General features: G+C 37.0%; 62 protein-coding genes across 62 annotated transcripts; 29 read left to right on the forward strand and 33 right to left on the reverse strand.

The window, feature by feature from the left end:
- Positions 1-452: 452 nt before the first annotated feature.
- MRS44_009591 (uncharacterized protein) lies at positions 453-5,791 on the forward strand (the record flags this gene model as incomplete). The annotated part of the gene is made up of 2 exons (XM_065621356.1): positions 453-2,155; positions 2,212-5,791. The coding sequence occupies 2 exons, from the start codon at positions 453-455 to the stop codon at positions 5,789-5,791; spliced, it is 5,283 nt and encodes a 1,760-aa protein (XP_065477428.1).
- An 11,306-nt stretch (positions 5,792-17,097) lies between these two features.
- On the reverse strand, positions 17,098-19,668 carry MRS44_009592 (uncharacterized protein; the record flags this gene model as incomplete). Its single annotated transcript, XM_046274334.2, has 3 exons — positions 17,098-18,122; positions 18,340-18,909; positions 19,341-19,668. The coding sequence occupies 3 exons, from the start codon at positions 19,666-19,668 to the stop codon at positions 17,098-17,100; spliced, it is 1,923 nt and encodes a 640-aa protein (XP_046124267.2).
- A 1,050-nt stretch (positions 19,669-20,718) lies between these two features.
- On the forward strand, positions 20,719-21,787 carry MRS44_009593 (uncharacterized protein; the record flags this gene model as incomplete). Its single annotated transcript, XM_065621357.1, has 4 exons — positions 20,719-20,725; positions 20,837-21,170; positions 21,229-21,428; positions 21,492-21,787. The coding sequence occupies 4 exons, from the start codon at positions 20,719-20,721 to the stop codon at positions 21,785-21,787; spliced, it is 837 nt and encodes a 278-aa protein (XP_065477429.1).
- A 133-nt stretch (positions 21,788-21,920) lies between these two features.
- MRS44_009594 (uncharacterized protein) lies at positions 21,921-23,107 on the reverse strand (the record flags this gene model as incomplete). Its single annotated transcript, XM_046284411.2, has 3 exons — positions 21,921-21,940; positions 21,987-22,808; positions 22,861-23,107. The coding sequence occupies 3 exons, from the start codon at positions 23,105-23,107 to the stop codon at positions 21,921-21,923; spliced, it is 1,089 nt and encodes a 362-aa protein (XP_046124265.2).
- Positions 23,108-23,783: 676 nt separating this feature from the next.
- MRS44_009595 (uncharacterized protein) lies at positions 23,784-25,656 on the reverse strand (the record flags this gene model as incomplete). Its single annotated transcript, XM_046272425.2, has 2 exons — positions 23,784-23,923; positions 24,000-25,656. 2 exons carry the CDS (start codon positions 25,654-25,656, stop codon positions 23,784-23,786), a joined length of 1,797 nt encoding a protein of 598 aa, XP_046124264.2.
- A 1,255-nt stretch (positions 25,657-26,911) lies between these two features.
- MRS44_009596 (uncharacterized protein) lies at positions 26,912-28,046 on the forward strand (the record flags this gene model as incomplete). The annotated part of the gene is made up of 3 exons (XM_065621358.1): positions 26,912-27,250; positions 27,307-27,486; positions 27,546-28,046. 3 exons carry the CDS (start codon positions 26,912-26,914, stop codon positions 28,044-28,046), a joined length of 1,020 nt encoding a protein of 339 aa, XP_065477430.1.
- A 167-nt stretch (positions 28,047-28,213) lies between these two features.
- On the reverse strand, positions 28,214-28,753 carry MRS44_009597 (uncharacterized protein; the record flags this gene model as incomplete). The annotated part of the gene is made up of 1 exon (XM_046277928.2): positions 28,214-28,753. One exon carries the CDS (start codon positions 28,751-28,753, stop codon positions 28,214-28,216), a length of 540 nt encoding a protein of 179 aa, XP_046124262.2.
- A 1,322-nt stretch (positions 28,754-30,075) lies between these two features.
- On the forward strand, positions 30,076-30,828 carry MRS44_009598 (uncharacterized protein; the record flags this gene model as incomplete). Its single annotated transcript, XM_046283041.2, has 1 exon — positions 30,076-30,828. The coding sequence occupies one exon, from the start codon at positions 30,076-30,078 to the stop codon at positions 30,826-30,828; it is 753 nt and encodes a 250-aa protein (XP_046124261.1).
- A 601-nt stretch (positions 30,829-31,429) lies between these two features.
- On the reverse strand, positions 31,430-32,590 carry MRS44_009599 (uncharacterized protein; the record flags this gene model as incomplete). Its single annotated transcript, XM_046277927.2, has 1 exon — positions 31,430-32,590. The coding sequence occupies one exon, from the start codon at positions 32,588-32,590 to the stop codon at positions 31,430-31,432; it is 1,161 nt and encodes a 386-aa protein (XP_046124260.2).
- Positions 32,591-34,849: 2,259 nt separating this feature from the next.
- MRS44_009600 (uncharacterized protein) lies at positions 34,850-42,178 on the forward strand (the record flags this gene model as incomplete). The annotated part of the gene is made up of 8 exons (XM_065621359.1): positions 34,850-35,544; positions 35,604-35,838; positions 35,887-35,955; positions 36,013-36,804; positions 37,080-37,176; positions 37,226-40,322; positions 41,385-41,440; positions 41,496-42,178. The coding sequence occupies 8 exons, from the start codon at positions 34,850-34,852 to the stop codon at positions 42,176-42,178; spliced, it is 5,724 nt and encodes a 1,907-aa protein (XP_065477431.1).
- An 84-nt stretch (positions 42,179-42,262) lies between these two features.
- MRS44_009601 (uncharacterized protein) lies at positions 42,263-43,416 on the reverse strand (the record flags this gene model as incomplete). The annotated part of the gene is made up of 4 exons (XM_046284410.2): positions 42,263-42,522; positions 42,573-42,925; positions 43,021-43,250; positions 43,309-43,416. 4 exons carry the CDS (start codon positions 43,414-43,416, stop codon positions 42,263-42,265), a joined length of 951 nt encoding a protein of 316 aa, XP_046124257.2.
- Positions 43,417-43,940: 524 nt separating this feature from the next.
- On the forward strand, positions 43,941-45,053 carry MRS44_009602 (uncharacterized protein; the record flags this gene model as incomplete). Its single annotated transcript, XM_065621360.1, has 4 exons — positions 43,941-44,045; positions 44,106-44,335; positions 44,395-44,744; positions 44,800-45,053. 4 exons carry the CDS (start codon positions 43,941-43,943, stop codon positions 45,051-45,053), a joined length of 939 nt encoding a protein of 312 aa, XP_065477432.1.
- Positions 45,054-45,680: 627 nt separating this feature from the next.
- On the reverse strand, positions 45,681-47,336 carry MRS44_009603 (uncharacterized protein; the record flags this gene model as incomplete). The annotated part of the gene is made up of 1 exon (XM_065621361.1): positions 45,681-47,336. One exon carries the CDS (start codon positions 47,334-47,336, stop codon positions 45,681-45,683), a length of 1,656 nt encoding a protein of 551 aa, XP_065477433.1.
- Positions 47,337-60,108: 12,772 nt separating this feature from the next.
- MRS44_009604 (uncharacterized protein) lies at positions 60,109-61,135 on the reverse strand (the record flags this gene model as incomplete). Its single annotated transcript, XM_046272423.2, has 2 exons — positions 60,109-60,748; positions 60,801-61,135. The coding sequence occupies 2 exons, from the start codon at positions 61,133-61,135 to the stop codon at positions 60,109-60,111; spliced, it is 975 nt and encodes a 324-aa protein (XP_046124255.2).
- Positions 61,136-62,318: 1,183 nt separating this feature from the next.
- On the reverse strand, positions 62,319-63,964 carry MRS44_009605 (uncharacterized protein; the record flags this gene model as incomplete). Its single annotated transcript, XM_046271832.2, has 2 exons — positions 62,319-63,707; positions 63,764-63,964. 2 exons carry the CDS (start codon positions 63,962-63,964, stop codon positions 62,319-62,321), a joined length of 1,590 nt encoding a protein of 529 aa, XP_046124254.2.
- Positions 63,965-64,688: 724 nt separating this feature from the next.
- MRS44_009606 (uncharacterized protein) lies at positions 64,689-68,495 on the forward strand (the record flags this gene model as incomplete). The annotated part of the gene is made up of 4 exons (XM_065621362.1): positions 64,689-65,337; positions 65,390-65,786; positions 65,834-66,815; positions 66,864-68,495. 4 exons carry the CDS (start codon positions 64,689-64,691, stop codon positions 68,493-68,495), a joined length of 3,660 nt encoding a protein of 1,219 aa, XP_065477434.1.
- Positions 68,496-70,106: 1,611 nt separating this feature from the next.
- MRS44_009607 (uncharacterized protein) lies at positions 70,107-73,872 on the reverse strand (the record flags this gene model as incomplete). Its single annotated transcript, XM_065621363.1, has 10 exons — positions 70,107-70,148; positions 70,201-70,698; positions 70,751-71,349; positions 71,397-71,430; positions 71,696-71,798; positions 72,043-72,154; positions 72,207-72,436; positions 72,489-72,782; positions 72,843-73,267; positions 73,312-73,872. 10 exons carry the CDS (start codon positions 73,870-73,872, stop codon positions 70,107-70,109), a joined length of 2,898 nt encoding a protein of 965 aa, XP_065477435.1.
- An 870-nt stretch (positions 73,873-74,742) lies between these two features.
- Positions 74,743-76,487, forward strand: MRS44_009608 (uncharacterized protein; the record flags this gene model as incomplete). Its single annotated transcript, XM_046279151.2, has 6 exons — positions 74,743-74,951; positions 75,007-75,214; positions 75,269-75,388; positions 75,446-75,568; positions 75,616-76,103; positions 76,154-76,487. 6 exons carry the CDS (start codon positions 74,743-74,745, stop codon positions 76,485-76,487), a joined length of 1,482 nt encoding a protein of 493 aa, XP_046124251.2.
- A 127-nt stretch (positions 76,488-76,614) lies between these two features.
- On the reverse strand, positions 76,615-80,168 carry MRS44_009609 (uncharacterized protein; the record flags this gene model as incomplete). Its single annotated transcript, XM_065621364.1, has 4 exons — positions 76,615-76,710; positions 76,769-78,236; positions 78,443-78,746; positions 79,208-80,168. The coding sequence occupies 4 exons, from the start codon at positions 80,166-80,168 to the stop codon at positions 76,615-76,617; spliced, it is 2,829 nt and encodes a 942-aa protein (XP_065477436.1).
- A 1,113-nt stretch (positions 80,169-81,281) lies between these two features.
- MRS44_009610 (uncharacterized protein) lies at positions 81,282-82,602 on the reverse strand (the record flags this gene model as incomplete). Its single annotated transcript, XM_065621365.1, has 2 exons — positions 81,282-82,472; positions 82,525-82,602. The coding sequence occupies 2 exons, from the start codon at positions 82,600-82,602 to the stop codon at positions 81,282-81,284; spliced, it is 1,269 nt and encodes a 422-aa protein (XP_065477437.1).
- Positions 82,603-83,367: 765 nt separating this feature from the next.
- Positions 83,368-84,414, forward strand: MRS44_009611 (uncharacterized protein; the record flags this gene model as incomplete). Its single annotated transcript, XM_065621366.1, has 1 exon — positions 83,368-84,414. One exon carries the CDS (start codon positions 83,368-83,370, stop codon positions 84,412-84,414), a length of 1,047 nt encoding a protein of 348 aa, XP_065477438.1.
- Positions 84,415-85,442: 1,028 nt separating this feature from the next.
- On the forward strand, positions 85,443-86,774 carry MRS44_009612 (uncharacterized protein; the record flags this gene model as incomplete). The annotated part of the gene is made up of 1 exon (XM_065621367.1): positions 85,443-86,774. The coding sequence occupies one exon, from the start codon at positions 85,443-85,445 to the stop codon at positions 86,772-86,774; it is 1,332 nt and encodes a 443-aa protein (XP_065477439.1).
- Positions 86,775-87,072: 298 nt separating this feature from the next.
- On the reverse strand, positions 87,073-88,334 carry MRS44_009613 (uncharacterized protein; the record flags this gene model as incomplete). Its single annotated transcript, XM_065621368.1, has 2 exons — positions 87,073-87,533; positions 87,650-88,334. 2 exons carry the CDS (start codon positions 88,332-88,334, stop codon positions 87,073-87,075), a joined length of 1,146 nt encoding a protein of 381 aa, XP_065477440.1.
- A 976-nt stretch (positions 88,335-89,310) lies between these two features.
- On the forward strand, positions 89,311-90,771 carry MRS44_009614 (uncharacterized protein; the record flags this gene model as incomplete). Its single annotated transcript, XM_065621369.1, has 1 exon — positions 89,311-90,771. The coding sequence occupies one exon, from the start codon at positions 89,311-89,313 to the stop codon at positions 90,769-90,771; it is 1,461 nt and encodes a 486-aa protein (XP_065477441.1).
- A 479-nt stretch (positions 90,772-91,250) lies between these two features.
- On the reverse strand, positions 91,251-92,174 carry MRS44_009615 (uncharacterized protein; the record flags this gene model as incomplete). Its single annotated transcript, XM_046281748.2, has 1 exon — positions 91,251-92,174. The coding sequence occupies one exon, from the start codon at positions 92,172-92,174 to the stop codon at positions 91,251-91,253; it is 924 nt and encodes a 307-aa protein (XP_046124244.2).
- A 1,069-nt stretch (positions 92,175-93,243) lies between these two features.
- On the reverse strand, positions 93,244-95,369 carry MRS44_009616 (uncharacterized protein; the record flags this gene model as incomplete). The annotated part of the gene is made up of 4 exons (XM_065621370.1): positions 93,244-94,338; positions 94,410-94,757; positions 94,965-95,295; positions 95,362-95,369. 4 exons carry the CDS (start codon positions 95,367-95,369, stop codon positions 93,244-93,246), a joined length of 1,782 nt encoding a protein of 593 aa, XP_065477442.1.
- A 2,707-nt stretch (positions 95,370-98,076) lies between these two features.
- On the forward strand, positions 98,077-100,186 carry MRS44_009617 (uncharacterized protein; the record flags this gene model as incomplete). Its single annotated transcript, XM_046283037.2, has 3 exons — positions 98,077-99,117; positions 99,190-100,023; positions 100,079-100,186. 3 exons carry the CDS (start codon positions 98,077-98,079, stop codon positions 100,184-100,186), a joined length of 1,983 nt encoding a protein of 660 aa, XP_046124241.2.
- Positions 100,187-101,563: 1,377 nt separating this feature from the next.
- Positions 101,564-102,928, forward strand: MRS44_009618 (uncharacterized protein; the record flags this gene model as incomplete). Its single annotated transcript, XM_046283036.2, has 1 exon — positions 101,564-102,928. The coding sequence occupies one exon, from the start codon at positions 101,564-101,566 to the stop codon at positions 102,926-102,928; it is 1,365 nt and encodes a 454-aa protein (XP_046124240.2).
- A 149-nt stretch (positions 102,929-103,077) lies between these two features.
- Positions 103,078-103,822, reverse strand: MRS44_009619 (uncharacterized protein; the record flags this gene model as incomplete). Its single annotated transcript, XM_046277647.2, has 2 exons — positions 103,078-103,578; positions 103,631-103,822. 2 exons carry the CDS (start codon positions 103,820-103,822, stop codon positions 103,078-103,080), a joined length of 693 nt encoding a protein of 230 aa, XP_046125957.2.
- Positions 103,823-106,680: 2,858 nt separating this feature from the next.
- Positions 106,681-107,344, forward strand: MRS44_009620 (uncharacterized protein; the record flags this gene model as incomplete). The annotated part of the gene is made up of 2 exons (XM_046271825.2): positions 106,681-106,871; positions 106,924-107,344. The coding sequence occupies 2 exons, from the start codon at positions 106,681-106,683 to the stop codon at positions 107,342-107,344; spliced, it is 612 nt and encodes a 203-aa protein (XP_046124238.2).
- Positions 107,345-109,286: 1,942 nt separating this feature from the next.
- On the forward strand, positions 109,287-109,907 carry MRS44_009621 (uncharacterized protein; the record flags this gene model as incomplete). Its single annotated transcript, XM_065621371.1, has 1 exon — positions 109,287-109,907. The coding sequence occupies one exon, from the start codon at positions 109,287-109,289 to the stop codon at positions 109,905-109,907; it is 621 nt and encodes a 206-aa protein (XP_065477443.1).
- An 837-nt stretch (positions 109,908-110,744) lies between these two features.
- MRS44_009622 (uncharacterized protein) lies at positions 110,745-112,108 on the forward strand (the record flags this gene model as incomplete). The annotated part of the gene is made up of 2 exons (XM_046283035.2): positions 110,745-111,245; positions 111,293-112,108. The coding sequence occupies 2 exons, from the start codon at positions 110,745-110,747 to the stop codon at positions 112,106-112,108; spliced, it is 1,317 nt and encodes a 438-aa protein (XP_046124236.2).
- A 1,991-nt stretch (positions 112,109-114,099) lies between these two features.
- Positions 114,100-115,898, forward strand: MRS44_009623 (uncharacterized protein; the record flags this gene model as incomplete). Its single annotated transcript, XM_046281747.2, has 3 exons — positions 114,100-114,316; positions 114,366-114,943; positions 114,996-115,898. 3 exons carry the CDS (start codon positions 114,100-114,102, stop codon positions 115,896-115,898), a joined length of 1,698 nt encoding a protein of 565 aa, XP_046124234.2.
- Positions 115,899-117,060: 1,162 nt separating this feature from the next.
- On the forward strand, positions 117,061-119,081 carry MRS44_009624 (uncharacterized protein; the record flags this gene model as incomplete). Its single annotated transcript, XM_065621372.1, has 12 exons — positions 117,061-117,102; positions 117,159-117,232; positions 117,287-117,395; positions 117,466-117,579; positions 117,637-117,731; positions 117,811-117,949; positions 118,040-118,094; positions 118,140-118,186; positions 118,343-118,534; positions 118,689-118,876; positions 118,937-119,005; positions 119,060-119,081. 12 exons carry the CDS (start codon positions 117,061-117,063, stop codon positions 119,079-119,081), a joined length of 1,146 nt encoding a protein of 381 aa, XP_065477444.1.
- Positions 119,082-119,524: 443 nt separating this feature from the next.
- MRS44_009625 (uncharacterized protein) lies at positions 119,525-120,130 on the reverse strand (the record flags this gene model as incomplete). The annotated part of the gene is made up of 2 exons (XM_046271824.2): positions 119,525-119,680; positions 119,738-120,130. The coding sequence occupies 2 exons, from the start codon at positions 120,128-120,130 to the stop codon at positions 119,525-119,527; spliced, it is 549 nt and encodes a 182-aa protein (XP_046124232.2).
- Positions 120,131-121,945: 1,815 nt separating this feature from the next.
- Positions 121,946-123,019, reverse strand: MRS44_009626 (uncharacterized protein; the record flags this gene model as incomplete). The annotated part of the gene is made up of 1 exon (XM_046279150.2): positions 121,946-123,019. One exon carries the CDS (start codon positions 123,017-123,019, stop codon positions 121,946-121,948), a length of 1,074 nt encoding a protein of 357 aa, XP_046124231.2.
- Positions 123,020-124,050: 1,031 nt separating this feature from the next.
- MRS44_009627 (uncharacterized protein) lies at positions 124,051-125,800 on the forward strand (the record flags this gene model as incomplete). The annotated part of the gene is made up of 6 exons (XM_065621373.1): positions 124,051-124,335; positions 124,432-124,664; positions 124,718-124,933; positions 124,990-125,083; positions 125,151-125,454; positions 125,508-125,800. 6 exons carry the CDS (start codon positions 124,051-124,053, stop codon positions 125,798-125,800), a joined length of 1,425 nt encoding a protein of 474 aa, XP_065477445.1.
- Positions 125,801-134,557: 8,757 nt separating this feature from the next.
- On the reverse strand, positions 134,558-136,723 carry MRS44_009628 (uncharacterized protein; the record flags this gene model as incomplete). The annotated part of the gene is made up of 1 exon (XM_046284288.2): positions 134,558-136,723. The coding sequence occupies one exon, from the start codon at positions 136,721-136,723 to the stop codon at positions 134,558-134,560; it is 2,166 nt and encodes a 721-aa protein (XP_046128129.2).
- Positions 136,724-137,347: 624 nt separating this feature from the next.
- Positions 137,348-138,334, forward strand: MRS44_009629 (uncharacterized protein; the record flags this gene model as incomplete). Its single annotated transcript, XM_046284289.2, has 1 exon — positions 137,348-138,334. One exon carries the CDS (start codon positions 137,348-137,350, stop codon positions 138,332-138,334), a length of 987 nt encoding a protein of 328 aa, XP_046128130.2.
- Positions 138,335-138,806: 472 nt separating this feature from the next.
- MRS44_009630 (uncharacterized protein) lies at positions 138,807-145,563 on the reverse strand (the record flags this gene model as incomplete). Its single annotated transcript, XM_065621374.1, has 3 exons — positions 138,807-142,454; positions 142,673-143,204; positions 143,270-145,563. 3 exons carry the CDS (start codon positions 145,561-145,563, stop codon positions 138,807-138,809), a joined length of 6,474 nt encoding a protein of 2,157 aa, XP_065477446.1.
- A 9,331-nt stretch (positions 145,564-154,894) lies between these two features.
- Positions 154,895-156,180, reverse strand: MRS44_009631 (uncharacterized protein; the record flags this gene model as incomplete). The annotated part of the gene is made up of 3 exons (XM_065621375.1): positions 154,895-154,918; positions 154,999-155,978; positions 156,033-156,180. 3 exons carry the CDS (start codon positions 156,178-156,180, stop codon positions 154,895-154,897), a joined length of 1,152 nt encoding a protein of 383 aa, XP_065477447.1.
- A 7,087-nt stretch (positions 156,181-163,267) lies between these two features.
- On the reverse strand, positions 163,268-164,788 carry MRS44_009632 (uncharacterized protein; the record flags this gene model as incomplete). Its single annotated transcript, XM_065621376.1, has 1 exon — positions 163,268-164,788. One exon carries the CDS (start codon positions 164,786-164,788, stop codon positions 163,268-163,270), a length of 1,521 nt encoding a protein of 506 aa, XP_065477448.1.
- A 13,231-nt stretch (positions 164,789-178,019) lies between these two features.
- MRS44_009633 (uncharacterized protein) lies at positions 178,020-179,919 on the reverse strand (the record flags this gene model as incomplete). The annotated part of the gene is made up of 3 exons (XM_065621377.1): positions 178,020-178,078; positions 178,136-179,833; positions 179,889-179,919. The coding sequence occupies 3 exons, from the start codon at positions 179,917-179,919 to the stop codon at positions 178,020-178,022; spliced, it is 1,788 nt and encodes a 595-aa protein (XP_065477449.1).
- Positions 179,920-182,031: 2,112 nt separating this feature from the next.
- On the forward strand, positions 182,032-183,321 carry MRS44_009634 (uncharacterized protein; the record flags this gene model as incomplete). Its single annotated transcript, XM_065621378.1, has 3 exons — positions 182,032-182,594; positions 182,651-183,216; positions 183,278-183,321. 3 exons carry the CDS (start codon positions 182,032-182,034, stop codon positions 183,319-183,321), a joined length of 1,173 nt encoding a protein of 390 aa, XP_065477450.1.
- Positions 183,322-183,932: 611 nt separating this feature from the next.
- On the reverse strand, positions 183,933-185,560 carry MRS44_009635 (uncharacterized protein; the record flags this gene model as incomplete). The annotated part of the gene is made up of 5 exons (XM_065621379.1): positions 183,933-184,703; positions 184,784-184,996; positions 185,061-185,106; positions 185,207-185,377; positions 185,445-185,560. 5 exons carry the CDS (start codon positions 185,558-185,560, stop codon positions 183,933-183,935), a joined length of 1,317 nt encoding a protein of 438 aa, XP_065477451.1.
- Positions 185,561-185,923: 363 nt separating this feature from the next.
- Positions 185,924-187,633, forward strand: MRS44_009636 (uncharacterized protein; the record flags this gene model as incomplete). Its single annotated transcript, XM_065621380.1, has 4 exons — positions 185,924-186,101; positions 186,150-186,253; positions 186,319-186,390; positions 186,458-187,633. 4 exons carry the CDS (start codon positions 185,924-185,926, stop codon positions 187,631-187,633), a joined length of 1,530 nt encoding a protein of 509 aa, XP_065477452.1.
- Positions 187,634-188,136: 503 nt separating this feature from the next.
- Positions 188,137-188,875, forward strand: MRS44_009637 (uncharacterized protein; the record flags this gene model as incomplete). Its single annotated transcript, XM_065621381.1, has 2 exons — positions 188,137-188,247; positions 188,312-188,875. The coding sequence occupies 2 exons, from the start codon at positions 188,137-188,139 to the stop codon at positions 188,873-188,875; spliced, it is 675 nt and encodes a 224-aa protein (XP_065477453.1).
- Positions 188,876-188,945: 70 nt separating this feature from the next.
- MRS44_009638 (uncharacterized protein) lies at positions 188,946-190,485 on the forward strand (the record flags this gene model as incomplete). Its single annotated transcript, XM_065621382.1, has 3 exons — positions 188,946-189,237; positions 189,276-189,601; positions 189,670-190,485. The coding sequence occupies 3 exons, from the start codon at positions 188,946-188,948 to the stop codon at positions 190,483-190,485; spliced, it is 1,434 nt and encodes a 477-aa protein (XP_065477454.1).
- Positions 190,486-191,318: 833 nt separating this feature from the next.
- MRS44_009639 (uncharacterized protein) lies at positions 191,319-191,997 on the reverse strand (the record flags this gene model as incomplete). The annotated part of the gene is made up of 2 exons (XM_065621383.1): positions 191,319-191,468; positions 191,659-191,997. The coding sequence occupies 2 exons, from the start codon at positions 191,995-191,997 to the stop codon at positions 191,319-191,321; spliced, it is 489 nt and encodes a 162-aa protein (XP_065477455.1).
- An 8,120-nt stretch (positions 191,998-200,117) lies between these two features.
- On the forward strand, positions 200,118-201,773 carry MRS44_009640 (uncharacterized protein; the record flags this gene model as incomplete). The annotated part of the gene is made up of 1 exon (XM_065621384.1): positions 200,118-201,773. One exon carries the CDS (start codon positions 200,118-200,120, stop codon positions 201,771-201,773), a length of 1,656 nt encoding a protein of 551 aa, XP_065477456.1.
- Positions 201,774-202,711: 938 nt separating this feature from the next.
- Positions 202,712-204,409, reverse strand: MRS44_009641 (uncharacterized protein; the record flags this gene model as incomplete). The annotated part of the gene is made up of 4 exons (XM_065621385.1): positions 202,712-202,952; positions 203,466-203,942; positions 203,993-204,259; positions 204,321-204,409. The coding sequence occupies 4 exons, from the start codon at positions 204,407-204,409 to the stop codon at positions 202,712-202,714; spliced, it is 1,074 nt and encodes a 357-aa protein (XP_065477457.1).
- Positions 204,410-208,640: 4,231 nt separating this feature from the next.
- On the reverse strand, positions 208,641-210,661 carry MRS44_009642 (uncharacterized protein; the record flags this gene model as incomplete). Its single annotated transcript, XM_065621386.1, has 6 exons — positions 208,641-209,106; positions 209,179-209,555; positions 209,628-210,119; positions 210,197-210,359; positions 210,419-210,471; positions 210,521-210,661. 6 exons carry the CDS (start codon positions 210,659-210,661, stop codon positions 208,641-208,643), a joined length of 1,692 nt encoding a protein of 563 aa, XP_065477458.1.
- Positions 210,662-219,797: 9,136 nt separating this feature from the next.
- On the reverse strand, positions 219,798-221,453 carry MRS44_009643 (uncharacterized protein; the record flags this gene model as incomplete). Its single annotated transcript, XM_065621387.1, has 1 exon — positions 219,798-221,453. One exon carries the CDS (start codon positions 221,451-221,453, stop codon positions 219,798-219,800), a length of 1,656 nt encoding a protein of 551 aa, XP_065477459.1.
- An 8,621-nt stretch (positions 221,454-230,074) lies between these two features.
- Positions 230,075-231,730, forward strand: MRS44_009644 (uncharacterized protein; the record flags this gene model as incomplete). The annotated part of the gene is made up of 1 exon (XM_065621388.1): positions 230,075-231,730. One exon carries the CDS (start codon positions 230,075-230,077, stop codon positions 231,728-231,730), a length of 1,656 nt encoding a protein of 551 aa, XP_065477460.1.
- A 3,287-nt stretch (positions 231,731-235,017) lies between these two features.
- MRS44_009645 (uncharacterized protein) lies at positions 235,018-236,123 on the reverse strand (the record flags this gene model as incomplete). Its single annotated transcript, XM_065621389.1, has 5 exons — positions 235,018-235,503; positions 235,565-235,629; positions 235,686-235,728; positions 235,792-235,869; positions 235,938-236,123. The coding sequence occupies 5 exons, from the start codon at positions 236,121-236,123 to the stop codon at positions 235,018-235,020; spliced, it is 858 nt and encodes a 285-aa protein (XP_065477461.1).
- A 12,162-nt stretch (positions 236,124-248,285) lies between these two features.
- Positions 248,286-248,883, reverse strand: MRS44_009646 (uncharacterized protein; the record flags this gene model as incomplete). Its single annotated transcript, XM_065621390.1, has 2 exons — positions 248,286-248,629; positions 248,694-248,883. 2 exons carry the CDS (start codon positions 248,881-248,883, stop codon positions 248,286-248,288), a joined length of 534 nt encoding a protein of 177 aa, XP_065477462.1.
- Positions 248,884-249,189: 306 nt separating this feature from the next.
- MRS44_009647 (uncharacterized protein) lies at positions 249,190-249,780 on the forward strand (the record flags this gene model as incomplete). Its single annotated transcript, XM_065621391.1, has 1 exon — positions 249,190-249,780. One exon carries the CDS (start codon positions 249,190-249,192, stop codon positions 249,778-249,780), a length of 591 nt encoding a protein of 196 aa, XP_065477463.1.
- A 699-nt stretch (positions 249,781-250,479) lies between these two features.
- MRS44_009648 (uncharacterized protein) lies at positions 250,480-253,183 on the reverse strand (the record flags this gene model as incomplete). The annotated part of the gene is made up of 5 exons (XM_065621392.1): positions 250,480-251,467; positions 251,540-252,276; positions 252,337-252,855; positions 252,987-253,023; positions 253,080-253,183. 5 exons carry the CDS (start codon positions 253,181-253,183, stop codon positions 250,480-250,482), a joined length of 2,385 nt encoding a protein of 794 aa, XP_065477464.1.
- Positions 253,184-254,184: 1,001 nt separating this feature from the next.
- Positions 254,185-256,104, reverse strand: MRS44_009649 (uncharacterized protein; the record flags this gene model as incomplete). Its single annotated transcript, XM_065621393.1, has 2 exons — positions 254,185-255,391; positions 255,458-256,104. 2 exons carry the CDS (start codon positions 256,102-256,104, stop codon positions 254,185-254,187), a joined length of 1,854 nt encoding a protein of 617 aa, XP_065477465.1.
- A 637-nt stretch (positions 256,105-256,741) lies between these two features.
- On the forward strand, positions 256,742-257,358 carry MRS44_009650 (uncharacterized protein; the record flags this gene model as incomplete). The annotated part of the gene is made up of 2 exons (XM_065621394.1): positions 256,742-256,793; positions 256,955-257,358. 2 exons carry the CDS (start codon positions 256,742-256,744, stop codon positions 257,356-257,358), a joined length of 456 nt encoding a protein of 151 aa, XP_065477466.1.
- Positions 257,359-257,550: 192 nt separating this feature from the next.
- On the reverse strand, positions 257,551-258,234 carry MRS44_009651 (uncharacterized protein; the record flags this gene model as incomplete). Its single annotated transcript, XM_065621395.1, has 1 exon — positions 257,551-258,234. The coding sequence occupies one exon, from the start codon at positions 258,232-258,234 to the stop codon at positions 257,551-257,553; it is 684 nt and encodes a 227-aa protein (XP_065477467.1).
- Positions 258,235-270,566: 12,332 nt separating this feature from the next.
- On the forward strand, positions 270,567-272,847 carry MRS44_009652 (uncharacterized protein; the record flags this gene model as incomplete). The annotated part of the gene is made up of 2 exons (XM_065621396.1): positions 270,567-272,155; positions 272,241-272,847. The coding sequence occupies 2 exons, from the start codon at positions 270,567-270,569 to the stop codon at positions 272,845-272,847; spliced, it is 2,196 nt and encodes a 731-aa protein (XP_065477468.1).
- Positions 272,848-286,559: the final 13,712 nt, after the last annotated feature.

A 286,559-nucleotide genomic window follows, 5' to 3' on the forward strand; every position in this document is an offset into this window, starting at 1 on the left:
GTCGCTTTAGTGTTACAACCCCCGTCACACGAGAACTCGCCACTGCCCTTGCACGTGACCCCCAGGAAAGCAACCAATCACAAAAGGAGCGACCACCCGTTTCGCTCCAACACCCAGGAGCGACTTTCTGATGTCGCTCCCTCGAAGAAGGAGCGACTTTTCAATGTCGCTCCCGTACAAAGAGATGTAGTATATAGAGTCCCTCATTCGCACATTTCCTGTCAATCTAGTTCTCTAGCTTTCAATACAACTTGATTACTCAAGAATACTTCTTGACATTATCAGACGTGATTCGCCACCCTATACTCAGTACGCCACGCCCCGTTGCAACTGCCAACATAAACCCAAGCAGGTTACGGTTTACTACGTTGGGAACCTTGACCGTCACACGTTGAAAGCTCTTGTTCAGTTGCACGCCGCGTCACGCTGAGCAATAACGAAGTTTCGACAACATGCCTGTCAAAGGTACTACCGGAGAATCCTCCAAGGGAATGCAGCCTCAGGACTCCCCACCGAAGGATCATGAAGAAGACATTGTCCGAATGTCCGATTCAGATGAAGACGATGACAAAAGAATCCGAGTCTTACATGAGCGTGTCAAGAGCCTCATGACGGTGGTCGAAAGTCAGCACGGAGCCATTGAAAGAATGAAGGAGATCGAAGAAAGAAACCTCGCCCACTTCGAGCTTAGCAAGGCACAGCAGGCGGAAGAAACCGAAAGGCTCCGGAACAATAACAAGAGCCTGCAGGAACAGGTCGACAAGCTCGTCGGAACCTATGAAGAACGGAACCGACACAGGAACGAACAAATCAACACCATCGAAAGTCTTGCCAACCAGGCCAATGGAGGGAAAGATCTCGGAGAAATCATCAAGCCTCACAAACCAACCAAGTTTGACGGAGACCAGAAGAAGCTCAAAACATTCCTGACGGAGCTACGCACCTATTTTCACTACTATCCCACGCAATTCTTCAAGCACGAAAACCGTGTCAAATTCGCTGGAAGCTGCCTCACCGGAAGCGCGCTAGGATGGTTCGAACCATTCCTGAGTGATTACGTCCGAGGAAGCCCGAATGATGTGACCATGAAAATCTTTCGAGACTACGACACTTTCGAAGATAGGATGAAGAAAGTCTTCGGGGAAGTGGATGAAGTACAGGCGGCCACTGATCGACTGATGAGACTGAAGCAAACAAAGGCTGCATCTGAATATGTCGCCAACTTCCTTCAGATAGCCTCCAGGATACCTTGGGATGAGACATACTTCAAGGATAGGTTCTATCGGGGTCTCAAGGAAGATGTTAAGGACGAACTCTGCAAGATCGACAAGGCTATGATGACATTGGATAACTACATGGAAACGGCAGTCAAGATCGACAATCGAAACTTCGCAAGACGCCAGGAGAAGAAGGGGAACTACAACCACCTTCAAGACAAGGCTAAGAACCAGTCCAACCAGGGACAAAAGAGACAGCCTGACACCTCTCACGGCACCGAACCAGGACCCATGAACATGGGGAACGTTCAGAAAGGTAGAGAGAGGAAACCGAGAGACATCAGCAAGATCAAATGCTACAATTGCGACGAGTATGGGCATTATTCGTCTAACTGCGAACGGTCGAAGAAGCCAAGGAATCAAGGTAAGAAACAGGTTAACATAGTCCAGAACCAGGACAACGAAGAGGAACCTCGAGCAATCAGAACGACCAAGCCTAACCACAAGAGTCTCGGGTGGATACATTGCTATGACGACAAATGCATCGACCACTTGGACGAAAAAGTAGTCAATGCTATCTTCCCGAAACCTACCAAGGAACTCGGTTCTTCACGAACGCGTACGGTAGCCATGGCACGAAAGACTCCAGTGGAAAAATATCTTGAAACTAGTGACGAAGAAAACGACCCTGATCTCTACGAGCAACGACTACCGTGGAGGAGCCAGGAATGCGAACAAGGATACCCCGAAAACGACTCCAAGGGACAGTCCGAACAAGATTCAGAATATCTGTCGGACACGGAAGGAGTCACAAGTAAAGAATTCCGATTCTTGATGGAACGAACCCTTCAAGGAGAGAGCAGGAAGTCTCGACAGGAACGACGACGACTATCGAGAGACAATGCAACACTCGGGAACCCAAACGACGAACGCCACCTGTAGGAGGGCCGCAGGGGGGCGGAATCAGGGGAGAACTCCCTACAAAGGCACTCAGAAGTGCAGAAAAACCCGGACGACGACAGAAGTCATTCAACCTCTCAGTACGAATACGCGGAAGGGAGTATAACGCTTTGGTAGACAGCGGTGCAGAAGAGAACTACATGGACCCCGAAGTGGTCAACGAACTTGGACTCAGATGGAAGTACAAGAAGAAACCGTATAGGGCCGAGAACCTGGAAGGACAACCGTTTACCTCGAATGGAGGACGAGTAGACCGAGAGATTGATCACCTCAAAGTCCAAATCGATGAAAGAAATCAAGGAATCACGTTTGATGTGATTGCCATGAGCCACGATTTGGTCCTAGGTTACAAATGGCTGCACAAGTACAACCCATGGATCGATTGGAGAACTGGCCAGGTGCGACAGTGGGACGACGCACTCTCCAACGATGACGACGAGTCAAACGATGAATTGAGATCTCAACCTTCTACCGACGACGACGGAGAAGAATGGCATGAGGAAAGAACCTCCTCACCACCCAAAGGGACACGACATATCAGTGCGAGAAAGGAAGCAAACCGCACTAGAAGAACCATTGCTTTCGTCAAACGCAAACTCAAGCAAATGGATAAAGTCCTCGAGCTTCAGAAGAAAGCTTTCGAAGAAGGACACACACCAACCGACAAACAAGAAAGGCTCAAGCACATACCCTTGCAGTACCGAATCTATCGGAAGCTGTTCGAAGAAGAACTGGAAACCGGACTACCAGAACACAGCGAATGGGACCTCGAAATAGAGCTAAAGGTTGGAACAAAACCAAAGTTCTACCCCATCTACAACCTCAACGAAGTGGAACTACGAACGCTGAAGGAATACCTCCAAGACATGCTGAGAAAGGGATACATCCGAATCTCCAAGTCCTCGGCAGGATACCCAGTCATGTTTGTACCCAAGAAGAATGGAAAACTCAGACTCGTTATCGACTATCGGCAACTCAACGACATCACCCTCAAGGATCGAACGCCGTTGCCTCTAGTCACGGAACTACGAGACAGACTACACAACAAGAAATGGTTTACAGCTCTAGATCTCAAGGGAGCTTACAACCTTATCCGTATCAAGGAAGGAGATGAATGGAAAACAGCATTTCGAACGAAATTCGGACTGTTCGAATACGCAGTCATGCCCTTTGGCTTGACGAACGCACCAGCGGCATTTCAACGAATGATCAACCACGTGCTGAGGGAACATCTCGACGACTTTGTGGTATGCTATCTGGACGACATCCTAATCTTTTCGGAAACAGAAGAAGAACACACGGAACACGTCCATAAAGTGCTCAAGGCACTCCAAGACGCAAACCTACTCGTCGAACCCGAGAAAAGCACATTCCACACGCACGAAGTAGAATTCTTGGGACACATCATCAGCCCGAACGAAATCCGAATGGACCCCAAGAAGATAGCGGCCGTCAGAGATTGGCCACGGCCGAAGAACCTCAAGGAAGTGCAATCCTTCATAGGATTCGCAAACTACTACCGAAGGTTTATACGCAACTTTGGGAAAATCGCAATACCATTGACTGAACTCACAAAGAAGGAGACAAGATTCATCTGGACCCCAAAGGCAGAAGAAGCGTTCCAAGCACTCAAGGACGCAATCCTGAAAGAACCTGTTCTAGCCACATTCGACCCCACCAAAGAAGTCGAACTAGAAACTGATGCTTCAGACTATGCATTAGGGGCCCAAGTTGGACAACGAGATGAGAACGGCAAGCTACATCCAATAGCCTTCTATTCACGAAAACTACATGGAGCCGAGCTCAACTACCCTATCTACGACAAAGAATTTCTTGCAATTGTCAATGCTTTCAAAGAATTTCGACATTACCTCCTAGGAAGTCAGTACAAGGTCAAGGTCTACACAGACCACAAGAATATATCCCATTTTGCAACGACACAAAAACTCAGCGGAAGACAACTCAGATACGCTGAATACCTCTCTGAATTCGACTATGTCATCATCCACAGGAAAGGATCAGAGAACGGACGAGCTGATGCTATCAGCCGACGAAGTGATTTCAAGACAGAACAAGTTATTGTGCAAGATCAAATCTTGCATCAGACACCAGAAGGTCACTATGAACAACGACAAGTAACCTACATCCAGCAGGCAAAACTCATGGAAACTCGAAGAATCGCCTTCATCGACAAGATCACGGAAGGAGAACTATTCCATGGGATCTACGAACACAACCAGGACATCCCAGAAGAAGACAAAACGGGGAAAATGCAAGTACCAACGCACCTTCAAGAAGCTCTGGTCAAACACATCCATGAACACAGATTGCACGGACATCCCGGAGTAGCCAAGATGATGGAACGACTCCAACGAACCTATGAATTCCCGAAAATGAAAAACGTGGTAAGAACGGTACTACAACGATGTGACTTGTGTGCACGCACCAAAGCACGACGACACAAACCTTACGGCAAGCTCAAGCCATTGGAAGTCGCAGAGCGACCTTGGCAGTCGATCACTATGGATTTCATTACCAAATTACCGATATCAGAAGACCCCGCTACAGGAGTACACTACGACAGCATACTCGTAATCGTTGACCGATTAACGAAGTTTTCCTATTTTCTACCATTCAACGAACAGACGGATTCCGAACAACTTGCCTACATATTCATGCGAAATATCGTTAGCATACACGGAATGCCTGACGAAATCATCTCTGACAGAGGATCAACATTGGATTCTAAGTTCTGGAAAGGCCTCATGGCTCAACTAGGACTGCACCCACGAATGTCAACGGCCTACCGACCCCAGGTAGACGGACAGACGGAACGAGTCAACCAGATTGTGGAGACATACCTACGATGTTACATCAACTACGAGCAGAACAATTGGGCGAAACTGCTGCCTATGGCTCAGTTCGCTTACAACACCTCGCTGCAAGAAAGCACCAAGACCACACCAGCTTACGCATTATTTGGTTACACACCGGACCCGTATAAAGACTCATACAATGGAATCCAAAACGTCAAAGCAATCGTCGAAGCGGACAAATTGAGAGAACTACACGCGGAACTGAGGGCAGAACTCGAGTTCGTGCGAGAACGGATGAAGCGCTACTACGACCAGAAAAGATCGGAAGGACCGACTTTTTCGGAGGGAGACATGGTCTACCTATCCACAAAAAACATCGAAACAAAGCGCCCAAGCAAAAAACTCGACTTCAAATACCTCGGACCATTCAAAATTCTCAAGAAGCTCTCAGACAACACCTACAAATTGGACTTGCCACCGAAGGTCAAGCTCCATCCAGTCTTTAACATTTCATTACTTGAATCAGCAGAAGGAACAATCAAGGTCGATACAGGCTACGACGACGACATGGAAGTTGAAGACGAACGAGAATACGAGCCAGAAAAAATCCTCAATGCACGAAAAAACGAGGAAAAGGGAAATCGATTGGAATACCTGATCAAGTGGAAAGGGTACACCGACGCCGAAAACACCTGGGAGCCAGCCAAACACCTCATCAATGCCCAACGTTTGCTGAAGAACTTTCACCAACCACCGCGTCGAAACCAGCGGAAAAGCCCAAAGAATTCCAATCGATAGTATCCAACACATCCGGTGGAAGCTGAGCAGCATCCAGGGAACCCGCCTCAGCACCCTGACGCTCCTCCGTCTCAAGACGCTCCAATTCATCTAAATCTTCCGCCTCCTGCATCCCGCGACGGAACAATTCGGAGCTACGCTCCTTCACCTTATTCCGCATACGCCGAATCCGAGCCAACCGGCTCACCGCCTCAGATACTTGCGTCTGCAACACAGACAACTGAGCTTGAAGACCGATCAACGCATTCCCGGCCGCCTCCTCGTCTGCCTCTAGCTTTTTCTGCTGTTCCAGCAGCCGCGTCACTAAGAAACAATTGAGCATCAGAAGACGCAAAACGGCGCGAAGGCTGACAGGAACTCGCCACCAAGACCCCGTCACATGCTTTCCGTTGACGAATGCATTCTTTGCAACGATGGGAATCGTCTTCCGTCATCAGACAAGGGATTTTCGCGCGGAAGCAACGAGTGCAAGGCATATCAGCAGAAACCCCGTTCAAATCAATAAAAGCGCAAAGCGCCGAGTTTTCACTTTCCTTGCGATCGGAAACAGCGGTGCGCTGTCTGCTACGACGTTTCGAGGTACTATCTGTCATCCTGTTATAATCACGGAAAGGAGGGAAGATAAAAGGACGAGGCACCAACCAACAAGGGAAACAAAACCGAATAACAGGCCTTGAGGACAAGACCATGGGAGAGGGGACATCGTGTTACAACCCCCGTCACACGAGAACTCGCCACTGCCCTTGCACGTGACCCCCAGGAAAGCAACCAATCACAAAAGGAGCGACCACCCGTTTCGCTCCAACACCCAGGAGCGACTTTCTGATGTCGCTCCCTCGAAGAAGGAGCGACTTTTCAATGTCGCTCCCGTACAAAGAGATGTAGTATATAGAGTCCCTCATTCGCACATTTCCTGTCAATCTAGTTCTCTAGCTTTCAATACAACTTGATTACTCAAGAATACTTCTTGACATTATCAGACGTGATTCGCCACCCTATACTCAGTACGCCACGCCCCGTTGCAACTGCCAACATAAACCCAAGCAGGTTACGGTTTACTACGTTGGGAACCTTGACCGTCACATTTAGTCCACCGTTCAATGATTCGGCGTATCTTGGGCTTGTCCTTCTGGATGAGGCTATAGATATCTTTCAGTTGATCTAGGTGTTGTTCTGGTTGACGGAGGTATAGCGATGCGGTAGCATGAACTCCTACTTCGCTACTCGGCAGGTCCTCTTGCCGGCATACATGCGGGCGGAGGCGGTTGCATGCACGCAGAGCTTCCCAGAACCAGGGGCCCAGCTTGACCCTGGGGTTGACCATGCTCTCCCATGTCTGAAGTTTGAAAAGTCAGTCAGCCTGTCCCTCACCAACTTCCTTTCAAGAATTGCTTACAATAATTTGGCAGAGTCCGTTTATGAACTCTGGCCTAATCTCTCCTAGTGTCTTAGTAACCACCGCAGCCTGGAGAAGGTGTGCCAGCATTTCGCGATGAGTTGAGGTCTCTTGCCGTGTCAGGTTAATCCATTGCTACAAGCCAGAATTCTAATCAGCCATGCACCACAAAGTTGAATCCCTTTTACCTACCTGACAGAGAGCGATATTGATAACGGTAAACATCTTTTGAAGTATGGACTGATTGGCATCGTTTAAGGATGTCCTCAAGACTTTCATTGCAGCCCCATACCGAGTGAGAGCTTCCACTCGAGGCTGATTACACTGAGTCGCACGGTATGAAACGATCAGGGCAGAGATGGATGCGTCCAGCGCCGTATTGGTGCCCAAAAGGCGAAGGAGCTCGATACAATACGGGCCACCAAAGTGCCGCAAGTTGTATCTGACATCTTGAATTTCGAGAATAGAAACGAGATGTGAAGCGGTTCTCGTGGTGTGATTACTGGGACTTGCTCTTGGACTGACCGTGAGATGCTGCCCGTGACGGTCGAAACTCTGCTGTATAAAGGTCCAACGCTGAATCCCACTTCCCGTGCAAGTAAGCTTAAGGCGAGTGCATCTGCCGCAGGCTGGCTTCGCTTGATCGCACTCAGGTACGAGTTAGTTTTTGCGGACGAGGTAGTGTGTCTAATATCACTTACTCTTTTTTTGATCTTTCGGCAATTGTTGCAGCCTCGGCTACGCGGGACTCCAGGCATTGCGTGAGGTTTTGGTGGGCGAGTTGCAATCCGTGCCTGGCCTGAGATGGTGGCATTTCCCTATTTGTACCATAAGCGAACCACGCGGCCTGTTCCTTACACATGCTGACACGGAGTGACCGACTTTCAGCCCTAGAAGGCGGTAGTTCGATCCAAGGCTCTCATAGGTCAATGGCAGAGGATCAGCTCATCCACGGCTCACGTTTGAGCATATTAGTGGCTAAAGCTTAGTCTCAAGGATTGGAATCCTAGCTCACTAATGTATGAGCGCAGAATAATGCCTATTTTGGCAATTCATAGTCTCTGTTTAGTAGTAACTAAAGAGGATGCTTTATTACCGCTAATTGATTTGTATATTTCTCCTATGGCTTTAAAATATAGTAACCCTAAGAAAAAAAACTAATATACTATCTTAATAAGATTATGCGTCTGATATAATATATTATACTTTATATATAATTTAAAATCTCTTTAAGTCTTTATATTAGGGCGGGCGTACCTGGGTTAGTTATAATTTAGTTATAATCTAGGGAAGGCTTATACCTAGATCATAGCCTATAGTCTATAATGTATTATATTCTAGCCTCTATGTCCTTAATATATAAAATATACTTATTATACTTTATTATATACTAGCTACTTTAGCTATAAATATAACTTAGTTATACTTAATACCTTTAAGTATAATATATATATATAATAAGTATGTTAGATAAATAAGTATCTTAAAAATCCCTTAACTTTTATTAATATTATTTAATAAATTAATTACTTAATATATTATAAAATAATTATTAAGTAAGAATATTTTTTATTTTTTACGCTCTTTAAAATAACTTAAGGTTAAGTCTTTAATATATTATAAGTATATATATAATCTCTTAAAAAACTCTTAGGTATTAGTAAAAAGGTATATAATCTTAAAGCTTAATATATAGTTATATATATTAATATTTATTAAAAAAACTAAACCTTTTATTTTTTAAGTTTTAAGGACTTTAAAGATTATATTTAAGGCTAAATCTTAATTTAAATATCTTAAAAAAATAAATTAAAGGGTATTATATTAACTTTTTAAAGTTAATTATAAAGGTTATAAAGTTTTTTATAAAAATAATAAGAAAAAATATATAAAATTATATTATTAAGAGCTAAGATTAAAAACCTTTAAAAAGTAAATAAAATATTAAATAAATATTAAATAAATATTAAAAAAAATTTAAATAATAAGAAAAAAAAATAATAATAATTAAAAATAAATAAATAATTAATTAAATAAATATAAATATATAAATATTAATAGAAATATTAAAAGAAAATAATATATATAATAACGAAGTATTATAGTTATATAAATATTATAAAAATCCCTTAACTTATATCTTTTTTATTTAATTAATTATTTCTTAATTACCTAATATATTATATACTTTTAATAAGACTAAGATATTTCTTACCCTTTAGGCTATATAAAAAAACCCTAAGTTAAGTATCTAATAAGCTATAACTATTTATAAGGTTTATTATTATACCTTATATTATTAATAATATAATATTTAATCTTAATATAATATTATCTAGAAATTATATTAGCTATTTAATTTAGAGAAATAAATCCTTATTTATTTTATTTTTAACCTAGATTTATAAGGATTTCCTTTATAGCTATATAATATAAAAAAAATAACTAATTAATTACTTATTAACCGCGATATATTACTAATTAATATATATTAAGTTTATAACTTTATTAAGTAATACTTAAACCTTAAGATATATTTCTTTTATAAATATAATTACTTAAAAGCTAAATATAAAGATTTAATTATTATTTATAATTAATTTTAATTTATAATAAATATAATTATAAAGTATAATATCTAATTAAATAATATTTATAACTTTAATAAAATTAGCTTTTTTATAAATATAATTATAAATAAAATAATTATTATAAGTATAAAAAGGTATTTAAAGCTAAAATTAATATAGCTTAAAAACTAAGAATAAATAATTATTTAAGTAATTAATATATAAGGCTAAATAATTTAATTATTTATTATTAATATAAGTTAATATTACTTTATTAATTAATATTAAAAAAGTAATTCTTTAAGTAATTAAGTTATTATAATAACTTAAAATAGCTAAATTAAGAATAAAATTAATTTTAAGTAACTTAAATACTTTATTTAATATATAATTAATTAATTAATTAATTCTTATTATCTCTTAATCCTTAATAGCTATAAAAGTTATTATTGTATTAAATTTAAGAGATATTATAAAAAAAAAGAAAATTATTTAGCTTTATATATTACTTTATTTCTTTTATTTATTTTAGCCCCTTAATATTAAATATTTTAATATATTAAAATAAGTTTATAATTAAGAAATAAAATAATTAATTAAATACTTTATAATATATATTTTAAAGACTAAGTTTTTTTTAGCCTTTTATATAATATATAAGGCTATTATAATAAAAAGAATATTAAGAAGGCTTTTAAAAGAATTAATATTATTTCTTTTAACTTAGAAATTATAATCTTAAAGCTTAATATTTAGCTATAGATATTAATATTAATTAAAGAGGTAATTAAATTATTAATCTTTTAGGCTTTAAAGACCTTAAAGATTATATTTAAGGCTTAATCTTAGTTTAAATACCTTAAAAAATAAATTAAAATATATTAAAATAACTCTTTAGAATTAATTCTTAAAGTATTAAAGTCTTTTATAAAAAGAATAAAGGTAATTATATATAAAATAATTCTTATAAGGGCAAAGATCTAAGATTTTTAATAAGTAAATAATATATTAAGTTAATATTAAAAAGTAAAAAAGATTAAATTATAAAAAATAAAAGTAATAATAATTAAAAAAAATAATTAATTAATTAAATAAAAATAAATATATAAATAATAGCTAAATTATTAAGAAATAATAATTAAAAGAGGGAAATAAAATTAAGTATTTAATATTATAATATATATAATAAGCCTAATATATATAATAAGTATATAATATATCTAAATATATAATATATTTTTTATTACCTTAAAGGATTTAAATTATAATAAAAATATAATAAATTAATTAATTAATTAATATTACTTATTATATTTTTCCTTAAATATCTTAATTATTACTTAATATATTTTTATATTATACCTAGGCTTATTATATATATTATATTACTAAATACTTAACGTACATGATAAGCGAGTGCACCGGACAAGTGAGTGCACCACTTTGGAAGTTCTTAGGATTTACACTTTAATTTTTAATCTCTTTAAAAAATTCTCTAAAATTCAAGAAAAATCTTAGAAAGCTATAATTTTAAAGTTTAATTATATAATATGAGAAAAGTATTTAGTATTTTTTATAGTTTTTTTTAAAAATCCCTTAGTAAGCTAGTTTAGAAAAATCTTATTCGCACTGTATATATCGCTATTTCTTTATAAACGGATTTTTTTAAAAATATTAAAAAATCATTTTTAGATATTATATAGAGTTATATTTATAGAAATACTCTGTTTAACTTCATAGCTATTTTATAGCTATTTTTAGAGACTTAGGATTTTGTGATTTTAGGTTATACAGTATGCTGGTGCACTCACTTGTCCGGTGCACTCGCTTATTATGTACGTTAATCTAATTTACTTTTCTTAATTATTATTTCTTAATAATTCTATAATTACTTATATCTTAATATCTATTTAATTAATTATTTACCTTACTTAATTTATTATTATTACCTCTCTTTTTTATAATTTAACTTTTTTAACCCTTTAGTATTAATTTAATATCTTATTTATTTATTAAAAATCTTAATTTTTAATAATTAATAAGATAACCTTATATATAATTATTTTTATTTCTTTTTTAAGAAATTTTATAGCTATAATAATTAATTCTAAAAAGCTATTATAATACCTCTTAATTTATTTTTTAAGATATTTAAACTAAGATTTAGCTTTAAATATAATCTTTAAGGTCTTTAAGACCTAAGGGGTTATAAGGCTAATTACCTCCTTAATAAGTATTAAAGTTTATAGCTATATATTAAGCTTTAAGATTATATTTTTTAAGTTAAGAGAAATAAACTTAGCTTTTTTAAAAGCTAATTTAATATTTCTTTTTATTATAATAATTTAATATATAATATAAAAAGCTAAAAAAACTTAATCTTAGAAATATAAGTTATAAAGTATTTAATTAAATATTTTATTTCTTTATTATAAGCTTATTTAAATAAATTAAAGTATTTAATATTAAGAAGCTAAAATAAATAAAATAAATAAAATAATATATAAAATATAATAATTTTTTTTTAATAATATTTCTTAAAATTAATAAAATAATAATTTTTATAATTATTAAAAATTAAAAAATAATAAAAATTAATTAATTAATTACTTATATATTAATTAAAATATTTTAATTACTTAAAATTAATATTATTATTAATTTAATTATTTTAATTTATTATAATAACTTAATTACTTAAGAGGTTATTTTCTTAATATTAATTAATAAAGTAATATTAATTTATATTAATAATAAATAATTAAATTACTTAGCTTTTTATATTAATTACTTAAATAATTATAATTTATTCTTAGTTTTTAAGTTATATTAATTTTAGCTTTTTATATTTATTTATATTTATAATAATTATTTTATTTTAAATTATATTTATTATAAAGCTAATTTTATTAAAGTTTTAAATATTATTTAATTAAATATTATACTTTATAATTATATTTATTATAAAATTAAATTAATTATAAATAATAATTAAATCTTTATATTTAGCTTTTTAATAATTATATTTATAAAAAAATATATTTTAAGCTCTTAATATTATATAATAAAGTTATAAGCTTAATACTTAATAATAAGTAATATATTATAATTAATAAGTAATATATTATAATTAATAAGTAATTAATTAATTATATCTTTAATAAAATATTATTATAAGAGAAATCTTTATAAATCTAAGTTAAAAATATACTAAATTAAGATTTATTTTTCTAGATTAAATAATTAATATAACTTTAAGATCTAATTATATTATAATTAAATACCTTATCTATAATAATATAGCCTTAGCTTAAGGACTTTCTAGATCTTTATAATATATTAGATACTTAGCTTTAAGTTATTTTAAATAGCCTAAGAGGTAAGAAGGGTTCTAGCCTCTATATTTAGGTCTAATATAATTAATAATTATAGAATTAATTAATTAAGTAAAAGGTTAAGTATAAAAGGGAAAAATATATTATATACTTAGATATATTATATACTTATTATATATATTAAGTATAATATAAAGACTTATTAAGTAATAATTAAAATATTTAAGGAAAAATATAATAAGTAATTTAAATTAATTAAATAATTTATAATATTTTTATTATAATCTTTAATAAAAAGGTTAAGATTTTTATAATATATATATAATTATAATACTTATTTATTATATATATTAATTTAAAAAAAATAATATAATTAAATATTTAATATTATAATATTTATAATAAATTAAATTATTATTAAAATTATTATTAAAATTATTATTAAAATTATTATTAAAATTATTATTATTTATATATTTATATAAGATAAGATATATATATTATATATTTAATTATATAAGTTTAATTAATTAAACTTATAGACTTTTACTTACCGCTAAGTTTTAATTTAATACTAAGCCTTAGTACTAATACTTTTTAGGTTTAATAAAACTTTAATACTAACTCTAAGAACTAATCCCTTTAAAACCTATAATATTAATAACTTTTATTTCTTAATATAATTATGCCTATAGCTATATAACTAAATCCTAGTTAGTTATAAGACTTTTTTAATTTTCTTATTTAATATTATAAAAGGTATTAATATTAATAATAAGAGTTATAAGCTATGCTTTATATAAGTATATATTATTATTATCTCTTAAGCTATTAAGGAAATTAATTTCTTTCTAAGTAAAATACTTATATTTTTTTAGTTTCTTTTTAAGAGTTTTTAATAAAAAAAGCTTTTTTTTAATAAAATTAAATTAATTATTTATATTATAATTAAGTAAAAAAAGGCTAAGTAAAAAAAAAAGTTATAGCTAAAGACTATAAGTTTAATTTAAACCTTTTATTTAATAAGTTATATACTTATTATAATACTTTAAATAGCTTTATATAATATTATTTCTTATAGCTTATTATAAGTATTTTTTATATCTCTATAAAGCTTATAAACCTCTTTAATAAGGTTATCTTAGTTATATAAGAAGTTATATTAATAAGTATTAGTTATATTACTTTAATCTATTAATTAAAGGTCTTTATAGAAAGCTATTATAATCTTATTAATATATTCTTAATTAATTAATTATAAATTAGTTAATTAATTAGTTATAATTATTATTAGTTATAATTAAACCTCTTTTTATAAGGATAATAAAAGTAATTTTAATCTCTTTAAGTAATTAAGAATTATAAAAATAATTAAAAGGTTAATATTAAAGGGGAGCTATTATATAAAGGGGTTAAACTTTAATTATTTTAGCTAGTTAAGATATAAGCTATTTATTATAAATAAAGCTAGTTTTAATATATTATTAAAGCTATTAATAATTATATAAATAAACCTTATTAATTTAAGCTAATTAAAACCTTAGGCTTTAAGTATAAACCCTTTAATATTAAAATTACTAAGATATTAATTAAAATACTTTAATTCTTATTTTAAATAATATAAAGTAATAAAATAATAATATATTTAATTATAATTTTAAGACTTATTAAATAATAATTTATATATATAATAAGTAAATATTATAATTATATAAGTATTATAAAAATCTTAATTATAAAAATAAAAATTAAAATAAAAATATTATAAATTATTTAATTAATTAAAATTATTTATTATATTTTTTCTTAGATATATTAATTATTACTTAATAAGTCCTTATATTATATCTAAGTTTATTATAAATATTATAATATTAAATACTTAATTATATTAATTTTTCTTAATTAATATTTTTAAATAATTTTATTATTATTTATATATTAATATTTATTTAATTACGTATTTATTTATTTTTTTATTATTATATTCTTTTTTATAATTTAATTTTTTTTACCTTTTAATATTAATATAATATTTTATTTATTTCTTAAATATTTATTATTTTAATTATTAATAAAATAACTTTATATATAATAAGTTTTACTTTTTATAAGAAATTATAAAGCTTTAAGGATTAATTTTAAGGAATTATTTTAATATTTTTTAATATATTTTTTAAAGTATTTAAATTCAGATTTAATTATAAATATAGTCTTTAAGGTCCTTAAGACTTAAGAAATAAAAATATTAATTATTTTTTTAATACATATTAAAGTCTATAATTATATATTAAGCTTTAAGATTATAATTTTTAAATTAATAAAAATAAAATTAATTTTTTTAAAACTCTTTGTAATATTTTTTTTTATTATAATAGCTTTATATATTATATAAAAAATTAAAAAAATATAATTTTTAAAATATATATTATAAAATATATAATTATTTATTATATTTTTTAATTATAAGCTTATTTTAATATATTAAAGTATTTAATATTAAGAGATTAAAATAAATAAAAAAAAATAATATATAAAATTATATAATTTTATTCTTTTTATAATATTTCTAAAATTTAATTAATTAATAATTTTTATAATTATTAAGAATTAAATAATAATAAAAATTAATTAATTAATTAAATATATATTAATTAAAATACTTAAATTATTTAAAGTTAATTTTATTATTAATTTAATTATTTTAAGTTATTATAATAATTTAATTCCTTAAGAAGTTATTATTTTAATATTAATTAATAAAGTAATATTAGCTTATTAATAATATAAGATATAATTATTAAATTCGGCCTTATATAATAGCTCTAGGGGTAATTATATACTTTTAATATTAGGCTAAATAATTTTTAGATTATTAATATATTAGGCCTAATATAAAAGGCTATATTATAGCTTAAAAGGGAAAGAAGGGATTCTTATAAGAATAATAATATAAGTAATATATATAGATTTAAGGATAAGCCTAACTTATTAATAATAATAATAAACTTTATAAATAGTTATAGCTTATTAGATACTTAACTTAGGGTTATTTTATATAGCCTAAAGGGTAAGAAATATCTTAGCCTTAATAAAAACTAATAATATATTAAGTAATTAAGAAATAATTAATTATATATAAAAGATATAAGTTAAGGGATTTTTATAATACTTATATAATTATAATACTTACTTATTATATATATTATAATATTTAAGAAAAAATATAATAAGTAATTTTAATAAATTAAATAATTTATAATAGTTTTTTTTATAGTTTTTATCTTAAAAAAGTAAGAAAAGTAATTAATTTATTTATATAGCTAATTTATTTTTTATATATATTATAATAAATAATTAATATAAAAATCCCTTAATTTAAGTTATTTCTTATAAAATGAAAGAGGGTTAAGATTATAAATCCTTTATGTTTATAGCCTAGGGTATAAGAACTACTAGTCTTATTATTAAGAGCTTAGGGCTAACCTTATACCTAAAGGCTCTTAATTACTCCGAGGGCTAGATTACCTTCATAGGTAATTATTATTAGAACTTAGTTAATCCCTTGGCTATATAATAGAGCTATTAGGTTCCTCCTAGCAGTCTAGGTGTTATTAATGAGGCCGAAAAACATGCCGATCGACGGGCATTCGTTGCTGACTTGGCCAGCGACCGAATTGAAAAGGCCGACGTACTGGCCGACCCAGATATTGTCTCCAGTCTTATAACTGTTGTCAAACAGGAGGGCCCCAATGCTGTTGTTAGTTACGAAGCAGCATTCTGGCTCGATCTCTGGAGGAAGTACCCTGACCATTGTCCCCGGTACCGGAACGTACTGACCCATTTTACGGCGTTCTTCGCCATAGTTCCAAGGGGGGGTCGATATGGCTTCTTGCGGCAGCACGGTACAGTTGAGGACCGGTTAAAGAGCAAGTACATCAAAGGTACTACTGACTTCACGATAAGCGTCGTACGTATCATGGAGTGGGAGAGAGATCCGGGGCACTACAAGATCTTTCCAGATCGTGACCGGTGTGACCGCACGCCATGTCGGATCAAGTTCAACCCGACTCCCGCACCACCGTCGTTAGTTGGACCGGCCAGCCAAGCCAAATCCCAACTGTCAACTGAGACTGTTGTGGGCTGTTCGACGACACGAGAGTCCATAGGCACCCAAAGACCAGACACGATGATGGTCAAGAAGCCAGCAATGAGAGTTGCAGCATTGGATGCCGCCGTCCCAAGTTGACCATGCTGAAGCGCCTTGAAAAGAACCAGGAAGGGATTCACTGAGAGGAGGTGAAACAGAATACTGCGTTCCGCCGAGACGCTTCCCGATCGAAGACTCGAGTACGGGGCAAAGGGGACGATGGTGAAGTCAAGATTGTTGATCATTGTGGCTAGACCAAATACCATCAAGGTAGATATGAGCCGGATAATGTATGATGATGCGTCGGAGTCCTTGGCACCGACTACCAAGAGATGATCCTTGTCTCTCAGAAACCGGTGTAGAAGCTCAAGAACCCCGATCAGAACAAACGGTGCAGTAAAGGTGATCCCGACAACGGGGAGACGGACCGCGAGGGGAAGCCAGAAACGTCTCTTCGGCTTAGTCGTTCGCTGCGGGCGGGATAGAGGACTGAAGGACGCAGATAGGGTCCCTGTACGGAGCCGCAAGTGGCCATCTTGATCCGCGGCAGCAGAAAACTGAAGCCCTGCGAGTCTTTTCTTCAACTCACACTCGGAGAGATGCCCGGTACCAGCCAAGGCAGCCTGTGCGTCCGGACTGTTTGCGAGTATAGCAGCGTGGCTAGGGATAGAGGCCGATATGGGTGGGATTCCAGCAACAAGCTGAGTCGACCATAGTAATAGCAGGCAAATTATGGCCAACACATGGAAACCACCTGCCATAATCCACACTGCTAGGCGCCTCATATGCAGTCGATTCTCGGTCTTCATACCCTTAGCATCCGCCCTTCGCAGTTTGAGGACAAGGAGTGATTGTCGGGCAAACTCTCGAGTTACAGATGCTGGCATTCTTGAGGATTGGCCTTTCGTAAAGGATCTCCAGATTGGTTGGCCGCCCGAGTTGTGCATACATGAACTGAAAGAGCACAGCCTCGGCCCCCGGCACGGGACCTATCGTTGGATCGGATACTACTTTGAGAGTAGGGACTTTGTCTCCGACCACGAGGGAATCAGCGGGTCGTTCAAGGGTGTTTCATAACAATTCAGCAAATGCATTACCAGGAAGATCTCGAAGTGTCGTCATCTTCTTCCCTGTAGGAGAAAGAGTGACTGAGCCCGTTATCACATCAAGTTTTGCCTCGGAGGTCTCGATTCCGTATCCAATCTTGCAGATGATGCATCCGGAATTGATCAAGTCAATCGCCATGAGGATGTCGTCATCGTCGCCCCCCCAAGTTGGCTCGAATTGGGCGGCCGTAATGGCATAACGTGAGTCATACTTCTCGACGTCTTTCGCCCAACTCTCTGGGGACATGTCATGAATATCGAGTGTGTCATTTATGCCAGAGCAGTTGACCCGATGGACTGTGTAGGCGCGCGTTTCAAGCTGGCACGGCCCAAATTGCTTGCCAGGAGGTAGTGGCAAGTTGCCGTACTTTGACACCTCGCATACATTGAGGTACATTCCGCTGTTGTTGCATGATTCCGAAACGAATTTGTACTCTCGAATTGATGGCGACTTATCACTGCCTGCTCGTGCTGATTGAGGCGCCCAAACGACAGCGTCTTCGCAAGTAATGTTGAGGGAAAACACGTCCACAAGAGCGTGTAATGTTGTAACATTGGCCCCTGAAGAAAATAGGGAGAACCTTTGTGTCACTTGATCATGCAGTGGTAGCCACTGGGTCTCGTTGCTGGTGACGTTGTTCAAGCTGCCAAGGTACGTTCAGATTGGGGCGGCAGAACCCCTAGAGAACGCAGGAATGAAATCCGGGCGCGGATAGACTTTGTTTGCTGGGGAATATAACGCCCATAAGCCAGTAGTGTTTAAGCTGTCTTGGTAGGTGATACTAAATGTCACGCGGAGGCTTGTCTCCCTCATAACAAAGAGTGTTGTCGAGATAAGTATAACCAGTTTGAGCAGGAAAAACGCCGCGATCGCAAGGCCACGGCGTAATGGCGGTGCCTGAGGGCTTGAGTGATGCTTATCACCTGAAATGGGATGATATAGTCGAGGAGAATTGACTTGGAAGACGGAGAGGGTTCGGCAAGCAGCTCACGCCATGGCTGGATCGCTTTGAAGTGATAATCAACACGTCTCCAAAGACTAAGGATAACAATGAAGATTGCCGTTAAGCCATAAGTCCACGAGTATGAGCTGGTTGAGATAGTGAGCGGTAGGCCATTTCGAGAACTGACGACACGGTCCAGAACGATGAGGGCAATGGCACAAGCGATGAACGTGAGAAAGAAGACGAACAGGGCAGCTTTTGGCAGCCAGAATGGCTGTCGAAATGGCCCAGTCGCTGTGCCGGGTCGAGGTTGGCGTTCTTCTGTAACTTCATCCTGTACCATCAACGATGTCGCTTCAGGGGTTTTGGTTGGCATTTCGGCAAGAGGCTAGTGGATTCTTCATCCACCATAAACTGGCTTGATTGAGGTTGAGCTGTCCAGAAACTAGTTACAGAAAGCTTGGATTGCAGCGGGGAGACCGTCTTGTGACATCATTCTGGCAAGATTTCCCCTCGCTCTCAGCCGCAATCGTGGCGTCGACCTTGCATGAGAAGGATCTTCTTGTCCCTCACTTGTATGATTTCCATTGGATTGCTCTGATTGAAACACCACTTCAGGACCTTTCAGAGCCTGATCCAGCCTTGGAAGGATCAGAATCCAGAGCATTTAGTCCGCGCCAGCCTCTGGGGACTTCCCAACTATAAATCCAGTTGGTATTAGTAATCTTCTCATGCTGGGGCAGGACTCGAAGTAGTTTCTTACATGGCAGTGAGAAATTCATGGCTTACAGGCCATCTACGTTATTAGAGAGTAGCACATGAAGGTAATGCAGCCAGAACCTAATTTCTTAGTGAAATGGGTTATGCTAGGAGATTAGTGATTAAACTTCCTCTTTTTTCATGTGACACATATTCCATTTAGTTCTATAGATTCTCTCTAGCAATAAGCGTCGTCAATCAGTTAGGCCGTAATGCCAATCGTATATCAGTCTATCTGGGATTTTAGCTTACAACCCCGATCTTGGTTTCAGCAGCACTGATGAGACTGGCATTGTTATTGACCTTTGCCGGCTCAAATCTAGAGAATTGACCCAAGACAATATCGCACGTGTTGGAGCAGGGAATACTTGGGGCGAGGTGTACTCCTGGCTCGAGGATCATCAACTCTCAGCAGTTGGTGGCAGAGATCAACAAGTCGGCCTGCCTGCCTGGCTTCCTTCTTGGAGGTATTTCATCACTCCCAGGTCCTGCGATAACAGGGCGTCGTGGTTTAATCAGTAGCTGACTTGACAAAGGCGGCCTGGGGGCCTTTCCAAACCTTCATGGAATTGGGGCGGATAACGTCAAGAACTTCGAGGTGAGACCATCCCCCTTTACCTGATTTTTAATCACTAACATGCTCGGTTCTTTCTCCTAGCTTGCCCTGATGGATGGTACAGTTGTAAACGCCAATTCTCGTGAGAATTCCGCTCAAATTTTGGTGCACAAACACCCAACGCTGGGAGGAAATGACCCGCCATGAATCCTAATTATTTCGTCAATAGGCATCATCACAAGCGTCGATCTCGAGACGCAGCCATTGTTGAAAGTCCAATACACCATCAACATTTACAACCTGGAAGACTATACCGGCATCATCAACGCAACGGTTAAAGTCCAGAATTCTATGGAATCAGACCCCAAGATTGGACTTTTCACAAACTTCAATCCTGGATTCGTGGCTGTCGGACTTCTGTACGCCGATCAACCAACTGAGCAGGTCAATGCCTTTGAGCCCTTTTACAATCTTGGTAGTCTTTTGTCAACTGCCATTCCCCAAACCAACGGTACCTTGCTATCACTCGCTTGGGCTATGGGCCATAAACAGGAGCCCAAGAAGTGAGCTTTTACCCTAGCTCCCATTCCCATTACAGAGGGCTTACTGGCATCTTTACAGTCGATCTATTGGCACAGTCACTACGACAGTGTCAGAAAACCTCTATGTTGAAGTGTACAATGCATGGAATGAGACTGTCAAAGACCTCCCACAAGGCGCTGTTCTGCACTACACTATCCAGCCAATAGGGGCGGCATGCATTCAAGCTGGCAAGGCTAAAGGAGGCAACGTGATGGGACTGCAAGGGACCCCGCAGTGCTGTAAGTCAACACATCGACCTCGAGATTATAGTCCTTCTCCTAGCCGATAAGGATACTGACAAGGCATCTACTTGACAGGGTGGGTGTTTACCTGCGAATGGCCCAAGGGCGAATGCGAGGATGCTGCGGCACAAAAGGCTGTTGACTCAATCGTTCAAAATGTGGAGTCAATGGCACGGGAGAAGGGTCTATTGCTCGACTTCTTGCTTCCGAACTTTGCTGGTGCCTCCCAAAAGGTATTACGCAGCTACGGTGATGGATCAGTGAGGCTGATGAAAGAGCTGGCCGCAAAGTACGATCCCGAGAGTGTGTTCCAGAACTTTCAACATGGCGGTTTCTTGCTACGTAATAGTGTATAGTGCTTTCGATGTTGGGTGGGCGAGAGTGGCATCTTGTAACCCCGGAGGAGCATAGTTCTATTGAGTGATGATGGGTAGCTACTTGATGCGGCCTCCAATCCTGGCCTCCGCAGACATATGCCCAATAAATTGCTTAGCAATCCATGTACACCGCTGGAGATGGTTAGTATACGACCATCATCCAGATTAGAGAACTTACCATTGGCATACAGCGAGTAGCTGTCCGCGTTGTACATGGCTTCCTCCGATGTCAAAGCAGTGCTGTTCTCATAACCATATGCCCGATCAGCCGTAGCGGGGGCCTTATCCTCATACACAGCTCTGGCATGCGTCATCTCGTGGATCGTCGTAGTAGCATGGTCTTGCTTGTGGCATTTCCGGGGCAGCGGGGGCAAGGTATCGTAGAACAGGGGGCACATGACGATGTAACCGTTGACCCAAGTGGTGTAAGCGATAAGAGGACCATCAGTCTCGCAGACGTTGAGGTCATCTCGGCACAGGAGTCTCGTATCGCCGCTGTCGGTCGTGGAGCACTCCTTGGCAACAGCCAACAGACGGCCTGAAACATGCTCCCGAGCTTCAGTCTCGTTCGACTTGAAGTATTCGACAAATCTTGCCGAGTGAACATCGGCGGCATCGGCAGCGGCAGCTCGGGCCAGAGTCTCGCAGTTTCGCACTCCGTCGAGGTTTGCCTTGAGCTTATCGGCTGGGCAATCTTCCGTTTCCACGATCGACCGTCGGGACAGAATTTGCTTCACCTCGGCCGCGGAACTTTCCTTAACTGTAATTGATAGGGCCTTGGACTTGAAAGAGATCGAAGTCGGTTCCTTGGATGTGCCAGAAACGGAGGGGAAGGTTCCTTCAGCGACAATGGAGTAGGTTCCAGGCTGGAAGTCGTAGACCGAGGACAGATCCACCAGTCGAGTGATGGATGATCCGGCAGCCAACTTTTCATAATGCTTAGATTCCAGGCCCTCATAGTAGACACTCAGTTCAATTCCCTGAAAGGGAAGCTGCTCTCCTATGGCCATGGGTCAGATTTCCTCGTCTCATGTTCGAAGAACCATGCTTACCAGCATCGTCCATCACTACCATCTTCTGGACAGGTCTTTCATCTAGGATGGTGCCTACTCTTAGAAGACTCAAGTCATTAGACCCGTCATTCTTAATGGTAACCTCAACTTCGGTTGCCTTTCCCGAAGAAGGAGATAAGGTGACAGCCAAGCCGGCGGCGTCCACTGATCGTGCATTGACGGGCGAGTGCGACTCGGCACCAATCGCGAGAAAGACGGCCGAAGCCAAGACCTGGGAGAACAACATGATGAAAATGGCGAGTTTGTCCACTCTGGAAACTAGGGCGCTCAAGTCTCCTGTTGGCAAGACAGCTCGGGTCCTTATATAGAACAGGGCGGCTCGGAAATTAGTCGAAGAACATGCATTATCGGCCAACCGGCTATAGTACCTATCCAAGAAATACGGTCCCCCTTGTCGAGCCAATACGAGGTGGGGACGGGCGTGATCATTACTTTTTCCAGCGTAGCAACGGCTTAATACACCCTGGACTTCCATCCAGATACCGGATGCCAAGATCTATTTTGAGTTGTGACGGCCGGTTCAAATGCGACCTTCCCGGAACAAACGAAGAAATACGAGGCGGTCAACCCACGGTTCTAGCATCCCCCTGCTTGGTGCCGGGCAGTAGATCACACTGCACAGGAAATGCCGAAGGAACTATCGAAGCATAGGTCTGTTGCATTAGGAGAGTAGTAGCATGACAGTGACTTTCAGGCTTTTGGACAGTAACAGCTGGGCTATAAAACTGGGGGGTCATCGTTGTTTCAAGCTTCGTTGTATTTGAACAGTTGTGATGAATTCTTTCTCGGTATGATGTACTTTTCCCAATCACTGACAAAAAGAGGACGGAAATGAAGGTGCCGGCGACATGCAACGCCCGACTATCTATCTAACCCTATCGCATCCCGATTCACAATTAATCTCAGCTCGCATCAGCCTCATCTACATCTTCTTGGCTTCTGAACTGCCGGAGCCCTTGGTATGTCCAGTTGGAGATGTATGTCTCGAACGCCTGCTCCCCATACTTTCCATTTGTTGTTGCATAGACGCCCAAAATTGCCCCTAGCAAGTGTTAATAGATTAGTAGAAGCAGAGGCCTTCTGACAGTAAGAAGGCATGAAGGAGGGATCCAACTTACCAGAATAATATGGGACCACGTCAGTTCCACGACAATGACCAAGTACCCTGACCTCTTCTTGGCCTGTTGAGCCAGCCAGGCCGGCCCTGAACTCGAAATGGGTACTGTTTTTTGTTTCGATCTCCAGCCGAAGCTGCTTTCCAACCCACTCAGCCGGGATAGGTGTCGAGTTCTCTAGAATAACACTCCCACCGCGATAGGGGGTCTCTGAGTGTCCACGGAAGCGTAGATAAGGCTGCAACAAATCGCTCCCCTTTGGCTTGAGCATCGCAATACCCAGGTCGATATGTTGAGATTGGTCTTGGAACAATGAAACGCCAACTTCCATTTCCTCTTTCTTCAAGGATTGAGCCCAGTCAATCTCCACGCTGTACTTGAACATGGAGTGCGCCATTCGTCTAGCAATGAACGTCTGGCCTCTTCCTAGCGCAAAGTCGCCGTCGAAGGCGGTGAGGTTGAGTACAGAAGATTTCAGAGCAAGGCTATTCGCGTGACCAGAAGGGGAGATTTTGTAATTTCTGCTCTTCGGTAGTCGCAAGTGGACGAAATGAATCGGTAGGTTGCTTCCGGGAGGAAACGTGACCAGGTCGTCAGCGCCATTGAGCTGACCCTCCCCTTCATCCACATATGACTCGGGAGGTAACTTCCATCCAGACATGGTTCCAGTAACATTAGAAAAGACTGGAAACTCGCCATTCCCCCACGTGACGGGAGTAAGCACTGTTTCTCTCCCCATTGGCAGATTTCCAAAGTACGGGCCCGGCTTTTGGCCATAGGAGCCCCCAGCTCGAACAGCCAATGCGGATGCCCACCACTGACCGTCGGCATCCTGGAAGAGATCTGAGTGTCCAACAGCCTGGAAGTAGGAACTCGTGTCGTTGGCTGCTGTGAGAAGAGGGTTTCGAGGTGCCGGCTCATAAGGCCCCTTGATGCTGCGTGACCGTGCCATGGTGACCATGTGATTTTCTCGAGTTCCTCCCTCGGCCAGAAGTAGGTAATACCAGCCATCGCGCTTCCAAATATGAGGTGCTTCAGGAGAGGCTCCCCCAGTTCCATTCCATGGCATTATGATGTCGCCAATTTCCCCAGTCTCAAAGTTCAGTGGTGCATGCATCACTCCAGGATAGTACGCCGCTGTGTGTGCGCCTGCAACCCATGTAGACCCATCATCGTCCCAGAACGGTGAGGGGTCAAAGCCAGGAAAGCTGAAATGGACGGGATCAGACCACGCATCTGAGCTATAAGGATCCGTGGTGGTGATGATGAAGTTGTCCCATCGAGAGTCATTGACACGGGGAAGTTGTTGGTTGACCAAGGTTGACATTAAGTAGAAAGTACCTTCATGGAACCGCAGCGTAGGTGCATATATGCCGCTGGTGGCCTTGGGGAGAAATGCCATACCAGGCAACTGGTCTGGGCGACTGAAGGCATTTGACACATGCTTCCAGTTCACCAAATCGTGACTTGCATGGATTGGGAGGCCAGGAAAGGCGAGAAAACTTGATGTAACACAGAAGAATGTGTCATTGAACTCGGGTACGAAGACACAGCTAGGATCTGGGTTGAAACCACTGAGAATCGGGTTGTGAAATGTTGAGTTTGTGGCAGCACCAAGTGCCAAGAATCCCATAGCGGGTACAAGTAAGCAAGTCTTCATATTTGCTATAGAATGGATATGAAGTCCCGGACCTCTTGCGCAATGTTTGCACAGCAAACGCCGTTCTATATATGTTGGCAATTGCATGATGGGCCTGTAATTCATAGCCAAACTAACACAAGTTTTCCGATGCCGGGACTTGGACCATATCTGCCTAAAGCATATCCGATTTAGCCTGAATCCTTTGGCTGTCACGAGGAGCAGTTGAAGCTTAAGAATGCGGGGGATCGTCGTTGTTGATGGCTATTTTCACGGAAAATGGAGATGGTTATTTGCCGACCTGCGGATTTGAACGGGTGCTTGAGCACGTTGATCAGTCAAGGACTGCAAGGCCGCAACGTTAAATCACGGACATGAGTTGCGGGTTGCGCCAATTGTCTGGAAATATGCCCGTGTCAATGGTAATGTGAACATCATAGAGGAACGCGCTAGCAGAAGCGACTCCTCCTGGTACGCACAACCTCTGTACACTCCAGTCAAACTTACATGATGGACCCAACCTATAATCCCTAAGTTACAGGAGATAATTAAAATTGTGGAATTATTATTATTGGGTATGAGGCGTCGTTGCCCTGCTTCCAGGTTTAGCGAGTGGCGGTCCAGTCGTGGTGATGATTGATAGTGGACAAGCCAAGTTCTAAGCAGCAGGAGCATGTCGATTGGCCGAGAGCAGTAAAATAAGGACGAGAGATCCCTTCATCCTCGACTATAGGTGAATTATAGTCTTTGAATCAAGCCATTATTGGTGCTTCGAAACCCCGTACCGAGGTTAATGGGTCTGGTTAACAGCGATGCTGAGCCACGCGACTTCCGGTTCGGTTAATGATCCGACGGCCCATGAAATGGTGATCTCGCATGAATTAAGAGGCTGTCATATATGTTTGCAAACCAGTGCCAGGCGCGAGTTGTTTCAGGCTTGTCCGGGTGTTGTTGTTTCATCTTCAGATTGATGGCACAGTGATTTACCCACCAATGCCCTCATTGACAGGAAACGAATGGCTCCACCAGGTTCTAGGCCTACGGAAAATAGTTAAATAAACGAGATGTGTCTGCTGATTTGTTTGGTAAATCCTATGCGCCATCCTAGTCACGGACGATTAGGTTCCGAAATAACCGTTCGGGTCTCAGATGCAGTCCCTGCAATTTGGATTTCTAGAACTCGATGCTCGGGCTTTAAATACTTGGAGAACCGGAGAGTGGATTTAGAGTCGGAAACAAACACTCAGACATCAAGTGCATTTCACCATCCATCAACATGCGACCTTCTCTGGATCAGACCCTTCTCTTTCTCTTGGCGCAAGCCCTCGTCGCCAAGGCGCAGTCATGCCCTGACATTCAAATCTTTGGCGCCCGCGAGACCACCGTGTCTCCGGGCTTTGGATCCGCTGGTGCACTGATTGACATGATCAAGGCCGATCATTCAGGTGCTACCGCGGAGGCTATCGAATACCCGGCCTGTGGAGGCCAGTCCTCTTGTGGCGGTGTTCAGTACGGCGATTCTGCGCGACAAGGCACTGAGGCTGTGGCCACAGCCGTCAATGACTTCCACTCTCGCTGTCCCGATTCGCAGATCGTTTTGGTTGGATACTCACAGGTTTGTTACCACGTCTCTTCTTTAACACTTCAAAGTGCTCACCATGCCATTCTTAGGGCGGCCACATCATGCACAACGCCATCTGTGGAGGAGGAGATTCTGGAGCCGGTATCTCTGACACGGCTGTTCCTATCACAGCCAGTGCAGTAGCGCAGGTAAAGGCAGCTATTCTGCTTGGCGACCCTCGCTATGTCAGCGGGCTCGCATATGGAGTTGGAACCTGCACTTCTGGCGGCGTAAGTGAACTCAGGGAACATCTAATGAAGTTCATATCGCTCTAACACCATTGGGATAGTTTGATGCTCGACCATCGGGTTTTGTATGCCCAAATGCCGGCAAGGCTCAGTTGTACTGTGATGCTGAGGATCCATACTGCTGCAACGGAAACGATGCCAACCACCATCAGCAATACGTTACTCTCTACGGAACAGAGGCTCTGGCTTTTGTCAACAGCAAGCTTGCTGCTTCTGGCGAGGCTGGTGGGTCCAACGATGACACTCCCGCTGTGCCATCAACCGGTAACTCCAATGAGGGTACAGCTCCTGTTCAACCCTCTACTGGCCCCGACGATAGCGCTGGCGGTAGCCCGAGTGCGACCATTCTACCCAAGGAGACGACCACGGGAGGCAACAGTGAAGGAGGAAACGGACAGGAGCAGGGCAGTGGCCAGGAGCAGGGTACCAACTGTGCCGCTCTATGGGGACAATGCGGTGGTCAGGCATGGACCGGAGCCACCTGTTGCTCACAGGGAACTTGCAAGCAGTTCAACCAATATTACTCGCAGTGCTTGAATTAAGTTTTTAGATATCGATAGATGGCGTTGGGGGGTATAAAATGCTTTTCCTCTATTTCACTGGGTCAAAACTAAATCGCTCGTTGACAGAGTAAACATCAATACGCGCTAACAGCAATGAGTTGGACTACCATTGATGAAAGGCTGAAGGCACAAACCGCCAAGCCTATTTATGTAGCAGCATCCCTGATTTTCTTTGCAAAATACATCGCTCCCTGCAGTGGATTGTATGTGTATGCTTCAACCTTGACGAAGCCCTCCGACTTGTAAAGGTTGATGGCTGATGTCATCTTGGACAGCGTATCCAGAAGTGCCACGTCGTAGCCCTCGGCTTCCGCCCGTTTCAACACCTCCCTGACAAGTTTCCTTCCGACTTGGCGACCTCGAGCGCTCGGGTACAGAAAGAGCCGCTTGATTTCGCAGTACCGTTGGTCCGTAGGGTGATGTTGACGATATTCGGCTTGCACTGTGAGTGGACGCAAGGCGATACACCCGAGGACTTGACCTTGTGCGTCGTCCACGGCAAGTAGGAGGGCTCCAAATGGAGGTGCGTATTTCCCTGGGAGCCCTTCTAACTCTGTGCTGTAGTCTTGGAAAGAAATATCTTCGTCAAGCCATTGTGTGTAAGCCTGGAAACACTCGGTCACGGATGCCAAGTCCGTGGAGCTTGTTGCTTGACGAATTGAGACTGATGCGGATGGTGATTGCATGTTTTGAATTGCGAAAAAAAAGTTGTACATTCTAATAAGGGGCAACTATTATCTTCACCTTTCTGACAGTTCTGACAGTTGAAATATCTGTCATCAGAGCCTCCGTTATCGGTACGCTCATTGATAAGTTGATAACAGTGTAATGGCGGAATTGGAAGGCTAAAATCGGACCAAGGAGTTAATTCCGCCCTGTTTCCGCTCACCGTGGTACAGGGTATTCAGCATCATGGCGCCCAGGTTTGAACACAGGTGCAATCAGGCAAATGGGAGAAAGCAATCTATTTGATAATAATATTCTAGCACAGTAGCTCGCTTTGTATCGTAATCAGCCTAGAGTATTATTTTTAAGATTTCTATATCTTTTGCTGCGCATTTGTGTTGTTCGTGACAGCTGGAGCCCGAACGCGGACATAAATCGTACTTTATTGACGGTGCTAAGTGTCGAGAGAAATAATACATCCCTTGCGAGTGAATGATAAAATAGAATCTTTCATGTCTTCAATTACTTCTCTCCCATAGCCTTATGGGAGATGACTTCCACTCCAATTTGGGTGATTATTGCTTGGGAGCTAGAATACCAAGTACGCTCTTCTTAAAGTGTTGACGTTCAGCCTTTTGGTGGTAGCAATGAATCCTCCTGAACACAAACTTGTTCCCTGTCTGTTCTTTCTGTAGTCTATTGACTAAACTCGTCATATGTTGCTGGCCCTATCTATTCCATGCCAACAAGTGACCAGCATCGTACCATGCCTGACCGTGCTCACGACTCTTGTGTTTGTGCTGAGCTAAAATTTGCATGAGTTTGAAATGAACTTCCTGGATAGCTATTGCAGATAGTCTTGATCGCGGGTTAAAAGACACCCGTTATGTGCCATAAAAACATGGCCGAGTACGGCAACGGGTGTTTATTCCAAGCCGCCTGCTACGTTGAATGTCTCTCATCACCTCGGTCCACCAAAAGATCCGCTGTAAGCGCTACCACTGATAGGAAGCTCCATGGGTCAGTGCTGCTGTTTCTCGTATAGTGATCAGCAAAGGGTCCATTAAACCATGTCCTTAATCTAGCATGTTTCATTCACTGTCAGCAAGCCCGACCAAAACGTGCAAGGTCAACCGTCTTGAGACACCGAAACAAAAAGGAATCGCATGAACATCAGAATGGAACGCGACAACACAAAGCTATGACCCGTATAATCCACTCTGTCTCCGGTGATCCCGCCTCACATAGGAAGGACTCGAGGGTATAAATGTCGTTCCGTTTCCATCTTGACTTCATCCAAACAACTCTTCATCCATTAACCTTCAGACACCACGACTTCAACATGGCTCCCAGTTTTGTTCAAATTCTCTCGGCTGGCCTTCTGGCCTCTTCTTTCAACATCATCAACCTCTCGCAGGTTGCTGCACTCGACCCCAAATGCGCCCCTGGTGGAAACTTTGACCTCTCCCACTGGAAGCTGCAGCTGCCTATCGGAAGCCCTGGGAAACCCAAGACCATCTCCAGCGCCGATCTCCAGGGATGCAACGGCTTTGAGAACTTTGACTATTTCTTCACCAATAGCAAGGATGGAGCTCTTGCCATGAAGGTCCCGGCCAAGTCCCAGTGTGTTACCACTCCCAACAGTAAGCACTGCCGCACAGAGCTGCGGGAGGCCAACCCCAGCAAATGGAGCCCCTTCAATGCTCGCAACCGCCTCTACGCTGATCTCGTCGTCAACCAGAATGACGATGAGATCGTCGTGGGCCAGATTCACATCGACGACTCCATCTCCACCAAGCCAGTCATGGAACTCTACTATAACTCCAAGGGCGAGTTCACCGTCGGTGTTCAGAAGTGTCGCACTTGCAACCAGGCCAGAACCGGTGTACTCGCCAAGGTCCCCAAGGGTCAGAGGTTCCACTACGAAATTCGATATGAGAAGAACAAGCTTTCCGTTAGCATCAACGATAGCCCCTACAAGGAGCTGGACACTTTCGACCTCAATGGACCGGATAGCTACTTTAAGGCCGGCAACTACAACCAGGGCGAAGGACCTACCAACACCCACTTTTTCAGCATCATTCTTACTCACTAGATGCTGCACTCTGCGTGGCTCTTTCTAAACAGCCCAGGCTGTACTTGGATAGAGGTCGATAACAGTCGGAGGGAAATTGGCTTGCCCAGGATCGTTGGCAACCTTGCCCACTGGTTTTACCTAGGCAACAAAGAGACAAGTCCACAACTCATTCATCTTTATGTGCTACTCGATGCCGTTGTTCACATTGTGGGCAGCGCATGCTTCTAATGTCCACGTCCCCTCTTCGATGATAGTTCACTTCGTTTGATCTATGAGCCTCAAAACTGCCGTAATGTCAAACAGCTGGGCGTGTAGCTGGTGTGGTTTAAGACAGAAGAACCTTGGCATTCTCTTTCAACTGGCAATGATGCCTTACTCTTGCCAGCTCCTGGGATGTATCATCGTGTGCCGCGAAGCTGAACATTCATAGGTAACAATTTGTCAAGGCTGGAATACCCATCATCAAGAGGTACCAAACCATTTACTGGAAAGAAAAGGAGGTTGCATTGGACTGAAATACAGAAACCAACCACACATCATTGTATCGCAGCTTCCTCCCAGCTTTGGTCTACCTGATAAGTCACCCGAAGGAAAAATTCAAGCCTTCCTAAACGCCCAACTACGCGAACGTCATTGCGTTTCCCTGCTGAACGCCCCCCTCAGTTTTGATGCTTCCTCCGAAGTTTGACCCCTCTTGAACATATTCTCGCATCGGCTGACTAGAGCCAACTGACATCTTGTTACCTTGATCAACATCGCCTTTCGCTTCAACTTGGGTCATGTATGAAGAACCAGATTGCCTAGCCGTTGGAATTGCAGATGCTGCTGCGAGGCTTGGCTTATCGGTTTGTAAATATCGTTCCAGAATTGCCTTGGTCGTTGACGCTGACGTAGCTGCCGCGAAATCCTGCCATGCCTTGGTTTTCTCGCCATCAGCGTAATCACATACACCTTTGACGATAATGCAAGGCAATTCTTGCCAAACACCAGCTCCTTCCATCTCAAACCCAATAATGCCCTCAGCTTGGACAAGCTCATCGCGGCGTTGAGCAGATTTCATTACAGTGTCGCCAGACGCGATTGGCCCAAGGTAAATGGCGGGGACCGGAACTTCCTTATGGCTGACTCCCTGGGCTTCGCTCTTTACCACGGTGGTAGTGGTCCAGGGGGCTTGGTAACCGGATACCAAAGATGCTGTGTAAGGATTCCGATAGTCTGCCGCTCGGCCCTTTTGGGCAGCAGTCTGCTGAAGCTGGGTGAAGAAGAAGTTTGATCTCTCTCGTAATTGGCTCTTTCCATGATGAGTTTCGATATTGGCCAACAAGTTGAGAATATCCTTTGGGGCTTGACCTAGGCTGGCTTCCGGGGTATTCTGGCGGATGAATTGGCCCTCTCCCTGCGTCCCAAAGTCATGCTGGACGACTGTCTTGCTAATAAGTACATCACCGAGCCGCACCTGCTCTTCGCCGACGAAGGGAACGCCGCCGCATATTCCTACTAGGATAGCTAACTTGATGTTGGGGTAGCTCGATCGGAGATCTGCGGTAGCGCTTGTTGAATTCTTTTTCCCCATGCCGAGTAGGGTGATAACCGCGTTGTATTTGCCAATCCGCCCAGTGGTGTAGGTGTTGCGATCTCCTTGGGCTCTGCCATATGGGTCACCTTCGTTGTCCCAGAATTCATCAATAACCAGAGAGACGGCGTCAAATTCAAGCTTTAAGGCGCAGACAAGAGCAACCTCAAAGTCCTCGCGACCACGAGGTCGCAGTTGGTTTGCCATGACGTTGAATATGATGGGAAGCTGAGAAGAATGTAATATTGACAGCTCTGGGCCTGAGGAGACGAACGGATGATATACTAATGAATGAGGCCCAGGATACCCTTAACCCACGGGCCTAACTAGGCACCGCGGGGCTGTGCTTGAAAGAGCAGCCTCCTGGTCTAGGCCAGGGCCCATCAGTTGTACTACCTCGGTTCTAGCAGTTTTCTCATCAGCTGTACCTCTCTCCGCTCCTTGGTCAGGATGGTCAGGTGGGAGTTTGCTTGCAGGGCTGCCTACTCTTGGCGGCTTACTGAGGTTTTTGCTCATTGGCTAGAATAATGAGGGTGGCGGGCAAAAACTCAGCAGATCAAGACAGCTGGAGCACTCAGAGCGGGCAGGCTTGTGAATGGCCTGGAACTGCCGAGCCTGATTAGGGTGGGATTTGGCCGTGAGCACGAAATGGACAGCTTCTCGGGGGGCGGATGCAAAGTAGCACCTACAGCTTTTGGGTTGGATCACTAAGCCGAATCTGGTCTGATAAGCTTACATAGTAGCTCATAATCTGACAAGAATTTGGGTTTCCTCTTGAACGCACTCAGAAGCGGTATCAAACTGGACTCAATAACGACCTCCCGCCATTCGCTTGGGCGTGGGATGTGCTCGGAACCCTGTCTGTGGCTGCAGGTGAATCTCAGCTCTTTGCACTTTTGGAGTTGAGAGAAAGCCTGATGTGGCGTGTTCACAGGGTGTACCCCACCTTGAGAGAAGAGACAACATCTTAACCAATCAGCATGCTCTTCAAGCGAGTTGTGAGGCTCAAATCTTCGTTTTGCGTGATATAATAATTTCCAAACCACCTGTTTGAACAGGGGTAGCCGCTTGGTAGCAGCCACTCAGACTTGGCAATCAGCCACGGCGGCATGGAACTTGAAATTCTCCAATGGGCGAGGTTCCTTAATCTCTGGTGTTGGTGCTGTCGGTGATATGGATTAAGCCTTGGGCAGAGATGTATTGGGTGTGAAGGTTGCATCTTAGGCTCGTCTTAGTCAAACAAGGTATTGGTGAGCTGAAGTTAGACCCTGAGCCACCCAGGGTAGTAGCATGCCGCCAATGGCTTAAGCTGTTGAGATAATGAGATAATGAACTAAAGAACCGTGAAGAGCTGATGTGAGGATGAGTATAAGATTGAACGAGGCGCCCTTAACCCCCTCTTCCGCTAGAAACACAACCCTACCACCACAAAGGCCTCGCAACAAAACAATAAAATGGTGTGGCTGGAATAAAAGTCTTGGAACATTCTTATTTGCTAACATCACAGGCGACAAATCCATTCTCGGGACCCGGTCGAAGGGTGGGAAGCGGGACGTAGTGAGCATGCTGTTTCAGTAACCCTGTCAACTCTGACCTCGCCTATAGCACGGAAATTGAGAAACCGGTGACGCCTCAAGCACCTGAAAGTAACGAGGATGTGTCGAACGCGACCGGGACGAGAGGAGGCACTGCTTCGGTCTGGCAAGGTGGCTCAAAGTTTGGGGGCAGTATCACGTTGACCACGGGGGGAAGCTCAGATTCGGGAACTCTGTCAAAGGGACTCACAATGACGCCCAAATCCGCCAAGAGGGGTCAGAATTTACTCCTAAGGTAGTCGGGGGGAGGACTGCAGCGTGGAGCAGGGGAATACGGTTGAACTGGGAAAGCCGGGTCCTACTGACGAAGTGGTTGGTGAGAAAAACTGCAGTGTGGAGCAGGAGAACTAAGTCGAGAAACCTGGCCAAGCGGCTGAAATGGAAGTGGATGGTGGCAGTGATGATGATGCTTGATTCTGCAAAGTCTCCTCTGTACTCCGTTTTGACATCGATTTCAGACCCTGCGGAATTTTCACGTAGAACGTAATTGGATCAAGTGGTTGTTTAGTCTGCATTAGGCTGAAAGTAGACCCACAGATACATCCCATCAGCTGGTGAAGCAATATGCATCAATCTGCATATCACTTTGAATGGTGCCTGCCTCAAGGCTGGGCCGCGTGATTACGAACACTGAGCGCCACGGGGGATTGTTGGCGCTTAGAGCAGCCCCGCAGGTACTCACTCAGTCCAAGAATAGGTATACTTGTCGGAGGCTTGGTCTCTGCCTCGGTATTTTAGCTCAGGTTTCTTCCATGGTGTTCTGCCCTCCATAAACACCTCTTTGTACACAAATCTTTCACCATCAAGACACATACCAAGAGACGACTCATCAACCGGCAACTCATTTCCGTACCACCCCTCAGTGTGCGAGATGCCAGACGACGGTAGATATACCCAAGGGGGTTCTTCTTTTGCCAGTTCTGTAACTGGCACAAATGTCGACCAAGGAAATAAGCTCACCAACGCTTCCTACAACAACAACCGTTTTGCCGTTATCTTCAACGTCAACAACAGCGTTGGAAGGCCTCATTCCGAACCCCCTGATTTGCCGCCTCCAAAAGGAATCGGGGATGGGGAGGACAGGAGTCGAGGCGCGAAACGTAAGGCCGGTGACCAGGACAATGATGAAGTCGAGCCCAGAAAAAGAATCGTGTCACGGAAGGAGTGGCTCAAACATGAAAAATGGTATTACCGCGTGAAAAACCTCGACACCACGGAGCTTCTGTCGAAAATCAGCCATTCCTCGCGCAATTCCGAATCCAATAGATACCGGGAAAGGCCTGGCGCGTCTGGTCTTCTGAACTGCTGGTCTAGCCTCGGCTTCAAGGCCAAACAAACCGCAGTCTTTGTTTATAACCGTGAAGATTTCAGGCCCCCATCGTTCCGTGATTCGAATCCTCGACTGATATCCTGCGACACAAATCTGAACGGCATCACATTCCTCAGCAGCCCCGTCAGGAAGCCGATCAGTCTGGCTCATTTGAGTAACTCTCATCCATGGCACAGGTACCTCAATCGATTGCATCACCTCTTTCAGCCTGGCCTATCGAGGGATATTCGATATGAGTAAGTTGTTCCCACACCTATTACCAGGACTTTGCGGCTAAGTACGTCATCCTCTACAGTGTTGTTATCCTGGCTCCTCCAGGCCAACATCCGTATGAGTACTGGATGGGGAGGTTTGATGGCCAGCTGATGTGGCTGGTTGATTTCCTTGCAAATGAAGGATTCGACGCAACTCGGATTTCTGTTTTTGCTGCCACAAACTGGGAATGCCAGGGCAAGGATAGGCACGAGTCAAAAGACACAGGGAATGAACTCTCGGAAACCCTTTGCGAGTTGCTGACTGACGGGTGTTCGGTGTGTTTTGCTCCTCACGTTATCGGCACCTCATCTGACCTTGCATAGCAAATTAGCCATTCTGTCCTGTTGGTCGAATTTCTCCTCCCAGAAACCAATTTTCCATTGAGTGATCAAGTAAGTCAAGTCATCGATGAGGGTTGGGTTTTGAGAGATACTAAAGTCGGTTCATAGGCCGTCAGAAACCTCCCCATCACCCTTCAAGGAAAGCTGCATGTTCTCTATATCAAAAATCATGGGTGTTGCGTAACGCCAGTGAACTCTGACCGCCACATTGGGCCAATCTTTCTTCCGATAGAGACACTGGATAGCGAGACCGCCCTTCGATTCACGCGCAATGACAATAACACTTACAGAAAACTGGTTACAGCAATTTGGACCTGGTTGCATCCCCCATCTCCAGATAGCCAACGAGTCGCATTGTTGCCATCGGCGGATCCAAGACTAAAGCTCGGCCGGTCTGAATTTTCGGAGGCCTTCGAAATCATGTGTGAACTTGTCGACACCGTGAATTCCTTCGGTGACCACACCAACGACATGCAAAAGAACTCTGCGTTTTGGGGAATTTTGCACAACAGCCACTACCAAAAGTGGAAGAATCAGGACCATGGTCTTTTGCGCATTGTCAATTCTTCTGATCCTGAGATCATCCCCTCTGGTCCAGATACTGTGTCGATTCCTCCACCTGTCAAGCCGTCTCAATGGAATCTCCGGGCCTTTTGTCGCTCACTCTCGCACCACCACACCGACCACCAGGTCCTTCACCTTGATTTTGAGGCAATGGCTACGAACTGCGGCCCACGAAGGAGACAATGGACTGTGAACAACTTGATCGGGCCTCTGATTCTACGAATCTTCAAGGCCGCTGTCGAAAACACATCGGAGACGATCGATCCATTGGAGTTCTTGTGCAAACATCTCAACAAAAACGTCAATTTAGTTCCCTCTCCAGAGGACAAGGGTGAAGTAACCCCGTTCGATCGATTGATCCTACTCACCCAGGAACTTGGATCAGCCATGGTCCATGTTATCGGAAACTCTCTGGACGATTACTACAAAATGTTTCCTTCTGATCCGGAATCCCCCCTTCTGACTGGGAGAACTATGCCTGCAATATGACTGACAGCTGTACGCCTCGTCCCCTAATGTTGATATTGAACGGACTGGATGTCCTCGAACCATCTCCCGAGCTAGGGCGACTTGTCTATTGCATAAGTCAGCTACACGAATACATCAACCAGGGTCGTGATTGCAAGCTCCTCGTCACCCACAAGAATAGGTCGGACTTGGACGGACTGCTGAAGAGTTTTCACTGCCTCAAGGACAACGAATACCGGGGTAGGTGCCTTCGTTTTTGCTTTACAGGCTAGGCTGACCTTGTTTGAAGATTGCCTGCGATCTTTACAAACTGACAAGCCCCGTGTCTCCCGCCTCCCAAGGGATATTGATCAGAGGCACCCTGATACGTTGAAGTGGCTTTGTGACAATAAAAAATACCAGGATTGGCAGCGAGCAAATCAACGAAAATCACTGCTTCTGCTCTCTGGGAAGCCAGCCTGTGGCAAAAGTGTCTTCTCGCGGTTTGTCTTAGAGGACTTGAAGCCTGGCAGCGACGATGTCGTTGCGTCCTTTTTCTTTCTCAATGTCGATCCAAATTGTTCAGCCGCAAATGACCAGCGGGACATGTTGCAAGCACTCCTTTATGGGATCCTTGAAGGAGCCCCCGGCCTTTTCCCCTACTTCCAGTCTACTTACTTGAGACTGAAGAGTGAGAAGGAAGGTACTCATCCCATTGAATGGACACAATCGGCCCTGGAGAGGGTCCTTGCCGGTGTGACAAGTCATCCACTGCCTAATACCATCTGGATCCTGGTTGATGGGCTTGACGAGACAGCACCGGGGGAAAGTGTAGGATGTGTCGACTGCATCGGCAAGTTTTTACCCCAAGAAGGCTCTGCGATTTCCTTGAAACTTCTTGTCGCCACTCAACCAAGAGAGCCGGCTATGAGCCAGCTAAAGGAGTATTTCGACAAACCGGGTGAGTTCTGGGAGATAACGCTTCAAGAGGAGAACCAAGACGACATTCGGGCATACATTGAAACCTTCCTCCATGTGGACCGCCTTCGGCGTCTCAAAGGCGGCAAAATGAATCTCGAGGGCTACCGCAATACTCTTTTTGATTCATCTCGCAACGTCTTCTTGTGGGTGAAGCTGGTAGAGCGACATATCCAAAAGTACACCAGTGGCAACAAGAGAGCCACCATCTCAGACTTCGAGAAATTCCTCAAAGACATTCCGAAAGACATCAAGGGCCTATACAAGAAGCTATTTGATCGCATGATGCAAGAAATCGTCGACCAGGAGGACGAGGACGATCGCGAGAGCCAAATCCAGACAGTGAGAGCAATGCTCCAAGTGGCCATCCAGACTGTGAGCGGCCCATTGCTTTTGGATGAGTTTCAAGATGCCTATGTGGTACCTAGCCCTGAGGAGTGGGCTGACTTCTGCATTGGCGACTCTCGACCTGAGAATGCGAAAATGATTATATCAAAGTTTACCGCCAACTTTCTCGAGGTTCACTTCAACGGGGAAGACGAGAGGGTTCAGTTACTACACCAAACGGCGGTCGAGTTTCTCAAAGAGCAGAAGGTCAGGGGAGTGCCGCTAAATGAAGACGCTTATGATAAGCAACTCTCTACAATGGGTTCAGCTTGCATATACTACCTTGAGCAAGTGTCCAGCAACTCCAATCACGACCTTCGCGCGCCTCTCAGTCTTGGCCTCAAGGAGATGGAGTCCCTTGCCACTCAGATCAACGAATACCACCTTCTCCCTTACGCCCTTGAAAACTTTGAAGGGCATGTGAAGGTTGAATTGCATAAAGATCGACTTGCGGTCCTTGTCCGGCACATGAGGGCTAGCAGCATTGAACTCCTACTCCGCAAATGGATTGATTCATTAGCAGCCAAGTGCGGGCTCTCACTAAATGCTGGCGATGCACCAAACGAGTTGAAGCAGGTCAAGTTTGCAAGCAACTTGCTTCACGTCGCAGTAACCAAGAGGCTTGGCACAGCCGTCAAGGTTGCGCTTTTGGCAGGTGCTGAAGTCGATTCACAATCCACACTCTACGACAGCGGTGAAAGAGCTCTGTGCCTGTTAGCTATGCCTCCGGCTGAGCTGAAGACAGATGACAAGACAATGCGAGCTGAAGTGGCGATCTGCAGGCTCCTCCTCGCTCATGGGGCACAGCCAGATGCGCAAACACGTTTTGAAGGTACGGCTCTTCATTATGCTGGTAAGTACATGAGACTGGGGGTGGTGAGGGAGCTGCTTCGACAACATGCCGACATCAACCCCCGCGACGCAAAATCGATGACACCGCTTCACCGCGCTGTCATCGGCCATAAGCCAAAAAACGCCGATCCAACTGAGCTTGATGCCCGGGGGCATACGCCGAGGTCTGCGAGCAAGGAGTGTGTTGCGGCATTAATCCAGGCTGGCGCAGATCTAGGCGCCCAGGAAGAAAATGGAGAGACGCCTATTCACTGGGCTGCTGGACAAATGAACCGCGTGCAGATTCTTGAGCTTCTCATCAAGGGGAATACTATTGGGAGCACGGAACAGTCAGTCCAAGCATGGAGGCGAGCCGCCAATCTGAAATGCCGAAACAAACAGTCAACGCCACTGCACTGGGCTAGTGGACACGGATATCTTGAAAATATCAAGCTGCTTATTCAACACGGAGCCGACGTTTCCTGGGCTGACGTTACAGGAAGGACAGCGCTCCATTGGGCGGCGAAATGGGGATATCATGCTGTCCTTCAGGAACTGCTCGAGGCTCTGGATAATACTGGCGAGGATAAGAAATCTGTTGTTAACTCCAAGGAAACCAATGGCTACACGCCACTGATTTGGGCGTGCCGATGGGGCCATGTTGAGTGTGCCGAGCTGCTCATCGACCACGGCGCTGATGTGAATCTCAGCCAGGGTGGCTCCGAGTTTGGGGGTACGCCGATATCGTGGGCTGCGACCTACAATTACCCAAAGGTGATCGACCTTTTGGTGGGAAAAGGTGCCCACATGGATGAGACTCTACTCGGCTGGGCTGCCGCAAGCGGAATCACTGATACTTTCGAACATATCAGAGACGTCGCCAGGCACAACAACCGCGAGCTCGCGGTAGATGGCGTGGGTCCGTTTGATAAGACCCCATTCATGATCGCGGCATCTTACGGCCGCTTGAAAATGGTCAAGTACCTCTGCGAGAATTTCCACATCGATGTACACCGCCGTGACATAGATGGCAACACAGCGTTGCACTTTGCCGCTAGGTGGAAACATCTCCCGATGGTGGAGTGGTTGATAGAGGAGGCTGGTCTGGTCATCAATAATGCCAACAATCATGGGAAAACGGCGTTGGATTGCGGGCTCTACTATGGTGCTGAGGAAGTTAATTGCTACTTGATTGGGAAGGATGGAAGAAGGTATGTTGAGTTGCGGACAATGCGTTCTTTATTATAGTTGATGCCCGACCCTTGATGGGTTAACTGAGCTAGAAGATCGGTGAGTTGCGGGTTTAGATTGTTCTCCAGGGAGGGCTCCAATAGTCGTTGAATGCGGACTTCACTCATTTCCGGTTATGTATTGGCAACTAGTTAGGCATCAGCAACCATCGCTATAAATGTAGCTGATAGGTTTTCTTTCCTACTCGTGAGACGAACATCAATATTTAGCTGATCGCATTGTAGTCGCCTCCCTATGACCAACTGACGGTCTCATTTACGAAGCTGTAGATATCTGAAGAGACAGACCAGCGTACTGCAGGCCCAAAAAGCAAAATCTGCACGAGATCAGCGCTTAGTGTCAGCTCGACATGACAACCACATTCAATCAGACTACCATGGCAGCATGGGACTTTCCTGCCGCAGCACGTTGCAGATCGCAGGGCCATCTCTTGCGGGGAAGTGGGTTCTCGGTCAAGTTTGATCGGCTCCGATCACCAACTCTCCCACCCCCTCAATCGGGTCCGCATCATCAACCTGGGGAAGAGGATGCGGGGAGCATGTTAAAGAACCCGTTTGTACTTCGCGACAGAGGAAAAAGGCGGGGTTGTCATGCAATATGAACCGGATCAAGGTCACAAGATGAAGTCGGCATGAAACTAGGAACCCTCGTCTTTACTTCCACCAAGAACGAAGCTTCCCGCTTCCGTTGACCCGCCCTGATGCATCATCTTTATGAGGCCCCCAGAATGATGTTGTAACTGCCGAAATAAACGCTGATGCATGCTACTGGCATTGATCTACCGCAGACAGAAGGTATAAATACTGCTAGATCCTTTCCCGCCAGCCCCATTCTTTCATCCCCTCTGGTTCTTGATCCGCAACGAATCTTGCAAATACTCCAACCACGTTTTCCTGCTTTTGCAAACCTCCAAGACAATGACTTCGCAGCCACGGACGGTGATTGTTACTGGTTCGGCGCGGGGCATGTGTGTTTACCCCCTCTGATGCTTCTAAATGGGTCAACTGACACGTGGTCGCTAGAGGAAAGGCGATTGCTCTTCGTCTTGCCGAGGATGGCTATGACGTCTGCATCAATGGTAAGACACCCATACATCACCTATCCACCACCACAGTCTTAACCCCATCTTGCAGACATTCAGGCGAACAAGGCCGGAATCGACGAGGCAGTCTCTGAGATCCGAAAGCTCGGCCGTCGAGCATACGGACATGCGGCTGATATATCTGACCTTGCTCAAGTCGAAGAGATGGTTGCAGCCTCAGTTCGAGAGCTCGGCCCACTAACAACCATAGTGGCCAACGCTGGAATCGCCCAAGTCAAGCCCATTCTCGATGTAACGACAGATGATCTTCGTCGCATGTTTGATATCAACGTCTTTGGCACATTCAACTGCTATTCAGTTGCCGCCAAGCAAATGATCAAGCAGGGCTCCCCCGGTAAGCTTATCGGGGCTGCATCCATCGCCGCTATGAAGTCCTTTCCCATGCTGTCCCACTACTCGGCAAGCAAGTTTGCAGTGCGTGGCTTCACCCAGGCATTTGCCATGGAAATGGCACCCCACAAGATCACTGTAAATGCCTATGCACCGGGAATCGTGGGCACGGCCATGTGGGATCTTATTGATGAGGAGTTGGCAAAGGTGCATGGCGCCAAGAAGGGCGACATGATCAAGAAGCACAGTGACGACTTGATTTCATTGGGACGTACGAGTGTCCCGGAGGACGTTGCGAAGATGGTTAGTTTTTTGAGTGGACCAGACTCCGACTATGTGACAGGGCAAACCCTTGTCGTTGACGGTGGTATTATCTTTACTTGATTTATCTAGTACCAAAGTCTTGTTGATCACTCATGCAAGTCCCACGCTGTCTACATAAGCCAGACAGGTGTCACAACTATAAATTTACTGCTGCTTGCCCCATCCAGCCTCCAGTACCTCCTTGACGGTTCGGGCATGAACTTCGGGGAACACCTCGTTCAATGTCTTGTTCGTGGGCTTCAGCTCGAACAAGCCCTTCTCAAACCATACCCCGAATGTGGCAAAGAGGGCTTGGATCTGGTCCTTGGGCATCTGGGAATACAGCGATGGATGAGATGGCAACTCGGTGATTTGTCCAGATAGGAGCAAATCCAGGCTGTCGTGGGTGACTTCGAATTTCTCGCCTATGAGGGTGGGTTAGCAGGGCCGATTATAGGGTCTCGTGATGGCATACCTTTGACTTCTTCCGCAAGGCGAAGAAACTCGTTCCAGGTAACCGATTCACCGATAACATAGCTCTCTTTCTCCCAACTAGGTAGGTCGAGGCTGGCAGCGACGAACTCGGCGATGTCAAAGGTATGCGTGAAGGTGACGGGGGTGTTGCCATCGCCAGGGATGGCAGCCCTGTTATACTCGATATCGACGACGATGAGGTTCTGGCGCTGGTACGACTTGACGCGGGGGTAACCCCAGAAGTCGAGGAAGTAACCCACGTAAAACAGCGTGTACTCAAGAGAACTCTTCTCCAACGCCTCGACAGCATCGAGCTTGGACTGCCCGATCGTCATCTGCCTCTCGCCCACTTGCCTGTTTGAGAAACCATTGGTGAGCTTTGTCCATACTGAGAGGAGCGATAAAGGAATTTGGTGAGGGCGGGGAAGGCGGCCATAAGTTTATCTTACTCTCTCGAATATGGGATACCCCAAATGCTAGGAATGAAGCGCCTAGTCTGTTTGGAAGCCTCAGCGGCATGGACCAAGTTCACTTGCGGCTTGCCATCAAAAGTCACAAACAAAGTCGAGATGACAGTGTCGATCTTGTTGTCTTCTAGAACCTTGGTAATGGAGTCGACATCGTCGTAGTCGACAGCGATGATGGGGATACCATTCTCAGCCTCGAGGGAGGGATTGGGCTATGAAGATTAACAAAGGCTCACAGACATAGAACGCGGCTCGGATAAGGTGACTTACCGATCGACTGAAGATCTTGACGTCGTAGTTCTCCTTGCGGTTGATGGCTTCGGCGATGGCGCGGCCAATACCTCGGGTGCCTCCTGCGACTGCGATAGTGGTCACCATTATGGCGTGACGATGATTGATGTTCAAGTGGCGTGGACTGATGTCTATCTTCCTGTCTTATTCCCGAATCTTGGTCTATATTGATGCTGAAGTGCAGATGTTCCTGCTTTTATACAGCATGCTTCCTCATATGTATAATCTTTCCGAGTTCTTGCCTATCCGTCGTCGTCTTAAGAGCTCGTCCGCCGGCGGCCTAACATCGACCCGATTCTTGACCCCACACCGGTCCCCAACACCAGTCCCCGAGCGTAGATCACGGCCGAAACTCGGACAAAGATGTTTAATTGGTCCTTGATACATGGCGGTGAATTCGGATCGATCAATAATCTCATAATACAAGTTTAAGCTATGCATACTCCCTGTCGCCAGTCAGTCTCATCATACTTATATTTAAATACCCAGCATACACGTATTTCAGTCATTCGTCCTTTGTCGTGTCAGCTTCGCACTTTTTTGGTACACTTGAAGTACTGTTCCTCCTTTATCGCTTCTTCAACGCTGTCAACACAACTTCCTTCTCCAACATGGTCAACGTAGCAGTTGCTGGGGGCACCGGAGGTGTTGGTCGCACCATCATCGACGCCCTCAAGGACAACCCAAAACACAAGGCCATCATCCTATCGCGCACCGTAAGTCTCCTGATCCGAGCCAAAAGCTAGCCTTCGGACATGCTAACCCCCTGCGTGCAGGTCCCCGAGGGTGTTGACCTTGGCGCTCCCGTCATCGCTGTCGATTATGACGACGTCGACGCACTTCAAGCTGTCCTGGAGAAGCATGAAATTAACACCGTTATCTCGGCACTCGCTCTCCATATCATTGGCGTGGGCTCGGCCCAGATTAATCTCATCAAGGCCGCCGACAAGAGCGAACCCACCAAACGATTTGTAACAAGCACTTGGGCAGTTCGACCTGAGCTCAAGTACGTCACCCTGTATCACCTGAGACTCATGGTCCGGTATGACTGACAGCGTTGGACAGGTGGTTCGATCTTCTTCCCCACGGCTTCCAGCACGTGGCCTCGTACGCAGAACTGGAGAAGACACGGCTCGAATGGACAGCCTTCAATGTTGGGTGGTTCCTCGAGTACTATGCCATGCCGCATGTCGAAACATACATCCCAAAGACCACGTTTGTCGTCGACGTGGCCAATAGGCGTGCCTCAATCCCCGGGGATGGCAAGCAGAAAATGACATTCACTTACACTAAGGACGTGGCCAAGTTTGTGGTTGCGGCGCTCGACCTCCCCAAATGGGAACACAATACGTATGCAATTGGTGACAAACTCACATGGGAGGAATTTGTCAAGGTTGCTGAGGAAGCTCGAGGAGGTAAGATCAATCGCCTGACTGAGAACTACAGAGATCTAACCACACATGGGATTAGGGGAGAAATTCACTGTCACTTATGACAGCGTGGAGAAGCTTCGGGCGGGCAGCATCACTGAACTTCCAGGCCAGGTTGCCTCATACTCGTATTTTCCTAAAGAATGGGCGCAGAAACTCTTCTCGGCCTTTGGCATCTGGGTGACCGAGGGCATCTTTGACTTTCCGGATGAAAAGTTGCTGAACAAGCAGTTCCCTGACATCAAGGTCACCACAGCGAAGGAAATGCTTGAGAGTGCATGGAAGGGTAAATAAAGTAGCTGAAGGGAAAGCGGACGTTTGAGCTGAAGTGGGGGAGAAGACCTAGATTCCGGCGAAGCCAGCTCGCAACCTCGGCCATGGTGTTCGACGGTAGTTAGTAATACCGTAGCCAAGTTTTGATAACTGTCTTTGTTACTATGATTCATATTTATTCTCTGTGACTACCTAATGTCAGAAGCCCCATCGTGTTTAGCAGTATACATGGCCCTATCTAATGCCTGGGTCCCTGTCGAAAGTGTCTTCCACTTTTTCCAAGGGGGTTGTGATTATTGTGTTCCACACAGAGGCATCGATGCTGGCAGGGAAAGATTAAGTCGAGTACCTCGTAATGTTATCACTGCCTTCTGCCAAGGCTCTGCCAAGGCCAGGTACCCAATGGCTGAGGACTGCTAAGGAGAGCTGAAACGCTTGGGGGCTGTACCTCTCGAATACCGTATCGACTCGACAAATTTGCAAAACCTAGTGGGTCTTAGCACCCTTGCAAAATGCACGTTCTAATCCTCATATAGTTAGTAACGTACTTGATAAGCAAGCGCCGCAGTCAAGCAAGCGCCGCACTTTTTTTAACCCCCTCTAGAGTTATCGCGATAAAAATACCATAAACCATTTAATTAGTTAAAACTACTCACTATACTCTTCCCCAGACGTCTCAATCACTACCTGACACGTCCTTGCATTATGGCCGGGCTTGCCGCAGACACCACAACGCCGAATACCCGGTCGCGCCGACCTTCGTTGACTACCACTCCTCGACGATTCACCCACTACCTGCGCATCCACATCCATTTGATCAATTGCTTGCCTTCCTTCCTCTACTGTCATCACCCCTCTTTTCTGCAGTCTAGTCCTTTTTGCCCTCCGGCGCCGGCTTAATATCTCATTCGCCTCTCGAAGGTCTCTGACCTCAGCCGTCAATAAGGTAACCTGATGCATAACAGCCTTTGTCCCCTTTGTAAGAGACTGTAGAGCCTCTAAGATTGACTCTGGCGAGCTACTTTGATGCCTTCTGATCCGCCTTTCGAGGTATTCAGACTGAGATCCGGCCTCAATCACGGTCTTTGGGGTCCTTGAAGCCCAAGGGGTCGACGGTTTAGCTGCCTCCTTAACCGGCGTTGGCGTCCGTAGCTGAACATCAAGCTTCGAGACCACAGTTTCTGGGTCAAGAGGAACAAGGCCAGCTCCTTTAAAAGCCCCCTTGATATTTCTTTCCGTCATAGTGGCCTCGTGTGCGGCGTAGAAGGCCGGAAAGAACTCGGTCTTTGAAACGTGGGTTATAGAGCATCTGATCAGACGCTCTATTTCTTGACCATAAGCCTTCTTCAGCACGCTAAAGCACCCGACGTCAAGGGGCTGGAGCAAATGGGAGGAATGAGGCGGCATACAAAGCCGGATAATCTTCTTTTCCTCGCAATATCTCTCGAATTCGATGGAGTGGTGACTTTCGTGGCCATCGAGGATTAAGAGACGATAGCGACTATTTGATCGCTTGGCTGTACACCGGTCAAAGTGCTTTAGCCACTCTAGACCGGTCTCATTATCGGTCCAGCCATTTTGGGTCGTTGCAATAACCCAATCGCCCGGGAGGTTGCTTTCTCGGTACCAGTTGGCGAGGTGATATTGGCCCGCGCCAATGATAAACGGCTGGATCGCCTGGCCTTCCGCATTGATCGCTTGAATGACCGTAATCCATTCCCGGTTTCCAGGCTGCACTGATTTCGGCTTTGAACGCCTTTCTGAACCTGTGACGACCATTCCGCTTGCAATCATGCCCATAAGAAAGCCAGTCTCGTCAAAGTTATAGAGATCATCTGATCGGATGCCGTACTTCGCGATTGTATTCCCCACGAGCCTAAACCAGTTGCGGATAATTATTGGGTCTTCGCATTTAGCTCTCTGGTAGTCGTATTTACGAAAGAAACGCGTCTTGAGGTCTGGGTGCCGCTTAACGAAGTTATGAGCCCAACGCGTGCCAACTGGTGACGCGTCGCGGTCGGCAAGCAATTGATCAGCCATTTCTTTTACACCACGAAGCCTAGGGGGGAATCCTCGCGAATCCAGATCGAGAATGAAGTGAATAAGGATCTCTTCCTCTAGATCGGATAGCTTGCGCGATTTCTGGATGGTATCGCGTCGAGATTGGATGCCTTGCTGGCGGCGACGTAGTCGTCGCTCATCGACTGTATAGGTGCTTGCGGCGCGTCGGATGCTTAGTTTTGGGTTATTTTGAAGGGCCTGAAGGGCAAGAAGGGTTCTAGCTTCAATAGTAGTAGCTGACATATTGGGTTGTTGAGAATCAATTGATTAAATGAAAGGTTAGGTGTAAGGTAGAAAAGTGCGGCGCTTGCTTGACTGCGGCGCTTGCTTATCAAGTACGTTATATAAATTAGAATATAATATTAGCTTATCCTCTCCTTTTCCCTAATTTTAGCGAATTTCTTATATCATGGCCGCTAGTATGCCCTAATTAAGGCTATCGCTAGTATGCGGCTTTATTAATATCGTCTATATATATAGAAGTAAGGGTATTCTTACTAGAAGCTAACTAGGGCTAAATAGATATTATATATAACTTTAAATGCGCTAAACCCTTTGAGATTAAATAGACTTATTACCTTAAGTATAGGTAGCTCTCCTCGCTTAGTTAAAATATAGGGATTTCCTTAGTAGAAGAAGGCTATTATTATAATTAGGTTAAGGTATAAAGTAATTAGCCTATTAATAATATCTTAAGCTAAGAAAAGGTATATTTTTATAAGGTTAATATAGATAATAAAGGATAAGTTAATAGCTAAGGTATAATTATAATATATAATTTAGGCTTTTCTTTTATTATAATTAAGGCCTTAGTAGTAATCCTATTAGTATATTTATTTATTAATTATCTTATAATATTATTCTTATTTTTATTTATTAAAAGCCTAAGTCCCTTAGCTATTATCTTTAGTTATTTTTTCTTTAGTAATATAAGGCTAATATAAAGATTTTCTAGGGTATTATTTTTATCCTTAGCTAATATAAGCTCTTTAAAGTCTATAAGGGCATTTATAATTTCTTCTTCCTTAATAATAGTCTCCTTAATAGTTTCTTAACTTATAAAATTAATCTTATTAATATCTTTAATATATATAAAGTAGTCTTAGCTCTTATTAGGCCTTATATTAATATTATAGCTTATAAATAACTTAGTAATTATCTTAAGATATTAAGTAAGTTATTAAATAGCCTATAAGATAACTTATATTATTATTATCTTTTTATTTTTAATAAATTATTTTATCTTCCCTTAGGCCTCCTTATTTATTATATAAATAAGGGTTTTATTAATAAGTCAGGCTTATTCTTAAACCTATATATATTGCTTATATTATTATTTTTAAGGGAATCCTCTCTTTCCCTTTTAGGCTATAATATAGCCTTCCTAATTAGGCCTAATATACTAATAATCTAGAGATTACTTAGCCTAATATTAAAGATATATAACTACCCTCTAAGCTATTATATAAGGTTTAATTTAATATGCCCCTTTAGTATAAAGGTATTGCCTTAATACTACTAAGGTTATCTTAAAATAACTTCTTTTATTAAGATAGCCTTTAATTAAAGCCTAAATATCTTTATATATTCTCTTAGGTTTTTATATTACTTAAGTATAAATAAAATCGCCTTTATTTCTTTTATAGCTATAATAACTTATTTATTTTAATTCTTATTAAGAGCTTAAAATACTTAAGCCTAGGTAGCTTTAATATTAAAAGGGTTAATTTTTAATTAGATATAACCTCTTTTTACTTTTTTTTTTTATTTAAATATTAATATTATTTTTTATTATATCTTTTTTTATAATATATATTATTAAGCTAGCTTATTTCTCTTATAACTTTAATTATATCTTTATTAATTATATAATTAATAAGATATTATATTTTTATTATATTACTTAGGCTTACTAAGATTTTATTTTATTATATATAATTAATATTAAATTAAAGACTTATATTTTTTATAATTATAACTATAAGAGATATAATATAATAAATAACTAAGATTTTTATTTCTTTTTATTTTTATTAATCTCTTATAAATACCCTTAAAGCTTTTAAGTATAACTTAGGCTTATTAAATAACTATAAAAGACCTTTAGTAGTAATATAATAACTTAGATAATAATTAATCTCGCTATTAAGTTAAATAGGTAATTATTACCTTAATTAATTATAATTTTACTTAAAACTTAATCCTTAAGCGCTTAACTAAGTTAGCTCTAAGTGCCCTTATTAGAGCTATCTTAAAGAATAAAATAATACTTTAAGAGCTTATTTTCTCTTAGTAATTATTAATTTTTTTTCTTTTATAACGTACATGATAAGCGAGTGCACCGGACAAGTGAGTGCACCACTTTGAAAGTTCTTAGGATTTACACCTTAATTTTTAATCTCTTTAAAAAATTCTCTAAAATTAAGGAAAAACCTTAAAAAGCTATAATTTTAGATTTTGATTATATAAAATGAGAAAAGTATTTATTATTTTTTATAAGTTTTTTAAAAATCCCTTAGTAAGCTAGTTTAGAAAAACTCATATTCGCACTGTATATATAGCTATTTCTTTATAAACGAATTTTTTTAAAAATATTAAAAAATCATTTTTAGATATTATATAGAGTTATATTTATAGAAATGCTTTTTTTAACTTCATAGCTATTTTATAGCTATTTTTAGAGACTTAGGATTTTGTGATTTTAGGTTATACAGTATGCTGGTGCACTCACTTGTCCGGTGCACTTGCTTATCATGTACGTTAATTAATATATATCTTTTTTTTTCCCTTAAATCTCTATAATTAACTTATATATCTTATAAGTAAATACTAAGCTTTCTCTCTCTAAGATCTAATCTTATATAATAATTATTATACCCTTATATACTTTTAATAATTCCCTTACTTATATTCTTAAGGAGGCTATTTTATAACTTAATAATTATAAAAATACTTCTTATCCTAGGGAGGTTAGTATTAATAAATTAGCTCTAAGTATTAATATTAATTTTTTATAGCTTTTAGCTTTTTATTATAATAACTTAGCCCCTAATTATATTATTTTATATATTAAGAAACCTCTAATTTATAATACCTATAAGTAGATTACCTTAGGGCTAGCTCTTAGAGGCTATTTTTCTTAGTAGTAATATATTATTAATAGTAATAATAATTCCTTAAGTAATAATTTATTTAATAATAACTAAGCTACTTATATTTATCTTCTTACCCTTTTTTTTATACTTATTATTCTTTTCCTCTAGGCCTAAGGTCCTTTAATATTATAGGCCTTTAGTTTTATTAAGAGGAGTTTATTTTATTATTAGCTTTAATTATTATTAATATAAATAAGCCTTATACTTTTTTTATAGTAAACTTATAATATATTTTATGCCTTTTATTTATTTACCTAATACCTCTTTTCTTAATAACCTAGTTCTAATAGCCCTTTTTAAGCTCTAATTTACTTATTTTTATTAAAGGCATATAATTATATAATTTCTCTTATTAAGGCCTTTAGGGCTAATAATTTAGTAATTTAGTTTTTTATTTCTTTACTTAGGCTTTAATTTAAGGGCTTTAATAGAGATATTATATAATTATATATTTTTTTCTTTTTATTAATTAAATAACTCTTAATTCCCTTTTTATTATAGCCTTATTAAAATATTTTTTAGGCTAAATTAAGTATAAGATTATTTAAATTTATTTAATAAAAAAACTTTTATTAAGTTATTAGTAATAAGCTTATTTAAGGGAATATATTTTATTTTAATTTTTTTTTTTTTAATTTCTTACTTTAGCTAATAATTATATATATTTATATAATAAAGCTTTATATATAATTAAATAAGCTTTACCTTAATAAAATAAATTATCTATTAGTTATTATATTAAATTATAATTTTAATTAATATTATTAAATCTTATTAAGTTATTAGCCCTATAAAGTTAACTCCTAGGGTAAATAATAATTAGCTTATAAAGATACCCTTCTTAGCGGCTTATAAGAGAGCTAAGAGCTTTACCTTTATAGTAAATATAATAATTATATTTTACTTATTTATCTTTTAAGTAATTATTTCTCTAAATAGCCTTATAATAAATACTTAAGAGCTCTTTTAGTCTTTTATATTATTAGTAAAGCTTATATTAATAGCTATAAGGAATATATCTTCTTTAGATCCTTAATTTACTTTAAAGCTAAAGATATAATTCTTAGTTTAAAATAAATATTATAAGACTTAATTAATAGCCTAATAGTATTAAGGGCCTAGATTTTAATTAAATCTTATAAGTCTATTTATAATAAAGATAATATTTAGCTAAGTTATTATTATAATATATATAATTATATTTATTTTTCTTAAGTATAAGTTAATACTCCTTAGGGATATTAATTTATTATAAGAGAGGAGTTTTTCTTATATTATTAAGATAATTATCTTAAACTAAGGTAAGGCATTAAAGAAAAAATAATATATCTTATTAATATAAATAGCTTAAGAGAGCTATAGCTAATAACTCTCTTAGTCTTATATAACCTTTATCCCTAGGAATTAATAAAGGGGTTTTTTCCCCTTAAGGTAATATAATTCTTATAAATTCTTTATTTATATTATTACTTTTTTTTATTTATATTTTAAAAAATAAAAGATATAACGTACATGATAAGCGAGTGCACCGGACAAGTGAGTGCACCAGGATACTGTATAACCTAAAATCACAAAATCCTAAGTCTCTAAAAATAGCTATAAAATAGCTATGAAGTTAAACATAGTATTTCTATAAATATAACTCTATATAATATCTAAAAATGATTTTTTAAATATTTTTAAAAAAGTCCGTTTATAAAGAAATAGGGATATATACAGTGCGAATAAGATTTTTTCTAAACTAGCTTACTAAGGGATTTTTAAAAGATTTATAAAAAATAATAAATACTTTTCTCATATTATATAATTCAACTTTAAAATTGTAGCTTTCTAAGATTTTTCTTTAATTTTAGAGAACTTTTTAAAGATATTAAAAATTAAAGTGTAAATCCTAAGAACTGTCAAAGTGGTGCACTCACTTGTCCGGTGCACTCGCTTATCATGTACGTTAATTATTTATATAAAAAAATAAAATAATATTATTAATTATTTAATAATAATCCTTACTTAGTATTTTCTTTATATTATTACTTAAGAGATTTTTCTTAAAGTAATATTATTATAATAAGAAAAACCTTCTTAATCTATATAAGGCTTTTTAAAGCTTTAATATTTTACTTAGCTTTTAATACCCCCTTAATATCTTTATAAAAATATTTTTATTAAGTAAAATATATATAAAGATATTAATTATATTATATTATAATATCTTATAATTAAAGTAATTAATAATAGCTATTAAGGTTTTAAATAATATATCTATAAGTATAGCTATATATATATCTTTATTATCTCTTATTTATTAATCTCTATAGACTATAAGATATACCTTAACCTTAAGGAACTTATTATATTTATTTAGTTTATAAGTATATACTTAATAATACCTTAGGACCTTAAAGCCTCTCGCTATTAACCTTAAGACTTTTATTTATAAGTTTAATTACTTATAGCTTTAAAGGTATACCTCCTTAGCCTTATAGATTATATCTTAATATAAATAATTTTTTATATTTATATATAAGCTAAGAAATTATTTTAATAGCCTTTAATATATATTAATATTAAGCTATTTTTTATTAATAAATATAAGGCTTTTTATATTACTCTTAGGGGCTTTTTATATACTTATATCTAAAGGGTAAGTTATATTTTTTTTTAATAGTAATAAATTAGGGCTAATTAGGCCTCTAAGTACTTTTTAATAAGTATTCTTATAATACTTTAAGGACTAAAGAGTCTCTAAGAGAAATATAATATTAAAGGGAAGGTTTATATATATTTTACTAGGAATATTTCTACTTTTTTTATATATATCTTTTTTATTATACCTCTTTATATTTAAGCTAATAGCCTAAGTATAGATAAATATTATTAATAAGGAGTTAAATAATATAAGAAAGACTTTAAACTTAGCTAATATATATTTTTTTAATTTAAGAGATCTCTTTTTATATAGTTTTTTTATTAATTCTAAAGCGAGGTCTTAAGGTATTTTTCTCTTTTTATTATGCTTTAATTTATTAACCTTATTTAGTTTTTTATCTAGGGCTTATATAGCTTATTAACTTAATACTTTTTATTTTACTATAAGCTTTTAGATTTACCTTTAAATTACCTTAAGGTTTTCTTTAAAAAGATTATCCCTTAAAGACTTAATTTAATTATTAAAGAATTACTTCTTATTAAATATAATATCTTAGGTTATAATTACTTCCCTATAAAGTAGATTTTATATATAAAATAAATTACTTAAGGTATAACTAATAAAAAATCTTATTTATTCCTAGGGAGCTTACTTTTATAAGTAGTTTTATTATAACTAAATATTAGCTATAAGGGTATATACCTTATAGCTAAATACTTAAAGATATAAGAGATCTAATTTTAATATATTCTTAGAATATTATTAAAAATAAAGAATTTTATAAGGTAATTTCTTTTTTTTTTAAATTAAAGATATATAATTATATAAATATATTATTACTTTTATTATTTCTAGCTAAAGGTATTTTAAGAGCTTAGCTTTTATTTTTATTATTTTACCTTTTTAAATAATTATTATTTTAATCCTCTTAGCTTTATTATTTTATACTTAGGTATTTAATATAAAAGGCTTATAATATATTTTTCTTTCTTAAAGATAAATAGCTATTTAAAGGTAGATTTTTATAATCTTATTATTATATTTAAAGACCTTTATTATTAAGAAATATTAAACCTCTAAGAGCTTTAAGAACTCTTTTATTACTAAGAAAATAATACTTATATAATAATTAATAATATAATAATCTTATAAATAGCTTAAGGCTTTATCTATAAAGATTTAAATAAAAATATAATTATTATAGCCTTAAGTTATTAAATAAAAATCTATAATAATATATTCTTTTAGTTTTACTTTTTTTATTAATTCTCTAAGGGCTCTTTAAATTATTTATTAGACCTTAGCTATATTATATATATTATAATTAATTATAGTAATTCTCTCTAAGCCCTAAGGGTTATTTAGTCTTAATTTAATACCTCTTAAGATAATTATAAAATATTAAAAAATATTTAGTCCTAAGTGCCTTAGGCGCTAATATTATATAAAAAAGTCTCTCTTAAGTAGTCTTTATATTATATAAGTTATATATCTATGCCTTGCCTCGGGAAGAAAAGTTATTACCTTATTAACCGCGAGTATAGCCTAATTAAGCTAACTTTATTAAGCTACCTCTTAATACTCTAAGACTTATTATTTATTATTCTTAGACTTTATTCCACCCAAAATAGGGATTAAAGTATCTTAGTTAATATCTTAATAATTTTAATAATAAAGGCTCTATGCCTAAAGCCTAAGGTCTTAATAGGCTTAAATCAATAAGGTTTATCTATATAATTATTAATAGCTTTAATAACGCGCTAAAACTAGCTCTATTTATAATAAATAAGTTATATCTTAACTAGCTAAAGAGGTTAAAATCCCCTTTATATAATAGCTCTCCCCTCTAATATTAACCTTTTAATTATCCTTATAATTCTTAACTACTTAAAGAGGCTAAAATCTTAAAAGATTATACTTTTATTATCCTTATTAGAGGAGGTTTAACTATAACTAATAATAACTAACTAGTTAATTAATTTATAACTAGTTAATTAATTAATAATATATTAATAATAAGATTATAATAGCTTTTTATAGAGACCTTTAACTAAATAATTAAAGTAATATAGCTAATACCTATTAGTATAACTTCTAATATAACTAAGATAACCTTACTAAGGTAATCTATAAGCTTCGCAAGGGCACTAAAAGTATTTATAATAAGCTATAAAAAATAATATTAAATAAAGCCCTTTAGAGTATTAAGTTAAGTATAGAGCTTAGCTAATTAGTATAGGTTAAACTCGCGATCTTTAATTATAATATCTTTCTTTTTTTCTAATTTCTTTTTACTTAGTTATAATATTAATAAAAGGTTTAATTTTATTAAAAAAGAGCTTTTTTTATTAAAGGCTCTTAAAAAAAAGCTAAAAAAAGGGGAAGATCTTATTAGTAGAGATATTATATTCCTCGAAGACTTATAAGATAATAACTAATATAAAGCATAACTTATAACCCTTATTATTAGTATTAATACCTTTTGTAATGCTAAATAAGAAGATTAAAAAAGTCTTATAGCTAGCTAGGATTTAGCTATATAGCTATAAGCGTAATTATATTAGGAAATAAAGGTTATTAGTATTATAGGTTTACTTAGAGGGATTAGTTCTTAGAGTTAGTATTAGAGTTTAAACCTAAAAAGTATTAGCGCTAAACTTAGCGGTAAATAAAGGTCTATAGGTTTAATTAATTAAACCTATCTAGTTAAATATATAATATATATATCTTAGCTCGTATAAATATATAAATAATAGTAATTTTAATAGTAATTTTAATAATAAGACTTATTATTTATAAATTTCTTTTATTTCTCTAAAAAAGCTATTATTTATTTTTCTTAAGTAATTCTTACTTAGCCTTATATTTTATTAAAAGCCTTATTTTCTTAAGTTAATAAAATAAATAAGATTTATAATAAGGTTAATATATAAGGTAATATCTTAGAGCTTTAGCTTTTTTATTAAGTTATTAGCCCCTCTTAGAGTAATAATAATATCTCTATAATTATTTATTAATATTTAATTTATTCTTAATTAAAAGAAATCCCTTATTAAGGTAGCTTATAAGTTTTTAAGCTTTAAGGTATCTTTAAAGATATATAATATAGCCCTAAAGTTAAATAATATATTATTTCTTAAAGGGTAATACTTAGTAATTAATAAAGTTACCTCTTAATTATAAGAGCTAATAAGTTATAATTAGGTTAATTTTTTTAGCTTAATCTTTTATATTTAATTAGCTAAGTTATTAATATTAAGAAAGATTTCTTTTTTTATTATTTCTTCTTAGAGTATATTTAATTTATATCTCTTATATCTTTTCTTAGAGAATATATTATAATAATTAATTAAGAGATATAAGTAATTATATACTAAGCATATTAGCTATATACCCTTATCTTTAGTCTCTTAGGCTTTTTTTTACCTTCTTAAAGTTCCTTTAAGGTAGCCCTTTTATTATCTAAATTTAAAAGCCTCTTTTAAGTTATCTCTATTAGCTATTATAAAGGCGCTATATATTATTTTTCCTCTCTTTAGGGATTCTCTAAGGTTATTAAGAGCTTATCTTATATTTATAACTATAAGGGCTATTATAAGTTTATTTTCTCTTATATTATTCCTTTTTATTATATTATAAGTAAGGATTTATAATTTAAAAAATAATAAATAAAATACTTTAAAAAGGTCTAAGAACTATTAGTTTACCTTTTTAGCTTCTTAGAAGTTTATATCTCTTACCTTATTAATTATATTATATTACCTTATAATTTACTTATTAAGAGCTTAATAAGAGATTAAGTAGCTTTAATAAGGCTTTATTAGGTAATTCTTATATACCTTCTAGGCCTTTTACTTTTTATTTATTATAATTAAAAAGAATTCCTTATATAAAGATTTTACTTAATCTATAAGTATATTATTAGCTAAGTAATAATAATAGATAAGAGACTTATTAATTATCTTAAGGACTTAATTTTAAATCTTTATAATTCTTTTCTTAAGGTTTTTATACTTAGATAAGAAATACTTATAAAGGGTCTATAAGGAGTTATAAGTCTAGAGATTAGTTATTAAGAGATTTAAGATTTTATTAGCCTTTTAGCTATTATTTATATTAGCCCTAAGAAAGGGATTTTTTTCTTAAAGAGTAATACTTAAGCCTTATATTAAGAGGGTTCCCTTAGTAATTATTACCTTAGTTCTTAGGTCTTTTTTTTTTATACTTTATATATTTAGCTTTATAAAAAGATTTAATATAAGGCTAGGCTTATTCTTAGCTAATAAATTAATATAAACTTATAAATCTTAATTCTTTACTTTTATCTTAAGAATATTAAATTAAGTAATTTAATTATTATTAAAGGCTAACTTTATATTTATATTTATTATTATTATTTAAAAAATAATTAATAAATACTTTTTTACTTAATATTTTAATTAATAATTATTAATTTATATATAAGATTCTTAATTATTAATAAGTTCGGCTTATTCTTAAATTTATATATATTACTTATATTATTATTCTTAAGGGAATCTCTTCTTTCCCTTTTAAGCTATAATATAGCCTTCCTAATTAGGCCTAAAATATTAATAATCTAAAGATTACTTAGCTTAATATTAAAGGCATATAACTACCTTCTAAGCTATTATATAGGGTTTAATCTAATAGGTTTCTTCTTATAGTAAGTCCTTTAATAGTCTATTAATAGATATATTAAGCGGTTAAAGCTAACCTATATAGCCTAGCGAGATAAGCGCCCTTATTACTTTTTATTACTATAGCTAGTTTATAATTTTATTAGTTTTATAAAATATAATAATATCTATTATAAGAAGGAAGTCTTATATTTTTACTTATATATCTACTAATTTATCTTTAATTTAGTTATAAAATAAGTCCTTATTATTATATATTATTTTATTATATATAATAGTTATATTTAATATATAAAGATAGCCCTTATTAGTAAAAATCCTACTTATTAGACTAATAGTGCTATAAAAAACAATCTTAGGCTTTAATTAGAAAGACTTATTAGCGAAGATATATATAATAAGGGTAGTTTATTTCTTACTTTACTTACTATAGTTAGTCTTACTAGCTATGGTTTTTGCCTTATAAAATACTATTATTAGCTAAGGGTATTTATCTTCTTAGATAATCTAGGCCTATTTTTTAAATTATTTAGTTATTATAATAAGCTTTTTATCCTAGGCCTTAAGAAACTATTAAAATAATTTCTCCTCGAGGTCTAGCTAATAGGGGGAATAGCTTTATTTCTTAAGCTTAAGGATTATATCTTTATTATTTATCTATAAGTAAATTATACGCATAGGAATAAAAAAGTATATTAAAGCTTCTTAGGCTAGGGGATAATAATAGCTATTAATAGAAAAATAATAATTAGGATTATATATTTTATAATATTTTAAGAATATAAGGACCTTAATTTTCTTATATAGTAAATATATATTCTTATAGCATTATAATAACTTTAGAGGAATATATTTATAATAAAATAACAGCTTTTTCTTTAGGCTTAATTTCCAAGGCATAATATTAATTAACTGCTCTATAAGTATTATTTTAATTATAAACTAGCCTTATAATAGCTTTAAATTAAATAAAAAAAATAAGTAATTTATATTAAAAAAAGAGAAATTTCTTAACTTTATAAAACCCTTATCTAATATTATAGGGAATTATTATTAAAATTACTATTAAAATTACTATTATTTATATATTTATATAAGCTAAGATATATATATTATATATTTAACTAGATAGGTTTAATTAATTAAACCTATAGACCTCTATTTACCGCTAAGTCTAGCGCTAATACTTTTTAGGTTTAAACTCCAACGCTGACTCTAAGAACTAATCCCTCTAAGTAAACCTATAACGCTGATAACCTCTATTTCTTAATATTATACCTATAGCTATATAGCTAGATCCTAATTAGCTATAATAAGACTTCTTTAATCTTCTTATTTAGTATTATAAAAGGTATTAATACTAATAATAAGGGTTATAAGCTATGCTTTATATTCGTTATTATCTTATAAGTCCTCGAGGAATATAATATCTCTATTAATAAGATTTTCCCCTTTCTTTAGCTTTCTTTTAAGAGCCTCTAATAAAAAAAGCTCTTCTTTAATAAAATTAAACCTTTTATTAATATTATAATTAAATAAAAAGAGGCTAAGAAAAAAAAAGATATTATAATTAAAGATTATAAGTTTAACCTATATTAATTAGCTAAGCTTTATACTTAACTTAATACTCTAAAGGGCTCTATTTAATATTATTTTTTATAGCTTATTATAAGTACTTTTAGCGCCCTTGCGAAGCTTATAGATTGCCTCGGCAAGGTTATCTTAGTTATATTAGAAGTTATATTAATAGGTATTAGCTGCGTTGCTTTAATTATTTAGTTAAAGGTCTCTGCGGAAAGCTATCGCGATCTCGTTATTAATATATTATTGATTAGTTAGCCGGTCGCAGATTACTTAACTAGTTGGTTATTATTAGTTATAGTTAAACCTCCTCTAACGAGGATAACAGAAGTGATTTTAGCCTCTTCGAGTGGTCGAGAATTGCAAGGATAATCAGAAGGTTAATGTTAGAGGGGAGAGCTACTACGTAAAGGGGTTAGATTTTAACCTCTTTAGCTAGTTAAGATATAACCTATTTATTATAAATAGAGCTAGTTTCAGCGCGTTATTAAAGCTATTAATAATTATATAGATAAACCTTATTAATTTAAGCCTATTGAGACCTTAGGCTTTAGGCATAGAGCCTTTATTATTGAAATTATTAAGATATTAACTAAGATACTTTAATTCCTATTTTAGGTGGAATAAAGTCTAAGAATAATATTATAGGGAAGAGCCTCGAGAGTTCGCTTATATATACTAACTATATAAGGAATAAAACTTATATAAAGCAGGGGTGCCAGGACCCACTAGGTTTTATAAATTTATTAAGTCGATATGGTACCCAATAAGGATCGAGGAATATATGCCTTATTAATACGCGTATTAAATACGTCTCACGAGCCACCTATGTCGTGAGTTACACTACCTCTCTCTGGCTAGGCTCACTTTTAGCCAACTGCGGCTAAGAAAGAGGCTGAGAATGCTCAGTTTGCATCATCAAATAATTGATTAGGAGTCAAAGTATATATTTAACCTAATAATACATCTCTTTATTTCTTTCCAAACTTTTCCAAGTTCTCAGGGCCTGTTTCCTTTGCCACCCTTTTCACTTCCTCTTCTCCTAGCTCTTGGAAAATATCATAACCCCACCTTGTCTGCCAGTTGTATCGCTTGTTCCTCTCAAGATCATTCAGCTGCTTGAAGGCATCTTGAGGCAGCTCGGCAACTTGGAGGTTGGACTCGATGCGGCTAGGAGTGACACTCTTCGGCAACACAACAGACCCTCGCTGGACACCCCACGAGTACAAGACTTGCCCGATATCCAATCCCAGCTTCTTACCGAGCTCAGCGACAAGAGGGTCATCAACCGTTCGAGGCTCACCGGTTTGGTTGTTTCCAAGGGGGGAGTAAGCAGCGATTTGGATACCCTTGGACTTGCAGTAGTCAAAGAGCTCAGGTTGCTGAAGGTAAGGGTGGGCCTCGATTTGATTGACCGCAGGCACCGTTGTAGTCTTGGACAAAAGCTTGTCTAGGCGATCCTTTGTGAAGTTTGACACGCCAATGGCGCGGACCTTGCCAGTCTCGAGGAGCTTCTCCATGGCTGCATAAGTAACAGCAGGATCAATATCGGCCAACTGAAAGACACCATCTGAGTCGATGGGGAACCAGTTATCACCGGATTTAAACGCACTATAAACTATCAGCGCACGGGCGAGAGATGGATACATGCAGGGGGACTCACACAGGCCAGTGCATGAGGAATAGATCTAGGTAGTCGGTACCAAGATCCTTCAGCGTCTTGTCAAGGCCCTTTTCCACATCCTCAGGAGCATGCTTGGTGTTCCATAGTTTGCCAGTGATGAAGATGTCTGAACGGGGGACACCGCTTTTCCGAATACCATCACCGACCTCGACTTCGTTTCGATAAATCGAAGCGCAATCAATGTGACGATAGCCACTGCGGAGAGCAATCTCGACTGCCTTCTCAACCTGGCCTGGAGGAGCCTGCCATGTTCCGAAACCGACAGCTGGGATCTTTGCCCCAGTGTTGAGGGTGAAGTGAGTCTGAAGAGGCATTATGTTGAGAGATAATGATTGTGAGGATGGCTCGATGCTGAGATGAGTGAGAATCGGGATATTTGCCCTTTTAGAGACATCATGATGCCCTTTAAACCCAGTGTTATAGGGATTTCCTTGCGTAAAATCCGTAGATCCTCAATGACTCGGTCCTGACACAGTTGCGGCATGAATCGGGTTTGCGGATTATTAGTGACATTTGCGGATATTAATCCGCCCACGCTGTGGGTCGGGCCCACGAAACAGCATTTACACACCGTCACTCATCATATCCGTCATTGACAAACACGACTCGGAATCATGGATAGTGATTCCGACTAGCAATTCACTGCATAGGGTACGGATTTACTTTAGGGGATGGAGAGTCTCCGCGAAGTCGGAAATCCAAGTATTTGCGTTCTTTTTTCCTAGTCAAATCCAGTAAGAACTATACTCATTCTCACAATGACGACCATTAGTGCGGTAGCCGGGCAAGACATGACGTTTCACGTAGGATGTGGGTGGTAGATTCGATGATTTGCCATGTCTAAACACTAAACCTTTGAACACACAATCCTCGAGGCCTGGCCTCACACAAATGAACATCTTTAAAATAACTAGTTCGTAAAGCAGCGGCGAATGCGAGACATCTCGTTGTGTTACAAACACCGCCGTGTTGTTATATTGTGTTATTGCGGTGGTCACTTCTTGCATCATGTCGCTTCGTTGGGGATTTCTATGTCCACCTCTGAAGAAGCCCTGTTGAGGCTATCAAGGTGTTATTTAGGGCACCTGTAAACCTCACCGACCTGTTATTATGCTGTTGCAGCTTGAGTATAAGCTTCAGTTGTGTTACTACTGCTATGTCCGCTGCGCTGCTCAAAAGATCCCCTCTGAGCCCTCATCGAGCCTTGTTGCCTCAGCGAATGTGAAACACGATATCCCCCCAGGTGGGACAGCTAGGAATGCGGCCGTTGGAGACACAGAAAAGGACAAGTTTGATGGAGAAGAGTGAAAGCTCAAGTCACTGTCTTATTATGATGCTACGACAAACCGACCTAGCCTGAAGCCACTAGCCTAATTGTTTCTAGTCGCCGTTTGAGAGATGAATAAGATATTGCGACAGCTTTGGCATTACTTGTGAGACCAGTAACTATATACGTGCCAACGTTGAAGCTTTACTCAAGTACTTCGTCACAATTCTTTACAGGGTGTACTTGAAGAGAGGGCTCTTATCGCCCAGCTTCAGAAGCTCCTCCTCGGTGTATCGAGATCGAATATCCTCCTCAGACAACTTCGCCTTTGTCTTGTTTCCCCACTTGTAGCTCAGCTCGAGGAGCAGCGCAACAAGCATTCCAGAGGCGCCAAAAGCAAGCGACAGGCCGAAACCAGTCTGGTAGCGGGGAGCTTCCTTGTCCAGGTACATATAGGAGCCGATGATGCCTCCAATGTTACCGACGCAAATGTTGAAGGCGACACCAATGGCTCTTCGGCTCGAAGGTGCAAGGTTGTTGGCGGCCCAACTGCTGCCGGCAGGCTGAACAGGGTAGATACCGATGCAAGTGAGCACAAGGGCAAAGTATCCTGGTCCGGTATGGCTGCCAGTCATATCACCCTGAAAGCCCATGACAACGGAGTATCCAATAGCAATGAGGGCCAGAGGAATGGCAACGAAGGGCATTCTCCAATGGAAGTGATCGGAAATCTTGGCGAAGCAGACAGAAGAGATTCCGCCAGCAACATACGCAGGAACTGTCATAAGCTGGGCGTTGGTGTTGGTGAAGCCCATGGCCTTGACGATGGAAGGAAGAGTAAACTTGGTTCCGTAAGAGCAAGCTGAAATGCACAGCAGGATGTAGGCCTGAAGATAGAGCCGCCAGTTGCAGAGAATCATCTTCATGTCGTGCCAGTCGAACTTCTTGTCATCAGACTCCTGAGAAAATCGGCCGCCTTGCTTGATGAAGCTCTGGAGCTCGAGAAAGCGGATCTCATCGGGAGTCAACCAGTTGCCAGATAAGGCCGGAGAGTCGATGAGGAGGAAATAGCATAAGACTCCGAGGACAATAGTTGCGAGGCCTTCTAGGATAAAGATCCATCGCCAGCCTTCATAACCACCGACTCCATCCATCTGAGCAATGCCAGCAGCAAGAAGGCCAGAGAAAGCACCAGATAGAGCACTTGTGCAGTAAAAGTAGGCAATGCGAGTAGCCAGATCCTTGGGCATGTACCAAAATGTGCATAGGTACACGGCACCCGGATAAAAGCCTGCCTCGAAAACACCGAGAAGGATGCGGACAGCAAGAAGACTGCCAAAACCCTTGACGACGCCATGGAGAGTCATGATGACACCCCAGATCGTGACCAGACTGCCAAGATAGACGGATGGCCTCGTGAACCTCTTCAAGAGAATGTTGCTGGGGATCTCGAGGAGAATGTAAGGGATGAAGAAGAGACTCAGAACAATGTTGTACTGGTTGCCAACAAGGTTCAGGTCCTCAACCAGTCCTTCAATCTTGGCATTGCCGATGTTTGCTCGGTCGAGATGTGAGATGAGGTACAGAACGGCGAGAAGGGGAACCAATCGGCGGTCAACCTATGGTAGGACAAGTCAGAAGTTTGCCATTGAATCGTTTCGATGCTCTGACGTACCTTCTTGATGATATTCTTGCGTTGTTCAGGGGTAGTGTTGTTATAAAAGTCGGCATCCTCGTCGGTGAGGCCCAGGACGCGTATGTTGTCAATTGTCCTGGCCTGGGGAGCCTTCTCATGGTCAGGAACCGTGCGGTCCATGTCCATGTCATCAACCATGACAACGTCAGGTTTCTCAAGAGCAATGCTATGCGCAGTCATGTTGCGATAGAAGGCAAGGGTGATGTTTGTCAAAATCTGAGCTCTGAGCAGAGAAATCTTGAAGGGATGGTGAGGATGAGGAGACAAGAAGTGAATGATGAGGGTAGATGCCAGCTCATATTATAAGAAATCGGAGGTTGCATCAAGATCGGGTCGAGGCCGCTCTTTACCGTGTGCCGTGTCGTGCAACTAGACCTATGCCAAAGACTTTTCGTGTCGGGCACGCACGGGGAAACCGAGGGCCGGCTCCTTTACCCCGTACCCCGCATGGTCCCATCTCCATCATGACTCCATAGTCGAGATGAGTTAGATCCGGGGGATAGTCGCAGAAGCTTAGCGGACTATTATCCGCTTAATCCGTCCCCTGTGTTCATCAGAGTCACCCCATCACAGAGACATGCTGCCGCACATTTATTGGCTTGGCATCAGTGCACGGTTGGAGAAACATCCACTCGGGGGGTTCTCGACCAGGTTTTGGCTTGACAACCCCAGAAATTTCCGGGGAACTTTTGGGTTATCTTGACGGACACTTGTCCGTCTGGCTTGGGCAATGTCCTTGACCGGAAAAAGCCAACACAGGAATTGACGTTTTGCGAAGAGAGAAATTGCTACGTTAACGTATTGACATGATCATGAATCCGAACCTGTTGATTTAAAACTAGAAGGATCTTCCCATTTCCTTCAGTCAGCATCACCACAAACATTCATACCTCCAACCATCAAGATGCCCGCCACAATCTACGTTCCGAGCCCGCTCGAGAATCTACCAAACGACACAGACGTGGTCGGCCATGACAAGCCCGTTGTGCGAGCTCATATCAGAGAACATGATGACTCTCAGCTCCGCACTATAGACGGCCTCATTCGTCACCGCGCCTCTTTATACCCTCATGATCATGTCGTTTCATACCCTTCCTCAGGCATCAACTATGTCGACTATACCCTTCAGCAACTGGACGTTTTTGCTTGGAGAGTAGCCAAGTCCTATGAACCTGAGCTACCAATCCGAGCATCGTCAAGCCAGAAGCCTACAGTTGTTGCTATGCTGGGCCCCTCAAATCTCGAATACCTCATCACCATGCTAGCGCTGAACAAACTGGGTCACACAACGCTGCTGCTATCAACAAGGATTCCCCAAATCGCCGTTGAGTCATTGGTCAACGCGACAGGAGCTACGGCCATCATTGCCGATGGGCGCTTCATTGATCTTGCGGACAATGTCAGTAAGACTATCCCAACTCTACAGCCTCTTCGGATCGCTGGCAGAGAGGCGTTCGAATACCCCATCGAAGCTCATGGAGACACACAATTGGACGCACACTTGGATCCAGAGGTTGAAACCGAGAATATTGCATGGATTATTCACTCGAGTGGTATGTTTGCTGGCCTGGTTCCCATGCCGCCTCCAACTAATTGTGCTCTCAGGTTCAACCGGCCTTCCCAAGCCAATCTACCAGACGCAAAAGTCATGTTTGCCAAACTACGCCATTCACATGGACATGAAGTCCTTCATCACCTTGCCCTTATTCCACAACCACGGCATCTGCAACATGTTCCGTGCTATCCACTCGCGCAAAGCTATACACCTATACAACGCCGACCTGCCACTTACCCAAGACTATCTTGTCAACATTATGCGGGAACACACCTTTGAGATCTTTTATGGTGTGCCATATGCTCTCAAGCTTCTCTGTGAGACAGAAAAAGGCATCAAGCTTTTACAAAACCTCAAGGTTGTCATGTACGGAGGCTCAGCGTGCCCAGATGACCTTGGTAACCTGCTGGTTGACAATGGAGTGAATCTCGTCGGACATTACGGAGCGTGAGTATGATAAGCCCGACTGACGATCTCGGCTGACATATCCATAGAACCGAAGTCGGACAGCTCATGACCTCTTTCCGACCCGAGGGAGACAAGGCTTGGAACTATGTCAGAGAAAGCGACAAGATCTCTCCTTTCCTCAAGTGGGTGCCGCGAGGGACCAACCTGTATGAGTGCTGCGTCACAGATGGCTGGCCAGCCAAGGTGCAATCCAATCAGCCCGACAATTCGTACGCAACCAAAGATCTCTTCGAGCCGCACCCTACGATTCCTCGAGCTTGGAAGTACATCGCCAGAATGGATGACACCATTGTCTTGGTCAACGGCGAGAAGTTCAATCCAGTTGCCATGGAGGGTTCTATCCGATCCAACAAAAACGTGAAGGAAGCCGTCGTGTTTGGAGCTGGCCGACCTTACCTCGGAGTTCTTATCGTCCCCTCAGAGATCTGGGCTGGCAAGCCAGAGTCCGACATTCTTGAAGCTGTCTGGCCTGTTGCTGAACTCAGCAATCAGTCTGCAGACTCTTTCGCTCGCATCTCAAAGTCCATGGTCAAATTGCTCCCCTGGGACTGCGAGTATCCCCGGACCGATAAGGGCAGCGTTATTCGTCAGGCTTGCTACAAGAATTTCAAGAAGACGATTGATGAAGCGTACGACTCTGAGGATGTACAAGGAGGTGATTTGAAAGATCTGGATCTTCCCGACTTGCAGACTTTCCTTCGAGAACTTCTTGTTGGGACTCTTTCTCTCAAAGATGCGCCCGCGGATGATGTGGACTTCTTCACTCTGGGCTTGGACTCTCTTCAGGCAATCCAGATGAGAAGCGAGATCCTCAAGACAGTGCAGTTGGGAAACAACAAACTGGGACAGAATGTCGTCTTTGAGCACCCTTCCATCGAGCAATTGAGTCAGTTCTTGCTTGGACTTCGCCTTGGCCAGGACTCGATCAAGACTGGCTCAATTGAGCAAGAGATGGGACAGCTGCTTGAGAAGTATGGAAATTTTACAGAACCGGGGCCTTCTTCAGTGGTATGTTTGAAGCCTCCTGCCTCAAGAATAGCTTCTAACATTTTACAGGTCATCACAGGTGCTACTGGCTCACTCGGCGCTCACGTCGTCGCAAAGCTCGCCACAGATCCCTCGATTGACAAGATTTACTGCCTTGTTCGGGCTTCTGATGACGGGCAAGCGCTCTACAGAGTCAAGGAGTCTATGCTCCAACGCAAGGTTTACCACAACCTCCCTCTCGAGGCTCGTCGCAAGATTGTCGCCCTGCCCTCGGACCTTTCGGATCCTCATCTCGGCCTCCCGAGTGAGGCTTATGCATCCGTCACGACAAACCTTCGGTCTGTCATTCACTGCGCGTGGTCGGTCAACTTCAATATGCAACTCTCGAGTTTTGAGAAGGGCAATATTGCGGGTGTCAAGCATCTTATCGATTTGTGCCAAGCCGCGGGACCTACAGCCTCGATGAACTTTTGCTCTTCAGTCAGCACATGTTCCCGAGCCGCCGTTGTTCCGGTACCTGAATCAGCTCCGCCATTTGAGTGGGCGCAGGGAATGGGATACGCCCAGTCCAAGTCGGTCTCTGAAAACCTCTGCGCCAAAGCGGCTAAGGCGGGTGTCACCACTCGCGTTCTCAGAGTCGGCCAAATTGTCGCTGATACTCGCCACGGAATCTGGAACGCCCAGGAAGGCGTCCCCATGATGATGCAGACAGCGGTGACCATTGGTGCTCTTCCTAAGCTGAAAGAGACGCCATCATGGCTACCAGTTGATGTCGTGGCCGAAGCTGTTGTTGACATCTCCCTCTCGGACTCGGGCAGCGTGTTTACCAACATCGCCAACCCCAAGACGTTTGACTGGACGCAAGACCTTCTTCCTGCTCTACGAAACGCCGGTCTGACATTTGATGAGCTGGAGCCAAAGGAATGGGTGCAGCGTCTTAGGGCGTCAAACCCTGACCCTACGGCTAATCCCCCCATCAAGCTGGTTGACTTCTTCGCATCCAAGTACGACAAGGACGAGTTTACACCTTCAAAGGCTTTTGCTACCGAGAAAGCTTGCGAACTGTCACCGGCCTTAGCCAATGCTAGTGTATTGGATCAAGATTTCGTCAACAAGTTTGTTTCGTATTTCCTCGGCACATCTTGGAAGACGGAAGTCAAGAACCACACTGCCAAGACTGCTATCATCATCGCCGGTCCATGTGGCTCTGGCAAGTCGACTCTTAGCTTGGCCGTGTCATCTTCGCTGAAAGTCCCTTTCGTCGAAGGTGATTCACTCCATACCCGATCAGCGGTGGAGAAGATGAAGTCGGGCACGGCGCTTGTTGATGAAGATAGATTGTCATGGTTGAAGAGGCTGTGTGTCCGCGCTCAAGAGACCCTCTTTGATCTTGGCTACGACTCGGTTGTCATCAGTTGCTCTGCTTTGACAACTGCTTACAGAGGCACGATGCGCCAGCAGTTGCAAAAACAAGGCGTCAAGGTGTTGTTCATAGACCTGCAAGCCAGCGCAGATGTCCTGACTCAACGTTTGGAAACACGTGCGGGACACTACATGAGCGCAGCTATGGTCAACGGACAAGTTGATCTACATGAGGATGCGGCTGTGGAGGAAGTGGACGTGTTCCCCATAGATACGGAGGCTGGGAAAGCAAAGGTTGTAGAAGAGGCTTTTTGGTTTTTGGCAAAGATTGTTAATTAGGGTTGGTGTTTTATCACTATAGGCCTTAGACGACAGCAATGAAACAGTACGAGAAGTATAGAGTCATGCTATTCGTACAGCCCTCTTTTACTTCTCGCACAGCTCGTCACACGAAGGTCACGTGCCGGTCCGTTTGACTATAGCAAAATGAGCCCGCTATTAACTTCCTCTCCCTTTTCTATCACAATCAGGCCAGGCTCATCATAGCACCAATTACGGCGTAATAAGGGCCCTCATCGATGCCATAGTAACTGGGCTTATGTGCGCTGAAAATGGTCTCTCTTATGGCGCATCTTAGACCTCATTTGCGCTACGATTCGTGTTGGAGTTAATGCCGGAATTGGCGCCGCAGTTGGCGCATTGATGAGGCTATCGCAAGATGGTTTTTAGCTGTGCGGGCTGAAAATTGCGGAGGTTGGACTGCTTATGTAATTGCGCTCTCTGGGCTTATTTAATCGCACGTGGCTTTGCACGTGATAGAGCTGTGCAAGTAGTACACAACAACAGGCTGTACAAATAGCACAACTGTAAAAGAGCGCGAGTGACATACTCAACGAAGCGTCCGATCACACTCATATCAAAGTATATGCGACTCAGGACTATGAAACCAAGGTTATATATATCTATTAAAGCATGATTACTTACTCTATATTTTTATATATTTACTTTTTGTTTAAATTTCGTCTTTATAGCTCGAGCATGTTCTCATACCCTGTAGGTTGCTTTTTTTCTTCGTCCGTCTGGCAACGGTTAGTGGCCTCTTGGCTCGTCCATAACCATAATGCACAAAACACAGTCTAGCCTTTGGCAGTCTAGGGTCTTTCTCAAGGCTGTTTCGATGACACGAAGACGCGCATCGTGGCGCGTGTCAGACGCGTGCCAGCCGAGCAAAGTCCATCCTGACTGAACTTGTCTCGCATGGAACATGAATGCCTAAAAGGCTTTTACATCGAAGCATAAACCAGACAATGAATGTCTGACAGATGCTCGATGGCTGGCTCAGGCCTAGGATTTGTGCTCCCATGCGTTAACAACATTCGCTGAGGGACACACCATCATCTCCAACATTGGTCTTCGGAAAGGGGTCCCGGACCTGTTCGGCCTGGCTGAGGAACCAAGAGACCCCTGGCATGGCGGTTAGTTGTAGATCTAAATAGCAAGACTCATTGATTATTGCTTAAATCCCAAGGGTTTTATTTCATTACACATCTGGGGAATCCGTCAGGACTTGTTGCATCACTTTAACAGCTTCTATCGGAATGAGCTTAACTAAATGTATTATATATTACTAAATGCAGGCTATAGATACGTAATAAATATTTGTCTCTGAGCAAAAAAAAAAAACAATCACTAGGCTTCCCTAAACCTAGATTGATATGTTACTATTAATACCAAGGGCTTGATAGTTCCTAGAATCCTGGACCTTCCCTAGTTCCTGTTGTATTCTCTGTACTTCACCATAGCCTAGCCGTTCCCGCATTTGACCTAGGATGGCCTGGATTAACGCCATGTCTTCATCTGAATTCACAGCATATCCAAGAATCAGCAAGGGCCAAAGCCCGAGAAACATCCGTGTCCATTTTTCAACCTCCTGAGGCTGCCGCAAAATTTCTAAACAACTTTCCACCTGCCATCGGGGAGAATTGTTAGTATCTAAGAGACTTAAAAGGTCGATTGGTAGTTGGTAGGTAAAACATTCTGTGACTAGGTCGAGCAGTAGTGATGTAGCAAGGATCACGAGATCGAACGTGTGCGCAGCGGAGGCGGATGTGAGGTGAGGCGCAGCTCTGGGCACTACCAATGCTACCCAGTAATCCATCTCAGATCGTAGTCGAGCAAGATTCTCGGGGCTTTGCTGTGCGGGTGCGTTGTGGAAATTGATGATTCTCAGTTTCAAACGGTACAGCGTTGTAGGAATACCCAAGACGGGACTGCAAGCCGCATATGAGGCGTCTTGCGAATTTGGCGGTGCGAGCAATCTCTCCACATTTGTGACAAACTGTGGATCGATGTGGAAGTAAGGCGCAAAGGGCCTCCGCGTGGACAGGAGAAAGGCTTGGTAGAGAATACTCTCTGCAATAATGCGGTCGAAGCCTTGGGTCATAGACCCAGGCGAGGCCCCGTGATTGGACACAAGGTCAAGCAGCGTCACAGCACCGGCGACATGGTTTCTAGGATCGACCGAGTCGTCGAGTGACCATAACTATAAGAGATTTCAGCCCTAGTGAAACCACATAAGAGCGAGGAGCACATACGTCATGAACGTATAAGAAGACTACTGTCGTTAGCAGTGAAGAATCAGGTTGTTTATCCATTCGCTGAAATTTGGCCAGCGCCTGATTAAGCTCGTGGACTGCTTTAGAGTAGTAATGAAGAGCAACATTCTTATGCCGATTGTCATTTAGTAGGACGTGCTTGTTGCAGGCGCAACAAGCAAAAACAGCATCTCTGACGCTTGGGTAATGAAGCATCATGTCAAGGAGCTCCGATCGGCTTCGTCTGACGTGTTCCTGGCTGCTTGTGGGGAGCACAATAACAGAGAAGTAGTAGTTGAGGAGGTGATGGATGAGCTCACTCTCGATGCCTGGTTTAAAGAGAGAGCGTCCAGGAGAAGGCGATCTGCCGCGGTAGGGGACGATGGCTGTGCGGCTTGAGTCAGGGGATTTCGACTCTTCTGATGCAGAACTGGAACTTGAGGGCGATGGCCCGGCGAAGGATAGATCTGGACTCGCCCGAGAGCGGTGCCGCCGATCGCAAAGGTCTGTTGAAGTTGGCCAGGCACATTGGCGGCCAAAGGCAGAACAATTCCGACAAGATGGCTTCTCCTCGCCGCACTTGACCTTCCGTTTTCTGCCTACGGGGTTGTCAGTATTCAAGGGCAGCCTGTGCGAAAGAACTTACAAGTAAAGCATCCAGTCTTGGCACGTAGCATTGCCTTGGTCATTGCTAATTATGTCTAAATGCTGGAAGCATTGATGTGATGAAGCTGAGTTCCTCTAGGTTGCCAGTGGCTGTTCCGGGAGACAGGGACGGCTATCAAAAGCGGGGTTCCATCGGTCAAGATGCTTTGGGGTCTGCAAGGGGCTAAGACGTGTTTGGTGATAACGTTATCACGTTAGCTGCTGGCACGTGAACGGAGCGGCGGAAGTAGTGGATTGTTGGTGCACTCTTATCGACTACAATCCAGCCGAACATTGAACCTGAGTAACCATCGGGTGATCTGACTGGAGCAGCGTATTTGAAGCTTCGAGACCCAGGCCGCTCAAGGCCATAATGGCCCCTCTGCGGTAGATCTGGTATAAACTGTGGAGATTATTGGAGAGCTTTTAAGGCACTACACACGGGTTGTTGATAGCTACAAGAGATATTACCAAGTTTACTCAACTACCGGCTCAAGCATACACAGTACAGTCACTATTATCAAGTGTTGGATCTCAGTCTTGTTTCGTATGGTGCACGAGAAGTAACGGCTTGGGCTAATGAAAAATGGCTGCTCTGCCCAAAATCCGGCGAGTTGAAACGGCTTCGCTAAAGCCTACAACCTCACGACTGGACAATCTTGGATACCAATTCGGTTGCTGCCACTGTCTCTTCGTCTCGGAAGCGCTTGCCCACAAGTTGCAGTGCAATGGGAGCATCCGCAAACGTTTCCGGCACGTCTAGAAAAGCGTCAGGATGGAATTGAGAGCTGTGAAGGGAAACCTGACTGACACTTTCTGTATTCTCTGTCGTCTTCTTCAGAACGAGGCTTATAGTCCTCGACGACGTCAATAGCGGGATCAACTTTCAGGCCAGTAGGGAACGCCACGCAAGGCTGGTCGAGTATATTCCAAATGGCTGTATACAGCCAATATTGTCCAGAACCCAACGTTGCAGCGGCCCCGACATATGCAGGGCAGAGGATGACGTCGACGCCTCTTTCCTTCATGACGCGATGGTACCTGGAGATTTCAGTTAGCAACGCGAGTTCGCAGTTAAGTCAGATGCATGTACTCTTCTCGATATGCATCTCTCCGGACGTTCAGTGCCCAGTTCTCAGGTATGGAGAGGGGCTCTGGCTGGGAGCAGCTAAAAGCCCATTCTGTCAATGCCGCGATCGGCTCTCCACCTTGTGCCAAGATATCCCTCTGTGTGCGCGCGGCATCTGGGAAATAGAGGGACGTGATGATGTCGAATCCTTCTTGATGCTGATACGGCTCGAAATCGACCACCTCTACGCCAGCTTCCCTGAGCTTGGTAACGGCATGGTGCAAGGCGCGTGTAACAGGAGGATGTGGGCGCACCAAACTGGTGAGAATGTTAGTTGCATCCCAACATATATTATCGGCTTCTTCTTGTGACACTCACCTGTCATCCCAAATAACCCCAACAGCAATCTGGTCTGGACGGAACGGTCCAACCTTCTTCCAAGGCAGAGGCACCAAAGATGTCTCAACCTCCCAAGGCTCTTGATCAAGAACTGCCCTTTGAAAGAGGTTCAGATCCTCGACGGTATTAGCCAGCGGCCCGATGACGCAGCGAACGCTCTCTTGTCCAGCTCCGGCCAGACATATTCCATTATATGGGTTTCGCAATGACGTCGGTCGAAGGCCGTATGCGCCGCAGAATGCTGCCGGGACTCTAATTGAGCCGCCAATGTCGGTACCGATGCCGAGTGCGGCGCAGCGAAGGCCTAGAGAGGCTCCTTCACCACCACTGGAGCCGCCACAGGTGAGTACGCGATTGTGAGGGTTAACTGTAGTGCCATAGATGGGGTTGCTGCAGTCGATGTGCTGATGACTTAGCTTGAGCATCAACAAAGCAACAGTGGGCTTACCATGACACTTTGAGGCTCGTTTGTGCGTACGTGAAAGACTGCGCCGGCTTTCTTGAGCAGCTGAACCATGAGTGCATCTTCTTCTGCAATGTTGTCAATCCATGCAACATATGCGGAGTGAACAATGCGACCCTTGAACCCGATGTGTTCTTTGGCAGAGATAGGAAGGCCGTGCAACGGTCCCTTGAGTTTTCCGGTTCTCTTGAAGTAGGCATCGAGTTCAGTCGAAGCACTCAGAGCTTCCTCAACCATGAACTCGGTTGCGAAGTTGGTCAACTGGTGGGCAATGTGTGCCCTCTTAAGAAAGGCGGTGGTAGTCTCAAGAGCCGTAAGCGAGCCGGAAGCCATTTGCTGAACCAATCCAGTAGCGCTGGTTGCTGTGATCTCCAGCTCTCGTGCCGTGAGCAAGCTGCATGTCTCTATGAATGTAGAAACGTTCAGCTGAGTGGCGGGTGGTAGCTCCTTGGGTGACAGGAGCCAGGCTGGGTTCATCGAGTCTCTGAGAATTGTGCGACACTTCTCTGCCTGGGTCTCCCAGGAGACTGCAGTTAAAGAACCCATTGCTGGAGGATCTCAAAGAAAATTCTGATTTGAATTGAGAGATAGAAGGTAGGCGTCTGGCTAGATTCGCTTTGCGCGGAGAAGGAGTATAAGTTGTGGGAGATAACGAACTTGAGGTGCCATCTTTATACCGCTATCTCGGTATCCTACTATCTCGGGGGGATTGGACCTTATCTGGCGGACCGAGTCCGGACCGTCAAGGGCAGTTGTTGACTCTCAATAGCCGTGTCATGTGCCGTTTCGCTGCCGTATCCGAGAGCTGGAATCGATCTATAGCATGGCCATTCAGCCCTGGATGACCACCCTAGCCAAACACCTCTTGCAGATAGCGCCACCTGTTTTCCCTAGCCTGACCTGCCTCGCAATTCCAGGTCATTGGCTAGACCTCGCAATTGTTGCGGATTGGCCAGGATAGCCGTGTTAGGGTCATACCCCGGATTTCGCTATCTTCCCCCGAGTTTAGCCCCTGTCCGAGCTAAATCTCGCAATCGTTAACCATTGGCTGCTTTTCCGCAAAATGACCCTCCACCAAGCTGCCGGTAATCTCCAACCCGGACTTTGGTCCAAGATAACGGGCGTCGGAAGGGAGAGAGCATAATGAGGCGTCTGGAGGGTATAGCCTCCTGATAGTGCCATGCTCGTACAGCAGCGATACGCCGCCATCTAGTGGAAAAGTCTAACGATCATGAATCTCGGTCCGCCTGTCACCGCCGAATCATTATATATACTCGTTGAGTGCGGAAGGAAATCCCAAGACCTCATCTGTGCCTCCATCTGCAGAACAGCACAGCTACAACCAACTTCCATCGCTTCTTGGAGTATTCTTACATATTTCTCCCTCTGCTCTACATTCCATATCGGAGCATCGTCATGGCTTCACCCGTCTCTTCAGCAACTCCCTCGCCGGACTTCATCCCGGGCACTATCCACATTGTTGATCTTGATGGTACCATGCACTCCCGTCATGCTCAGGGCGCGACTCGCGACGTTGTCCTTGTTCCAGCACCTTCGGATGATCCAGATGATCCATTAAACTGGAGTCACCGAAGGAAGACTCTCCTTCTAAGCTGTATCTGCGTGTAAGTTGCACTGTAATTGCACTCTTTCTAAGCGGAATCATTGCTAATCTCGTAGGTACTGTCTTGCGGTTGGTATCGCGTCGGCCGCCATCTACTCGGTCCTTGTTCCCATCTCCGCTGCTACCAATCTCACTGTCGGCGACTTGAATACCGGAACCGGCTACATGTTCTTGGCATTTGGCTGGGGATGTCTGATCTGGCAGCCACTGGCTCAGAAGATTGGCAAGCGGCCAGTATATCTTTTGTCACTGCTAGGCACTCTGGTAAGTTGACTAATCCGCCTTTCTAGATGTGAGCGTCAGTTGAGGTGTTGATAGGGAATGATGCTATGGGCTCCTCATGCCAAAACTAATGGCCAGTGGATCGCCAACAAGGTCATCCAAGGAATTTTTGGCGCGCCCATTGAGTCTCTGTGCGAAATCTCTGTTGCCGACGTCGTAAGTGATGAGAAATCCAAGAGCCAGCTCACGTCTTCTGTCTAATACGTTACATAGTACTTTACTCACGAGCGTGGAACCTACATGGGACTCTATGCTTTGTTCCTTGCTGGGTCTAATTTCCTAGCCCCTGTCATCTCGGGATTCATCAATGACGGGCAAGGATGGCAATGGGTTTTGGTATGTTCAACTGTTTGTTCGATACTTGGATCTGACACCGAGGGCAGCACTGGTGTTCCATCTTCAACGGCATCGCATTCGTTATCATCTTTTTCTGCATGGAAGAAACCAACTACCACCGCTCTGCTACTACGCCGATGGTCGACTCAGACCAGGACCGCCCACAGCCGGATAAGTTGGCCGACAACTGCTCCGATGAAGAGAAGGCTACGAAGGTGCAGAGTACTGCTAACACTGACGTTGATCATGGCACCGTTATATCTTCTACCAAGAAGACGTACCTTGAGAAACTCAAGATCATCCGTCGAGAAGACCTCCGGAGCAAGGTTCCATTGACGAATATGGTCATTCGAACATTTGCGTACTTCTCATTCCCCGTTGTCGTGTTCTCTGGGTTTATGTATGGCGCAGTTGTGTGCTACTTCAATGTGCTGAATGCTACAGCGTCGCTTATCCTTTCCGGACACCCTTATAACTTCTCTTCGAGCATTGTCGGGCTTTCATACGTATCAGCCCTTATCGGAGTGTGCTTAGGGTGGGTGAACTCGCTCAATATACTGAATCTTTGCTAAAAAAGAGTCGCAGGACATATTACTCCGGACCATTGGGCGACAAGTTTGTCCTTTGGAAGGCCCGCCGAAACAATGGAATCATGGAACCTGAGTACCGTCTCTGGCTATATACTGCCCTGGTCATCACGGTACCCGGTGGCATGCTTCTCTGGGGCGTCGGTGCTGCCCATCAGATTCACTGGGTTGGGATGATGTTTGCCATGGGTGCGCTCGGAGCGGCCATTACAATCGGCTGTCAACTGCCCATCAGCTACTGTATTGATTGCTACAGAGATCTTGGATCGGACGCCATTGTCACTGTGATTCTGATCAGAAACACTATGAGTTTTGCCATCGGTTACGGGTAGGTTGTTGTGTCTCAACTTGACGAGCCGTTGCTGATGCAGCCTATTTAGAGTTACGCCTTGGGTTACGAACATGGGCTATCAAAATGCTTTCCTTGTTGCAGCCTTCGCTGCTTTGGCTCAGCTGTCCTTATTTATCGTCTTCATCAGATGGGGCCGCCATTTTCGCAGGGCCAGTGTCGCTCGTTATTGGAAGTATGTCCAGCAGGTCAAAGACGATGGCTTGCTGCATTAGGAGAATGTGAAACGAGCCCCATTTACTTAGCAGACTATACTAGACTCACTTCAACTTCTCTGATGTTGTCAAGCCACGCCTTGTTATCCAAAATAAACCATCCCAAACGCGCAAACTTGCCGTCCTGTGTTTCGCGGAGCATTAGACCTTCTTCGGTCGTGAGCTGTAAACACCATATTTCCTGAACCTTCTCAGCAGCGAAATCAAACGCTCCAAGGGCAACAAAGAGTGAGAGATCCGTCTTAGCAGTACCTTGCTTTGCATCCTTACGCCCAAGCAGCGATCCGTGCCAGGTCATTGTGGGCACGTACCAGTACCGCTTGCTGAGGCTCTTGAGGTATTCAGAGTCAGTTGTTTCCAGAACAATGGCTTCTGCCATGCGCCCCCAAAGTTGAATCTCACAGTATGGCATATGAAGGGTATTGGGGCTGCAATGAACGTCTGGTGACCATCGATCGGGGTTTCGCAACTTTGGCTTGACTTTGATGAAGCCTTGGCTCTGATACTTGACCAACTTGCGTTTGAACGCATCACGGCTCACGTACAAGACAGAGCCTTGGATAGCAGCCCAGGACCACGAAGGTGCCCGAACCACAGGTGCAACGGCGAATCTTGTTGGTAGGGGTCTTGTCCCTGGGCCAAATCGGGATCCCATCAGATGGCCGGGTCTCCATAATAAACCGCGGACAAGATCGCACTCCCATAGACCAGCCAGATATCGTGACCCTAAGACCTCCGAAATAGGCAAGGCGATCGAGGCGATGGCGGCAAAAATGTCATGGGGGTTTGACAGCTGTCGCTTAGTGTAAGTGAAAATGATCCAGTCCCACTGCTTGAGAAGCTTCTCCCTCCTTACTGAGAGATCCGCATCTACCCCGTGGAGAACAGCTTGGAGAGATGTAGTGCTACTATCATCCCCAACATGACCATCCTCATAGTAAGTGCGACTGCGGCACGAGAAAACGAGTTGCTCCGGTGCGAAGATGATGGTCCGACGACCAAGCAGCTTTTCTTGAAAGCACCAACCCCGCGTCTCAGTTGGACCAAGGTCCCGCGACCTTTTCACTCCTACAAATGCGCTTTCCGAGCCAGACTCATCAATAGGTATTTGGCAAGCAGGTGCCCGCTGTTGAAGATGGTTGAGAATAAAAGAGTTGCGGGCATCTGAAGACCTCGCTGCAATAACCGTCAGGAACGCGTTGCCGTATACTCTTGCCATGAGTTTAGACTCGTGTTCCCAGTCTTGGATATCGCCCTGAATTATGCATAACGCATCTATCCAAACAAACTGAATGCCGAGTGTACGAGCCAGAGCAAATGTGTCGCGATGTGCTGCCACGACGCGAGATTCATCGATACCGATGAGCATTCCTTCCATGGTTGAGCCGTTGAGAGTGAAAGTATCCGTTGCAGGACCCCAACAGTATGATAAAGCAAGATATTTCTCCTGCATTGTCGGTACCGTAATCACAAGTCGCGGAGCCTGGCCCTTTTGGGGATCGCCGACATTGATGAGCCTGGTAGGCATCTCTATTGTGCCATTTAAGTCGCACGATCTGTGTAACCTCTCGCATCGACTGAGCCATGTGTGGATCATATCAACGTAAAGATGAGGGTCATGATCTGATGTACAGAGCCGGCCTAAGATATGGCGGCTCCCCTTTTCGCTATGGTAGGTCAGCTTGAATCACAGAAGAATGGGGAACAGAACATATATACTGACGCATAAACGGCAAGTGTCACCCAGTTCAGGACATCGTTCCTCTCTTGACCTCCAGTGATGGCAGATATCTCTCCACATGCCACCTTTACCTGTGGCTGGGAGAGATTTGCGGAAAAGTCTTGAAAATGACCGTATATCCAGATCGTAGGATCAAAGTCTTCAACTCCCTCTGGGGCTTCATCGTTGAGTGCAGAGTCAATTTCCGACGTGCTCCATTCCCATTTGAAGCCTTCCCAGCAAAGGAAACAGAAGTCGCAACCATTTTCGGCACTCTTCTTGAGAGACGCGAGGTTGGGATGAAAGGCTAGGCGCCCTCGTAGCTTTTCGAGAGTGAGCAGGCGGCAAAAGTCACACCGAGCCATGATTCATATCGCTAGTGTCTGTTGAAACAAATAACTCAACTGTTGAAGTTTCGTAAGAGGGGTCATTCTTGTGTCCAATTAGAATCTACCCTGGCCGTCTGAGGTGACGTGGCCGAGGCCTGCAGCCTTGTGGCCATCTACCTAACACAACCCAAAAGCTACTCCCAACTGCAAAGCACTCAAGTGCAACATAGGCTCCACATCAGTTTTCACTTGCCTTTGAGGCTGACGCCGTTTCTCTCAAGTCAATCAGATTGACGGCAGAGTCGAAGATGCACGGCGATAAACATAAGAATAAAACTCTACTTAGCCCCTCCTTGAATGCTAAACAACTGTGACAACAACTCGGGCAGTACATCAGGCAAACCCTGCCACTTAATTCCCAAGACCCTCTCAGTCTCACTAGCATCAACACCAAAATGCGTATCAGCCTGCCTCACCCCGGGAGACCCTCGCGGAATTTTGGCCTTGTGCTCCCCCACTATCTTTCGTGCAACATCGGCGATCTCTTGATTGCAGTATACTCCTGCAGCTAAAAGATATCGCTCCCCACCAGCTTCGGGAACTTGAAGAGCTTTGAGATGCGCGAGCGCGACGTCCTTGACGCTGGCCCAGACTGGGCCTCGTGTATCAGGTATCGTGCCATGCACTCCGGCAGACACAACATCGTAGACGATTTGATTGGAGGTGTTGAGCTTCTCTGGACTGTTTGGGATTGCGCCGGGCAGAAACGGTCCAAATACCATGGCTGGGTTGAGGCTCACAAGGTCGAACTCTGCCGATGGGTTATCGTCCATCCACTTCCATGCAGCCCTTTCAGCGACAGTCTTGCTGGCTCGATATGCCACGGCTGCAGCAGGAGCATTTACGCCGTCCTCATAGGTCAGTGGTGACCAATCTTTCGCAGTGTAAATCTTGCCCGGTTGTGGCCCTTTTGAGGCGTCATAGATGCCGGCGAATGAGTTGGTATGAACAATGCGCTTGACACCTCCGAGTTGTTTGGCCGCACAGAGAACGGCCGTTGCACCCTTGATGGTAGGTATCATAAGATCATTTTCCAGATCAGTCGTGTCGTAATGAAAAGGGGCGGCGAGATGCAAGATTGCGCTCGGACGAACTGACTCCAGGGCAGAGACATAGGATTCGGCAGACGTAATATTCTCAACTACCACAACACAAAGGTTGGGATGCCTTTGGTGAATAGCGTGGACTTGCTCAATCTTGGACGGAGACCGAACAGTACCAACAACTCTGTATCCCACGGAGAGAAGTAGAGCAATACAATGCTGGGCTATGAAGCCATTGGCTCCTGTGACCGCGACCAAAGAGGGAGGCAGGATCGGGTTTGGAAGCGCTGACGGCATTTTCAGAGTAAGTGCGAGTTGCTGTAGAAATTTGACAAGAATACCGACAAATGATTGTAGGACGGACGGACGGCTCTGAGATGACAGGATAACGGAGCTCGATGGCCACAATGATTAAAAGGTACAAACCATCTGGCCATGGCAGCTCCAACCCTGTTCAAGCACAGCCCTCCTTAGCTCTGTCATTTTTGTGCCCCAGTACGGTAAAATTGGGCAGTCCGTCGGAAAGACCACGATGCGACGGGTGCAGCAGGGCCATAACCAATCAGCTCTCTATCTTAAAATGGAGAAGAGCGCGGTCCGGCGCGCAGTCACAGGGTGACGCGTTCCTCCGACATCCGACCTTCATCTTCCGAACATCCCCGATTGGCTAGGGTTAAGTCCATGGGGACCATTAGCGTGCTCCCCCATGGCCAAACAATACTTGGGTCTTTGGCTGCTAGTGTTGTTAAGCCCATTCCATGAGCCTGAACTTGATGGCGCCCAGACGCTCCGAGTAACCTTTTCAGTTCATGTTTCCCCCGATATGAAGTGAGGTTCAAATAATCAAGGGTCCAGGCTCAAAACATTCGAATAAATAAAATTGCCAGGCGCTGAGATTTTCGTTGTTTATTTCTGTAGGGTCTGTTATAAACTCCTCAGTTGTAGGATACCAAGCAGCCTCCTATACCGTAGAGAAACTGGTGGGTATGTTACCCTAGACACATGAGAACTCCACCAGTGACGACATGGTTGTGACTACAGAATGATGAGATGGGTCATATCTTTCGCAATCGATAAGGATGTCAGCTGGTCAATTATGAAAGCTCCTTTACCAAGCTTTTGTAATTGACGGCGAGACTGTGGGATTGACTGTGCCTTCTTGGCCTCATTGAGCGGGACGGAAGCCGGCATGGGCGCGGCATATCAGAGTCAACGTCATTTCGGCCTGTGCCAAATTGAGAACGGCGCGACCTGATAAGCATCTGTGCAGAAACAGATATCGACTTTCATTTTGACAGAAATTGCGACTCTGGGCCTTGACTCTATCAGATGATATTTACACACTGATTGGTTTAGAAAGTGATCAGAGAGTGAACAACTAACGATCGAAGGGGTTTCAACGGGGTAAAACTAAACACCAGTAACTGCCCTTTTCTTCAGCACAGCTGAATTTTCATTCAACCCCGCCCAGTCATGTGCATCCAAGCAAGCTTGTCTACTCAACAGGACGGCAACACTCGTTCTCTCTCTAAGCTCCGTCTCGTACTCCCCAATAGCTTCCTCAAGATCCTTTCCTTGGCGATACACCGCTTCTAATGCCTTGCATAAGCGATACGCATCGAGAATGCCATGGTTCGCAGCCTCGCCTCGATACATGGTCATTGCGTGAGCGGCGTCACCAGCAAGAGTAATCTTGCCATGGTGGTTATCCCAATGAGGGCATGGCCAATCTTGGAGGACGATCTCAATCACCTCAGACCCTTCGGGGATTCTGTGCACAACATCCCGTAGCACGGGATTGAATTCTGTTGCTCGCCGCTTCATGTTTGCTAAGCGTTCCGTGTCTGTAACGCCTACCTCGTCGTCTGGTGTCTTCATAGGCCATGATATCATGACTTGGACGCGATAGTGTTCATCATCTGTTCCTGCGGTACCGTTGACTTTTGGTGTTTCGAGCATGCTGAACCAGAAAAAGGTCCCTGTGACGGGATGGCATCCTTGGAAGAGTAAAGGATCGATGTCTTTCAACGGCTTCACTTGCTCTGGCGTGAGATCCAGAGCAGCACCTGTGAATCGTATGGGCAGTCGAACATTTCGGTAGGATTCCGGCACCAAGAATTTTCGTGTGCTCGAGTTGCTGCCTTCGACGCCTACTATCAGAGATCCTTCGGCTTGGGTTCCGTCGTCGAACATCGCCACCACCCCATCGTCTTTGTCACGGATCGAGGTGAGGCGCTTGCTCCACATGACTTGATCGCTCACGCTCCTGAGAAGAACATTCCGTAGCTTCTCCCTGTTGACTCGTCGTCGATCACCCGGTGGAATGAGGAACTTTGGCTCTAGGGTTTCAAGATTGATGAAGACGAATTTTCCGAGTCCTTGACGGTCTGCCTCTGGATCGACTTGGACGGATTCGACGTCCTTGAAAGTGTCGTCGGATAAAAGCTCCTTCAGAAATGGGAGGACCCAATGAAGTGTTATGGCCCAGCCCTGGCCACGAGAGCTGATATGGGCATCACGCTCGTAGATTCGGTATGGTATGCCAAGCTTGCAAAATGTCAGCAAATTTGGTCGATATGCGTTATGGTTAAGGAATGTCGTCTGGAGTGTGTTCAGGTGGAACACAACCCGGAGATTGAGGAAGAGCTCTCACCATTTTGAGGCCATGGGCAAGTGCAAGACCAACAACTCCGGCACCGATGATGAGAATTGGCTTGCGCTCGTGTGACATTGCGCTGATTCTGTTGGGCTTCAAGCTAGGGTTTGTTTCTTGGGAACTGCGACAGATCCGCCAGAGACAGTGCAAGTAAGAGGTGGTGGTTATAATGTCTTGACCGACTGGTTCGCTGAAGTGCTTGGGTGAGGGTTTTGGGAAGCTAATCAGGATACGATATCGGAAGAGTAATGATAGCTGAACGAAACGAACCCCGCATGGGCTGAGAGTACCTGGAGGACGCCACGACTGCGTCATATAGCTCTTGAACGAATCGAGGTATGTTGTATCACCATGATCAACACAGGGACTTGCTCAGCATCTACTGATCCGACCGACAAAAACGGTTCCTTGATTGGACCAGGCAACCCAGCACAATGGTTCATTCCGACGTGACCCGACTGCGAAGCGTGGAGGTGTCCTGCATTCGCTTCCGCCGGGTCCTCGGCGTTATGCAGCCGTCGGAAAATGACAATCGCTCCACGCGAAGGGTACCGCCGGACCGCCAGCTGTGGCGGGGAATCCGATCCGCCGCAGTCGGTCTCAAGACCCAAGGACAGTCGTGGGATGGGACTTGTTTGAGAGACTGTAATTGCGGAAACACCGCACGCAAAGTTTTGAACAACACAGCAGCCCATTGAATATACAGTCTATTTCTTCCTTCATTCTTCGTTTTACTGACATCCAAGTCCTCATAACCGCCATTTTCTGATCGCTTCTCGTGGGCTCGTATCTTCCCGACACAAACGCATCACGCACACCGGTGCCACCATCACAGCCATCATGACCCAAGACCAGAAACACGAGGCTCTTCAGCCCATCCACCCCTCCATGAAGGGCAAGCTCGACCCCGTTTTTGAGAAGCTCTACAACGACAACGTTGCCAACACGCCGCTTAAGCCCATTGACCTCTCCGTCTTGCGATCAAAATACTCAGTCCTCTATTCTTATGGCACTGGTCCTGCGCCAGATGTTGCCCGTCAATATGACACCCAAATCACCACTCACGAGGGTGTCGCTTTGGACGTGAGGGTTTATGAGCCCAATGCCACTGGGCCATGGCCTGTCCATATCGACTACCATGGTGGGGGTTGGGGTCTTGGTGATCTCGACACGGAGAGTCATATCTGCAAGCACATTTGCAACCTGGCCGGAGTTGCTGTGATAGACGTGGCATATCGCCTCGTGCCGGAAAATGCGTTTCCGTGTGGCGTCACAGACAGCTTCGCTGCCCTCAAATACATCTACGAGAAAGGTGCTGAGAGGTTCAATATCGACCCTACGGGCATTTCTGTTGGCGGCGTGTCAGCTGGGGGGTTCATTAGTCTAGCACTGGGTCACATGGCGCGCGATGCAGGGATTCCTCTCAAACTCATCGCAGTCGGAACCCCGGTGATTGACGACTTGTCCCAGTACTCATCTGCGTCCGACTCACCTTTTCCATCCATGCAGGAGAACGAACATGCGCCAACGCTCAACTGGGGCCGCCTGACCTGGTTTGACAAGCTAAAATGGAGCTCCCTCGGCTCGACCCCAGAACAAATCGCAGAGAGGCGGCAACAAGTTCCTGAAATGTTTGCCAACCTCTTCAAGGCTAAAGATTTCACCAATCTTCCGAAGACAGTCATCTACACGGCTGGGGCTGACCCATTGAGAGATGAAGGTGAAGCATATGGAATGAAGCTAATAGAGCATGGGAACGAGGTGACGATCAAGCGGTTTCCTGGGGTGCCGCACCCATTCATGCACATGGATAAGGATCTTTGGCAGGCAAAGGATTTTATACTGCAAACGGCTGCTGCTATCCGGGTTGCACTGCATGGGCTATAACTTGATGTTGGGAGGGAGCGAGGAATGCCGAGAACCTGGGTCTTTGTGGGCGGAGTAGGACAAGAGGCATACCATTTACAGCGCTTTGGGTTTCATGTTCATGAGTCTGAGAAAATTCCCACTCAAAGTTGAATACCACAAGTGCCCTTGAACGTCAAATCATCACGTACCAGAGCACGAGTGAATGGACATCAATCAAGTTTGCCACTTTGGAAGCCCGTCAGTAACCAGATCGCGCCCTATCTAGCCTAGCTGGTCATTGATAACGGACCGCGCCCTTTCCCCTCAATCATAGCCGATGATAAGAAGCAAGCCACCCCCCAACTAACAATGGTCTAGCTAAGCTTTGGTAAGCTAGCGAGGGTACTTGATCGGTCCATTCCCACCTCAGATAATCCCCAGCCTCCTCACACGTCGTCTGCTTCCAACTGCCCAAGCCACGTCAATCAACCTGAACGAGCTTCCCCACGGTTGATGGGTGATGAGCATGGCGTTTTGCGCTCGACCAAGTGGCACATGCCTGCGATGCGCTGAGATCAAACAGGGCTGCAAAGGTGGCATCCCTTGCGACCGATGCACCCGGTTGAGTCTTCCCTGCCGTCCCAAGAACCCGGTGGCCTCTCAACCACGCGTGCATATCTTGGACGATTTCGACAACATTTTGCTGGAGAAGCCAAAGGCAAAGATACGAAGAGTACAGACTGGCTGCTTGACATGCAAAGCACGCAAGAAAAAATGCGATGAAAGGTTTGTTGGCACGCCGTCTTCCTCCGGCCCATCACACTGATCAGGATTGTAGGAAGCCTCATTGTGGCGACTGTAGGAGGCTTTGCCTGCAGTGCTCGTGGCCTGCTGAAAGGCCGGGACGGAGGAGAGTTGGAGACCGGGATAATGAAATATGGTCAGATGCAGATCAAATCCTTGGCCTATCGACGGAAAGATCGCGAAGTTTAAGTCACTCGACTGACTCGGCCGAATCGAATCTCGAATCGAATCTTGACGTAAGCATCGCCGACTTGCTCTGTCAAATGTCATCTGCCTCTGCCTTTGATGCACCGGTCATCGACGAAGCTGCTCCAACCCAGGAGCCATACTGGAGCTTATCACCCGATGCAGCCTGGCTTGACATGTTTCCGAAAACACCCCCTGCCAACGCGAGCCCGCCAGTAAGCATGAAAGATACATCACTCAGCTTGTACACACCAAGCCTAGTTCCAGACATGACGTCTCCCCATGACAAGGCCTTACTCAATCACTATTCGACCATTGTCGCCTCCGTATTGTCGAGGCGTACGAACACAGCATCCAATCCCTACGTTGGTTATATTCTGCCAATGGCCATGTCAAACCAACTTATCCTTCATTGCGTACTAGCCTTGAGTGCCACACATTGGCAAAGGCTTCAGCCATGCATGCGAGACCGGGCATTGTTTCACCAAGGTCAAGCAACACAATCGCTGGCTCGTCTGCTTCCGCATGTTGATGCCAACTCAGTCGACATTGCTCTGGCATCATGTCTATTGCTCTGCATGACAGAGCTTTTTGATGGCACTTCACAAGGGTGGAAACTTCATCTCCAAGGAGCGAAGCGTCTCCTATCAACACTCAAGTTTCAGCATGGCGATATGTTGACCGGGCATTTCAAATTCTCTGTCAAGTTGGCTCGATTTCTGGATAGTGCAGCTACGACAAGCACATGCAAACCTCCTCTGATTGACAATGAAACGGTGACAACCTCACTTGAGCTGACTGAGGATGTCAACGGCGAGGACACAGCAGTGTACGGGATACCAAAGGAGTTGTTCCATTTAGTTGATCGCATCAACAATCTGGCTAGCAAGCGAGGAACGAGGGTCGATGATCGTTCAGAGGCTTTGTTCCGTCACGAAGCGGGAAAGATTCAAGAGCAACTAGATAACTGGGCCTATGACTACGGAGGAATTGCCGGCGCCGTTGCCTCCCTTTCCTCAAGCAACGATGACGTTCTTCACGCAACAATTGCATACGAATGGGCACTTCGGCTCCGACTACACCAGATCACAGAAGGTTACTCGCTTGGCGATAAGGTATCCGAATGTGTAGAACGCATTATCGAGTCAGCTCAAAAGGTCCGTTATGGTAGTTCTGTGGAGAGCTGTCTGTTGTTTCCACTTGTTATGGCTGGTGGTTCTTGTGACTGTCTTGGGCAGAGATTGGTCGTGCAGGATAGGCTGATGGTTATGGAGCGGACTTGTGGCTTTGGGTACATTCATCAGAGCAGGGAACTAGTGGAAAAGGTCTGGAAGAGAAGAGAAACAGAGCCCATAGTCAACTGGGCGAGGATCCGATACGAGGAGATGGGCGGCTTGGCTCTTTACTAATCTTGGGTTGGTTGCGCTGCGTATTACCTTACAATCAAGCCTGGCAAGTACGAATAGCTTTTCATTACATAATAAAGAGTTGGGGTTGCTTACGGAGTTTAGGTTCGTATAAATACTAGCATAAGCTGAAGGTGTTCATTGTATTGAGTTCAGTCCCATAACAGTGAGCCGGCGGAGATGCACATGAGGCTACGGCAAAGGGAGAGCATGGGTTCAAGACTGTACTGACGGCAACTCGGTCAATCTATAGAATCCTAGAGTAAGGTGTACCTGCTAAATTTACACCATGAATCTCATATTAGGAGCTGGCTTCAACCTTGGTTGCCGAGGCATTCAGATCGGCGACCAACCCAGCAATATGAGAATACATATCATAACCGCATACCTCATCAATCGTCAACATGCCAGGCTTGGTGTTCTTACTCGACCATCCAATTCTCTCATCGAGGTTTTCTCTGGCACGCTTGCTAGCCTCTTGAATTCTTGTTGCCCGTGGTTTTCTTTCCGCTTCGTAAAGCTTCAAACGCTCCTCAACAGTCAGATCAGAGTACTTTTCCGAGAAAAGGATGCCGAGCGCACCGGCATCCTCGATGGCCATGCATGCACCTTGGCTTTGGTCAGGCATCATGGGATGGGCAGCGTCTCCTAGCAGAGTGCATCGACCCTTGGTCCAGTAGGGATAAGGATCATGGTTGTACAGTCGCCACATCTTGATATCCTCAGCGTTGAGGAACAGGGTAATGAGCTTGGGATCCAACCCTGGGAACGTAGCCGCAAGGTTTCCCCCGTAGTCGAGATGTTCCATCCGTCTTCTTTAAGGTCGTTCTTTTCGGCAGGGTAAAAGCAGTAGCATGAAACAACATTGTTGTCGCTACATGCTGAGAGGACGATCTTGGTCTTTGTGTCACCACCCCAGAACTCAATGGCATTGTTGTTTATGAATTCTTCAAGTCCCAGCTCGCGAAGCTTATCAGCGTAAATGATGCAGCGATAACAGCAAGACGTGCTTGGTACAAATTGTGGAATGATGCCAAGTTGCTGACGCATCATGCTTCGAATACCGTCAGCGCAGATTATCGCGTCGTGTGTTGCCTGTGTACCATTCTCGAACGTGATTCGCCCCGTTTCGGGTTCCAGCTTGGACGCCTTGTGCCATGTCTTCAGAACAGCAGGGCACCCTTTCCCACTGTTGGACAGCGCCACTTCTTTAAGATGGTTGTGTAAATCGATGCGGTGAAAGTTGTTGTAGTCGGTGCCAAAGCGCTCGCGGTAGTCCCCGAGGGGATATGTGCCTTCGACTTGCCCAGTCGAGTAATCGTGACGGATGAGATTTCTCAGAATGACGGGCTTGGCCGCAGGGATGTTGATATCCCATTCTTCTAAGAAGCGAGAGCCATTCGAAGCGACAGACAAAGACGCCCCAACTTCACCGCCGAAGTCGTAACGTTCGTACAGGGTGACCTGGTGACCGGCTCGACGGAGAGAAATGGCGGCGGAGAGGCCGCCGAGGCCAGACCCAATGATGCCGATCGAGAGAGATGTTTCAGTGCGTGCAGGCATATTGGTCTGAAAGAGAATCTTTCGTTGATGAATGGAAAGGGGAATATTCCAGGTTGGTGCAGAGATTTTCGAAGAGCTTGTCGAGACACGGAAGTCAAACAATTATTGTAGTGAAATGAAAGTCTGTCGAGAAATCCGAGAGTAAAATCCTCAACTTGACGTCGAAAGGTGATTTACCACAAGGCACTTGGCGACTATGTCATCCATCGGCCCCTCTTAAGCTTTCTAGCCGGGTTGGCTTTCTGGTTTCTTAGCAATTATCCATCCACTCTTGATGCGATCAGCTGAAGATAGTGGCCTCCTTGACGCTTGAGGTTCCTTCATGGCGTGACTCTCGTTAATTCCGCGTGAATGTCGGTTGGCCACACCGCATCCGCCAACCGCGCGGATCGTTATCGTCATGACAAACTCAAAACCCCTATCGGCAACGCTTGAAGCGATGGACCACTCCACCTCGATCCGACGGCTGCAGTAGCGGAACGACGGTGGCCACTCGGCCTCTACCCCGCAAACAGGTGAGATGCTGGTCTGGGCGCTGGCTTGGAGACACAAGCACGAGACAAGAGCTTATCTCGGTCTAGCCCGTTTGGGGAGAGCCTGCCGTCTTCTCTGTCAAGGCCTTTTGCCTGGGAATTGGCCAGACCTGGTTGAGTTCGGCAATTCCAACACGCCGTGTTATCACTGGAAGATATCCTGACATCCCGGGATCTGAGGGTCGCATCGCCATTCCCAAGTACTTAAGTTGACGAACGACTCCTTCCTTGCGGTATCATCTGGTCACATCAGGCCTACAAGTCAGACATTTATCTTGCCACCAGTTGCCAGCCCCATTCATCGAGGCCCATTACTCCCTCCGAAAGTCCAGTGAGCACTCACAGGTAAATGGACATAGTCCCTCGACCATCCTCATCGGACAATACTGACACCTCAACAATAGTCCAACATTCGAGGTCATCAGCACCTGAGGAGCGTCAGAATGACTCTCAACGACATGGAAAAGACTCGAACGAACAAAGACCCCCCATCCATCGTCATGGGGTCGGTGCGGGACATGACGACCAATGAATCCTTGAAAAACATCACTCGCAAAGTTGACTACCATCTTGTACCTTTGATGCTAGTCTGTTACTTCCTCCAGTTCCTCGACAAAGTTCTCATCAACTATGCCAATATCATGGGCCTTTCTACGACGCTCAACTTCAAGGGAAATGACTTCTCGTGGATGGCCACGGCTTTCTTCATTGGTTTCGCAGTGGCCGAGTTTCCCCAAGGCTTCCTCATTCAGAAGTTCCCCGTCAGCAAAGTCCTTGGCGTCAATGTGGTTCTCTGGGGTGCAGTCATCTGTTGCTCTGCCGCGGCTCAGAACTTCCCTGGGATGACGGCTGCAAGGACGTTACTCGGCATGTTTGAGGCTGTGATCTCTCCTGCTCTTATCATGATAACATCGCAATGGTATACCAGAAGCCAAGCCACCCCCAGAACTGGCATCTGGTACTGTGGTCTGGGCATTGGGCAAACCGTCGGAGGTCTCATCTCCTTTGCCGCTCAACATGGTAGCCGAAACGGCAGCTTTGAGGGCTGGCGTATCATGTTTGTATCGGTTGGGGCCTTCAATATGCTGGTCGGCCTTCTTGTCGTCTTCTGGATGCCCTCGGGTATTAAAGAGGCCAAGTTCCTCACCGAACACGAGCGGCTCGTGCTTCAAGAGGCTCTGAGCGCTGACCAGGGAGGAAACGGCGCCAAGGTCTTTCACGCTTCTGGTATCTGGGATTCCCTCAAGGATCTACAGGTCTGGCTTCTCTTCCTCAACACTATCCTCATTGTCATCCCATCTGGGATTATCACAACATTTTCCGCCACACTCATCCGCAGTTTTGGATACAACCCGAAACAAGCCGCTTTGCTGAACATGCCCTCTGGCCTGGTCTCGGTAGCTGCCACTTTGCTCAGCACATTCGCCATCCTGTACCGCTTTCCACGTTGGCTTGGCCTTTGTCTCCTCATGATCCCCACTCTTATTGGGGCAGGACTGATGTCATTCTATCCAGACAGCCAAGCTGGCTCCCTCGCTGGTATCTATTTGATCAACTTTGACGTGGCACCACTGGCACTGATCTATGCCTTGGTGGGAGCCAATATTCAGGGATACACGAAGAAGGTCACTACTAATGCCATTATTGCAATCGGGTTTTCCATTGCTAATATTATTGGCCCTCAAACATTTCAGGCCAGGGACGCACCAGGCTATATTCCAGCCAAAGTCACCGTGTTCTGTGTTTGTGGTGGATCCGTCGTTGTCAGTATTTTAACTAGGATTCTCTACGGCGTACGAAACAGGAAGGTCGTGGTGGCGCGAGACAGTGGTGAGGTTGTCCAGGAACAGGCTCCGGAGCTTCTCACTGATAGGAATAACCCCGACTTTTTCTATGTATATTAGCGCAGTCAAATCTAGTTTGTTGATCTCCAAAGTTCATTCCACGTCGGTCTCGATTGCCGTTCACCAATGAGCATATTCAGTAGCAAAGCGTGACTAATTTCTACAGTATTCTCAGGTATGCCGTTCAAGGCTCCAATGATGGTGCGCCGAGACCTCATGAGGGATACCTCTTTCTCCATCATGATGCGGATCTGGCCCGGCCATCAGGTAAGCTATCTTCTCAGTGGTTGCCAATGAGCTTGTCTATCATGCCGAGTGACTCGCTCGGATCTCGCGCACTCGTTTAGACTCCCCCTGGGCCCGTTTATAATCGCTTATCCTATTAAGATATAGCGTTCTGCTATGCTTCATAGCCTTAGCCCCGTCATATTCGTGACAAGCGCTATGTGACCAGTATATCTTGCTCTTTTTCCTGGCTGCTTCCCTCAGGGCGGCCGTCGCGCATCCATTACCATAACCGCAGAGTGGTACACTATCTCTCACAGTATCTTTCGGTGAGCCAACTTCGATTGACGGTTCGGACCAGCTTGGTTCACGTCGGTTGGGTTGCGTGCAAGAACAGTATCCATGACAATACCCACCTGAATCACAGCGAGACCACAACTGGCAACGCCGCAAAGTTCGGTGACAAGTGGGGAGTAGTCTGCCTGGACGGCATACATGGTAGGTAAGCCTGCGAGGACTTGAGGACCAGCGTAGCAGATTGGCAGGATGGGGGGAACCAGAAGGCTCTTCCATCCATGAAGCAAGTGCCTGTACCGATAGGTGATGGAGATGCCGAGAAAGATGCTTGAAACGTTGCAAAAGGCCCACCAGCAAGGGAATGTGTTGAAGACCAGCGGCTGGTGACCGTAGTAGATGTAGACGCCGCCGTAGATGAGCATGCATTCTTCGAGGATGATGTCCAGGAATCCTGCAAAAGCCAGAAGTGCCCATAGCCAGCCGGTTCGAATGTTTCGGTTCAAAGCAGCAAAAATCCCGCAGCTCAGAACTGCGCCATAGGACCACCAGATAATACTGACGTATATATCAAAATCACTTCCGAGTAGGGTGAACATGAGCTTCTTAGGGTCGTGGGATGTACTCCAGTAGACGTTGCCAAGGAAGCAATTTACTGCCTCAACCAAGACAAATGACGCTGACCCAATTGTCAGGGCCGCAGGCACCGTCGAGCCCCATCGCTTGTTTTCCCAGAGACTAAGGCCCACACAGGTGAGTGATATGGGCAATAGAATGCATTGAATAACCCATATGTGGCTTGGGTCTTGGGGGAAGTCGTCGTTGGGCGGAGGCACTGTCCGGTAGGTAGGATCCAGCGTGACTTTAATGTAGGCATCTTGGGCCGCTGAGCATGTTGCTAAGCCGAGACAAAGGAGTAAAACAGAAAGACGTTTTAAGGCCATGTGGAAGATCGCGAGAGGTAAAGGTGAATTAGGGGGGATGGCAGAAACGAAAGGTTGCTTGCAGCACCAGCATTTTATAATGGGGCTGTACTAACTTAGCTTCGTTTGACTACCCATGCTTTGGGTAGTTCGGGACCGATAAATTCTCAGGTGACGTGGATTTATCATCAACCGTCCTCGGGCGGCTCGGAAAGGCCCCCTTGACCAAGCACGGGCATCTGGTTCAGGTAGGTCGGCGCCGACAAGTTCTCAGATGACGCTCGCAAACTTGACTAACGTTAGTGGTTACAAGGTCGTCCCGGCGTGCAGTTTATCCCTGTTAACGCCTCGAGATAAAATCCAAGCCAGAGGCCTCCGGTTGGTGAAGAATGCTATGAAAACGAGCAAAGATGTTTTCAATCGCCAAATCAATATCTAAACCGTCGATGATGTCATCCTGGGGATCTAAGCTCCAAAGGCAACTGCTGAATTGGCCTGGCTCCGGTTGCGAGTTCCAAGTCGTCTTGGACTGGAAATTAGGGAGCTCTCGTTTTAATTATTGATCCCCGAGCAAATTGTCCTTTATCGATGTCTTTTCTCTGGTTATGCACGCCTTAACATCACGATGAAGGCAAGGTCCTGGTTCAAGGAGATATCCAGGACACGCGTAGGACCACTCCCGCAATATCGTGCAGTCCAAGACCACTCACAAATCGCCGTACTTTCTGCGCCCAAGCTTCTGCTATTCCGGAGTACTAAGAGGAGTACCCACTGGACTGACTTGTAATACCGCAAGAAATGGGACGCCTCATATCATCTCTTCGCAGTTTCAGCATCCCTGGTAGACTTATTGAGCCCAGGTCAGTGCTAGACTGTCCACCTCCGTGGAAGATAATAGTGCCCTTCAGCCCCAAGCCTAAAATAGTTTATTAATTTACTTAAGAAGAATTTATATAATATAACCTAATAATAAAGATGCATAATTAGTTTAAAACCAGGAACAGGCCCCATTTCAGTCTTTATTCCCTAAGTAAGATAGGATAGGTCTAAGGTTGGCTTAGCCTAAGAAACAAGCCAACAGCCCTCTCTATTAAATAATTGGCATCTCTACACTGCTCGACTCAGCTCGATACACGTCGCTAGAATCCGGGTTAAGCATTAGGAATGCCGCGTAGAAAATAGTGCGCAGCTGCAGCAAGCTTGCGAGTTTGCGTAGCCTCTCCTGGCGCAACTCACTCTGTAGTGTGCGGAACAGATTGGGCTGCTTTTTGAGGCTGCCGACGAGGTCCCAAACGATCTTGGGTTCCATTGGATGAGTATCGGTATGTTGGTGACGGTCCGCATTATCGGTTGTGCCATGATTTCCTGACCCATGTTGCCCTGCTGCTGCTACACTCCCATGCACAGTCCCATGTTGGCGTTCTTGGTTCCCTCCTTTGTGGCCCTGCCTCCCACCGGCCGGATCGAAAATGGAAGCAAGCGGCACGGCTGGGGTTTCGGATTCTGCCTCTGTGTCGGTCCCTTGCCAGGAGTCAACTACAGCTGCGACGACAGCAGCAACCTCGTCGGTGGCGACGTTATACCCCTCGATAGGACCCTCGTACCAGCCACCCCTAACCAAGAAATGGATAGCTATGTCAAGGATCAGAATTTGGGCCCAGACCATGTTTACAGGGCGATATTTGACCATGGACAAAGCAATGATCCTCTCGATCTTGGCAGACCAGTCGCGGGGCTTGAAGTTGTGGAGGAGGGAGTCGCAGTCGGAAAAGAGGACAATGTTGACATCGCCGGTGTGCTGCCTGTCTTGCCGAATAATGATCTTGTCCTGCTCCTTCTCGTCCAGCGTGTCGAAAACTTGCTTCGTCTCCTGGAACATCCAGCTCCACAGGAAGTACCGTGGTGACATGCTGACATAGTTGAATGAGTACCAAAATGTATCCTTGGACCGAACAAATTGCAGCCTGTCCAGGGCAAAGAGCCGCGTGATTTCCGAGTCAACATTGAGGGGCCGCAGCGTCGACCCGACTTGTTGAGCGATAGCGTTGAGGAAAGCAGCAAAGGGGTAAAGGATGATGTCCGATGGAAATCCCACCTCACAACTTCCCAGGGAAGTGATGGTCAGAGCCGCCAGGATGGTAGGTAAATCGAGGCCAGTAGCTCTTTGCCATTGAACAAAGGCTGTCTAAAGCGTCCGCTAGATGACCAAGATTGGAACAGTTTCATCGCTATTATCAAGCGAGAGTTGGAACATACCCTTTCTTTGGCCCGGCTTTTCTGTGACCAGACCCCGAGTAGGTTCCCGAGGTGTTTTGCACTGAGACCCGTTGTCGGTTTTTGTAGTTCCTTGGGCTCAAAGTCTTCCGAATCTTCCGATCTCTCCTCCGACGAGTCGTCCGATGCTTGGTCGTTACCAGGATCGGCAGGCTGATCCACTTCAAAGTCAGCATCGGCCAAAAGGGTCTCGAGCAGCGACGCCTCTGCAGAAACCTCCCCCTTGATAATACATCCTTTCTGCTCCTCGAGACGCCTCACAATGAATTCCGTTTGCTCCTCATCGAATCTGTTCTGGTCCCATCGTTGAGATAAGGCTGTGCTAATTAGCTTCAGTGGATAGAACATTCCATTGGTAGTATATTTTAAGCCGAAAGATAGCCGTCCATTGCTGGCCGATCCGGTGCGTCCGATCACTTTTGAAACGAATGAGCCTTTGCTTATTTGGTGGTATATGGCAAGGATATCCCCTTCGAACCGAATTACTTTGCCAAGCTCGTCTAGTTTCAATGTCTTTATAGTCCCAAAGTCACTTACAGCGGTAAACCTTCGATTGCGGGTATCGATAGTCACCTTCTTGAACCCGAGTTGCAATGCTATGATGCCCAGATCGAAAAGCTTGGCCCTCTGTATCGGCGCCCCGATCGAGCTCGGGATCACATCGGCGTTGGCATGTCGATATACCAGGCTGCTCGTGTCTCGGATCCCAAAGGCCGTCAGGAGCTGGGCCCACGAGGCTCTAGGACGGACCATAGGCTTCCAAGTGTGGGTAATTTTCCACCAGATGAGAATAAAGTATAGTCTCCATGTGAGGTCTTTGCTAGTGACTGTAATATTCTGATCGCGAGTCATCTTTTGGAATCCATCCCTGGCCGCGCATCAGCCAACGTCGTCGCAAATGTATCTGACCAACGCTAGGCAAACAGAAACTTACGACACCATGTTGAAAGAATGGTTGTCCGTTTCCCCATGACTTGCCAACCCCAGTGCGGCTTGTCCTCGCACACCCGTCGCAGTGGCGACTTCAGTAAGTCAATAGCCAACAGCTCGGAAGTGCAAACAGCGGTAAAAACCTTGCTGAAGGATAGGCCAAACAAGGGATACTTGACACGAAGTTTGAAGAAACGCCAGTTGGGGCGGAACTTGACGTGTTTTGCTGACGGCCCGATTGCTTCGTATGTACATTTACTACGGGCTTCGGAAGACGCGAAATATTCAAGCACAATTGCAGGAAGGCTACGATAAAAGCCACCGAAGCGATGACGATAGCCCCCAAGGCCAGCCGGTTGGCCTTGTCTTCGGCACTCGAGCCGCTGGAGCCTTCTTCGCCAGAGGACATAGCAGGTGGGTTCTGGATGTAATAATGTAATTCTCTGAAGAAAGGACACGGTGGGCGCATGAGAAAACCATGGCACGCATTTAAAGATGGCGGGAGTAGAGCACCTTTAAGGCGCTGCAAGGGAAAAGCCTCACGGTCAACCAAACATGATGGATTCCCACCTTGATTCAAAAACGAAAAAAAAAATTACTTAACCATAGTACTCATTATCTCTCGAATTCGTGAGGAATGCGAGTAAAGAGGGTGTACCTCTGGGCTGGCTGAATGGTACCTATGTCATTGGTGACACAGACAGCCTCACTTTTTCCTGATCGGGCTAAGCGAACCAATATTAGAAAGCCTCCCTGCGGCTGATAAGTCACGAGGGTGTTGGCGAATATATTGGCGCAGGTATTGGCCAAGGGGCGGAGGCAGATCTCTGCGATTCGACATGCAATAGGCTTCTGGCCTTGGATTTCGCTCCCCGGAACGTATGACAATCGTGTGATCGAGTCAGCCGCCATCCTCGCAACGAGGACTGATGCGGAATATAACTTTACCCACAAAGAGGCTTCGGCTCAAATCAAGTAGTCATAATAGTAAAACAGATTATCATTACTAAGTAGGAAAAGCGCAGGGCCTCTGCTGCGAGAAAGGGCCCTAGTAGCAAGGTAAAAGGGGCTTTCCTATATAAGCCACCTCGTAATTCTACTACTCGAATCACTATTCACATCGTAATTCAACCTTCAGGGACCTCAGTATATAGTACACACTTCTTTGGCTATCAATACAACTTGGTCACACTCAATACCCTTAAGCACATTACCAGACGTGACTACCCTCATTGCTTATAAATGCTCGGACCAGGATAGTTCTGCCCTGGCTGTCCAACAGGAACCTTTCTCTTATCGGTCTCGGGAATACGGGGAGATGAGCATAGCAGATCCGCTGTTCGCTGGTAGCTATACCGGCCTCTCGAGATAAGGTAACACCAAATGATGATTCATTCACCTTTCAAGCACCAAGGCTGCATTCCAGGTGCCCTGGTCTCGCGCCCTAACCTGCGCTTTGACACAATGGGGAACCAAAGGTGGATGCTGTCGAAATATACGTTAGGAATTTCCTCCATTTCCGCGGCTGAACCCAGTTCATCGAGAAGCCTCTGCGGTATGGACACGAGTGGGAGAGTCAGAAAATTACCTCTGCCGAAACACGGGATTGTCGAGAAAGAAAGCGGAGCACGGCAGAAGAGCTCCCGGGTGGGGCATAGACGATTCGCGTGGCGATCCCCATGTCCAGATCTTCTTTCTCCACAGGCGACGAGACTGGCCGCGAGTTGCTTGAACTCGTCGTGGCAAGGTTACTGGCTGAGTTGCGTGTGGTCGTAACTGAAGAGCCGCTCCGAAGGGCCGGTTCAAGAGAAGCGACGCGCGTCCGTAGCCAGTTGAACTCGTCGTTTTTCTCAGCAACGGACGAGTAGTCGTGCTCCCTGCCGCTTCGGCAACAGGTGCCGAGTTGTGGAAGCCCCTTGTCACATCTCCGCTTCTGTTTACGGCAAACCTACTGTGGCTGCTCTAGACCGGTCATGGCTTGCGCGGGGTGAGACAATGTCCAAGGGGATAAAATCGATAAAAGGTCAATGGTCATGGGCTGGCGGAGGTGCGGGTGGGCACTTGAAAAGGCGCGGCCGAATGTCGGCCGTATCAGCCGCATGCTTACCATCTGGACGAACGCCAAGAACAAGCAATGAGGGGCTCCATGATCCTTTACCACACTTTGGGGAATCGATGTCACAGAGATTATGTGCTAGAGCCTTGGAATTACCTGGCACAACTATGTTGGATGCATAAGCCCTTTATGCATTTCTTCGATGCGAGCTTGCACAAGATAAGTCTGGTGGAGTATGGCTAGCTAGCTGAAAGGCTGTGGCTGGCTGATGGTCTGTGGCTTGGTATGGACACGAGTGAATGCGACTGGTAGGGCTGGTCTGGGCCGTTCCTAGATTCAGCCGTGTCTAAGACGGGATACACCAGGAGGGCCAAAGGGCCTTCTGAAAGCCTATCAAGTCAAGGATAATACTAATCTTCAGCATATGGCTCGGATGCATGTGCAAATGGCTTCCCAACTAGAGCCTTGCATGCTAAACGGTAAGAAGCATGACCTCAAAAATGTATAAAAAGTCTCTCATGGCCCTCACCCAACTACTTCTCTGACAGGCATCGACAGTCTTGACAAATCTTTCACATAAAACCGATGACTTCTAAAATTGTTGAAGGTGGCCTTGCCGCCTCCAGGTCGTTTTTTGCCATATTGAGCGCCTTCTTCCTCGCAATGGTTTCTTTCCTTGAGCCTATCTTTAAATCTCTTTTTATTGGTTTCTGGAAGATCGTCAACACCTTCATTCACTGGCACAAACTCCCCGCCTGGATCGGCATCTTCAACCTACTCGCTTTGCGTTACGAGCTTCGCAAAAAGAACTTGTACGACACTTATCCTGACGCCGGGTCTCAGGGTACCGTTGCATCATGCCCAATGAAGGACTCAAAGTTCATTTCTTCGCGAAATTCGAATGGCTATTTCAATGATCTTAGTGCACCCAAGATGGGATGCGTTGGAATGAGGTTCGGTCGCAATGTGCCGAGAGATCAAACCAAACCACCCAGCCAGAAGGAGCTTCTCACGCCAAATCCGAGAGTCATCTCTGAGAGAATCCTTGCGCGGCCCGATGGCGAGTTCAAGCCTGCTGTCATTGTGAACTTGCTCGCTGCTGCTTGGATCCAGTTCCAGGTGCACGATTGGGCGCAGCACATGTTCGACACAAGAAAAGAGACTCACATTGACATTCCCTTGAACCCAGATGATGGATGGTCTGACAAGAAGATGGCCGTTCCACGCACTAAAAAGGCCGATGATCTCTCTGAGCAGGATGCCGAAACACCAGCGTACGACAACGAGAACACACACTGGTGGGACGCCTCCCAAATCTATGGCTCTACTGAGGCCGAAACCAGAGAACTGCGGGCCAAGTGCGAGAAGACTCATCCCGGACAGCTTGCTGTTACTGTTGGAGATGGAGAGCAGTTCTTACCCCGTGGACCGGACAATATTCCCCTCACAGGGTTTCGGCAGAATTGGTGGCTTGGGCTTGAACTTTTGCACACCCTCTTCGCCCTCGAGCATAACGCCATCGCTAAGCAGCTTCACCTTTCAAATCCTACCTGGCCGAGCGATCGGATCTTCGACACTGCTAGACTAGTCAACTGTGCGCTTATGGCTAAGATCCATACCGTTGAGTGGACGCCCGGAATCCTGCAACACCCCACCCTACAGATCGCCATGGATGCTAACTGGTGGGGGCTTCTTGGTGAAAAGGTGAGTCTGACAAGTCTTTGTTGTTCAAGGAAGTCGTATTCAGTAAATGGAAAACTAACCGGGCTATACTAGCTCTGGCACGTCTTTGGAAGGCCTTTTGGAAACAAGTCCGAGGTTCTTTCCGGCATTCCAGGCTCAGATGTCAACCACGATAATGTTCCATACTCTCTCACCGAGGAGTTTGTGTCTGTCTACCGTCTCCACCCTCTCATCCCTGACAACATCGCCTTCTTCAACGTCAAGGACGGCCAGCACGAGGGCACTCTCCCGATCAAGGAAGTTGCTTTCGAGTCCGCCCGCAAACCTCTAGAGGCAAAGGCTGAAGAGGAGGAGGGAGATAACGGACGCCTGGGACTGGACTTTGCAGACGTTTTTTACTCCTTCGGCGTTAACTACCCGGGTGCGATACGTGCCCACAACATGCCCAACTTCCTCCGTGACTTGGCTATTCCGAAAGACAAGGACTTCCCTGAGGGCCGCCACTTGGACTTGGGTGCTATCGACATCCTTCGGGATCGTGAACGCGGCGTCCCTCGCTACAATGCCTTCCGTCGTCTGTTTCACATGCCCCCCGCCCGTACCTTTATCGAGCTCACTGGTGGCGATGAGAAGCTGGCTGCTGATCTGGATGAGGTCTACAACGGTGACATTGAGGCCGTGGACCTCCTTGTCGGCACTCTCAGCGAGCCTCTGCCTGAAGGTTTCGGCTTCAGTGACACTGCCTTTCGTGTGTTCATCCTCATGGCCAGTCGCCGTATCAAGTCTGACCGTTTCCTTGCCGGTGATGGTTGGTGCCCAGAGATTTACACCCATGAAGGCATCAACTGGGTGCAGAACAACACCATGAAAGATGTGCTCTGCAGGCATTTCCCTGAACTTGCTGGGCCACTGCATAATGTTAAGAATGTGAGCTGCGTTTCAAGTTTAATAAGATGCGTACTGTTGCTAACTTGTATGACAGGCTTTTGCTCCTTGGGCCAAAATTGGTCAGACCGACAAATACATGGGCGTGGAGACAAACAAACCGGAGGACCTAGCTGCGGCGAGGGCCTCAGACAGAGTTTATTAACCAGATGTAAAACCTAACGCGGGCTCTTTTGGAAATACTTGGTGACCATGCGGAAAGATATGATAGAAGGATAGCGACAACTGACCCCGACTCATTCGCATCTCTTGATGCATTTCGGCATGGTTTAGACACCTTGCGATCAGAACAGTCACAACAATACAGAATGAGCCTCCCTCTTACCCTAGTTTTCCATCTGTTGTCCTTGCTTCATAGGAAGAGCTACTTAGAAACTGCTACTCTCACTTTGTTATAGGCTGAGAGTTTTGTAGAACTTTGCCTGTCAATAAGCACCCAAACCAGCCTTGGATCCGGCCCTTACAACGTTCTGCATCCGATCGGCACTAATGTCCATCTTTTCCACTGTCTGGACCCATCAGATAATACTTGACTCATTTTGATTATTGTAGGTTGCATGAAAGTGTCGTGAAATCTAGAAAGAGCCTCCGCAAGCCTCGCCAGGCTGTGAGCAGTCGTAAGTGTCGTGTCGTTGTCGTTATAGAAAAGCGCGATTGAGGGACAAGACAAGTGCAAAGCTTGGTTGTGGAGCTAGTTGGAAAAACAAAGAGCCAGCAAAACTGCCAATTGAACGGAGCCTGAGGCTAGATCCTGGAGGAGCTTCAACCAATGTCATAGAGAGGGATAAGAAACTGGACGCCGCCGCAAGTACCAACGCAGGTCACCGTTGTGAGCCTGATCGCGAGCCGCCTCTGATATTTATCTTGTGGGACCCCTGTGGATCGGAGAGTACTGGCAATCAGTGATCACGGAGCCCGCGGGCGCCCGCGGGAGCCCGTGGAAGGGCGACCACGCGATGACGCACCAGTGTTAGGGCCATCCCTGGCCGTAATTCGGTTAATGTCACTAGTGAGATCTTCAGGCAACAGCGATCTCTTTAGTACTCTGGTGCCTTTGCGTCGGATTAGAGTTTAGACTCTCGTATTGCCAGGGTCAAAGTGCGACGCAGCCGCGCGGTTCATGCGCGTACCAGCAAACCGGGCCGGACTTGAGCCTCAAAACCCTCTTCCGGCGACGGAGATTAACCAAAACCTCCGTAGCCGTATCATAGCAATCAGGGGTAAAGAACCGTATATAAGCGGCCGTCTTGGCTGTTTTATCGCATAGGCCTTAAACATAAACAACCTCATTATATCTATTTCATCATGGCCGGATTGGATTCTACTGTTGAATTGCCCGTAGCAAAGACTCGCCTACGCCGACTTGGTTGCCTGTACTGTCTTATTCCCCTGCTCACTTGTATGAGAAGTGTTAACAAGCCTTAGTGAACTGTATCAATCCGCCCTGCACAATGTCCGACACTACTGCGGCACCACTGTCACTTGCCGCTATCTACTCCCTCCATCATTGGCAAGTTTCGACATGCAAAAGGAAGTAGTGCGAAGGTTTGAAAATGCTGTCGCACAGACTATACTCCAGTTTCCGATGCTGCAAGTTGGGCTTGTTGGCGAGAGCTCGAGAAGGCCCTCTTGGGTCTCGCTTCCGACGATTGATCTGGCCGATCACATCCAGTGGCATGTTCTCGCCGACTCAACGGGCTACGACGAGCAGTACAACGCAAATCTTCTATATCAGCTCGATGCCAAATTCGAATATCTGGAGACTAAACCCGGCTGGAGGCTTCTTCTCATGCGCACTGAAACAGACGGCTTCGTTGACGTCATGTTCATCTGGAATCACGCAAACTGCGATGGAATGAGCGGCAAGATTTTTCATCTCTCACTCTTGCAAAGTCTCAATCAACCCACCAACTGGGGTTCCTTTCTTCCGGACTCGAGCGCAATCCCGACTGCGTTGACCGCGCAAGATCTCCCTCTTCCCCAAGAGAAGTTGGCCAAACACCCCATCACTCTCGGGTTTGCTTTTTCACAAGTATGGCATACCTTCGGCCCATCGTTACTCTCCTCCAAGTCGGCAAAGGCCACGTGGGCTCCTCTTCAACTCGGGTCATATGCTTCTCAAACAACTTCTTTCAACATCCAAAATGCAGCCCTTTGTCACATTCTTGCTGCCTGTCGGCAGCATGATACCACTTTAACAGGTCTCCTTCACGGCGTCATACTGGCATGTTTGGCCTGCTACGTCCCTGAAAACAAGGCCCGCGCTTTCACCGCCGCCACTGCAATAGACCAGCGGAGATTCATGTACCGGAGAAAAGACAATGCAGCTGATGCCCAGCGGAGCGTGCAGAACTGCGTGTCGACTATCCACCATACGTTTGACTACGACCTGGTTGCGGATATTCGAGCCAAAGCCCGGGCCAACAATTGGGAAGCCCAGCCTGTCCGGGATCTTGAGAAGGATATATGGTCAGCATCAGGGATCGCCCGTGGGGACATCGAGGAAAGGCTGAACGCCGGCCTGAAAAATAACATTGTTGGCTTGATGAAGCTGGTGCATGACTGGCAGGAGTATCACGGAGATCAAGCGAAGAGGGATCGCGAGTTATCCTGGATTGTAACCAATCTCGGTGTTATTGATGGGGGAAGCGAGTCAGGGACAGATGTTCATGATGGGAATGAGAGGTGGTCTATAAACCAGGCGAACTTCGCCTTGAGCGCACACCTGGCGGGACCATTCGTGCAGGTAAGTGCACTGTCTGTCAAAGGCCAAGACCTGTCTATTAGCCTTTCCTGGCAGGATTCAAACGAGAGCAATGAAATTTGTGCTCGACTGGCTCAGGGTATGGAAGCATGGTTGAGGTTTCTTGGGCAAAGCGATATGTAGATCACCTTTCATTGCTTCTTTAATTTGAAACATGGGCATTGTAATAGATTGAGTGTTGAACCAATCTATCTTCGCTATTCCACAGAAAAACAAAATTTGAAACCTCGTAACAATTAACAGGCCCGCCTGTTAAAAAAAATTCGTCCGCCTCAAGCAGAACCACGGACAGCCCGAACCTTCTCGATGAGGAACTCAGGGGCAGGGCCACGAGCATCAGGACCATAAGCCAAGTGAGGTGCAGCAACGATCAAGCTACCTGTGCATACGAGGTCGCCTACGTTGCAGAAGACCTTAGTCCTGTCCGCAGGATAGTTTGGAATTCGGCCACGGTTCTGCAGGTTCTTGGTGTAGCCGAACAGAACAGTTCCGGCGATCTTGTCACGGATGGCCGAGTCGAGGTCCTCGATGGAGGCAGCTGCAAGTGCAGCACCCTGGCTGTAACCACCGGCGATCAGAGTCGCGTCGGGGCACTTGGTGTTGGCCTGCTGGAAGAGACCGAGCATCTCCCTGATTGCGGCGCTAGAGGTTCCGCGGGGGAGGGCATTATCCCCAAGAGTGGCTCGGTAGGCACCGCCAACGCCCTGGATCCAGACACCATCCTTGCCGAAGGCGGACTCAAGATTGGAGGCGATGCTAGGACCGAGAGTTCCCTAATGGATGCGTAAGAAAAGTGATGTTGTCATTAGAACAAGTTCTACGCACCAAGTTGCCCGTCTCTGTTGAACCTCGGGCATAAATGAAGATGACATCGGCGCAGGAAGCGCTGTTGCCGTCGATCAGATCGTTGCGAGTTGTTCTACCAAGCTGACGCGCCTCAAGCTCCTGAGCAGGGTTAGAAGTAGGCAGAGCCGAAGCCGTGGCGGCGAGAAGTGTGGTGAAAGCGAAGAACTTCATGGTGAAGAGAGTAAAGAGCGAAAAGTCAGTGTTGAAGAGTAAAAGTGATTGTTGGCGAAGTGAAGGTATGTGTGGTTGTCTGGTTCCGTTCCCAGTGGTCTGGCACAACGATATTTAAGCTTGAACAGATGAAACTATCATCGTCCAAGCTCTGAAATCGAGCCTCGGCTCGCGATCCATTTCCTCGGTTTCTACCGTCGAGAGAGGGGCAATTTTCATCAAAGGATGTCAAAACTCTTGATACTGGACCATGCGCTCGCAGCTATGAGTCGTGATAGTTTCAGGCAAACTGCTCGCATCAGGAAACCTCCTCCGTGCCCCTCCCCGCAAGCTCTTCCGCTTCTGGTTGCAACCCGCGCCGATCGCTAAACCGGTAGGATGGAACGTTCCCCGCAAACATGAAAGAGCCCAATCAGCGAATCCGACTGTAAGCTGTCACTTTGACAAGCGTGGTTTTGGTTTTAGAGATGAAACCCCGGAAAAGCCGCCTTGCCTATTCTGTCACACCTTGCGAAGAGTGTCAGAGCGCGCATAGACACCACCTACATGATGGTGGAGAGGAATCAGGAGCTTTTACGAATGCCTCTTTACGGCGATTGGAGGGTTTTGAGATCAACAGATCATGCCAAGCTTGGACTCGTTCATCCGCAAATCAGCGGCTCGGACATGTACCGACCTACCTGGCCCTGCCGCTCATGGGTGGGTCAGCCTACCTAACCTAGAGAGACACGGAGCATAGTTGGATCTGCTCAAATGGGAATTTCATTCGAGCAGTGCTTTTAGTGGGCAGAACTGTCTTTCTTTGATGCAAGGCATGCTGGGATGGGGACGATGGTGTCAGAATGAGGCCCAAGGTTTCATCCCGTTTCTATCTCATTTCAGGAATAGAAAAGCATTCAGACTAATCATATCACCTTTGGTTTCAGCTTTTTGGCCCTCTGCACTGCCCCTTCGCAATTGAACAAATCTCATGACACTTATGCCTTTGGTATTAGTTGAAATGCTTTTTCTCCCCCTTTGTGTCCTGTGACTGTTTGTCGAGGTGAAAAGAAAAACTCTTCAAGAAGTACACATGGCCTTGATTGGAAAGGTTTACACTCTCATCGGGGAAAAACCCGAACAAAGTGAGAAATATGATGTAGGAAGCCTCATGAAATTAATCAATGCACGGAGTAAAGGGAGAGGCATCGTATTGCCTGACATCCTGATAGGAGAGACGGACAGAAGGGGTATGAATTTCGCGCTTGTGACATGTTGCTTGATGTAGAGAGGCTTCGTCTGCCAGCTCGAACTGGCTTCTCGGTTGGCTATGAGCCATAAAACGCCTTGGAGAACACCCTCTCACTACTCTAAACGTTCAAGGCGTGACTGGGGTCTTCTTGGAAATACCAAGGCGAGGTAACTAGTTATCGCGCCACACGACTCTGCCGAGGCCTAACAGCACCGTGCCAATGGCATGGCCGCTCTCAAACCCAGTTTGCCTCGGATGGTGTCGGTGTGTGACTTCCGGCGTGGAAGTGGATGACCGGATCACACATTTAGGAGGCCGTGTGAATGTCTACATGTATTCATGACTTCTCGTCTGAAACGGCTTCCACGCTGGCTGTTCAAACTGGAGGATGACGGACAGAATAACTTGGTCTCAATGAGCCTGCTGACTGGCTCGATGTTTTTCAGCTCAGATGTTGCTACAGGATTCTCGTTGTGAACTTGGTGACGCTTCTGAAAGAAATCATCAGCCACAATAACAAAGGACGCATGCATTGACACATGCCGACATTAAACCCCAATCTAAAAACACCATAACCTAGAATAACCTTCTTTGGTCGCTGTTGTAGATCTCGTCTCTCATCTATGGGGGGACTGAGACATTAGTTACTGTACACACTCGTGTCAAAGCCCAACCTCTGAGGAACGGTTATTTCAAACCTGGGCTTTTTCCTCAGGGCGGCTCACCACTCCACGATTAGGGGTTCTCACAAACAAAGTGCGCGCTGAGGATGCCGGATTTAACCGTATGTCTAAGGTTATTCAAGCAAACCCGCTCTTTAGCAGTGCTCATTTCGAGAGTCGCTTGGCATTAGACATCATTCGCTATCTGGCTTCTTGCGGGCCTGCTTCACCTGTTTGGTTCGGGCTACTGCAAGCACCAATCGATAGTTTGTCCAGAAACTGCCACGGCTGAAGAAGAGGCACACCTGGAACTCCTTGGCATGTCTTGGAGTTAAATTAGAGACTGCGCGTAACCTCAGGGACTCCAAGGGGCTTATTATACCCACGAAAGCAGCTTTTCAAGCTTCTTCTTTCTCTTCCCCAGTGGCTGTCATCCGTTTTTTCTGCCCTAGCTAATGTGGACTTTCTGTCCCATCAAGCTGGCATGATGATCCTCACCACTGTCTTTATCTCTGCGCTGGCAGCGACAGCCATCGCCGGGCCCTGTCAGCTTAGTCGTCCTTCCTCCACCGAGATTACTTCTCGGAGCTTCTCAACCACGTTCGAGCTGAGCAGGACCGCGAAAACAGAGACGGACCCTATCATAGAAACTTCGAGCGAGATCGGATCGGTGACGTCGACCACGGCCGAGACAAGCAGCAACGCGTATTCATCTAGTACCTGGATTTCCGATACCACTCCCGGTGCTGACACCACTTCTAATTCCGCCTCTAAATTTCGACCGACAGCCTCAGCCACACGACTTCAGCATTCGGTAAAACGACCGATAGCACTACTTCTGCTGCCACCTCGGCCGACATCAGCACTTCAAAAACCACCACAACATCCACCAGTCCTCCGCCAGCGCTCAAAACTCGAACGCCGAGGGGAGGCCTTCCCCTGGGACGCCGATGGATTGGTGCACCATGCCCGGCGTCGTGTCCCTCACCTTCAACGAGGGTCCCGCCCAGTACACGGCCGCTATTCTGAACAAGCTGAACGCTGCCGGCATGAAGGCCACTTTCTTCGTGAATGGATTAAATCATGGGTCCATACATGACCACGCGTCCATTATCCAGCGCATAGTTAATGAAGGCCACCAGCTTGCCTCTCTTGGGTGAGTCCTTAAGGCGCAGATGGCAATTGATCACTCCTAATGGCGTTAATAGCTGGCGCTATCTCGATCTTACACAGCAGACCCCCATCGAGATACAGGATAACATGATCAAGCTGGAAGACGCTCTCATCTCCATCGCCAACGTGCAGCCCAGCTACATGCGGCCGCCTTACTTACGCTACAATACCGAGTCGATGAGAGTTCTTGGAGATCTTGGTTATGCAACCATATTTTCCTCCATCACTGTAGACGACGAGGACCTACAGCAAAATCCTCACCAGGCCATTAACAACTTCGTAAACGGCCTAAACGCGGGAGGGACGATTGCATTGCTGCATGACACGCACCCCAAAATGGTGGACGATATGCTTCCCGGAATTATTTCCGCGATACAGGCAAGGGGCATGAGAGGTGTGACTGTGGGAGAGTGCTTTGGTATACCCTCGTCTAGCTGGCATCCCATTAACCTTTGAAGAATGTATTACTCAATTGAGTACGTTGCATTATGGCAGTAATACGAAGATGGTGAACATAGCATTTTATTCGATGAAGTTAAGCATTAAAACAACTTCTTTGTTCATAATGAGTAAGGATTGGTCGTACAGATGCCCGAAAATGAGATCTCCTTGGGGGCGAGTTCCCAACCAACCTCTGTTGTCAAGCCGGTATTCAAGACTATTTGGAGAAAGGTAACAAACAAAAATAGCTTTGGGTAGGACGTCCCCTTGGACATTATGATTAGAGCCTGTTATCCCAAGTTTTGGAGGACCAGGCCTGGTGAACCTCTTCGCTGACGAAAATTGCGTTCCCTCCAATATCTTGGGAATAACTGGACTTCGAGCCACGAAGTTCACAACGCTGATTGTTGCAAGAGCCGATAATGCTCAGCTGGCCGGCTGGTTCGCTGATTTCACTTGATTTGATCATACAATACCTTACCCTTGTTATTAGTTGTTGGCCTGCAGCCTGCCTTGCAGGCCAAGTTTGAGGCCAGGTCTGAGGAAGCCCGGGCTTTGAGGTCATTGGGTGCGGATGCAGTATGACGAAACGTGATGCTGATTGGAAGACGCCATGTTAGGATGTTTGGGAAGCTATGAGGCTGAAATGTGCAGCTTTTGGTGCCTAATGGCTCGGCGCCTCACCATGGAGAAGAGGTAACTAGTAGACGCTTCGGCTTCAAGTTCTCACCGCAGCGTAGCCGTCACAAATTCGGCCGGCGGTGGAGAGATACACCAGGCTTGAACTTTTCTTCGAGGCAAATTCGACACCTTGAGCGGTCGGGTGCTGAGGCGTGTCGATGATGTGCGTTTATCGTCAAGGCAGTATCATACTTTGGGATGCTTCCTGCCGACGATTCGACAGTTTACCTCTCCATCACCGAAGTGGGCGCAGTTGCGGTATTTTCTCCATCCTTGTCCATCACGATGCAGATTTACACGCCAATCGGCCAGTCTAGTACAATAATTCTTAGTGACCTTCTGACATGAAGCTCAAATACCAACCGGCCACTTGGGAAGGACTCGTCAACAACCACGAAATGAGTTTATATGCGGGCTCTCAGGAGGCGTATATTTTTATCGAGTCCTACCTTGCAAGATGTGCTCGACATTCATCGTGCTATCCTCCTACACGCGACGTTCCAACCAGACTTATCGATGTCGGTTCGCACAACGATACTGAGGTACGACTTGTGGAACCCACGTCCACGGCGGAATACCGTTATGTTGCCCTTAGCTATTGTTGGGGAAAGTCCGAGGTAGTGAAGACTAGATCGACAAACTACCGAATCATACAAAAGGGAATAAAGGTGTCCCGCCTTCCGAGAACGATCCAGGATGCGATCGAGGTGACCGGGAAACTCAGGCAGCGGCATCTGTGGGTCGACGCTATCTGCATCATCCAAGACTCACTATCGGACTGGGAGTATGAGTCAGCCAGGATGGCTTCTGTGTACTGAGATGCCTACTTAACCATTGCCATCGGGACTGCAAGTTCGGCAACAGAAGGGTTTCTACACCATCGGCATCTCGCTGCAAGCCAGAAGCCTCCCTTCAGGGTTGAGTGCCAGTATGGAAAAGGCGAAAAATTCGTTTGGGTGCAAGGGTTATTCTTGACAAGGCGGCGCATACCCAGCAGAGAGACGGGGGAGAGGAGTTACCTCTATATCTCCGAGGATGGACCCTTCAGGAGAGCCAGCTCTCGAGGCGAGTGTTAACATACACCGAAGAAGAACTCTTGTGGATGTGCTTGGAGGAGTCACGTTGCGAGTGTGATACTCTTAGCAAGGCGGAAGAACGATCCTGGGGAGTGAGTAGTGGATTTAAGTCACTGCTGTCCATCGACAATTCGGATCAAGCTTTCCAGCATTGGCATCTTACAGTTGACAGGTACCTGAGTCGCGAGCTGACTAACTCGATGGACAATTTACCTGCCATCTCAGGAATTGCACGAGTTATTCAAGACATCACTCACTCTGGATATCTTGCAGGGATATGGTCAGACAATCTCAGCTTTGACTTAGCTTGGGCTGCCACATCAGCGGAAATGCTCTCGTGGAGTTCTGAAAGGGTTGTCCTTTCCCAATATCGCGGGCCAACCTTCTCTTGGGTCTCGATCGACGAGAAGGTACTGTGGGAAAGATTATGGGGTTGGGTGCCTGCAAGCCCCTTTACCCTTATCCAGGCTGAATCGACGGTCGAGGGCAAGAACCCCCTTGGTGTTGTCAAGAGCGCCCACATCACTCTACACGGCCTGACATTGGCCACGGCGCTTCGACTCACCCCGATGAGAAATAGGAATCAATTACTCACTTACTATGTACGGAGAGGAGTCCGAGATCTCCACATGCGCGCAGACACAGCTTTAGAGACATTCGAACTGGTAACCCGAGGTGTTGTGCGGTCACCCGTTGGCTCGAACCAACATCCAGCTGCGTCTGAGAGCCCTGCCTTTCTTCTGCTTCTAGGGCACGGCCAGGGCCTATGGGCAGAGAATGAAGGGGAGGACATTAAGAAGAGGAAAGCACTGTGGATATAGTTGGTTCTAGGGAAGTCGCCAATGGATGTAACAAAGTATGAAAGACTGGGCAGAGCGAAGGAGTGCTATAGAGATGTGAAGGCGTTAGAGTCTCTTGAGGGCTTGGAGGACTTGGAACAATTTATGGAAACAACTATTGCTATGATATAGATACTAGCCAGAGGCGTCTCGATGGTATTAGATGCCGCACCTGGGGCGGTTGGTCGAGGAACCCTTGAATAATAGATTACGAGATCAGTGGTGCCTTCAGGGAGTTAACATTGAGATGAGATCCTACGATGTGTTGATAATATGTTCTTTGTTATAGTTGAAGCCCGGCCCTTGATGGGAGAACTGAGCCAGAACGGTGCATGAGTAGGCCAATGGGAATGAAACTACGGTATGGACTATTTGAGGTCAAGTGACGAAGAAATTTGGGGACGTTGGGCTCTTAGAGACCGGAAGCTGAGGTTACCCAACGCCAACATGATGTGGTGGACGCGTCCGCCCAGTTGCCGCATTAGGGGTACGCGAGAGGAAGAGATAATCAACAAGATCTTTCAGCTTGACCCGACTTTCCGACAAGTCTCGGATGTGTTTCTTTTCTATCCTATCTCCATTGGTTTACTACCCGACATCAGAGATACGGCCAAAGATAGCGCTGAGTTTTTAATCATAATTGGCGTGGTTTCCGACGTCGAAAGATGGTTATCAAACGATCTCCATTGTCGGATATCAATTATCCCTACCCCGCAACCAACATTGATAACTCTGTTTAACATATAATAAGACGTACATCGCGAGCCTGGTCTGGTGGACTTTTCCTTGCAGACATCGATTTATATCTTGAACCTCATCATGATTGACTTTACTCTTACCCAATCTCAGGCAGATGCCCAGCAGAACGCTCGGGAATTTGCGTCAACTATCCTCAAGAAGGCTGCTGCTGAATACAGCCCTCATCACGACCAGAAGTCCCGCTTCCAGGCCACTCGCCCATTTTACAGGCAAGCAGTGCAGCATGGCCTGGTCAAAGGCCAAATCCCTGTCCCATTGGGGGGCACCATGGAGAGTCTAACTCACTCCGCCATCGTCCTCGAAGAGTTGTTCGCGGTTGAACCCGCTGCCTCCATTACAATCGTCGCAACGGCCCTAGGACTAATGCCACTCATTCTGGGCGGCACACCTGCTCTACAGGAAAAGTACTTGAAGCCTTTCCTGTCTGGGCAAGGTGAGCCTCTTGCCAGTTTGATGCATTCGGAGCCGAATGGAACTGCCAATTGGCTCGAGAAGGGAGGACGAGGCCTCCAGACAACAGCTAGGAAGGTTGGAAATGAATGGATTATCAATGGCGAGAAGGTTTGTGGCCTTTGACTCCAACCGGATGTATACTAATCAATATCCAGCTTTGGACCTCGAACAGCGCCGGTTGGGGTGAAGAGGGAGCAGATCTTGCGTGCGTCGTGTGCAGGCTTTCCGATGATGCCTCCAAGCCCCAAGATCCAAACATTGACCCCGCTTCACTTATTATGATCCTCCTTGTTACACCGGAGGTCATCGCGAACAACCAGAAAGAAGCATACCAGGTTCTAGGGGAGCCGGAGCTTGCGGGCCACATCACCACCTCTGGCCCACACACTCGCTTCACCGAGTTCCGTGTCCCTCACGAAAATCTGCTCTGCCCTCCCGGAGAGGGTGCACCTATCGTCGAGACAGCTTTTACCATGTCCGCGGCCCTCGTCGGTGCGATGGCTGTTGGTACAATGCGCGCAGCCTTTGATGAAGCCCTTGCCTTCGCCAAGTCCGACACGCGCGGTGGCTCCAAGCCCATCATTCAGCACCAGAGTGTGGCCGACAAGCTCATCGACTGCAAGATGCGGATCGAAACGAGCCGTCTTCTGGTGTGGAAAGCGGTTTGTAAGCTTGATGACCCTGCGGTTGATTGGAAGGTGAAGCTCGAGATCTCGATGCAGGCCAAGATTTATTCGACAGATTGCGCTGTCGACTGTGTTGTGGATGCGATGAAGGCGGTTGGCATGAAGTCGTATGCAAAGGACATGTCGTTCCCCAGATTGCTAAACGAGGCTATGTGCTACCCTTTGTTTGATGGGGGTAATATTGGGCTTCGTCGGCGGCAAATTCAGCGTCTCATGATTGAAGAGGAATACAAGCCATGGGAGGCAACCTACAGCTCTCGGGCAGTAGAGAAAGGGCGCTTGTAGAAGCAGCCAGTTATGCTTATGATATCTTTCTTAATGGAACAGGCTTCCAATAACTCTGTCCTCCAGAGCCTTGACACTTGGCTCTCGACACCAGCAATGTCTGGATTCTTGGGCTCTCTGGACGTTGTTTGCACACTGTGGTTTCCACCTTCTTTTCTGGACATTCGCGTTTGAGAGGGGTCACGTGCAAATTATCTATCAGTTTCGTTGGCGGCTATTCGTTTCATATCCAATGAAGTCCATCCTCGTCACTTTCGAGTTTAGTATCGGCATTATCTACAGAGCTGTGTGCAAAACTAAACCAGGATGACAGTCTCGTAACTTCCCACCCGCCTGTCAAGCTCATCAATAGCCAAGCCGTGCATGAATTTTTTCATACATACCTCACCAACAAAAACTTGTGCTCCATGCCCTCCCGGCATAACAGCATTGGGGTCGAGCATCCCAAGGGCATGTAGATTCGTCGTCCTCGTGAGCACTACCAGCAAAAATGGCGTATTTCCCACTCTCCGTGATACAGAATCGCAGCCCGGGGACTATCAGATCCAACGCCTTCATGACCCTAGTGTCCGGGGTAGGCTCGGTCTCCTCCAGCTCCCGGGCCAAGGCACCGATCCAGCCATCGACTTCCAGCCCATAGAGCTAGAGTTCTTGCAGATAGCTGACGGTCCCATACACTTCCCTCATCCACCCTCTTGCTATGAAATCCGCTGGTGTAAATACAGAGCCTGCAAGCATTAAGCTGCAAAACGCCTGGTGCGCCGGTTCCCAAAATCCGTACTCAGCGATAACTACCGAGCGCCACTGAAGGAAAGCTGTCAAGATTCCGTCGTAGGAGGTGTTAGGCGAGAGAGAGACTGAGCGATTGACGATTTTGGCGATGGGGATGGCAAGCATCTTGAGCTTTCGCCGTCTTGAAAAGATTGACACTGCAGCAGGCAAGCCTCTCGACGCATCAAAGCTGTTCCAAGACTGGGTACTCTTCTGCATATTTGCAATAGAAAATTCAGGTAGCCATGTCGGAATATCTGCTTTCATTCTAGAGGGCCAACAACACTAGGACAGGACGGCAAATGATGTTCAAGCTCTTGGTAGCCTGCAACATATGCTCCACGCGGTGGTGTACACTTTTGGTCTGGAAAAGTTGTAACTCACCGGAATGCGGTTTCGCTCTTCTGGTTTCAAGAAGCCCAAGACTTCGTAGATCTTATCTTAAGGATCCAGGCATTCGTGTCGTGAAGTTAACCGGATGGCATACCCTAGGCCAATGCCCAGCTTGATGTGACCATGTCGGAATAATCGCGGACCGTGGGAGCCCGATGCAACCGACATGATGATTCCCCTCTTCGTGGTATGAGTCCGGGGAGAGAATTCGGAATCCAAATGATGTTGGTGGTGCCGGAGAGCCGAAGATGTGAGAGTGGGCGCAGAGAGCGGTAACTTTGCGGGTCCGCAACATATCGACGGTTCGACCGTTGCACACCTCTTGGATAGTCCATAGGCAGAGTCTTCCAAAACTCGGAACGTCGGCTCGGATTTCGGGGCCGTGGGGCAGTATAGGCAACATGGCCGAGTAAATTATAAAGCTCGATGATGCAAGGCATGCACCTATGGCGATTATAACTAGGGTCAATTTCTCTGGCCAACCCAGATCCCAGTATCGATGACGCGACCGCCTGGGTCGGAGATTCGACCGCTCCAGAGAGAAGTCCATCTCCATTTATGGCAGTACACCCGAGGAATGAACCATGGCAATTGGAGCGCAAAATATTGACAAAGGAACAACATTCAATTATTCCAGCTATCATACTCTAGGTGTCGTCAATCCCGTCATTGTTGACCAATCTGCGGCATGGCTGTCACCATCTCGTTTCGGCCTGGTGTGATGGGGCATGATTCTACTCTAGGCCTGTCTCTATTAGTATATAAAAGCTTAGGATCTGCGTCGCAATATTGTAGAACAGTCGAAACCCTAGATGATACCTTTCGTGATGCGGCTCCAACTACTCTCCCTCTTGCCGTTTCTCAGCCCTTTTGTGGGTGCGAGCAGAGGCCCGTTCTTGGAAGAGACAGGCGACGGTTCTTGGGTCATTGGCAATGATCTATGGAATGTTACACAAGGACCTGTTTATGCCAAGAACCTCTTTTGGCAAGGGATCCCTGGGGCTGACTTGGTCGGGTCTGCCTCTGGCCACTATGTCGGATATGGTACGTCGTCTTGTCCTCCGGGAGTCCAAAGCTAATCTTGTTTCTATAGATGGGGAGAGCAACCTTGTCTTCACTGACGCCAAAGTGACAGCAAAAGGGACGCACTTTATTGACGTCAGCTTTGAAAGTACCGCTGGAGACCTCCACTGGGTCATCTTTGACGATCTCTCCGGAGCATATCAATACTTTGTCAACCGCGCCCTGCCCGATATCAGCATCTTCCGTACTCTGTGGAGGCTATCCCCAGACTACTTCACTCACGGGCGAACTCATCTCAAGGATGAGCCACTCCCCGACTTCTCGCTCTTTTCCACGGGCACCAATGTGCAAGATGAGACCTGGCAACTCGCCGATGGTTCATACATCACGAAGTATGACTGGTCTAATGCTGTCAGGGACCGCGACTTTTATGGGGTTTACGGCTCAAAAGTCGGTTCCTGGTGGATTCATCCTTCGACTGAGTACTACAATAGCGATCACCTCAGTCAAACTTTGACTGTTCACCGGGAGAGCAAGACTGGCGATGCGGTGCAGCTCAACGTCGTGCAAGACACTTCTCACTTCCGTGTTGGCCAAAAGACTTTCCAACCAGCTGGAAAGATCTGGGGTCCTTGGCTATGGTACCTGGTAAGTCTCCATTCCGCTGGCTCTGATGGATTAGTAAGATAACCCTAAGCAGAACAATGGCAGTCAAGTCGACGCTGCACACAAACGGCAGGAGGAGCTTCGGCACTTCCCATACAACTGGTTTGGAAACGAGGCCTATAATGCGAGAGGTGGCGTGCAAGGAACCCTTCGCCTTTCTGACGGCCGCCCAGCTTCCAATGCAGCCGTCTTCCTCGGCGACACTGACACTTCTATTCGGCCATCTGTTCAGGGAAGCAACTACTACTATACTACTTACACCAACGATAAAGGTCGATTCTCGTTCGATGACATCCGAACCGGGTCCTACGGTCTCTATGCCTGGTCAAACGGAGGAAAGCTCGCTGATGTCTACACCAACTTCACCAAGTCAGATATCACTATCACCAAGGACAAGACCCTGAACCTGGGCCAGTTGAACTGGAAAGTGAAAGATAGAGCCAAGCGGATCTGGCAAGTCGGGGCCTTTGACAAAACGGCGCGAGGATTCAAGAACGGAGGGGTCCCATACCAACATGGCGTGGCTGAGGATAGCCCTGCCAACTTGACATTTACCGTCGGCAAATCTCAAGACTCAGACTGGTACTACGCATCCTCCGCGATCGGAACGTGGACCATCGAGTTCGAGATCTCAAAGGAGGACATTGCAGCCAACAAGGCAGCACTGCTGAGCGTTTCGCTCGCTGGATACTCACAAAGCGCAGCACTTGACATAGACGTCAACGGAAAAGTCTACGGCTCATTGAGCAAGAACGTCTTGACGAGTGACCCTGCCCTCTACCGGTCCGGCAAGACTAGTGGCGAATGGCGCTTCGTTCAGTACGAGATTGAGCCAGACGCGTTGAAGGAGGGCGTAAATACGGCTGGGTTTACTGTCACGCGGTATACCAAGTGGAGAGGCTTTCTGTGGGATAGCATTATCTTGGAGTGGGCATGAGAAGATAAGGTCGGAGTGGACGTCAAGATGAGAGTTAAGGGGCGCGTAAATTACATCTCTCAAAAAGACATTCTTGGGCGTCTTTCAACTTCAGAACTAGATAAAGCCGACTATTGTGATGACTAGAGTCATCTAAGACCTTTTCTCAAGAACATGACGCTTTAAGAGCGTCTTATTCCCATTTCATACTTCGTCGTGCTACCAGCTTCCCATGATAGTCCATGCGCTGGAACGATGACAAGGCAGCTTATCAGGGAGCGTTACACCCCGGGCAATCCAGCGCTACACCTATGCCTGAAAACTCGGGCCGTAGCTAATCCCACTCGGTTTTGGCGGTAACGCTGGTCGAGGGCCAATCCACGAAGGGCATCGCGGTAACGCGCCCCATTATTTGGTCAGGGCTCATCGAGTAAATATCTAAAAGACGTGCCTCCCGGGTATTTCTCTATATATCTGCCGGCGGTCCGATAGACGGGTGGATAGGGCTCTCTATTAACTCTTCCATTTCTCCTGTATCTTGCGGTGACATGGCTCGGTCTCCTGGCCCAGTTACCCCATCAAGGGCTGGGCATCAACTATAACAACGAACACATTATCAACACATCATAGCATCATATCCCAATGCTAACACAGTGGCCTTTGCTCTCTAAGACGATGGGTGCTATCTCCCATTGTAGAAGATACCCACCGGACGGCAGGCGTCCACCAATCTACAGAGCCGAAAGGGATCACTTCCCCGCCCCAATCCTGAAATTAGATAATGTGATTGGCAGAAGATCCACTTTCGGACCACAGAGCTCCGACAGACAGTTGAGGGACCTTTACCACCCGATTCTATAAGCAAGCCTCATGATTGGCAGAACCTTTCAGCCGGAAGATAGACGTCCGCCTAGGTAGGCTTGATTATATGTGTGACTTCACTGACGCTGAATATCAACCGGAAAGCTGTCATCCGGGCCATTGGAAAGCACTTGCTTGGGATCAACCCCCGGCCAACTGTCAGCCGGGGTCAGAACAACCAGAAGCCCCGAGGCTTCACCCTGTGAAGTTAAGGCGTAATAGAGTTATAAGCTAGCTTTCACCCCTGGTTGACGTTACGCTTTACTTCCATAGACGACGCTGATTTAAATTCTATCCCCATTTCACTCCAAGCGTCGAGAAAATGATGTGCTCCAAGCCGCGCGCCGAGAAGCAGGAGGGGAGCGTAAGTTCAAAAGCCTTTCTGTATATTCTTCAAGGGGATACTAATGCACTGCTCAGATTGGTAACTCGTTTGCCTCTCTCGCAGGAGAGAAGGAGACGTTGCTCCCTGCAAGATACCTGGATCTCAAGCGGTGAGCATGGTCCCTTGGCACATGCGTCAACCAGGCTGACTGAACCTCCCCCAGTGAGCTCATTGGTGACGAAGCCAACCAGGCGGCTCTCATTGCAGCCTGGGCACGATTGACCTCTCGACTTGCCGAGCTGTTGGCGGAAATTGAGGAAAGGCAGCAACACGTACGTTCGATCTTAGCTCATACTTACCTTACTATCGCGTCTTCCATCGCTTACTGATCACCATGACTAGACAACACCGGAAGCTACCTACGATGAACTCGTCGAAAACCCCTCGCCTGAGCTTATCAACCGTATCAGGGAATGCGGGTCCGTAGTGATCCATGGGACCGTCTCAAAGGACCAGGTTAGAAACCCGAACTTGCCGCGTTGCGTGCTCAGTCCACTCGCTAACGCCGCGTAGGCATTGAAATGGCTTGACGATGTTCGAGACTACATCAAGCTGAATCCTCAAGTGAAAGGGTTCCCCAAGGACGACAAGCAGGTTTACGAGATCTAGTGCGTTGTTCCCATCACATCACCTTCTATGCCTGTCTACATCCTTGCGTTCAACCCAGTGTTACTAACAAGGGAGCAGCTGGTCTAGAGCCCAGCAGGAGGCACGTTCTCATCCCCGGATGCTAAAGACGCAAGCGGCGCTTCTATCTATCTTCACCGCCCCTTCCGAGTCGGACATCTCGCTTAGCACTCCGCTGGTGTATTCGGATCGGCTTCGAGTTAGGAATCCAGGAGACGCTAAATTCGCCTTGGGTCCTCACATAGATGGAGGCAGTATTGAGTGATGGGAGGACACCACTTACCGCCAGGTTTACGAGAAGATCCTAGCAGGGAAGTGGGAAGAGTTTGACGCCTGGGAGATGGGTAAGTTTGGACTTTTTGGGAAAATGACTCAACTGATTCCGATAGACAAGCGTGCCGATGCGGTCCAAGACCTGTATCCTGGGCCTGGTAGTGTGAGCACTCTTATTCAATATTTACCGAATTCCTTGTCGTTGCTGACTCTAAGAAAAGACAGGTCTATTCCGCTCGTGGCAAGGCTGGACCTCCCTGTCTAAGACAGGTCCCACTGAGGGAACTCTACTCGTTTACCCTTTCATTCGTGAACACAGTGCCGATCTGCTGATGCGTCCTTTGTTCAAGCCGAAGAAGCCCAAGTCCGACTTCCAGGGCGGAAAGGCTTTTTTAGCCCCGATAACTGGGAGCTGGATTTTGAAACTACCAACTTCCCAGGCTCTCCTCACCATCGCAGCCAGGAGTTAAACGACGTGACACACCCTCACCTGGAACTATTGCGAACCATGGTATGCATGCCAAAGGTATATCCTGGCGATTCAGTGTGGTGGCATAGTGGTGAGTTATGGTTTACTGACCCTCACTCTCTTGCGAACGGCTGACTGACCCGGTTACCTTTTTCAAGACGTCATTCATGCCGTAGAATCACAACATCGTGGGCAGAACGCTGCAGCAGTTTTCTACATTCCAGCTGTTGCTCTCACTCCCAAGAATGCGCATTACACCCGGGACCAGAGAGCGACATTTCTCTCTGGAAAACCAGCCCCAGACTCTCCCGGCGGCATCGGGGAGAGCGAGTTCAAAGGCCGGGGCACGAGAGATGACCTGCTGACCATGGAAGGAAAAGAAGGGTGAGTTTCAGCCCTAGTTGACTCCGACTGGATGACGCATACGGGTACTGACCAAGTCAGCATGGGCCTCGTACCTTTCAGGCTCAACGGTCATATGTCCGAGACTGAGAGGTCAGTTAGACAGGCAGCGTAAGTGTTCTCAAACGTGTGTTAGATGCAATCAATTGGCTAATCAACTTGCAGCAATGCTATCCTTGGGTTCTGATCTATGATAATGGGCAGCTGGGATCTTGCAACGAAAACGATCAAAGGACCATTCATGTAGATCAGAAGATCATCCCAACGTGACGTGGATCGCCTGTCAGAAGATCTCTTCCAGCAGCCGACGCCAACATGATCCCCCTGTATCGGGGCCCCGTAGGGGTCGTATAGGCGGCTTGAGCGCTATATCGTAGAGTGCTATGGCGCGTGTAAGCTTTGTGGCCCGTGGTTATGCCCCTATGGAGGTGGGAAAGTTATTATGGTTGTGCCGTCTAAGGGCGCGGTTTATGCGCCTATAGGGTAGCCGTGATATACCGCGTGAAGTAGTTATGACCTTTTGGTCAAGTGGTGGTTGACGGTAGCTATAACGTCCGTTTTTTAGGACAGCCTATCAAATACAAATAATATATGACAATCTGATATAAAGAGGCCTTTTATTGACTTCACCTAGAATGAAAACGCATTCTCCTGCGAAACCATCCCTTTGCGAACCGCTGCCGCCATGGTGCCCAGGGTATCACCGACGATAACCAGGTTGCTGATTTTCAGACCGTGTGGCCCACTAGAATCCTTCAGGAAGGTAAGACGATAGGCTCTCGGAATCTAAATCACAGTCAGTAGTTAGCTGGTGGACTCGCACATCCGAAGCGATAGACTGACCCGCAGCTCCCACTCAATTCCCTTGTTATCCGAATGTTTCTTCTCTCCCGGCTCCACAAAGTTGGTGTACATATTCCCGTATACCATGCCATCATATCCGTCTTCGGTACCCTGGATAAAAGCTGAGATGGGCTCCATTGAAAATTTGTCATAGAACCGGGTCGTATGAATCATCCTCTTCCAAGCCTCCTCTCCTCTAAGAACCTGACCAGTTTGGGTTTGGAGCTCGAATTCCTGGGTGAACCACTTGGTATGCGGCTCCGGATGTGCAACCTTGGTCTCGCAGAAGTCGGTGTTGAGGGTATTCAAGTATTGCATAACCGGATGTTTCAGGGCCTCATTGTCCCAACCCTTGAAAGAACCGATAAAGCATGGCTTGGTTTGGTAAGACATGGCGATGGGGAGGACTGAATTTGGCGCTAATCGAGATGGGAAGGCCTATTTGTTGCTGGAGATAAACTTATAAACACAGAAGAGGCGGAGATGATGGCAATCTTGGAGGACTGGGGATCATGATTTTAATGTATATCCCAGAGAGACCGATCACATGCATCTGTTCAGATCGTATTTCCATTACCCATCTAACAAATGTTCTCAGGACCACTATTGAATGATTATGCAGCGTATATACTTTCTCATTACGTGTTTCACAGCAATGCTTTGCCAGGTATCTGTTACCTAGTCTTCTCCTCATTATGAACCTTCGATCTACTATAAGAGGAAGAGCCTTCAGCTGTATTTTGGATGATAGGGTGACAGACATCTCGGTATTCTTGACATGTTCTTGCCGCTAAAAGAGGCAAAACCACCAGAACATGACTGCCACTGACAATCACGACAGTCCACGTCATTACCTGACCATTCTCCCAAGCCACTAACTCTCGCGGCAGGCATGAAGGCGTACTTTCAGCCCCGAAACCTAAGCCTTACAAGGATTCCCACTGCAGCCACCTGACGTACCGGTGATCCAAATGGTGGATGAAAAGATTTCATGTTTGCACGACAGAGGTGGTGGTGTGATGACGCAACCAGGCGTTAATTGGACGAAATAGGAGTCAAATAGAATGGGTGCTAATATCTGGTTTTAGTCCGGTTAGAACCAGCAGAATAGGAGGCACCCAAAACTTTTAAATTGCAGTTATTAAATTCTTATATGGACGTCTTTGATTGAGAGGCGCCGCACAAACGATGAGAACTAGTATGTGCGCTGGCTGTCAGAAGTGCGAGTGCATCGACTGATACATGGTAGACCACTCGGAGGCACGCGTGGATGACCCACGCAGTTCTTGGGAGCAATGTCAACTGTGGTTATGGTGTATGATATTTCTGTCAAGACCTGGCCCAGGAAGCGCTAGTATTCTTGTACTTTGGTCCTTACCTCGAACGCGTCCGTAAACGAACGCAAGTCGACCGGCCCAGGGGTAGGTGTCAGAGCGCAAGCATGTGGCTGAGGTTGACTGCGAACGAATGATGATCACCCCCAGTCATCTTCAATGACTTCACTTTTACATCTCACTATCGCATCCCGACTCCGTACGCTTCACTATTTTCTATTCACAACTGCGGCAAGGCTGGAAGAAAGGTGGAAACTAGACGGCTTGCGTATCACAGTGATAAAGCAATACTGCGAGAGTAGAAGATGTTGCTGAAAGATTCTAGTTACATGTGTCTGAGAGGAACACAGCACGAAGCTGTGAATTTCGTCACATCTCAATCAACTCGAGGCTCTAGGAGCCTCTACCAGCCAGGCAACCGTCAAGTTTATTTTGCAGCAAGCAAATCATGAGGTAATTTTACGCTAGCGCTACTCTCCTCCATGATAACCTCGACGCATGCGGCATTACGAACTCGCTGACGACTGCATGCACAGTCATGAGAATGGAAAAGATTTGGTCGTTAGTCGGGGTTTCTTCCAGAAGAGTGCTCCAAATGAGTCGTTGCAGCCTACCAAGGCTTTGCCTACTACGTGAGCGCCTACGGTGCAGGTTCTTGGTACTTAATGCTCAAAGCTTCTTGAAGCTGCTGCGGAAGGGTTGGTGGTTCAGGCCCGGAGTGTCCCGTAACCAAGAAAACTTCTCCGTCTTTCTGTGACGGAAGGTGGTGTCAGGCAAATGCATTCTATTCTATGATCCAGACCGTAAAAGAACGCAACCACGGATTACATTGCGGTGCTATAGGGTACCTCTCAAAAACTGGCTAACTATGCAGCTATGAGTGCAGTTGCTGTGGGAAAGTGGTAGGTTGTGCTGTACATCCAATCTTGGAAGCAATGAAATCGTCAACAGCATGCATCCCCATGCCAGCTCCGCTACCGGGCAAAGTGGGAGGAAATAAGATGTAACCGTGCGGTGCACCAGGTATAATTTTGAGGACCGACTCGCCACCTGCTGCCAGCCACTTCACACTCATAAACAAAGTATCATCGAGGAGGTAATCCTCAGTCCCACATGTGAATAGAGCTGGGGGAAGAATTCCCCTGAACCGCTCTAGGGACGCAAATAACGGGCTGACGAGAGGGTTCTTAAGCATCTCGTGTGACCACCCCGGTAGGAATGCGTCGCGAAAGTCGTTGATTAGGTCCCTGCTGACGACGAGAGGGGGCTGCCCTCGCCTAAAGTTATACACGCTAGGGGTCCAGTCCAGGCTGTAACACCCAAAATGGAGTAGAACTCCTTTCAAATGGAAGTCGGGGAATTCAGACTTGGTGTGTTGTAGTAAATGAAGAACTACAAGCAACGATAGGTGCGCACCGGCGGATTCGCCGCCAATGAATCCCAAGGGCGCGTTAAAAGTGGCATCTGCGTTAACCACTAACCACTTTGCTGCGTCGTAGCAGTCTTGAGGCCCTGCTGGGAAAGGATACTCTGGTGCGAGTCGGTAGCCGATGGAGATGCAAAGCAGACCATGGTCATTCGCCATGGCTTGCAACATGGGATCTTGATAGGCCTCATCCCCGAGCACCCAGCCGCCGCCGTGAAGGTGCATGAAAACGGCGGTTACCGACTTTTGATTCTGTGGTCTGAGGATGCGGCAGGGAATAGATCGGTCTGGGTCCCGCGAAGGGAGCTCAAACCCGGTTGCGGAGGGGAGATGCGTTGGGCCAGGAAGAACAGTTTGACCAGTGGTCCGTAGGCGCCGATACTCGGCTACCCCGACCTCCTTCCAGCTGGGAGTCGTCAGTGTGAGGTCCTCCAGCTTTGAATTAAATGCTCTTGTCTCCGGCGTGACCGAGGAAGGATCGAAGCATCTCGGTTGAAAGACGAGAGGGGAATATGACGGCATAGTGTAGAACGGACAGCCTCGAACAAGTCACAAGACTTAGATTAATATGGTTTGCCGAGAATGGCTTTACTTTCTAGTTGGGAAAAGCTCTTGGGAAGATCGATTGCCATAAGAGCTGCGCGTCGGTTATTGAAGTACGAGATGTGGGTTTGTAGTTGCGGAAAGGCGCCCGGTCCCCCAAATTCAAAGCTGTAGCACAACGTCAACGTTCAGTCAGCGGCTTGGCCCGCAATACAATACATTTGTCCAACTAATAATGCCCTACTTGAAAATGTACTATGTGGATTCTCCACTGGCTTCAATGCTTACTCTACAAGGCTACCATGCGACCAGTACTTACAGTATGGGCAAGGCCTCGGACCCCAATGCCGTCGTCAACGAGAAGCTAGTAATCAAGGGCGTCAAGGGCCTCCGAGTTGCGGACTGTAGTATTATGCCCAAGGTGAACAATGGCCACACCTAGATGCTAGCGTATGGAATCGGCGAGAAGGTCCCCGATCTTATCAGGGCCGCGTGGATTTAAAGGCGGAGCGATTTTTGGTTGGGTCACAATAACCAAGTTCACCCTCGGTAAATATAGGCATTTGCCTGGAAGTTTCTATTGTAATAAAGTGTAAAATACATGGAATTGGGAGAACAAATCCGCCTTTATGTGTATTCATTCATGCTGTTAGGTCAAGGCAGTGCCAAACCACACGTCTACTGCCTCAAAGACAACGGGAGAAGCCGAAGAGGTGGCGCCTTCGAAACTTTCACAGACATAAGGTTAACACACACGACATCAGTCAATCACATCTAACTGTCTAAAAAGTAGCCACGTCATCCTGGGCTCTTCTTTCCCGCTGGTTCTCGGAGGTTGTGTGCATCCCACTGCGCCAACGCTCCGCATCCTCGGAATTCGGCACAGGCAGACTGAGTGTATTTAGTTGGCGGGAGAGAGGGCGAGTATATAGTCTGTGCCCAACTGAAAGTGAACGTGCGACTTCGAACCCTCACGAACTCACTATCGGATTCGCTTCTCTCCTATCATTATGGCTCCCGCAGAAATTGATGACTCTAAGACTGCCAAAAGTCCTACGTTGGACTTTACAGGCAGTTTTGTTCAGATTATTGATGGAAAACCCTCCACGACAAAGGAAACCCGTCATGGCGTCAACCCGGCCAATATGCAGCCAAAAGAAGAGGTTCCCGTCGCAACGCAGGACGACCTCGATTGTGCCGTTGATGCGGCACGAAAAGCTTTCAGAACTTGGTCCAAAGTGTCATACAAAGACCGCCGCGCCGCTGTCCTTGCTTTTGCGGACGCCGTAGAGAAAGTCAAGACGGCCTTCAGAGACCTCCTCGTTTCCGAGCAGGGGAAGCCTGCAAGTCTCCCGTCTATTGATACACCTTGACTAACTCTCGTCGTTCAGATCCCTCAAGCTGATGTGGAAGCCGATGCTACCATCGGATTGATTCGAGAGCTTGCGCATATCGAGCTTCCAGAAGAGGTAATCGAAGACGACGACAAGCGGACTGTCATCACACGCTACGTCCCGATTGGCGTCGTTGGCGCTATTATTCCGTGGAACTTTCCATTTTTATTGGCGGCTAGCAAGCTCATTCCAGCTTTGTTGACGGGGAACGTGGTCATCCTGAAACCTTCGTGGGTATCCCTCAAACTTTGAATGTCGGCATGGCGTACTCATTGAGCGGCAGCCCATTTACTCCCTATTGCGGACTCAAACTCGTCGAGCTGGCTCAGGGGTTCTTCCCGCCCGGAGTCGCGCAGTCATTGAGCGGAGATGACAGGCTTGGCCCGTGGTTGACAAGTCACCCGGGCATCGACAAGATCAGCTTCACAGGCTCTTCGACAACTGGAAAACTAGTGCTTCAAAGTGCGGCAAAAACTCTGAAGCGAGTTACCCTCGAGCTGTCCGTTCTAATGCGCTCTTTTGTTTGCACTGTTCAGTCATACTAACTATGCCTAGAGGTGGCAACGACCCTGCTATTATCTTCCCCGATGTTGACGTGAATAAGGTTGCAGAGAAAGTCGCCTTCTATTCCTTCCTTAACTCGGGCCAGGTATGAAAAAGCCCTTCGCTGCTGAAAACCTTATGCAAGACTCCTGGCTCACATCTGTCGACGCTAGATCTGCATTGCGTTGAAACGCATCTATATCCATGAGTCTATTTACGAACAGTTCAGAGATGCCGTGGTCAAGCAAGTCAAAGCCTATACTCTGGGGGATGGATTTCAAGAAGGGATCAGCCATGGGCCCCTGCAGAATTCTATGCAGTACGAAAAGGTAAAGACATTTTTCAATGATATCGAAAAAGAGGGCTGGAAGGTTGCTGTAGGCGGCAAGATTGATCCCTCCCCGGGGTACTTCATCACTCCCACGGTAATTGACAGGCCGCCGGACAGTTCTCGCATCGTGGTTGAGGAGCCTTTTGGTAAGCGACTGCTCAATCGTTCGCTAGAGCGTAGCTAACGGCCAAATCACCAGGCCCAATTGTCCCCCTTTTGTCCTGGAAGGATGAGGACGACGTCATTGCTCGAGCCAACGATTCTCTCATGGGACTGGGAGCTTCTGTATGGTGCAACGACCTTAAGAAGGCGGAAAGGGTTGCGAGGGAGATCCAAGCCGGAAGCGTGTGGGTTAATACTCACTTCGATCTTTCCCCCATGGCACCTTTCGGCGGGCACAAGGAGAGTGGCTTGGGAGTTGAATGGGGGAAGAATGGTTTGAAGGAACTATGCAATGTGCAGACCCTCTTTCTTAACAAACATGTTGCTTGAGGGTTGGGAGGATAGGATGGGCTACAAATCCGCCGCAGGCTCCAGTCTTCATGGGAGGTATTTGATCTGTTTCGGATTGAGTTCGTTTCCAAGTCTAGTTTGGTAGTGCTTCTTTGTATAGTTCATTTGTATAGGGATTTGCTGCCGCATATTGAAGTACTTCGTGTATGTGATTAAGCGTCATAACAACTTGATAAGTGATGGCCCAATCCGGTCCAGAAGAACACCATAAATTAAACCTGTTGTATTTAAAGCAACCTCATATAGCATCGAACACACGACTTCAAAACTGACATTGAGAATGCTTCTTTCCTCCCCTTACCCTGAGCGCTTCCTGCTTTAGATGAAGCTTGTCTAAGCGTGCCTGAGTTTGCCTATTACTACAGACCAAAATCAACTTAGTAGAATTAGTTTTCTCGAAGGTTGAGAGTGTGCAACATTGGATGTAGCTGGAAGGGATTGAAATTAAAGCTTACTTATTTCTAATTAAATAAATAACTAAAGTTAGTCTTTTTTTATCTTTCCTTGGATAGGATTATATTAGTTAGCTATAACGGAATGTTACTTACAATCTGTTTTATATAAGTCTAATTCTATATAAATTTAATTATTAGGAGGGTTATAAACGCAAGTACTCTTAGTAGGCCAACGCAATCTCATAGATAATAAGCCTCTTAATAGAACTTTTTGCTATTTTAATCCTATACTATAAAGTTAGATATATTAAACTTATTAAGAATTATTCCCGCTGCGTTTAAAAAAGTGAATAATATAAGAGCTCTAACATACTTAATAAGTGAGCTGTATACTTAAGTAAGCTATATACTTATAGTATATAGCTAAAAATTATAAACCTTAAATCTCTAAAAACTATTATAAAGTTACTATAGACTTAAAAAGAGTATTTTTATAACTCTAACTAAAAAAGTTATAAGATTATTATTTTCTTAGATTTTTAAAAATCTCTTTAATTTTAAAAAAATTAAAAACTAAAAAATAATAATATAAATATTATTATTCTTAGACTTTATTTTACCTAAAATAGGGATTAAAGTATCTTAATTAATATCTTAATAATTTTAAGAATAAAGGCTTTATACCTAAAGCCTAAGGTCTTAATAGGCTTAAATTAATAAGGTTTATCTATATAATTATTAATAGCTTTAATAACGCGCTAAAACTAGCTCTATTCATAATAAATAGGTTATATCTTAACTAGCTAAAGAGGTTAAAATCCCCTTCACGTAGTAGCTCTCCCCTCTAATATTAATATTCTAATTATCCTTATAATTCTTAACCACTTAAAGAGGCTAAAATCTTAAAGGATTATACTTCTATTATTATTATTAGAGGAGGTTTAATTATAACTAATAATAACTAACTAATTAACTAATCTATGACTAGCTAACTAATTAATAATATATTAATAATGAGATTATAATAGCTACTTTCCGCAGAGACCTTTAACTAAATAATTAAAGTAGCATAGCTAATACCTATTAGTATAACTTCTAATATAACTAAAATAACTTTACCGAGGCAATCTATAAGCTTTGCAAAGGCGCTAAAAATACTTATAATAGGCTATAAAAAATAGTATTAAATAAAGCCCTTTAGAGTATTAAGTTAAGTATAGAGCTTAGCTAATCAATATAAGTTAAACTCGCGATCTTTAATTATAATATCTTTTTTCTTTTTCTTAGCCTCTTTCTACTTAGTTATAATATTAATAAAAGGTTTAATTTTATTAAAAAAGAGCTTTTTTTATTAAAGGCTCTTAAAAGAAAGCTAGAGAAAAGAGAAGATCTTATTAGCGGAGATACTATATTCTTCGAGGACTTATAAGATAATAACTAATATAAAGCATAGCTTATAACCCTTATTATTAGTATTAATACCTTTTATAATACTAAATAAAAAAATTAAAAAAGTCTTATAGCTAGCTAGGATCTAGCTATATAGCTATAGGCATAACTATATTAGGAAATAAAGGTTATTAGCGTTATAGGTTTACTTAGAGGGATTAGTTCTTAGAATTAGTATTAGAGTTTTATAAACCTAAAAAGTATTAATACTAGACTTAGTAGTAGATAAAGGTCTATAAGTTGAATTAATTAAACCTATCTAGTTAAATATATAATATATATATCTTAGCTTATATAAATATATAAATAATAGTAATTTTAATAGTAATTTTAATAATAATAATATAAATATAGAATTCCTAAATAGCTTATTAAGTAAGTTTTTTAATAGTTTTAAAAAATTATATAAATAGTTTAGACTTTTTAATAAATCTTAATTTAAGTTTTTAGCTTATAAGAATTTAAAGTAATTTTTTAAAAACTTTTTAAAGTAATTTTAAAATAAGATATAAATACTAAGAAATTATAAAATATATAGCTTACTTAAGTAAATAGCTTACTTATTAAGTATATTAGCCTATAAATTATTTATAACTTATAGTAAATAAAAGCTATTATTTACTAAGTTATATTTAAGCTTTATATTAATTAATAAGTTAAGAATATTATATAATATATATAATTTCTTACTATTAGCTTTTAATATATAAATATAATATATAACATACTTAATAAGCGAGTCTAATAGATAAGTAAGTAGGATAGAGGTATTTCTACCTTAAAAGAGGAAATTAAAAAAATATTTAAAATTTAAAATATAGCTTAAAATAGGCATAAACTTACTATTATAGCTATTATATAGTATATTAGCTTATATTAATTGTTAAAAAAAATCTAATTAAATTCCTTATAAGGTAATATAAAAAATAGCATATTTGTATTATATACTTAGCTATTTCTTTATAAAGGGATTTTTTTAAAAATATATAAAAATTAATTTTAGATTATTTATATATTTAGCTTTATAAAAATACTGTTTATAAGTTTCTCGCTATTTTATAGGGAAAGTTAAGTTATCTAGGGTAGGTTAATTCTAGGTGCATAGTATGCTATTATACTCGCTTATTTATCATACTCGCTTATTAAGTATGTTATAATAAGTAAATATCTTAAATAAATAAATATCTTAAAAATCTTAACTTTTATAATAAAAATTATAATAAAAATCTTATAAATTATTTAATTAATTAAAATTATTTATTATATTTTTCCTTAGATATTTTAATTATTACTTAATAAGTTTATATAATATATATAATAAGAATATATATTAAATAAATATATATAATACTTTTTTTATACCTATAAGATAAAAGTTATACTAAAAATATTATAAATTATTTAATTAATTAAAACTACTTATTATATTTTTCCCTAGATATCTTAATTACTACTAAATAGGTTCTTATATTATAGCTAAACTTATTATAAATATTATAATATTAAATACTTAATTACGCTAATCTTCCTTAATTATTATTTCTTAATAATTTTATTATTACTTATATATTAATATCTATTTAATTAATTACTTATTAGTTTTTTTTTATTATTATTTCTTTTCTTTTTTATAATTAAGTCTTTATTACCCTTTAGTATTAACTTAATATCTTATTTATTTATTTAAGGTTTTTAACTTAAGCCTTAAGTAAAATAACCTTATATATAATTATTTTTATTCCCTTAAAAGAAGACTATATAGCTTCTAGAATTAACTCTAAGGAGCTACTTTTATATATTATAACTTACCTCTTAAGGTAATTTAATTAAGATTAAGCCTTAAGTATAATCTTTAAGGTCTTTAAGACCTAAGGGGTTAAGGGTTTAATTACCTTCTAAGGCGATATTAAAGTCTATAGTTATATATTAAGCTTTAAGATTATATTTTTTATATTAAGAGGAATAAACTTAGCTCTTTTAAAGATTAATTTAATATTTTTTTATATTATAATAGCCTAAAATATAATATAAAAGGCTAAAAAGAACTTAGTCTTTAAAATATAAATTATAAAGTATTTAATTAGATACTTAATTTCTTAATTATAAGTATTTTTAAATATATTAAAATACCTAATATTAAGGGGCTAAAATAAATAAGATAAATAAAGTAATATATAAAATATAATAATATTATTATTTTAATAAAATCTCTTAAAATTAATAAAATAATAATTTTTATAATTATTAAGGATTAAGAAATAATAAAAATTAATTAATTAATTAATTATATATTTATTAAAGTATTTTAATTACTTTAAATTAATCTTATTATTTATTTAATTATTTTAAGTTATTATAATAGCTTAATCGCCTAAGAGGTTATTTTCTTAATATTAATTAATAAGGTAATATTAGCTTATATTAATAATAAATAATAAAATTACTTAGCTTTTTATATTAATTACATAAATAATTATAATTTATTCTTAGTTTTTAAGCTATATTAATTTTAGTTTTTTATATTTATTTATACTTATAATAATTATTTTATTTTAAATTATATTTATTATAAAGCTAATTTTATTAAAGTTATAAATATCTTTTAATTAAATCTTATACTTTATAATTATATTTATTATAATTATATATTAATTATAAATAATAATTAGATCTTTATACTTAGCTCTTTAGTAATTATACTTTTAAAAAAATATATCTTAAGGTCTAAGTATTACTTAATAAAATTAGAAGCTTAGTACTTATTAATAAGTAATATATTATAGTTAGTGAGTAATTAATTAGTTATTTCTTTAATATTATATAATTATAGGGGAAATCCTTATAAATTTAAATTAAGAATAAATTAAATAATAATCTATTCCTCTAGATTAAATAGTTTATATAATTTAAGAATTTAATTATATTAAGATTAAATACTATTATGCTAGTGATATAAGGCCTAATAATTAACTTAGTATAGCCTAGTAGCGCCTTAGAGACTTAAATTTAGGTTATTTTAGAGAGCTTAAAGCATAAAAAGGACTTAATATTTAAAATATAATTAAGGTATAATTTTTAATTAATAATTAATTAATTAAATAATATTAGTAATAATTAAGGGATTTGTAGTATATATACTTATTTAGTATATATGCTTATTATATATATTATTATACTTAGCTTATTATATATATTATAATATTAAATACCTAATTATATTAATTTTCTTTAATTATTACTTCTTAAATAATTTTATTATTACTTAAGTATTTATATTTATTTAATTAATTATTTATTTAATTAATTATTTATCTTTTTTTATTTATTATTATTTTTTTTTATTATAATTTAATCTTTTTTACCCTTAAATATTAACTTAATATCTTATTTACTTCTTTAATATAATAATTATATAGGTCCTAGGGGGATAAACTAGTTATACTAGTTTATGCTATAGAGGAGATATTAATATTATCTTTAATAAGATATAAGTTATATCTAATAATATATTTAAAGGTATTAAGTATAACTAAGTTATATTAATAGCTAAGGTAACTAATATATAAGAAAGTATAATAAGTATATTTTATATATATAAGGATCTCTTTAAGATTAAATCTCAAAATAATTAGTTTAAGGTAAGATTATTAAGATTAAATATTAGTCTTATTAATCTTAAGGTATAAAATTAAATAGTTTTCTTTTAGTCTTACCTTTATAATTATTTTATTAGGCTTTCTTACTTATATCTTATTATAATTATAATATAAGGTCTCTCTTTTATTAGTCTTATCCTTAAGGCTATTTCTCGCGATTATATTTATTAATAAGTAATTTTAATTTATAATTATTTCTTATATTAATATAATATTAGGTTAAGTTTATAAAAATATATCTTTATATAAACTTTTTAAGGTAAATAATCTCTTAGCTTATATTAAAGCTTTTAGTTTTAATGTTATATCTTATATTTATTATTTTTATTAAGGCCTTCTTTATAAGGTAATCTTTAATTATTTAAATTATTATTTTAATTATATAAATATAAAGGTTATATATAATAGAGCTAATATAGCCTTTTTTTATATATCTTATTTAGTTTTATTTTATATTTCTAGCTAATATTTAATAATAGTAAAAAATATTTAAGAGTATAAATACTTAGAAAATAAAGAGGCTAAGGTAATAGCTAATTTAGAGGTAATTATAATAAAATTAGCTTATATTTATTAATAGAAATAGCTCTTAAAGGCGCGAGGGAATAAGGCCTTTAAATATAGCTTTTATGCCTTAGATAAGTTAAGGGAGCTTTATAAGGAGTTTTTTATTATAATAAAGGTATATTCCCTTAGGGCTATTAATCTAATTAATTAGAATATTATTAACCATAATAAGCTTATATTTAATATTATTCGTAAAAGTTTTTTAAGAGGTATTATATATTAATAAGGTATTTTAGTGGTTTTTATATATTTTCTAAGTCTAAATAATCTTTTTATTTTATAAAATATATTATTTTATTATTAATTTTATTTATATTAAAAATAATTTTTATAAGTTATTTTATTAATTTATTAATTTTTATATTAACTTTATTATTTATTTATATTTAAATAATATCTTATATTAATTTAAGTAATAAAATATAAAAAATTAAATAAAGTTTAATTTTAAGTAATAAGGCTAATTTATAAATATATTTTAAGATTTCTTTATTTAATTTTATAAGGTTTAATATATTTATAATTAAGTTTTTTATTATATTATTTTATTTTAATATTTTTTATTATAAAATAAATTATATCTCCCTTTAAGAAGATTAGTCTTTTACTTCTTTTTTTATTTATATAATTTATTATTTTTAATAAATTTAAGTTTTATATATATTTCGTTATATAGATTTCTTAATTAATTATTAATTAAGATTATTTTTAAGTAAATAATAATATCTAAGGTAAATCTAAAATTAGTATAAGCTAATATAACTTATATATTTTTATTCATTATTATATTATAGGCTAATTAGGCTATTAATAGTTTTTTAACTTAGTTAATATATTTATAGTTAATATAATATTAAAGATATTATTTTAAGATTTAATTTATATATTTAATTTAATTATTTATCTCCTTATAATATATTATAGAGAGTTTATAATTAATTCTTAATTATCTTATAAGGCTTTATTAAAATTTTAAAATAAATAATAGTCCTTAATCTAAGATAATCTTAAGTAAGATATTATATATTTTAATAATATAAAAATACAAAAGGTAAATAAATTCTTTAGTTCTTATTAATTTTCTATAAGGTATAAAATAAGAAAATTTTATAAGTTTATTTATAATAATAAGAATATTATTATAAAAGTTTTTAATAATTAGTTCTTTTTATAAAGGTAATTTAATAATAAAGTTTATAATAATTAAATCTTATAGTTATTATAAAGCTAGAAGTAATTATAGTTTTCTCTAGGGTTTATAATATTATGCCTTAGTCTTTATATAAAGGTTATATTAATTAATAATTATTTATATAATTATATTTATATTAAGAAAAATCTAAGTTATTTTAATTTATTTAAGGTTTTATTAATCCCTTAATATCTATATAGTTAATAACTATAGACCTTATATATAAGATCTTATTATAGCTTATCTAAGATTTATTCTTTATATATTTTTTAATTATCTAAGAGTTATTAGTTATAATTCTAGATTTATTCTAAGAATAAATTACCTTATTTTATTATATAAGTTACTTTAGTAATAAGATATATTATTTTTATAATTAAGTTATATTTATAATACTTAAGGAATAGTTTTAATATATATATATAGCAAGCTAGATAGTAAGCAAACTAGACACTTTTCTTAATATCTAAGATAAAAATTACTATAAAAATACTATATAGTATTTAATTAATTAAAACTACTTATTATATTCTTCCCTAGATATCTTAATTACTACTTAATAAGTCCTTATATTATAGCTAAACTTATTATATATATTATAATATTAAACTCTTAGTTATATTAACCTCTTTTAAGTATTCCTCTGCGATAATTTAGCTATTACTTATATATTAATATCTATTTAATTAATTACTTATCTTCCTTTTTTTATTATTATTACCTCTCTTTTTTATACTTAAGTTTTTTTTACTTTTTAATATTAGCTTAATAATTTATTTATTTATTTAAATTCTTTAACCTTAGCCTTAAGTAAAATAATCTTATATATAATTATTTTTATTCCCTTAAAAAAAATATATAGCTTTTAGAATTAACTTTAAGGAGCTACTTTTATACCTTATAACTTACCTCTTAAGGTAATTTAATTAAGATTAAGCCTTAAGTATAATCTTTAGGGTCTTTAAGACCTAAGGGATTAATAATTTAATCTCTTTCTTAGGTAATATTAGAGTTTATAATTATATATTTTGTTGGAGAAACAGAACACACCAACCACAGCCAGATTTGAACGCTTCGTGACTCTTCTCAGGATTTTTTTAAAGAGGGATCTCACACACTTCTCAGTGAGGCAAATACAATATAAAATAATAAGGGCAAATGATCAATTGATAGCAATGAAAATCTGGCCAGAGAAAGAGCCCAAAAGCTGCTCATTTCTCATTGACCGTCACGAAGATGATGATGATGGTTGGAGGCATCTTGGCCTCCGACCCTTTTCTACGTACAGGAAATTGCCCAATGGCCCAAAACGGCTTAGCACCCTTTTCCCCAACTCACAGCTCCCCACGAGGCTTCGATGCCTGTCCTCACGGCTCCCAAGAAGCCTCGTAAAGAAAACCCTCCGGTCGCTCCCTATGTCGCTTCTCACCCAGCTCCCCATCGTTCTCACAACTCCTATCCATCTCGAATCAATTGATCAACCGTCCCTGCTCTTCTGTCGCTTCCTCATTCTCTCATCCCGGCTCTCCTTTGCTGCCGTAGCGGGCATCCATGGCTGGGTGGCGGTGGCCAAGATCTCATCCCATTGCGAGGGTCTCACCAGGCCATCCGGAATATGAGTTGCGTAGTTGCCGGTCAGTAACCGTTGCGTAGGTCGGCCACGTACCTCGCCGAGCCAGTCCTTTTCTCCCGGTTTGATCGACATGATCTGCGTAGCTGGCCCAGTTGGCCTCCTTTTCGATGCCAACTCTTCGTCGCTCTCGTAATCTGAGCAGACGAAGTTCTCAGCCCCACGGATGCTAGGTCCTTCTTCAACGATGTAAGGCCGCCCGTCTCTAGCCTTGCCCCAGCCGTACTCATCTATCATTTGATCAGGCGCTCCCGACGTCTTCTGCTCCCCAGTCGGGTCACCTACGCCCTCTGAAGAGGAAGGACTTTGGGACTGCTGATATTCGGACCCGCTGTTCGATGAAGGCCGTGGTCGCTTCGGAGTCCCCAGGGATAGCTTCTTGAGAGGCCCACTCGGGGTCCAAGGTTGACTTGTCTTGTCAGGGGGCGCCGGGGTAGAGGACTTGGCCCCTTTGTTCACTGGCTTCTTCTTCTTCTTGCTGGAATCGTCCGTGTCCGACAAAATGACTTCCTCCCCTTGGTGGATGGGTGCGTTGTTCTTGACTTCCACTCCTCGGTCGTTGTACCATTTGATCAATTGGGCAGGTAAGTCAGGGAAAGCAACTCCAGAGATCAGGACCGCAAAAGGCCCTGGGCCTGATGGGAGCTTTCCTTTGTCGGCAGGAGTGATTCGAGGGGCTGGAATCAGGCGGTGGGTTCGCCAATTGCTAATATGGCCGATACCCCTCACGTCTGCTGGCACGTATCCTCCCCAGTCGGTGTAGAGCTGGTCCTTGGGTACTTCTTGAGACATTTCGGCCGGCTGGTAACTGATCTCATCCGCATATAGGGACTGGCGCTTCGAGGCGAGTTTGCCGTTTCTGCTTCTGCGCCAGAAGAATCCGTCCTTGATCCCAATCTCGTCCATGATCATGGTCTGGTAGATGCCTCGAACCCCGTCCAGATTGTCGTTGTACATGATATCTCTGGGCCTCCCTCCCTTGGTCCAGGAGTCCAGCAACCAGTCTCGAACCAATAGATCAAATGGTTCCGAGGGTGCCTCCTCACTCCCGTCGATGTTCAAGGTCGTTGGAGGGCAAATCGTAGCAAGCTCGCTGTTAGTCACTCCTACCAGCCCTCTGAGAGTTTGGAAGAGGCAGAGCGTGCTGAGGAGGCCGCACTCCCAGGTTCCTTGCTGTGGGGTCAAAGGGATGGAGTGGAAATTGAAGTGGTATGGCTGACCGGCTAGAGAGAGATGCTCTCGCCAAGCCAGGGATGCGTTCTTCGCCCGGACCTTCTGATCATATGACAAGGTGTCGAAATGGTACAAGTCACCCTTGATTCTGTCCCATATGAAGGTGGTGAAGTGTTCATTGTACGCATGTCTGAAAAAGCCCACGAAGAATCTCTTCCCACAGCAGGCTTCACGCCACTTCCGAGCCCCTCCAAATCCCATGTCAGCGTAGGTTCGGATTCTCTCGTAGCTGTCAGGGAGGAATGGTGTAGGCTGCTCCCAGTCAGAGTTGCGCTTCGGCGTCTTCCCCCTGATCTCGATTTCAAAGCGGGTGACAGTTGCAACCTTCTCAAGCCCGTTCCCAAGCATCCGTAGCACAGCTGAGATTGAGTCGTTGAGGAGCATCGTGTCGTCTTTCTCCAGGTCCTGGTGCATGCGCCAGAGGCATCGTGCGTGCTCTGCCCATGTCACTTTGTAGGCAGGGTTGTTGAAGTAATACCTCTGGAGCCCATCCTTTCCGAGCTTTGATTTGATCAAAAGGTCGTCGTCCGAAGCGTCAGGGTATTCGAAGGTTGCCGGGTCCCAGTGGTCCCATTCGTCCCGCGGCTGGAAGAAGGGCGGCTGTTCGGAATCGTATAGCTCCTCGATCGTGTCTGGGAAGTCTTCGTGCTTCTCAAGGAAACTTCCTACTCCTCCAAAGTGATTGACTCGGGCCACCAGGTAGGCCATCTTCCCCTTCTTCATGAACCGCGTGTGGTCAACGGGGGCGAAGAAAACGGTCGGTTGCGTAGGTGGAGGCATCTTGAGGGTTCAGGACGTGCTCGAAGGTATGGGGTTGTCGTTGTTTGAAAGTCTCTTGTCGCTTGGTGTTTGATGTTTGCGGTGTATGGCTATGGTGCTGTGTTGTTTCACCTGATCAAATGGGAAGGGATCAATCGCTCTTTATGCTTGTCAGCTCGTGAGAGGAGAAGGTCGGTTTTGGAAGCGATCACTGGTCTGCGCTGACCAGGCTGTTGTCAGACAAAGGCTCCTGTCTTCTTGAGGAAGAAGGACGTGTGCTTTGTGAATAAGCAGAAAGGAGGCTTTGTGTTCTGATCAAATGGTCGGTGTGGGCGGTCGCGGACAATGAGGCTTTGTGTCTTTGTGTCTTGAGGGAAATGGGTGAAGAGTTGGTTTGTGTGCGGAGTGTGAAAGAGGGTAAGTCTGTTGTTCCTCTCTTGAGAAGCCGATCAGCTTCTTTGATGTGCGCGAGGAACGACTGTGAATCACAACCTCTCGCGTGGAGGTCACCTGAACGCGCCGCTCTTCCCTTCTTGCGCATTTTCGCCTTGCACACATATAACTTCTGCGTGCTCCCCATTTTCTCATCCTCCCTCTTTTCAACCTCACCTCTCTCTTCTGCGCTTTCTGATCAATCGATTCACCATGTCTGTGCAGACTCCCCTTGAGATTCTCGCCAACAAGCGACGAAACGTCCTCCCCAACATCCAAGCTATCGCCCGTTCTCAGATTTCTCATACCGACTTCCAGAAGGGCACCTCTTCTCAGTGGAACGACCGCGGCGGGTTCAAGGTGACTCCTGCAGATGCCCGGACCGTCAACCTTCCCAAGGCTCGTTCTCGTATCCTTTCTGCCCTCGAGTCTCTCTCTGACCAAATGATCAAACAGGTCCACGAGTGCCTCAAGGTCTGGATCTGCTCCCGCTTCGCCCTTGATCGAGATGGCTTCCCGCTATATGTCGAGCTCGCTTTTGACGACTCTGGCAGGGAGAACCCAAAGGCCATTGCGAAGCGCTTTTTCGAGTGCTGTGGCGCTCCCGATGCGGTCATGAGAGAGCTCATTTCGCTGATCCCGAGTCGTTCTCTTCAGACCATCTACATCCCCGCTGACTTTGCTCACCCTCGTGGGTGGTTCTTCAAGCAACTGATCACTCGCCCAGAGCACCGAAAAGCCCTTGGGATCGCCCTTCTGGGTTTCCGCAACCCCATTTTCTGTCGACACTGCTGCCAGTCTTACTTGACCAACATCAGCTGGAACAAGGAACACATCCTTTACCCCTTTTCATCCTGCGTCTCGATCAAGGGTTTCATGGGCGGGAAGTGCGCCAACTGCGTTTGGCACCAGAAGCCTTGCGAGTGGGAGTTTTTGCCAGGGTACCAGCCGAAGTCTGCCAATGAGGGTCCTCTGGACTGGCCTCTGCAGGGGAAGGATACTCCAAAGGATTTGCCGGGTGAGGTTGGAATTGATCAATTGAACCCGGTGGCTTGTCCTCGCATTTCCTGCTTGTACCCTTCTGCAGATGGCAATCAGGAGCGGGACCGTGAGCTCCTTCAAGAGATGCGCGAGCTTGCTCTCGATGAGAAGGCTGATTCAAATGGGTTCTGGGAGGGATTGAGTTTCAGGTCTCTCTAGTTGAGTGGTGGATTTGTGCGTGGTAAGGTGTTCTTGTTGTTTTTGCCTGACCAACGGTGAGGTCCAGTTTTGCGTCCATAGTTGCTTTCAACTGATTATTTGCTTCTCATTTGTCGTCAATCTTCTTGTCCCTTGCTGTGTCTTCTCTGCCTGATTTTTCCATGACCGTGGGTCTCTTGTGTTTTCGCTAACTGGTGGTTTCTTGGTGAGGTGTCAAAATTGTCATGGACGGTGTCGCGGCTATCCTTTGTCGTGTCTTGCCTGTCTTGGACGGCGTCCTAGGCGTCTTAGGCGAGGTCCTTGGTGTCTGATCAAATGATCCCCGTGTCTCTCGTAAAATGAGTGTCCGTATTTGTTGAAAATTGCGGTGGTTGTGTTGTGACCCAGAAAACTTTCCTCCATCTCCTCCTCCCCCACTAGAAACCTAAGGCTCCTCACAGGTTTCTAGTGCCACTCCTCCGTCCCATTGCGCTCAGAAGCTTTCATACTGAGCAGCTTGCTCAGCAGTTAAGCCAGGGAGCTGTACTTCTATGCGCATTGGAGTTCTTCTTTTCGGGTATGGCATCTCGCTTTTCTCGCCAAGATCCTCCTCCCCACTGTCTTCCTCTTCGTTTTCCTCATCACTTTCTTGACCAACCATTTGATCAATAGTTGCCTTCATACTCCTCGTGACTCGCGTACTCTCTTGCTCTTCCTTGTCCTTGGGAGCTCTATTTTCTGTTCTCAACTTCTCGAGTGCTTCCTCCTCATCTGATTCTCCTTCCCACCAGCCGTTTCCGTCTTTCACGAATTTCTTCAAGTGGTCCCCATGAACAGACTTCGTGATTTCATGGCCATCAAGCGTTTCGAGCTTATAATGGTTTGCCCCTTCGTGGTGCTTGAGGATGCGAAAGGGGCCATACCACTTGCGCGCCATCTTCATACTTGTGGACATATCATTTGATCGTGGCACGTCGAACCTCAATACCAAGTCTCCGACCTTCAGAGGGATCTTCCTCAATCTGTGGATGTTCTTCTCGTTCTGCCTTCTTGCCACCTTCGCTCTGAATGCTCCGATTTTCTCTCGTGCTGCCGCCACGTCCGCGTTTTTCCTTTCAAGGACCCTGACTCTTGCTAGGATAAGGTCTTCAGCCGTTGACACTTCATCCCAATTGATCAATCGCCAAGTCGGAATTTCGACCTCAAGGGGGTATGCTGGCTCCCATCCGTGGATAAGGTAGAAGGGAGAGTGCCCATGTGGCGCTTTCGCGGCTGTTCTGTCCGCGAACAGGGCTCTTTCTAGGTTGTCGTACCACTTTGGTTTCCCTTCTTTCTCTATCTTCCTTAGTGCCATGGAAATCGAGTAGTGTCCCCTTTCGTTGATGCCATTGGCTTTGGGGTTGTATGGGGACGTGACGATGCGTAGCACCCCCAATTCCTTGAGCAAGGGTGGGAATTCCTTCTTGAATTCAGGTCCACCATCCACAACTGCCACGGAAATCATGCCAAACCGGTAGATAAGGTTGACTGCGAAGCGCCTTAGCGCATTGGCCGTGATCTTCTTCAGAGGAATTGCTTCCACCCATCCTGTCATGTCACACCTTGCTTCTGCAAGATACTTGAACCCTTGGTCTACCGGCATGTATTGACAGTCGAAATGGACCTTGACCATTGGATCAAATGGTTGTGTGTGCTGGACGCGCTCCAATGGCCTCCAAGGAGCGTGGGCTTGACAGGTGGGACAGCACCGTACTGCTTCGGAGATCTGGTTCCACATGCCATTCCAGAAGTATCTCCGTTTTACAAGGTTGTAGGTGACTTCCCTGCCCTTATGACCGCTGTCGAAGTGGTATGATTTGATCAGCTTCTTTTGCATCTCATGATCATCCACCACGAGTAAGGGTGCGTCGTAATCTCTCTTTGGTCGCTTCCAGAGGCGCCGCCCTTGAACAAAGAAAGAAAGCGCTTTCTTTTTGAACCATTGTTGTTGTGAGCGATTCAGTCCTTCGGGCTTCTGAAAGGTGCATAGGTATTTGGCGATGTTCTTGTGCTCCTGAGAGTAGACCCCATCGAGGACGTCGGGTTCACCGTTGACGTGAACTGTGTTGAGGTGGAGATCCACGAAGTCTTCGATGTCCCCTTCAACTTGCGCATCCAATTGATCAGATGGTCCCGCATGCTTTCGTGACAATCCATCGGCCACACGGTTCTTCTTTCCGGGTACATGCCTGACAGTGAAGTCGAAGAGAAGAAGGTAGCTGATCCATCTCAAGACGAGGGATCCGGGCACGTCGTCTGCCTTGCCGTTGATTTGGTGGACCAATACTTGCGAATCAGTCTCAAGGACAAAGGGAATGCCGTAGATCATGCCCCTAAGGCGGCGAAAGGCATAGAGGACCGCCCTGCACTCTCTTTTTGTCGCGTCGTACTTGGATTCGGCTGGGTTCCATAGTCCGGACTCAAACCGAATTGGTTTCCGTTTCCCGTCAATCACTTGCATCAAAACACACCCCCAGCCCAAGAGGCTTGCGTCGACCATTAGGATTACCTCCCCAGCCTCTTCTGAGTAGTTGAGAGTGATAAGGATCGGTGGAGCCGTGACCTTCTTCTTCAATGTCTCCATGGCCTCCTTCTGATCTGGTCCCCAGACAAACTCGGCGTCTTTCTTCAGTAGGTCCGTCAAGGCTTTCGCAATCCATGCGAACCATTTGATCCATTGGCGATAGTATCCCACAATGCCGAGAAAAGACCTTACCTCCCCGACATCGAGACAGACTTCCCACTCCAGAATCTTCACAACTTTCTTCTCCTCCGGCTTCCTCCCGTAAGTCCCACAAAGATATCCAGTCACCACTGCCGTCTTTCTGCAAAATTGAGACTTCTGGCCTGCGACCGTGCATCCTGACAGCTCAATGTTCACCAACACCTTATCAAGGTTGATCAGGTGCTCCAGGACGAAGCGGCGTATCCCTGGGACTGCCTCCTCCCCATTGTAGTCCGTTGTAGGTCCTCTGACGCAGATGTCATCTAAGAATGACCGACATACGTCCGGGATTAAGTCTCTCAGGATCCGAAGAATGTTCCGGGTGAACTGGGCGACGGAATTCGTGGCTCCCTGTGGCAGTGTGCACATCCTTAGCAACCCAATTGGCGTCATAAAACTCGTCAAATCCCTGCTGACTTCTGCGAGCTCCATTTGGTCGTATCCTGAGAAGAAGTCCAAAAGTGACAGCATCTTGCACATTGCAAAGTCCGCGGAGAACTCATCGCAGCCAGGGGGGATAAGGCTGTCTCGGATTGTGTGCTTGTTCATCAATGTTGCTGAATTGATCAATCGAAACTGACCATCCTTTTTCTGAACGAGGAAGAACGGGTTCCTGTAGGGGCCATGACCCTCTTCGAGGATTCCTCTCTCCATCCGGGTTCTCAAGAGTTTGATGACTTCCTTCTCGCATCCTTTAGGAATGGGTATGCTTTTCGCCTGCCAGGCCTTGTGCTCAACCACCTTGATGACCTGTGGAGGTGCCACTAGCGGGTCGAGTTTTCCGCATTCTGAGAATTCCCATGCCAGTGCCGCCTCTCTATTGTACATAATCTCGAGGAATACGTCAAGTTCTTCTCGAGTGAGGGTGCCATCCACTTGATCAATCAGTCCTTGGAGTCGTTCCTTGTAGATTCGGGTCCCTCGCTTGATTTCTGAGAATTTCGGTGTGATCCAGTCGCGGTATTTCGAATCTTCTTGCAGCTTCTCCTTCACTTTCTCCCACTTCTTTGCTTTCCACTCAGGGTCGCCTTCTGGGGTGGACCCGTCTGATGGGACGTCATCCCGTGGGTGGATCTTGACTCCCTTCTTTTTGTAGAGGGTGTTGACCAGTATTTCTTCCAACTTGCCGCTGTCGGGCGGGTCCTTATCCTTCCGTATTTCATATTTCTTCCTTGCCCATTTTTTGATCAATTGATTCGCATCTTCCAGGGCCACGTGGTACTGCCTGATCGTCTCTGCTTTGACGATACCTATCACTTCCTCCCCCGACTCCCGACTCAACCACCGCAGTGACGTCGGGACGTCGTCCGGTTCCAAACCACTCTCCCAGTCAACCTCAGGTTTGGAAAGAAGGTTGACGTTTATTTTAGTGGCACGCTACTGTCCACGCCGTAGGTTGGGGCCTCCCATTTGATGGACCCAGCTGCCGGAGTGACGACACGGGTGTTGCCCAATTGGCACCGAAGAAGCATAGAACCGTCTTTTGTCGAATGATCAAATGATACTCTCGCCGAGCGGACGAATGGCATGCCGAGGATAAAGGGAATTGAGATTCCCTTGGAGGGCGCCACGTACATCCTCTGTTGGATCCATACATTGCCAAGGTACAGTCGAACAGTGGTCTGACCTAGCATAGTGATTCGGTCCTGGGAGAAAGACGTGGTTGAGGCACGGGCTGGGGCAATCTTGAGGCCACAGGCTTTTGCAAGTTCTTGTGAGATGATGTTTCCCTCGGAACCCGTATCCACCATGGCCTCAATGACCCTGCCTTCCGGGTTGTCGAGTCGCACAAGAATGCGGGGCAGCTCCTGGGACTGGGCGACTGCCTTCCCTTGGTTCTCAATCATCAGTTCGATGTTGTTAACCTTCTGATCAACCGATTCTCCCTCCTTTGCAGTAGATGCGGCCTTTTCTGCGGCTTCGGCCCCATCCTGGCGGACTTCTATAGTTCTTGTCTCCTCATCCGAAGTGCCCATGTCAGTCGTGACGATGTAATCGCCAGGCTGAAGGTCCTTCGTATTGTCATCGGTTCGGTCGGTTGCGGTTTCTTCGTCAATGAGGATCGCGTTCACGCCGGCTCTCTTGCTGATCGCTGCCCAGTAGGCCTCCCCCAGTCCTGCTCGCCGACTTGGACCGCATTGGTGCCATGGGGCTTCTGATCAGATGATCCCCGCTCTTCTCCAGTGGTGTACGGCGCGGGTTCGATGTAAGTGATCTGCTCCACACTATTAGCAATATCTTGGCAATCTTCCGCTACCTCTCTGCCCAGCTGGGGCAGCAATGTAAACAACTTATCGGTTGGAATTGAAATCTTCTTTGTTCGATACTCATCTCTTAGCTCCTGGATGATTGAAGCCTGTTTTTCCTCTAGTGTCTGAAACCTCTGGCTCTTCTCCTTGCCGGCGATGGGTGTCTTCTCCGTCGGGGTCGACTTCCTGATCGGCTGGGCAGCTTCTCGTTCCTCAGCGATGTCTTCCACATGAACCCTCTTCCTCGCGTTGGCGTTGACAGCGACAGTCGTAGTGGTAAGCGTTTGAGGCGCTTCCGTTTGATCAAATGGTACAGAGTCCTCGTTGACTAGGATCACATTGGTGGAGGTCCCAGGTGGCGGGTTCTGACTATCCAGAATGTCTCGGTCCCCTCGCGTGACTTCCTTGGGCAAACGATCAAATCCTTCCGGGGACTTGTACTTTGGTCGATAGAGGTCTAAGGCCTCAGGGTTCTTCCGGATGAAATCGTCAATGATGTTGTTCTCGGGCTGGGTTGGTGCAAGCCTGAGCCCGGCCTTGTTGTGCTGCTCAAGTCGCCTGGCCAGTGGGTATAAATCCGATTGCGGGAAGCGCATCAACCAGTTGTAGACAAGTTTCCGGACTCCAAATCTTTTGAATTGGTATACAAGATTTGGTGGCAGCATTGTATCGCCTCTTCCAAGCAGGGCTGCTCCGCCTTGGGGGTCGTAGCTTGCGATGCCATTGCTCTTGTCATGAGCTAGGTCAGCGCAAGTGTCGGGGAAGTGGTTTCTTCCTGCGCAGTACCAGCATGCCAGGTGACTCTGGTAACTACCTCGCCCAGACCCGTAGGCCACATTCGTATAGAAGTTCTCGTGGTCTCCAGGTTGATCAAATGATACGGCATTCGTTCTGAAGGGTTGAGCTGCCCCCACGGCTGCCTGCCTGTCGTTTTCCCTCTGGATGATTTGCGCAAGTTGCAACTGGGTCTCCTGCCCCTTTGCCAGATTGATTGAGAGCTGGGTGAGCTGCGCGGTAAGGTCATCGATCCTTGAATTGGCCGCTTCATCAGGCTCCTTCTTGAGGATCTTGGGGGTCTTGGTGGTCTTCGTAGAGGGACTAGAGCTTCTTGGGGGGGTTGGGGCCCAAGTGACCTTGCGAGCATCATCCTCGGTTCTGGGGCGATGAGTCTTCCGAATTTCGATCTTATTTTCGCAGTATCGTCTGATCATTTGAGTGAGATCGCTGTAGTTCATGATGGTAACCTCCTTGACGCTCTTGTTGTGCCTTTCACAAATACCCTCGACGATTTCCTCGGGCAGTGCTTTGTAAATGGCTCGGGATTGGCTCCGGGAATCTCTCCACTTTTCGTCGATCTGCCTGAAAAGGTACTGATGCTCGTTCAACCACTTGATGATGGCGTGGAAATCAGCCTTCAGCCGCACTTCATTAAGCGTCTCAAGTTTCTCTTCGACCGTTTCTGATTGATCAGAATCCTCATTCGCAAAGGACTCCTTCAGTTTCTCTTGGGCTTCTTCCCAGTCGAATCCTTCCATGGCTTGTCGGACCTCTCTTTTGACCTCGGGATCGGTATACGACTCGAAAAGTCCTGCCTTCTTTTCCTCGGAGATGTTCATGAGCTCTGCTTGCTGGTTGAAGTTTCGCAGATACTCGGTCACGTCCTTTCCTTTGAAGGGAGGAAGGGGGTGAAGCGGGACGGCGAACGAGGGACCAGTTGATCCTTTGGCTAGGACCTTCTGGAACAAGTCGACGAGGGCTGCATTGGCTGTGATCTCGCTGCCGCTCTTAGCCTCCGTGCCCTGGCTGGTTTCGTTCTTTGGCATCGGGTCAGGTCCTTTGTCGTTTTGAGCCATTGTTGCGGTGTCCGTAGTGGTTGTCGTCTGATCAATTGATTCTAAGCGGTTGAGGTCTCTGTCGTTCGCACTTGTGCCTTGGGGAGCGCGAAGGGGACTCGCCGTGGGAGTTGCCTCGAACATCGTGAGGATCAGGATGAGGGCGGTGAGGGTCTCGCTTTTCGTGACCATCCAGATGAGCATTCCAATAGCCAAAATCTTCCACTGCCGCTCCGTCAGACCTCCTTCCAGTGGCTTGAGTGAGGCTAAACCCTTGGTCTTGTTGGGAAAAGGTGTCTCCTGCAAAAGCCATGGGTTGGTAATATCTCCTTTTTCCATATCCGTAGTTGGCGGATTCCTTCTTCTCCCGGCATTTGCCTTTTGCGGGGCGCAAGAAGGGTCCATCTTGATCTCGAAGCTCAGGGAGGAATTTGATCAAATGGTTCCGTGTACTCAGGGGTCAAGGGAGAGCGGAATTCGTCCGTAGCTGGTCTCCCTTGTGGCTGGGTAGCTTTCAGGGTCTCCCTGATCGCCCACTTCCTTTTTCTCGTAGCAATACTTGACGTTTTCGCGTTGTTCGGCCTGGTGGTGGTGGTTGTGTTTATAGTTCATCGATTGGCAGCGTAGGAGTGCACTCTCTTGTCTGATCAAATGGATCTACCTTCGATGGTATATTCCAGTCGTCATCAAAGCAAGAGCATCGAATATCCTGTGTGGGGGCACCAGATTTGTTGGAGAAACAGAACACACCAACCACAGCCAGATTTGAACGCTTCGTGACTCTTCTCAGGATTTTTTTAAAGAGGGATCTCACACACTTCTCAGTGAGGCAAATACAATATAAAATAATAAGGGCAAATGATCAATTGATAGCAATGAAAATCTGGCCAGAGAAAGAGCCCAAAAGCTGCTCATTTCTCATTGACCGTCACGAAGATGATGATGATGGTTGGAGGCATCTTGGCCTCCGACCCTTTTCTACGTACAGGAAATTGCCCAATGGCCCAAAACGGCTTAGCACCCTTTTTCCCCAACTCAATATTAAGGTTTAAGATTATATTTTCTAGGTTAAAAAGAATAAACTTAGCTCCTTTAAAGACTAATCTAATATTTCTTTTTATTATAATAGCCTAAAATATAATATAAAAGGCTAAAAAGAACTTAATCTTTAAAATATAAGTTATAAAATATTTAATTAAATACTTTATTTCTTAATTATAAGTATTCTTAAGTATATTAAAGTATTTAATATTAAGAGATTAAAATAAATAAAATAAATAAAATAAATAAAATAAATAAAATAAATAAAATAAATAAAATAAATAAAATAAATAAAATAAATAAAATAAATAAAATAAATAAAATAAATAAAATAAATAAAATAAATAAAATAAATAAAATAAATAAAATAAATAAAATAAATAAAATAAATAAAATAATATATAAAGCCTAATAATTTTATTTTTTTATAATATTTTATAAATTTAATTAAGTAATAACTTTTATAGCTATTAAGGATTAAAAGATAATAATAATTATTTAATTACTTAGCTATATATTAATTAAAGTATTTTAATTATTTAAGACTAATCTTATTATTAATCTAGTTATTTTAAGTTATTATAATAGTTAAATCGCCTAAGAGGTTATTATTTTAATATTAATTAAGAAGGTAATATTAGCCTATATTAATAATAAATAATAAGATTACTTAATTATTTATATTAATTACCTAAATAACTATAATTTATTCTTAGTTTTTAGTTTATATTAATTTTAGCTTTTTATACTTATCTATACTTATAATAATTATTTTAGTTTATATTATACTTATTATAAAGTTAATCTTATTAATATTATAAATAATATTTAATTAAATATTATACTTCGTAATTATATTTACTATAAGCTAAAACTAATTATAGATAATAGCTAGATCTTTATACTTAGCTCTCTAATAATTATATTTTTAAAAGAAATATATCTTAAGGTCTAAGTATTACTTAATAAAGTTTAAAGCCTAATATATATTAATTAATAGCGCATTATAGTTAGTAAATAATTAATTAGTTATTTCTTTTATATAATAAAGCTAAGAGGGAAATCCTCATAAATCTAGGTTAAGAATAAAATAAATAAAGATTTATTCCTCTAGATTAGATACTTAGCATAAATTAAGAATAGTATTAACTCGGGCTTAGATACTATTATATTAGTTAAAGAGTATTAAATACTTAACTTAATAGAGCTTTATAATACCTCTAAGACTTAATTTTAATATATTTTAATAGGCTTAAAGTATAAGAAGGATTCTAGTACCTTTATTAGACTATGATATGCTAGGTGGTTAAGAATTAATGGATTAAATAGAGAAGGTATAGGTTAAGGGATTTTTTATCTGGTTTACTTACTGTCTGGCTCGCTATATATATATGTTAGCTATTAATTATAATAATATATCTTATAATCCGCGAAGTTAGGTCTTATATTAAGGTCTTTTTATATAAAGTATTTATATATTATTTCTTAGAAGTCTTTATTATTTAGCTTCTTATTATCTTAATAATTTAATAATAATATTTAATAAAGTCTTTTATATATTATTAAGGTATAAAAATATATCCTTAGTATATAATTATGCCTTATTATTATTTAACTTTATTTATTTATTTAATAACAAGTCTTTTAAGTTTTTATATAATATGTTATATAATAATTTTTTATTTTTTATTTTTTTATAAGGTAATATAATATAGTTTTTTATTATATCTTAGTAAGGGTATTTTATTAAAGGTATTTTTATTTTATAAATTATAAAAGTTATTTTTTTATTTAGTTTTTCTTATATTTAGGTTTAATTATTAACTAATTATATTAGCTTTATTATTTTTTATTTCTTTAATATATATAATAATATAAGTAAATTTTAAAAAATATTTAATATATCTTAGCTATTATTTATTAAGTTATTAGGTTTTAATAAAATAATAAATATTCTTATAGTTTATATATATCTTAACTTAGTATTTATTCCTTAAGAGGTATTATTAAAATTTTTTAAAAGTATTAATAATTACGAGGAATTCATTATTATAAATAAGGTAATTAAGTTTTATTTTATATAGCTTATAAAAATAAAATATAATTAGATATAAAAGTCTTTTATTTTTTTATTCTTTAATCTAAGTGCCTAAGGTAAAGTCTAAGGTATTTATTTTAAGTTTAATTAATTAAAATAAATTAAATATCTTAAGTATTAATTTACTTAAAATAAATTACTTAATTTATTAAAATACTTATTTAATTTAGGTCTTTATTATAAAGATTTAGTCTTTTCTTATAAGTTTTATTAATAATATAGCTATTTTCTTAAATACTTTAAGGAATTTATAATAATAATTAATAAATGTAAAGAAAGGCTTATATTTCTTAAATATTAATTAATTTCTTTTAGTCTTTAATTACTAAGACTTTTTTAAGGTTTATATATATCTTATTATAAGAGATAATATATCTAAGAAATTTTATTTCTAAAATATAGAATTTACTTTTTTTAAGTTTTATTAATAACTTAGTATCTTATAATATTTATAATACCTTATAGATATATTTTATATATTGTTTTTTTTATTTTAAAAACGATAAAGATATTATTTAAGTAATATATAATAAATATATTTAGATATTCTTATAATATATTATTAATTATTTATTAAAATATAATAAGTATATTAATAAATATAAAAGGTATAATAATATATTTATTTAATATAAAAAATAGTTTTTTATTTATATCCTTCTTTAATTTAAATAAGGTTATAAGCTCCTTTAAGGTTAAATATAATAAAATATTTTATTTTAAAAAATTAATCCTTTAATTCACTAATAAGAGGTAATAATATATAATCCTTAATTATAATAATATTAAGTATTTTAAAGTTAATATAAAGCTAAAGCTTTTTTTTAAAATACATATAATAAGGTATTTAATAAATAACTTATTTTCCTTAATATACCTTTTTTATATTAACATACTTAATAAGTAAGTGAAATAGACAAGCAAGTAAAATAGCATAGTATATACTAAGAATTAACTTACCTTAGATAACCTAACTTTCTATATAAAATAGCGAGAAACTTATAAAAAGTACTTTTATAATACTAAATTTATAAATAATCTAAAAAGGATTTTTAAATATTTTTAGAAAATTCCCTTTATAGAAAAATAGCTAAGTATATAGTGCGAATATAACTTTTTCTATACTACCTTATAAGGAATTTAATTAGATTTTTTTAAAGATTAATATTAGATAATATATTATATAATAAGTATAATACTAAGTTTATGCCTATTTTAAGCTATATTTTAAATTTTAAGAGTTTTTTTAATTTCCTTTTTTAAGGTAAAAATACCTCTATTTTACTTGCTTATTTGTTTTACTTGCTTATTAAGCACGTTAGGGAAAAAATCCTTATGAATTTAAATTAGAAATAAAATAAATAAAAATCTCTTCCTTTAGATTAAACAGCTAATATAATTTCTAAATAGTATTATATTAAGATTAAATATTATATTATTAATAATATAAGGTATAATAATAAACCTTATAAATAATTATAACTTATTAAATACTTAACTTAGGGTTATTTTATATAGCTTAAAAGGGAAGAAGTATCTTCGCTTTATTAAAAGCTAATAATATACTAAGTAACTAAGAAATAATTAATTAAATAAAGAAAATATAAGTTAAGGGATTTTTATAATACTTATATAATTATAATACTTGCTTATTATATATATTATCTTATTATATTCCTTAAGGTATTAGTCTTATCTCGCCTTTCTTTTATAATCTATATAATTAAGGGTAAGTAAGATCTTTTTATAGCCCTTTTAGTATTAATAATAAGCTCTATTAAATACTTAATATAAGTTATATACCTAATTATTATATTTATAAATAGTTATAAGAAGGGTTAATTTAATAATATTTTTATTTTTTATTTTTTATTTTCTTAAAGATACAGAATTTAAAGACTCTTAGGGATAGTTTAATAAGTTTTTATTTAGTAATAATTATAATAACTCTAATAAAGCTTGTTTTTTATTTTATAATAATTTTCATTCTTTTAATTACTTAATATATTCTTTAACCTAGGCTTATTACTTCTTAATTATAACTATTTCACTAGATTTACTACTACGTTAAGGTTAAAGGTAAATAATATTATTAATTCTTATTAACCCTAACCAGGGGAAATTTTTAATGCCCTTACGGGCTATCTTTACGAAGATTATTTTCTTAAGTAACCTATAAGAGAAGCTTTAAAATTATTATAGTTATAACTTCTTAGGTTATATAAAGCTAAGTAGGCAGAATAGTTATATTATATTAAAGTTTATTAAAAAGAAAGTAATAATAGCTATACTAAAGGATAAAGGATTACTTTAAGATGCCCTACTAATAGACCTAGGGCATATAAGCCCATTAATACGCGGGCTTAAATAAAGCCGCGTAATATATTATTCTTATATAATAAGAAGAAAAATAGCTAGAACTAGTTAGGAGCTTTAATAATAGAAAGATCCTTCGCCCTAAGCTAGATGTTATTAATATCTTATTAGCGCGTAATTATAAGTAAGTTTAAAGAGAGAAAAGCTTATATCTTATAGAAGGAAAGTAGCTTAGGCAGCTAGTTAGAAAGGAAACTTTCTTAGTAAAAGAAAAAGGCGCGAGGGATATATGTATTATTATTACTATGCCTCGCGAAGATAGCTAGCAAGGGAGGAAGGGAGCGCTAGAGATATTTAGTTCTTTCTTAAAGAGTATAAGTATATTTAGGTTTAGGAATCTCGCATAAATATAGACCTAGATAAAGGTAGGTAGTTTAGTATATTTATACTTATTAAAGAAGTTTAATAATAATAATAATAATAATAAGAGTTAATAATAAATTATAGTTATATTTATATTTATAATTAAAAAATAACTAAAATATTTAGTTATATATATTGCCTTATATATATAGGAAATTTATACCGCTAATAGTCTCGTATTTATAAATTAATTAAAGGAAATTATTAAGGACTAGATTATTAGACTTAATAAGAGGTAATAATAATAACTCTAAAAGCGTAAACTAGCCTTATATTATCTCTAATATTAGTAAAGAGGTACTTTCTCGTTCTAAAGGTAAATAGTTATTATAATAAAATAAACTAAGGGATAATAGCACCGGGGTTACTAGCTATAACGCGATATAGCTATTAAGCGAGGAGGCTTTAATATAAGGAGTTAGAGAAATATAATAACAATAATACTAGTACTCGCTACCTTATTAGGTAGGTAATAATAATAATAAAAAGGATACTTCTATAAGGCTAAATTTAGTTATAGCTTAGATTATGATATCTAGCGGCATAGAATTATCGCTTATAGCTAATATAAAGAACTTAGTAATAAGTAATAACTTCTAGGACCCCTTGTCTTATTATATACTTAATTATATTAGTAAATTTAGTATTTTAATAATAATAATAGGCTCGGGAGACTTAGATCTTTCTCGCGCTAGCGGGTCTAAGGGAATATTATTTTTATGTATACTTAGCTAATCTAGCTATATAGACCTTAACTGTTATAGAAAAAGAGAGGCTAACCTAGCGCATTGACCGCTAGGCTAAAAGGTTAGCTATAAGCTTAGTTATAAGATTATAAAATATTAATGCCTAAAAGCCTTTTATAACTGCCTTTTAATATATAATACTAATATTAGAATACTAGCTAATAGATAATAAGTAAAATTAAATTAAATATACCTATAATAGTAGTAATCCATAAGACTAGTATAACTAAGGCAAAGTTATTAACTAGGCGTAGGTATAGATTAAAAGTATATTCTTAAGCATGCTATTATACCTATTTTGCCTATAGCGCCTCTTATTACTTTCTTTACTATTTTGCTTGTTTTAATATAAATAATACTTAATAGCCTATTTTAAAAACTATAATAATAAACTAACTCTCTTTTATTTAATTCCTTTCTTATTTATTTATATTTTACTTAATTATTATTTCCCTTCCCTTTATTTTATCTTTAATTAGCTTATAGGTTATTATTAATTCTTATTTCTTAGTGCTACCTCCAAAGATAAACCTAAGGATTATTTTAGGAGTAATAAAGTATCCTAGGTTAGAAACCCTAATATTCTACGATCTTTAATTAAAATATATAAGCAGTAGTATAATATTTTAATAATAGAGTTAGCTAGTTTATGCTATAGTTAAGCTAGGTAATTAGTTTTAAGGTAAAGGTTTAATTATAATAGCAATAATAATAGCAGAGGGGTATATTATATTAAGAAAAGTAAGTATGCTAAAATGCGACGAGGCTTAAGTTAGAAAGCTAACTCTTAATAATAATAAATAAATAAAGGTTTTAAAATAACTAATTAATTACTTTAGGGTAAATAAAGAATAAGACTTAAAGATAGAAATAAAATAAATAATAAAAAGCTATTAAGATATTATTATTTACCTCTAGCTAGGTTAAGAACATCTTTTTATTTTTTATAATAACTAATAAATATAATATTATAAATAAAGTTATTAATATATTCTTTTAATACTGAAATCTTTCTTATATATTATTATATCTACTTAGCTATTACTTTCCTCTTCTAAAATCTATTTATTAAGCGCTAGTAATATTTTATTTTTTTAATCCGGGGTATTATAAGCTATAGTGATTTCTTATTTATTTATAACACTTATTTATCTTAGGACTTAATAATAAAGTATTAACTTTGCTATAAGGTAATAATAATATCCTAGGGGGGTTAATATTATAATAAGGCTATAGTTATTAATAAACTATTAAAAATAATAAAATAAATAACCTTATAATAATCTACTTATTAGAGATAAATATTAATATATATTAAAGAATTTAATATACCTTAATTATATAAACTAAACTTAGTTTATTTAACTTAAGTTAATTTTATTTAATATAAAAATACTACTAGTATATTATTATAACTTATATCTAACTAACGCGGTCTCCTTGAGTAGAACTATAAGGCTATAATAAGTCTTATATATCTAGCTAATTAAGGCTAAAGCGATATATAAAAAAGAGTAATATACTCTTAGAGTAAGAATAATCTTAGAGTAATTTATACTAAAGAGCCTTATACTTTAATAAATTACTATAAATTACTATAGAGTATATAAAATATATTTATAATACTTTCTTATATATTAGCTACCTTAGCTATTAATATAACTTAGTTATACTTAATACCTTTAAGTATATTACTAAATATAACTTATATCTTATTTAAGATAATATTAATATCCCCTTTATAATATAAATTAATATAATTAATTTATTTCTCCTTAGACTTATATAATTACTATATATTAATAGCTTTTATTTAAAGAATTAATATATATAATAAGTGTATAAACTAAGTAAATATATAAATTAAAAATCCCTTAACTTATATCCTCTTTATTTAATTAATTAATTCTTAATTATTTAATATATTATAATTTAATTATAAGGCTAGAATATTTCTTACCCTTTAGGCCCTTTAAAATAACCTAAAACTAAGCCTTTAATATGCTATAGATATATATAAGGTTAATTAAATAATATTATACTACCGCTAAAATAGCTTTTAAGCTTAATAAGATTAAATCCCTAAATTATATAAGTTATTTAATATAAAGTAATAAATCCTTATTTATTTTTAACTTAGATTTATAAGGATTTCCCCCTAATTATATAATATAAACGAAATAATTAATTAATAACTTATTAACCGCGATATATTATTAATTAATATATATTAAGCTTTAATATTTATTAAATAATACTTAGACCTTAAGATATATTTCTTTTAGAAATATAATTATTAAAAAGCTAAATATAAAGATTTAATTATTATTTATAATTAATTTTAACTTATAATAAATATAATTATAAAATATAATATTTAATTAAATAATATTTATATTTTAATTAAATTAGTTTTCTTATAGATATAATTATAAGTAAAATACTTAATATAGGCTTAGAAAAATATTTAAAGGTAAAATTAATATAGCCTAGAAATTAAAAATAAATTATAGATATTTAGATAATAAATATAAAAGGCTAAGTAGTTTAATTATTAATTATTAATATAAGTTAATATTAACTTATTAATTAATATTAAGAAAATAACCTTTTAAGTAATTAAATTATTATTATAACGTATATGATAAGCATGCGCCGCATCTAAGTATGCGCCGCACTTTTCTTATACCCTCAAGTTAAAAACCGCAGTAAAAACACAACAAACTAATTGATTAATTAAAACTAATCACTATACTCTTCGCCAGAAGTCTCAATCACTACTTGACAAGTCCTGGCATTATGGCCGGTCTTTCCGCATACACTACAGCGCCGAACCCCCGGTCGCGCCGACCTTCCTTGACCACCACTTCTCGACGATTCCGCTACTACCTGCGTATCACCATCCATCTGATTAATTGCTTGCCTTCCCTCCTCTACTGTCATCACCCCTCTTCTCTGTAGTCGGGTTCTTTTTGCCCTCCGGCGCCGGCTTAGTATCTCATTTGCTTGCCGAAGGTCTTGGACTTCAGCCCTCAATAAGGCATTCTCATGCATTATTGCTGTAGTTCCCTTAGCAAGGGACTTAAGAGCTCCTAGAATTGACTCTGGGGAGCTACTTTGATGCCGCCTGATTCGTCTATTGAGGTATTCAGACTGAGATTGGGCCTCAAGCACGGTCTTTGGGGTCTTTGAGACCCAAGGGTTCATAGGGCTAACCACCTCCTCGGCAGGCGTTGGAGTCCGTAGCTGCACATCAAGCTTCGAGACCACACTTTCTGGGTCAAGAGGAACAAGCCCGGCTCCTCTAAAGGCTGATCTGATATTTCTTTCTGTCATAGTGGCCTGATGAGCGGTATAAAAGGCCGGAAAGAACTCGGTCTTCGAAACGTGGGTTATAGAGCATCTGATCAGATGCTCTATTTCTCGGCCATAAGCCTTCTTAAGCAGGCTAAAGCACCCGACATCGAGAGGCTGAAGCAGATGAGACGAATGAGGCGGCATACAAAGCGTGATGATCTTGTTTTCCTCGCAATACCTCTCAAAGGCGACAGAGTGGTGACTTTCGTGGCCATCGAGGATTAGAAGACGATAGCGACTATTTGATCGCTTGGCTGTACACCGGTCGAAGTGCTTAAGCCACTCGAGACCGATCTCATTATCGGTCCAGCCATTTTGGGTCGTCGCAATAGCCCAGTCGCCCGGGAGGTTGCTCTCTTGGTACCAGTTGGCGAGGTGATATTGGCCCGCACCGATGATGAATGGCTGGATCGCTTGGCCTTCCGCATTGATCGCCTGAATCACCGTAATCCATTCCCGGCTTCCAGGCTGCACTGATTTCGGTCTTCTACGCCTTTCTGCACCTGTAACGACCATTCCACTTGCAATCATGCCCATAAGAAAGCCAGTCTCATCAAAGTTCCAAATATCATCTGATCGAATGCCGTACTTCGCGATTGTGTTCGCTACGAGCTGAAACCACTTGCGAATAACGGTTGGATCTTCGCACTTAGCTCTCTGGTAGTCGTATTTACGAAAGAAACGAGTCTTAAGCTCTTTGTGTCGCGTAACGAAGTTATGAGCCCAGCGCTTGCCGACAGGTGACGCGTCGCGGTCGGCGAGCAGTCGGTTAGCCATTTCTTCAACAGCACGCAATCGGGGAGGAAATCCTCGCGAATCTAGGTCGAGAATAAACTGCACTATAATCTGTTCCTCTAGATCAGATAGTCGGCGTGACTTAGGGATCTAATCACGTCGCGATTGAATCCCTTGTCTGCGACGACGTAACCGCCGCTCGTCAATCTTATAGATTCCTGCGGCGCGTCGGATGCTTAGTTTTAGGTTATTTTGAAGGGCTTGAAGGGCAAGAAGGGTTCTAGCTTCGGTATTTGGGTCTGACATTATTCGTGGTGTAGAAATCGATTGATCAACTGGAAAGTTTGGTGTAGGAGGGAAAAGTGCGGCGCATACTTGGATGCGGCGCATGCTTATCATGTACGTTAACTTAAAATAACTAAATTAATTATAAGATTAATCTTTAGTAATTTAAATATTTTAATTAATATATAATTAATTAATTAATTAGCTTTTTTATTTCTTAATCCTTAATAATTATAAAAGTTATTAATTTATTAATTTTAAGAAATATTAAAAAAAAAAATTATTTAGTTTTATATATTATTATATTTCATATATTTATTTTAGCTATTTAATATTAAGTATTTTATATTTTTATAAAAGGCTTATAATTAAGAAATACTTAATTAAATTTTTTATAATATATATTTTAAAGATTAAGTTTTTTTTAGCCTTTTATATAATATATAAGATAATTATATTAAAAAGAAATATTAAAAGGGCTTTTAAAGAAGCTAGCTTTATTCCCCTTAACTAAAAGTTATAATCTTAAAGCTTAATATAAAACTATAAACTCTAATACCTACTAGGGAGGTAATTAAATCTTTTATCCCTAAGGTCTTGAAGACTAAAGATTATACTTAAGGCTAGATCTTAATTTAAATACCTTAAAAAATAAATAAAATATTAAGTTAATATTAAAATATAAAAAGGACTAAATTATTAAAAAAAAAGTAATAATAATAAAAGAAAAAAAATAAATAATTAATTAAATAAATATAAATACTTAAGTAAGAATAAAATTATTAAAAGATAATAATTAAGGAAAGTTAATATAATTAGGTATTTAATATTATAATATCTATAATAAGTCTAGGTATAATATAAAGACCTATTAAGTAATAATTAAGATATCTAAGGAAAAATATAATTAATAGTTTTAATTAATTAGATAATTTATAGTATTTTTATTTTAATTTTAATTTTTATAATTAAGATTTTTATAATACTTATGTAATTATAATACTTACTTATTATATATATTATCTTATTAATTAAATAATAAACCATAGTTATAATATAAAATAAAAAGACATTAAGTATTTTATTAATATATATTTATTAATATTATTATAATATAATATTTATTAAAGCTTTACTATGTTATCTAAGAAAAGAAATAAGTAACTTATAAGACTAAAGATTAATAAGAATAATTAGCTAAGAGAAATAAGAAAAACCTAATAATATAGCCTATTATAAGAAAAAAAAGTAATAAAAAAAAGCTAATAATAATAATAAAATAGCTTAAAGGATAATTATAACTATAAAGCCTATATAAATAGCGAATATAAATATTATTATTATAAGTATATAATAATAATATTAAAAAACTAAATCCCTTATTTAATATAAGGTAATAAGTAAATAAATATAAGAATATATTATCCTAGAAGGCCTTTTATTATATAAATAAAGTATATAAGTAATAATACTTAGAATTAAATATATAAGTCAAGGGAAAATAATTAAATACTTTAATAAATAATAAAGCTAAATTAAATTAGTTAAATTTAATAATAATAAATAGGCTTAAGCTATTATAAAGGTATAAAAAGAGATTTTATTTAGTTATTAATATAAAAAAAAACCCCTTTTAATTATAATAATATAATTATTAACTCTAAGATTAATTACTTTAAGGTTTTTATTAAAAGAAAAAACTAAGATATATTATTTAATGGTATATTAAATAAGTAATATAATTTTATACTTAGGTACTTATAATTATAATAATATAATTTATATTTTAACTAGGGAATTAGCTAAGTACTTTCTTTTAATAATAAGATACCTTTTATAATAAATAATAACTTAGAATATAATATAAGATCTTAAACTTCTATTAAAAAGACTAGAGAAATTAGGTAAAGATAAATATAAGATACCTCTTTACTTATAGGGGTAAAATATATATATTATAATAAATAGAAATATTAATAATAAAAAATAATTATATATGTTATATAATAATTTTATAAACTTAAGAAAGACCTTAAGTAATTAAAAAAGCTATATAATAACTTAAAAGAAAAAAAATAACTTAAGGATATATTATAATAATATTATATCTATTAAAAACTCTTTATAAAAAAACTTAAAATAAGTCTATTAATATATATATATTATAACCTAGAGATTAAATTTATTAATAAAAAATAATCTAGCTTTAATAAATCATATATATTTAATAAAATATAATTATTAATATTAAATAAATATATTAAAGATATAATATAAAAGAGATATATTAAGGAAAATAAGTTAATTATTAAATACCTTATTATATTAATTTTATAGAAAAAGTTTTAATTTTATATTAATTTTAAAATACTTAATATTATTATAATTTAGGCTTATATATTAATACTTCTTATTAATAAGTTAAAAAATTTATTTTTTAAAATATTATATTTTATAATATTTAACCTTAAGGGAGCTTATGATCTTATTTAAATTAAAAAAAGATATAAATAAAAAACTATTTTCTATATTAAATATATATTATATAAATATTTTATTATACCTTTTAGACTTATAAATATATTTATTATATTTTAATAAATAATTATTAATATATTATAAAAATATCTAAATATATTTAGTATATATTATTTAAATAATATTCTTATTTTTTCTAAGATAAAAGAGAAATATATAAAATATATCTATAAGGTATTATTAATATTATAAAATATTAAGTTATTAATAAAACTTAAAAAAAGTAAATTTTATACCTTAGAAATAAAATTCTTTAGATATATTATCTCTTATAATAAAATATAAATAAACCTTAAAAAAGTCTTAGTAATTAAGAATTATAAAGAATTAATTAATATTAAGGAAATATAAGCCTTTTTTAGTTTTATTAATTATTATTATAAATTCCTTAAAGTATATAAAAAAAAATTATATTATTAATAAGATTTATAAAGAAAGATAAAACCTTTATAATAGAAATATAAGCTAAGTAAATATTTTAATAAATTAAGGAACTTATCTTAAATAAATAAATACTTAAAATCTTTAATTTATTTTAATTAATTAAGCTTAAAATAAATACCTTAGACTTTACCTTAGGCGCTTAAATTAAATAATAAGATTATAAAAGACTTTTATACCTAATTATATTTTATTATTATAACTTATATAAAGTAAAACTTAATTATTTTATGTATAATAAAGGATTCTTTATAATTATTAATACTTTTAAGGAATTTTAATATTATCTCTTAAGAAATATATACTAAGTTAAGGTATATATAAATTATTAGAATATTTCTTATTTTATTAAAACCTAATAACTTAATAAATAATAACTAAGATATATTAAATACATTTTAGAATTTAATTATATTATTATTTATATTAAAGAGATAAAAAATAATAAAGCTAATATAATTAGCTAATAACTTAACCTAGATATAATAAAATTTAAAAAAGAAAGATAATTTTTATAATTTATAAAAAAAAAGATATCTCTAATAATATACCCTTCTTAAAATATAATTAAAAACCTTATTATATTATTTTATAAAATAATAAAAAAAGTAAATTATTATATAACTTATTATATAAAAACTTAAAAGACCTATTATTAAATAAGTAAACTATATTAAATTATAATAAGGTAATATACTTAATAAGTAAAATAATTAAATAAGTGAGATAATTAAAAATCCCTTAACCTATATTATTATTATTTAATGAATTAATTCTTAATTACCTAATATATTAGAAGGAAATAAAAAGGCTAGAATTCTTTTTGCTTTTTAGGCCTATTAAAATACCTTAAACTTAAGTCTCTAATAAGCTATTAGAATATATAAAGTTAACTATAATACTCTCTTTAACTATAATTAAGGCATTTAAGCCTAAGCTAATATTATCCCTAAATTAAATAAGTTATCTAATCTAAAAGAAAAGATCCTTTTTTACTTTATTCTTAACTTAGATTTATAAGGATTTCCCCCTGGCTTTATAATATAAAAGAAATAGCTAATTAATTACTTATTAATTATAGCATATTACTAATTAATATATACTAGGCCTTAAACTTTATTAGGCGATATCTAGATCTTAAAATATATTTTTTTTAAAAATATAATTATTAAAGAGCTAAATATAAAGATCTAATTATTATTTATAATTAGTTTTAGCTTATAGTAAATATAATTATAAAGTATAATATTTAATTAAATAATATTTATAACTTTAATAAGATTAACTTTCTTATAGATATAATTATAAGCGAAATAGTTATTATAGGCTTAGAAAGATATTTAAAGCTAAAATTAATATAGCTTAAAAACTAAGAATAAATTATAATTATTTAAGTAATTAATATAAAAAGCTAAGTAATCTAGTTATTTATTATTAATATAAGCTAATATTACCTTACTAATTAATACTAAGAAAATAACCTCTTAAGTAATTAAGCTATTATAATAACTTAAAATAGCTAGATTAATAATAAGATTAGTCTCTAATAACTTAAGTACTTTAATTAATATATAATTAATTAATTAATTAATTCTTATTATCTCTTAATCCTTAATAACTATAAAAATTACTAATTAATTAACTTTAAGAGATATTATAAAGAGAATAAAATTATTTAGCTTTATATATTACCTTATTCCTCTTATTTACTTTAGCCCCTTAATATTAAGTATTTTATATTTTTAAAAAAGGCCTATAATTAAGAAATAAAATATTTAATTAAATATTTTATAACCTATATTTTAAAGACTAAGTTTTTTTTAGCCTTTTATATAATATATAAGACTATTATAATAAAAAGAAATATTAAAGGGGCTTTTAAAGAAACTAGCTTTATTCCCCTTAACCTAGAAGCTATAATCTTAAAGCTTAATATATAGCTATAGACTTTAATACTTACCGAGGAGGGGATTAAATTATTTACCCCTTAGGTCTTAAGGACCCTAAAGATTATACTTAAGGCTAGATCTTAGTCTAAATACCTTAAAAGATAAATTAAAAGGCATTATAATAACTCCTTAGAGTTAATTATAGAAGCTATAAAGTCTCTTATAAAGGTAATAAAGGGAAATATATATAAGATTATATTATTAAGGGCTAAGATTAAAGACCTTTAAGAGATAAATAAGATATTAAGTTAGCGCTAAAGAGTAAAAAAGATAAAATTATAGAAAAAAGGAGTAATAATAATAAAAGAAAGAAAATAAGTAATTAATTAAATAGATATAAATATATAGGTAATAATAAAATTATTAAAGAGTAATAATTAATAAAAATTAATATAACTAAGTATTTAGCGCTATAATATTTATAATAAGCCTAGGTATAATATAAGGACTTATTAGATAGTAATTAAGATATCTAGAGAAAAATATAATAAATAGTTTTAATTAATTAAATAATTAATAGTATTTTTATTATGATTTTTATTTTAAGAGCTAAGATTTTTAATTATCTTATTTATTTAATTATCTTACTTATTAAGTATATTATAATTATTTATTAAGTATATATTTTTATATTTAAATAATATATAAAAGACTTGAATAATTATTATTATAAAAATATTAAATATATTAAGAAGTTAAATAATAAAGACTTTTAAGAAATATTATATAAATATTTTATATAAAAAGACCTTAGTATAAGACTTAATTTTATAGATTATAAAATATATTATTATAATTAATAACTAAAATTATTTTTTAAATACTATAAATATAACTTAATTATTATTCTTAGACTTTATTTTACTTAAAATAAGAATTAAATTATCTTAATTAATATCTTAATAATTTTAAGAATAAAGGCTCTATACCTAAAGCCTAAGGTCTTAATAGGCTTAAATTAATAAGGTTTATCTATATAACTATTAATAGCTTTAATAATGCGCTAAAACTAGCTTTATTTATAATAAATAGCTTATATCTTAACTAGCTAAAGTAATTAAAATCTAATCCCTTCTTATAGTGGCTCCCCTCTAATATTAACCTTTTAACTATTCTTATAATTCTTAATTACTTAAAGAGGTTAAAATTACTTTTATTATCCTTATAAGAGGAGGTTTAATTATAATTAATAATAACTATAACTAATTAGTTAATTAATCTATAACTAACTAACTAATTAATAATATATTAATAAGATTATAATAGCTATTTTCTATAAAGACCTTTAACTAGCGGATTAAAGTAGCGCAGCTAATACTTATTAGTATGCCTTCTTATATAACTAAGATAACCTTACCGAAGAGGTCTATAAGCTTTATAAGGGCGTAAAAAGTACTTATAATAAGCTATAAGAGATAATATTATATAGAGCTATTTAAAACATTACGGTAGGTATATAGCTTATTAAATAAAAGGTTTAGGTTAAACTCGCGATTTTTAGCTATAACCTTTTTCTTTTTTTACTTAGCTTCTTTTTACCTAGTTATAATATAAATAATTAATTTAACTTTATTAGTAAAAAGCTTTCTTTATTAAAGGCCCTTAAAAAAAAGCTAAAGGAATATAGGTATCTCACTTAAAAGGAAATTAATTTCCTTAATAGCTTAAGAGGTAATAATAATATATACCTATATAAGGCATAGCTTATAACTCTTATTATTAATATTAATACTTTTTATAATATTAAATAAGAAGATTAAAGAAGTCTTATAGCTAGCTAGGATCTAGCTATATAGCTATAGGTATAATTATATTAAGAAATAGAGGTTATTAGCGTTATAAGTTTTAGAGGGATTGGTTCTTAGAGTTAGCGTTAGAATTTTATAAACCTAAAAAGTATTAGCGCTAGGGCTTAGCGCTAGACTAAAACTTAGCGGTAATTAGAAGTCTATAGGTATAATTAATTAAACTTATCTCGTTAAATATATAATATATATATCTTAGCTTATATAAATATATAAATAATAGTAATTTTAATAATAATTAAAATAATAAAATTATACAAATAATATAACGTACATGATAAGCTTATGTCCCAGATAAGTATATGTCCCAAAAATCTTTGCCCTTTATGATAGAAATCGCTATAAAAACACCACAAACCATTTGATCAATTAAAACTACTCACTATACTCTTCCCCAGATGTCTCAATCACTACCTGACAGGTCCTTGCATTATGTCCGGGCTTGCCGCAGACACCACAATGCCGAACTCCCGGTCGCGCCGACCTTCCTTGACCACCACTTCTCGACGATTCGGCCACTACCTGCGCATCAACATCCATTTGATCAATTGCCTGCCTTCCTTCCTCTACTGTCATCACGCCTCTTTTCTGTAGTCGGGTCCTTTTTGCCCTCCGGCGCCGGCTTAGTATCTCATTCGCCTGTTCAAGGTCTTTGACCCTAGCCTCGAGTAAGGCAAGCTTATGCATAACTATCTTTGTTCCCTTAGAAGAAGACCGTATAGCTTCTAGAATTGACTCTGGAGAGCTACTTTTGTGCCTTTTAACTCGTGTCTCAAGGTATTCAGACTGAGATTGGGCCTCAAGCACGGTCTTTGGGGTCTTTGAGACCCAAGGGGTCGACGGTTCAGCCACCTCCTCAGCCGGCGTTGGAGTCCGTAGCTGCACATCAAGCTTCGAGACCACACTTTCCGGGTCAAGAGGAACAAGCCCGGCTCCTCTGAAGGCTGACTTGATATTTTTTTCCGTCATAGTGGCCTGAAATGCGGCGTGGAAGGCCGGAAAGAACTCGGTCTTTGAAACGTGGGTTATAGAGCATCTGATCAGATGCTCTATTTCTCGACCGTAAGCATTCTTAAGCACGCTAAAGCACCCGACGTCAAGTGGCTGAAGCAGATGAGACGAATGAGGTGGCATACAAAGCCTGATGATCTTGTTCTCCTCGCAATATCTCTCGAATTCGATAGAGTGGTGACTTTCGTGGCCATCGAGGATTAGAAGACGATAGCGACTATTTGATCGCTTAGCTGTGCACCGATCAAAGTGCTTTAGCCACTCGAGCCCGGTCTCGTTATCGGTCCAGCCATTTTGGGTCGTCGCAATAGCCCAATCGCCCGGGAGGTTACTTTCTCGGTACCAGTTGGCGAGGTGATATTGGCCCGCACCGATGATGAACGGCGGGATCGCTTGGCCATCCGCATTAATCGCCTGGATGACCGTAATCCATTCTCGGTTTCCAGGCTGCACCGATTTTGGCTTTCCACGCCTATCTGTGCCTGTGACAACCATTCCGCTCTGAATTATGCCCATCATAAAGCCAGTCTCGTCAACGTTATAGATATCATCTAATCGGACGCCGTACTTCGCGATTGTGTTCGCTACAAGCGTAAACCAGTTACGGATAATGGTTGGATCTTCGCACTTGGCTCTCTGGTAGTCGTATTTCCGAAAAAAACGCGTCTTGAGGTCTGGGTGCCGCTTGATGAAGTTGGAAGCCCAGCGCTTGCCGACGGGTAGCGAGTCGCGGTCGGCGAGCAATCTGTTAGCCATTTCTTCAACACCACGCAGTCGCGGGGGAAATCCTCGCGAATCTAGGTCGAGGATGAACTGAATAATGATCTGTTCCTCTAGATCAGATAGTTTGCGTGATTTAGGAATCCAATCGCGTCGAGATTGCATGCCTTTCTGGCGGCGACCTAGCTTTTTAGGGCAGACATTGTAGATTGATGCAGCGCGTCGGATGCGTAATTTTGGGTTAGTTTGAAGCGCTTGAAGGGCAAGAAGTATATTACCCTCGCTATTGAATTCAGACGTGTTTAGTGGTTGAGAATCAATTGATCAAATGGAAGAGAGAGAGATTGAGGGATTTTTGGGACACATACTTGTCTGGGACATAAGCTTATCATGTACGTTATCTTATTACTAGAGCTATATATTTAATAAAATAAAGTAATTTATTATTATAACAACTTTAAGAATATAATTAATAACTATTAAATAATTAAAAAACTATTAAATAATAAATCTTAAATAAATTATAATATAACCTAATATATAAAATATATAATTATTAATTATATAAATACTAGGGTATTAATAAAACCTTAAAGTAAGTTAAAATAATATATATTTTTCTTAATATAAAAATAATTATATTAATAATTATTTATTAATATAACCTTTATATAAAGACTAAGACATAATATTATAAACCTTATAAAAGATTATAATTACTTTTAGTTTTATAGTAATTATAAGATTTAATTATTATAGATTTTATTAGTAAATTACTACTATTAGAAAAATTAGTTATTAGAAATATTTATAATAATATTCATATTATTATAAATAAAGTTATAGAAATTTCTTATTTTATATCTTATAGAGAATTAATAATAGTTAAAGAATTTACTTATTTCTTTTACTTTTATATTATTAAGATATATAATATATTACCTAAGATTATTATATATTAAGGATTATTATTTACTTTAAAATTTTAATAAAGCCTTATAAGATATTTAAGAATTAACTATAAACCTTTTATTATATATTATATAGAAATAAAGAAATAAATTAAATATATAAATTAAATACTAAAATACTACCTTTAATACTATATTAATTATAAAGAAATTAACTAGGTTAAAAACCTATTAATAGCCTAGCTAGCTTATAATATAATATTTATAAAAATATAAAATTATATTAGCTTATACTAACTTTAGATTTACCCTAGATATTTATTAATAATCCTAAGATAATCCTTATTAATAATTAATTAAGAAATCTATATAACGAAATATATATAAAATTTATTAAAAATAGGGTGATAAATTATATAAATAAGAAAGGAATTTATAGATTAATCTTCTTAAAAAGAGATATAATTTATCTTATAATAAAAATATTAAGATAAAGTAATAAAATAAAAAACTTAACTATAGGTATATTAAACCTTATAAAATTAAATAAAAAATCTTAAAATATAACTATAAATAAGATTTATTACTTAAAGTTAAATTTTATTTAATCTTGTATATTTTATTACTTAAATTAATATAAGGTATTATTTAAGTAAAAATAATAAGCTTAATATAAAAGTTAAGAAATTAAAAGAATATATTATAAAAGCTATTCTTAATATAAATAAAATTAATAATAAAATAATATATTTTATTAATTAAAAGGATTATTTAGACTTAGAAAATATATAAGAACCTTTAAAATACCTTATTAATATATAATACTTATTAGAATACTTTTATTAATAATACTAATAAGAGAAGTAATATTAGCTAAGTTATTAAGAAGAATTAATAGACTTATATTTAAAAGCTTATCCCTAAGACCTAGGGATAACTAATTAATATTATTAAAAATATACTTAGTTTAAAGGTTATATATTACTTAGCGTTTATAAGTATTTAAGGTAGAAAGGATATTATTTATTTTATTTAAACCTTATATCTTTTGCTTAATTATCTTAGATTTTTACTCTTTTACCTTATTATAGGTTTTTTAGATATAAGATAACTAACTAGTAATAATAACTAAATGAGATTTTAATACTATTAACTCTTTATAAAGTTATAATAAATCCTTACTTATTAACTCTGTATTTATATTGAATTTCTTTTATTCATTAATTAACTAAGTTATTATTTATAATATTAATATAACCTAAGGTATAACATACTTAATAAGCAAGTAAAACAGATAAGTAAGTAAAACAGAGGTATTTCTACCTTAAAAGAGGAAATTAAAAAAACCCTTAAAATTTAAAATATAGCTTATAATAGGCATAAACTTAGTATTATACTTATTACGTAATATATTATCTAATATTAATCTTTAAAAAAATCTAATTAAATTCCTTATAAGGTAGTATAGAAAAAGTTATATTCGCACTATATACTTAGCTATTTCTTTATAAAAGGAATTTTTTAAAAATATTTAAAAATCCTTTTTAGATTATTTATAAATTTAGTATTATAAAAATACTTTTTATAAGTTTCTTACTATTTTATATAGAAAGTTAGGTTATCTAGGGTAGGTTAATTCTTAGTATATAATATGCTATTTTACTTACTTATCTATTTTACTTACTTATTAAGTATATTACCTAATAAAGGCACTTATAAAAAGAGTTAACTTATATCTTATTATAAGGTTTTCTTATCACGGCCTGATCAAGTCCTGATCACGTGCCTTATATAGCCCTATAAATATTTACTAAATTAGCAGCAGTAATAAGCGGCTTATTCATATATGCATAAGCCAGTATATATAACTCACCATGGGGGTAATAAGTAATCGCGACTTATTTACTCTAGCCTTAGCGACCTACCTAGTATATAGAATATATTTATTATACTTTTTTATATAGTAGCTACCTTAGTTATTAATATAACTTAGTTATATTTAATACCTTTAAGTATATTACTAGATATAACTTACCTCTATTTAAGAATAATATAATATTCTCCTTTATTAATATAAACCTAGTATGATTGGTTTATCCCTTAGGAATATATATAATTAATATATATTAATAGCTCTTATTTAGTGGATTACTTGCATTACCTTAAATAATATTAAATATAATAGTTACCTAGGTAACTCTTATTAATAACTATTAGTAGGCCTTACCTGCTAATTACTTACTTATTATACCTATTTAGGCCGTTTTAATAGATAAAGAAATAGATAATGCGGATAGCTCTAATAATAAAGAAGTTAAGTAGCTCTAAGCCTAAATTATTATTATAAGCACTAAAATGGATAGACTCTGCGAATTTATTAAAAGAATAGATAAAACTTAGCATGCCTAGAACGTATAGTACCTAAATAGCATCTAAGACCTTAAGAATATAGCTATTATAGCTATAAGAGGTAAGGATATAGGAGAAATCTTAAAGTTAAACTTATTAAAGATATTTAATAGGACCACGTATAAACTATTAACCTTCCTTATATAGCTATGCGCCTTTATAACTTATTACTTAACTTAATTTATCTTAGTAGCTAATAAAGTCTAATATATTATAAGAAGGCTTAAGAGTTATACTGCTATATAGTTTAAATTAGTTATAAGGGAATATTATATTACCTTATTTGCTAAACTCTTACTATATATTAGTAACCTCTACTTAGACTATAAGGCTTTTAAAGTAGCGCTTTAATAAGCTTTTAGTAGTATAAATAAGAAAGTATAGGCTAAAAGAGAAATTAAAAACCTCTAATAAACCTAATTAGTCTTAGAATATAGAATAAAGTATTTTTAACTTACCTTAAAGCTTAACTAAGATTAAAAACCCCTAATATCTTTTTTCTTTAATAAACTTAAGAAAGAAGTCTAGGTAGAACTTTATAAAGAAAACTAACTTAATAACCTTATTAATTATATTAGTAGGGCAATTAGAATTAATAATTAATAATTCTCATAGAAGAAACTATAAAACCCTAAGTTTAATAGTAATAAAATTAATACCTTATTATTTAATATTAATTAAGGTAAGAAAAGAAGTAATAATACCTTTTATAGCATTAAGGCTAGCCTTATAATACTAGGAGCCACGTAGAAAGGTAAATAAGACTATCGCGGCCTTAAATAGTATTATTATTATAAAATAAATTATATTAAGAGGGTTTATTATAAGAAATAGCGAGATATTAAGAAAGGATATTATTAACTTAACTAATAGTAACCCCTCTTAGAAGGTAAGAAATATATTAATGCGGCTTATTAAGCCTAATAGGAAGATAAGGAACCCTAAACTATGACTTAATTAACTAAGCTTATTATAATATTATAAAGCGGATATAATATACCTAGAAGGAGTTAAGATAAATATAAATAGGAATTAAATAAAGAAGTAGCTTATAGTTAAGTAGGATATAATAAAAAGTAATTAAAGGAAACCTAGGATATATAGTAGTAATTACTTTTAGAACTAATAAAATAAGGGAACCTTATGCTATATATAATAAGTAGTAAGAAGGTTATTATTGCGGTTACTTAAAAGCTTAAATAGAAAGAAGAAGTAATGCTAGTAAGATAGGAATAATAGATGCCTCTAATACTAGCTAAGTAAGCGGACTATAAGGAAGCTACTATAGAAGGCTTTTATTATAAGAAATAAGTTATAAGATATAATAAATAGTTCTTATTACTATTTATTATATACGAAAGGGATTATTAATAAGATAACCCTATAAAATATAATTATAGCTTATATCTATAATACTAAATTAAAGTATTATAAGAATATAATAAAACCTATAAATAATAGGAATAAATATATAATAATAAAAGACCACGATAAATAGATTAGCTTACTAGAGTAAATAGTGCTAATATTAATTAAACTAAGTTTAATTATAGGATAGAGAAATTATAGAGGGAGCTATGCGAAGTATATATTTAATAATAAAAAGCGAGGAAAAGTAATAAAGAGCTATAAAAGGAAGAAAGCTATTTCTAACTATATAATAAAAATAATAATAGGTATTAAAATAACTTATAAGAAAGGTATATTTAGACCGCGCGAGAATATATAGATATAGTATATATATAAGAAATTTATATTTAAGCCTATTATAAGGAATTAGCTAAAAACCCGCGATATTAGGAAATATTATTTAACTTATAAGATAATATAAGGATATACTTAATATATAAGGAATACCTTAGTATCTCTTAGATATTTTATTAATATTATTAGTATAAAGAATATAAGGAGGAAAAATAAGAGTAAGACTATTTTCTTATTGCTTTATTAGCTTAATTAAATAATAAACCTTATATATAGTATAAAATAAAAGGCTATTAGATATTCTATTAATATAATATTATTAGCGTCGCATATATATAATACTATAAAGACTTATATTAAGCTATTTAAAAGCATAAATAAACTATTTATAAAGTAAAAGATTAATAAAAGTAAGTTAGCTAAAAGGAAGTACTAAAAGAGTAAGAATTAATAGCTTAGTTAAAAGATAAAAAAGACTTAAGATAAAAATAAAAATAATAATACTAAGATTAGCTATATAGCTAAGATAATATATATAATTATAAAATATATAATAATAATAAATATAAGTATAATTATATTAGCTATATATTATTAAAAAACTAATAGGCCTACCTATAAAAGGGCTATAAGCAAAAGAATAGCTTATAATATTATAAAGGGCCTTATATATTACTAAAAGAGGATTAATATAAAGATATTTTAAAATATTAATATAAGTTAAAGGATAGCTATATGCTTTAATAGATAATAAAGCTAAGTAGAATTTATTTAACCTAAGGATAGTAAATAAGCTCGAGCTATTATAGAGGTATAAGGTAAAACCCTATATAATAATTAACCTTAAAGGGAAATAATTTAATTATAATAATAGAGTTATTAATAGTAAGATTAATTACCTTAAAGTTTTTATTAAAGGGAAAAACTAAGGAATCTTATTTAATATTATATTTATAGAAGGCTATAACTTAATACTTAGGTACTTATAATTATGCTAATTTAATTTATATTTTAACTAGAGGATTAGCTAAGTACTTTCTTTTAATAATAAGGTACTCTTTATAATAAATAATAACTAAGAAAATAATATAAGATCTTAAACTTTATTAAAGACGCTAGAGAAGTTAAGTAGAGGTAAATATAAGATATTTCTTTACTTAAAGAAATATAATATAAATATTATAATAAATAGAAATAATAAAATTAATAAATAATTATATATATTATATAATAGTTTTAATAACTAGAAAAGGACCTTAAGTAAATTAAGAAAATATTAAAAGAAAAATAACTTAAAAATATATTATTAAAGTAATATATCTATAAGAAACTTTTTATAAAAGAACTTAAAATAGGTCTATTATTATATATATATTATAATTTAGAAATTAAATTTATTAATAAGAAGTAACCTAGCTTTAATAAACTCTATTTACTTAATATAGTATAACTATTAGTATTAAAGGAATATATTAAAGAAATACTATAAAAAAAATATATTAGGGAAAGTAAGTTATTTATTAGATACCTTATTATATTTATCCCGAAGAAGAATAAAAAACTCTATCTTTATATTAACTTTAAAATACTTAATACTATTATAATTAAGGATTATATATCGCTGCCTCTTATTAGTAAGTTAAAGGATTAACTTTTTAGAATAAAGTATTTTATAGCACTTAACCTTAAAGGAGCTTATAACCTTATTAAATTAAAGAAAGATATAAATAAAAAACCGCTTTTTATATTAAGTATAGACTATTTAAGTATTTTATTATGCCTTTTAGACTTATTAATATACCTATTATATTTTAATAAATAATTAATAATATGCTATAAGAATATCTAGATATATTTATTATATATTACCTAGATAATATTTTTATCTTTTTTAAAATAAAAGAAGAATATATAAAATATATCTATAAGGTATTATAAATATTATAAGATACTAACTTATTAATAGAACCTAAGAAAGTAAGTTTTATGCCTCTAAGGTAGAATTTCTTAGATATATTATTTCTTATAATAAGATATATATAGACCTTAAGAAGGTCTTAGTAATTAAGGACTAAAAAGAATTAATTAATATTAAGGAAATAAAAGCCTTCCTTAGTTTTACTAATTATTATTATAAATTCCTTAAATAATTTAGGAAAATTATAGTATTATTAATAGATCTTATAAAGAAAGATAAAATATTTATATTTAAGAATAAGGTATAAGAAGCCTTTTATATAATTAAGGGATTTATCTTAAGTAAACTAATACTTAAAATATTTAATTTATCCTAATTAATAAAACTCGAAATAGATACCTTAGACTTTGCGCTAAGAGCTTAGATTAATTAATAAGATAATAAAGGACTTTTATATTTAATTATATTTTACTCTTATAAGCTATATAAAGTAAAACTTAATTACCTTATTTATAATAAGGAATTCCTTATAATTATTAATGCCTTTAAAGAATTTTAATATTACTTTCTTAGAAATACTTATTAGATTAAGGTTTATATAGATTATAAGAATATTACTTATTTTATAAAAACCTAAGAACTTAGCGGATAATAATTATAATATGTTAAATACCTCTTAGAATTTAACTATATTATTATTTATATTAAAGGAATAAAGAATAGCTAAGCTAATATTATTAGTTAATAACTTAACTTAGATATAAGAAAGATTAAAGCTAAAGAATAATTATTATATATTACCCTAGAGGGATACCTTAAGTAAAAGTTTATTTAGTAAATATAGAAGTTAATACCCTTATTAGAATACCTTATACTTATTAGAAAATATAAATAATTAGTTATAGACTTTATTAATTATATATAAGGATATTAATAATAGAGTAATAGAGTTTAGACTTATAAAGGAAAGATTTCTATCCCTAATAGAGTACTTTAAATTATTTTTAATTATTACTATTACTAAGTTATATAATATAGTAACTTAGAAGAAATAACCTAAGCTATATAATAATACTATAATAATTATAACCTTAAAGATAAAATATAAGGGAAGATATATTATTATATAAAATACTATAAGTAGATTAATTAATAAATTTAGGAATAATAAAAGGAATTAGGGCTTTATGAATAGTCTAGGGTTATAGGGATATTATACCGGATTAATAGAGTAACCTATATAGTAGAATAAGGTAATCCACTCTTAGAATAGATTTAGTAATATAATAAATAACTCTTAGATAATAAAAAGACTAATAAATAATAAGTCTTAGATAAACTATGCTATGAATTTATATGCGAAATATATAGTTATTAGCTATATAGATATTAAGAAATAAATAAAACCCTAGAATAAGTTAAAATAATATTTACTTTTCCTAATATAAAGAAAACTATTTTAATAATTATTAAATAATATAACCTTTATATAAAAACTAAGGCATAATATTATAAGCCTTATAGAAAATTATAACTACTCTTAGTTATATAGTAATTATAGGACTTTATTATTATAGATTTTATTATAAAATTACCCCTATTAGAAGAACTAGCTATTAGAAATTTCTATAATAATATTTTTATTATTATAGATAGACTTATGAAATTTTCTTATTTTATATCTTATAGAGAATTAATAATAATAAAAGAATTTACCTACCTTTTTTACTTTTATATTACTAAGATATATAGTATATTACTTAAAATTGTTATAGATCGAGGATTATTATTTGCCTTAAAATTCTAGTAAAGCCTTATAAGATACCTAGGAATTAACTATAAGCTCTCTATTATATATTATAAAGAGATAAATAAATAGATAGAATATATAAACTAAATACTAAAATAATACCTTTAATGCTATATTAATTATAAATAAACTAATTAGGTTAAAAAGCTACCTATTATATAGCTAGCTTATAATATAGCTATAAATAAAAGCATAAAGATTATATTAGCTTATACTAACTTTAGATTTATATTAGATATATATTAATATATATAAGATATTATTATTAATCCTAAGGTAATCTTTATTAATAATTAATTAAAAAACCTATATAAAGAAATAAAAATAAAACTAGAGTTTATTAAAAATAAGATAATAAGCTATGCTAATAAAAAAAGAATTAAGGGATTAATCTTCTTAGAGGGAGATATAATCTACCTTATAATAAAAAATATTAAAATAAAATAATAAAATAAAAAACTTAACTATAAATATATTAGACCCTATAAAATTAAGTAAAAAATCTTAAAATATAATTATAAATTAGACTTACTACCTAAGGTTAAGCTTTATCTAATCTTTTATATTTTATTACTTAAATTAATAAAAAATACTATCTAAGTTAAAATTAGTAATAAATTAGAAATAAAAGTTAATAAACTAGAGGAATATATTATAAAAGTTATCTTAGATATAAATAAAATTAATAATAAAATAATATATTTTATTAAATAAAAAGACTACCTTAATTCTAAAAATATATAAGAATTACCTAAATACCTTATTAATATATAATGCCTTCTAAGGAACTTCTATTAATAATATTAGAAAAAATAATAAAACTATTAAAGAAACTAAGATCTAAGATATTAGTATAAACTATAGTTTAAATATCCTCTATAAATAAAGACTCTTATTATTTTAATTACTTAAGCTCCTCTAAGGAAGCTAAACCCTTGCGCGTTATCTTTATACCTTACGAGACTAATTACCGCTTATACTTATAGTATAACTCTAGCTAGGAAAGCGACTTATCTAAGTCTTACTACGCTTTTCATAAGGCCTTATAATAAGAGGCAAATAGCTCCTTAGCGGTAGCCTCTTACTCGTCTAAATACTAGGCCTCCTTAATAATATGGGATATTAGTATTATTAATAGGAGCCCCGGAAAAAAAAATAAGAAACTATATATAAGAATTCAAAGGGATACCTATTATATTATAAGGATAACCTAAATAAGTGCATAAACTATATTTCTTAGAACCTAAGATTATTTTATAAATAGTACCTCGTTTTAAATAGTAAGAATAAAGTATAACCTTAAAACTAAATTAATTAATACTAGAAGCGAGGATATAGCGATTTTCTATAGAAGAAGAAATATTAGACTTTTTAGTTATGCGGCCTAATATCTCGTTAGCATTATAATAGAAGTAATAATATAGGTCGAAGTTAGTTACTTATAGGAAGGGCGGCTATAGTCATAAAATATGGCCTTAGGGATAAGACTAATAAGAGGGGAGATATTATATCACGGCCTAATTAAGTCTTAATTATATGCCTTATATAGCCTTATAAATATTTACTAAATTAGTAGTAGTAGTGAGCGGCTTACTTATATACGCGTGAGCTAGTATATATGACTTACCGTGGGGGCAGTAAGTGATCGCGACTTATTTACTTTAGCCTTAGTGACCTACCTAGTATATAGAATATATTTATTATACTTTTTTATATAATAGCTACCTTAGCTATTAATATAACTTAGTTATATTTAATACCTTTAAGTATATTATTAGATATAACTTACCTCTATTTAAGAATAATATAATATTCTCCTTTACTAATATAAACCTAGCACGACTGGTTTATCCCTTAGGAATACATACGATCGTTATATTTCTCTAGTAAATATACTTATTATATTATAATAACTCCTTTAAAATTAAGTATTTCTTAGTATTTTTATAATAATAAATATATAATATATTAATACCTTTATAAATATTTAATATTATTTAAATTAAGTTTTTATATTTATTATTTTTTTATATTATTATTTTTAAAATATAATTAAATATTATATTAATATAATATAATACAAAAAAAGAAAAATTTTATTAAATATATTAATAAAATAATATAATTTACTCATATAGCCTTAAGGATAAGACTAGTAGAGGGGAGACCTTATATTATAATATATATCTAACTAAGGTAGTCTCCTTAGGTAAAACCATAGGGCTATAATAGGTCCTATATATCTAGCTAATTAGGGCTAGAGCGATATATAAGAACGAGTAATATACTCCTAGAGTAATAATAATCTTAGAGTAATATACTCCTAAGAGCCTTATACTTTAATAAATTATTATAAAGTATATAAAGTATATTTATTATATATTCTTATATATTAGCTACCTTAGCTATTTATATAACTTAGTTATATTTAATACCTTTAAGTATATTATTAGATATAACTTATATCTTATTTAAGATAACTCTAATATCCCCTTTGCTAATATAAACTAATATGACTAATTTATTCCCCCTCGGACCTATATGATTATTATATTAAGAGTATAAGGAGGAATATATAGGTTAGAGCTTAAATATAATATCTCAGCGAATTACTAAACTTTAGCTAGTACATATTAACTTTAAACATAATACTTCATACTCTACGTTCATATATCATATATCCAATCCTTCGGCGTCGGCTCTGAGTCTTCCCTTTCTAACACGCGGGTCATAAATCACTGCGCCTTCTTACGCATAATTATAAACATACCCTCAGATTTCTCGCGTGCTTTATCCCTATCCATTGTCCTCATTTCTCCGCCACCTCGTCCTCCAGCTCGAGATACGACTAATACATAACCAGTATTTAGGCCACCTTTATCACGGCTGAATATTTTAGGGCATACTCAGCTAGCTCTATCTACCCGCCGTCATCAGTGATGCCCATAGTTGCCAAAGCACTTAGCATAATACTATCATACTGGCTCTGCTTAAACTAGTGGTCCAGCAACCCTACGAGCATGGCCAAGCACAGTCGTTCCATCTTATCGCCTATCAATCCTTTCTCTCTGGCTAACCCTGCCGCAATGTCCTCGGCGGCGGTTTCGAACTCATCCCACAACTCGCCCTGCGCAATTCTTGCTTGGAAGGTTGAACGTGGTATCCCATGCCGGTCGGTAGCTGCATTCTGTGATATCCTGTTTTGATGGTCCTAGAGAGCCAGCTGAAGACTTTTTCTGTCCATTTGGGCATGCTACATCGATTGCAAACTTCGGTTTGGTAATAACCTCCTTTTTGCGCGAGAAGTCGCGGTCTGAATGTGAGCTGTTATGGTGTTACAGGAGGGTAGAGGGTGAACCGTTAGTGGGTACCCGAACTTATCAGGAGTTATCAGGTCTCGAAGCCCCAATCACTGGCTTTGCATACATTATGCCAAATTACTACACTATGTGGAAATCCAGACACGGTAAGTATCCTAGCCATGTATTATATAGAATGCAGCTAATATTACCTGAATCTCTCACCGCTGTTGTCTACCATGACCCATTCATTCACCTCTGTGTGGACTCCCAGGCCCAACCATCTTTGCTTCCGGCGCTTTGAAACTCCGCCAATCCGTTACGATGAGCGCTTGGTAGCTCTATATTGTATAAGTGGAGGATACCGCCTGCATTTAGAGACAAGTGTGACAAACCACAAATATGGACCTGTCGTTCGCACTCAAATGAAACCTCATCCCCCTACCGGGAAGATATTCATTCGCAGTCACAGTGCCGCGACTTTTTCGAAGAGAGTGTGATATGGCTGCCTTGTAGACGAGCTACATGCGATCTCGTTCCTAGGTGAAAGGGCCTATTCCTCAAACATGTGAATACCCCTACCCGCTAGATTCTCTCCTCGATCCTCTAGCGATCTCCGGGCAAGAATCAAACCCGAACCATCCCTTGGAGAAGAGTATATACAATCTAAGCGAGCCTTGCTTGAATTGCCTTGGGAAGAGTGACCGACCGGTAGAGCTTCGCCACAATCAATACTAATAGCTACCTTACTTTAGCAAGCCGTCCGGGAGCGTTGAATTTTATGACCGGCTTTCCCACATTTTTCAAGTTAGTCCGCTAATTTCTCATAAGCCAGGAGCATCCTAAGTACACATAATCTTCCCAACCTTAAAAGTTAAGGTTTTCTTATAGGTCTTGTCTCATTCTCTGGTGCAATTGAGGCAGAGGACTTCATCACGAGCTCTGTCTTACCCCGGAGTACGCTCGAGTTGCTCACAATCACATTGGGTACGCTGCCTAGAAGCTGGCTATGCGAGACACTCCACGCAGTCTACAAGGTGTACACTAGCATATTTAAGTCGTATTAATCAAGGGTTCGTCGGGCCAAACTATGGGAGTTGGCCAAAGAGATGCGTCAAGGAATAGCATCATAGCGAGAGCTACAAGGAAAACGCTGAAACTCAGTAAACCAGGGGGGTTCCCAGATTCCAATATACACATATATATTTCGCAGACTTTGACTCACGGGCATTTTAAGTCAAGGGAAACCATGAGACTGCTGTAACATTTAAAGAGCGCATATAGATATAAAAGGCCCAACGCCAGTGTCAATGTCCTTTCCTTTTACTCAGTATGATCATTCTTGCTACCCGTATATACCGCCAGTACGTGCTTTCATCATCTCTCGGCGCCGTCGCTCCGACTCTACAGACGCAGTTAGTGCAGAACTTTTATTGACGGTCGGTATAGGATGATACTAACCTTCGTCAAAGACAAGGAACTCATGCAAACCACCTCCTGCTGGAACCGTAGGCAGTACTGGGACCTTCTTGTCGGTAATTACCTCCAACAGCGCTGGTCCGTCCGAGTCTATGAGCCACTTTAGACTCTCATCTATGTCTTTCGGCTCTGTAAGACGGCGGGATTGCACATGCATTGCTTCCCCCAGTCGTAAAAAGTCAGGGTTCATATGATGGGCATGAGCATAGCGGTCCTCGTAATAGGTATTTTGCAACTGCGTAACCATGCCTTGTTCTTCGTTGTTGAGGACAATGACCTTAATGCCAATGTTAAACTGAGACGCCGTAGTAAGCTCTGACAGGGTCATGCTGAAGGAGGCATCACCATCGATGTCGATTACTAGCCCTTCTGGGTGTGCAATCTTAGCCCCAATAGCAGCAGGTAAGCCATAGCCCATAGTCCCCAGGCCTCCTGAAGTAATCATAGATCGGGGGTGCCTCCAGCGAAAGTGTTGGGCGGCCCACATTTGGTGCTGGCCAACACCTGTTGTAATGTATGTGGTATCCTTGCGGGAGGCAACGAGTTCGCTGAGCTTCTCGATCAGGACTTGTGGCTTAACGAGAGCAGGACGCGCTAAACGTTCGAAGCTTGAAAGCGGCCACTTTCTCTTCCATTCTTTGACTTTTTCAAACCAATCTTTCCGACTCTCCATTGATCTTGGTGCAAGAGATGGTAGGGCGAGAAGCCGATCTAGGTTAGTCGCGAGATCTCCTTCCACAGCCTCAGTTGCCTGAACAACCTTGTTGATGTTTTTGGGAGCAATTTCAAACTGGATGATCCCCCCTCTTCCCTGGAGAGCGGCCATCTTCGCAGCTGGGGCAAATTTCGCAACATTCATAGTAGCTCTATCGTCGAACCGGGCACCTAATGCGAGGATAAGGTCAGCTTCCTGCATAGCCATATTGGCATACCCGGATCCATGCATCCCAAGCATATGTAGAGACCTTTCATCGAGCTCATCATAGGCACCGAGACCCTGTAGGGTTGTTGTGACGGGAATAGAACATCTCTCGGCGAGCTCCTTCAGAAGACGGGGACCTCCTGGCGATAAAATAACTCCTTGGCCGGCATAGATTACTGGCTTCTTCGCTGTGTTGATCAATCGTGCCACGCGTTCCAAGGTCTCGGCCATTTTCTTCCCCGTACATGCTGTTCCCAAGCTGGCTACGGGATAAGGCACAGATGGTACGCAGGGCGAGACCCCGATAGGCACTTTCAGGGTATCAGCCGTGGCAGAGGGCAAACTCAGTAACACAGGCCCTGGTCTTCCGCTAGTCGCAATCGTGAATGCTTCGCTAATGCGGCGAGGTATATCCGAGACGTTTGTCACCGCGACATTCCATTTCGTACAAGCCCTCGTGATGCCTATGATATCGGCGCCTTGGTGAAAGGCATCACCCCGGTCAACCGCAATTGGAGCATGGCCATAGAACACAACCAGTGGAGTTCCATCTGACAAGGCATCCTGTAGTGGAGTGACAATATTTGTGGCTCCCGACGCTGAAGAAACCAGGGCAACACCAGGCTTTCCAGAAGCTCGGGCAAACCCTTGAGCCATGTGACCAACGCTTTGTTCGTGTTTTGCGAGAATTAGATCGATATCCTCCAACTTGCGCACGGCCTCAAAAATGGGTAGTGAGAGAGCTTGAACGTTTCCAACTGCGAGTCGATCAATATTTTCCGCCTGAGGTTGTGATATGCGACCGTGCCATACATAAATGTCCGACGCCCTGCTTCAACATCATTTGGGAAAAGATCTCGCCACCTGATCTTTCAAGGAATCTGTAGTGTCCGCTGTCAATCGATTCAAGAAGGAGTAAGACGTAGGCTTTCCATACACTTCGTTCGTCATGGATGGCTTCCAATGATCTGACCCATCTAGGTTCGCGTCTCCCGCCGGCTGAAGTGCTGCCTGTTGCGCGCGACTTTTTTGCCTGTTGCTTTCTCAGGAGCCCGTACAAAGCATTGGCTAAGCTGAGCTGACTTACAGCGAAAAAGACTTAATCATTTTGCCCTGCGCCCGAGTCGTACTTGATCCATGCCCTGCCGAGGGGGGTACCCTAGCCTGAACGGGGCTTTTGGGTCGGAATTTTGATAGAGGAGCGAGGCGGCTTGGGAAAATTCGCATGATTGCAAGATAGATTGTGAGTAGCGTATAAGTTGTGGACGTGTCGTATTGATACTCGGGTTGATCTGGCGTTGGGCGGTGGCACGGAAGCTCAGGATCGAACAGAAGAAGTTCTTCATTATTGGGGTAAGTTGCGGCCCGGTCAACGGAGAGTCAGACCCAGGTGGCTCGCTTGGGGCCGATCTCGGGGGGGCTCTAGAACCCTCGGGTGCTGGATCGGCTGAACAAACCAACCCGCGTCTAAGCTCGAGGCAGAGACTGGGGTTTCGTCCAGGTTTGCTTTGTAGATGGCCTTTCCCGATTTTTGCCCCTCCTCCCGGACGTTCTGATGTCGCCGACACATTGCTCACGTCAAGTCCGTATACCAGGATGTTTCAATTTTCGCCTGTCTTACCTGAAGTCATCTACAGATCCACTGGCCCCTCGCCGTTATACTCAGAGGCTCACTGAGTAGGTACGCTATTTTATATGCCCTTTCTATGGTTCTAAGAAAACAGCTGGTGGGTATCTACTCCAGAGAGACGGCGTCACCATCAAAAGCCATCGGAGAGACTTTCCGCAAATGCACGCACACTGCCCACCTCAGCTTCGCAAGAGACAAAGATATTACCATGACACGCACTGAAGCTGTCACTAAGAATCGGTACAAGGAGAAAACTGCCGGAGAGTGGCCTGCGGTATTCCGCCATGACCAAGACGGCCAAGGCGGAAAGCAGTGACAGGAAGTTTAGTCCGCAGGCTCAAACAATTTACGACATGCTGAGCCCTACGAGGGGAGAGAGCAAATTAGGAACTGCGATGTCCATGAACAAGCTTCTAGCATCCTCTTCCAAGATAAATTCATCACTCCGGCAAGGTCTTTAGACAACAGTACGCATAGGTCATCAATTGGCGCAGGCGACTGCTGGGGTTATCAGAATTGGTGCCACCCATTTCTGACTGCTTGACTGGGCCTCAGAGGATTCAAAGCTGCCTACAGAGTCTGCAAGTCTGCATATTTAGGTTTAATATGCACTTCACTGTCTGATTTGGGTTTTCTAACAGCCACTGAACTCTTGCGACTGACCTGTGATTCAGCAACAGGTCCAGCAGGTACAGCAACCTCGAAAAGCCTTTTGCTCCCTTGCTGAATTAATACGCTTAAAGGAGCGAATTGCGCTAAAGGCCAAATGTGACGTGGCTGGGAAACCGTGCTTGAATAGGACAACTGCCATGTCCGCCCCTGAGCCAGCCCGAGCCCGAAAACCCAGCCCGAGCCCGAAGCCGAACCCTGTCCTTTCGGATGGAAGTTGAGACATGCATTCCAGCCAAGCGACGACGGCTCACTGGGGCTTTGCAGCCCTGACCGGCTATTCAAGGATCTCGTGCAAACAATTTAGAGTCTCCTGCCACTCATACCGAGGCTATATACGACTGGGCCAATTCTTCCACGGCGCCCGAATGCTCGGCCCAGCGAGCCGGTTCGGCGCTTCATAGAACACCCGACTGCCTGCCGACGGTACTTTCGCCTGCGTACGGGCATACAGGGGAGGACTGAGGGTGTTTCTCAGCAGTGGTAAACACAGCTTTGAAGAGTAAAGGACATAATCTATTTTGTGCTGCTGGGTTCCTGCGCGCCGCAGACTCCCGTGTTTCTTTCCCCTCCTTCCCTTTTTCTTTTCTTTCCAAAGCCTCTATCGAGCAGCCTGCAGAGAGGAACAACCGCGACCCTCGACGAGCCAGTTCCGCAATGGCATGCAAGTTTCGACTCCCTAGAGGCGCCGTAACCCAGGTCAGTCGCTACACGACACAGGCAAACCACACATCTGCACGACGACTGAACGTTCCAATCGACTTTGGCGCCACCCCGCTGCTGCATCACAGCAGAGCCACTCTGGCCAACACTCCGGGGCTGCCCACCCAAGGGACATCAAGGAAGTTGAACCTGTTCCAGGCAGTCAATTCGGCCCTGCAGACAGCCTTAAGGTCGTCTAATCAGGTGTTGTGCTTTGGCGAGGATGTTGGCTTTGGCGGCGTGTTTCGGTGTACTACTGGCCTCCAACAGGAGTTTGGAGCTGATAGGGTGTTCAATACACCCATCTCAGAACAAGGCATAGTCGGCATCGCGATCGGCGCAGCCGCTGAAGATATGAAGCCAGTGGTCGAAATACAATTCGCCGACTATGTGTTTCCCGCCTTCGACCAAATTGTCAACGAAGCAGCCAAGTTCCGTTACCGCGAGGGTGCCACAGGTGCCAACCTCGGCGGCCTGGTCATCCGAATGCCCTGCGGCGGCGTTGGACATGGGGCCTTGTAAGCGTACCCGATAGACCCGAAGAGCCGGGATAGACAAATTGACATGGCCCTAGGTATCACACCCAATCACCCGAGTCCCTCTTTGGTCACATTCCTGGGTTCCGGGTTGTCATGCCCCGGTCTCCATCCCAAGCCAAAGGCCTACTACTTTCAGCTATTCTCAAGTCCCAAGATCCCGTCATCTTTATGGAACCAAAGATTCTTTATCGTGCGGCTGTCGAAGAGGTTCCCGATGAATCATATACTCTGCCATTAGGCAAGGCTGAAGTATTAAAGCCCGGGAAGGATCTCACAATAATTTCATATGGACGTCCCTTATATACTTGTTTAGCTGGTATCCAGGCTGCAGAGGAGAAGCTTCCAGGTCTTAGCGTTGAGCTGATTGATCTTCGCACGATATACCCTTGGGATAGGAAGGCTGTGCTCGATAGCGTTAGGAAGACGGGGAGGGCTATGATCGTCCATGAAAGCATGGTTAACTATGGCGTAGGCTCAGAGCTAGCAGCTACGATCCAGGAGCAGGCTTTATTCCATCTCAAAGCCCCCATTCGGAGGATTGCCGGCTGGTCGACTCATACAGGCTTGACGTATGAAAAATACATCTTTCCAGATGTTGCAAGTATGTTCATTCTCACCCGCTATCCGTGGGAGCCACGGTCATTGCTAATAAACGTTTGCAGGAATATATGATGGCATACTCGAACTCATGGATATCGAGGAGTGACCCAAGCAACATTTGCCGAGACATGGGAAGAAAATAAGATGGATGTTTTCTCACTGCTGTGTTTCTGCAAAGTCTCTCGATATGCATCATAGCATCATAGCATCATTTCACTTCAAGTGATCCTCATTGGTTGGAATCAAATATTAAGGCAAGATGTTCACTTTGTATAAAGCGGTTGAGCGATGAAGTTCCTATTGATGTGTATTACGAAGCAGCTGTGGAGTTACTAATGGATTGGTTGTTATGCTGCGAGGCATTGGGTATGATGCCTTATTTGGGTGTAAATCGCTATGGTATTCTGAATTGTGATGCTTTGGCCTATTCTATTGGAATACTGTATGTAAAGCTCGCACCTTTGGATGTCTTACTTGCATGCAATACTCTCACCCAAACATTGGACTCGGGTTATTTACTTTGACATTTGCTCTTCGACCATACGTATGCATTTTGGTTTCTTGTTTTCACTCTTTCAATGGTTGTCTGCTAATTGTAAAATGTCGACAAGGGCGGACCGTCCTCTGGTTTCAACTTGTCATGAGACGCACCGTAGTTATAACGGTCCAATATTGAGCGGTAAATCATTGAATAACATCGTCGAACAATGAAGCTATCTAAATACCCTTAATTCCCCCGACATGTTGCTCAGCATCATATTCCTCCGGATACTTGTGCATAAGCCGTTTAAGTTCTTCTCGCTGGGATTGGGCCTCTTCGGTTAATTCTGCGTAGACATCGTCGAAGATGGCTTTCAACGCCGGCTTCTTCTCTTTCTCTGCGACTGTGAGTTCCCTAATAACATCCTTGCGTATTTGCCTTCGAGCCTCCTTATCCTGGTCCTCGCTCCACACGCCTTCGTGCTCGAGCCACTGATAGAGTCTGGAAATGGGATTGCGTTGCGACGACTTCCAATAAGCGACATCGTCTGCGCTACGGTAGGCTGAACTATCATCGCTGGTACTGTGGTGGGAAATGCGATAGCTCATGAGTTCGAGTAGTATAGGTCGTCCGCCATCCTCGAGAGCCTTCTTTCTAGCCGCCTTGGTGGCCTCGTATACCGCAAAGATATCGGTGCCATCCACGCGTATAGATTCAATGCCGTACCCAGGTCCCCGGCTTGCAATGCCATCTCCCTTATATTGTTCCGATGCAGGGGTCGAAATTGCGAATCCGTTGTTGCGACAAATGAATAAAACCGGGCTTTTTATAACGGCGGCAATATTGAGCGCGCCATGAAAATCGCCCTCGCTGGCGGCGCCTTCGCCGAAATATGCTGCTGCTACTCGTGGAGCATTTGTCGTATCCTCCTTATCTTGCATCTTGAGAGCATACCCAGCGCCGGCAGCGTGGGGGATTTGCGTTCCGAGCGTCGAAGCCACAGCATGCTAGATGCAGTGTTAGCATCAATGATCGATCAGAGCACCGTCTCGGGGACAAAGTAGAATGGTCAGGGCCGAATACTCACCACTCCTACTTTCACCTTTCCGCTATAGTGAACAGGCATGTTTCGCCCCTTTCCTGGGTCATTGTGGTTGGCAACTAACTGGCTCATAAAGTCCTTAAGCTCGAACCCCCGTTGCAGAAATACACCATGCTCCCTGTATTGAGTTGTTATGACGTCTCGTGGGCCGAGCGCGGCAGCTGATCCAACCATGAGTGCTTCCTCACCAGCAGACACCTATCGCATTGGTAAGCTTGTCGGTGCGACCATCGTGCGTCTTCGATCGTCGGGAGAGTAATACCATATAGAAACTGACACGACCGTGGCGTTGGGCATCGAACATGATGCTATCCAGGATGTTGACTTAATGAAATCGACCTCTGTTAGTTCGTGCCGAGACTGTTCCTATTGTGGGAGGGAGGATTACCAGTGAGCATATTTTTGTACCACTTCAGGACCTCGCTAGTTGGAATCTCGGCGGTTATATGGTTCTTGTTCTCGATCCTGTTCTTCTCGTTTAAAACGCGGAAAGTAGGGATCCTGGGCGCATTTTCCGGCACATCCCATGTCATTTCATAAGTGAAAGGGCTCTTAGTTGCACCAGGAAAACGTGGTGTGCTAGTACGCAAAGATTGTCAGCTTCACCATGCCGCCAACATTAGTTAGGAGGATTCTAGAGGCTCACAGAGTCGCGGCCGCTGTGTTCAACGTCGAAGTTCGCCGAAGGCCGCCGCCCCGGCCATGACCCTTCGAGTGTGGGCGAAGGGCCGCTCGCCTCCAACAACCATTGGCAATCATCATGATGGTCTGATTTCCGGAATGCTGCTCAAGATCGAAGGCGAGGAGATAAAATAAATTCGCGGTTCTTTGTTTATTGTCATTGACGCGGCGTGAACTACCGGGCCACCCCCTCCGGCTACACACTCTATCGCCCGAGGGTGCGGCTACGCTCGGCCTCATGGGTTCATAGCCGGGGCGGCTATGATGCCGATCGTAACATGAGGCCGAGCCGAGCCATGTTAGTGGATTTAGCTTAGGCGTGCATCAATATGATGCTTTCTAGTTTTGGCTTTTTGCTAGCTCAAATACCTCGTCTTCCTTTTCCAGACTCGACGTGAGAAATGTGACAGCTTCACCTGCCGACCGTCAAAGTCACGATACACAATGCATTATTTTCTTCGGCAAACAAGCCCAGCATCCTCAATACGCGCCCTTGCACAAAGGTCTTTCCTTCGCAGTCGGAGCCCCTTGTACAATGGCGGTGCTTCCCAGAAACGTTGCTTCGGCAGGACGCCGGAGCTGTTCGCGGTGAAGCCTTTCCTTCTTGCCGACATCGGTGAAGGTCAGTTAGTTTCAACAAGGAATAGAATCATCGTACTGACCTTGTTAGGGATTACGGAATGTCAGGTGATATCCTGGCTGGTGAAGCCAGGGGATCAGGTGCAGGAGTTTGATCCTATATGCGAAGTGCAATCCGATAAAGCTTCGGTAGAGGTATCTAGCCCCAGGCCGAGTTGAAGAACAAACTATATTCACGGACGTGACTAACCCTTTTGTAGATCACGTCACGATTCGAAGGGAGGATCGAAAAGCTTCACTACGAAGTTGGCGATGTGGCAGTAGTCGGTTCGGTAATTGCTTGAAGAGTTCTTATTCCCCCACCGCCCTACTAAATTACTGACCTTCGACAATTATTAGCCACTAGTTGATATCGACGTCGATGGCAGAGAAGACGGTCTAGAACCGCAGACCCCTATTCTGGATGCTAAGAACGGGAACGATGACAAAATTGAAGCCAAGACTGTGTCGACAGAGGCACAGCCGCAGTCGGATCAAACAACCAGTCTTTCCTGGAACCCCCCGAAGAGTAGTGAGATGGAAATGGACTATCAAAGCCCCTTCTTGAAGCAGACAGGCCCGGCTTTAGTTTCTCCAGCTGTCAGGCGCTTGCTCAAAGAAAACAATATTGACGTTGCCGAGGTGCAAGGGACTGGCAAAGATCAACGTGTCCTCAAGGAAGACGTGCAGAAATTTCTGGAGGCCCGCATTGATGGCCAGGCTTCCCGACACCTTCAGCAGCTGTTGCATGGTACCGAGTCGACCAGTACAAAGCCTCCGCCCGGTGACCGCATCGTAGGCTTGTCTCCGATCCAGATAGGGATGTTCAAGTCGATGACACAATCCCTGAGTATCCCGCATTTTCTCTACACACACACCGTGGATCTGACAGCCTTGATGGACGTCCACCAAAGGTTTTCCAAAAACCCGCCGACAGCGGCTGAGCTGCAGAACGAGGATGGAACTCCAGTTAAACTGACCCTGCTTCCGTTCGTGCTCAAGGCACTCTCGAAGGCGGTGACTTCTTTCCCCCAAGTCAACTCAAGGGTTCTCCGCGGGACAGAAGGAGGCCATCCCCAACTCGAAATCAAGGGCGCCCACAATTTCGGTTTGGCGGTTGATACCCCCAACGGACTCCTGGTGCCGGTTGTGAGGAACGTTCAGGACCTCTCTATCGCTTCTCTGGCAAGAGAGATTTCTCGACTTGGGCACGTGGCAAGGGAGGGGAAGCTCAAGCCAGAAGACATGCAGGATGCCACTCTAGTGGTCAGTAACATTGGTAGCATCGGTGGACAGGTGGTGGCGCCCGTGATTCTCTCGCCCATGACAGCCATTGTTGCTGTCGGCAAGATCGGGCAAGTGCCTGCATTTGCGGTAGATGTCGACGGCATCGAGAGAATCGTCAAGAAAACGCAGGCCGTGTTGAGTTGGAGTGCCGATCATCGTGTTCTCGACGGCGCTACTGTCGCTAGATGTGCGCAGCAGGTCGCACTCTGGCTCGAGAACATAGATTACATGGGCCTATCTCTAAAATAGTACTGTTTGTCCTCTAGTTAGCTTGCGATCCCTACGGGCTCGTTTCTTAATAGTATCACAAAACACAGATTTCAAACTGATTTACTTACCAAGTACTTATGATGTCTCAATTCACGACTTGTGTGCGCATCTGGAGCCCGTTCCACTAATCCATACCTTGATCCGTGAGCATTCTACCGTCCTTGACGCACAATCACCAATGTTTGGCACTTCTACCGCTGAGCTGTCTAGTTTCCGCTAATAGCCTCCGCGCCATGAGGGATAGAATAGAAAATAACCCAAGTCCTCCCTTACTTGCATTGCCGAAAGCCCGAAAACATGCTCGCCGACCCGGAGCCCGGAGTAGCCGTAATTGAAGGGCCGGTCGGCTGGCTACCGTAGCGCCGCGGGCCGGTCGGCAATGGAACTAACAAGACTTCCCGTCTACGTGCTATATTTGTTAACGCTCAAGGCCCCATGACGCTGACCTATCGACGGTTCCCAAATTAATATTTAGTGACAAGATGGCAGTCCAGGATATGCCCCGAAAGCTTTGGGAGCCAACAGACCCTAAAGGTACCCAAATGTACAGTTTGATCCAGACCATCAATCGGAACCATAATATCCAGCTTGAGGTTCGAATACGCCTTCCCCACCACCACAAACATTATGATAACCCCCAGCTGACGAGAAACCCAGTCATTCCAAGATCTGTACGAATATTCCACCAAACATCGCTCCGCCTTCTACGCACAACTGTTTAACTGGGCAAACATAATCCACACCGGCTCCCCTTCTGCTGTTGTCGATGAGTCGGCTGCCATTGATACGGTCCCCCGCTGGTTCTCCGGCGTCAACGTTAACTGGACTGAGAATATACTCTTCTCCCGTGGCGCCTCCGACGTCCCGAGCCATCGGGACGTCACTGGTAAGGAGAACGATAAGATTGCTGTTACAGAGATACGTGAGGGCAATACTCAGGTCCGCGACGTTTCGTGGGCTGCACTGCGCGAGGATGCTGGCCGCCTCGCAGCCGCGCTCAAAGCACGCGGCATCCAACAAGGCGATCGAGTGGTAGTCGTCGGCTCCAACTCGGTCAACACTCTGCTTGTGTTTCTGGCAACCGCATGGCTGGGTGCTATCTTCGTCAGCGCGTCTGTCGACATGGGTGTCGGCGGAATCCTGCAGAGAACCGTGCAGATTGATCCCAAGGCAAGCACAAGACGTCATGAAACCCAATGTCTCCCTGTTACCCTCGGCTAACTATCTTAAGCTTGTTTTTTTTGACGAAGCTGCCATTTATAACGGCAAGACGATAGACCTCAGGGACAAGATGCGTGACGTTATGGACGGCATGAGGTCGTGCAAGAACGTATCTGGGCTGATTGTCATGCCACGGCTTAGCAAGCCTCTTGGCGTATCTGCCATTTCCGGTGCCGAAACACTATCATCCCTTCTTTCTTGCGCTGCCGCTGATAAATGTCCGCATTTCGTTCGGGTTCCCTTCCATGCTCCGCTCCTCGTCTGCTACTCGTCCGGCACAACCGGCACACCGAAGCCTATCGTCCATTCCGTCGGGGAGTACTCCTCAACCTCATCAAGGAAGGACGCCTCCACGATTCCGTGTCGGCTGACTCAGTGATTCTTCAATACACGACTACAGGCTGGATCATGTACGTTCTTCAGGTGGCCAACCTCCTCATCGGCGCTCGGATCGTAGCGTATGATGGATCGCCATTTATGCCAGATCGGACGACCCTGGTTAGGATACTCGCTCAGCAACACGTCACCACGTTTGGTACAAGCCCACGCTGGATGCTTGAAATGGCAAAGAGCGGCATCAGTCCGCGAGAGATAGCCGACCTCAGCGCACTCCGCACAATCACATCCACCGGAATGGTGCTCTCTGACCAGTTGTTCGAGTGGGTATACGATTCTGGCTTCCCCCCGTCGATACAATTGATAAACAAGTCCGGTGGAACGGACATTGTGAGTCCACAATACCCTCATCTCCTATCAGAGTGGCTAGAAATGTCTCGCTAATGTTATTTTTTCAGGCAGGTTGTTTTGGCACAGGTAACCCATTGTCTCCCGTTTACGTGGGTGGGACACAGGGTCCCTCTTTAGGGGTCCCTATCTCCATTTACGATGCCGGTGTAGGCGATATTGGGCGCCCTGTGCCCTTGGGGAATGCAGGGGAGCTCGTCGCAACAGCAGCCTTCCCAAACATGCCATGCTTCTTCTGGAAAGACTCACCATTGCCGACCCCCGCGCTACCGGGTTCCAAGTACCACTCAAGCTACTTCGCTCGCTTCAACCACGTCTGGACTCATGGCGATTTATGCATGATACATCCCCGAACCCTAAACATTCATTTCTTGGGCCGGGCCGACGGAGTGCTCAATCCTTCCGGAGTACGTTTCGGTAGCTCCGAGATTTACTCTGTTATTGACGCCAAGTTTTCCGGCGAAGTCGAAGACAGCTTGTGTGTGGGTCAGAGAAGACCAGACGATGCGGATGAGTCTGTTGTTCTTTTCTTACTCATGCGCGATGGCCACAGTCTCACCCGCCGACTTATCTCAGAGATTAAGGCGGCAATTGGCCGAGACTTAAGCAAGAGGCATATACCCAAATATATATTTGAGGCGCCGGAGATACCTGTACGCTACACCGTTGCAATGTTCGATGATGGAAAAACGCTAATATTCAGCCAGACGACTGTGACGCACAAAAAGGTCGAGCTGCCGGTCAAGCAGATTATCTCGGGCCACAAAGTGAAGCCGAGTAACGCACTGTTGAATCCTTCCAGCCTCAGTTATTTCTACCAGTTTGTGCAAGTTGAGAAAATGGCAAGGGGTGTGGAGAGACTGTGAAAAACATTAAGAAGTGGGCGTGAGCACAGCAGTGCGATGTCTTATGGCAGGTTGAGGAATGGTGCCCCGTTTCGAGCTGAGGAATGGTATCCCGTTTCGAGCAAAGTCAGTGCTACGTTAAATCAGTAGTCATACTCACGTCAATCAGCTGCCATTGTTCACTCGGCGGCTTCACCTTAGGCAAGAGGCGTTTTATCTAAGGAAGTTTCCTAGATCGCTTACGACGCCATACCCTCTACCTTTAACTCAATAATTCCTTTTAGTCGTAACAATTAGATATTCTTCAACAATGACATTTCCAGCAGGTTAATACTCAGAAGAGCTAAATAACTCTCCCTCTCTTATACATAAGTGTCCTTAGGTCGACTATACTGAGCCAGTAGGAACGGGGCCATAAGGGGTTAGGTCCTCGAGGTAGTATCTTTGTTTACTCTACTGTGCTAAGGGTGGCTTATATTTTAGTAAATTACATGCTTTTTGTCTCGTCCTTCGCTAAGCCAAGCCAAGCCTTGCGAGCTTTCGCATTGGTCAAGGTAGTAGGTCACGCTTCCTTGTTTACTGCAGTTAGTAGGTTAAGGTACTTGATAAGTGAATGTCGCAGATAGGAATGTGTTGTCAAATCCCTCGACATAACACGTTCCCAGATGAACATTATGTGAGTCCACCTTGCGTAGATTCACAGGCATTGGACAGCATGGCAAGACGTAAACACGATCCCCGACGTGAGATGTGTACGCCTCCTAGGCCGCCTCGAGGAAATCGTCAGGAACCCACTTGTTCAGAGCTGACGTCTTGAATTTCTGCAGAGCCAGGGCCTCAAGACCAGCGATGAGCTATTTTTCCGCAAGCGCGTAAACCTTGGCGTGGACGACCAGATCTGTAGAACACATCCAGAGGGTGGATTCTTGTTCACTAGGCTCCTCTCCCGTGGGACTTGTGATGGCAGCGTTATCTTTTCCCATAATGAAATCTTGGTGTGCTGGCTATATTAACCATGCCATAGTCTAGTACTTCATTCTCGTCCGAACCATATGTGAATATGAGATACCGAAATTCTTAATATGGCGCAAAGGCAAATAAATATGAGCAGCTCCTACACATCGAACTTGCCGATGACGCCCAGGTGTAACAGACTAAAAACGTGACTGTATCTAGTCGTAAGCAATTTGTGACAACATGAGCCAAAACCAATGCTGCATCTGAGGCTCTAATAGCTACGATGACCTTTTGACACTGCCGTCGTTCGGAGCGTAATTGCGAGAACACAACTCCACAGAAAACTTGGTCGGTCTCTAGTAAGCGTGATTGCTCTTCGATCTCCTTGCCGGTAATGGCTAGAGTTCGCTTAGTACCGCCATCTTCTTCGTCTTCTGGCTCTTCCTGAAGGTCTTGCTTGCGTTTCTGCGCTTCACCTTTCTTCTTCAGTTCCTCGCGGTTCAGTCTTAGAGGAACAGAGACAGCGGAACATTTTCTTTTCCGATGTACAAAGTGGGATGCGCATCGAACACACATGCTGGATCATACACAGGATAGAAGAGGCAGCGTGTCCTTCTACTTGGGAGGAGAGGCGTTATCAGACACTGCAAAATAGACCCCAAGCATAGAAGCAGTAAAAGCTACAATCAGATACGCCATGGCCACAGGACGACGAGACTCGAAATGCAGATTAACCACCACAAGCAATAGCACAACTACTCTACTATTAAACTAACTAGCACTGGTAGGTCTCGCTTTAATCGCCGACCAAGGGACACTGAACACTTAAAGGAGAAACTCTAAGAGCACTTACTACTAACTATATAAAAGAGATAAGAAAAGCATAAGCAGCAATACATAGGATTAATTTATACTAGCTTAGATTTAATATATTATATACTTTTTAAGATAATATTTATTAGCCTTTCTAGTGATTAAATATAATTAATATATATAATAAGCAAGTCAGACGTATAAGCGAGTTAGATAATAATCCCTTAAGCTCTTATTAATATCTTATTAATTATTTCTTAACTTAATAAATATATTATAATTAAATTAAAAGGCAAATATTATCGTTATGCTTTAGGCTCTTTAAAATAATCCTAAATTAAGTATCTAATTTATTATATAGCTTTATAAAGTTTACCTTAATACCCTTTATAATTAACTCTATAGTAAACCTTCTTAAGATAATATTATATTAAATATATAAAAACTATTTAATCTAGAGAAATAAATAATTATTAAGTATATTTTTAACTTAGATTTATAAGAATTTCTCTTATAACTTTATAGTATTAAGAAAATAATTACTTAATTGCTTATTAATAGTAATATATTACCTATTAGTAAGTACTAAGCTTTTAACTTTATTAAGTAATACTTAAAGCTTAAGATATATCTTAATTAGAAATATAATTATTAAAGGGCTAAATATAAAGATATAATTATTATTTATAATTAATTTAGGCTTATAAAGAATATAATTATTAAATATAATATTACTTTTATTAATATTTATAAGTTTAATAAAATTAGCTAATATACTTAATAAGCGAGTATTATAAATAAGTAAGTATTATAAGAATCCCTTAACTTATATCTTTTACATTTAATTAATTAATTCTTAATTACTTAGTATATTAACGTACATGTATAGCGAGCCGGACAGCAAGCGAACCGGACACTTTTACTCTATAGTATAAATCTCACCTGATTATAAAAATAGTTAAAAAAATGCTTAAAAATCCCATTTTAGGCTTTATAAGCTAGCAAGCTTAGATAAAATTTAAAAAAAAAAGCTAAAACGTATTAGTAATTTTTTTAGATTTTTAAAAAATTTAATAAGTAAGTTATTAAGGAATTTCTTATTCGCACTATTTATATTAGTTTTTTATTTTTTTAAAATTAAAGAAATTTTTTAAAAATATAAAAAAATCATAAACTTATAACTCTGTTAATTAGATTTAGGAAAATACTTTTTTTAAGCTCTTAGCTATTTTATAACAGTTTTTAGAAATTTAAGGTTAGCTATTTTTAAGTGCATAGTATTGCTGTCCGGTTCGCTTGCTGTCCGGCTCGCTATACATGTACGTTATCTAATTATAATAAGGCTAAAATGCTTTTTGCCCTTTAAGCCCTTTAAAATAACTTAAAACTAAGTATTTAATACATTATAAATCTCTATATAGTCTATTATTATATCTTATATTATTAGTAAAGTAATATTTAGTTTTAATATTATATTATTCCTAAGTTATATAAGTTATTTAATCTAAAAGAAAAAATCTTTATTTATTTTATTCTTAACTTAGATTTATAATATACAAGAAATAATTAATTACTTATTTATTAATTATAATATATTATTAATTAATATATATTAGGCTTATAACTTTATTTAATAATACCTAGACCTTAAGATATATTTCTTTTATATATATCATGATTAAAGAGCTAAATATAAAGACTTAATAATTATTTATAATTAGTTTTATCTTATAAGGAATATAATTATAAAATATAATATTTAATTAAATAATATTTATAACTTTAATAAAATTAGCTTTCTTATAAATATAATTATAAATAAAATAATTATTATTAGTTTAAAAAGGTATTTAAAGCTAAAATTTAATTAAATATTAAAAATAATTTATAATTATATAATTTATTACTTAATAAATTATAAGAATGTAATAAGCTAGAAATTAACTTAGAGGGAATTATAATTAATTATAATAATACTATAACCTTTTTATATAATTATATATAACTTTATTATAAACTTACTAAAGGTCTTTATAGCTACAATAATATAATTTACTATTAAGAATAATAAACTTAATTATTTAATCTTAATTAATTATATATTCTTAAAAAAATAATCTTACTAATAAGGTATATATTATATATAATAAGAAACTAAGTAAAAATATTTATTAAGATCTTATTTTTATTAAATTAAGGTATCTTAATATAAATTATTAATACTTAAGATTTAAAGTTTATTACCTAAGTTTAAAGAGCTATTTTAAGATTTCTAAGAATTATATTCCTTATATTAGTTATATATTACTTATAAATTAATAAGATTTTAAAAAAAGAAAATTAAATAATAAAAATACTAATTAAATATTATATAGTAATAAACTTAGATATATTATAGCTAATATTATTATTATTATTATAATATAATCTCGATACTATAATATTAAGTATAATTAAAAGGGCACTTAATAATTTAATTTATAAATTTTATTTATAGGAATTTATTAACTTAATAACTAGGTTTAAAATTAAAGATAAAAAGGTTAATAAATAAGCGCTAAAAGCCTTATATAAGATCTCTTATAAGGAAATAAAAATTCTTATTAATACCTTAGTATTATTAGCTAAGATTAAATATAATACTAAGTATAAAGAGATTAATATTAATAAAGGTAATATTATTTACTTATAATTATATAAGAGATATTACTTACTTAGAAAACTAAAGAAGAAATAATTACTTATAAGAATTAAATTATATAAAGTTATTTATAAAATTAAATAATAAGCCTTTAAACTTAACTTTGTAAAATATTAAAAAGTCTACTTACTTATTTTAGTTATTTACTTATAAAAATTAATATAAAAAGAGGACTTATAATAATATATAATTCTATTATTAGCCTTAGTTATTATTAATAATAATAAGGTTATAAATTATTAGAAAATAAAAAGAATTATATAATAATAAATTGAATAAAAAATAAAAAGTTTTACTAAGATTTATTAATAAAATAAATTAGCCTTATAGCTAAAGATAATAATTAGATAACTAAACCTTAACTTTAAAATATTACTAAGAATATAATTAAAATATAAAATAAAATAAAGTTAGTAAACTAAAAGCTTAACTTTAAAAAGAAAAAAAAATATATTTAAATCCTTTAAGCTAAAAGAAAAATAAGAAATACATATTACTTAACTTAATAAGAAATTAAGACGCATAGGATTATAAACCCTAATATAGCTTTTTTAAATTATACCTTAAAAATAATATAACTCTTTTTTATTAATAATTATTTCCTTTTTAAATATACTAAGGTATATATTATTTTTAATAATTAATATAATATACTTAGAGATTAGTAATATTTTTATCCTAAAGCTTAAATATAAATAAATAAAATCTAATATATATATAAATAAAATCATCTTAAAATACCTAATATAAAAAGTAAATAGCCTTAATAATAAAGATAAATACAAAATAAACTTAAATTTCCCTATAAGTAATATACTTAATAAGTAAGTATTATATATTAATAAATATTATAAAAATCTTAATCTTTTTTATAAAAAGTATAATAAAAATATTATAAAGTATTTAATTAATTAAACTTATTTATTATACTCTTTCCTAGATATCTTAATTATTACCTAATATATCCTTATATTATAGCTAAGCTTATTATATATATTATAGCGCTAAATATTTAGTCTAATTATCCTTTCTTAATTATTATTCCTTAATAATTTTACTATTATTTATATATTTATATTTATTTAATTACATACTTATCTTTCTTCTTTTATTATTATAACCCCTCATTTTTATAATCTAATCCTTTTTATTCTTTAATATTAACTTAATATCTTATTTATTTCTTAAAGGTCTTTATTCTTAATAATTAATAAAATAACCTTATATATAATAGCCTTTATTCCCTTTATAAGAGACTATATAGCTTTAAGAATTAATTTTAAATAGCTATTTTTATATCTTTTAATATATTTCTTAAGGAATTAAGACTAAGATCTAACCTTAATTATTATCTTTAAGGTCCTTAAGGTCTAAAGAGTAAAAGGTTTAGCCCCTTCTTTAATAAATATTAAAATCTATAGCTATATATTAAGCTTTAAGATTATAATTTTTAAATTAAAAAAAATAAAATTAATTCTTTTAAAAGCCCCTTTAATATTTCTTTTTATTATAATAGCCTTATATATTATATAAAAAATTAAAAAGAACTTAATATTTAAAATATAAGTTATAGAATATTTAATTAAATATTTTATTTCTTAATTATAAGCTTATTTTAATATATTAAAATACTTAATATTAAGGGATTAAAATAAATAAAAGAAATAAGATAATATATAAAGCTAAATAATTTTCTTTTCTTTATAATATCTCTTAAATTTAATATATTAATATTTTTTATAGCTATTAAAGATTAAAAAATAATAAGAATTAATTAATTAATTAATTATATATTAATTAAAATACTTAAGTTATTTAATACTAATTTTATTATTAATTTAATTATTTTAAGTTATTATAATAACTTAATTACTTAAAAGGTTATTTTCTTAGTATTAATTAATAAGGTAGTATTAGCTTATATTAGTAATAAATAGCTAAATTACTTAGCCTTTTATATTAATTACTTAAATAATTATAATGTATTTTTAGCTTTTAGGCTATATTAAATAAATAATATTTAACTTTTATAGTATATAATTAATTTCTAAGTAATATTTATTATTATAAATAATCTTAAGAATAAATTTAATTAAAGACTATAAAATATATAATATTTATTTTTTTTTATATCTTATATAATATAAGAGTTTCTTAGAGAATTTTTAGAATTAAAATAAGATTATTTCTAATTATTAATTTTAATACCTTAAGCCTTAAATATCTCTAATATAATTATATATATAACTTAATTTAAAGTCTTTATTATATTCTTTTATAATTTATTAATAAAACTTAGAAGTAATCTTAATTTATATTACTTTTATTTCTATTAGCGCTATTATAAAATCTAATTTTTAAAATTACTTTTAGTAGCTTATCTTATTAAATAATCCTTAATTAATAGCCTTAAGAGTATATCTAAGATAATATTAAGTATATTAAGTATATAAAAGATTTATAATTTTAATTAAAATAATTAATTAATAGCTTTAAATAACTTTAAGTTAGATTTATTAAAGTTAATAGTTTTTAAGGATATATAAGTAATAATGCCTTTAGTAGCTATATAATTAGTAATAATATTTACTAGGTATTAATTTAATTATATTAGCTTTTTTATTTTTTAAACTACTTAGGCTAAAGTAATAGCTTTAGCCTTTATTAATTTATATCTAGCCTTTATTATAAAAGTTAAATAAGAGAAAAAACTAATAGGTTTTAGCTTTTCGCTTAAGATATCTTTTTTTAAAATTAATTCTTTATCTTATTTTTTATTAATTTAAAAAATAAATAAGCGAATTTAATCTTATAAGTATTAATTTTTAAAAAAAGTAATTTTATAGAGTTATAATATTATAATATAAATTACTTTATTAAAAACGATTATATTTCTTTAAAAATAACTTATTTTCTCTTTATAAATATAAATATAATAATTAAGGCTTTTAGCCTTTTAATTAGTTTTAATACTTTAATTAATAGCTTTAAGCTAGCCTTAGCCTTATATAATAATTATAATTTCTAATTATAAAGGGGGTATATATATATACTATATTATATTATTCCCTTTTAAAGGTATTTAGCTATTTTAATATAGCCTTTAAGGGTAATAAGGTTAATTAAGTATATTATCTTTAAAAAGTATTAACTTAATCCTAACTCTTATAGAGATTATTATTATTAAGCATATATCTAAGTAATTTAATTATATTATATATTATAAAGGATTTATTAATAATAACTTTTAATTAATTTTTATTTAATAGCTTTAATATTACCTCTAGGTATTTAAGATATTTTTTAAAAGTATTAAAAAATATAATTATATTCTTAATATAAATATATATAAAGGTATAATATTAAAGAAATATTTTATTTAAAAATTATTAACTAAAGGTAAGGGAATTCTAAAGTTTTATTAAAGTTATATATTACTAATTCTAAGTCTATTAATTAATAGCTTTATTATTAAAATTATTATTAAAATTACTATTATTCGCATATTTACACGAGCTAAGATATACGCATCATATATTTAACCAGATGGGTTTAATCAATTAAACCTATAGACTTCTATCTGCCGCCGAGTCCGGCGCTAAGCCCCGGCGCTAATACTTTTTAGGTTTAGTAGTAGAACTCCGACGCTAACTCTAGGAACCGATCCCTCCGAAACCTATGACGCCGATAACCTCTATTTCCCAACATAGTTGCGCCTGCAGCTACGTGGCCAGATCCTAGCTAGCCAACTTCTTCGATCTTCTTATTTGGCGTTATAGAAGGTATTAACGCTAATAATGAGAGTTATAAGCCACGCCTTATACGAGTGCATATTATTATTATCTCTTAAGCCATTAAAGAAATTAATTTCCTTCTAGGCGAGACGCCTATATTTTTTTAGCTTCCTTTTAAGGGCCTTTAATAAAGAAAGCTCTTCTCTAACGAAGTTAAATTAACTATTTATATTATAACTAAGTAGAAAGAGGCTAGGCAGAAGAAGAAGAAAGTTATAGCCGAAGATTGCGAGTTTAACCTAAACCTTTCGTTTAGTAGGCTATGTGCCTACTATAATGCTCTAAATAGCTCCGTATAATATTATCTCTCGTAGCCTATTATAGGTGCTTTTCGTGCCCCTGCGAAGCTTGTGGACCTCTTCGGTAAGGTTATCCTGGTCATATAGGAAGGCATGCTGATAGGCATTGGCCGCGCTGCTTTGATCCGCTGGTTAAAGGTCTTTGCGGAAAGCTATTGCGATCTTGTTAGTGTGTTATTAATTAGTTGGCCGGTTGTAGATTGGTTGACTGGTTAGTTATGGTTGTTGGTTGTGGTTGAACCTCCTCTCACGAGGATAATGGAAGCGTGATCCTTTAAGATTTTGACCTCTTTAAGTGGTTAAGAATTGCAAGGATGATTGGAAGGTTGACGTCGGAGGGGAGCTACTACGCGAAGGGGTTAGATTTTAACTACTTCAGCTGGTTAAGATATAAGCTATTTATTATAAATAGAGCTAGTTTCAGCGCGTTATTAAAGCTATTAATAATTATATGGATAAACCTTATTGATTTGAGCCTATTAAGACCTTAGGCTTTGGGTATAGAGCCTTTATTATTGAAATTACTGAGATATTAATTGAGATACTTTGATCCCTATTTTGGGTGGCATAAAGTGATAGAATAAATTAATTAGTAGCTATATAATCTATAAGTCCTCTTATCTCTTTTAACTTAGTAATTATAATAATAAGCTAAGCTTTAATTTACTTAAGTTTTTTATTATTATTATTTATTTATTTATTCTTATTAAGATTAACCTTAATAAGTATAATAAGAGTTAATAAATAATTAGTAAGTAAAACTTATTAATAATTATTAATAAGGTTTACTTAAGTAATTATTTTATTTAATATTATTTATAGTAATATAAATAATCCTCTAAATAAAAGCTATTAATATATAATAATTATATAAGTCTTAGGGAAATAAACTAATTATATTAGTTTATATTAATAAAATAAATATTAATATTACTTTAAATAAGATATAAGTTATATTTAGTAATAAACTTAAAGGTATTAAGTATAACTAACGTACTTGATAAGCAAGCGCCGCAGTCAAGCAAGCGCCGCACTTTTCTACCTTACACCTAACCTTTCATTTAATCAATTGATTCTCAACAACCCAATATGTCAGCTACTACTATTGAAGCTAGAACCCTTCTTGCCCTTCAGGCCCTTCAAAATAACCCAAAACTAAGCATCCGACGCGCCGCAAGCACCTATACAGTCGATGAGCGACGACTACGTCGCCGCCAGCAAGGCATCCAATCTCGACGCGATACCATCCAGAAATCGCGCAAGCTATCCGATCTAGAGGAAGAGATCCTTATTCACTTCATTCTCGATCTGGATTCGCGAGGATTCCCCCCTAGGCTTCGTGGTGTAAAAGAAATGGCTGATCAATTGCTTGCCGACCGCGACGCGTCACCAGTTGGCACGCGTTGGGCTCATAACTTCGTTAAGCGGCACCCAGACCTCAAGACGCGTTTCTTTCGTAAATACGACTACCAGAGAGCTAAATGCGAAGACCCAATAATTATCCGCAACTGGTTTAGGCTCGTGGGGAATACAATCGCGAAGTACGGCATCCGATCAGATGATCTCTATAACTTTGACGAGACTGGCTTTCTTATGGGCATGATTGCAAGCGGAATGGTCGTCACAGGTTCAGAAAGGCGTTCAAAGCCGAAATCAGTGCAGCCTGGAAACCGGGAATGGATTACGGTCATTCAAGCGATCAATGCGGAAGGCCAGGCGATCCAGCCGTTTATCATTGGCGCGGGCCAATATCACCTCGCCAACTGGTACCGAGAAAGCAACCTCCCGGGCGATTGGGTTATTGCAACGACCCAAAATGGCTGGACCGATAATGAGACCGGTCTAGAGTGGCTAAAGCACTTTGACCGGTGTACAGCCAAGCGATCAAATAGTCGCTATCGTCTCTTAATCCTCGATGGCCACGAAAGTCACCACTCCATCGAATTCGAGAGATATTGCGAGGAAAAGAAGATTATCCGGCTTTGTATGCCGCCTCATTCCTCCCATTTGCTCCAGCCCCTTGACGTCGGGTGCTTTAGCGTGCTGAAGAAGGCTTATGGTCAAGAAATAGAGCGTCTGATCAGATGCTCTATAACCCACGTTTCAAAGACCGAGTTCTTTCCGGCCTTCTACGCCGCACACGAGGCCACTATGACGGAAAGAAATATCAAGGGGGCTTTTAAAGGAGCTGGCCTTGTTCCTCTTGACCCAGAAACTGTGGTCTCGAAGCTTGATGTTCAGCTACGGACGCCAACGCCGGTTAAGGAGGCAGCTAAACCGTCGACCCCTTGGGCTTCAAGGACCCCAAAGACCGTGATTGAGGCCGGATCTCAGTCTGAATACCTCGAAAGGCGGATCAGAAGGCATCAAAGTAGCTCGCCAGAGTCAATCTTAGAGGCTCTACAGTCTCTTACAAAGGGGACAAAGGCTGTTATGCATCAGGTTACCTTATTGACGGCTGAGGTCAGAGACCTTCGAGAGGCGAATGAGATATTAAGCCGGCGCCGGAGGGCAAAAAGGACTAGACTGCAGAAAAGAGGGGTGATGACAGTAGAGGAAGGAAGGCAAGCAATTGATCAAATGGATGTGGATGCGCAGGTAGTGGGTGAATCGTCGAGGAGTGGTAGTCAACGAAGGTCGGCGCGACCGGGTATTCGGCGTTGTGGTGTCTGCGGCAAGCCCGGCCATAATGCAAGGACGTGTCAGGTAGTGATTGAGACGTCTGGGGAAGAGTATAGTGAGTAGTTTTAACTAATTAAATGGTTTATGGTATTTTTATCGCGATAACTCTAGAGGGGGTTAAAAAAAGTGCGGCGCTTGCTTGACTGCGGCGCTTGCTTATCAAGTACGTTAAGTTATATTAATAATTAAAATAGCTAATATATAAGAAAGTATAATAAATATATTTTATATATTTTATAATCATTTATTAGAGCATAAGGCTCTTAAGAATATATTACTCTAAGACTATTATTACTCTAGGAATATATCGCTCCTTCTATTATATCGCTGTAGCCCTAGTTAGCTAGATATATAAGACCCACTAAGGTCCTATAGTTCTACCTAAGGAGACCGCCTTGGTTAGACATAGGTCGTGATAGGCCTAAAGGGTAAGAAGGGTTTTAGCCTTACTATTTAAGTCTAATATATTTAATAGTTAAGAATTAATTAATTAAATAAAAAGTTAGATATAAGAGGGAAAAGTGCAGTGCTTACTTATTTATAGCGCTTGCTTATTATATATATTACCTTAATTTACCTTTAGGTATATTATAAGATTAAATTATTCTTTAATATTATAATTAGTTTTATTATATATTATATAATATCTTTTCTTTAATTATATTAGCCTTTTAATTACTCTTTCTTAATAACTTAGCTATTATATATATATTAATATTTTTTTATTAATTAATTTTTTGTATTTTAAGTTATTTTTTCGTTTATAAAAGATTATTAAATATAAATTATAAAGTTCTTAAAGGGTATAAAATAAGTAATAGATATAAGAGGTATATAAGTAATAAAATTAATCTTTATAAAAAGCTAATTAGCTAAATAAAGGATTATAAAATAAGAAAAGTAAAGGTAAAGATAGATAAGGTTCGCTCGGTCAGGCTCGGAGTCCTTTTCGGAATTGATGCGCTAGTTATGGTGGCCCTGCCACAGAAACTGAATTTTATTCAGTGGGACTGGAAAAGAACGAAGTCGGTCCTCCTCCCCCAGACTCGCTGTTCCATTACGCTTTCCTTTCCCAGAAAAGATGCCATAACACATTCTGCGGGGAAAGTATAGTTAAAGCCAGCAATAGGAGCCGGCGAAACATTATTTATAGCGAATGAAACTGTGTGAGGAAACTTGTGAAGATCAGGTCGCTCGTTCAATAGTGCGACACGAATAGGGGCTATCTGAACCGGATAGAGACTATCCGAAGGATCAACACACATAGCAGTCTCAGCTCTGGCAGCAACTGCTAAGCACACTCGCTAGGAACAACCGACTCTAACCATAAAAGTCTAGCCTTTAGACCCTCCTTGGAGAAAGAGATCAATTAATTCCTTAAGGGCCGTGTGTGCGGACAACAGAAACCCACAACCCTAACGCCGACAGCCTCATGCAATCGTTCCATATTTCCTCCATCGCTGACACGAGACAGTAGCGGCTCAATGCGCCAGTCCTCTTGTGCTTTCGGTCTCGCACCGATGGTCGGATCCGCTGCCAAGCCTCACCATGTTGAAGTTGTTATCTTTTGGGGAGCTCCGGATCTCGCTGACCAAACAACTGCATAGCGCGGCTCGGATGCTCCTCCACAACTCCTTGCAAGATCTCCACGACGTTATGGCATAAACGGTGCAATTAAAAAAGCCTTGCAGTGGAAGCACTATGGAAGTAAGAACTTCCAATGGTACGAGGCTCCTTCCATGTACCAAGGCGTACATTCTGTTGCACGTGGGCGGAACCCAGGTGACGAGAAGCGCGGTGAAGAAAAAGAGTGTGTACTTCGCATACGACCAGGCGGCGGTGTTGGATTCGTAAACGGCCCGGTGAATCCGAACATTGTTGCCCTGTTCCACCCGTTGCGCCTCGAGCACTGTAGGTTGGACAAGGCGGTTTTGTGTGGAAAGCACCTCGTCATTCCGTTGGTACGCTTCCTCTCGCCCCACACCGGTAGATATCGGTTCGGGATACAGGCGTTCGGAGGGTGGGCGGATAGCACCGTTTTGATCGTCATTGGGCCAAGAATAAGCCTCAGAAGGTATGACGACCTCGGTGGTTTTCGCCAATGGGAGAACGTTGCCGTCAGGTAGGGATTCATCCAGAGATCGGTTGCTAAAATAATGCAGCGATCTTCGCATTCGAAGGATCTCGTTGCCCGTGCGGATGTATATAGCGAAGATGATGACAATGGCAGTCCTAGACTCATTAGATATGACACGATGAGACAACGATGGTCGACGGCGTACCAGACCGGGGCGTACAACGTTACCACTCCCGCAACCCTCCACTTCGGCGTCGCCCAGCACCACAGCCTCGCCGCACCGTAAAACCTCCCCCGTTCTGGGTCGCTTATGAAGATGAAGGTAAGTGCAGGGATGAACGGTAGGACATAACAGCAGACAAGGTAAATGATTTCCATCTTTCGCAGCTTCTGGGCGTCATATTTGTAATAGAAGGTGAGGTAAACGTTCAAAGCCATTGCCAAGGCCCAGTACGCATCGGCAGGCAGAAACCTAGTGTGCCGGTCAGTCAGTCGATGGCTTCTGGTCAAAAGGGGTGACGGGTGAGTGTTACCATTGAAAGAGTAATGCCTGGAACTGACAACCAGCCGATGTCGGGGCGTGGAGAAATGAATCCGCGAATAGAAGTCCCACGTTGGACATGATGTTGCCAAAGGACGCGTAGAATATGAGGCGATTGATGGGCTTACGAAAACTTGGGATAGCGCAAAATGTGCTAATGACGAACAAACTGCCAAGCAAAGCTGGAATAGAACAAACCCTCTCTAGGACGTATAGTGCATGTACAGAACTGGCTGCAGAAGTCGGAGCCAGGTCTCGTATTGTAACCTCCATGGCGTTGTGGGCATCTGAGGGTCTTTCGTATCGCGACGGTCGATATAGGTAGTTGAGCGGGCTGTCACATAGGAATGAGGCACATAGATTAAGATGGTGCCAGGCATGCGCTGGCGACAAAAGGTGGGGGTTGAGGGGACGCGAGATTGTGCAGAGGCACGGAGAAATCAAGAGTGAGCGGGGATGGCCTGGTCAAATACCATCAGAAGGACACCTACTCCTCTGACCGTCTGGCAAGCGGCAAACGCATCACTGTGGTTGGACATTTTAGCTACCGTAGGGGTGGGTGTGTGGAGGTCTGGGGTCGGGACGTTGCGAAACCTGGGGCATTGAAGAGCGGGGCGTTTTGAGGGGGAAGGGGGCGGCGGCGCTAGGCCAGTGAGTGATGTGCCCCGCACCTTCTTTCAGAATAGCACTAATGCCCTCCCCTCGAGACCCTTCGAGTCAGTCGGCGTCCATTGGGCGAAGATTGTTTGCAGATTGATTTCTCGTCCATCTGGTGCGTATGACCTCCGTGGTGCGTAGCTCTCCGATGCCTTGGTCGAAACCGTCGCTTCAGGGGGGATTGGTAAGACAGACCCTGTGGTCAGTGCGCAGGTCATAGCTTGTCCACGAGTCGTAACTAAATGACTGTGGGCAACAAAAGAGGATTTGGATAATGGTGTTAATGCACACCACGACCGTCAGAAGTGACATCATGGGTGAAATGCAGCTGCAGATTCCGCATGTTGTACGGCGATTGATAACCAATGAACACTTGGACTTGAGACGAATCCAGCAGAGGGGAATGACGTCCAAGAGGAAAGCAGCAGTGCAGCTTGAGAGAGAGCTATAGGACACGATTCAGAGACCATATCAAAAAGAAGTTTGACACGGCGGTAGAATGTGGCGCGAGCTGTTCGGCTGGAGTCGAAACCCAACGCATTGAGACTTGTTGAAGACAGTAGCTGAAAAAAGTCAGCCCCAAAGAGTTTGCACGCAGCATCATGTCTTAACCAACGTTACAACAAGAGAATAGCATTGCCTGGAACACTACCAGCGGGTATTGATGTTCGCATTTCGTCCCAGTCGGAGTAATTGAATAAGCCTCCCAAAATATTGCCTCATCGAGAAGAGGAAGCATTGGATGGACATGAGTATAGTATTGCTGCACGTTCTTTGGGTTAATCTGCTCACTCCCAGCGACTAGATACCAGAAAGCAGTCGAAGCTTCAGATGCTGGATCCTCATTCCAAGAAAACTCCGGGAGTACCAGAGAGCGTAGAATGACGACCGATTCAAGTTCTATTGTAAGCTGCCTGCAATTCTACGCACCATCAAACGTCCCTACGTACCCTTTTCTGCCTTTTCTGACTGGAAATTCACAAGCCATGTTGTCGACAGAACAACCTAGGCACGAATGCCCCCGCTTGGGCACGATGCACCTAATCTTCCGTTTGTGGCATTCCATGCAGGCACGCCAAACGCGTTTCCTGGTCCTGCTGGAAGACTGTAAAGCTTTATGAGGGTTCTCAGTAGATGCTTCCGGGCTCTGATCGGTTGTCATGGTGGCCAGAATTAATCTGGCTGTATCATCAAAAAAGCCGAAACTGCAGATTTCGCCAGCACAGGAGTCCAAACGACAATGCTTACTTAACAGTCCCGCATTGAGACCTGGTCTTGACCACAGTGACGGCGGAGAGTGTGTTGCGGTTTTGAAATGGGGTTTCCTCCGTGCTCCCGTTGTCCACTCCGCAGACACCATGGGGACACCCACGTCAGGGGAACGCCGATCGATATTCCCATCCTAACTCCGAAGCCGACCCCGAAGCCGACCCCGTACCCACGTCCAAAGCCAGCCAGGTCTGGAGCAGAGACTCCGAACCGACTGCCGAGGAAATTACGTGCGTCGAACTTAGATTTCGACACTGCAGGGTTCAGCAAGCCGTTCTTTTGACAATCACCAGAATGGTGGTATGCAAATAGACTCTCGCAGTTCGCTGCATTGCTGAGGAAGATGGCCTTGTCCATCTCGGGCAAGTTGATACTTCAAAATGGCAAGATATTGGCCTCGCTATATCCCGCGGAGAAAGGGTAACTGTCAGCCTGATGACGGGCTCACTCTTCTGTGGGCAGGTCACAGACTCCATTCTGCACATCGCCCAGGTATTAGATTCAGACTTTTGCGTCGACTGTTGTCATGGCCACTAACCAGAATTCATTAACCAGCTTCTATCACCCATCGCACCCGAGGACGTCCCTCTTATTCGAGGCATAGGCCTGAATTATTATGATGACGCCAATGAAGTCAACTTGCCTATCCCAGAGAAGTCTATGATGTTCATAAAGCCTCGGACTGCCTTGATTGGGCCATCACCTGGTCCAATCAAGATTCCCCACTTTATGCAAGATGACTCGAGTGATTACGAAGCTGAGCTTGCTGTGATTCTCTCTAGATCAGGACGAAACATTCCAGAGGCGTCTGCTATGGACTACGTTCTTGGGTATACGTGTAGCAACGACGTCAGTGCACAGCGAGGACAGTTCAAAAATAGCCAGGTGTCATTCTCTAAAGGTAGGAGCAGTGTGGCTAACAGACCGACAGACCTAGACCGGCCCTTTCGGTCTGTCGGTCTGGGTTTGTCGGGGCTCCCGGTCTGTCGGTCTAGGTCTGTCTGGGTTAGCAACCTGGTCGGTCTAGGTCTGATTAACTGATGCCCTCATTGGCTACCTTTGCCATGCCCCACTTAATTTGGCACTGCGAACTCCGACCCGCAAAAGAGTGGGGGTGGTACGGGTGCGTTAAGGCTGAGTCGGCCAATGGGAGCCCTGGAAGCCCCTAACCCAGACCAACTCAGACCACCCAATCCGACCAGCAGCTTCGGTCTGTCGGTCTGATGACAATTGCCGGTCGGTCGGTCTGCGGTCTGAAGATGGTCTGTCAGACGGTCTGTCAGACGGTCGGTCTGTTAGCCACACTGGGTAGGAGAGAATGTTCTCTATTTCTTAGTTGCCATTCATTCACGCACAATTTCTGTGACTCTTTCTGACTCTCGAACCATGCTCGTTCAGGCTTGGGTAGCTCCTGTCCCTTCGGACCTGTTCTTGTCTTCAAAGAGGCGGTCAAGAATCCCGACAACCTTCGCATCAAGGCCCTTTACAATAGGGAGGTGGTTCAGGATTTTAAAACTCAGTATGGTCCAAGCTGTTAACTGCCATTCCGTTCTCGATTGACCCACAGGGACATGATATCCTCCATTTACAAGCTAATATCGTATTTATCGCAAGGAACCACACTAGAGCAGGGTACCGTTATTTTCACAGGCACAGGTCCTGGGATGGGATTCTTGCGGTCGCCGAGGATTGTCTTGAGACATGGCGATGATATAAGGGTTGAAGTCTCAGATATTGGGACCCGAATTAACGAGGTAAACTATGAGTAGCTCATAGGCGAAAGAAGGTTGTAGTTCATAATTGTTACTACTGCATATTTATGAACTACATTGGGAGCAGATTCACGAGGTGCAGGCGTCGCCTTGACGGCGATTTTGTCGCTTCTCCTTGGGCTGAATACATCAGACTTTGAAAGGCGTCTTGATTCCGGGCAGACTTTAACCAGAAATTACTTGCTCAGGTTGCTAGCTATCCTGTCTAGCTAGAATGCCACAGACACGTCTCGGAAGAGATTTAGCAAGCTCGAGGATAGCAAGAGTTAATCATGCCTCAATCGACTCGTCAACCGCTCAAGGTTTATTTCCCCTACTCCTAAAGCGTTAATCTCACCCTAGTCACACGCCTTTGACGAACAGGCAAGTATGCGTAAGACTAGAATTTCCCAGTGCAAACGTAATAGAAGAAAGACCAATATCGGGTAGCAGATAGATCAATGATAGCACCAAAGTCGAAGGGAGGACGCCGAGATTACGCTGGTGAAGCTAACACTTTTCATCACCATCTGGCGACCTGACAAGCCCAAATGCTGCAGGATCCCCCGCGAGCGACCCTTCGCCCAGTACGATCTTCAGAGTGTCATGCTTGCTTTTGTCGAGTCCAAATTCATTCAAGAGCCAACCTTCTCCGGTCTCCAAGTACTAAACGCCATTCCATCCGGGATCTTCTTCCATTGGCCGGTGGCCGGATCAAGCAGTTCCTGGCACTCCAGTGCTTCCTTGCGGATGATCTTTGCTTTTTCCGAGGACCTTGGAGTAATAATTGCAGGAAAATCATTTGGTTGAACCGTGATTCCGCCCACAAGATCCTCAATGTCGTATTGAACGGGCTTCTCCATATCGTCTTTGGCAGGAGAGAAGTTGAAGGACCATAGCAGTCGAGAAAATCCAAGGAACAAAGAGCGCTCGGCGATATGGATTCCTTGACACAACCGTCGTCCAGCTCCAAAAACAAAATTATCTCGCTTCTTCGTATCTCCAATGGCGGATTGGTAGAGGGTTGTGCGGTCATCCTTGAACCTATCGGGGTTGAAGACTCGCGGATCAGGAGACCGTTCTGGATCCATGTGAATTGCCCTTTCGTGCGGTCAGTCATCTTGTTCCATTGATCCTTGGCTTTTCGGTCGAAAAAGGTGATAGTTAGCTTACCAAACATTGTTGATGACACTCGAGCCCTTGGGGATGGTGTACCCCATGTAAGAATCTTCTTCAAGGGCTGCATGTGGTACACCAAGAACGACAGTTGGCATCCATCTCAAGCTCTCCTTAATGCAGCAACGGACGTAGAAAAGGTCATCGTAGTCGTCCATATTGGGCAATCGTTCAGATCCCACAACACGATCGATCTCTTCCTGGGCACGTCGCTGCACCTCAGGCCAGACCAGTAAGGCTAAGATAAAGCCATAGAGCGTGGACGCCGTTGTATCAGATCCAGCCTCGAGCAATGAGCCACTGATATAGCCCGCAGCATCATCAGAGAACCCCTGTGCTGTCTGCCCTTGATAGATATCATTGCAAAAACATGGCTAAAGATGGTAGCGAAATTAGCATTACAATCCTGGCTGGTCATTAAATCGAGACGATTGATGTTGGCTTACCAATCCTGTGCCGTTATCAAGGGCCCTCTTAGCTCTCATCCAGTGGCCCACGTATAGCTTCCTTTCCACCTCGTGGAGATTCCTGGCGTACCGGACATTTGGTGCGATAGCCTCGGGCAGGTTCTGTATGAAAGGATAGAGGTCTGCGAGCTGGGCGCTTGAACTCCCAGCCAACTTGCCCCAGTTTTCAAAGCACTTTAAAGGAGTCAATCGCGATAAACCAGTCAGTGCGTGGGAAGGGGCACCAACCGCGAAAAGTTGCAATAGATTGGGATCCTTGTTGTCAACGCAGCGGTAGCCGAAGATCATCTGTGTCGACAGAGAGTACGTAAAACGCCTGATATGAAACAACAAGTCCTCTGGGGTGTCCAGCAAACTGCCGAGCAAGATTTTGTTCTCAAGGTCCTGATACGGGACGTAGGTGATCGCAGACTTGATGTTCAGGATATTGTGTACCATTTTATGAATCATTCGCCAGTTGGTGCCGTATTTCTGGAACCATGGTTAGTGCTGACCGAACCGACCGAGGCTGTCAAGGCACGATGGTCTGGATCAATGGGTATGCTCACCATCACTACCAAACGATGATTTCCGCTGGCGATCTTCTGTCCAATGAACATGTCCGGCCTATCTGAATAAATACCACCTTTCTTATCAAGGAGATCCTTGACAGCGGTATCTGAGGAAAGCACAATGACTGTCTTCGTTCCCAAAATAAGCGAGTAAATCGGCCTGGGCGAAGGTTTGAGCGATTGTCCGGGGTTTGCTAAAGCAGCTCACAGACGACTTACCCGTATTCCTCGGCCCATTTCTGAAACTGCAAATGCGGTCGTTGCGTAGGCATCTAATATTCGTTCAGTAATGCCAATTGGCTGGACGTTTACGGGGCTTACAAGATGCAAATTCCCAATAAGTGGCAATGTGGGAGGGCCTGGAGGCAAGCCAGCAGGTCTGCGGCCAACCTTAGCCACTTTTACCAGGAGCAACAGAACAGCTACTACTGGCGCAAAGCCAACAAGATACACGGAAAGCATAGTTAGGGTGGCGGTGATGGTGACGTTTGATTTTCGAATTGCTCTCAGTTGTTGTATTGTTTTCGATGGTCTTGTGTGCAGACTTTATCTTTCAAGCGGAATTGGCCCTCCGCTCTTTTCTTAAATGTTATGGATGGATGAATAGATCGGCGTCAGCGCACTCAATGTGTCCGCGGAGCGCTGAAGCTAGACCCCTGCTCCACCCTGGCCCATGCTGCTCCGCATTTCGGCTTCGGGGTCTGGGGTAGGAACCCCTAAGTCCGGGGTACCATGTCCGGGGTGAGGCGGCCTTTCAATGGTTCTGTGCGGTGGAGTTTGAGGCCGGGTTCGGCCTGCTTTCTATTTGGCGGCGAAGCCGAGTCTGGGGGTGGCGTCGACTAGTTGCAACAAGGGGGATGGGCCGCCGTTAAGTTTATCCCGGGCCCCGCGACTAATGAAGCCATCGGGCCGGGGAAGGGCAAGTCGTCGCCAGTGGGCTGATATCACATCTATCAGCAACCTAGGAGACCATCCGGATCTGCCGGATCTTAGATGTGATCAACCTTGGATAACATCGTCATAGCTAACGTGTATGACTGCACCCAAGGGAGAATAACATTATGGCTGACGCCGCTAACGTGTATGACTCTCTCTAAGGAAGGATATGATAGACCAGCTTCAGTCATTCATTTGGTTAGAAATCAAGAGCTTCCATATATATTAAATGCTAGGTTTATATAAGTAAAAGAGATATTAATAGTATTTTAAATAAGATATATATAATATCTAATAATATATTTAAAGATATTAAGTATAACTAAGTTATATTAGTAACTAAGGGATTAAATATATAAGAAAATATAAATAAATATATTATTATAGTATATATTTATAATATTCAGATTTATAATTAAAATTAGTATTAAAACTATTATTATTTATATATATATATAAACTAAGATATATATATTATATATTTAACTAAAATACTTAATAAGTAAATATACTACTTAAGTAGAGGCATTACTTATATTTGTATTTAAAAAATTAAAGTTAAAAAAATGTTTAAAATTTAAAATATAACTTAAAATAAGTAGGATTTTAATATTATATTTATTATATATTATACAATCTTCTAAGAACTAATCCTTCTAAAACCTATAATACTAATAACCTCTATTTCCTAATATTATGCCTATAGCTATATAATTAGATCCTAGCTACTTATAAAATTTCTTTAATTTTCTTATTTAGTATTATAAAAGGTATTAATATTAATAATAAGAGTTATAAATTATATCTTATATAAGTATATATTATTATTATCTCTTAAGCTATTATGGAATTTAATTTCTTTTTAGGTAAAATATATATCTTTTTTTTACCTTTTTTTTTAAAGGTCTTTAATAAGAAAAGTTTTTCTTTAATAAAAGTAAATTAATTATTTATATTATAATTAAGTATAAAGAGACTAAATATAAAAAAAAGGTTATAGCTAAAAATTATAAGTTTAACTTAAACCTTTTATTTAATAAGCTAATATACTCTACAAGCGAGTCGGACAGCATACTATGCAGCTAAAATAAGTATATTTCGATTTTCTAAAACTAGCTATAAAACTTTTTTAGGTTTAAAAAGGTATTTTTAAATAAATTAGAAAAAAAGTCATAAGGTAGTAATTTTTTTCGATTTTTTAAAAAAAGGTATTTAATTAGATAATTTTAAAAGTTTAAAAAAAGATAGTATAAATAAGCTTTTTATTAACAACTATAAAGAAAAAATATATTCAAAGTTTTAAAAAGTTCTCTTATAGAGAAACTTAGTTAAGTAAACTCATTTTAAATTATTAGCTATTTCAGGCCTAGTTTGAATTTTTAAGAATTTTCCTAAAATTCCGCTTTAAGGCGTATTTTGCAATGTCCGGCTCACTTGTCTGTCTGACTCGCTTATTATATATATATTTATTTATTATAATACTTTAAATAGCTTTATATAATATTATCTCTTATAGCTTATTATAAGTATTCTTTATACTCTTATAAAGGTTATAGACCTCTTTAGTAAGATTGTCTTAATTATATAAAAAGTTATATTAATAGGTATTAGCTATATTACTTTAGTCTATTAATTAAAGGTTTGTATAAAAAGTTATTATAATTTCATTAATATATTATAAATTAATTAGCTAATTATAAAGTATTTAATTCATTAATTAATTTTTAATTATTTTTAAAAAATATTAAAAGTAATTTTAACTTCTTTAAGTAATTAAGAATTATAAAAAGAATTAAGAGGTTAATATTAAAAGGGAGTTATTATAAAAAGGGGATTTTAACCTTTTTAACTAATTAAGATATAAGCTATTTATTATAAATGAAGCTAGTTTTAATATATTATTTATAGTATTAATAATTATATAAATAAACTTTATTAATTTAAGCTTATTAAAACCTTAGGCTTTAGGTATAGAGCTTTTAATATTAAAATTACTAAGATATTAATTAAGATAGTTTAGTCTCTATTTTAAGTAATATAAAATAATAAAAAATAATATTAAGATATTTTTTATATAACTATATAAGTAAAATAATATATATTAAATATTTTATATTTAATATTTAATATTAACTATATTAAGTATTATTTTATAATATGTTATTATTTTTTATTAATTTAAATCCTTTATATTAATAATAAAATATTTTAATTATACTTTTAGTACATTTAATAATAATACCTTTATATTTAAAGCCTAATTACTTATTAAGCTTAAATTAATAAGACTTTTATATAATCTTATTAATAGCTTTTATAATATATTAAATATAATTTTATTTATAATAAATATATTATCTCTTAATGAATTTGTAATAATTATATAATTCCTAAGGTACAAACTAGTTATACTAGGTTTATATTAATAAAGAGATTAATTACATTATTTTTAAATAATAAGGGTTTATTATATTTAGTAATATACTTAAAGGTATTAAATATAACTAAGTTATATTAATAGCTAAGGTAGCTAATATATAAGAAAATATAATTAATATATATTATATATTTCTAGATTATAAAATATATTAGAATAGATCATAGCCTATAGGTTATAATTCTTTATAATCCTAAATATTAAATTATAAGGGATTATAGACTATAAGTCCTAATCTATCTTAATCCTTAATAATTAATAAGATTTTATAAGTCCCTATTAATTATAAGACCTAGGGGTCTTTTAGCTATAATATAATATCTCCCCTCTATTAATCTTATCCTTAAAGCTACTTTTATAACCCCTATTATTTGTATATATATATTTAACTTAAACTTATATATTTCTCTTATAAATATATCTAATTATTATATTCTTTCTAAGAAATAATTCATAGCCCTTAAACTAAATAATATTATTAATTATTTTATATTTAAAATTATACCTTATTTATTTTATTAGTCCTATAGTCTTTATTATATAGCTTTACTTAAAAAATTAAAGTACTATAAGGAATATATTTATTATAATTTTTCTTATAATATATTAATAAATATTTTAAGTATCTATTTATATATTTATTTTTATAAGATTTCTACTTTTATTAACCCTTTTCTTAGTAAATTATATCTACTAAGAGTCTAATTACTTAGATTCTAAGGAGGAATATATTAAAGAGGACTTTTTATATCTTTAATAAGAATCTTAAAAGGCTTAAGTAAAGGTAAATAAGGTTTTAGCTTAATTAACCTAGCTTTATTATTAGAAATATAAATTATATATAAAGGGTATTAAGATAGCTATTTATAGCTTATATTTTTTATATAAGCTATGAAAGGCTAAGAAGGTAAGGTTAGAGGTTATAATTACTATATAATTTATAAGTATTATATATTTTTAAGGTATTGTAATAATTTTTATATATTTTTTAAATCTAAGTAATCCTTATATTTAATAAAATATGTTATTTTATTATTAACTTTATTCTTATTAAAGATAGCTTTTATAATATATTTTTCTAATTTATTTATTTCTATTTCTAGTTTATTATTAGTATTAATAATAATAATATTAGCTAATTTAAATAGAGAGATATAAAAAATTAAATAAATCTTAACCTTAGGGAATGGATTTAATTTATAACTATATTTTAAGATTTTTTATTTAATCTTATAAGGTCTAATATATTTATAATTAAGTTTTTTATTTTATTACGTTATTTTAATATTTTTTATTATAAGTAAGATTATCTCTCTTTTAAGAAGATTAATCGCTTAATTCTTTTTATATTAATATAAGTTATTTTATTATTTTTAATATATTTAAGTTATATTTATATTTTCTTATAGATATTTTATAATTAATTATTAATAAGAATTACCTTAAGATTCATAATAAAATATTAGGTTTATTAATAAATATTTAAGATAAATTTAAAATTAATATAAGCTAATATAATCTTTATACTTTTATAAATTATTTTATTATAAGCTAGCTAAGTAATTAATAATTTTTTAACTTAATTAAGCTCCTTATAATTAATATAGTATTAAAGGTATTATTTAAATATTTAATTTATATATTTTATTTATTTATTTATCTCCTTATAATCTATAATAAAGAGCTTATAATTAATTCCTAAGTATCTTATAAGGCTTTATTAAAGTTTTAAAATAAATAAAAGTCTTTTCTTTATAATAATTTTAAGTAATATATTATATACTTTAATAATATAAAAATAAAAAAAATAAATAAATTCTTTAATTATAATTAATTATCTATAAGGTATAAAATAAAAAAACTTTATAAGTCTATTTATAATAATATATATATATATAGCAAGTATATTAAATAAGTAAGTATATTAAAAATCCCTTAAGTTTTATCTTTTTTATTTAATTAATTAATTAATAATACTTTAATATATTATTTAATAATTATAAGCCTAGATTACTTTTTATAGTTTAGGCCCTTTAAAATAAGCTATGTTTAAAGCTTTAATTAATTATAAGGCTTTATTAAATTAATTATTAAACCTTATATCGCCGCTAAAATAATATTTAATCTTAATATAATCTTATTTTTAATTTATATAAATTATTATATCTAGATGAAAAAACCCTTATTTATTGTATTTTTAATTTAAATTCGCGAGGGTTTCTCTCTTAGCTGTATAATATAAAAGAAATAACTAAGTAATTATTTATTAAGTATAATATATTATTAATTAATATATATTAGGCTTTAAACTTGATTAAGTGATACTTAGACGTTAAGATATATTTCTTTTAGAAATATAATTATTATAAGCTTAAAAAGGTATTTAAAGCTAAAATTAATATAGCTTAGAAACTAAGAATAAATTATAATTATTTAAGTAATTAATATAAAAAACTAAGTAATAAAATTATTTAGTATTATTATAAGCTAATATTACCTTATTATTTAATATTAAGAAAATAACCTATTAGGCGATTAAGCTATTATTATAACTTAAAATAATTAAATAAATAATAAAATCAATTTTAAATAGCTTAAGTATTTTAATTAAGATATAATTAATTAATTAATTAATTTTTATTATTTCTTAATCCTTAAGAATTATAAAAATTATTAGTTTATTAATTTAAAGCGATATTATAAGAAAAATAATATTATTTAGCTTTATATATTACCTTACCTCTATTATTTATTTTAGCCCCTTAATATTAAGTATTTTATATTTTTAAAAAATATATATAATTAAGAAATAAAATAATTAATTAGATATTTTATAATATATATTTTAAAAACTAAATTCTTCTTAGTCTTTTATATAATATATAAGGCTATTATAATAAATAGAAATATTAAGAAGGCTTTTAAAAGGACTAGCTTTATTTTCCTTAATTTAAAGGCTATAATTTTAAAGCTTAATATATAGCTATAAACTTTAATACTTATTAAAGATAGGGCTAAACCTTTTACCTCTTATATTTTAAGAACCTTAAAGATTATATTTAAGGCTAAATCTTAGTTTAAATACCTTAAAAAATAAATTAAAAGGTATTATAATAACTACTTAGAGTTAATTATAGAGGCTATAGAGTATCTTATAAAAGTAATAAAAGGAAATATATATAAAATTATATTATTAAGAGCTAAAATTAAAGACTTTTAGGAGGTAAATAAGATATTAAGTTAATATTAAAAGGTATAAAAAAATAAATTATAAAAAAGAGAAATTATAATAATAAAAGAAAATACTTAATTAATTAAATAGATATTAATATATAAGTAATAATTAAATTATTAAGAAATAATAATTAAAAGAGGTTTATATAACTAAGTATTTAATATTATAATATTTATAATAAACCTTATTATAATATAAGAACTTATTAAGTAATAATTAAGATATCTAAAGAAAAATATAATAAATAATTTTAATTAATTAAATAATTAATAATATTTTTATTATAATTTTTATTTAAAAGGTTAAGATTTTTAATATATATATTTATTTAATATATATAGTATATATATATTATTAAAGATATTATTATAAAAGCTTTTAATAGCTAATTCTTTTAATAAGAGTAATTTTATAATAAAATCTATAATAATAAAATTTTATATTTATTATATTGCTAAGAGTAATTATAACTTTTTATAAAGTTTATAGTATCATAGCTTAGTTATTATATAGAGATTATATTAATTAATAATTTATAAAATAATTTCTTTTATATAAAAAAACATAAATATTTTTTTAATTTACTCTAGGGTTTTATTCATCTCTTACTATTTATATAATTAGTATTTATATTTCTCGCGTATAAGGTTATATTATAATTTATTTAAGACTTATTATTTATTTATCTTTTTATTATTAAGGAGTTATTTATTACATTTTTTAATTAATTATAAGAGTAAGTTATTTAGTTTTACTATATAAGTAGCTCTAAGGCGTTTTTATTATTCTTAGATCTATTAATTAACCCTTTTATAGTATTTCTTATACTAAAATATATATTCCTAAACTATATATATAAGTTAGTAATTATTATAATATTATTTTATAGCTTAGGTTATTTCTTTTAGGCTTTTATAATATATAGCTTAATAATAATAATAATTAAAGGTACTTTAAAATATTTCCTTAGGAATAAAGAATTTCCCTTTATATATCTAAAGTCTATTACTTTATTATTAATATCTTTATATATAATTAATAAAGTTTATAACTTATTTTTTATATTTCTTAATAAGTATAAGATATTTAAGTATTAATATTATAGCATATATATTAACTTGTATTATAAGTATCCTTTAGGCATATAATATAATAATTATTCTTTAGTCTCTACCTTTCTTATATCTAGGTTTAGTTATTAGCTAATTATATTAACTTAGCTATTTTCTATTATTTTAATACAAATAAATATATAATTTAATTCTAAAAGGTATTAAATATATTATAATTATTATTTATTAACATATTATATCTTAGTAAAATAAGAAATATTTTTATAATTTATTTATTATTAAACTTTATTTTACCTAAAATAGGAATTAAAGTATCTTAATTAATATCTTTATAATTTTAATAATAAAGGCTCTTTGTATAAAGCCTAAGGTCTTACTTAATAGGCTTAAATTAATAAGGTTTATCTATATAATTATTAATAGCTTTAATAATATACTAAAATTAGCTCTATTTATACTAAATAGGTTATATCTTAACTAGCTAAAGAGGTTAAAATCTAACCCCTTTATATAATAGCTCTCTCCTTTAATATTAACCTTTTAATTATTCTTATAATTCTTAACTACTTAAAGAGGTTAAAATCTTAAAGGATTATACTTCTATTATCCTTATTAAAGGAGGTTTAATTATAACTAATAATAACTAATTAGTTAACTAATTTATGACTAGCTAACTAATTAATAATATATTAATAACGAGATCGCAATAGGTTTCCGCAGAGACCTTTAACCAAACGATAAAAGCAGCGCGGCCAACCTCAAGGACTTATAAGACAACAACCAATATAAAGCATAGCTTATAACCCTTATTATTAGTATTAATACCTTTCGCAACGCTAAATAAGAAGCTTAAAGAAGTCTTATAGCTAGCTAGGATCTAGCTATATAGCTATAGGCGCTACTATATTAGGAAATAGAGGTTATCGGCATTATAGGTTTACTTAGAGGGATTAATTCCTAGAGTTAGCATCGGAGTTTAAACCTAAAAGGTATTAGCGCTAGACTCGGCGGTAGATAGAGGTCTATAAGTTAAATTAATTAAACTTATCTAGTTAAATATATAATATATATATCTTAGCTTATATAAATATATAAATAATAATAATTTTAATAGTAATTTTAATAGTAATTTTATTATTTATATATATCTTAATTTAGTACTTATTTTTAAGAAAGTAATATTAAAATTCCTTAAAAGTATTTATACTTATAAGTAATTTATTTTTATAAATAAATTAATTAAGCTTTATTTTATATAGCTTATAAAGATAAAATATAATTAGGTATAAAAGTCTTTTATTATTTTATTATTTAATCTAAGCGCCTAAGGTAAAATCTAAGATATTAATCTTAAGTTTAATTAATTAAGATAAATTTAATATCTTAAGTATTAATTTATTTAAGATAAGTTTTTTAATTTATTAAAAGGCTTATTAAGCTAATATTCTTATTATAAAGGTTTTATCTTTTTTTATAAGCTTTATTAATAATATAATTATTTTTATAAATACTCTAAGAAATTTATAATAACAAATAATATATCTAAGGAAGGCTTATATTTCTTTAATATTAATACTTATATTTTATTAAATAGGTAAAATTTATTAAAGCTAGGTTATTTTTTACTAATAAAGTTAATTTTAAGGTTAAACTATATATACTTTAATAAACTTATTTTAAGTTCTTTTATAAACAGTTTCTTATAGATATAATATTTATATAATATATTCTTAAGTTATTTTTCTTTTAAGTTATTTCTTTTTAATTTCTTAAGGTTTTTCTTAAATTTATAAAATTCTTATATTATATAACGTACATGATAAGCTTATGTCCCAGATAAGTATATGTCCCAAAAATCTTTGCCCTTTATGATAGAAATCGCTATAAAAACACCACAAACCATTTGATCAATTAAAACTACTCACTATACTCTTCCCCAGATGTCTCAATCACTACCTGACAGGTCCTTGCATTATGTCCGGGCTTGCCGCAGACACCACAATGCCGAACTCCCGGTCGCGCCGACCTTCCTTGACCACCACTTCTCGACGATTCGGCCACTACCTGCGCATCAACATCCATTTGATCAATTGCCTGCCTTCCTTCCTCTACTGTCATCACGCCTCTTTTCTGTAGTCGGGTCCTTTTTGCCCTCCGGCGCCGGCTTAGTATCTCATTCGCCTGTTCAAGGTCTTTGACCCTAGCCTCGAGTAAGGCAAGCTTATGCATAACTATCTTTGTTCCCTTAGAAGAAGACCGTATAGCTTCTAGAATTGACTCTGGAGAGCTACTTTTGTGTCTTTTAACTCGTGTCTCAAGGTATTCAGACTGAGATTGGGCCTCAAGCACGGTCTTTGGGGTCTTTGAGACCCAAGGGGTCGACGGTTCAGCCACCTCCTCAGCCGGCGTTGGAGTCCGTAGCTGCACATCAAGCTTCGAGACCACACTTTCTGGGTCAAGAGGAACAAGCCCGGCTCCTCTAAAGGCTGATCTGATATTTCTTTCTGTCATAGTGGCCTGATGAGCGGTATAAAAGGCCGGAAAGAACTCGGTCTTCGAAACGTGGGTTATAGAGCATCTGATCAGATGCTCTATTTCTCGGCCATAAGCCTTCTTAAGCAGGCTAAAGCACCCGACATCGAGAGGCTGAAGCAGATGAGACGAATGAGGCGGCATACAAAGCGTGATGATCTTGTTTTCCTCGCAATACCTCTCAAAGGCGACAGAGTGGTGACTTTCGTGGCCATCGAGGATTAGAAGACGATAGCGACTATTTGATCGCTTGGCTGTACACCGGTCGAAGTGCTTAAGCCACTCGAGACCGATCTCATTATCGGTCCAGCCATTTTGGGTCGTCGCAATAGCCCAGTCGCCCGGGAGGTTGCTCTCTTGGTACCAGTTGGCGAGGTGATATTGGCCCGCACCGATGATGAACGGCGGGATCGCTTGGCCATCCGCATTAATCGCCTGGATGACCGTAATCCATTCTCGGTTTCCAGGCTGCACCGATTTTGGCTTTCCACGCCTATCTGTGCCTGTGACAACCATTCCGCTCTGAATTATGCCCATCATAAAGCCAGTCTCGTCAACGTTATAGATATCATCTAATCGGACGCCGTACTTCGCGATTGTGTTCGCTACAAGCGTAAACCAGTTACGGATAATGGTTGGATCTTCGCACTTGGCTCTCTGGTAGTCGTATTTCCGAAAAAAACGCGTCTTGAGGTCTGGGTGCCGCTTGATGAAGTTGGAAGCCCAGCGCTTGCCGACGGGTAGCGAGTCGCGGTCGGCGAGCAATCTGTTAGCCATTTCTTCAACACCACGCAGTCGCGGGGGAAATCCTCGCGAATCTAGGTCGAGGATGAACTGAATAATGATCTGTTCCTCTAGATCAGATAGTTTGCGTGATTTAGGAATCCAATCGCGTCGAGATTGCATGCCTTTCTGGCGGCGACCTAGCTTTTTAGGGCAGACATTGTAGATTGATGCAGCGCGTCGGATGCGTAATTTTGGGTTAGTTTGAAGCGCTTGAAGGGCAAGAAGTATATTACCCTCGCTATTGAATTCAGACATGTTTAGTGGTTGAGAATCAATTGATCAAATGGAAGAGAGAGAGATTGAGGGATTTTTGGGACACATACTTGTCTGGGACATAAGCTTATCATGTACGTTATATAATTATTTATTATTATTATTATTTATTATAATATTTATATTTTATTTCTATAAGTAAAGAGGTATCTTATATTTACCTTTACTTAATTTCTTTAATATTCTTAATAAATAATTAAGATTTTATATTATATTCTAAGTTATTATTTATTATTAAAGGTATGTTATTATTAAAAAAGAGCACTTAGTTAATCCTTTAATTAAAATATAAATTAAATTAATATAACTATAAATACCTAAGTATTAGGTTATAGCCTTTTATAAGTGTAATATTAAATAAGATTCCTTAGTTCTTTCTTTTAATAAAAACTTTAAGATAATTAATTATCTTATAAATAACTTTATTATTATAATTAAATTATTTCCCTTTATGGTTAATTATTATATAAGGCTTTATTTTATACCTTTATAATAGCTTAAGCTTATTTACTATCCTTAGGTTAAAAAGGTTTTACTTAGCTCTATTATTTACTAAAGCATATAGCTATTTTCTCATAATTTATATTAATATTTTAAAATATCCTAAGTTATTTCCCCTTTTTATAATATATAAGGCCTTTTATAATATTATAAGCTATTCTTTTACCTTTAGCCCTTTTATAAGTAGGTTTCTTAGTTTTTTAATAATATATAACTAATATAATTATACTTATATTTACTATTATTATATATTTTATAATTATATATATTACCTTAATGATATAGCTAATCTTAGTATTATTATATTTGTTTTTATCTTAAGTCCTTTTTATCTTTTAACTAATTTATTAACTCTTAGCCTTTTAGTTTTTTTTATATTTCCTAACTAACTTATTTCTATTAGTCTTTAACCTTATAAATAATTATTTATATTACTAAGTAGCTTAATATAGGTTTTTATATTATTATATATATATAACCCTTATAATATTATACTAATATAATATTTAATAGCCTTCTCTCTTATATTATATATAAGGTTTATTATTAGGTTAAGCTAATAGGGCGATAAAGAAGTAATCTTATACTTACTTTCTTTCTTATATTTTTTATACTAATAATATTAATATAATATCTATAAAATACTAAGATATTCTTTATATATTAGGTATATTTATTTATATACTATCTTATAAGTTAAATAATACTTCTTAGTATTATAAGATCTTAGCTAATTCCTTATAATAGTTTATTAGAGACATAAAATATACTAATTATAGCCTAATTTAAATACTCTCTAACTTCTCTTAGGGATTTTTTAAAGAGAGATGTTGTATACTTCTTAGTAAGGTAAATATAATATAAAATAATAAAAGTAATTAATTAATTAATAGTAATAAAGATTTAATTAGAAAAAGAGCCTAAAAGCTATTCCTTTCTTATTAACTATAATAAAAGCAATTATAATAGTTAAAGGTATCTTAGCCTTTAACTATTTTCTATATATAAGAAATTACTTAATAACTTAAAACAGCTTAGCACCCTTTTCCCTAACTTAATAGGCTAGATATAGATTTCCTATTTATATATTATATTTAATATATATATATAGCAAGTGGATCAGATAAGCAAGTGGATTAAAAATCCCTTATCTTATATGCTTACTATTTAATTAATTAATTCTCTATTACCTATAATATCGCAGCTAAATCATAAGGCTAGAATTCTTTTGCACTTTATGCCTATTAAAATAACCCTAAGTTAGGTCTTAAATGCGCCGCAAAGACCTATAAAGTTAGTTATAGTATACTATGGCGCTGGCATAATAGTATCTAATCTCGACGCGACGCGATATTATCTAGAAATCACGTCGGCTATCTAATCTAGAAGAATAAATCCTTATTTACTTTATTCTCGACCTAGATTTATAAGGATTTCTCCCCTAGCTTTATGGTATAAAAGAAATAGCTAATTAATTACTTATTAACCGCGACGCACTATTAATTAGTACGCATTAGGCTTTAAACTTTATTAAGTAATACTTAGAGCTTAAGATATATTTTTTTAGAAATATAATTACTAGAGAGCTAAATGCGAAGATTTAATTATTATTTATAATTAGTTTATACTTATAGCGAATATAATTATAAAATATAATATCTAATTAAATAATTTCTATAATATTAATAAGACTAGCTTTATAATAGATATAATTTAGAGTAAAATAGTTATTATAGGCATAGATAGGTATAAAAAGCTAAAATTAGTATAGCTTAGAAACTAGGAATAGATTATAGTTATTTAGGCGATTAATATTAATAGCTAAGTAATCTCGCTATTTATTATTAGTGCGGGCTAATATTACCTCGCTAACTAATACCGGGATAATAACCTCCCGGGCGATTAGGCTATTATAATAACTTAGCATAGCTAGACTAATAATAAGACTAGTCTTAAGTAGCTAAAGCACTTTAACTAATATATAGCTAAGTGATTAAATAGTCGCTATTATCTTTTAATCCTTAATAGCTATAAAAGTTACTACTTAATTAAATTTAAGAGATATTATAAGGAGAATAAGATTATTAGGCTTTATATATTACCTTATTTATCTTATTTATTTTAGCCCCTTAATATTAGGTGCTTTAGTATACTTAAGAACGCTTATAGCTAAGAAATAAAGTATCTAATTAGATGCTTTATAACTTATGTTTTAAAGACTAAGTTCTTTTTGGCCTTCTATGCCGTATTTTAGGCTATTATAATAGAAAAGAATATTAAATTAGCCTTTAGAGGGGCCAGGCTTATTCCTCTTAACCTAGAAAGTATAGTCTTAAAGCTTAATATATAGCTATAGACTCTAATACCGGCTAAGGAGGTAGCTAAACTATTAACCCCTTAGGTTTTAAAGACCTTAAAGACTATACTTAAGGCTTAATCTTAGTCTAAATACCTTAAGAGATAAGTTCTAAGGCATAAAAGTAGCTCCCTAGAGTTAATTCTAAAAGCTATATAGTCTTCTTCTAAGGGAATAAAGATAATTATATATAAGGTTGCCTTACTTAAGGCTAGGGTTAAAGAATTTAAATAGGTAAATAAGATATTAAGCTAGCGCTAGAGGGCAAAAAGGACTAGACTATAGAAAAGAGGGGTAATAATAATAGAGAAAGAAAGATAAGTAATTAATTAGATAGATATTAATGCATAGGTGGTGGCTAAATTATCGAGGAGTAGTGGTTAAGGAAGGTTAGCGTGACTAGGGGTTTAATATTATAGTATCTACGGTAAGACTAGCTATAATATAAGGACCTATTAGGTAATAATTAAGATATCTAGGGAAAAGTATAGTAAGTAGATTTAATTAATTAGATAGTTTATAGTATTTTTATTATAGTTTTTAGTTTAAGAGGTTAAGATTTTTAATTTACTTACTTATTTAATTTACTTGCTATATATATATATTATATATTCTTAGGTGATTTAAATATACCTTTCCTATAGGTTATTCTAATACTAATTATTATTATTATTATATTACTAAAGGTAATTCTCTTTTTCTTATAGCTTTTTATTACTTTTTTAGCGCCTTTACTACTAAGCGCATTTCTTATATAGTTTCTTTTATAGTTTTTTAATATTATATTTAAACTTAGTTTAATTAATATTAGCGCTATTTACCTTTATATTCTAGTTTATATATTATCGCTTATTATAGCATTTTTATTCTTATTATTTATATATTTTATTATATTTCTATAATGCTTTAACTTAATATTATTAGCATAGATTATAGTTATATTATATAGGGTTATCTTACTAATAGTCCCTTTAATATATAATAAAAAGTATTAAGAGCGCTTATTATTTCTATCTTTTATTATTAAAATTACTATTAAAATTACTATTATTTATATATTTATATAAGCTAAGATATATATATTATATATTTAATTAGATATATTTAATTAATTTAACCTATAGATTTCTATTTACCGCCGAGTTTTAATTTAATACTAAGCCCTAGCGCTAATACTTTTTAGGTTTATAAAACTCTAATACTATTTCTAAGAACTAATCCCTCTAAAACCTATAATATTAATAACCTCTATTTCTTAATATAATTACGCTTATAGCTATATAGCTAGATCTTAATTAGCTGTAATAAGATTACTTTAATCTTTTTATTTAATAATATAAAAAATATTAATATTAATAATAAGAATTATAAGCTATGCCTTATATAAGTATATATTATTATTATCTCTTAAGTTATTAAAAAAATTAAATTTCTTTTTAAATAAAATATTTATATTTTTTTAACTTTCTTTTAAGGGCCTTTAATAAAAAAAGCTTCTTTTTAATAAAATTAAATTAATTATTTATATTATAACTTAGTAAAAAAAGGCTAAATAAAAAAAAAAGTCATAATTAAAAATCGCGAGTTTAACTTAAACCTTTTATTTAATAAGCTATATACCTATTATAATACTCTAAATAACTCTATATAATATTATCTCTTATAGCCTATTATAAATATTTTTTATGCCCCTATAAAGCTTATAGACCTCTTTAGTAAGGTTATCTTAATTATATAGGAAGGCATATTAATAGGTATTAGCCGCGTTGCTTTAATCTATTAGTTAAAGGTCTTTATAGAAAGCTATTATGATCTTATTAATATATTATTAACTAGTTAGCTAGTTATAGATTAATTAACTAGTTAGTTATAGTTATTATTAGTTATAATTAAATCTCTTTTAATAAAAATAATAAAAGTAATTTTAATCTCTTTTAGTAGTTAAGAATTATAGAGATAATTAAAAGGTTAATATTAGAGGGGAGCTATTATATATATAAAGGGGATTTTAATTACTTTAGCTAGTTTAGATATAAGCTATTTATTATAAATAGAGCTAGTTTTAGCGCGTTATTAAAGCTATTAATACTTATATAAATAAACCTTATTAATTTAAGCCTATTAAGACCTTTGGCTTTAAGTATAGAGCCTTTATTATTAAAATTACTAAGATATTAATTAAGATATTTTAATTCCTATTTTAGGTAATATAAAATAATAAAATAATTATTTTTATATTATAGATATTATTTTTTATTTATATTTAAGCTTCTTAATTATTATAATAGTAATTCTTTATTTATATATAATATTTAATATAAAATCTACTTATTTTACTAGTTTTAAAAATAATTATTATTATATATTTTTATTTATCTTAGGTAGTTTAATAATATATCCTACTTAATTATAAGCTATCTCTTTATCTAGCTTTAGTTTATATATATTCTTTTTTTATTTATTCTTATATTATAATTACTTTATAATATTATAATAAGTTTAATTAATTAAGTTATAATTTATAATTTATTCTCTTTTTATTAAACTTAGGGAGTTATATTTATATATTTCTTACCTTTTAAAAGGAATTATTATTAGTTTAGCTAATAATATTCTTTCTTAATATCTTATTACTTCTTATAATAAACCTTCTTAATATAATCTATCTTATAATAATAGTAGCATTTAGGGCTATAATAGTCTTATTTGCTTTTTTATATAGTTTTAGCTATTATAAAGCTAGCTTTAATATTATAAGAGGTATTATTATTTCTTTTTTTATCTTAGTTTATATTAAATTATAAGGTATTAGCCTTATTATTATTAAACTTAGGGTTTTATAGTCTCTTTTATAAAAGCTACTAATTATTAATCTTAATTACTTTATTTATATAATTAATAATATTATTAAGTTAGTTTTCTTTATAAAGTTTTAATTAGATTTCTTTTTTAAGTTTATTATAAAAAAGTAATATTAAGGGTTATTAGTCTTAGTTAAGCTTTAATATTCATTAGAGGTACTTTATTTTATATTCTAAGGCGGATTATATTTATTAAAATACCTTAATCTCTCTTTTAGCTTATATTTTCTTATTAATTATTTTTAATATTTATTAAAGCATAGCCTTAAAGGCTTTATAATTTAAGTAAAGTTTAGCGGTTTATAATAAGTATTTAATAGCTAAGGTAATAAGGTATTTCTTTATAATAGGTTTAAATTAGGCTATAGCGTGCTTAATAAGCTATCTCATTATATATTAACTCTTATTAAATACTAGGGTAAACTATATTAAGTAATAGGTTATAAAAGCATATAGCTCTATAAGAAAGGTTAAGAATTTATATATAGTTTTATTAAATATCTCTAATAGGTTTAGCTTTAAGACTTTCTTAATATCTCTACCTTTTATAGCTATAATAGCTATATTATTAATTAGTTAGATGTTTTTTATATATTATTAATTCTAGGCTTATTAATTAGTAGTTATATAGTCTAAGAGCCCCCTTAGTTTTTTTATTTTAATAGTTATAATAACAACCTAAGCGCTAAGTTACTTAATTTCTATATTATTATTATTTATTTCTTTATTACTATTAGAATTAATTAATACTATAAGAATCAGTAAGTAATTAATATATAGGACTTGTTAGTAGTTATTTATAAGACTTACTTAAGTAGCTATTATATTTAATATTATTTAAAGTAATATAAGTAATCCTCTAAATAATAGCTATTAATATATAATAATTATATAATTCCTAAGGGATAAATTAGTTATATTAGGTTTATATTAATAAAAAGATTAATTATATTATTTTTAAATAATAAAGGTTTCTTATATTTAATAATATACTTAAGGGTATTAAGTATAACTGAGTAATATTAATAGCTAAGGTAGCTAATATATAAGATAGTATTATTAATATATGCTATATACTTCTAGGCTATAAAATAAATTATAATAGATTATAACCTATAGGGGATTTTAGACTACAGGTCCTAATCTATCTTTATCCTTAGTAATTAATAACATTTTATAGGTAGCTATTAGTTATAAAACCTAGCGGTCTTTTAGCTACAATATAATTAAAGAAATTAATATCCTATTTATATAATAGCTCTATTGCGGAATTCCTTAGAAACTATATAACAAGAAGGGCTAAGCAATTCCCATACTAAGAGGCCTACTTTCCCTAAAGGAATTCCTAGGTAATTCCTATTAGATTGGGCCCTGTATAATAGCTCTAAGGGTGGTTACGTGCCTTTAATAGCCGGCCGGGTGATCTCCGGCTAGTCGGACAGACTAGGCCCAATTAGGAAGGCCACGTCGTAGTCCCAAACGGGAAAGAAGGAATTATCTTAAGATTAACACAAGTAATATACATAGGACAAAGAATAAGCCTACTTTGTAATAATTCCCTGTAAGAATACTTAGATTTCTTAGATAAATAAATATTAAATTTTAGCCTTATTTTTCTTTTTTTAGAAATTTATAACATATATAAGATCTAGGATTTCTAAGAGGTGCCTTTAAGGATTAAGATTAAAAGCCTTTATTACTTTTCTTTTATAAGGTTTTTATATTAATATTAGCTTTTTAATTACTTTTATAAATCTTAATTATTTAAAGAGGTTAAAATTACTTTTATTATATTTATTAATAGATATTTAATTATAGTTAATTATTAAGAACTATAATGTATTAATAAATTTAATAATTAAAACTAGTAAATAGATTAAAAATATATTTATAAAATTATAATAAGTTTAATAAAGATTATTACTAAATAAATTTAAGTAATATAATTAATATATATTAAAATAGCTTGTTAAATAATAAAAATAATTTTAATAAAATAATTTATAAGCTTTATAAAATAGTTAAAAATACTTATTATAAGCTATTAAAGATACTAGTTTTTAAAGCCTTTTAAAGCTTTAAAATAAGTATATAATTTATTAATAAAAAGATATATGTTTAACTTATAAATATTTACTATAATATTATTATTTTTTTTTACTTACTTTATATTTACTTAATTATAATATAAATAATAAATTTAATATTATTAAAATAAAGTTTGTTTATTAAAAACTTGTAAAAAAAGTAAAAGAAAAGAGAAATATTTTATTAATAAAAGAATTAATTTTTTTAAGAATTTAAGAAATAACTCATAGTACTTATATAAAGCATAGCTTATAGCCCTTTTTATAAGTATTATAATTTTTTATAATAGAAATAAAAAAATATAAAAAAGTTTTATAAATAGCTAAGATATAATTATATTATTATAAATATAATTATATTAAGAATTAAGAGTTATTAATATTATAAATTTACTTAAAGAAATTAGTTCTTAAAGTAAATATTAAAATTAAAATTAAAAGAAAATATTAATTAATATTAGAATTAATAGTAAAGGAGGGTTTATAAGTTTAATATAGTAAACCTACTTAGTTAAATATATAAATTTAATAACTAGGTTTTATATTAAAATTTATTAATTTAAAAAAATACTTAAAAGTTTAAACTATGCCTAAATTAATTAAAACTTTAATATAAAATAAATTAATCTTAATACTAATAAATAAACTTTTTAATAATTTTATATAAATTCTATATAATTAAAATAAAAGAAATAATATAACGTACATGATAAGCTTATGTCCCAGACAAGTATGTGTCCCAAAAATCCCTCAATCTCTCTCTCTTCCATTTGATCAATTGATTCTCAACCACTAAACATGTCTGAATTCAATAGCGAGGGTAATATACTTCTTGCCCTTCAAGCGCTTCAAACTAACCCAAAATTACGCATCCGACGCGCTGCATCAATCTACAATGTCTGCCCTAAAAAGCTAGGTCGCCGCCAGAAAGGCATGCAATCTCGACGCGATTGGATTCCTAAATCACGCAAACTATCTGATCTAGAGGAACAGATCATTATTCAGTTCATCCTCGACCTAGATTCGCGAGGATTTCCCCCGCGACTGCGTGGTGTTGAAGAAATGGCTAACAGATTGCTCGCCGACCGCGACTCGCTACCCGTCGGCAAGCGCTGGGCTTCCAACTTCATCAAGCGGCACCCAGACCTCAAGACGCGTTTTTTTCGGAAATACGACTACCAGAGAGCCAAGTGCGAAGATCCAACCATTATCCGTAACTGGTTTACGCTTGTAGCGAACACAATCGCGAAGTACGGCGTCCGATTAGATGATATCTATAACGTTGACGAGACTGGCTTTATGATGGGCATAATTCAGAGCGGAATGGTTGTCACAGGCACAGATAGGCGTGGAAAGCCAAAATCGGTGCAGCCTGGAAACCGAGAATGGATTACGGTCATCCAGGCGATTAATGCGGATGGCCAAGCGATCCCGCCGTTCATCATCGGTGCGGGCCAATATCACCTCGCCAACTGGTACCGAGAAAGTAACCTCCCGGGCGATTGGGCTATTGCGACGACCCAAAATGGCTGGACCGATAACGAGACCGGGCTCGAGTGGCTAAAGCACTTTGATCGGTGCACAGCTAAGCGATCAAATAGTCGCTATCGTCTTCTAATCCTCGATGGCCACGAAAGTCACCACTCTATCGAATTCGAGAGATATTGCGAGGAGAACAAGATCATCAGGCTTTGTATGCCACCTCATTCGTCTCATCTGCTTCAGCCACTTGACGTCGGGTGCTTTAGCGTGCTTAAGAATGCTTACGGTCGAGAAATAGAGCATCTGATCAGATGCTCTATAACCCACGTTTCAAAGACCGAGTTCTTTCCGGCCTTCCACGCCGCATTTCAGGCCACTATGACGGAAAAAAATATCAAGTCAGCCTTCAGAGGAGCCGGGCTTGTTCCTCTTGACCCGGAAAGTGTGGTCTCGAAGCTTGATGTGCAGCTACGGACTCCAACGCCGGCTGAGGAGGTGGCTGAACCGTCGACCCCTTGGGTCTCAAAGACCCCAAAGACCGTGCTTGAGGCCCAATCTCAGTCTGAATACCTTGAGACACGAGTTAAAAGGCACAAAAGTAGCTCTCCAGAGTCAATTCTAGAAGCTATACGGTCTTCTTCTAAGGGAACAAAGATAGTTATGCATAAGCTTGCCTTACTCGAGGCTAGGGTCAAAGACCTTGAACAGGCGAATGAGATACTAAGCCGGCGCCGGAGGGCAAAAAGGACCCGACTACAGAAAAGAGGCGTGATGACAGTAGAGGAAGGAAGGCAGGCAATTGATCAAATGGATGTTGATGCGCAGGTAGTGGCCGAATCGTCGAGAAGTGGTGGTCAAGGAAGGTCGGCGCGACCGGGAGTTCGGCATTGTGGTGTCTGCGGCAAGCCCGGACATAATGCAAGGACCTGTCAGGTAGTGATTGAGACATCTGGGGAAGAGTATAGTGAGTAGTTTTAATTGATCAAATGGTTTGTGGTGTTTTTATAGCGATTTCTATCATAAAGGGCAAAGATTTTTGGGACATATACTTATCTGGGACATAAGCTTATCATGTACGTTATATAATAAGTATATTAAATAAATAAATATATTAAAAAAAATCTTAGCTTTATTAATTAAAATTACTATAAAAATACTATAAATTATTTAATTAATAAAAACTATATATTATATTTTTTCCTAGATATCTTAATTATTACTTAATATATCCTTATATTATAAATAAGCTTATTATATATATTATAATACTAAATACTTAATTATATTAATCTTCCTTAATTATTACTTCTTAATAATTTTGCTATTATTTATATATTAATATTTATATAATTAATTACTTATTTTCTTTCTTTTATTATTATTACCCCTCTTTTCTATAATTTAACTCTTTTTACCCTCTAGTATTAATTTAATATCTTATTTATTAATTAATAGTCTTTAATCTTAGCCCTTAATAATACTATCTTATATATATTTTCTTTTATTACCTTTATAAGAGACTCTATAGCCTTTATAATTAACTCTAAGGAGTTATTATAATACCTTTTAATTTATCTTTTAAGGTATTTAAATTAAGATTAAGCCTTATATATAGACTTTAGCGTCTCTAAGACCTAAGGGGTTAAGGGTTTTATTATCTTTTTAGCTAATATTAAAGTCTATAGCTATATATTAAGCTTTAAGATTATATTTACTAGATTAAGAGGAATAAGCTTAATTCCTTTAAAGGCTATCTTAATATTTTTCTTTATTTTAAGAACTTAAAATATAATATAAAAGACTAAGAAAAACTTAGTCTTTAAAATATAAGTTATAAAGTATTTAATTAGATATTTTATTTCTTAATTATAAGTATATTTAAGTATATTAAAATACTTAATATTAAGGGGCTAAAATAAATAAAATAAATAAGGTAATATATAAAACTTAATAATCTTATTTTCTTTATAATATTTTATAAATTTAATAAAATAATAATTTTTATAATTATTAAGGATTAAAAAATAATAATAATTATTTAATTACTTAGCTATATATTAATTAAAATACTTAAGTTACTTAAGATTAATCTTATTATTAATTTAATTATTTTAAGTTATTATAATAGCTTAATCGCCTAAGAAATTATTTTTTTAATACTAATTAATAAGGTAATATTAGCCTATACTAATAATAAATAATAAGATTACTTAATTATTTATATTAATTACTTAGATAATTATAATTTATTTTTAGTTTTTAGGCTATATTAGTTTTAGCTTTTTATATTTATTTATACTTATAATAATTATTTTACTTTAAATTATATTTATTATAAAGCTAATCTTATTAATATTATAGATATTATTTAATTAAATATTATACTTTGTGATTATATTTATTATAAGTATATACTAATTATATATAATAATTAGATCTTTATACTTAGCTCTCTAGTAATTATAATTTTTAAAAGAATTATATCTTAAGGTCTAGGTATTACTTAATAAAGTTTAAAGCCTAATATATATTAATTAATAATATATTATAGTTAGTAAGTAATTAATTAGGTATATCTTTTATATTATATAGTTAAGTAAATAATCCTTATGAGTCTAGGTTAAGAATAAACTAAATAATAATTTATTCCTCTAAATTAAATAATTAGCGTGATTTAGGGATTTAATTAAAGCGCATAGTAATATTATTCTTAATTAAAGAAAGTATTATAATAAACTTAATAGAGCTCTATAGCGCGTTAAAGACTTAATTTTAGGTTATTTTAATAGGCTTAAAGTATAAGAAGGATTTTAGCTTTATTATTTACTTATAGCATAATAGGTGGTTTGGGGTTAATTAATTAAATAGAGAGGATATAGGTTAAGGGATTTTTATCTAGTGTACTTATCTATCTAGTATGCTTATTATACATATTATATAAATTAAATAATTTAAGATATCTTAGTAATATAAATATATTAAAAATCTATATAAAATTATATTAGTATTTTAATATATTTAGTAATAATTTAAATATTTTTTTAAACTTTTTTAAAAACTTATATAATTATTATAAAATTTTTAATTTTAAATATTTTTAAATATATAATATATTATTATATTTTATTAATTATTATATATTAACTACCTTAGCTATTAATAAAACTTAGTTAATATATATATATAGCTTGCGTAGTAAATAAGTATATATAATAGTATGTTATATTACTAAAATCCCACTTACCCTAGACCTCTTAACTTTTTCTATAAAATAGCTAGAAATCTAAAAAGAGTATTTCTATAAAGCTAATATTTTAAGAAATCTCCTAATAATTTTTTTACATTTTTTAAAAAAGCCCTTTATAGAGAAATAGCTAAATATATAGTGCGAATATACTTTTTTAATACTACCTTATAAGAAGTATTATAAGATTTTTATAAAAAATATATAAAATAATATATTATATAATAAGTCTAATATTAAAACTTTATTTATTTTAAGCTTTACCTTAAATTTTAAGAGCTTTTATAATTTCTTTTTATAAGGCAATAATACCTTTATTATGCATACTTATTTATCACGCAATCTAGGCATATATATTATATTAAATATTATTAAAATCAATTACTAAATATAACTTATATCTTATTTAAAATAATATTAATATCCTCTTTACTAATATAAACCTAGTATAACTTATTTATCTCTTAGAAATATTATAATTATTATATATTATATAAAGGGGTTAGATTTTAATCTCTTTAGCTAGTTAAGATATAAGCTATATATTATATATAAAGCTAGTTTTAGCCCGTTATTAAAACTATTAATAATTATATAAATAAATATTATTAATTTAAGCTTATTAAGACCTTATGCTTTAGGTATAAAGCCTGTATTATTAAAATTATAAAGATATTAATTATAATACTTTAATTCTTATTTTAAGTATATAAAGTTATAAAATATAACTTAAAAGATTTTTAGGGCTTTTACTATAAGCTAGTTTAGGTAGAGAAGAGATATACCTTTTATTTGCGCTATTTTAATTAGGTCGACCCCCCTGTCGTGACCGCTTTGGAGGTTTATAACAGTCGAGGGGATAAGCCACTAGCAAGCGTCGAGTTAGGGCCGGACTACAGGCTCCGTTAAGTACTACACTGGCAACAGTGGCATTTGGCATAAAATTGTAGTACTGTTATTTTGATTCATCGTGATTTGTAACCTGGCAAACGATGTCTTTGGCCTAGTGTCCTCCCTAATTCTTCTCGAATACTATCCGATTGACTATAGACCCGATCTTCTCAATGTTTACTTCGACGAGGTCTCCATCCGTAAGCCAAGCGGGGGGTTTCATGAAAGCCGCCACGCCGCTTGGAGTTCCCGTCATAATGACCGTACCTTTGCGTAGGGTAGTACCACGGCTTAAATGCTGGAGTATTCTTGGAATATCAAAGATCAGGTCATTAATCTTGGTCGACTGCCTCTTTTCACCATTGACGAAAGTCTCCATTCGTAGTTCTTTCGGGTCTGGAATGGCTTGGGGCGAGGTTATCACAGGTCCTATCGGGGCAAACTGATCGAACGACTTCGCGCTCCCATGTTGACCGCCACACCGCTCGGGCACCTGCCAGTACCGAGACGAAATATCATTACCAGCAGTATATCCCAGAATGAATTCAGAAATATCGCGCGAGGTTGTCAGATTTTTACAGTCTTTCTTGAGCACGACGCAAAGTTCAGCCTAGATAGTAAATCAGCTCCATAATCCAACCTTGCTCGGGGCGTTGAATAATTTGGCCTACCTCATAGTCCATGTTGGCACAAATAGGATTGATCGAAATATCCTCAAACGGACCTGCGAGTGCGTCTATCAAGTGTAAGTGTAGGCTTTTTACATAGCGTCATTGGCCAAGATGTGCGTACCCGGGGGTTTGGTAAAAATAGTGGGATATTCGCCGTAAGGCAGCTAGCGAAAGTCAATTCTCACTCCGTTTGATAAAAAGTAAGCCATGAAAATATGAATTTGTACCTTTGCCTCATCTGCGTGCTGTTTGTAGTTCAAGCCGACACACATGAATATAGGAGTGTGCGGCAAAGGGCAGAGAACCTGGTCTGAGTTTAGTACAAACGTCTGCTATATAGTATTGCGGGCTGTCTGAGATGTTGCCCACATACCTCGACTACTCTGCGCCGTTCATTGGTCAATTTGAAGTTATCGTCCCAGGGGTTGTCGCCCGTGAAAATCTGCACGTCATGGCCAGTGAGACTTTCTTTGGTGAAGTTTTTGTCCGCTCCGGCCTCGCCATAGTAAACGGATCCTTGGTCGTCTCGAAAACGAAACAAGCTGGTGAACGGAGACATTTCGATATGCGATTCACGAAGTCGAGCGCCCGGGATGCAACTAAAGATGAAACTGATCAACACTAGATCGCTGACTGGTGGTGAGAAGTAAGGATATTCAGACGTGTCGGAGCTGATGAAACTACTTAAACTTGATGCTGCTTTGGCGGCGTGGTCCCGGCTTCGGGATGCTGGATTGTTTGTGGAACTAGGCCAACAATCAGCCAGATCCACGTGTCCGCACTGTCTTCAAAAATATTTGTCAGCCGTCGGTCTCGGCTTCGGGCTCGGGAAACTCCTCAAGTCCGTACTCTACATGCCGAATTGGGACTGGCCGTGATTAGTTCATGCTGGCAGTAGGATCAGGGCGTTGTACTGAGCAATGATGGAGTCATGTCTGGCAATGTGTCAATCGAAGATTAATGTCAATAATAATAACCCCCTATCTAAATAAGTACGTCATAATTAAGACCTAACATATATAATAAGCGAGTGAAATAGAGAAGCAAGTAAAACAGCATACTATGCACCTAAATATAATAAACTTTTATTATTAAAATTACTATTAAAATTACTATTATTTATATATTTATATAAGCTAAGATATATATATTATATATTTAACTAGATAGGTTTAATTAATTAAACTTATAGACCTCTATCTACCGCTAAGTCTAGCGCTAATACTTTTTAGGTTTAAACTCTAATACTAACTCTAAGAACTAATCCCTCTAAGTAAACCTATAATGCTAATAACCTTTATTTCTTAATATAATTACGCCTATAGCTATATAGCTAGATCCTAGCTAGCTATAATAAGACTTCTTTAATCTTCTTATTTAGTATTATAAAAGGTATTAATATTAATAATAAGGGTTATAAGCTATGCTTTATAATAGTTATTATTTTATAAGTCCTCGAGGAATATAATATCTCTACTAATAAGATCTTTTCCTTTCTCTAGCTTTCTTTTAAGAGCCTTTAATAAAAAAGCTCTTTTTAATAAAATTAAACCTTTTATTAATATTATAACGAAGTAAAAAGAGACTAAGAAAAAAAAGAAAGATATTATAATTAAAAATCGCGAGTTTAATTTATATTAATTAGCTAAGCTCTATACTTAATTTAATACTCTAAAGAGCTCTATTTAATACTATTTTTTATAGCTTATTATAAGTATATTAATACCCTTACGAAGCTTATAGACCGCCTTAGTAAGGTTATCTTAGTTATATTAAAAGTTATATTAAGTTAGGGCTTAGGCGAGCCTATAAGTTATATGCTTAATTATGTGATTATTTAATTAAAAGAGGTATCTTCTGCTATAGCTCTTAGCTAGTTATCCTTTTTATCTTTACCTTCTAATTTACCTCTGTTTTAATTACTTATTAAGTAGCTATTATAGCCTTAATTAGCTATAAGTAATCTATATATTATATTATTATTTCTTTATAATTAAAATAATACCCTTATATAAGATAAATCTCTAATTAGTTAAATAAGAAATAGCCTAGCCTGATTAAGAATAGCCTCCGTATTTTAGCTAATTAAAGAGGCACTTTTAAGCTACCTTAATAAGCTATAGACCTATATAATTTCCCTTAAATTAAAGCTATCGCAAAGACTATTATAAAGACTATTATAAAGGCCCTAACTCTCGTAATTACTTAATAAATTAATACCTTAATTAGCTAATTAAATTAGCTATATAATTAATTATTGTAGCTATATTATAACTTTTCGTAGTAGCTATAAAGCGGATTTATTCTTATATTAGACCTTACCTTGCGATAAGACCTTTAACCTTTAACCTTTTAACTTCCTTTAAATTATAAGCCTTATAAGCCTCTTTATTAAGAAGTTACTTAATAGATTAATTTATTAATTAAATAAGAAGCTTATAGCTAAAATTAACCCTTAAGGCTATAAGGTGACTTTCTCGTCTAGAGCCTTACTATAGCAACTAGCTTCTTCTTTAATAGTTTCTTCTTGCTTACTTAGTAGCCCCTTTTATTAGGTTATAAATTCCTTCCTTTTTTAACTTTTTTCTTTTAGCTATAGCTAATACCTTAAAAAGAGCCTCTTTTACCATTAATTAATTAATAAATTAATTAATTAATTAGCTAAGAAAAAGCTATTATAGCTAATTAATAAGCCTAAGCTATTACCTTCACCACGGGGCCTAACTTCCTTAATAGTAGCTATAAATAAAAGCTACTTTTAACCCAGCCGAAGCCTTTAGTAACTAATTAGCTTCTTCTTTTTTAGTAGGTATAATAAATATAGCTAACCTTCTTTCTTTCTTTTTATAGCTATAGGTACCGCGATGACTTTTTTTCTTTATAGCTAGCCTTCGCGAAAGCTATTAAGTTCCTTTCTAGCCTAATTAATTAATTAACTAGGGGAAATATAGCTAAAATTAACCCTATAGCTAAGCTATAACTTTGGCTTATTAGCCTTTTTCTTCCTTTAGTAAGTAAGCTAGCTATAACTAACTTTATAGCTAGGCTTTAAACCTTCCGCTAAAGGTAGCTATAAGAGCTTTACCTTATAATTAATTAATAGGCTAAGAGATTAAATAACTAAGAAATTACTATTATAGTTTATTTTTATAGCTAAGGCTAGCTAGGTAGCTTAAAGAGAGAGCTATAGCAGGTAATATTAATTAGTATAAAAGCTAAAGGTATCTTAGTTAATTAAGCTTATAAGGCTTAGTCATTAAAATTACTTAATAGCTTATTTAATAAATTAGCTAAGAAATTATTATTAAAAATAACTCTTAGAGCTATACTAATACTTTTGTTTATTATAATAAGAAGCTAGAAAGACTAGCCTATAGTAGCTATAAGGCTTTTATTATAAGCTATAGCTAAAGGAGCTTCTAGCTATTACTAGCTTAATTAATTAGCTAGCTAAGAAATTACCGCTATAGCTAATCTTTATAGCTAATTAATAGCTTACTTTTTTTCCTTTTTTTCTTTTAAAGCTTTTTTTTTCTTCTTTTTTTAATTTAGCTACTAAAGGTAGCTATTTAAAGCTATAAGTAATTTCCTTTTTTAGCTAAATTACCTCTTTTAAGTAGCTTTAAGAGCTATAATTAATATATATATAAGAGAGAGCCTAGCTATAAGCTTCTAAGCCTAGCTATAACCTTATAAGCTAAGTAGGCTATATATAATATATCTATAATATATTATAAATACTATAAGATACTAAGTTTTTAATAAAACTAAAGAAAAGTAAATTTTATACCTTAAAAATAAAATTTCTTAAATATATTATCTCTTATAATAAGATATATATAAACCCTAAGAAAGTCTTAGTAATAAAAGACTAAAAAGAATTAAGTAATATTAAGAAAATATAAGCCTTTCTTAGATTTCTTAATTATTATTATAAGTTTCTTAAAGTATTTAAGAAAATACTTATATTATTTATAAAACTTATAAAAATAAATAAAACTTTTATTATAAGGATATTAATTAAATAAGCCTTTTAATAAATTAAAAAACTTATATTAAGTAAATTTATACTTAAGATATTTAATATATCTTAATTAATTAAACTTAAAATAAATATCTTAGATTTTACCTTAAGTATATAAATTAAATAATTAAATAATAAAAGATTATTATATTTAATCGCATTTTATTCTTATAAGCTATATAGAATAAAACTTAATTACCTTATATATAATAAAGAATTCCCTATAATTATTAATACTTTTAATAAATTATAATATTATTTACTTAAAAGCTAATATTAGATTAACGTATATATAAATTATAAGAATATTTCTTATTATACTAAGATATAATAACTTAATAAATAATAATTATAATATATTAAATATCTCTTAGAATTTAATTATATTATTATTTATATTAAGGGAATAAAAAATCACTAAGCTAATATAGTTAATTAATAATTAGATTTATATAAAAGAAAAGCTAAAACTAAAGAATAATTATTATATTATATTCCTAATAGTTACTTGGAGTACTTAGTATTTATTAAAAAATATAAATAATGATTTATAAACTTTATTAATTATATATAAGGTGACTAATATTAAATAAATAAATTATAAACTTATAAAGATAAGTTATGTATATTTAATTAAGTATTTTAAATAAATTTAAAGTATTACTATTATTAAGTTATATATTATAAAAATCTAAAAGAAATAACTTAAGCTATATAATAATATTATAATAATTATTAGCCTAAGTATAAGATATAAAGATATATATTTTATTATTAAAAATATGATAAAATAATTAAATATTAAATTAATAAAATAATTTATATAATAAAATAAAGTAATTTATTTATAAAATAAATTTAAAATATATAATAAATAACTCTTAAATAATAAAAAGATAAATAAATAATAACTGTTAGATAACTTATAATAATCTATATATATAATAAATATATTAAAGAAGTAAATATATTAAAGGTCTTAGTCTTTTAAATAAAAATTATAATAAAAATATTATTAATTATTTAATTAATTAAAATTATTTATTATATTTTTTCTTAAACATCTTAATTATTATATAATAAGTCTTTATCTTATAACTAGGCTTATTATAAATATTATAATATTAAACCCTTAATTATATTAACCTCTCTTAATTATTATTTCTTAATAATTTAATTATTATTTATATATTTCTATATTTACTTAATTAATTATTTTTTTTATTATTATAATTTCTTTTTATTATAATTTAATTTTTTTACCTTTTAGTACTAAGTTAATATTATATGTATTTCTTAAAAGTCTTTAATTTTAGCCTATAATAATATAATCTTATATATATTTCCTTTTATTACTTTTATAAAAGACTTTATAATCTCTATAATTAACTCTAAGGAGTTATTATAATACCTTTTAATTAATTTTCTAAGCTATTTAAATTAGGATTTACCCTTAAGTATAATCTTTAAGGTCTTTAAGACTTAAGGGATAAAAAGTTTAATTCCCTTCTTAATAAGTATTAGAATTTATAGCTATATATTAAGCTTTAAGATTATAACTTCTAGGTTAAGGGAAATAAGATTAGCTCTTTTAAAAGTCTTTTTAAGATTTCTTTTTATTATATTAGCTTTATATATTATATAAAAAGCTAAAAAAAAAACTTAATTTTAAAATTTATATTATAAAATATTTAATTAATTATTTTATTATTTAATTATAAGCTTTTTTTAAAAATATAAAATACTTAATATTAAGAGGCTAAAATAATTAAAAGAAATAAAATAATATATAAAATTAAATAATCTTATTCCCTTTATAATATTTATTAAAACTAATAAATTAATAATTTTTATAATTATTAAAAGATAAAAATAATAAAAACTAATTAATTAATTAATTATTATTAATTAAAATATTTAAATTACTTAAGATTAATCTTATTATTAATTTAACTATTTTAAGTTATAATAATAATTTAATTCCTTAAGAGGTTATTTTCTTAATATTAATTAGCGAGGTAATATTAACTTATATTAATAATAAATAATTAAATTACTTAGCCACTTATATTAATTACTTAAATAATTATAATTTATTCTTAGTTTTTAAGTTATATTAATTTTAGTATTAAATATCTCTTTAAGCTTATAATAATTATTTTATTTATAATTATATCTATAAAAAAGCTAATCTTCTTAAAGTTATAGATATTATTTAATTAAATATTATATTTTCTAATTATATTTATTTTAAGTTAAAATTCATTATAAAGAATAATTAGATTTCTATATTTAGCTCTTTAATAATTTTATTTTTAAAAGAAATACATATTATAGTCTAAATATTAGTTAATAAATTTTAAAACTTAATATATATTAATTAATAATCTAATATAATTAATAAATAATTACTTAATTATTTCTTTTATATTATAATATTAATTAAAAAACTTTTATAAGTTTATACTAGAAATAAAATAAATAAAGACCTTTTTTTCTAGATCTAATAATTTATATAAATTACAAATAGAATTATTATTATTCTTAGATTTTATTTTAATTAAAATAAGGATTAAAGTATCTTAATTAATATCTTAATAATTTTAATAATAAAGGCTCTATAGTCTTAATAGCCTTAAACTAATAAGGTTTATTTATATAATTATTAATAGCTTTTATAACGCGCTAAAACTAGCTCTACTTATAATAAATAAGTTATATCTTAACTAGCTAAAGAGATTAAGATCTAACCCCTTTATATAATATCCCTCCCCTTTAATATTAACCTTTTAATTATCTATATACTTCTTAATTACTTAAAGAGGCTAAAATCTTAAAAAATTATATTTTTATTATCCTTATTAAAGGAGGTTTAATTATAATAAATAATAACTAATTAAGTAATTAATTTATAACTAGCTAATTAATTAATAATATATTAATAATAAGATTATAATAATTATTTTCTATAAAGACCTTTAGCTAAATAATTAAAATAATATAGCTAATACCTATTAATATAACTTCTAATATAACTAAGATAACTTTACTAAGGTAATTTATAAGCTTTATAAGGGCACTAAAAGTATATATAATAAGCTATAAGAAATAATATTAAATAAAGCCCTTTAAAGTATTTAATTAATTATAAAGCTTAGTTAATTAATATAAATTAAACTCGCGATTTTTAATTATAATATCTTTTTTTTTTACTTACCCTCTTTTTACTTAATTATAATATTAATAAAAGGTTTAATTTTATTAAAAAAAAGCTTTTTTTATTAAAGGCTCTTAAAAAAAAAGCTAAAAAAAAGGAAAATCTTATTTATAAAGATATTATATTCCTCGAGGACTTATAAGATAATAACTAATATAAAGTATAGCTTATAACCCTTATTATTAGTATTAATACCTTTTATAATATTAAATAAAAAGATTAAGAGAAGTCTTATAGCTAGCTAAGATCTAGCTATATAGCTATAGGTATAATTATAATAAGAAATAAAGGTTATTAGTATTATAGGTTTACTAAGAGGGATTAGTTCTTAGAGTTAGTATTAGAGTTTTATAAACCTAAAAAGTATTAATATTAGACTTAGCGGTAAATAAAGGTCTATAGGTTTAATTAATTAAACCTATCTAATTAAATATATAATATATATATCTTAGCTTATATAAATATATAAATAAGAATAATCTTTATAGTAATTTTAATAATATAAGAATAAAATTATATTAAGATTATATATTATTTTAGTAGCGATATAAGTTATAATAATTAACTTAATTAAGCCTTATAATTAATTAAAACTTTAACCTTAGGTAATTTTAAAAGGCCTAAAATATAAGAAATAATTTAGTCTTATAATTATTAAATAATATATTAAATAATTATAAATTAATTAATTAAATAAAAAAAATATAACTTAAGGGATTTTTAATATATTTATTTATTTAATATACTTAATATATATATATATTATAACTTTATATATAAAATATATAATTACATTTTATATAAATATTAAGAAATTAATAAAACCTTAAAATAAATTAAAATAATATTTATTTTCCTTAATATAAAGAAAATTATTTTATTAATTCTTTATTAATATAACCTTTATATAATACTAAGATATAATATTATAGACCTTATAAAAAACTATAACTACTCTTAGTTATATAATAATTATAATAGTTAATTATTATAAATCTTATTATAAAACTTCTCTTATTAAAAGAATTAGGTCTTAGAAACTTTTATAATAATATTGTTATTATTATAAATAAACTTATAAAATGTTTTTTATTTTATACCTTATAAAGAATTAATTATAACTAAAGAATTTATATATTTCTTTTACTTTTATATTAATAAGATATATAATATATTACTTAAAATTATTATAAATAAACAATTATTATTTATTATATAACTTTAATAAAGCCTTATAAAATACTTAAGAATTAATTCTAAGCTCTTTATTAAATATTATTAAAAGATAAATAAGTAAATAAAATATATAAATTAAATATTAAAATACTATATTTAATATTAAATTAATTATATATAAATAAATTAGGTTAAAAGCTATTAGCTACTTAGCTAGCTTATAATATAATAATTAATAAAAGTATAAAAATTATATTAATTTATATTAACTTTAAATTTATCTTAAATACTTATTAATAAACCTAAGATATTATTATTAATCTTAAAATAATTCTTATTAATAATTAATTAAAGATTTTATATAAAGAAATATATATAATATATTATATAAATAAGAAAAGAATTAAGGGATTAACCTTTTTAAAGAGAGATATAATATATTTTAGAATAAAAAATATTAAATTAAAATAATAAAATAACAAATTTAATTATAAATATATTAATTATTATTAAAATTATTATTAAAATTATTATTATTTATATATTTATATAAGCTAAGATATATATATTATATATTTAATTAAATACATTTAATTAATTAAACCTATAGACCTTTATTTACCGCTAAGTCTAATATTAATACTTTTTAGGTTTATAAAACTCTAATACTAACTCTAAGAATAAATCTCTTTAAAACCTATAATACTAATAACTTTTATTTCTTAATATAATTATGCCTATAGCTATATAGCTAGATATTACTAAGCTATAAGACTTCTTTAATCTTCTTATTTAATATTATATAAGGTATTAATATTAATAATAAGTGTTATAAGCTATATATTATATAAGTATATATTATTATTATTTCTTAAGCTATTAAGGAAATTAATTTCTTTTTAGAGAAAATACTTATATTTCTTTAGCTTTTTTCTAAGGGCTTTTAATAAAAAAAACTTCTTTTTAATAAAATTAAATTAATTATTTATATTATAATTAAGTAAAAAACGGCTAAAAAAAAGGTTATAGCTAAAGATTATAAGTTTAACTTAAACCTCTTATTTAATAAGCTATATACCTATTATAATACTCTAAATAGCTCTATATAATATTATTTCTTATAGCTTATTATAAGTACTTTTTATACCCCTATAAAGCTTATAGACCTCTTTAGTAAAGTTATCTTAGTTATATAAGAAGGTATATTAATAGGTATTAGCTATATTACTTTAATCCGCTAATTAAAGGTCTTTATAGAAAATAATTATTACGATCTTATTAATATATTATTAATTAATTAGTTAGTTATAAATTAATTAATTAATTAATTATAATTATTATTAATTATAATTAAATCTCTTTTTATAAGGATAATAAAAGTATAATTTTTTAAGATTTTAATCTCTTTTAGTAATTAAGAATTATAAGGATAATTCGAAGCTTAATATTAAAGGGGAGCTATTATATATATATAGGGGATTTTAATTACTTTAGTTAGTTAAGATATAAGCTATTTATTAAAATAGAGCTAGTTTTAGGGTATTATTAAAGCTATTAATAAGTATATAAATAAACCTTATTAATTTAAGCCTATTAAGACCTTAGGCTTTAGGTATAGAGCCTTTATTATTAAAATTACTAAGATATTACTTAAGATACTTTAGTTCTTATTTTAGGTAGCATAAAGTAATAGAATAATATTTATTTCTATACTTATCATACTAATTTAAGCCTTAAGTTATTTATTCTTTTTATTATTATTAAAGCTTAATACTTTGTTTATTTTTTTATTATTATTAGGGTTACCTTAGATTAATATAATAAGTATATATAAGTAATTAATAAATAAGACTTATTAGTAATTATTAATAAGAGTTATAAAAGCAATTATTATATTTAATATTATTTAAGGTAATATAAGCAATCCTCTAAATAAGAGCTATTAATATATAATAATTATAAATATTCTTAAGGGATATATTAATTATATTAATTTATATTAATAAAAGAGAATATTATATAATTTTAAATAAGATATAAGTTATATCTAATAATATACTTAAAGGTATTAAATATAATTAAGTTATATTAATAGCTAAGGTAATTAATATATAAGAAAGTAGAATAAACATATCTTATATATTTTAAGTACTTACTAATAGAAAACCTCTAGTATTTACTTACTTATTTAGGTAAGGCTATTATAAGTAAGTATTATATAGGGGTGCTTATTTATACTATAGTAGGTCCCGCTTACTCTTATAGCGATCTTATTATATAATAGGGTTCTGCTATATTAAACCGCCTGGTTTAATATTTAGCTATAATAGACCTAAAGAGGCTCTTAATAGTCTCTAGGCCCTTATTAAACCTCTAGAGGGTTAATTTAATCTAGTTATAATATAAAAACTTATTTTATTATTATCAAGATATTTAAGAAAAAACTTAATAATTAAGTTTTATTAATTACATACTTTATTATAGTTTATATTATATTTTATATTAAAGGTTTATTATATATAAAATATACTTTGAATAAATTTTAAACAATACTAGTACTTAATAATTAATCTTTATGCTTTAAGTCAGATCTATAAAATAAAATACCTTACTCTTTAAATATTAATTAATTAATATATTACTACTACTAATTATTATTTATATAACTCTTAATCCTTTTACCACGCTTAGTGTAATAAGGTCTTATTATTTTTCTAACCCGTGTGTATTTCTAACCCGCTTAATTATTATATATTACAAGCTGTATGTTTTTGCATTTACGAGAAACTTTAGTAAGTAATATTAACCGGAGGGGCCGAGTCGAAATTTCCACGTCGACTTTTATTAAAAAAATAATACCTATTACACTAACGCCTTTTACGCCTATCTAACTGCTGACTTTATGCTGTTACGTTTTTGTGACTGTCTCGCGTATTTGTGGCCAACTTAGCTTAATTAGTTAGTTTGCTAAAGGCGCAGCCTTTCTTAAAGCAACGGGTCGAACCCTTTCTTCCAGCATCCACATCTTGCCTCTGATCTGGAGCCCGACATCCTTGTCGAGGGCTCGAGGCACAGAGCAAACCCGCCAGCTCGAAGCGACTCCACACCTAACCGCGCGGTGTATTCACCACGGAGAGATTACCGAGCCCGCGGCCCCGAACCGCGGGGTACTATTCATGACCGGAACCAGCGGCCCCGGTGTTAGTCCTGGATGCGCTAACTGCTTGGAGAACCTCGGGTTGTGCCGGCTGATTCGATATGTTGAACTGTGTGAGTGTCCAGCTTTGCCCGCCAAAGTAGACCTTGGTAATGTGGACTCACCGTCAACCAGCTGTCCGAGTAATTATTAGAAGTGCAATCGTAGATGCGAACGAATGTACTTGGCAGAGCAGAAAACCCTCTTCAGCTCGACAATCTGGCTACTTCTCGTCTTTCGTATGGTGTCGCGGTGCTTCTTCGTCTCACTTCTCATGGTTCACTATAAACGAAATAACTCCTCCTGTAGGTGCCAACAAGAGAAGCATCAGCATAAGTAAGCTTGAATAAGGATAGGAAAGCACGATATTTACTTCGCTTGAAACCCGATAGGTCCCACGAATAACTTGACGCTACAAGACCTGCAATATATACTAGGCCGGTATGCAGTGGTCCTTGTCATCTCCGACTTGTCCCAAGCTACTAAGTCATCGGAATAAACCTGGTCTTGCCCAATTGCAAGTCCGTCTTTTTATACCTCCTCCAAGACGAAGCAAGTCTATCACAGTATCGAACATAGAGCAATAGGATAGGTTCCTGGCAGCTGCCGTCCTGCATCCCAGAGAAGAGGAATACGGCAGGCAAAGGGAACTTTAGACCGTCGGTTCAAGCATTGCTATTCTGCCAAGGTGCGAAGTAAATGGCGTTCTCAAAATAGCCGTAGAACCTGATCGGATGGCATGAACCACACACACTCTTGGTCAAAACTACTGGGGCCATGGGAAACTACTATTACTGCCTCTTTTGGTCATTACTGAGAATGGGGCATCCTGGAAGCGCACCATGCTGATGAAAGTTTTCAGGAATATTTTGCGCTACTCAATGCCTGTTTAGTCTTGGCCAAGTGCGGGAGAACGTCCTTGAATCGCTCAGAACATAGTCAATAGCTTCTCCAAACGAGCCGAGACCAAAAGCAATCTTGTGTGCAAACTGCTCCGTGCTCAATTTGCGAATATAGTTGACCACGACCACTTGACTCCGCTGCCGATGGGTCGAGCGGTTGAAAGAAGAAATCCTTGATGACATGTTTCTAGGCCCAAATATCATCGCTAAAGTGATCCCTTGTCATAGGGGGTTAGCAAAGGCAGTCCATAACGTCCAAGGTCGACCATAAGAAAGGGGAGGATTGGAGGAGGAAGAGGGGAGGGGACCACTCTTACAACATATACATGCGCGTAAGTGAGGCGAGTTCTTCCGTCATTGACGGATGATTGATCGGCCTTGAAGTGGCAGGCGAATGGAGTAACCGATTGTTCTCCGTTCTCCTGAACCATTTTCATCGTTCCGCATAGCATCAAATCCAAGCCCTTGGCACTAGCGGCAAATACTTGGGACACGCGATGTTCTCGGGAGGTGATACCAGCCCAAGCTTTATCACGACTGCTTGAGATTTCTGCATGCACATTAGAGAGGGGTGGAAGACCTTAGTATTCTCAGGTTAAGGGTGTGATGCGTACGCCTGGCTCCTTGAAAAGTACGAGTAGGAGTGATAAACGAGCCGTCTTGAGTGAAGATTTCGCTCGCGATTCTTGGTCCCGAATCAGCTTGTTTAGAATCTGCAAGCTCGTAAAACTTGGTAATAACGTCCTTTACTCCGTCGGTAATGGCCGGAACGGGCCAGATGGTGTCTTGGGTCACGTAGCTCATAGTGTAAGGGTGAAAAAGCTGACGAGACTCCAACTACCGCAGGAAAAAGAGGTCTTATTATGATGCTCATGATTGAGTTGCGTAGCCTCGGACTTGGCTGTCGGGCTCGGTCGGGCTCTGTCGGGGTGGCCGGTGAATCGGCTTCGATCGGCCTCGGTTTCGGGTTCACTACATATTCAGCGTGCTGAAGAACACAGGTAATGGGATATATTTATTGCTCCTTTCGTCTTCCATTCTATGGCGTCCGGTTAGTATTGACTACTCCACCAAGGCTTGAGTTCTTTGATCAACTACTTTCTTGCAATCATGACAATTCCAACTTACGATGCACCCAGCACGAAGGTGCTGCAGCCCGCTACCTTGGCCCATGTCGTCCTTCGAACGGCGGACGTCGAAAAGATGACCAAGTTCTACGTTCAATTCCTCGGCGGCCTTGTCACGTATCGCAACAAAATGATCTCGTTTATTACCTTTGACGATGAGCATCATCGGATTGCTCTAATTGGCATACCTGGGACTGCGCCTAAGGCGCCAGACTCTTGCGGCTTGGAACATATCGCATTCACGTTCTCGAGTCTAGCGGATCTTCTACTGGCTTACCGTCAGCGCAAATCCCACGACATCGACCCTGTATGGTGCGTCAACCATGGGCCGACCACTAGCATTTACTATAAAGACCCGGATGGCAATATGTTGGAAACGCAAGTCGATAACTTCGACACCGTTGAGGAAGCTACTGCTTTTATGACAAGTGATAAATTTGCGGAAAACCCAATTGGCACAGACTTCAACCCGGACGACCTGGTCGCAGCCATCAACGAAGGGGTACCTGAGGAGCTTCTAAAGAAACGCAAGGAAATCGGTCCTCGGGAAATGCCTGATTTGTCTGCCATGTAGCAGAACATTAGTGAAGTCATGGGGTGATAATATAACGGCTTGGGGACACGAGAACTACGAGGGTCGAGTTTGGGACCATGTATTGAGCGTGTGAGAAAGTATAGAATGATCAGGGTCTCTGGAGTACCTCGAGTATGTCAATCAGGCCCTCAAAAATGACGATCAATTTGGCAGCGCCTTATCCACCCACTCATCTTCTCTTGCGTGTTAAGCTACACTATCCTGACCCACCTGTAATGTTCCATTGCCCGATAGGAATATCACTCTTAAGAAGCCGCGAGAGTTCCGAGTTTGTCCCAGGGAATGCCTCACTGTGCCCTATCATGATGGGTGAGGCTGGAAGGAAGGTATTAGGAGCTTGAAAGTACGTAGGTAATGTTAATTTACGGGTTCTCGAAATCCCCGTATGAGTGGCATAAATGAGTGAGCTAGACGAAAGTTGACTATGAAGGTAATGGCCACTGATACAGCAGAGCGGCAATGCTCAATTGTAATCAATCAGGTGACCTCATGGCTAGACTTTTGTCGCAGGCCAGGCATGATCTCAACGAGCCTCAGGAAACAACAGCACTTGGTAATCAAGCTGTGTGCTTCAAGTAAAGTCTGTGGGCTAGAGTACCCAATACTTTAGATATCAATTAATTAACACACCGCTGCTGCTCACTATCGTTTACCTGACCTTTGATCCTTTTAGCACGCTCAGTGCGACAACTTTGCATCAACGCTCATTAGGCCTTCAAACCAAACTTGTGAAAGAATATCAAGACCTTCTCCAGCTGAGATTTCGTCTGGTATCAAGTCGTCGCGATATTTGCTTGGGCCCGCAATCGTGTCGCATGATTCGGTCAGCCACGTGGCCTCTTGAGTCTCACCAACAACTTGTACCTCCAGTAGATTGGCCCAAAAGGCGTCTGCATCATGCTTTAGCTGAACGGAAGTGCTGTCATTGGGGGCATGATCTGAGTCAAGCAAGACGGAGACTGTATCATAGTCATCTTCTTCCGCTGCGCTAGTAGAGGAAGCCTCATCTGGCTCTGCGCATTCGGCCGTCAACTTCTCTTCCAGAGGAGTCTTGGCCGGGGAGACTTTGTCCACGAGTAACTTATCCAAATTCTCCAAAAGAGCTTTGTCCGGAAGACGGCCTTTGCTCATTGTCAAGTCGATGGTAAATGCTAGGTGAAGATACCAGCCCGGCTGAGACGCCAGTATCTCGATCCAACCAGTAATTCCAGCGGGCGTACTATGACGGACACTGTTCGCATTGAGTAGACCTAGGGCCGGCGTCATGCATTTGAGATCGACGATGTGCTTGATCACTCCGCTAATCCAATTCGTCCCCTCGTACTGAATCTCGTATGTCTCCATGGCTTTCTGGAGTATTCCGAGCCGGTGCTTGTTGAGGTCGCAATTGTTGGAATTCTTTGGTTGCGAAGGCGGTAAGATCTCAACATCGAGAATGTGCAGCAGAAGAGGCAAGGCTGTGCATGATACAGCACTGATCGGGAGCCAGCGCGCAAGCCGCAACCGCAGCAGCTTCTCTAAGCAACTAGTGGTGCCCAAAGCGGCATCCCAGAGCTCCGAATGATTGCCCCGTAGAGTCATAGCGTCGAAAAAGCCGGCAAACGATGATGGAGACGTGGTAACAAGGTGTAGTAACTCGTGGTGACTCAGAACGACCTTGGATGAGCTTCAGGATACGCACCATTAGCTCAGCTAAGCTCGTCGAACGGGTGATAAGGAGTCAAGATTCAATACTTACTAATAGTACATGCGTAGTAGGTTGGTGTAGAGGATCACTGAATCATGGTGCCCGTGATCGTCGGATACCGCGGAGGGTGGCGAGGCGAACCTCGGAAGACGCAAGACCGCTCTCTGGTGCCACTTGTGGAGGGCAAGCCGGCATCCACGAACGCATCTCCAGTCTGCCATGTGCGACTTCTTTTGCCTGAGCCTGTCCTCGATCGGGAAGGCCAGCTGGAGTATATTAGTCAGGACGATACATAGCTCGACAAGTAGTTCGAAGATCTTAGCCAGGTCGACCTTAGTGCCGAGGTCATACACTTTGCTCCGATGAAACTCGTCAGCAAGATCGACGAGCCCAAGAGGAGCCCTGAAGTCAAAATCAAATTGACCACCATCAATCTGGATGCCACGGCGGGTCACGAGGCTAAAGACACGGTCGCGGATTATGCAGCACCACCACAACCGCTTGAGAACGGCTTGGTCGCACGGGGCTGTCCCAAGATCTTTGTATCGATGGGCTTCTGCATTCTTTGCATGCTCAATTGCGATTGAGAGCCAGGGAACGCTTGGTTTACGAGAAACACTAGAGCCAGGGAACGACCAGGAAGCTAGGAGTAGTGCCGCCTGGGATTTGGCCACGGAGGAGGTCTCTGCGTCGAAGTCGAAGAGTAGCTTAGCCCGGCGATACAGAGCTGCGCGGGCTTTCCGGGTGCAGCTAAAGTTGAGTTTACTCAGAGTTGTCTGGGGAACAAACTTGAAGGAATTAACAAAGGCTTTGACCATGCTGGAACCTCAGAGAGCGGGAACGCTTACATTGGAACATGCGAAAAGAATAGCTTGAAATACGAGTAGTGGTATCGCGCCATTTTTCTTGCGTCCGCTAGAGCAGGCGGAGTAAGTATCCCAAAAGTCTCCCTCGTTTATCAAGGGGAGCAGAGGATGCATGTGGAGAAAGTACTGTTGTATGAAGTCGTCCAGGATCGGGCGGCTTGGGACGTGCAAACAACCTTGCATCTTGAGGAACTGCAAGTCCTGAAATGGAATGCATGGCAGATTACCGATGGCAAGGAACGGATAATCGGAGTATGCCATGTATGAAGTTGATGACGATGGGGAATGGTAGTCATGCTGCAACCAACGATAGCCAGGAAGACCCGCATCCTTAGCCATTAAATCTTCTATGAACTCCGAGGGGCTTCCTAAAGCTTCACTCTCCATGTTCATAGGTTGCCATTGTTCTAGAGGTTCGACGGGTTGCGGTGCTGCCAGGTTCGTCTCTTGATTGGTTTGGCGTTCAGACAAGCTACCACTCTGGTGGTCGAGTTTGGTACCCTGAGATTGTGGCAGTCGTGTTTTGGGCATTCTCTGTCGAGTCTCGTCCCCCCGGCCTCGACGGCTGCAAACCAGTCAGAACCAAGTATGGCAGAATATCGAGAGATGCTGGGCAATAGATGCCTACTTACCGTGTCCTGCTTCGCCTCGATCGTGCCACCACACACTCTACGTGGTCCAGCTTGCAGTTCATGCAAGTCCGACCATGCAGCGAAACATCGCACCTCACCTTGCGTGCGCGGCATCGAAGGCATGCGTGAGCAGCGCGTTTGCGAATAACCCCGGCCGGTGTTTCGGGCGGCGCCGGCGGCGTGCCATTCGGCTCCATTTCGCTGAGGACTTGGCCTAAAAAATAGAATTAGATAGGAAACAGTTGAGTGTCGAGAGAGCTGGCCCGGCGATGAAAGTGCGCCATGGGGGTAATGATCCATCTGTTTCTAGCAGTTGGACCAATAGGTACTTGAACGAGCCCAAGTATCTTAGACTAAAATACGTGTTTGTACAAGATTACTTTCTATCTCGGAACGAATCCCGTCAACACTGAGTCAACTGATACAGCGGCAAGAGTGCTTTTGGAATTGAGGCTAGCCACATCCTTCTGAAGCCGCGACGGAGGCGGCCTGCTCCCAACTCAGACCCCAACCCGGACCCCGAAAGCTAAGCCCGAGCCCGAGCCCGAGCCCGAGCCCGAAGCCGAGCCCGAGTAGGACCAAGAAATGGTGCGGGTTGGGAGTGGATTGAGCCGCGCGCGTCTTTCGCCACTTCAATAGCCACTTGGCATGGGGACTGGCTCAATTGGCTGGAATGAACGTTCGTTTTGGTAGAGCAGGAATACGAGACGAGCCTGGATCCACTCGTTTCCACGGTATGCTTTGCTGGCCCCCACTGCCCATGAGCGTCAATATCTGACCTTCACTGTGATTTTCCGCGCGTCGTGAAGCTTTTCGGCTTAGGGCCTGCGCCGCTGTACTTGAGTTCCTCTCTCCTTTGCTGAAAGATTGCTCTTGTAGAACATAAACAATGATGACATTCACAGAGCAAGGACATAGTAATGATGAAACTGATGGATGCAGTCCATACCGTGGTAGGGATAGTAGTTATCGAATCATGCAAATTTTGTTCTTGATTCACTATACGGGTAGAAGTTGCACAAATAATGACAAGACATACCGTTAGGCATTAGTAACGCAAAGGGTAGACGACCCCTGCAACGACTTGACGTGGGCTGACACACGCATACCATGATCATGACCTCAGTTCTGACCCACAGTCTCCAATTCTCATCGAAGATTGCGCATGACCCGGACTTCAGTGTTTAGCAATAGCAAACTATTGCTGAAACGCGGCCATTTTGTCGAGAACAAAATCATCCACCTGAGTCACCAACTGGGCATCCTTCGTCAACAAAGCAGTCTTTATGTCCCCATCGTTACCAGCTCCGCCTAGTTGAGAGTCAATTCTCCCGGTCACAGTCCGTAGTACTTGTTCGGCGGTTGCCGCAGAGTCCAACACGTCGCTTCTCCAGGCGACGTGCTGATCTGGCCGAATCAAGACCAGTTTGCGTTGGTACAAGTCCTTGGCGAGCTTCTCTTGAGCAAGGTTGACCTGCGTCACCGGGACTGACAATCGCTGTGCGGCAGTAGAGAGCAACCCTTGTCCGACTTCCTCCTCAGTAAAGACTAGCAGGGTCCAATGGATACCGAACAAGTCGAAAATGGCCTCACCATTGGCGAGAAAGATGTGCGGAGGCCGGCTGCCGGGCCAAGTAGAAGGAGTATAGTTACGCGCAGCCCATGCAGGCTCGGCACCATCGTTGTCCTGGCGAAGAATAACTGGAGATGTGTATCTGTAATCCATCTCGATCCCGAAGTCTTTGTTTTCTCCGTCATTAGTTTGGTAGAACTCATGGACGCGACGCCGCAGCTCCCTGCCTTCTTCAGTGTCTTGATCGACACGGCGAGGGTCACCACCGCCCAGAATTTCCTTCAATCGTCCATGTACTTGGAAATGGGTACCCGAATGGCTGACATTTCGAAGCGCGACTGGCTTGCGCTCCTGCTCGTATGACCTCAGCAATCCGGTCCCGGCTTGCTTATTGATCACTGCTGCGAGTTTCCAACCCAGGTCGAAGGAGTCGCCAATGCCCATGTTCATGCCGTAGCCGCCTGTTGGGATGTTCTGATGCGCCGCATCGCCAGCAATGAGTACACGCATCCCTGGGCTCGCCCAAGTCCGCGCAACGGCGATGTTGGGCCTCCATACGGAGCGGACAAGGATTTCGTCGATCTCGATCGGGTAGTCGCCATGAAGACCGCCCAGAACCTTGTATACTGCCTGCTTGGAGTCTATCTTCTCGGGTTCGGCGTCCAGAGGCATGAAAAGGTGGGTTGTCCATGTGTCGCGTTCATCCTGGGATATGATGCATGCCTCAAAGCCGCCGGATTCTCCTAGCAGGAAGATATGCCAGAACCGTCCTTGTTTGTGAAGCCGCGTCAAATCGCGGGATTTGAAGTGAACGAGCAGCGCGCACGACGGACTGCGGCCAAACTCATTAGTTTGCGTCTCTCCAGTAGATGCAAGAGAACAGGGCGGTGGGACTCACACTGGGTTGAGATCCAAGGGCAGATGGAGAGACTTCCGCACCTTGCTCGATGCTCCGTCGCAGCCGGCAACATAGTCAGAGCTCCAAAGCGTCCTGGTACCAGTATCGACGTTACTGATGGCGGTGAGGACGAGGCCATCCTGCTCCTCCACAGATTCGACCTTGTAGCCGTAGTGCAGGTCTACGAGGGGATCTTGATCGCACTTTTCCTTGAGCCACTTCTCAAAAATGGCCTGGGAGACTCTCTGCCAAGGTTCACGTGGTTGAGTGCCATCGTTGTTGTCCAATATGCGCCGGCGGAGCTTGTCAACCCCGGGAAGTTCCCAGGAAGTGATGCAGGAAGAGACTGATAGTCCTGACGAGATGAGTACGTTCTGGTCGATGTGGCTGGGAACACCTTGTTTGCGCAGATCATCTGCCAAGCCCAACTTGCGGAAGAGTTCCATGGACCTTACATTGGTCAAGTCCATTTTTGGCCAGCTGGTAGTGGTTTTGTTTCGTTCAAAGAGCATGGACTTGACTCCGTAGAAAGACAAGACCCGTGCCAGAAGGAGCCCTACGGGACCGCCTCCAGCAATCAGTACGGTTCCTGCGGGCGCGACATGAACAACCTCGCCGGCCCCTGCTTCCGCTTTGTTGAAAGTCATGTTCGATATGGTTCAGTTCAAGGAAAAGGTCGGTTCTAACAGGGCGAAAACTGGCAGATGCTACCGAGAGTGCTGGAGAGACCAACAGGAGCCAGGCTGCGAGAGGCAAGTCTTAATGTATACCAAGGCCCATCCACAGTTTGGATTCGTTCGAGCCTCCGCCCCAGATTGCTAATGCTTCCCTGTGAACCCCACGAAGTTAGTGCCGAAGCCGCCCTCCTCGGATACGAACGCCCGCGGGGCCCCGCAACCGGCACCGCGCCATTTGGCCATGCCGGCCCAGCACGAGGCCGTCGGCCCGCGGGCTGGTTTTTGACATGCCATTTTGGACGTCGATCGATACTCGTTACGTGTGAATACGCTTTGTTGTATAGGCACCCATATCTTCGAGGCGAGGGTCAACTTCGGGTAACATATGAGGATATGGAACCATACTTTAATATTGATCCAAGTTAAGTTCTTGTCTCGCATTTTGTGGCCAACCTAGCTTACTAAGATGGTTCGCCTTGGAGCTCACTCCACACATGAGCCAACGGGTATAAAGAAGTGAGCCCCCCCTTAGCCGCGGCCTATTGGTAAAGCGAGTCAGATCTTGTGTGAATTCTAGCCTTCACTCTTCCCCTTTGTTCTCTACAAAATGACAATGGCCCTCTCAACAGAGCACCTTTTCGAATTCGTCAAGAATCGCCGTACCTACTACGCTCTAACGAAAGAATTGCCTACCTCATACCAGCGCATACAGGAGATTGTGAATGAAGCAACCCTCCACACGCCTTCTCCGTTCAACTCACAGTCAAACCGGGTGGTTATCCTTTTCGGCGATGAACACGACAAGCTGTGGATCTCACAGAGCAAGCGCTCATACCTATTGTCCCATCCGCAGTTTGGTGCCACACTAAAGACCGACTCGCCTCGTTCAAGGGCGCCGCCGGCACGATCCTCTTCTTTAGCGAAACTTCCACCGTGAAAGACTTGCAGCAGAAGTTCAGCACTTATTTCGATAAATTCCCCATATGGGCGGATCAGAGTCTCGGAATGGAGCAAGTCATTATCTGGATGGCACTTGAAGCCGAGGGCTTAGGAGCCAATCTACAACATTACAATCCCCTGATCGATGACCAAGTTGCTGCAACCTGGGGCATTCCGTCTACGTGGCAACTAAATGCGCAGATGGTGTTTGGCGGCAGAAATGGCGAAGCTAGTGAGAAGGAGTTCATATCTCTGAAGGAACGAGTGAAGGTATTTGGTGCTTAGGCCAGATCATAGTCCCAGTAACACGTTGAACCCCTATCCGGGTTGCATTCCGATCCAGCCAATGGCTTCACCTGATTTCTTCTCATCACTAGCTACACAATACTAGCGATACACCTCAGCAAGAATCAATAAGAAGCGAATATGGCTTGTCTGGTCTCCCCAGAGTGGCGTAATAGTATTGCAATGGCCGTATTAATAGGTACTCCAGGAAACCCTGCCACTCTCGTCCATGGGTATGCGCAAGAGACTTTCGACACATTCGGCGTATGCTCCACATCTTGTCAGAGATGGGTTGCCATCAAAACCCAAGACGTCAAAGGCTTCTTCTGCTCTTTCAATATCGACGACCTCTGGCAGCTCTTTATTCCCCACGGTTATTTGTTCTGGGATCAAGATGCTCTGAGATGGGGAATCACCGGTCTTCCGCGACAGGTCTTCGTCGTTGGCTATAGACTTGCCTTGTCCCTGTTTAGAGTTAGTTCTTGGCACCCGTTGATATTGAAACTCTGGGCGTTTTGTAGCGTCCCATCGGCGCATGCCCTTCCATGGCTCTTCCCTCTGTGGTGTTGAATATGCAGAGGAATCCGTAGCACTTTCTGAGACGCTGCTGCGAGACGTCCGGTCTTCTTTGGGTGTCGAAATGGTGCCAGTCAGCCGGCTGGAATTGCTTGGTAAATCTCGAAGGCTTCGTGGAAAGTCTGTATCTACCGGAAGGCGACCTTTGCTAAGGGCCAAGTCTATCGTCAAAGCAAGACCAAGGTACCAGATGGGTTCGGCAGAAAACAAATCCGCCCAGCCAGCTACTTCGATGCCTGTGTTAAATGTCTGTACAGGAAGCTGTAGATTGCGTGGGTGGACTCCTCGTGCTGAGTTCATTGCATGTCTGACTATTTCTCCGATCCAGTCAACAAGATCAGAGTGGCGCTGACATGTTCTCAGGGCGCATATGAGCAGTCTCTGGCAGCTCCCTGTGGGAGCTGCCGGTGTAGATGGCTGAATCTTTGATAAAAATAGCTAAATATATACTTTAAATAAGACTTTATTAAATAGCTTAGTAGGAATTTTTTTGAAAAATCTAAGAAAATTTAAATCTATCTTTTATTATATAATAGAGCTGTACGTAGAATTTATACTACTTTAGGCTTAGTTTAAGCTTTAAAGAATATTTTATAGAGGTTTTAATTTAAACTATAAACACTAAGAAATTTCAAAGTATCCCACTTACTTATTTATCCCACTCGCTATATATGGATGTTATAATAATAGATTACATAAATACTTGCAGCGCGTTAGAGACTTAACTTTAAGTTATTTTAAAGGATTTAAAGCGTAGGAAGGATATATGCCTTAGTATTAACTTGGGCTTCTTATTAAAAAGAGTAATAATATTAAATTAGGCCCTATACGCAATAAGCTCACGTGGAACCTAAAGAAGGAAATTAGCCTAATTAGGCAAGAAGGAAGGGGAGCTACGTATATCATAAGTGGCGACGACCTCAGACAGTCAGATTAAACTCAACAAGAACAATAACACAATTATAGTCATCTTAGTGCTACACGTGCTTTCCGATAGATGACGGCTAGCAAGGTACTTCCTCTTAGAATGCATTACGACCCTCGCGGTTATGTTATGTGGTCTCTATAAAACCCTAAGCCTAATGCACTTATTAGGCGCTAGACTAATATTATAGTAGAATAATATCAGTCTAAGACCGATATAAGCTAGGGATAATATTATCCTAATTTATAATTAGTCCTAATAGAACCTACTAGTATATAAAATATATTTATTAATACTTTCTTTTATATAAGCTATCTTAGCTATTAATATAACTTAGTTATATTTAATACCTTTAAGTATATTACTAGATATAATTTATACCTTATTTAAGATATTACTAATATTCCCTTTACTAATATAAACTAATATAACTAATTTATCCCCTTAGGACCTATATAATTATTATATATTAATAGCTCTTATTTAAAGGATTACTTATATTACCTTAAATAATATTAAATATAATAACTACTTAGGTAAAACTTATTAATAACTACCAGTAGGTTCTACTTATTAATTACTTACTAACTCTTATTATACCTACTAGGGTATATCCTAATAGTAATAAAGAAATAAATAGTATTAATAAAGAACTTAAGTAAATTAGAGCTTAGCTTATTATTATAATTACTAAGTTAGAAGAAATACAAGGACTTATAGACTATATAGCTACTAGCTAATAGATCTAGAATTAGTAATATATAGAGAATATCTAACTTATTAATAATATAGCTATTATAGCTATAAAAGGTAAAGATATTAAGGAAATCTTAAAGCTAAACCTATTAGAAATATTTAATAAGACTACTTATAAATTATTTACTTTCCTTATATAATTATATATATTTATAGCCTATTACTTAATATAGTTTACCTTAGCATCTAGTTATATCTAATATATAATAAGATAGCTTACTAAGCATACTATAGCATAGTTTAAACCTATAATAAGAGAATACCTTATTACCTCGTTTATATAACTTTTCCTATAAATAGCTAAGCTTTACTTAGATTATAAAGCCTTTAAAGTAATATTCTAATAGGCATTTAGAATAATTAATAAAAAAGGCTAAGCTAAGAGGGAGATTAAGACCCTTAGGTAAACCTAATCTACTTTAAAATATAGAACTAAGTATTTCTAGCTCGCCTTAAAGCTAAATTAAGATTAATAGCCCTTAATATTATTTTTTTTTAATAAACTTAAGAAAGATATTAAAGTAAAATTATATAAAGAGGTCTAATTAGATAATCTTATTAATTATATTAATAAGGCTATAAAAATTAATAACTAATAATTATCTTAAAAGAAATTATAAAACTCTAAGTTTAATAATAATAAGGCTAATACCTTATATTTTAATATTAACTAAGGGAAAAAATAATAATATAATACCTTATATAATATTAACCTAAGACTTATAAAATTAAGGGCTAATTAACAAGGACTAAGAAATATTAAATATTATTATTACTATAAGAAAGGCTATAAGGCTAATAAATATAAGAAAAAATAATAAGATATCTAAGAAAGGTATTATTAGTTAAAGCTATAATATCCTCTCTTAGAAGGTAAGAAATAAATAAGGACTACTTAGGTAGGTATAAAACCCTAAATTACTATTTATATTATTAAAATACTTAAGATAATATAATAAGGATATAAGAAGTTAAAACTTTAATTAAGAGAAGTTATAATATCTTACTAAGTTACTCACTTAATAGAAAAATAAATAAAAAGTAATTATATAATTAGTAATATTATAAAAGAATATTACTATAAGTTAATTAAACCCCTAAAGGCTTATTAATTATATTTTATTAATTTATATAAATAAAAACCTTTATTAGAATTAGACTAGGTAAGGAGGATTATAGTTACTTTATTATAATATATAATTATAATACTTAGATATATTAATAATTAACCTATAAAGCTAATAATAATAACTTTAATATTATTATAATAAGAAAAAATATTAATAAAATACTAAGAAGCTATAATAAAAAGATTTAATTATAAATATTAGATTATAGAGTATAATAATATATAACCCTTACTCTTAATTAGGGTTTAAAGAAGGGATTATTACTAAGATAACCCCCTTAGGTATAAGTATTAAATCTACTTATAGCATTACCTAAAATAATTATAAAAATATAATAATAAATATAAAAAATAGAAGTTAAATTATTATAATAAAATATAATAAATAAATTAAATAATTAAAATAAATAGCGCTAATATTAATTAAATTAACCGCGAATATAAAGAAAAGAAGCTATAAAGAGAATTATATAAAATCTAAACTTAATAAAGAAAGTTATAAAAAGATAATAAAGAGCTATAAAAAAATTTACTTTTAATTTTATAATAAAAAGAATAAATAATATTAATATAGCCTATAAGAATAATATATCTAAATAATATAAGAATATATAAAAATAATAAAGAAATAAAAGATTTATATTAAGGCATATTATAAAAAATTAATAAAAAACACTAGGCACCTTAAAATATTATTTAACCTATAAGATAATATATAAATATACCTAATATATAAGAAATATATTAATATTATTAATATAAGAAATATTAAAAAGAAATATAAAAATAAATAAACTAAGAAAAATAAAAAAAACTTAATAATACTTAATATAAAGAAAATAAAATAATAAAAAAACACTATTAATAATAATAAAATAATATACTTAATAAGTAAGTATCTTAAATAAATAAGTATCTTAATATTCTTAACTTTCTCTAGAGAAATTATAATAAAAATATTATAAATTATTTAATTAATTAAAACTACTTATTATATTCTTCCTTAGATATTTTAATTACTACTTAATAAGTCTTTATATTATAGCTAGGCTTACTATAAATATTATAACGCTAAATACTTAGTTATATTAACCTTTCTTAATTATTACTCCTAAATAATTTAGCTACTACCTATATATTAATATCTATCTAATTAATTACTTATTTTCTTTCTTTAAATATTATTACCCCTTTTTATTATAATTTAGTCTTTTTTACCCTTTAGCGCTAACTTAGTATTTTATTTACCTCTTAAAAGTCTTTATTCTTAATAATTAATAAGGTAACCTAATATATAATAGCCTTTATTCCTTTTATAAGAAATTATAAAGCTTTAAGAATTAACTCTAAGGAGCTATTTTAATGCCTTTTAATTTATCTTTTAAGGTATTTAGACTAAGATCTAGCCTTAAGTATAGTCTTTAGGGTCCTTAAGACCTAAGGGGTTAAGGGTTTAGTTCCCTCCTCGGTAAGTATTAGAGTTTATAGCTATATATTAAGCTTTAAGATTATAGCTTCTAGGTTAAATAGAATAAGGCTAGCTCTTTTAAAAGCCCCCTTAATATTTCTTTTTATTATAATAGCCTTATATATTATATAAAAGGCTAGAAAGAATTTAGTCTTTAAAATATAGGTTATAAAGTATTTAATTAATTGCTTTATTTCTTAATTATAAGCTTATTTTAATATATTAAAGGACTTAATATTAAGGGGTTAAAGTAAATAAGAGGAATAAAATAATATATAAAGCTAGATAATCTTATTTTTTTTATAATATTTCTTAAATTTAATAAATTAATAATTTTTATAATTATTAAGGATTAAAAGATAATAAGAATTAATTAATTAATTAATTATATATTAATTAAAGTATTTAAATTACTTAAGATTAATCTTATTATTAATCTAGCTATTTTAGGTTATTATAATAACTTAATTACCTAAGAGGTTACTTTTTTAATATTAATTAATAAGGTAATATTAACTTATATTAATAATAAATAACTAAATTACTTAGCCTTTTATATTAATTACTTAAATAATTATAATCTCTTCTTAGTTTTTAGGCTATATTAATTTTAGCTTTAAATATCTTTTTATATTTATAATAATTATTTTATTTATAATTATATTTATAAAAAAGCTAATCTTATTAAAGTTATAAATATTATTTAATTAGATATTATACTTTATAATTATATTTACTATAAGCTAAAACTAATTATAAATAATAATTAAATCTTTATATTTAGCTCTCTAGTAATTATATTTATAAAAGAAATATATCTTAAGGTCTAGGTATTACTTTATAAAGTTATAAGCCTAATATATACTAATTAGTAGCGCATCGCGGTTAATAAGTAATTAATTAGTTATTTCTTTTATATTATAAAGCTAAGAGGGGAATCCTTATAAATCTAAGTTAAAAATAAAATAAATATGGATTTATTCCTCTAGATTAAATAGCTAATATAAGTTAAGGATAATATTATATTAAAACTATATGCCTTATTATTAGCGGCTAAGAGTTTTTTAAGAGATTATATATATACTTATAGCATATTAGAGACTTAATCTTAGGTTATTTTAAAGGGCTTAAAAAATACGAAGTATTCTAGCCTTATAATTACTTTATAATATATTTAATAGTTATATATTAATTAATTAAATAATAAAGATATAAGTTAAGGCATTTTTAAGATATTTGCTTATCTAAGACACTCGCTTATTAAGTATATTAGCCTAAAAGATAATTATAGCTATAAAGTATATATAGATAATAAATATAAGTATAATTACTATAGCTATATTATAGTAATATTAAAAAACTAAATACTTTATTTAATATAAGGTAATAAGTAAATAAATATAAGAATATATTACTATAAAAGGCCCTTTACTTTATAAATAAAATATATAAGTAATAATACTTAGAACTAAAAGTATAAATTAAGAGAAAATACTTAAATACTTTAATAAATAATAGAGCTAAGTAGAATTACTTTAACTTAATAATAATAAATAGGCTTAAGCTATTATAAAGGTATAAATAGATACCTTATTTAATTATTAATTTAGAAGGAACCCCTTTTAATTATAATAATAAACTTATCTAATATAAGATTAATTACCTTAAGGTTTTTATTAAAAGAAAGAACTAAGGGATATTATTTAATATTATATTAAATAAGTAATATAATCTTATATTTAGGTACTTATAGTTATAATAATATAACTTATAATTTAAGTAGATAATTAGCTAAGTATTTTCTTTTAATAATAAGATACCCTTTATAATAAATAATAACTTAAGATATAATATAAAATGTTAAACTTTTATTAAATAAATTAAAGAAGCTAAGTAAAGGTAAATATAAAATACCTCTTTACTTATAGGAATAAGATATAAATATTATAATATATAGAAATAATATATTACAACCTAATAAAGGATATATTACGTGCTAAAAAAAGCCCTATAAGGTTCTACTAACTAAGGCGTAATTACTTATATACTAAGAGTAATTATAATAATTACTTTTTTAATTATTATAATTACTTATATAATTACCATAATTAGTATAATAAGAATAGTAATTAGATATTATAGCCTTAATATATAATATATATACTTATATACTTTCTTATATATTAGCTACCTTAGCTATTAATATAACTTAGTTATATTTAATACCTTTAAGTATATTATTAAATATAACTTATACCTTATTTAAGATAATACTAATATCCCCTTTATTAATATAAATTAATATAGTTAGTTTATCCCCTTAGGACCTATATAATTATTATATAATAATAATAAAGAATAATCGCGCGAGTTATATAATAATTTTATAAACTTAAAAAGACTAAGAAATATAAATAGTAATTTATAAACTTTATTAGTTATATATAAGGATATTAATAATAAAGTAATAAACTATAGACATATAAAGGGAAGCTTTTTATTTTTAATAAAGTATTTTAAAGTATTTTTAATTATTATTATTACTAAGTTATATAATATAGAAATATAAATAAAATAACCCGCGCTCTATAGTAATATTATAATAACTATTAGCTTAAGTATAGGGTATAAGGAAGAATATTTTATTATAAGAAATATTAAAAAAAGGCTAATTAAGTAGTAAAAAATAAGACCTATTTCTTAGAAAAGGAATATAAGGAATAATTAGTTACTTTCTTTTATAATAATAAATATAAGAGCCTAAAAGAGATAATAATATATATTAATAAATTTTTTAATAATAATTTTATAAAAAAATACTATAAATAGACTAAGGACTATATTATTTATTAATATATTTAGAAATAGTAAAAGAGCTTATTTAAACTCTATAAATAAAGTAAGGTTATAAGAATATTATACAAAGTTAATAAAGTAACTTATATAATAAAATAAGGTAATTTATTCTTATAGCGAATTAAGGAATATAATAAATAACTTTTAAATAATAAGAAGCCTAATAAATAATAAGTCTTAGATAAATTATCTTATAAACTTATATGCGAAATCTATAGTTATTAGTTATATAGATATTAAGGAATTAATAAAACCCTAGAATAAATTAAAAAAGAATATACATATTTCTTAATATAAAGAAAATTATTTTAAGTATTTTTAATTAATATAACCTCTATATAAAAACTAAGGTATAATACTATAAACCTTATAAGAAATTATAATTACGCTTAGTCTTATAATAGCTATAAGACTTAATTATTATAAATTTTATTATTAAATTACCCCTATTAAAAGAACTAACTATTAAAAGCTTCTATAATAGTATTTTTATTATTATAAATAGACTTATAAAATTTTCTTATTTTATCCCTTATATAGAATTAATAACAGTGAGTTAGGGCTCGGGCAAGCCTGTGAGTCACGTGCTTGATCACGTGACCATTTAATCAAAAGAGGCATCTTCCGCCGCAGCTCTTAGCTAGTTATCCTTTTCATCTTTACCTTCTAATTTACCTCTTTTTCAACTGCTTATTAAGCAGCCCTCGCAGCCTTGATTGGCTGTGGATGGTCTGTGTGTTGTGTTGTTGTTCCTCTATAGGTAAAATAGCTAAAGAATTTACTTATGTTTTTTACTTTTATATTACTAAAATATATAATATATTACTTAAGATTATTATAAATTAAGGATTATTATTTACTTTAAAATTATAATAAAGCCTTATAAGATACTTAAGAATTAATTATAAACTTTGTATAATATATTATAAGGAGATATATAATTTAATTAAATATATACATTAAATATTAAAATAATACCTATAATATTATATAGATTATAAATAAATTAACTAACTTAAGAAGCTATTAGTAACTTAGCTAGCTTATAATATAGTAATTAATAAAAGTATAAAAATTATATTAGCTTATATTAATTTTAGATTTATTTTAAATATTTATTAATAATCCTAGGATATTATTATTAACTTAAAAGTAATCCTTATTAATAATTAATTAATAAACTTATATAAAGAAATATAAATAAAACTTAAATTTATTAAAAATAATATAATAAATTATATTAATAAGAAAAGAATTAAGGGATTAATTTCTTTAGAGAGAGATATAATTTATCTTATAGTAAAAAATATTAAAATTAAGTAATAAAATAAAAAACGTAATTATAAATATAATAAATCTTATAAGATTTAATAAAAAATCTCTAAATATAATTATAAATTAGACTTATTACCTAAGGTTAAGCTTTATTTAATTTTGTATATCTTATTACTTAAATTAATATAAGATATTATCTAAGTAAAAATACATAATAAACCTAATATAGAAGTTAATAAATTAAAAGAATATATTATAAAAATTATCCTAAATATAAATAAAATTAATAATATATTTTATTAAATAAGAAAATTACCTAGACTTAGAAAATATATAAGAATTATTAAAATACCTTATAGGTATATAATACCTTTTAAAAAGCTTTTATAAATAATACTAAGATTAAGTAAAAGTAAAGTATTAAGGAAATTATTACTTAAACTAAGGAATACTTAGTTAATATTATTAGGAATATAATTTACTTAAAGATTATATATTATTATATCTTTATAGATATCTAATATAAATACTAAGTTATCTTTTTATTTAATCTATTAGAGACCCTAATAAGTTACCTTAAAATACTTTATTTTTATATTATTTTAAACCTTATAAATATATAATAAATAATTAGCTACTATAGTGAGATAAGAGTAAAGCTTTATTATCTTTTTATAAAGCTTTAAAAAGATATTACTTATTTTTATTTATATTTAATTTCTTTTTATATTTTATTAAAGATATTATTATGATAAATTAAGCTAATAAAAGAAATATTAAAATAAAAATATATAAAATATAATTATCTAAGTATTATTATAAAAATTCTTATTATAAATATATTTAATATATATATATAATAAGTATCTTAAATAAATAAGTATTTTAAAAATCTTAATCTTTATAATAAAGATTTTAATAAAAATACTATAAATTATTTAATTAAATTAAATTACTTATTATATTTTTCTCTAGATCTCTTAATTATTATATAATAAGTCCTTATATTATATTTAGGCTTATTATAAATATTATAATATTAAATATTTAATTATATTAATTTTTTTTAATTAATATTTATTAATAATTTTATTATTATTTAAGTATTTATATTTATATAATTAATTATTTACTTTCTTTTATTTATTATTATTATTTTTCTTTTTTATAATTTAATATTTTTTATTCTTTAATATTAACTTAATATTTTATTTACTTCTTAAAAGTCTTTAATCTTAGCCCTTAATAATATAATCCTATATATATTTCCCTTTATTATTTTTATAAGAGATTTTATAGCTTTTATAATTAATTATAAGGAATTATTATAATATCTTTTAATTTATTTTTTAAGGTATTTAGATTAAGTTTTAACCTTAAGTATAATCTTTAAGGTCCTTAAGACCTAAGGGGTAAAAGGTTTAATTCCCTCCTTAGTAAGTATTAAAATCTATAGCTATATATTAAGCTTTAAGATTATAGCTTTTAGATTAAGAGAAATAAAATTAACTTTTTAAAAGCCCTTATAATATTTCTTTTTATTATAATAGCCTTATATATTATATAAAAAGCTAAAAAAAACTTAGTCTTAGAATATAAAATATAAAGTATTTAATTAGATATTTTATTTTTTAATTATAAGCTTTTTTAAATAACTTAAAGTATTTAAGAATAAGTAATTAAAAGAAATAAAAGAAATAAACTAATATATAAAATTAAATATATTTTTTTCTTTATAATATTTCTTAAAATTAATAAATTAATAATTTTTATAGTTATTAAAGATTAAAAAATAATAAAAATTAATTAATTAATTTATTTTATATTAATTAAAGTATTTAAATTCCTTAAAATTAATTTTATTATTAATTTAATTATTTTAAGTTATTATAATAATTTAATTATTTAAGAGGTTATTTTCTTAGTATTAATTAATAAGGTAATATTAGCTTATATTAATAATAATTAATTAAATTACTTAGCTTTTTATATTAATTACTTAAATAATTATAATTTATTCTTAGTTTCTAAGTTATATTAATTTTAGCTTTAAATACCTTTTTAAGCTTATAATAATTATTTTATTTATAATTATATTTATAAAAAAGCTAATTTTATTAAAGTTATATATATTATTTAATTAAATATTATATTTTATAATTATATTTATTATAAGCTAAAATTAATTATAAATAATTATTAAATCTTTATATTTAGCTCTCTAATAATTATATTTCTAAAAGAAATATATCTTAAGGTCTAAGTATTATTTAATAAAATTTAATAGCTAATATATATTAATTAATAATATATTATAATTAATAAGTAATTACTTATTTTTTTTTTATATTATAAAGCTAAGAGAGAAATCCTCGTGAATCTAGGTTAAAAATATAATAAATAAGGATTTATTTCTTTTAATTAAATAGCTAATATAATTTCTAGATTATATTATATTAAGATTAAATGCCTTTTTGCTAGTAGCTAAGGGTCTTCTAAGAGACTATATATATATTTATAGCGCGCTAAAGACTTAACCTTAGGTTATTTTAAAGGGCTTAAAAAATAAGAAGTATTCTTATTTAATAATTATTTTATAATATATTAGGTAATTAAGAATTAATTAATTAAATAATAATAATAAAGGTTAAGAGATTTTTAAGATACTTACTTATTTAAGATACTTATTATATATATATATTATTGTAATAAGATAAGTCTATAGATATTAGATATTACTTACTTAAATAAAAATAATAAATATAAGGTATATTAATCTCTTTATTATTAACTTTTATAAAAAGGGTAAATATATATAACTTATAAGTTTTATAAGAAATCTATTTAGATATATAATTAGTTATTATAAGGTATAAATAATAAAAGAATTAAGTTAAGATATATTAGGTAAAGGAATAAAGTATTAAGGTATATAAGTCTTAAGGATAAGACTTAATAAAGGGGAGGTATTATATTATAACCCCCGTAGTCATATCATATAATCTTTATAAAACCCTAAGCTTAATATACCTATTAAGCGCTAGACTAATATTATATTAAAATAATATTAGTCTTAGACTAATATAAGCTAGGGATAATATTATTTTAATTTATAATTAGTCTTAATAGAACTTATTAATATATAAAATATACTTATTAATACTTTCTTTTATATAAGTTATCTTACCTATTAATATAACTTAGTTATATTTAATACCTTTAAGTCTATTATTAGATATAAGCTTATACCTTATTTAAGATAATACTAGTATCCCCTTTGCTAATATAAACTAATATAACCGGTTTATCCCCCTTAGGACCTATACGATCGTTATAAAATGAAGCAAGAATCATAATCATCGTGAACTTATTCACGGTGAGAGTGATCGACCATAACTAGCATTAGGCAGCGGGCTGCTGCCTATGATATCAGCAGATTAAACATAGGTATAAGAGACCGACCTTCGTCGCTCCCTTAGATAGAAGGAAGCAGCTTCAATTGACAATCTCTTCTGATCACACCCCTTTGGTCCCAATCTTTTGAGACTCCCAATGTGGTTGCTATTGACCTCTGCTGGCTACCTAGTTGGGTAATTGGCTCCTCTTATCTGGCCAATGAGGAAGCCCTATTGCCGAGGTTATCACCGGTCAATTATTGATCCGGGCCACTTCTTCCGTGGTCCGGTCCCTCGTCCTTCTGGCGCCGAAGGCTAGACCCTTGAGCCTGTTTTGCTTTTGACAGTGGCGATTGTGCGTTGGGTGGAGCCTTCCCACACTCCAGGTTGATAATACACCCGCGCTAAGGCTTGAGCCAATAAAATGTGCAGGATTCGGCTATTACTCAGCCGACATTAAGGGACTAGGCTCACGTGTCCACTTCCCCGCGTTTTTCAGGATCTGGATCTGTTATTTTGTGCTTCTCACCTGCTGACACGTTTTTTCCCGTCAAGATTTTGCCGGGGGGACATCACATCGGCCAAGGCTTGCTCGACGACACGCTTATCGCTTCAAATACTTTGAGGATTATAATGGCATGTGTGACTTGTCGAGCGCGTAAAATCAAGTGCGATCGGACGCTGCCGACCTGTCTGAACTGCCGACTCCGATCTAGCCGTTGCACATATGACGGTGAACGTCGCAAGCGTCGCTGGACAAATCCCGGAACAGGTGGGGCTCGGCCTCTTCTCTTGAGCAATTCGCCTCAATTGACACACTACCGAGATATGCGATCCATCGACTCCAATGTTCAGGGCCTGTCTCCACTACCAGAGCACGTTAATGTCCTCGACAGTCAAGTCCATCGGGAATGCGACAACGGTGTTTCAGAGGCGGGTGATTCAACCGTTGGCACGTCGGGTAGCGTGCCTGATCCTAATGAAGCAAATGGAAGCCAGCTCAATCAGCTGCCATCTCAAGTTGATCATCGACCAAGCCTTGAAACAGACGACAATGACGCCAAGAGCGACGAGCTCCTCCTGGACAAGATACTCGACGAAACAGCCCACCGCTCTCTTCCGTTTACACACCCGTCTGTGTGGATGAGAACTGCTGATGGGGACGAGTATACGGGTCCTTCATCCGGTATTGCGACGATTTCTGACCTTGGACTGAAATGGATTCGACAGCATGTATCAGATTCCCAAGTCTTATGCGACAGCATCCTCGACATACGAAATTCAGTCTTGGGTCATCTACGGCAACCCAAATGTGTTCCGCCAGGGCCCTACTCGACACCAGGAACACCCACCATACTGAAACCCATCGTGCGGTCTGAAGTTGCCCAGTATGTGGACGCCTATTTCTCGACGGTCCAGACCATTTTCCCGATTTTAGATCGGGAGCAGTTCGAGTACCAAGCTGCGAAACACGGGATAGATGCGCCAGGGACAATGTACTCCTGGAACGCACTTTTGAATGCTGTCCTCGCTTCCGGGTGCCGCGGCGCGCTCTCTGACGAAACCGCCGAAGCATTTCAGGTATCTGGTAGCGAAGCCTGGGGTTATTTCCAAAATGCCATGTACTACGCGTCAAAGCTGGTCAACATCTCCGCAGATCTTCTGGGAGTGCAGGCATTAGCTGTTATGACAGTATTCGCCCAAGGCATGTCGAGTCCTCAACGTCTAGAGTTCACCATGGTCTCAGCGGCTACACGGCTGGCTCAAAGCTTAGCCCTTCATCATTGCCCGCCCCGTGAATGGGAACTTTCGGAAAAGGAACAGCAGGAGAGAAACAGACTTTTCTGGGTTATTTACTGCCTCGACAAGACAATTGCTCTTCGTTGCGGCCGTCCTCCTGTATTACGCGACAACGAAATCAGTTGCGCCTTTCCCCACGGAGAAGGGGCAGTCCTCGGTGCGGAACATGGCTCAGAGCTGGCGGGGCACGCGCACAAAGTCGATCTTCTTCTGTCTGCCGTTAAGATTGCTCGGATATGCGGCATGATTACGGAGAAGCTCTATTCAGCTTCAGGGCTGCACTTGCCGGCGTCTAAGCTCCAACAGACCGCTACGACAATCCTGAGAAATCTAGAGTCTTGGCGGAGAAGTCTTCCAGCTAGTGTGCAGCCAGGCAAACCATATGGCAAGATCCGTGGCCTTTCGCATTCCTCGCGAATGCAACTTCTTGTCATGCATTCGACATACTACTATGTGCTTTGCGCTATCTATCGGCGCTTTACTCCGATGTTTACTCGAGACGGCAAGGACTCACGACACTTGGTATCCCAGTCGACTGAGATAACACATGTTGAAGCCGCAAGGTCAATAATCTTACTCACAAAGTTTTTCGATATAGAGAGCTTTACTCCAGGGTGGTAAGTCAAGCTGGATCTCAACAAAATTCCACCTATTCAAGCATAACCGAGATGAATCAAGTACGGCTAATTCAGATTTATACAGGCTGGTGTTCTACTATCCCTTCACGGCACTTACTACCCTTTTCTTGCATGTAGTCGGAAACCCATCTGAGGAGTCTGCTCGGGATGACATTGCTCTGATGGAAATTGTTGTAGGCTTTTTTGGCCGCTTAGAGTACGTCACCTCAGGAGAAGCAGCTTTCACCAAAACGACGGAATTTGTTCGCCAAGCGCGGAGCGTTGTCACAAACGCCTCTATGAACCGTGAGTTCCAACAGCGTTCCGACTTGGACCTCGAACACAATCGCATCATGGACCTACCTGCAGAATGCGTTGTTCAGAGGGTCGATGAGCCAATGATGGATGCCTCTGTCATGTTGCCTCGGACCGGGCATGGATCTCTACCAAGAATTGATATAGAGGATCCGGCTCCGACCTTGATTACCCCTTACCCAGGTTCAGGTGAGGCACATGGTATAGGGCCTATGGATACGGGCGATGAACTACGAGAACCACACCAGCATGACCCTACGGCGTCATTCTTTACAAATCTTCCTGGCGCTGCCAGTCTGCATTCGGAGGAAATGCTTAATGAACGTTGGCTAGAGGACTGGATTACCCCAGTTGAGAAGGCTCCTACGGTACTGTAATATAAGAGGGATGGTTATTACTTTATCTAGCATAACATATGTGATAAGCGAGTATCCCAAATAAGCAAGTATCCTAAAAATCCCTTAATCTCTCTTCTTTTTAATTAATTAATTAATTCTTAACTACTAATAATATATTAATTAACTAATAAGGTAAATATCTTTCTTACTCTTTATGCCCTTTAAAATAACCTAAAATTATATATTTAATACGCCGCATGAATATATAATATATATTATAAGAAGCTAAGTTACCGCCTTAGAGGCATATAATCTTAATATAATATTATCCCTAAATTATATAAGTTATTTAATCTAAAGGAATAAATTATTATTTAATTTATTCTTAACTTAGATTCGCGAGGGTTTCTTTTATAATTATATAATATTAAAGAAATAGTAAATTAATTATTTATGAATTATAATATATTACTTATTAATAAGCGATAAGCTATTAACTTTATTAAGTAATATTTAGACCTTAAGATATATTTCTTTTATAAGTATAATTATAAGAGGGCTAAATATAAAGACTTAATTATTATTTATAATTAATATATACTTATAATAAATATAATTATAAAATATAATATTACCCTTACTAATATTTATAACTTTAATAAGATTAATTATATAATAAATATAATTATAAATAAACTAATTACTATAAGTATAAAAAAATATAAAAAATTAAAATTAGCTTAGCTTAGAAATTAAAAATAAGTTATAATTATCTAAGTAATTAATACTAAAGAGTAAGTAATTTAATTATTTATTATAATTATAAGCTAATATTACCTTATTAATTAATACTAAGAAAATAACCTCTTAGGTAATTAAGCTATTATTATAACTTATAATAATTAGACTAATAATAAAATAAATCTTAAATAACTTAAATACTTTAAATAATATATAATTAATTAATTAATTAATTTTTATTATTTCTTAATCTTTAATAACTATAAAAATTATTAATTTATTAATTTTAAGAAATATTATAAAGAATAGAAATTATATAATTTTATATAGTAGTTTATTTCTTTTATTTATTTTAGCCTCTTAATATTAGGTATTTTAAATTATTTAAAAAGGTATATAATTAAGAGATTAAGTAATTAATTAAATACTTTATTACTTATATCTTAAAGACTAAGTTCTTCTTAGCCTTTTATATCGCTTATTAAGCTATTATAATAATAAGAAATATTAAGGGGGGTTTTAAAAAAGCTAGGCTTATTTCTTTAAACCCTAAAAGTATTATATTAAAGCTTAATATATAGCTATAAACCTTAATACCCCTAGAGAAAAAAGCTAATTATTTTAACCCTTAGGTATTAAAGACCTTAAGGATAATCCTTAAAATAAGCTATTAGTTTAAATACCTTAAAAGATAAATTAAAATATATTAAAATAGCTCTTTAGAGTTTATTCTTAAGCCTCTTAAGTTATTAACTAAGGAAATAAAAATAATAATATATAAGATAAACTTATTAGAGTCTAAGGTTAAGAACCTTTAATAATTAAATAAGGCCCTTAATAAATAATATAAAGTAAAAAGAACTTATTTATAAGATAAAGAGAAAATAATTATAAATAAATAAAAGAAATAATTAATTAAATAGATATTAATAAATAAATATAAGCTAAATTATTAAGAAGTAATAATTAAGGTAAATTAATATAATTAAAGAAAAGCTATTATAAAATATATAATAAGGCTAGTTATAAAAGAAATATTAAAGTATTATTAAGTTATTTAAGAAAGAGAGAAGTAATTAAATTTAATTAATTAAATACTTTATTATATTTTTATCTTAAATTTTATCTTAAAGGTTAAGATTTTTAAGATACTTACTTATTTAAGATACTTACTTATTATATATATTATATATTTAAAGGGCTAATATATGTAAGAAATACTTGATATAAAAAGTAAGTTTATAAAAATTATAAATATTCTTAAGAGATAAATAAAATATACTAGGTTTATATTAGTAAAAGAGATATTAATATTATATTAAATAATATATAAATTATATTTAATAATATACTTAAAGGTATTAAGTATAACTAAGTTATATTAATAATTAAAAAAATTATTATAAAGACTTATTATTAAAATTATTCTTAAAATTATTATTATTTATATATTTATATAAACTAAGATATATATATTATATTGTTTTATTATTTTATATTACTTAAAATAGGGATTAAAATATCTTAATTAATATCTTAGTAGTTTTAATAATAAAGGCTTTATACCTAAAGCCTAAGGTCTTAATAAGCTTAAATTAATAAAGTTTATCTATATAATTATTAATAGCTTTAATAATATATTAAAACTAGCTTTATTTATAATAAATAGCTTATATTTTAATTAGCTAAAGTAATTAAAATCCTCTTTATATAATAGCTCCTCTCTAATATTAACCTTTTAATTATCCTTATAATTCTTAATAACTTAAAGAGGTTAAAATCTTAAAGAATTATATTTCTATTATCCTTATAAGAGAAGATTTAATTATAACTAATAATAACTATAACTAACTAATTAATAATATATTAATAAAATTATAATAGCTTTCCGCAAAGACCTTTAACTAATAGATTAAAGTAATATAGGTAATACCTATTAATATATCTTCTTATATAACTAAGATAACCTTATTAAAGAGGTCTATAAGCTTTATAAAGGCGCGAAAAATTCTTATAATAAGCTATAAAAAATAATATTATATAGCGCTATTTAGAGTATTATAATAAGTATATAACTTAATAAATAAAAGGTTTAAGTTAAACTTATAATTTTTAGCTATAATATTTTTCTTTTTTTATTTAACTTTTTTTTACTAAGTTATAATATAAATAATTAATTTTATTTTATTTAAAAAAGCTTTTTTTATTAAAGGCCCTTAAAAAGAACTTAAAAAAATATAGGTATTTTACTTAGAAAGAAATTAGTTTTCTTAATAGCTTAAGAGATAATAATAATATATACCTCTATAAGGCATAGCTTATAACTCTTATTATTAATATTAATACCTTTTATAATATTAAATAAGAAGATTAAAGAAGTCTTATACCTAGCTAAGATCTAGCTATATAGCTATAGGTATAACTATATTAAGAAATAGAAGTTATTAGTATTATAGGTTTTAGAGGGATTAGTTCTTAGAGTTAGCATTAGAGTTTTATAAACCTAAAAAGTATTAGCGCTAGACTTAGCGGTAAATAAAGGTCTATAGGTTTAATTAATTAAACCTATTTAGTTAAATATATAATATATATATCCTAGCTTATATAAATATATAAATAATAATAATTTTAATAATAATCTTAATAATATATAAATAAATATAAAAAGCTAAAGTAAATATAACTTAAAAACTAAGAATAAATAATAATTATTTAAGTAATTAATATAAAAGGCTAAAGAATTTCTTATTTAGTATTAATAATATATATAATAAATAAGTATTATAAATAAGTAAGTATTATAAGAATTTTAATTACTAAGATAGAAATTATAATAAGATTACTTTAAATTAATTAATTAATTAAAATTATTTATTATACTCTTTCTTAGATATCTTAATTATTACTTACTAAGTTTATATATTATAGCTAGGCTTATTATAGATATTATAATATTAAATACTTAGTTATAATAAACTTTCTTAATTATTATTCCTTAATAATTTAGCTATTACTTATATATTTATATCTATTTAATTAATTACTTATCTTTTTTCTTTTATTCTTATAACCCTTTTTTCTTATAATTTAATCTTTTTTACCTTTTAGTATTAACTTAATATCTTATTTATCTCTTAAAAGTTTTTATATTTAATAATTAATAAGATAACTTAATATATAATTACTTTTATCCCTTAATAAGAGATTATAAAGCCTTTAAAATTAGCTCTAAGAAGTTACTTTAATGCCTTTTAATTTACTTTTTAAGGTATTTAAACTAAGATTTAGCCTTAATTATAATTTTTAAGGTTCTTAAAGCCTAAGGGATTAATAATATAATTATCTCTTTAAGTAATATTAATATTTATAGCTATATATTAAGCTTTAAGATTATATTTTTAAGGTTTAAAGAAATAGTCTTAGCCTTATTAAAAGCCCTCTTAATATTTCTTTTTATTATAATAATTTTATATATAATATAAAAAGCTAAAAAGAACTTAGTCTTTAAAATATAAATAATAAAATATTTAATTATATATTTTTTAATTATAAGTCTTTTTTAATATATTTAAATATTTAATATTAAAAGGCTAAAAAAAATAAAAAAAATAAAGTAATATATATAGCTAAATAATGTTTATTATTTTATAATATCTCTTAAATTTAATAAAATAATAATTTTTATAGCTATTAAAAATTAAGATATAATAATAATTATTTAATTACTTAGCTATATATTAATTAAAATATTTAAGCTATTTAAGACTAATTTTATTATTAATTTAATTATTTTAGGTTATTATAATAACTTAATTATTTAAGAGGTTATTTTTTTAATATTCCTTAATATAATTATATAAGCTTATATAAATAATAAATATTAAGATTACTTAGCTTTTTATATTAATTACTTAAATAATTATAATTTATTTTTAATTTCTAAGTTATATTAATTTTAGCTTTAAATACTTTTTTAAACTTATAATAACTATTTTATTTATAATTATATTTATAAAAAAGCTAATCTTATTAAAGTTATAAAGATTATTTAATTAGATATTATATTTTATAATTATATTTTATATAAGCTAAAATTTATTATAAATAATAATTAGAATTTTATATTTAGCTCTTTAATAATTATATTTTTAAAAAATTATATCTTAAGAGCTAAGTATTATTTAATAAAGTTTAAAGCTTAATATATATTAATTAATAATATATTATAATTAATATATAATTAATTAATTATATCTTTAATATTATATAGCTAAGAGGGAAATTCTTATAAATTTAAGTTAAAAATATAATATATAAAAATCTTTATTTTTATATTAAATAACTTATATAATTTTAAAAGGTATTATATTAAGATTAGATATTTTATTATTAGCGCTAAAGCCTTATATAATATACTTAATAAATAAGATAATTAAATAAGTAAGATAATTAAAAATCCCTTAACCTATATTATTACTATTTAATTAATTAATTCTTAATTACCTAATATATTAGAAAGAAATAAAGAGGCTAGAATTCTTTTTACCTTTTAGGCCTATTAAAATACCCTAAACTTAAGTCTCCGGCGAGCTATAAGAATCTATAAAGTTAATTGTAATACTCTCTTTAATTATAATTAAGGCATTTAAGCCTAAGCTAATATTATCCCTAAATTATATAAGCTATTTAATCTAGAGAAAGAGATCCTTTTTTACTTTATTCTTAACTTAGATTTATAAGGATTTCTCTCTTAGCTTTATAATATAAAAGAAATAACTAATTAATTATTTATTAACTATAGCGCATTATTAATTAGTATATACTAGGCCTTAAACTTTATTAAGTAATATCTAAACCTTAAGATATATTTTTTTTAGAAATATAATTATTAAAGAGCTAAGTATAAAAATCTAATTATTTCTATAATTAATTTTAGCTTATAATAAATATAATCACGAAGTATAATATTTAATTAAATAATATGTATAATTATAATAAGATTAGCTTTCTTATAGGTATAATTATAAGTAAAATAGTTATTATAGGCTTAAAAAGGTATTTAAAGCTAAAATTAATATAGCTTAAAAACTAAGAATAAATTATAGTTATTTAGGTAATTAATATAAAAGGCTAGGTGATTTAGTTATTTATTATTAATATAAGCTAATATTACCTTATTAATTAATATTAAAAAAATAACCTCTTAGGTAATTAAGCTATTATAATAACTTAAAATAACTAGACTAATAATAAGATTAATCTCTAATAGCTTAAATACTTTAACTAATATATAACTAATTAATTAATTAATTCTTATTATTTTTTAATCCTTAATAGCTATAAAAGTTATTAATTAATTAATTTTAAGAGATATTATAAGGAGAATAAAATTATCTAGCTTTAGATATTACCTTATTTCTTTTATTTACTTTAGCCCCTTAATATTAAGTATTTTATATTTCTAAAGAAGGCCTATAATTAAGAAATAAAATATCTAATTAGATACTTTATAACCTATATTTTAAAGACTAAGTTTTTTTTAGCCTTTTATATAATATATAAGGCTATTATAATAAAAAGAAATATTAAGGGGGCTTTTAAAAGAGCTAGTTTTATTCCCCTTAACCTAGAAGCTATAATATTAAAGCTTAATATATAGCTATAGACTTTAATGCCTACCGAGGAGGGAATTAAATTATTTACCCCTTAGGTCTTAAAGACCTTAAAGATTATACTTAAGGCTAGATCTTAGTTTAAATACCTTAAAAGATAATATAAAAGGTATTATAATAACTCCTTAGAGTTAATTATAAAGGCTATAAAGTCTCTTATAAAGGTAATAAAAAGAAATATATATAAGATTATATTATTAAGGGCTAAGGTTAAAGACCTTTAAGAGGTAAATAAGATATTAAGCTAGCGCTAAAGGGTAAAAAGGATAAAATTATAAAAAAGAGAAGTAATAAGAGTAAAGAAAATAAAATAAGTAATTAATTAAATAAATATAGATATATAAGTAATAGTAGAATTATTAAGAAGTAATAATTAAGAAAGGTTAGTATAACTAGGCGTTTAGCGCTATAATATCTATAATAAGCCTAGGTATAATATAAGGACCTATTAGGTAATAATTAAGATATCTAGAGAAAAATATAATAAGTAGTTTTAATTAATTAAATAATTAGTAGTATTTTTATTATAATTTTTATCTTAAGGGCTAGGATTTTTAATTATCTTATTTATTTAATTATTTTACTTATTAAGTATATTAAGTAATATTATATATTTTTATTTTATATTTAAGACTTAGTTTTAAGTTATTTTAAAGAGCTTAAAGGGTAAAAAGAATTTTAGCCTTAATAAAACCTTATAATATATTAAGTAATTAATAATTAATTAATTATATAATAATAATATAAGTTAAGGGATTTTTATAATACTTACTTATTTATAATATATATTTATTATATATATTATAAGCTAATATTACTTTACTTTATTAATATTAAAGAAATAACCTCTAAGGTAATTAACTTATTATAATAACTTAAAATAATTAAACTATTAAGCTTTATATATTATTTTATATATTTTAATCTCTTAATATTAAGTATTTTAATATATTTAAAAATATTTATAATTAAATAATAAAATATTTAATTAAATACTTTATAATTTATATTTCTAAGTTAAATTCTTTTTAGCCTTTTATATTATATATTATATTATTATTATAAAAGAAAATATTAAAGTAAGCTTTAAATAAGCTAGGCTTATTTCTCTTAATTTTAAAAATATAATTTTAAAGCTTAATATATAATAATAGACTTTAATACTACTTAAAAAAGAAATTAAATTCTTAACCCCTTAAGTCTTAAAGACCTTAAAAATAATACTTTAAGCTTAATCTTAGATTAAATACCTTAAGAGATAAATTATAAGATATAAAGATAACTTTTTAAAATTAATTTTAAAAGCTATAGTCTTTTTTAAAAAAAATAAATATAATTCTTTATATAGTTATTTTATTAAAGCCTAAAGTTAAGGACCTTAAATAAATAAATAAAATATTAAGTAAATATTAAAAAGTAAAAAAAACCTAATTATAAAAATAAGAGCTAATAATAATAAAAAGAAAAATAAGTAATTAATTAAATAAATATTAATATCTAAGTAATAAAAAAAATATTAAAAAAAAATACTTAAGAGAAATTAATATAACTAAGGGTTTAATATTATAATATTTATAATAAGCTTATTTATAATATAAGGACTTATTAAGTAATAATTAAGATATATAAAAAAGAATATAATAAATAATTTTAAATAATATACTTAATAAGTAAATAAGCTAAATAATTAAATAAGCTACCTCTTTTTACCCCTTTAAATAAAAATTATAATAAAAATAATGTAAATTATTTAATTAATTAAAACTACTTATTATACTTTTCTTTAGATATCTTAATTATTACTTAATAAGTCCTTATATTATGCCTAGGCTTATTATAAATATTATAATACTAAATACCTAATTTAATTAACCTTTCTTAATTATTATTCTTTAATAATTCCGCTATTACTTATATATTTATATTTATTTAATTAATTACTTATTTTTTTTCCTTTATTATTATAACCCCTATTATCTATAAAAACCATTAGTTAAGCTACTAATAGTTTTTTTATATAAGAGATTTTTTTATATTAGTAAACTATAAGGCAGCTAATAGTTTTTTTCTTAATTAGTTAATAGTTTTTAAAAAAGAAGGTTTTAAGATAATTAAAGCTCTAAAAAATAAATATATATTAATATTAATTATTATAATTTTAATTATATTTTTATCTTATTTTTATTTTCTTTTATTAATTTATTAAAACTTTTTAAAAATAAAATAAAAAAATTTTAATATAATAATTAATATAATTAGCGTAATACTAAAATTTCTAATTATTACTATAACTTAGCTATCTAGCTATACTAATTATATTATTAGCTATAATTAAGGTAATTCCTTAGCTAATAAGCTTTAACCTCTATATTTTTTTTTTTTTATTTTTTTATAAAGATTTTAATTCTTTTTAGCTATTTACTTTAAATTTCTATCTTTATTTCTATTTTTATTATCTAAAAGCCTTATTTATTTATATCTTAGTTATTTATAAGTCTTATAATTATAAATTATTTTATTTATATCCTTATTTTCTCTCTTTTAATTTATAAGACTTATAAAACTATAATTCTTTTTAATTAAATTTAATAATACCTCTACTAATAGCCTTATTAGCTTTCCCTCTAAGAGATTAGGCTTACCCTTAAGTAAGCTACTAAGCTTAATCTTTTTTAGGGCTAAAAAGACCTTATAAGGCTACCTAAGCTTATTCCTCTAGGCCCTCTTATCTTATAACTTAGAGAGCCTATATAATAGGACTTTTACTATACCTTTAAGCCTAGCTACTTCTATATTAGCTCTTAGCTATACTAAATTAAAAAGTACTTATAAGTCTTTTATAAGGTCTAATAAAAGGGTTAAGATAGCTAGCCTTCTAAGGTAATAGCCTTATAGCCTTTTATAGCTACTAAAAGCTATTAGTAAGCTAGCATAGCCTATTAATAACTCTTTAAGTAAGGGCCTTATAATAAATACTTTAAGGTCTTATTAAAAGGTAATAACTCTAAGGCTCTCTCTCTTCTAAAAGCTAAGATTACCTTTAAGGCCTAAGCCTTAGTTATTAGAAGTAAAGAGGCTAAGGCTATAAAGTAGCTAAATAACTTTATTACTCTTAACCCTTAGCTTTAAAGGCTAAGATTAATAAGGCACTTAGCTAGCTTTAGTAAGGAAAAAGACTTTCTAAGAGAGCTATTTTCTCTTAACCTTACCTTAATTAAAGAGTCTTTAAAAGAGACCTCTAAGCTAACTTACTTTTTTTTCTTATAGGCTTTTAAGGAGCTTATTTAAGAAGCTATAGGCCTTATAGCTTTTAATAAGATTCCTTTAAATACTCTCTTTAAGGTTAATTAATAAAATGCCTTATAGCTAATAAAGAAGCCCTTTAGCTATAGGTATAAGAAGGCTATATAAGACTGCTATGCTATTGAGTTGGGGGAAAAGGGTACTAAGCCGTTTTAGGCCATTAGGCAATTTCCTATATATAGAAAAGGGTTAGAGGCTAAAATGCCTCTAATTATTATTATTATCTTTATAGCGATTAAAAAGAAATAAGTAGCTTTTAGGCTCTTTCTCTAGCTAGATTTTTATTACTATTAATTAATTATTTACCCTTATTATTTTATATTATATTTACCTTACTAAGAAGTATATAAGATCCCTCTTTAAAAATCCCTAAGAAGAGTTATAAAGTATTTAACCTAGCTATAATTAGTATATTTTATTTCTTTAATAAATCTAATGCCCTTATATAAAATATTTAATACTCTTACTTTAATAATAATTAAAATATATTATTAAAGGTAGATTTATTTAATTAAATAAGAGAATATACTTCTATACTACTAATTAATAAACTATAAATATAATTACTACTATTAGGCTAAATAACGCGAAAATATTAAGTATTATTATAAAAAAACAAAAAGTAGGTAATTAAAGAGACCCTAAAAGCTACTTAGCTATAAGAGAGACTAGCTATAGATAAATTTTACTCTCTCTTAACCCCTAAGTATATAAAATTATTTAATTAAATTCCTCTCTAAGCTTTAAGATTAAGATAAACCCTTTTTATACCCTATAAAAGGTAAATACTAAGAGAAAAAAGAATCTACTAACTATAGATATAGAAAAAAGAGATATTACTAACCTATAGCTTTTATAAGAAATACCTTTTCCTAATAAGACTAAGGGTTTAGCTTTATTTAAGCTATTAAAAAGAGGTCTAATAGAGTAATAATAAAAGATTTTAGCTATTAAAATACTTATTTAAATAGTTATAAAAAATAAGACCTTTATTGCCCTTATCTTAATCCTTATAATATTTAAGGTAACTCCTATAATAAGTTTTCTTTATACTCCCTAAGGCATAAATATAAATAATAAAGACCTTAACTACTTAGAATTAATTAATTAAATAATAAATACTATAAATACTATAATAATAGCTTAAAATAATAAAAGACTTAACCTAATACTAAAGAATAAAACTAGCTAGGGCATAAAGGCTAAGAGTAATAATAAGATTATAGCTAATATAGCCCTTATTAACTTATTCTAGAAGGTCTTAGCTAAAAGATTAATTAGTCCCTTATTTATTATCTTACTTTACCCCTTTCTTCTCTTTAAAAAAAAAGATATAACTAAGTATTTATAAAACTTTAACTAATAAGTAAAGCTTATAAATATCTCTAAGGAAAAAAAAATAAGACTTTTTAAGTTATATATTAATCCCGAGGTTAAAAGAGAGGTTTAATAAGCTATAAAAGGATTTAATTAAAAAGAAGCCTAAGAGAAATTAAAAGAGTTTTTTATAAATAAGGATTTTAATTAATTAAAAATAACTAAAAAGAAACTTAAGATACTTAATAAAGTATAGCTAAAGGCTAATTTCTATGCTATTATTAAGTAATTAAATAAGTATTAATACCTTTTTAGGTAAATTAATAAAAAATAAAGAGATTCTTAGAGCTAATCCTAAGTTATTTATAAAGTATTACCTAAAGAAATTATTAAAGGTATTTATAAAAGGCATAATAAGAGCATTAAAGAGGTTATTATTATAAATTATAATAATTTTATTTAAATAATTAAATAATACTATAAAAATAAGATTAAAATTTAAAAGACTTATTGCCTTAGAACTAAGGATAATACTTATAAGGTTACTTAGGCCTTAACCCCCCTAAGAAGCTCTAATCCCTTTATAAAGATTACTAAGACCCCTAAGATCCTTAAGAAAAAGCCTAATAAAGTAGCTAATTTAAGGATTAATAACCTTACTATATAGCTTACTTAGCTCTTAATTAATCTAATAAAGGGGTAAAAAACCTAGTTATAACTTATATAAATTATCTAAAGGGAAAATAATAAATAGGTAGCTATAGGGATAACTTAATCCTTTAAAATAAATATTATATAATTTAATTAACTTAAAGACTATAAGAATTTCTATATAAATATAGCCTATAGGTCTAGGCAAGGTAATTACTAGAGTTACCTAGTATATTAATATTATATAAGAAGAAATTACTTCCCTAATATTTATATTAACCTAGCTTATAATAAAAGTAATAATATTATAACCTATAACCCCTAAGGCAAAATAGCCTTACTTAGAAAAGGTAATATAATATTATTACTAAATCTTATATATTAATTTAAAAGATTTAAAGTCTAAAAACTTATTTATAATTAATTAATATACTTCCCGCAATTAGATTTATATCTACTAGCTAGGCGACTTAAGTAATATAATAAGGCTAGGCTTAGGCTTATATTAACTTAGCCTAAGAATAATATTATTAATAATTTTATCTAAAAGAACTATAAGGCCTTAGACCTTTATTAACTAAAGTATAAATGCCTAGAAGGATTTAATTATTTACCTAAAGAAGTTACGCGAGGGAATTAAGATATTTTAAATAATTAAAACCTATTACCTAAGACCTCTATTAATATAATCCTAATTAATAAGGACTTTATATTATTTAATTAAATAAAAGCGCCTTAAATACTTATTATTATAACTATTACTATTAATACTAATGCGAGGAAGAGGATTTATATAGAAGATATTATTAAGGAATAAGAAGTTACTTAGCTAATTAGGAAGTTAACCTTAATAAAGAAAATACTTATTACTAATAAGGAGAAAAGCTAAAGGTTTTAGATATTAGAGGAAAAATAAGCTTTAATTATCTAAGAGCTAAGAGATAAGTATTAAATAAAAAAGATTTTAATTTTAATTAATAAGTTATTTATATTATTGCCTTAGCTAGGTAGAGAAATAATAAAAGATTATTAAGATATTATTAATAATATAAAGTAAATTACTTATATTAAATCTATGCTATATATTATTAAAAAAGAGTAGGGATTATTTAATTAAAAGCCCTATAATATTAATATAGTCTAAGTTAGTAAATAAGACTAAGGAGAGGCCTATTAGGTAATAATTAATAAAAAAGCTAGTATAAATATAATCCTTATTAATAAAAAAACTATAACTAATTAAACTAATAATAATATAAAAGACTTTTAGCTTAGTAATTATATTATTATAATTAATATAGGTACTTTAAATAAAGAGATAAGAATTATAAAAGTCTATTAAGATAAGGCTAAAGCTATAGAAAAGGCTATATTTACTATAAAGGAGAGAGAATTAATTAATTAAAAGGTTAATAATATTAAATTAATAATTAAGAACTAAAAGAAGGTAATTACTTAGTCCTAGGAGTTACCTTATATTTCTATATAATTTAATAACCTAGAAGGTAAGGTTATTAAGGCTATAATAAATATAAGTTCTAAGAGAAATATTATCTTATAAGAACTTATAAAAGCCTATAGCCTTAAGATTACCTTAGCTTATACCTTAATTATATCTTTCTCTTAAGACTAAATTATTATATTAAGTTAGATTATTATTTAATTATAGCTTAATAATATATAAATCTAATAAAGGATATATATAGCGCCCTTTAAGGGAATCTTAATTCTTTTTATTCTTAGTATATTATTTATTTACTTAGCGAGAGTATTATTTAATTATTTACTAAGAGATAATTTTATATTTCTTTAGTACTAATTAAGTAATACTTATATTATTACTTTAATAGCTAGGTTTATTAAATAAATAGCCTTAACTTATAGCATAGATAATAATATATTATTAAAATAAATATTAATCTTTTTTTTAAACCTAAGGTTAAGTAAGAGAGTAATTTAAAACTAAATAATATCTTAATATTATTATAGTAATTAAGTTAAGAATTAAAGGAAAAAGTAATAAGTATTATTAAAGTAAAGATAATTAAGTAATACTATATAGCCCTA

Source organism: Fusarium solani (genome assembly GCF_023522795.1).
Source record: "Fusarium solani strain SB1 chromosome Unknown bctg00000005, whole genome shotgun sequence".
NCBI classification, from domain to species: domain Eukaryota; kingdom Fungi; phylum Ascomycota; class Sordariomycetes; order Hypocreales; family Nectriaceae; genus Fusarium; species Fusarium solani.